Source organism: Muscardinus avellanarius (genome assembly GCF_963383645.1).
Source record: "Muscardinus avellanarius genome assembly, chromosome: 12".
In the NCBI taxonomy this organism is placed as follows: domain Eukaryota; kingdom Metazoa; phylum Chordata; class Mammalia; order Rodentia; family Gliridae; genus Muscardinus; species Muscardinus avellanarius.
The window spans coordinates 12734524-12975310 of record NC_137798.1 but is presented as its reverse complement, the minus strand read 5'-3'; the positions used below and the strand labels follow the sequence as shown (position 1 = coordinate 12975310).

Here is a 240787-nt window from a genome sequence, read left to right as displayed (position 1 = left end):
GGCCCGCGGGCCCCGCCGCCCGCGCCGCATTCCTGCTCCCTCCCCCGGCGGGCGGGGCGCGGCGCGCCTGCGCAGGGCCGCTCTCCATCCGGGTCCTGCCGAGCGGTGCAGCAGGTCGGTAGGCGGGAAATGGCGACTGGCTGAAGGAGCCGCTGCTGCTGCTGCTGCTGCTGCGGGCTGAGCGGGAAAGACGCCGCGCCGCGCCGGGCCCGCGGACACCGCGCTGCCGTCACAGTGAGGTAGGCCCGCCGCCCGGCCCCGCCGCCGCCGCCGCCTCGCCGGCCCGCCGCGGTGGCGCGCAGCCCGAGCCGGCCAGCGAGCAGGCGCTCCGCCGGCGGGCCGCGGCCTGTGCGCCGCCCTGCCGGGTCTCCCGCCGCCGCCGCCGCGGGCCCGCGCCGCGCCCGGCCCCTCGGCCGCCCGGGGCCGCCGAGCCCGCCGCCGCGGCCCGCCCGGCGCGCTCGGCGTTTTAATCTCCAGCCGGGCGCTCGCAGGGGGCGTTGCTCGGCTCACTTCTCAGGAGCGCCCGGAGGTCCGGGAGCAGGGCTTTCTCCAAGTTGTGCCCATCTTCTGTACTGTTGCGGCGCTGAGTTGACACGGTTTTGCAGATCACGAATGGCAGCCCAGAGCAGCCCATGTGGAACGCGTCTGCTGTGCATGGTGGTCAGTTAAGGTTGAGTCTGGTTTTGTTTAATATATCCTTTGGGTAGTAAGTGCCTGTGTGAGCGCTTACTTTTGCATTCTCGAGTAGAATTCTGGGGTAAATAAACGCATAGGTAAATCCTGTTTATTTACTTCTCACCCTAGCGGTAGCCGGATTTGTGAATGATGTTAAGCACGCTGGAATACCTTAGGGAAACCTAAAAAGATGCTGCTCGTAAACATCCCTAAGATCCTGAAATGAAATAGACTTCGGAGATGTTCCTCCCAGGCAAGGATTTATCTTTATAATGCTAGTAAGGAAATACCAAGATTACTGCTCTACGTGGGTTTACAAATTAGTGACTTGAAATGATAGATTTATCTGCATAATTTTCAGATTGTAGATTGCTTAATATTCTTACTCACCGTTCTTTGCCAAGTTTTACGTTTTAGTTTCTTGTCCAGCAACTATCCTTATAAAAGCAAATGAAAATTACTTAACCTTTTTTCTTTTTCTCGTGTAAGGAGGCTCTTCAGGTTTCACGGTTTTTCAGAATTTGTTGAATTTGGGGCCTTTATAGTCTCCCCCCCCCACCCCCTGAAATAAATTAAGATAAAAATGGTTCATGTTACATATCGGTATATTTATAACTCAAAAGTTTTCAGCACTGTAGGTTCAGCTTAGAGAACTCCACTATCGTTGGCGTGCTGTTAGGATTAAATGTCAGTAATAAGCAGGGAGGCACGAACATCTTTATAGTTTTCCTTTGGTAGACTTTGCCCAAGGTCATAAAGAAAGTCAAGGCAAAATGTAACTCTATATGAGGCATTCTTTTATGATTGAATTGAACAACTTCTTTTCTTTTTTTTGTTTTTGTTTTTTTTGGTGGTACTGGGGTTCCTGGAAGCCCTGCTACCTCTGGGCTACACTCCCAGACCTGTTTTTATATTTTTATTTAGAAACAGGGTCTCCTAAGCCAGCGCTCGCGGCTGGCTTCGAACCTGCGCGATCCTCCTGTCTCCGCCTCCCAAGCGCGGGGATTACAAGCGTGCGCCACCACGCCGGGCAAACAACTTCTTTTCTAAGACCAGTTGAACAGGGGCTGGGAGGTGGAGGTGTAGGCATGCTGAATACTTGTTGAATCAATTTGTTTTTAAAAATGGAACCAAATATGTCACTGGTCTAGTGTAGACTTCTTATTTCAATGACCTCTTGGGGTAGGTTTTTATTTATTTTTTTCTGTCTGGGGCTGGAACCCAGGGGCATTCAACCTCCGAGCTACACCCCCTGCCCTATTTTTTTATTTATTTTGAAACCGGGTCTCACAGAGTTGCAGAGGGCCTCACTAAGTAACTGAGGCTGTCCGTGAACCGCGATCCTCCAGTCTCAACCTCCCAAATGCTGGGATTACAAGCGTGTGCCACCACGCCCGGCTAAGTTTTTGATAAAATTCGGTTTACGGGTAGCTGAGCATTGTAGATAGTCTTTAAGAATTCTCCAAATTGTTGAATACTACATTCTCTCAGTACTTACCCTTTTTTATTTTCTGTGCCCGAGATCAAACCTAGAACCTGTGGGTTTGTTATTGTTTTTGTTTTTGGTGGTACTGGGGTTCCTGGAAACCCTTCCAACTCCACGCTACACTTCCAGACCTATTTTATATTTTTATTTGGAAACAGGGTCTCTTAAGCCAGCGAGGCTGGCTTCAAACCTGCTCGATCCTCCTGTCTCTGCCTCCGGAGGGCGGGGATAACAAGCGTGCTCCACCACACCCGGCCTAGGACCTGTGTATTCTAAGCAAGTGCTCTGCTACCTAGCTAGCTCCTGGTCTTACAGAACATTTAAATTCTGACATAGGGTCTCCCTTAGTTGTCTAGTCTGATCTTAAACTTGCCACCTTTTTGCCTCAGTCTCCCAGGTAGTGAGGATTACACCTCAGTGGCATCTCCCCTGGCTCCTAGCCACCCTTCCACCCAGGGGTGCTTTAACCACTGGGCTACCCTCTAGCTCTTTAATTTTTTGTTTGTCTTCTAAGTTGCAGGGCTGGCCTAAACTTGTGACCCTGCTTCAGCCTCCTTAGTTGGTGGGATTCCAGTTATGCTCTTAGGCTCTTGCCCTCCTTTTGTGTGTGTGTGTGAATGGGAGTGGGGGACCCTGGAGATTGAACCCAGGGCATTCTGCCTCCAAATCACACCTCCAGCCCTTTTTATTTGGAGGTGGCGCATGCTTGTAATCCCAGTACTTGAGAAGCTGAGACAGGAATCGGATCACAGGTTCGCGGCCAGCCTCAGCTACTTAGTGAGCCCCTTTGCAACTCAGTGAGGCCTTTCAAAGCTCAGTACCACACACACAAAAAAATAAAAAGTAAAGCAGGGTCTCTCTAGTTTTCTGAGTTTTGATATGTTGCTGAGGTTGTCCTGAAACCTGTGATCCTCCTGTCTCAGCTTCCTAAGTACTGGGATTACAGGCGTGTGCCACCACGCTGAGCGTTTTTTAGGACGATTTGAAAGGATTTAAAAGTGGTGTAGTTAGTCCTTAACCTTTGTTAAATAGAAATTCCAAATAGAATTTTTTTTTTTTTTTTTTTGGTGGTACTGGGGTTCCTGGAAGCCCTTCTACCTCCGGGCTACACTCCCAGACCTATTTTTTTTTATATTTTTTATTTTGAAACAGGGTCTCTTAAGCCAGCCGCGCTGGCTTCAAACCTGCGCGATCCTCCTGTCTCTGCCTCCCAAGTGCAGGGATTACAAGTGCGCCCGGCAAAATAATATGTTTTACCATATCCAATTATTGATTCTTGGGCATCTTATTTGAGCTAATGATGTTATTTTCCACTTTTAAGAAATATAAGCCGGGTGCACACTTGTAATCCCAGCATTTGGGAGGCTGAGACAGGGGGATCCAGGTTTGCGGACAGCCTCGGCAACTGTGACTTAGTGAGGCCCTTTGTAACTCAATGAGACCTGGTTTCAAAATAAAGAATAAAAAAATAGGGCTGGGGTGTAGCTTGGAGGTAGAATGCCCCTGGCTTCCTTCCCTAGTACCTTAAAAAAAAAAATAGAAAAAGAAATGAATAATTAGAGAAGTTTTATCTCCAGATCAATCTAGCTGATTCAAGTTTGTAATTTTGCTCACTTGGCTTCTTCATGAGATTATGATACAACAGAATCCATTTAATTCTGGCTAAAGAAACTTGGACCTGTTCAAGAAAGAATGGAGGAGTGGGGTTTAATGGTGCATACCTATAATCCCAATACTTAGAGGATTTGAGACAGGAGGATTGCCGGTTTGAGCCCAGCCTTAGCAATTCAGGAAGACCCTGTCCCCCCCCTCCCTCCCTCCTCCTTCATCTCTCCCTCCTCCCCCACCCTCCCTCCTCCTTCATCTCTCCCTCCTCCCCCACCCTCTCTCTGGAACCCAGGGGCCTTCTACCTCCGGGCTACACTCCCAAGACCTATTTTATATTTTGTTTGGAAACAGGATCTCACTGAGTTGCTGAGAGCCTCACTAAGTAGCTTATGCTCACTTCAAACCTGTGCGATGCTTCTGTCTCAGCCTCCCAAGTGCTGGGATTACAAGTGTGCACCACCACGTCCAATCTCTAGTACCAAAAGGGGGGGGGAAAGCAAATAAGAAAGAATGTACTGAGCTGGATATGGTGGTCCACACTTGTAATCCCAGCATTTGGGAGGTGGAGACCTGGAGGATCATGGTTCTGGGACAGCCTCAGCTACTTAGTGAGGCCTTCTGCAACTTAGTGAGACCCTGTTTCAAAATAAAGAATAAAAAATAGGGCAAGGGATGTAGCTTGGAGGTTGGATGCCCCTGGGTTCCATTCCCAGACACACACACACACACACACACACACACACACACACACACACACACAGATGTACTAGCTGGATGTGGTGGCATACTTGGGAGGCTGCTACAGGAGATTGCAAGTTTGCAGCCAGCCTAGACTACTTAGTAGTGAGGCCCTCAGCAATTTTGTGAGACCCTATTTCAAAATATAAAATAGGGCTGGGGATATAGCTCCGAGGTTGAATTGACCCTGGGTGCAATTCCTGGTTATGCAAAAAAAAAAAAAAAGGAAAGAAAACTAGATTTGAGACTCTTAACCTCATTGCTGAATGAGTAAAAGGTACTAAATTCTCTTAGTCATAGGAGACCATGCTTTGAGTTAACGAGATAAAGAAGAAAGTGATTTGCCAGAATTTGCAAAAGAAATATCTAATTATATATGTGCTTTTCCAAGGTGTTGTGGAAGCATACAGCAGAAGACTCCTTAACTCACATATATCCAGTGTGCCAAGAGCACCTCACATATGGTTGTGCCTTTATGTAGTTTTTCTGAATAGTTTGTAAAGTTACCTAACCATTTTGAGCTGGATCATTTTTAGAGATCATTTGTTTTACTTTGAGGATGAGGAGATTTAACAGGTAGGAAACTTTTTTTTGGATTAGTGGGATGGAACCCAGGGGCATTCTACCTTCAAGCTACACCCCAGCCCTATTTTTTATTCTTTATTTTGAAACAAAGTCTCACTGAGTTGCAAAGGGCCTCACTAAGTAGCTGAGGCTGTCTGTGAACCTCAGTCCTCCTGTCTCAGCCTCCCAAATGCTGGGATTACAAGTGTGCGCCACCATGCCCAGCAGGAAACCAATTTTAAATCTAGACCATTGCAACTTGAGTTTCCACTTAATTTGACATTTGTTCTCAGAACTAAATTTACTACTGGTTATATGACTTCATTAACTGTGTGTGTGGGGGCTAGTGGGAATCAAACCCAGGGACCTCAATATTATTAGACCTGCATTACAAATAGGTAGACTAGGTAGTTGAGTTGTGATATAACTTAACAATTACCAGTGCCTTTTTTTTTTTTTTTTTTTTTATTGTACCAGGGATTGAACCCAGGGACAGTCTACCACTGAGCTATACTTCCAGCCCTTTTTATTTTTTGTTTGGAGACAGTATCTGGCTATGTTGCTGAGTCTGTCCTTGAACCTATGATCCTCTTGTCTAAGCCTCTCGAGTATTGAGATTATAGGTGTGCACCTCCACACCCTATAATCAGTGCCTAGTTTTATTTGTATCTCTAGCCTTTAGTGTCTTTCTAAAATATCCCAGTCAACCCCATTCAGAGGTTGAGACTGGAGGATCGTGGTTCTCAGACAGCCTCAGCTACTTAGTGAGGCCCTCTGCAATTCAGTGAGACCCGGTTTCAAAATAAAGAATAAAAAATAGAGCAAGGGGTGTAGCTCAGAGGTCGAATGCCCCTTGGTTCTATCCCCAGACCTGAAAAAAAAAAAAAAAAAAAAACAAAACAAAAAAAACCATTCAGATCCACAAATTCTCAGGAAAATTTTTACTATTTTTATTCATAATATTAGTACAGATTAGTTTATCACATAAACTTAACTTGTTCATGTCTCACACAGGTGAGGATTCCGAGACAGTGGAATATAGGAAAGTTAATATGTACCAGCTGTGATCAGGAAGGGCATAGACTATAAAAGTGCTATCAAGGGAAGACGATATGATGGTAGTTAGATTCCTAGCCGAAGTGTGGTCCTCTTGGAGTCTTTGGGAGTCTTATAACTTGGCAGTAAGGAATGGTGAGACATCATGTGAACCATAAGACCTTACAGACAAATAGAGTTTTAATATAAGGTCACAACAGGCCAGTTAAGTATATTACAGGCCCCATATTTTATGGAATCCATTGGCTCCTGTATTACAGTTTGAAGAAAAGGAAGTATGTCTAAACATGAGTCATCAACAGTGCTTTGACTTAAGAGTTGTCTCAGTCAGGCTCTATAATAGCAGTAATAATTTTTAAGACAGGGAAATACATTAAGTAAACAAAACTGTATTAATAGAAGGCACTTGAATACTAAATAAATAATTGGGATTAAAATTTATTAATAGCAGTTTGTTTAGTTTAGAAAGTATGTTTTCTTCCTTTGGATGAAAACTTCTATATTCAGAAATTGAGTCTTGCTTGGTGGTGCAGGCCTGTAATCCCAGTATTTGGAGTACATGAGAGGCTGAGACAGGAGGATTACAGGTTCAAAGCCAGCCTCAGCAATTTGCTCAGACTTGCATCAACTTAAAAAGACCCTGTTTCTGAATACAAAACAAAGCCAGGCATAGTAGCATGCTTGTATTCGCAGCATTTGGGAGGCTGAGACCAAAGGATCACGGTTTGCGGACAGCCTCAGCTACTTAGGCTCTCTGCACTCAGTGAGACTCAGTTTCAAAATAAAGAATAAAAAATAGGACAGGGGGTATAGCTCGGAGGTTGAATGCCCCTGGGTTCCACCCCCAGACCCACAAAAATAAAATAAAGCTGGGTGTGGTGACGTATGCTTGTAATCCCCGCATTTGGGAGGCTGAGACAGGAGGATCTGAGTTCGTGACCAGCCTCAGCTACTTAGGCCCTTTGCAACTCAGTGAGACCTAGTACTTGGGAGGCTACACTCCCAGACCTATTTTATATTTATATTTGGAAACAGGAGAATCACAGATTTGAAGTTATTAGACTCAGCAACTTAGTGAGGCTTTCAGTAACTTATTGAGACTCTGTCTCCAAAAAAACAAAAATGGGGTTGGGGGGTATAGACTGGAGGTAGAAGGCCCCCCTGGGTTCCAACTAAATGCCACAAAAATAAATAAATAAAGCGTAGTATTTTCCATAATACATGCTGATTTTGCCCAGATGGTATTTTTGCTTAGGACATAAACAATTTTAAATGGAGGTGTTAATAGTAGCACTTAAAAACAGAGGATGGAATTGGGCACGGTGGCACACGCTTGTAATCCTAGCATTCAGTAGGCTAAGACAGGAGGATGGTGATTCGTTTGCGAACAGCCTCAGCTACTTAGTGAGGTCCTCTGCAAACTCAGTGAGACCCTGTTTCAAAATAAAGAATAAAAGCGCCGGGCATGGTGGCACACTCTGGTAATCCCTGCGCTTGGGAGGCAGAGACCGGAGGATCGCGCAGGTTGCTGGTTTAAGAGACCCTGTTTCCAAATATGAATATAAAATAGGTCTGGGAGTGTAGCCTGAAGTTGGAAGGGTTTCCAGGAACCCTAGTACCACCAAAAAAAAAAAAAAAAAAAAAAAAAAGAATAAAAAATCAGGCTGGGGGGGCGTAGCTCAGAAGTAGAATGCCCCTGGGCTCTATTGCCAGCACTGCAAAAAGAAAAAACACACAGGATGGGCACCAGGCATGGTGGTGTACACTTGTAATCTCAGTATTTGGGAGACTGAGACAGGAGGATCATGTAGGTTAAAAGCCAGCCTCAGCTACTTACTGAAGCTCTCAACGACTTAGTGAGTGAGACCCTGTTTCCAAATAAAATATAAAATAGCTTTGGAAGTATAGCCCAGAGGAAAAAAGCCCCTGTGTTCCATCCCCAGTGTCACATAAACACACACAAAAAGAGGATGAGGGTATTAGAACATTTGCCTAGTACATACAGGACCCTGGGATTAATTGCTATCTCTGTAAAAGAAAAAAATATCTGGTTGACTGTATCTTTGTGTGTGTGTGTGTGTGGGGGAGTACAGGGGATATGGAACCCAGGGGTCTTCTACCTCCGAGCCTTATTTATTTATTTATTTATTTATTTATTTATTTATTTATTTATTTATTTATTTTGGTGGTACTGGGGTTTCTGGAAACCTTTCTACCTCTGGGCTACACTCCCAGACACTTGTTTTTTATATTTTTATTTGGAAACAGGGTCTCTTACGCCAGCAAGGCTGGCTTCGAACCTGCATGATCCTCCTATCTCTGCCTCCCAAGCGTGGGGATTACAAACCTGTGCCACCACACCCGGCTTATTTATTTTGAAACAGGGTCTCACTGAGTTGCAAAGGGCCTCACTAAGAAGCTGAAGCTGAAGCTGAGGCGGGCGTGGTGGCGCACGCTTGTAATCCCCGCGCTTAGGAGGCTGAGACAGGAGGATCACATGGGTTCGAAGCGAGCCTCAGCTACTTAGTGAGACCGTTTCCAAGTAAAATATATATTTTTTAAAAAAAAGGTCTGGGAGTATATCCCGGAGGTAGAAAGCCTCTGGGTTCCACCCCCAGTACCACCAAAAAAAAAAAAAAAAAAAAAAAAAAATCTGAAGCTGTCTACGAACCCAGATCCTCCTGTCTCAGCCTCCCAAACTCCCACATGCTGGGATTACAAGCATGCACCACCACCACGCAGGCTTCGGTTGACTATATCTTAAGTATTTATAGTGATCTGACTGAATAATGTCATCTTTTAAAATCATTTTTATATTTTCAGAGTGTTTAGTATATTTTTTCTAGAGAAAATAAATTGTGATTTTAGAAAATGCATTCTTTTAGCCGGTGGTGGTGGCACACACTTAAAATCCTAATCCCAGTACTTGAGGGGCTGAGGCAGGGTGATCACAGGCTTACGGCCAAGCCCCAGCAACTTGGTGAGGCCTGTTTCAATATAAAGAATAAAAAATAGGTGCCCTGCCTGGTGGTGCACACTTGAAATCCTAGCATTTGGGAGGCTGAGACAGGAGGATCATAGGTTTGCAACCAGCCTCAGATACTTGGAGAGGCTCTTTGCAACTCAGTAAGAGCCTGTTTCAAGATAAAAACATAAAACTTGGGCTGGGTATGTAGCTTGGAGGTAGAATGCCCCTGGATTCCATCCCCAGTACGGGGTGGGGGGGGACTAGGAAAAAAAAGAAAGTTCGAGGCTAGCCTGGGCAACTCAGCAAGACCCTTTCTCAAAATAAAAAGTAGTGCTTGAGAGACTGCAGAAAAGGACCTGGTTCAGTCCCCAGTACTATTATTATTTTTATTCTTTATATTTTTGGTGGTGCTGGGCGTAGAACCCAGGGGCTTTCTACCTCTGGGCTACACTCCTAGACCTTTTTTTAATTTTATTTGGAAACAGGGTCTCACTAAGTTGCTGAGAGCCTCAGTAAATAGCTGAGGCTGGAACCTGTGTGATCCTCCCGTTTCAGTCTCCCAAGCGCAGGGATTACAAGCTTGTGCCACCATGCCCTGCCCCCCCCCCCCGCCTGCTATTTTAAAAACCCAAAACTTCTATCTCTTTTTATCACTCATTATGTTGTGAACTGGAAGAAATGAATGTTGCTCTCTTCAAGGCGGTACTTCATATAATGCTGTTCTACACATTGCTGTTTATTTTGATTGGGCAGCAGAGAAATCTCTATCTTCTCTGAAGTCATTTAATGATTCAGGGAAGCATTTAACAGCTACAATTACCTGACCTGTGGATTTCAGGGTAGGTAGGCTGGAATGCAGATTACATGGAAATAAATACTGCCACTTTTGAAAGTATCATTTGGTGACAACTGAGGCAGCGACCTTTTAGCTTTTTCATTCATAAATGTGTTAATATAAATTTAGGAGCCATATCATTTTTAAGGTGGAGTATAACTTAACCCCTAGCATTAACAAGCTAGTGAAGACCAGATGGCCATCTAGTCCAGTAAAATCTGTATTTTATTAGTGATGAACTCTTCGGACTTTTTTTTTTGTACTGCACAATACTGGGGATTGAACACATGCTAGACAAGCACACTACCATTGAGCTGTTACATCCCTAGTCCATGTTATTTATTTATTTTTATTTTTGTGGTACTGAGGATTGAACTCAGAAGCAGTCTACCTCTGAGCTACACCCCCAGCTCAGAGGGTTTTTGTTTTGTTTTGTTTTGTTTTGAAACAGGGCCTCACTAAATTGCTGAGGCTGGTCTTGAACCTGCAGTGCTTCTGTCTCAGCCTGCCAAGTATCAAGTACTGGCATTACAGGCATGTGCTACCACACCTGGCATATTTTTTATTTTGAGACATGGCATCCCTTGGTTGGTGAGGCCCAATCTGTAACATCTCTTAACTTTTTTTTTTTTTTTTTGGTTCTGGGTATTGAACCCAGGGCCATTCTACCTCCAGGTTCCACCACCAGCCCTGTTTTTATTCTTTACTTTAAAACAGGGTCTCACTATGTTGTGGAGGGCCTCACTAAGTAGCTGCTGGCTGCAAACCTGTGATCCTCCTGCCTCAGCCTTGCTAGTACTGGGATAACAAGTGTGAGTCACCAGGTCCCGCTATCTCTTAACTTTTAATCTTCCTGGCCTCAGCTGGGATTACTGGTGTATGCTGTGGCACCTTGCTATTCTGAAGACTTTTTCTCTGTGTGTGTGTGTGGTACTGAGGATTGAACCCAGGAGCGTTCTACCTCTGATCTGCACCCATAGCCCAATTTTATTTTTTTAATTTTTGAAACAGGATCTCACTAAGTTGCAGGGGGCCTTGCTAAGCTGCTGAGGCCTGCTTCCAACCTGCAATCCTCCTGTCTCAGCCTCCCAAATACTGGATATTCTGAAGACTTTTTAACATGTAGTGAATATTTGGTTTTTGGTGTGTGTGGAGGGTCTTCGATATTGAACCCAGGGGCATTTTTGGAACAGTCTCACTAAGTTGCTGAGGCTGGCCTAGAATCTGCCGATTTTCCTGTCTCGGCCTCCCAATTACTGGAATTACAGGTATGTGTCACCACACCTGCCTTAAGTGTTTTATCCTTTTTTTCTCCATCCTCTCAGTGCTGTTGATGGAATGCAAAGCCTTGTGCATGTCAGACAAGTGCTGTACCACTGAGCAACATCTGTAACCCCACAGTGTTTTGTATGTGTGTGTGTCTGTGTGTGTGTGTGTTTGTGTGTGTGTGTGTTACTGAGGATGGAACCCAGGGGCATTCTACTGCTGAGAAAAAAATACAAAAATATAGGTGTACGCCCACCTCTATTTTAAATTAATTAATTAATCTATTTATTTATTTACACTCCTGGGGATTGAACCCAGGGGCATTCTACTTCAAGCTATACCACTAGCCCTTTATTTTTGAAACAGTCTCACTAAGTTGCAGAGGGCCTCACTAAGTAGCTGAGGTTGACCACAAACCTGTAATCCTCCTGTCTTAGCTTCCGAAGTATTGGGATTACAAGTGTGTGCCATTGCTCTCAGATTTATTTTTTATTTTGAAACCTGACCTCACTAAGTTGCTGAGGCTGCCTTCAAACCTGTGACCCTCGTGCCTTAGCCTCCAAATTACTTGGAATAAAACGTGTGTTACTCTAGGATGAGTTTATATGATGGAAAGGTGAAGGCAGATGAATTAATTCATGATTCATCTCTTTTTTTTTGTTATGTGTCTGGGGATGGAACCCAGGGGCATTTGACATCTTACTACACCCCCTGCCCTGTTTTTTTATTTTTTATTTTTTATTTTGAAACAGAGTCTCACTAAGTTAAGGAGGGCCTCACTAGGTAGCTGAGGCTGTCCACAACCGCAATCCTCCTGTCTCAGCCTCCCGAATGCTGGGATTACAAGCGTGCGCCACCACGTCCGGCTTATCTCTTGTTTTGATAGCTCTTATTTTAATTTTTTAGGCAAAACTTATATCTAGTAAAAAGAAATGCACAGATCTGACTCCAATATTTGTTTATTTTTTATTTTATTTTAATTTTTTGTAGTACTCCGGAATGAACCTGGGGGCATTTTACCTTCGAGCTACAGCCCAGTCCTATTTTTTATTCTTCATTTTTTTTTTTTTTTTTTTTTTTGGTGGTACTGGGGTTCCTGGAAGCTCTTTTACCTCCGGGCTACACTCCCAGACCTATTTTATATTTTTGAAACAGGGTCTCTTACGCCAGCGCAGCTGGCTTTGATCCTGTGCGCGATCCTCCTGTCTCCGCCTCCCAAGCGCAGGGATTACAAGCGTGCGCCACCATGCCCGGCTTATTCTTCATTTTGAAAGGGGGTCTCACTGAGTTGCGGGAGGCCTCACTCAGTACCTGAGGCTGGGTGAGAAACTGTCATCCTTGTGTCTCGTCCTCTCAAGCACGGGGACTACAATGTTGGCCACCACTCCTAGGGTACTCACCAGGCCTGGCCCTGCTTAGTTTCTGAGACTGACAAGATCTAGCAATAGTTTTTATTTATGTATTTAGGGGTGTGGGAATTGAACCAAGAGGCACTCCACCACTGACATCCTCATTCCCCTTCTTTTTGGTGGTACTGGGGATTGAACCCGGGGCCACTCTCCTCTTTCCTCAAGCAAAAGTTACTGAACATTTGCAGTGACACATGCCTTGGGGTCCCAGCAACTGGGAGGGTGAGAAGAAGCTCAAGGCCCAAGGTGAATGGGGGCGATTTTGTGAGACCCTGACTCAAAAACATGATTTTGTGTTTGTGGTACTGGGAATTGAAATAATAGGTCACATATGAAATATGTGTGTGCCACTGTGCCTGGCTTTAAAATTTTAAAACTTAAAAAAAAGCCGGGCGTGGTGGCACACGCTTGTAATCCCAGCACTAGGGAGGCTGAGACAGGAGGATCGTGATTTGCAAACAGCCTCAGCTACTTAGTGAGGCCCTCTGCAACTCAGTGAGACCGTTTAAAAATAAGGAATAAAATATAGGGCTGGGGGGTGTAGCTTGGAGGTAGAATTCCCCTGGGTCCCATCCCCAGTACCACAAAAAAGGGGGAAATGAGGGCTGGGCGTGGTGGCACATACTTGTAATCCCAGTACTTAAAAGACTGAGACAGGAGGATCACAAGTTCAAAGCTAGCATCAGCAATTTAGACCTTTTTCCAAATAATTAAATAAAGTGGTTGTGGATATAGGTCAGAGGAGCTTGATCTATAACCTTGCATATGTTGTTTTTATATAGACATCTGTAATTTGTATATACCATAAATTTTGTGGAAAACCTTATCTGTTGCCTTTAGAATTTAATTTGTAATCCTTTTAAAATTTTCTTACTTCCCTATTAATGTATGATATATTGGTATACCAGTATCCTTCAAACATACTTATTTTAAAAAGGGTATGTTAGTTTTTGGTAACTTGTTAAGAATCTTTCATATGTGACCTACTGTTTTTTCTTCTTTATATTGTTTAGGTGGAAACTTTTGCACTCAACACCCCAGTAGCAGATTATCAGCTGAGTTTATGCTTATTCATGCAAACTTATAAACAGGACAGCTCGCAACTATAATTTTCTGCCTCATAAATTTATATATATATTTTTTTCGGCACTAGGGATGGAACCAAGGGACATTCTGCCTCCAAGCTCCACCTTCAGCCCTATTTTTTATTCTTTATTTTGAAACAAGGTCTCACTGAGTTGTGGAGGGTCTCACTAAGTAGCTGAGGCTATCCACGAACCCCAAATTCTCCAGTCTCAGCCTCCCAAGTGCTGGGATTACAAGTGTGCGCCACCACACCCTGCTGAAAATTGTATTTTTAAAATGTTAAATGAAGCCAGGTGTGGTGGCGCACACTTGTAATCCCAGCCTTTGGGAGGCTGAGACCAGAGTATCACAGTTCACTGACAGCCTCAGCTATTTAGTGAGGCCCTCTGCAGCATAGTGAGACCCTGATTCAAAATAAAGAATAAAAACTAGGGCAGGGGTATAGTTCGGAGGCAGAATGCCCCTGGGTTTCATCCCTAGACCTATTAAAAAAAAAAAAATTAGTAATAAGTACCACAAAAAAAAAAAAAAAAAAAGGAGCCGGGCCTGGTGGCACACACTTGTAATCCCCGCGCTTGGGAGGCGGATACAGGAGGATTGTGCAGGTTCGAAGCCAGCCTTGCTGGTTTAAGAGACCCTCTTTCCAAATAAAAATATAAAAAAATAGGTGTCTGGGAGTATAGCCCAGAGGTAGAAGGGTTTCCAGGAACCCCAGTACCACCAAAAAAAAAAAAAAGTATTAAAGATTGAACCAGGGAAATTCTACCATTGAACTACAGCCTTGACCATTATTTGGTTTTTGAGAGATTGAAAAAAAAATGTCATTAAACATTTTGAGTTATATGTGCCACTTAATTGGAGTTACACATCACATTTTTGCTTTTAAGACTCTTACAGTCTAGTGCAGTTAAAAATAAAGGTACAGCCGGGCATGGTGGCGCACGCTTGTAATCCCCGTGCTTGGGAGGCTGAGACAGGAGGATGGCACAGGTTCGAAGCCAGCCTTAGTGAGGCTCTCAGCAACTTAGTGAGACCCTGTTTCCAAAAAATATATAAAATGGGTCTGGGAGTATAGCCCGGAGGTAGAAAGCCTCTGGGTTCCAGCCCAGTACCACCAAAAATAACTAACTAAATAAATAATAAAGATACTTTTTTGTTTTTTTTTTAACTTTTTTTTTTTTTTTTTTTTTGTACTGGGAATGAAACCCAGGGGCATTTTACCTCTGACCTATACCCCCAGCCCTATTTTTAATTTTATTTATTCATTTATTTATTTTTTGGTGGTACTGTGGATGAAACCCAGGGAACTTCTACCTCCAGGCTACACTGCCAACCTATTTTTATATTTTATTTGGAAACAGGGTCTTACTAAGTTGCAGAGAACCTCACTAAGTAGCTTTGGCTGGTTTTGAACCTGTGATCCTCCTGTCTCAGCCTCCCAAATCCTGGGATTACAGGCGTGTGCCACCTCGCCCAGCTTTTATTTTTTATTTTGAAACAGGATCTTCACTGAGTTGCAAAGGCCTCACTAAGTAGTAACCAAGGCTGCCTGCGAACCACAATCCTCCCGTCTCAGTCTCCCAAATGCTGGGATTATAAGTGTGTGCCACCACCACAGCATTTTTTAAAAGACAGATTTTTTTTTTTTTTTTTTTTTTGTGGTACTGGGGGTGGAACCCAGAGGCTTTCTACCCCCGGGCTATACTCCCAAACCTATTTTATATTTTATTTGGAAACAGGGTCTCACTAAGTTGCTGAGAGCCTCACTAAGTAGCTGAGGCAAACTTCGAACCCGTGCGATCCTCCTGTCTCAGCCTCCCAAGTCCTGGGATTACAAGCGTGCGCCACCACGCTGGACTCTGATTATTATTATTATTTTTTTATGTGTTTGAAACAAGTTCTCACAAAATGCGGAGGGCCTAAGTAGCTAAGGCTGGTTGTAAAACAGCCTCCCAAGTACTGGGATTACAAGCCTGCATGGCTAAAACATTATTGCATTATGACTTGTTAAGAGCCAATGCAATAGAGATGACTATAGGGTTTACACAAGTATGGAGATGTGGAAGTGGTTATTTATTGGGTTACATGATACTTAAGCTGATTTTTAAATGATAAGAATTAGTTGAAGGAATGTTTGAGGTACAGAGAAGAGCAGAATCATGTATAGAGCACAGTGTAGGCAGGAAACTTACAAGTGAAGTTTAAAGAATGAGGCAAGCCGGGCGTGGTGGCGCACGCTTGGAATCCCAGCATTTGGGAGGCTGAGACCAGAGGATCGCGGTTTGTGGACAGCCTCAGCTACTTAGGCCCTTTGCAACTCAGTGAGACCCTGTTTCAAAATAAAGAATAAAAAATAGGGCTGGGGTTTAGCTCGGAAGTAGAATCCCCCTGGGTTTCATCCCCAGTACCGCCAAAAAAAATAAATAAATAAATAAAGGCAAGCCAGGCATGGTGGCCCCTGCCTGTAATTTGTATTTGGAAGGAGAATCACAAGTTCAAAGTCAACCTCAGCAATTTAGTGAGACCCTGTTACCAAGTAAATATAAAAAATAGCATTGGGTAGCTCAGCTGTAGAATTCCCCTGGGTTCAATCCCTAGTATACTCCCCCCTCTCTCCCCCCCAGGAACGAGGAAATGGTATGGTGGCCCATGCCTGTAGTCCTAGTACTTGGGAGGCTGATACAGAAGGATCACAGGTTTGAGGCCAGCCTCATCAACTTAAAACCTCAGCATTTTGGCAACTTGGCTGGCCTCAGACTTGAAATTCTCCTGCCTCAGCATCCTGAGTAGCTGGAAATAGAGGTTTCAGCCTTAGCCAATGGTATTGTTTATTTTTAGATGTTGGTAGCATTCTTCAGTGAAGCTATCTGTGCCTGGAGTTTTCTTTGTTGGACATTTTTATTACATTAATTTATCTATTGTATGAATTTTGCTGACTTTTTTTTTTAGGAATTTGACTATTTTTATCTAATTTGGTGACTGTATGGGCATAGAGTTGTTTATAATATCCCATAATTTTCCTTTTAAAATCTATTGGATCTGTACTGATAGTAAGTTTTTCATTCCCATATTATTTCTGTTTTGCTTTGTGGTTCTGGGCATTGAAACTAGGGCTATGTTAGGTAAGTGCTCTAACACTAACCTCCACCTACAGCCCTTCGTAATTTTGAAGCAGGGTCTCAGTAAAGAGGCCAGGATGGCCTTCAACTTGTGTGTGTATGTTTACTGGTGTTAGAAAGAAATTTCCAAGTTGGGCGTGGTGGGCATGCTTGCAATCTCCGCGCTTGGGAGGCTGTGACAGGAGGATCGCACTGGTCGGAAGCAACTTAGTGAGACCCTGTTTCCAAATAAAGTATAAAATAGGTCTGGGAGTGAGCTGGGTGTGGTGGCGCACACTTGTAATCCTTGCGCTTGGGAGGCTGAGACAGGAGGATCAAAGCCAGCCTCAGCTACTTAGTGAGGCTCTCAGCAACTTAGTGAGACCCTGTTTCCAAAAAAATATAAAAGAGGCCTGGGAGTATAGCCCGGAGGTAGAAAGCCTCTGGGTTCCACCCCCAGTACCACCAAAAAAAAAAAAAAAGGTCTGGGAGTATAGCCCAGAGGTAGAAAAGCCCCTGGGTTCCACCCTCAGTACCACCAAAAAAAGAAAAAGAAAGAAATGTCCTGGTGTCATAAGAAGACACCAGTGGCCAGGCAAGGCAATTTGACTTTTTTCAAACTGCCACCAGCAAAGTTGTCTGAGTCTTCAATTCCTGCGGTGAAGCTTCTGTGCTGTGCTCCTGTTGGTGGGACCTGGCTCCACAGTCTTCACGCTTTTGGCTGGAGGAAATGAAGGGCTTTGCACCTGCAAATTTCCAGGAAATGCAAGCTGGGTGTGGTGGCTGAGACTGGAGGATTGCAGGTTTGAGGCCGCCAGCCTCAGCTGCTTAGTGGGGCCCTCTGCAACTCAGTGAGACTTTTTCAAAATAAAGAATAAAAAATAGGGCTGGGGGAGTAAAGAATGCCTCTGGATTCAATCCCCAGCCCCCCCCCCCAGTCCCCAAAACAAACAAATATTGAGCACATACAAAGTTACAAAATGGCAGTTTTACAAAATGGAGCTTAAGTCAAGCTAATCTTTTAATAGAAAAGATTTAATTATATTCTCACACTGTGGATTGAACCCAGGATCATTCTACTGCCAAGCTACACTCCCAGCTTTTTTTTTTTTTTTTTGGTGGTACTGGGGTTCCTGGAAACCCTTCTACCTCCGGGCTACACTCCCAGACCTATTTTATATTTTGTTTTATTTGGAAACAGAGTCTCAAGCCAGCAAGGCCGGCTTTGAACCTGCAGCGATCCTCCTGTCTCTGCCTCCAAAGCTCAGGGATTACAGGCGTGCGTCACCACGCCTGGCCTCCCAGCCCTTTTTATTTGTTTGGAAACAGGGTCTCCCTAGGTTGCTGAGTCTTGCTGTGTTGCTGAGGCTGTCTTTAAACTTGCCATCCTCCTTTGCATTCCTTCCAAATACTGGAATTACAGGCAGTCAGCACCATTCCAGGCCCCAGTATTGGTAATATGTGACTTCCTTTTTTCTCAGTTCTTCCAGAGGTTTTTTAACTTATGTTTTGGGGGTAGGGTGCTGGGGATTGACCGAGGGGCATCTACCTGAGCTACACCCCAACCCTTTAAAAACACTTTTTAAAAAAAATTTGAAGCAGGACCTCGCTGAGTTACTGAGGGTCTTGCTAAATAACTGAAGCTGGCCTTGAACCTTGAATTCTCCTGTTTCCCGCCTCCCAAGTACTGGGATTACAGGCCTCTGCTCTGCTTGCTTACTGGTTGTTTTTTAAATTAAACTTTCTTTAAAACTGGTTCGTTTTCTCTGACCCTTTGTACTAAAAGTACGAGGAGTCCTAAGAAGTGTTCTCTTCTTGTATGTTATACTGATTAAGATAGGATTAATTTGATTTTGAAGCTAAAAACAGTGGTTAGACCTCTTTTTCTGAAATGCATTCTGGAAAAGAAAAATACTGTAAAACAAGTAGTGAATGTTTGTTCAGTTTCTTGTAGCTAACAAGGAGAGGGTATTGTATTAATAACCTCTCAATAAATGAGGTCCTGTCGAGCATGAAAAAATAAACTTTTTTGAGAGCTGGGCATGGTGGTGCACACTTGTAATCCCAGCATTCCCGAGGCTGAGACCAGAGGATCACGGTTTGCGGACAGCCTCAGCTACTTAGTGAAGCTCTTCGTAACTTTGTGAGACCCTGTTTCAAAATAAAGAATAAAAAAACAGAGCAGGGGCTATAGATAGGATGTCAAATGCCCCTGGGTTCCATCCCCAGACCCACACACATACAAAATAAACGTTTTTGTTTCATTGACTTTTCTCTCTCTCTCTCTCTGTGTGTGTGTGTGTGTGTGTGTGTCTGTCTGTCTGTCTGTCTCTGGGGATGGACTCCAGAGCTTAATGATGCATGCAAGGCCTGTGCTCTACCACCAAGCTTTTCCCCTCCCTTTTTCCCTCTTTTTAATTTCATTGACTTCTGGTTCTGTTGAATACTTTGTCTCTTGACAGTGGATTGTATTTTCTGCCATTTTTGCATGGCTCTCAATATATATATATTGTGGTACTGGGGATGGAACCAGGGACATTGGACCTCCTAGCTACACCCCCAGCCCTATTTTTTATTCTTTATTTTGAAACAGGATCTCACTGAGTTGCAAAGTGCTTCACTAAGTAGCTGAGGCTGGATTCTAACCTGCATGATCCTTTTGCCTCAGCCTCTGAAATGCTGGGATTACAAGCATGTGCCACCAGTACACCTCCAGTTTTTCAAACAGGGTCTCACTGAGTTGCTAAGGTCCTCGCTAAGTAGCTGGGGCTGTCAATGAACCCCAATCCTCCTGTCTCCACCTCCCGCATGCTGTGATTACAAGCATGCACCACCATGCCCAGCCAGGCTCTCGATATTTTACTGAATGCCAGATATTGTAAATAGGACAGCAAAGTCTGAGTAAATAATATTTATACCTAGAAAGTTGTATACCCGAACATTAATTGTAAGGGATTGAATCAGTCAAGAGTTGAGTTTCAGTTTTGTTATTGCAAAGGGTACCTTAAATGCACCTTTGGCTTCAAGTCTTTTTGTTGTTGTTACTTTGTGCTTAGGCTGTGATTTGGAATATGGGAAGTTAGTTCTCAATTTTCCTCATCAGCTTTTGACATTTCCTGTGTGCCTGTCCCTAAGTGGGGAATTTCTAGGTGTCTGACTCTGTCCCCAAGGCAGAATACTGCGGTATTGTACTTGGTGCTTTTTGGCCTGCGGTGGCTTCAGAAACATTTGTTGACCTGGTCTTGGATAGGCCTTTTGTGTTTGGGCATCTGGTGGGACTGTCTTAGTGATCTTTGCCCTCTAGGCCAAACTACATAGAATGTCGTTGCTGGTCCTGTTCAGGAAAAGTGTTTTCTCAAGCCTGCCTGAGATAGATCTCTAATGGCATTGGTACAAGATCTTGGACATAGTCCAGTATGGTGGGTTGCACATGCGTGTAATCCCAGTACTTGGGAGGCTGAGACAGGAGGATCACAGGTTTATGGCCAACCTCAGCAACTTAGTGGGGCTTTCTGCAACTTAGTGAGATCCTGTTTCTAAATAAAACAGAATGAAATAAAGTAGTATTGGTAGGTAGATGTCCCTGGATTCACCCCCTAGCACTCCCCACATACACAAAGATCTTGGGCCTATAACTGTTTTCTGCCCTCTTGTGGTAGACTTATTTTTCCCCACCCTTCTGTCACCCAGGGGCCTCTACCTTCGGGCTACACCCCCAACCTATTTTTTATATTTTATTTGAAACAGAGTCTCACTAAGTTGCTGAGAGCCTCACTCAGTAGCTGAGGCTGGCTTCAAACCTGTACAATCCTCCTGTCTCAGCCTCCCAAGTGCTGAGATTACAAGCGTGCACCACCACACCTGGCCCCTTCTGTCACTTGCCATGAGAGATTTCTGGACTGACCACCCTTTCTGTAGTGCCTTCAGAAGGAAGGATCTGGTCCTGGCTTTGTATTTTTCCCGTAATATTTGTGCTCTTCGCCAGAAGAGGGATTTTTCTAGTCTCAAGGCCCCACATGATGAGCGCTTCGTATAGGTCTAGCTAATATCTTGCGAATGGGCTTGAATTCTTCCTTTTTTCCCCCTACTTTGTGGTACTGAAAATTGAAACCAGAGGCATTCTACCTCCAATTTATACCCCCAAACCTATTTATTTATTTATTTAGAAACATGGTCTCGCTAGGTTGATGAGTCTCACTACTTGCTGAGGCTTGGGCCTCGAACCTGTAATCTTTCTTAGCCTCCCAAGTACTGGGATTACAGGCATTCCCCCCCCCCCCCTTTTTTTTTTTTTTGGTGGTACTGAGGTTCCTGGAAACTTTTCTACCTCTGGGCTACACTCTCAGACCTATTTTATACTTTTATTTGGAAACAGGGTCTCTTAAGCCAGAGAGGCTGGCTTTGAACCTGCGTGATCCTCCTGTCTCCACCTCCCAAGTATGGGGATTACAAGCGTGCGCCATCATGCCTGGCTGGCCTTAGACTTTTGGTACCCCAGCCTTTTGTTGTTACGGGAGGAATTGAACGCAGGATTTTGCTCATGCTCAGCATCTGCTCTGCTACTAGGGATAGAACTCAGACGTGAGCTATATCCTCAGCACTAACAGATACATTTTTTAAAAATATTAGGGATTGAACTCAGGAGCATTCTACCTCTGAGCTACATCCTCAAACCTATTTTATTTTTATTTTGAGCAGTCTCACTAGGTTGATGAGAGTCACTACTTGCTGGGGTGGTCTGTCTTTGAACCTGTGGCTCCTCCTGTTTCAGCCTCCCAAATAGTGAGATTACAAACATGTACCGCCATGCCTCTCTTTATTTTATTTTATTTGTTTTGGTGCAGTACTGGGGATGGAACCCAGGGGCATTCTACCTCTGAGCTATACCCAAGCCCTATTGTTTTATTCATTTTTTGAAACAGGGTCTCACTGAGTTGCAAAGTGCCTCACTATGTAGCTGAGGCTGTCTGCAAACTGTGATCCTCCTGTCAGCCTCCCAAGTGTGTACCACCAAGCCTGGCTTTATTTTAATTTTTGAGACAGTTTCACAAAGTTGTCTAGACTGGCTTTGAACTTGAAATCCTCCTGCCTCAGCCTCCTGAGTTGATGAGATTATTGGTATGATCCACTGTCCCCCAGATCTCTTTGTTTTGTTTGTGGTCCTGGGGATTGAACACAGGGGGCATTCTACCTCTGAGTTAACACCCCAGCCCTATTTTTAAATTTTTATTTTTGAAACAGGGTATCACTGAGTTGCAAAGGGCCTCACTAAGTATCACAAAGTAGCTCAGGCTGTCTGCAAACTGTGATCCTCCTCTCAGTCTCCCAAATGCTGGGATTACAAGCCTGCACCACAACACCCGGCTTTGGCTGTCTTTTTTAATATTTTACTTTGAAACAACATCTCACTAAGTTGCTGAGAGATCTTGTTAAATTGCTGATGTTAGCCTCAAGTCTGTGATCCTCCTGTCTCAGCCTCCCAAGTACTGGGATTACAGGTGTGTGCCACCATGTCTAGTTTTTGATATTACTCTTTATGTTAGATAATAATATATAATATTTAAGAGGATATTGGGAACATTATTTGGGATAATATATAAAGTAGGAAGCACACTGTCTTTCACTTAAAATGTTAATTTTTTTTTATTTCAGTCCCCTTAGAGAGCTAGACGTTTTTAAATTAATCTTATTTTATAAACTGTGTACATTAGATTGAAATGTAATAACCTTTGTTATTTTTCCCTTATAGTTTTACATGTGGCACCCATAAAACATGAGGCTGAGAACACGGAAAGCTTCTCAGCAGTCAAATCAAATCCACACACAACGCACTGCCAGAGCAAAAAGGAAATACTCAGAGATCGACGATGGCCTGCCTTCTGGAGGAGAAAAGCCACCGAAGAATGAAACCGGCTTATTGTCTTCCATTAAAAAATTCATCAAAGGAAGCACACCCAAGGTAATGGCTTGACCTCAGATGTGCACACACAAAAAGGTGATCATTAGGTTGTTTGCTTTAGGCATGTTTAGGTGAGAAATTGATAAAGCCTATTTTAAGGGAATATCTACATTTTGGCTTTCTCCTCCTCCTCCCTCTTCCTCTCCTTCTCCTTCTCCTCTTCCTCCTCAGTTGAAGATTGAACCTAGGTGCTGTATCACTACTATATCACCAGTCCCTTTTGTTTTTTTAGAGGCAGGGTTTCACTAAATTGTTGAGACAGGCCTTGAACATGGGCTGCTTTTTTTTTTCTTTCTTTCATTTTTTTGCAGTACTGGGGATAGAGCCCAGGGGCATTCTACCTCCGAGCTACACCCCGGCCCTATTATTTGGTCTTTATATTTTTTGAAACAGAGTCTCACTGAGTTGCGTGGGGCCTCGCTAAGTAGCTGAGGCTGTCTGCAAACCGGGATTACAAGTGTGCGCTACCATGCCCGGCTAGATCTTTTTGCCTTTACCACCCCTGTAGTTGAGGTTACAGGTATATACCATGTGCATGGCTGACACAGTCAATTTTGTAGGGAATTTTAACCCAGGGGCATTTTACCTCCTAGCTACACCCCCAGAACTTACTTACTTACTTACTTACTTACTTATTTATTTATTTATTTATTTATTTATTTATTTGGTGGTACTGGGGATGGAACCCTTCTACCTCCAGGCTACACTCCCAGACCTATTTTATATTTTTTTTTATTTGGAAACATGGTCTCTTAAGCCAGCAGGCTGGCTTGGAACCTGCACGATCCTCTTGTCTCTGCCTCCCAAGCGCGGGGATTACAAGCGTGTGCCACCATGCCTAGCTATTTTTAATTTGAAAATGGTCTCAGTAAGTTGCTAGAGCCTTGCTAAGTTGCTGAGAATGGCTTTGAACTTGAATCTTCCTATCTCTGCCTCCCAAGAACTAGGGTTATAGGCTTGTGCCATCTAGCCTGGCGTCTAATGTCATTTTTACAGTGATTCTTGAAATGAGATAATACAAATACGCAAACTTTGTTCTATTTCAAGTTTGTTTTAGATTCCTTATACTCATATATTTTATTGATGGCAATTATCGAAATGACAGCAATGCTTTTTTTACCTGAGAAGAAAATGAATTTACGTGTAAAATAATGAATATGATAAATATGAGCCATGGACTTTATTTTTGTGGCACTAGATTTCAAGTCCAACCTGGGCAATTTATCAAAACTCAGTCTTGCTGGACGTGGTGGCACACGCTTGTAATCCCAGCATTTGGGAGGCTGAGACTGGAGGATCGCGGTTCGCAGACAGCCTCAGCTACTTAGTGAGGCCCTTCGCAACTCAGTGAGACCCGTTTTCAAAATAAAGAATAAAAAATAGGGGCAGGGGGTGTAGCTTGGAGGTCAAATGCCTCTGGGTTCCATTCCCAGACCCGCAAAAAAAAAAAACACCTCAGTCTCGAAATTGCAAATAAAAGGATTAGGGGTGTAGCTCAGTAGTACAGCGCTCCTAGGTTAAATCCCCAGTACAGAAAAAAAGAGCAGGAGGGAGAGCAAACGATGCTTTCTGGGTTCTCCTCTTTATCCCCGCCCACATCCATCTGGAACTTAAAGTTTGATTCTACTCCTGGCCATGTGAGGTCCCGATGTAGGAGAGAGCAGTTGCCCCTATCAAAAGTTCACAGGAACAGAACACTTGCTGTCATTTCAGTTCTGACCATAAACCCTCTTGTCGTTGGTTTGGACAGCAGCTCTATTCATTCCTTCAGTTTGCTGTGCTGGAGATCAAACCTAGGGACACTTTATTACTGAGCTATATAGCCAGCCCTTTTTAATTTTTTTATTTTTATGTATATATGAATGTATTTACTTATTTATTTACTTATTGCAGTACTGGGGATGGATCCCAGAGGCATTCTACCTCTGAGCTACACCCCCCAGCCCTGTTTTAAAGCAGGGTCTTACTAAGTACCTGAAGCTGACCGTGAACCTGTGATCCTCTTGCCTCAGGTCTCACTAAATTATGGGGCCTGACAAATCACTGACATTACAAGCACATACCACTAGGGTGTGTATGTGTATTAAAATGGTAGCTGGACATGGTACTTGGGAGACAGGTGGGTCACACCTTCAAGTCTAGCCTTAGCAATTTAGCAAGACTTTCAAAAAACTTAGCAAAACCTTGCTTCAGAACAAAATATAAAAGGGGTTGGGAGTGTAGCTTGGAGGTAGAGGCATGGGTTCAGTTCCCAGTGAAAAACAGAAAACACACACAATAACCTGCAGTGGGGGTGCTTTTTTTTCCCCTCGTACTGGGATGGAACTAAGGGGCATTCTACCTCTGAGCCATATCCTCAGCCCTATTTTTATTTCTGTATTTGAAATAGGATCTCACTGATTTGCAAAGAGTTTCACTAAGTAGCTGAGGATGTCTTCAAACCACAATCCTCCTGTCTCAGCCTCCCAAATTCTGGGATTTTGAGCATGCACCACCATGCCTGGCTTATAGGAACTCTTTCAACCTGGCAGTTTGCTTTTTTCCTTTGGTGCCCATCTCAGCACCAGCCCTACTGGTTTAAAGCTCCATCTCTCAGGTCTCATTAGCCCTTGTTTTTATTTCCTTGTTTTTAGTACCTTTAATTATGCTGTAAGGTAACATTCCAGTTACTTTTAGCTGCCTGACAGGGATGTCCAAGTTAAGTCATTGTTTTTATTAGTGCCGTTGTTACAAAGTGAAGGAATATTAAGTAATCTGCCATAACATACTCTTCTGTTCCCTCCAGGACCTATTTTTCCCAAGCCTTGTTATTTTTAGTGTTGTATTATGCAGTTTTCAAGTATGTATGTAATTTTTATGTTCTAGTAGCTATACTGAGAAGCTACTTCAAGGGGAAGCTGGAGCTTAGTGTAGTTTAAGCTTTGCTAAATTATTTCTGTTCTTGAAGGATCTTAGAAAGAGAACTCCTATGCTTTCTGGTAATGGAAGTTCCATGTTTGATATGAAACTTCCTGTTCATCATTTTAAAATACAGCAGAATAGAGCCAGGCATAGTGGCACACGCTTGTAATCCTAGCATTTGGGAGGCTGAGACAGGAGGATTGTAGTTTGCCAGCAGCCTCAGCTCTTCAGTGAGGCCTTCAGCAATTTAGTGAGACCTTGTTTCAAAATAAAGAATAAAAAAAATAGGACTGGGAATGTAGCTTAAGAGGTAGAATCCCCCTGGGTTCCATCCCAGTACTGCAAAAATATTAAAAATAAAAATAAATAAAGCCACCAAAATAATAAATGGTAAAAAATTTGAAGAGTTTTTTTGTGGGTTACTGAGGCTTTGCGTTTTGTTGTAACACCAGATTGTTTTGCTGGAGCTATTTAAAATTATGTAAATTGCTGAATAAAAGTAAAATTTCATATTGATTGGGCTGGGTGTGGTGGCACATGCTTATAATCCCTGCGCTTGGGAGGTCTCGACAGGAGGATCGCACAGGTTCGAAGCAAGAGACCCTGTTTCCAAATAAAAATAAAATAGGTCTGGGAGTATAGCCTGGAAGTAGAAGGGTTTCCAAGAACCCAAGTACCACACACACACACACAAAATTATATTGATTATATTTGCAGTAATATCTTTTTTCTATTTTTATCCAAAAAAGAAATAATTTTTGCCATGCATAATACCATGCTTGTTTTAGAAATAATCTAACAATATTTAGCCTTTAGAAAATTTATAGTAAGACAGCCGTGTGGTGGCGCACGCTTGTAATTGCTGCACTTGGGAGGCTGAGACAGGAGGATCACACAGTTGAAGCCAGCCTCAGTTACTTAGTGAGGCTCTAAGTAATTTACTGACCCTGTTTCCAAATAAAGTATAAAATAGGTCTGGGAGTGTAGCCTGGAGGTAGAAAGCCCCTGAGTTCCAACCCCAGTACTACCAAAAAAGAAAAGAAAATGCATAGTAAGCTGAATATAGGGCACACGCTGTAATCCCAGTACTTGGGAGGCTGAGACACGAGGATCGTGGTTTGTGGACATCTTCAGATACTTATGCCCATTGCAACTCAGTGAGAATCTATTTCAAACTAAAGAATAAAAAAATTGGGCTGGGGGTATAGCTCAGAGGCAGAATGCCCCAGGTTTTCACCCCCAGTACCGGGGGGGGGGGGGGTTAATGAGTTTGAACCAGTGATGGAGGCACACACTTATAATCCCAGTACTTGGGAGACTGAGACCAGACAATCACGGGTTCAAAGCCAACCTCAGCAATTTAGTGAAGCTTTCAGCAACTTTAGTGACACTGTGTTTCCAAAGAAAATATAAGGCTGGGTGTGGTGGTGCATGCTTGTAATCCCAGTACTTGGGAGGCTGAAACAGGAGGATCAGGCAAATTCAAAGCCAGCCTCAACTGTTTAGCGAGTAGCGAGGCTCTCAGCAACTTAGTGAGACCCTGTTTCCAAATAAAAAACTATAGCCGGGCGTGGTGGCGCACGCTTGTAATCCCCGCGCTTGGGAGGAGGGGATTACAAGGAGGATCGTGCAGGTTTGAAGCCAGCCTCTCTGGCTTAAGAGACCCTGTTTCCAAATAATAAAGTATAAAAATAGGTCTGGGAGTGTAGCCCGGAGGTAGAAGGGTTTCCAGGAACCCCAGTACCACCAAAAAAAAAAAAAAAAAAAAAACTATTAAAAAAAAATAGGCCTAGGAGTGTAGCCTGGAGGTAGAAAACCCCTGGGTTTCATCCCCAGTACCACAAAAAAAAAAAGAAAGAAAGAAACAAATAAAATATGCCTAGAGAGATAGCCTGTAGGTAGAAAGCTCCCAGGTTCCATCCTCTGTACCACAAAAAAAAAAAAAAAAAAAAAAAGAGTATGCTGGGCGTGGTGGCACATGCTTGTAGTCCCAGTGCTTGGGAGGCTAAGAAAGGAGGATTGCAGTTCATGCACAGCCTCAGTCCACTCCTTAAGCCCTTTGCAACTCAGTTTGACCCTGTTTCATACTAAAGAATAAGAAATAGGGCTGGGGGTGTAACTCAGAGGTAGAACGCCCCTGGGTTCCATCTCCAGTACTGCAAAAAAAAAAAAAAAAAAAATAGAGTATGTATGTTTGAAAATCTAATTCTTAGCAAACAATTGTAGGTACTTATTAGATCAGTAAGGAATTATAGGGCAATATTACTTGTGTAAGTAATGATTTGTATAGTAGATGACTCTATAGGGCAGGGTGTAGCTCTGTCGGACTGCTTAGCAGCACGCAGGAAGCCTTGGGTTCAGTCCGATATTGCAAAGCCTGAGTCATAAATGAAGAAAACCGATTGGGTTACAGTTCAGAAGTTTTTTTGTGTTGTTTTGTTTTGGTTTTTTTTTTTTTTGCGGGTCTGGGTTATTCGACCTCTGAGCTGCACCCCCTGTCCTGTTTTTTTTTTTTTTTTTCTTTCTTTATTTTGAAACAGGGACTCACTAAAGAGCTGAGGCTGTCCACCAACTGCCCTCCTCCGGTCTCAGCCTCCCGACTGCTGGGATTACAAGCGCGCCCACCACGCCCGGCTCAGAAGTATTTTAGTCCGTGATACAGCAAGAATAGTGGAGACTGGTGTCAATGAGCCTGCCTCAGATTAGGCAGTGGTTAGAGAGGTTGTTACAAAGGAGACTTCTTGGTGTTAACTTGGTTTAAATAAGCAGGCTGGTATTGGGGAGGTGACAGTGGCAGGCCCTGTCTTTGACATTATGTAAGCTCTAGCAAGTTTAGGGAGGCTTCTACCTGAGTGCTTTGGGAAATGATCTTTATTCTTTAAAATAGTTTTAAAAATAAGGGGGAAATTGGCTGGAAATTCAGAGCACATTGTACAGTATTTCCATAGCATGCAAAATTTAGGGGAGCCTCAAGAAAGGACCTGAATTGGAGGGACATTGTAATCTAATATATTTATATACTGTAACTGACTTAGTACTCTTAAAAAGCTGTCAAAAGCCAGGCTTGGTGGCGCACGCTTTTAATCCCTGCACTTGGGAGGCGGAGACAGGAGGATGGCGCAGGTTCGAAGCCAGCCTCGCTGGCTTAAGAGACCCTGTTTCCAAATAAAATATAAAATAGGTCTGGGAGTGTAGCCCGGAGCTAGAAGGAGTCCATCCCCAGTACCACCAAAAAGAAAAAAAGAAAGAAAGAAAAAGAAAACGCTGTTAAAATTACCTGGTTTTTTTTTTTTTTTTTAACCACTCTGATATATATTTTATTTTGTTACTCCAGGATATGAAAAATGGGAAAATATATTTTATCATTTTATAAATATAACCAATAAGGCAGAATATGATTGTGCTCAGTGCGTGTTTTTTCCTTTTTTATCTTAAGGAAGAGAGAGAAAATCCTTCGAAGCGAAGTAGAATTGAACGTGATATAGACAATAACTTGATCACATCATCACCAAGAACAGGAGAAAAGCCTAACAAACAGATATCTCGAGTAAGACGGAAAAGTCAAGTAAATGGAGGTTTGTTAATATTTAGATATTGTTTTATTTAGGTATACGAAGAGCTTTTACCTGACATGTTCTTCACCTGTTCTTAAAGATCTACTTTGAGTAATTTTGGTTTTATTTTTATGTTTTGTACAAAATATAATAGCATGACCAGGCATGGTGGCGCACGCTTGTAATCCCAGTGCTTGGGAGGCTGAGACAGGAGGATCGCACAGGTTCGAAGCCAGCCTCAGCTACTTACTTAGTGAGACTCTCAGCAACTTAGTGAGACCCTGTTTCCAAATAAAATATAAAATATGTCTGGGAGTATAGCCCAGAGGTAGAAACCCCTGGGTTCCACCCCCCAGTACCACCAAAAATAAATAAATAAATTAAAAAAATATATATATATAAAATAGTATGAAGTAAATGAAAATTTAACTTTCTAAATATACTTTAATGAATTAAGTAAAGGCAGAGTTAACTAGCTAGCTTGCTTGTTTGCTTGCTTACTTGCTCTAGCTAGCTATCTATTGTACCTAGGGATTGAACCCAGGGGCATTCTACCTCTGAGCTATACCCCAACCCTATTTTATTTTTACTTGGAAACATGGTCTTGCTAAGTTAATGAGAGTCTCACTGCTCTTAAAGTTAACCTCCTTTCTCAGCCTTCCAAGTACTGGATTACAGGCATGTGCTGCCATGACCCGCTGAGTAACTAGCTTTATAGTATCGCTATTTGGAGGCCTTTAAAGTTGTTGCAGTCAGTGCAGGGTTTGTAGCTCAGTGGTAGAACACCCTGGGTTTAATCTCTAGTACCCCCAAATTTTTTTGATTTTATATTTTCCAAATATTTGGGAAAATTTTTATTTACAAGAAACTTACAACCAGTTATTCTTCTTAATCGATCTCAAGTTGTACCTGTCTCCATAAGCTATCTACCTATTTATTTGTCTATTTTTGTGGGCCTCTCGATCAAACCCATGGCAGTGTACAACATGTTACGGTAGTGCCCTGTCACTGCTCTGTTTCCCTAGCCCTAATAATAATTGTTTTATTTTTGGTACTAAGAATTGAACCCAGAGGCATTCTACCTCCAAGTTATATCCCCAACCTGATTTTATTTCTTATTTAGAAACAAGGTCTCACTACACTAAATTGCACAGGGCCTCGCCAAGTTCCCAAGGCTGTCTTTGAACCCGTGATCCTCCTGTCTCAGTGTCCCAAGTACTTGGATTACAAGCATGCGCCACCACAGCCAACTAATTTTTTTTAAATTAATTTTAAACTAGGGATTGAACCCTGAAATGCTCTACCATATAGCTACGTCCTCAATCCTTTGTATTTCTTACTTTGTGATAGAGTCTTGCAAAATTACCAAGGCTGGCATCAAATTTAGGATCTTCTTGCCTTGTCCTAATGAGTAACTTTGAAACTGTGGTCAGCTTCTGCACCATAGGACCCTGGTGCCTCCATTTATTTTAACAGTCCTTTATTAGAAATAGATAGGGTTGAGCCAGGCGTGGTAGCGCATGCTTGTCATCCCTGCCCGCGCCTGGGAGGCAGAGACCAGGATCCGGGTTCATGGCCATCCTCAGCTACTTAGTGAGGCTCTTAGCAGCTTAGTGAGACACTGTTTCCAAACAAAATATAAAATAGGTTTGGGAGTATAGCCTGGAGGTAGAAAAGCCTCCGAGTTCCACCCCCAATACTACCAAAAAAAAAAAGGAAAGAAGCCAGGCGTGGTGGCACATGCTTGTAATCTGAGCATTCGGGAGGCTGAGACCGGAGGATCGCAGTTCGCGGACAGCCTTAGCTACTACTTAGGCCCTCTGCAACTTAGTGAGACCCTTTTTCAAAATAAAGAATGAAAAATAGGGCAGGGAGTGTAGCTCGGAAATCAAATGCCCCTGGGTTCTATCTCCAGACCCGCAAAAAAAAAAAAAAAAAGAAAGAAAGAAATAGATCGGGTGGCTGGGCATAGTGGGGTGCATGTCTGTATTTCAACTACTTGGGACACTCAGCCAGGAGAATCACACATTACAGGCCAGCCTCAACAACTTAATGAGATGCTGTTTCAAAATAAAAGATAAAACCAGGCATCATGGTACACACCTGTAATTCCAGTACTTGGGAGGCTGAGAAAGGAGGATCACAGGTTTGAGGACAGCCTCAACAACCTAGCATGACCCTGTTTCAAAGGAAAAGCTCAGAGGTAGGATGCCCCTGGGTTCAATCCCCAGTACCACAAAAATATATGAATGGATGGATGGATGTGGATGGATGGGGTGGGGATGAAGCTTGGATGTAGAATGCCCTTAGGATCAGTCCCCAGTACCAAAACAAAAAAGAAAACAGGAAGACGTACGTACGTACGTACATACATACATACATAGGAAGGTTCTATGAAGTAGGCAGCATTCAAAAATGTAAACAAAATTGGAATCTTAACATTTGTGTTTTTGATACTAGTAATTCATTTGCTTGCTTACAAAGAATTTTCAGCTAGGTGTGGTGGCACACACCTGTAAGGCCAGCCTCAGCAACCGAGTGAAACCCTATTTCAAAACAAAAATTAGAAAAGATTGGGGGTCTAGCTCAGAGATAGAATGCCACTGGGTTCAGTTTTATCTCCTGTATCAAAAAAAAAAAAAACATTTCAGTTTGTTAAACTAAATTTAAATTTGAATGAAGCCTTTTGGTCTATATAATTATTTAGATATGTCTACTTTGAAAAAAAACTCAGTAAATGTTAGCATTTAAACAGCATTATAAATCCATGATGATCACATGACTTACAAGTGTTTTACCTCAGGATTTCTTTACTAAGGGTTTCTGAACATTAATGCTAATTCATTTTCATAAAATGGTTTCAGGAACAAAAAGTTGTTTTTAAGATGAATTATTTGCAACACATTTCTGAAAGTCAGTTTTTTCTAGAGTGTTACCTTTTTGTTTCTTTTTTAGAAGCTGGTAGTTACGAAATGACAAATCAACACGGGAAGCAAAATGGGAAGTTAGAAGATAACCCCTCCTCCGGCAGCCCTCCAAGGACTACATTGCTGGGGACCATATTTTCTCCCGTCTTCAACTTCTTTTCGCCAGCAAATAAAAATGGTAAGTACAAACCATTTTTATATAGTTAAGTAATACCTATAATTTGAGTTTAAAATATATATGATCTTTCAAGCTTTTTAAAAGGACTTTTAAGGCGGGCATTGTGGCACATGCTTGTAATCCTAGCATTTGGGAGGCTGAGACCTCCTGTTTCAGCTACTTAGTGAGGCCCTTTGCAACTCAGTGAGACCCTGTTTCAAAAAATATAGAATAAAAAAATAGGGCTGGGAGTATAGCTCCAAGGTAGAATGCCTCTGGGATCCATCCCCAGTACCGCCAAAAAAAAAAGAATTTTAAAATTTTTACTGGCCTATTTTGCGAGCATCTTATATTTGTTTTCTAATTTCATTAAAAATAGTTCCAAGCTGGGCATAGTGGCACATGCTTGTAATCTCAGTACCTGGGAGGCTGAGACAGGATTGCAGGTTTGCGGCCAGCCTCAGCTACTTAGTGAGACCCTCTGCAACTTATTGAGAACCTGTTTCAAAATAAAGGACAAAAAATAGGGCTGGGGGTGTAGCTCAGAGGTAGAATGTTCCTGGGTTCCATCTCCAGCACCACACAAAAAATGAATAAACAGTTCCAGCCGGGCCTGGTGCATGCTTGTAAACCCAGTACTTAGGAGGCTGAGATGGCAGGATTGTGGTTCAAGGACAGCCTCAGCTACTTAGTGAGGCCTTCTAAAACTTAGTGAGACCTTTTTTCAAAATAGAGAATAAAAAATAGGGATGAGGGTATAGCTCAAAGGTAGAATGCCCCTGGGTTCCATCCCTATTACCGCAAGACTGCGTCACCACGCCCGGCTTACCTTTTTTATTTGAAAAGGGAATTGTTTTCATTTACTGAAGTAGTAGTCCTGGGGACAGAGTCTTCAAGAGAATAGCAAAGGTTTAGAATGGTTGCTCTGGAGAGTAAGAAAAAGGAGCAGAAGAGACTATCACAAAAGTGCTGATCAGCAAACTATAAGCCTGGTTAAAATTTGGGGGATTTTATTTTTAAATTTTGGATCGTGAATAGTGATGGCCCACGCTTGTGATTTCAGTACTTGGGAAGCTGATACAGAGGAGGATCACAGGTTCAAGGACAGTATCAGCAACTTAGTGAGGTCCTCTGCGACTTAGTGAGACCCTGTTTCAAAATAAAAAAGAATAAAATTTGAGCTGGGGTGTAGTTTGGAGATAGAATGCCACTGGAATGGTTCCCTCGCCAATACCAAAATAATAATAATAATAATAATAATAATAATAATAATAATAATAGTATTGTTTTCGTGTGTGTGTGTGTGTGTGTGTGTGTGTGTGTGTGTGTGTGTGTGTGTGTGAGAGAGAGAGAGACTGGAGGTGGAGCCTAGAGGCTTTCTACCTCCGGGCTATACTCCCAGACCAATTTTCTATCTTATTTGGAAACGGTCTCACTAACTTGCTGAGAGCCTCACTAAGTAGCTGAGGCTGCCTTTGAACCTGTGCGATCCTCCTGTCTCAGCCTCCCAAGTGCGGGGATTACAAGCGTGCCCCACCACGCCCGGCTAGCATTGTTTTCTTATTTTGTGGTATTGGGGATGAAACCCAGGGGCCTTCTAACTCTGGGCTATATTTATAGACCTATTTTACATTTTATTTGGAAACAGGGTCTCACTAAACTGCTGAGAGCCTCACTAAGTAGCTGAGGCTGGCTTCAAACCTTGCGCGATCCTCCTGTCTCAGCCTCCCAAGTACTGGGATCATAGGTGTTTGCCATTACGCCTGGTAACTTTTTAAATTTTGAACAGGATCTCACTAAGTTGTTAAGGCCTCAAGCCTGTGATCTTCCTGTCTCAACCTCCCAAGTACTAGGATTACAGGCACCGGCTTTATTTTATTTTATTTTTTGCAGTGCCAGAGATGGAACCTGCCAGGAGCCTTCTACCTCGAGCTACAACATCAGCCCTATTTTTTCATTTCGAAACGGTCTCGCCGAGTTGCAAAGGACCTCACTAAGTAGCTGAGGCTGTTCTTGAACCAAGATCCTCCTGTCTCAGCCTCCCAAATGCTGGAATTACAAGCATGCACCACCACACGCAGCTCATGAGTCTCTATTTTAAAACAAAACAAAAATCGGGCGCGGGGGGGTGGGTAGTTCAGAGGTAGAATTCCCTAGGTTCAATCTTCCGTACCAAAAATAAATGTAAAAATAAAATGAAATTTGAAAGATTCCTGGAACCGGGCGTGGTGGCGCACGCTTGTAATCCCTGCGCTTGGGAGGCTGAGACAGGAGGATCACATAGGTTCAAAGCCAGCCTCAGCTACTTAGGCTCTCAGCAACTTAGTGAGACCCTGTTTCCAAATAAAATATAAAATGGGTCTGGGAGTATAGCCCAGAAGTAGAAAGCCTCTGGGTTCTACCCCCAGTACCACCAAAAAGAAAGAAAGAAAGAAAGAAAGAAAGAAAGAAAGAAAGAAAGAAAGAAAGAAAGGAAGGAAGATTGATTCCTGGAAAAATAGAGTTGTAATCATTTTTAGTGGAAGAATTGGACAACTTTAATATTTGTTAATGAGATGGGATTTTATTGAGAAATTATTCTTGTAACTTTTAATAAAAAGGTTCTCATGGTTAAAGGAACTTACTTATTCTTGGATAACTATTATCTGGCTGAAAAATTACACTTCTCACAATGGTTAGAATGCTTATATTTGGCCGGGCATAATGGCATATTCTTGCAATCCCTCAGTACTTTGGAGGCTAAGACTGGAAGACCACATATTTGTAGCCAGCCTCAGTTATTTATTGAGACCCTTCTTGACTTAGTGAGACCTTGTTTCATAATAAAGAATAGAAAAATAAGGCTGGGGTGCTGGGTGTGGTGGCACACTTGTAATCCCAGCATTTGGGAGGCTGAGACAGGAGAATCATGGTTTGCAGACAGCCCTCTGCAACTTGATGAGACCTTGTTTTAAAAATAAAGAATAGCGGGGCATGGTGGTGCACACTTGTAATCTCAGTGTTTGGGAGGTTGAGACAGGAGGATCATAGTTTGCAGATAGCTAGGAGGTCGAATACCCCTAGGTTTCATCCCCGGTACTGGCAGCCAGGCGTGGTGGCACACGTTTGTAATCCCAGCATTTGGGAGGCTGAGACAGGAGGATCATGGTTCACAGACAGCCTCAGCTACTTAGTGAGGCCCTGTGCAACTCAGTGAGACCCTGTTCCAAAATAAAGAATAAAAAAGGGCTGGGGGTATAGCTTGGAGGTCAAATGCCCCTGGGTTTCATCCCCAGAACCGCAAAAAAAAAATAATATAATAAAAAATTCCTGGCATATAGTGTGTATTTAATAAATGATACTTGCTTTTCTTTTAGAAAAGTTCTAAATTGGGAATTTTTTTTTGCCATAAATACGTGTTTGTAAATTAAATTATTTGAAACTTAAAAACTTTCTTCATAAATATTCTGTAACGTAAGCCGGGCGTGGTGGCTCACGCTTGTAATTTCAGCACTTGGGAGGCTGAGACAAGAAGATCACACAAGTTTGAGGCCAGCTTCAGCTACTTAGGGAGGCTCTGAGCAACTTAATGAGACCCTGTTTCCAAATAAAATATAAAATAGGTCTGGGAGTATAGCCCAGAGGTAGAAAGCCCCGGGTTCCACCCCCAGGACCACAAAAAATAAATTCTGTAACTTATAGTAGTCTTTGTTACTCACTTTTGAAATGTTTGTAGAAGACTTACTAAACAGTGATAGCCTCATGTTTGTTTATGTGAATTACTAGTCTAAATAAATAAATTGTACAGTGCTGCTTGCATTTAGTTAATTCTAAGTATTTGAGTCCTTAAATGATGATAGTGTACTGAATCCTGATTTCAGGAACGTCAGGATCAGATTCCCCAGGACAGGCCGTGGAAGCCGAAGAGATAGTAAAACAACTTGATATGGAACAAGTGGACGAGATCACTACCAGCACTACTACGTCAGCAAATGGAGCCGCGTACACCAATCAAGCAGTCCAAGTGAGGCCGTCGATAAACAATGGTTTAGAAGAATCGGAAGAAACCGTTAATCGTGATATCCCACCCCTCACAGGTGAACAAAAATGTTTTATACATTTTCATAAATAATTTATAAAAATACAGTATTTCATATTTTCTTTTGGATTCAAATATGTAAGTTTTTCATCCATGAAGCTAAAAAAAAAAGTTAAAATTGGAAATAGAATTTTGTCCTCAAAATGATTAAAATAATTATATGCACTAGTCTTAGACCCTTAAATCTCAGTTCATTCTTTAGAGGCAGTCTCATACCTTCAAATTGTTTCATACATAATTGACGGCCAACCTCCCAAAAGGGACTTCTGTTCTGGATCTCTCTCTGTACCCAGACATTAAGGCCTAACTCGGTATAGTTACATAGTCCTAACATAGTTGTTGTACCTAAGCCAGTTGCCATTGAAGTGTGGAAATACACAAGATAAGGATTTTGTTTTGTTTTTTTCTTCGTCATGAAGAGGGAAACCAGGGGCAGTGTACATCCTAGCTATATTCCCAGCGTTTTTTTTTTTATTTATATATTTTTTGAAGCAGGTTTCACTAAGTTGCTGAGGCTGGCCTAGAACCTATGATCTACCTGTTTCAGATTTCCATGTACTGAGATTACAGGCATGCCAAACTTTTTTTTTTTTTTTTTTTTTTTTTTTTTGCGGGTGTCTGGGGGTGGAATCCAGGGGTATTTGACCTTCATGCTACACCCCCTGCTCTAGTTTTTATTCTTTATTTTGATACTGGGTTTCACTGAGTTGCAGAGGGCCTAAGTAGCTGAGACTGTCCACGAACCACGATCCTCAGGTCTCAGCCTCCTGAATGCTGGGATTAACAAGCGTGTGCTACCATGCCTGGCTCCAAACTTAATTTTTACATTTCTTGAATATTTGTTTGTACTGGAGATTAAATCCTAGAGCATTCTACCTCTGAGCTATACCCCATCCCTATTTATTTTTATTTTAAAACAGGGCCTCATTAAGTTAAAGGCCTTGATAAATTGTTGAGGTTGGCCTCAAACTTGTGATCCTCCTCAGCCTCCCAAGTATTGGGATTACAGATGAGGATCAACATATTTGGCTTATTTCACTCTAAGAATGGTAGAACAAGTCCAAAATTTAAGAATAATGCTGAATCTAATAAGGAAATCAGTAGTACTATGAGCAAGAAGTTCATTTTTTTATAAGTGTGACTTAAAATTGATGGACATTTGGCCTGTATTTTTATGCTAACTATTTGCCCAGGAGATAACCCAATGCATGGTCGAGTAGAAGGTCTTGTTTGATATTTGCTATGTATTTTTGTGCTGTTGTATAATACGTCTTTGTTTTTTCTGACAACTGTGAAGATGGAGAGGGGATTTCTGTAACTTTAATTGTTTCTAGAGGGGAAAAGATAGACTTAGTACAGAAGTCTCATTCATTCATTTATACAGTTTACATTTATGAGAACCTACTTTTTGTGATGGGAACTTTTTCTTTTTGCATTATTGGGTATAGAACCCAGGGGCATTCTACCTCTGAGATGCATCCCCAGCCTTATTTTTTATTCTTTATTTGTGAAACAGGGTCTCACTGAGTTGCAAAGGGCCTCACTAAGTAGTATCTGTGGCTGTCCACGAACCGCGATCCCCCTGTCTCAGTCTCCCAAATGCTGGAATTACAAGCATACACCACTATGCCCATCTTGATGAGAACTATTGATGATAAATAAGATACGTTTTTTGACCGTGAAAAATTCATGATCTAATTGAAAAGCCAAATATATGGAACAATTTCTGTGCAGTGTGACAAATGCTATTAAAAATAAATGAGCAAAATGACATGGTAGCACATTGCAGTTGCTCTGGGACGATGATGAGAATATAGATAGAGGTCAAATTCATCTTAAGAGATGAATATGAAATCGGGCATGGTGGCGCACGTTTGTAATCCCAGCATTTGGGAGGATGAGACAGGAGGATCGCAGTTCATGGCCAGCCTCCGCTAATACTTAGTGACGAGTGACGCCTTTGCAACTCAGTGAGTCCCTGTTTTAAAATAAAGAATAAAGCTGGGCGTCGTGGCGCACACTTGTAAACCCAGCATTAGGGAGGCTGAGACCGGAGGATCGCGGTTCAAGGACAGCTTCAGCTACTTAGTGAGGCTCCCCCCACAACTTAGTAAAAAATAAGGCAGGGGGTGTGGCTCAGAGGTCAAGTGCCCCTGAGTTATATCCCCAGACCCGCAAAAAAAAAAAAAAAAAAAAGAGAGAGAGAAAAGAAAAGAAAAAGTAAAAAGAACTAGGTGTGGTGGTACTCAGGAGGCTGATAAAGGAGGATTTAAGATTTCAGCCAGCCTCAGCACCTTCGTGAGGCTCTTTACAACTTAGTGACACCCTGTTTTAAAATAAAATAATAAAATATATAGCTTTATAGGCTAAATGCAGTGAAATATGAAAAATACTTAGCATGTGGGAACTCAATACATACTCCTTTTCTCTGAGGATAATAGGAATTTTGAAACAATAAAGTGGTTGGAGATGTATTATCCACTATACCTTAGTGGTAGTGAACTATGTAGATATAAAATTTCACAGATAAACTCTGCTTAACATCTCTTGTCATTCACTAAACATACACATTATATTGAACTTGTCTACGATGAGGTAACAGTATTGTCATTGCAAAAAAAAGGTTAGTTTCTGTCCTGAAAGACTCATCTACCAACATCCCATTTCTCTATAAGGATTACAGCATTTTTATTGTGTTCCCACTAAAGTAAGTATTATCTTTGAAAATTCTCAGCATCATAGTTCCAAAGCTCTTATCAGGCAGGGTGCAATGGTGCATGCCTGTAATCCCAGTACTTGTGAGGCTGAGACAGGAGGATCATAGGTTTGAGGCCAGCTGCAGCAACTTAGCAAGACCTTGTTTAAAAATAAACATTAAGCTGGGCGTGGTGGCGCACGCTTGTAATCCCCGCACTTGGGAGGCGGAGACAGGAGGATCACGCAGGTTTGAAGCCAGCCGCGCTGGCGTAAGAGACCCTGTTTCGAAAATATAAAAAATAGGTCTGGGAGTGTAGCCCGGAGGTAGAAGGGCTTCCAGGAACCCCAGTACTACCAAAAAATAAAATAAAATAAAAATAAACATTAAGCCTGGAGTGGTGGCACACGCTTGTATTCCCAGCATTTGGGAGGCTGAGACAGGAGGATCGTGGTTGGCAGACAGCCTCAGCTACTTAGGCCCCTTACAACTTAGTGAGACCCTGTTTTAAAATAAAGAATAAAAAATAGGGCAGGGGTGTAGCTTGGAGGTTGAATGCCACTGGGTCCCATCCCCATACCTGCAAAAAAAAAAAAAAAAAAGAGAGAAGAAGAAATTGAATTTTTATGGAGTATTATTTTCTAATAAGTAATAAGTTGTCTCTTAGCTAATAAGAATTTTAATTGTACTAACCATGGTATAGTTTTCCATTTTGTCTACAGTGATAACTTTCCCCTTTTGGATATAGAGCTAGATCTGTATATTACTAAATTTATTTTCAAATAATGTTAACAAGTTACTTCTGTCTTTAGCCTAAAATACACAGTTTCAGCCAGTCATGGTGGCACACACCTTAATCCCAGTACTTAGAAGGCTGAGACAAGAGGATCACAGGTTCAAGGATAGCCTTAGCAAATAGTGAAACCTCATCAGCCTTTTTCAAAATAAAAATAAATTCAGGCTGGAGGTATAGCTCAGAGGTAAAATGTCCCCGGGTTCAATCCCCAGTACCTCACATACACACAAAAAGTAAAATACACAGGTTCTCAGGAAGAGCTTATATAGTGACAATAAAAATATATGCTTTGTGGGAAGCATTGACTAAGTAAAGTAACATTATCTTTTTACTTTATTAAATAGCACCAATAACTCCAGAGAGTGGTTATTCATCAGCCCACGCAGAGGCCACCTATGAAGAAGACTGGGAAGTGTTTGACCCGTGAGTTATTTCTCTGGATTAAAAAATATATTTTTCATATTTTACTTATCAATTTTGTCCACTTTGTGATAGTGCAAAAAAGTAAAAGGTTAAGCCAGGCACGGTGTGGCACATGTTTGTCATCCCAACATTGGGGAGGCTGAGGCTGGGAGGGTCATGATTCGCAGCCAGCCTCAGCTACTTAGTGAGGTTCTGTGCAACTCAGTGAGACCCTGCTTCAAAATAATAATAAGTAGGGCTGAAGGTAGAATGCCCCTGGGTTCCATCCCCAGTATCGGGGGGGCAGGGGGGAGTAGAAGGTTTCAGTAGAAACCTTACTTTGGAGTTTGATTTTGATTTTTAGCCTGGCCTGCCTGTATGTAGTAGGAAGCTCTCCTGAAGCCAGGCAGAGCTGTAGCTCCTTGTAAGCCATGTGATGAGGGAACAAATATTCTACATTGTACTTTGTAGCAGTGTATTGAATGCACTTTCGACTTAAGATATTGTCAAGCTAAAATGGGTTGATTAGGCTGGGCATGGTGGCACAGGTCTGTAATCCAGCAACTTGAGAGGCCAAGGAGGAGGATCACAAGTTCAAGGCCAACCTAAGCAACTTGTTGAAACCTTGTCTCAAAATAAAAAAATAAAAGGGCTTGGGGATATAGCTCAGTGGTAGAGTTCTTGCCTAGCATGCCTAAGGCACTGGGCTGAAACCCAAATATCAAAACAGATACATGGACAAGATGAGTTTATCAGATACTTAACCTGGCAGAGGAGCTACCATGATCATAAAGATGGCTTACCAGGAGATGATTCCATAGTAAACAAGAATCATTTTAGGAAGAGTGTGGTACCTAAAGGTACTAATTTTTTGAGTTATGGAGATACTAATTTATGTATTTTAAGTTTGGGTTAAATGTACTTTAGTTAAAGTTTTTAAGCGGAATGAAATTAGTAATATGTTTTATACTTACAAACACTAGAGATGTTGAAATTTTCTTAAAATTTGATTTATAGCTATTATTTCATCAAACATGTTCCACCACTGACAGAAGAACAACTAAATAGGAAACCTGCTCTTCCATTGAAAACGAGAAGCACACCAGAATTCTCCCTAGTTTTAGATCTGGTAAGTATGTTATCTGCAGAGAGGAAGAGAGAACAAAGGGGCGTGTGTGTGTCCTTCATCAGCTTAGCAAGACCTTGTTAATAAAACAAGCTACATGCGTGCGTGTGCATGCGCACACACACACATACCACTAAAAACACCAAAAAGGCTGAGTGTGGTAACATACACCTATAATCCTAGTACTTGGGAGGCTGAGACTGGGGAATTGCAGGTTTGCAGCCAGCTTCAGCAACTTAGTGAGGCCCTGTTTCAAAATAAAAAATAAAATAGGACTAGGGGTGTAGCTCGAGGTACAGTGCCCCTGGGTTCAATCCCCAGTACCACCAAAAAAAAAAAAAAAAATAGAGGCTGGGCATGATGGCGTATAAAAATAGTTCTGGGAAGCTGGGTGTGGCGGCACATGCTTATAATCCCAACATTTGGGAGGCTGAGATAGGAAGATCGTGGTTCACTAACAGCCTCAGCTACTACTTAGTGAGACCCTTTTTCCAAATAAAGAATAAAAAATAGGGCTAGGAGGTGTAGGTCAGAGTTAGAATTCCCCCGGGTTTCATCCTCAGTACCACCAAAAAAAAAAAAAGAAAAAAAGGTCTGGGAGTATAGTTCAGAGGTAGAAAGCCACTGGGTTCCATCCCCAGTATACATACATACATACATACAATATATTCTCAGTGTTCTAGAATATTTTTATTTATAGTCTAATGCTGTGATCCCTGGTTTGATTGGAATCCAAGTATTCTCGAGAATAAGCATTTTCTGAAACTTTCATTTATTTAATTACTTTGCAGCACTGGGGATGGAACTCAGGAGGTGCATTCTACCTCTAAGCTACACCCCTACCCTATTTTTTATTTTGAAATAGGGTCTCACTTGTTTGTAAAGGGTGTCTCTAAGTATTAGCTGAGGCTATTCTTGAACCGCAATCTTCCCATCTCAGCCTTCCAAATGCTCGGATTACAAGTGTATACCACCACGTCCAGCTTATTTTTATATTTAAACCAGTTTTTTTTTCCTCAATTTTCTAAGAGTTGTGATTTTTTTTTTGTTTTGTTTTGTTTTTATGGTCCTTGAATCAAATTCAGGACCTCAAGTATGCTGGGCAAGTACTTTACCACTGAGCTATATCACTAACCCCATGATTTTTTTTTTTTTATATTCTAAGAAATTTTAATTCCATTTTACAAAAATCATACCTAGATTTTACTTACTTACTATTGAACCCAGGGGCATTCTACTTTCAAACTGCACTCCCAGCCCTATTTTATCTTTCTTTTTAAATAGGGTCTCACTAAGTTCCAGAGGGCCTCACTAAATTGCTGGGGCTGGCTGTGAACCTGCAATCCTCTGATCCTCCTGTCTCAGCCTCCCAAGTACTGGGATTATAAACCCATGCCACCATGCCTGACTCTATCTAGATTTTTAGATTCTCTGGTTTTTGTCAGGCTCTCACATTTTCTTGAATGACCAGATATAATTTGAGTCTCATTTAGTTAACTGGAAGACAGTTTGCCTTTATTTTTACTTTTGTGATGTTATATAACACCAAAAGCCTTTTTTAAAAAATTAATTGTGTAATTGTTATAATCTTAATCTCGACCATTAAAGCCTTTGATGTGCCCTTGATAATGATATTTAGATCATATTTTAAGAGCTGGACACGGGGTGTGGTGATTGTACCTGTAGTCGCAGCTGCCGTAGAGACTGAGGCAGGACTATTGTTTAATTCAGGAGACCAGCCTAGGCAACAGAGCAAGACTAAGGGCTTTTTTATTTGTTTTTTGGTAGTACTGGAGATTGAATCTAGGGGTGTTCTACCTTTGACCTACACCCCTAACCCTCTTCTATTTTTTATTTTTATTTTGTGTTTTTTTTTGTACATTTTCCATTGTTTTTTATAGGGCTGAGGACCGAACCCAGGGCTTTGCACATGCTAGGCAAGCGTTCTGCCACTGAGCCAGATCTGCAACCCCCTATTTATTATTTTGAAACCAGGTCTCTTTAAGTTGCCTAGGCTCTCCTTAAACCTGCAATCCTCCTGTCTCAGCTTTCTAAGTACTGGGATTACAGGCATGAGCCACCATGCCTGGCAACACTAATGTCTTTAAAAAAAAAAAGTCAGTCTTACAGTACTAGAGGATCTTTGTAACCTGGATATTTCACTTTCTTTTTCTTTCCTTTATTGTACTGGGAGTTGAAACCAGAGGCATTCTACCTCTGAGCGTGTGTGTGTGTGTGTGTGTGTGTGTGTGTGTGTGTGTGTGTGTGTTTCAGGGGCAGGGGGTGGAACCCAGGGATTTTTCTACTTCCAGGCTATACTCCCAGAACTATTTTATATTTTATTTTATTTGGAAACAGGATCTCACTAAGTTGGCTGTGAGCCTCACTCAGTAGCTGAGGCTGGCTTCGAACCTGTGTGATCCTCCTGTCTCAGTCTCCCAAGTGCGATCCTCCTGTCAGCCTCCCAAACACTGGGATTACAAGCGTCACCACTTGTGATGCTTTTTTTTTTTTTTTTATGGTCTCACTAAGTTGGAGAGGGCCTAAGATGCAGAGGTTAGCTGAGAACCTGTGATCCTCCATTCTCAGCTTCCCAAGTACACAGACATGTACCACCATGCCTGACTTCACATCTTTTGTTCTGTCTGTTCGTCTATTTATCTGTCTCTATACTGGGTATTGAAAATTGGAGCATTTTACTTCCGAGCTACACCCCCAGCCCTATTTTATTTTTATTTTGAAACTGGTCTTGCTAGGTCAGTGAGAGTCTCACTACTTGCTGAGGCTGTCCTGGAACCTGCAATCCACCTGTCTCAGACTCTCAAGTGCTGGAATTAGAGTTGTGTACCACCATGTCCCGCTCTTGTTATCCCAGTTTAATATTATACTGACATTACTTACCACCATTTAGTTTCATGATATTAGCAAAAGCAATATCTATTACATAGAAAAATATTTCACTTTACATTTTTACTGGTACCCTATAATTGGACATATAGTTTAGTTCTCTTCATAGAAAATTTTAAAATCCTTTTAATTTTTGAATTAGCATATAATATAGTTGTATTTGTTCGAGGCCAGCCTCAGTAACTTAGCAAGATTTTGTTTCAAACAAAAAATAAAGTTGGATAGTGTATAGCTCAGAGGCAGAATATTCTGGGTTCAGTCCCCAGTGCCAAAAAAAGACAGTGAAGCACATCTAAAAGTGTCTCTTACTCTTTGTTTCCTCAGAGTTTAACTCTAGGTTAAAAGTAACACACCATGCCGGGCGTGGTGGCGCACGCTTGTAATCCCCGCGCTTGGGAGGCAGAGACAGGAGGATCGCGCGGGTTCGAAGCCAGCCGCGCGAGCTGGTTTAGGAGACCCTGTTTCCAAATAAAAATGTAAAAATAGGTCTGGGAGTGTAGCCCGGAGGTACAAGGGCTTCCAGGAACCCCAGTACCACCACCGGAAAAAAAAAAAAAAAAAAAAAGTAACACACCAGGTTAAGATGTAGAATCATAGCTATGAACCTTCATGTTTAATTTTAATTACATGTTTGTGGACAGCCTCAGCTACTTAGGCCCTCTGCAACTTAGTGAGACCCTGTTTCAAAATAAAGATTAGAAAATCTATCCTAAATTACTATACCCCATATAATAATACACTACAAATGTAAAGTTTCACATCTAAATGGATACTTTAATGTTTTTGGTGGTTATGACTACATAAGATTAGCTGAACATGGTGGTACATGCCTATAATCCCAGTACTTTGGGAAGCTGAGACAGGAGGATCACAGGTTGGAAGTCTGCCTCAGCAATTTAGTGTGACCCTGTTTCAAAATAAAAAATAAACTGGGCGTGGTGGCGCACACTTGTAATCCCCGTGCTTTGAGGCGGAGACAGGAGGATGGCGCAGGGTCGAAGCCAGCTGCCCTGGCTTAAGAAACCCTGTTTCCAAATAAAAAATATATATATATAAAATAGGTCTGGGAGTCTAGCCCGGAGGTAGAAGGGTTTCCAGGAACCCCAGTACTGCAAATGAATGAATGAATGAATGAATGAATGAATGAATATTAATAAATAAATAAAATGGAGCTGTAGTGTATAACATCCCTGGGTTCAATCTCTGGTACCAAACACACATTAAAAACAGGATTTGGGGTATAGCTTAGAGGTAGACTGCCTCTTGGTTAAACCCCCACTACCACAAAAAAATCAATAAAATGACTATATAAAATTACTATTTTAGGCTTCTTTTAGTATCTTGTTTCACTTGTTTCTCTTTTAATTTTTTATTTTAAGGATGAAACACTAGTGCACTGTAGCCTAAATGAGCTAGAAGATGCAGCACTTACTTTTCCAGTCCTTTTTCAAGATGTCATTTATCAGGTAATTTAAACTTTTTAACTTGATTTTTGGCCTGTTAGGTAACATTCTGAGCCCAAAAAAAGTGTTCAATGTTTTTTCTGTAGACTTCTAATGGATTTCATCAATATTTTAGTGTGTCTTAACACAAAATAGCGTCATAGTAGATAGTTACATAAAACAACATTAATTTGTTACCAAAAATATACTAACTTATCCAATGATATCTGCTAGTTTCAGGATTTTTTTGCCAGCTGGTGGAGGCAGGAGCCCTGACATAGATCCCCAAGAGGAACTTGCCAGGTTAATACCTGGTGCTTTGTTTTGTTTTCTCTTCAGAAATCCAATTGATATAAAGAAAACTCATTCCTTGTTGGTCATTTTTATTTTCTATAGTAATGATGTGTACAAAATTGCAGTTTGAGAGACCTGTTATGTGACTTGTAGAATCTCCAGATGTTCTTGTAGTTATTGCTTTACTTAAAGAACTTGGGTATAAGCATTTCTCATCTGTTCTGATGGACTGATAACAGCGCAAAACGTAACTGTCATTAAGATTCATTGTGGCGTATGTGTGTTGGCCATAGTTCTTATTTAAGTCTAAGATCTCCCCGTTATGAATCAAATTAGTTAAATAAGTGAATACACTTTGAAAACTGCAGAGTGCCTTTCCTCATTGGCAGCTATATAATTTAATTAGTTTACCTTCATATCTACAAGTTGTTGAAGGATTGGGAAGGGCCACAAAGCTTGTTGTCTGTGAAGAGGAAGTCACCCCGAGGTGTAATTAAACAAGGCCCCAGAGCATTCACCCTGTGGGTCAGGAAAAGGTCTTTATGGGTGTTTATGTGCTCTTGATAGATAGTTAGGATGTGGTTACAGTGTTCTTGGGAGATTCCAGTTGCTATCTCACAGGAATCATAAAATTGCAGAGCTATAGAAGTTTGTGCTTCAGGTCTACTTTTACAAAATGCTTCATTTAGTAAGGAGTCCTAAGAGGATTTATTTTAACAATAATTGTCTGTTTTAATTTAACTTAGGAGATATGATAATATCTGAATACTATATTAATCTCACTTTTATGTAACTGGTTTTAGTTCTGATGTATAATCAGAATGAGAAAAATACATAAAAACGATTTTAAGATTTTTCTCTTCCTTTTAATTGCTTATTTGGTTTAAGGCAAATCTTTTTTAAATTAGACATTTTCTGTCCTCTGTTGCCCTTGTTTAGCGCATTTCAAGGATAGGAGTCTTGTGGCAAATATAAATAGTACAGCAAAAACTTAGTTTTCTCTTTTAGTTCTGTAACTTTGTTGGCGTTTTGTTGGTGTTTTTGTTTTTTGCAAGATTGTACTTGAAAACAGTGGTTTTAGGGCTTTGAATTTGGAAAGGAATGCTATTTGAAAAATATAGGTAAATAATGACTTAGAGATGACTTCTTTAGCTTCCAGATTTGGAATTTATTTCTTCTTGAAGGCTTTGGTCTGTTTAGGTAATTTTTGGTAGTGAAATAAGAAACCAGGAAGGTTGATAAGTTCGGTTCTTTCTTTTCAATATGACCCTAAAATTGAATTTTTTCTTATTGCTTTAACTCTATTCTTTTTAAAAAGTTCTTGATATTTCATGTGAATCCTGGATAGTTGTCTTATTGTGACTAAATAGCTTATAGCAGTACATATGATTGATACTTACAGAAACTATGTACTGCACCTACCTTGTGAAATTCTAAGAACTCTTTTTTCCTTATAATTTTGAGTTATACTTTCTGCAGTGAAATAAATGAATGATCCAGCTTAGGTTTCAGCAGGAAGTTGGATCTTAGAAGGTATATAGATGATTGCATTTTAATATTATGATATATTTACTACATCAGGGAAAGAGTTTAGTTCCCCTTCAGTAAATTTTTGAGGCTGTCCATAGTTAATATTGGGTATGTTCCCTTGGATTTCTGGTTTTGGTATAGTCCTTCTGTTTTTTAAAAAGTAACTGAAGAAATCTTTGGGTTAGGGTTTCCCACAGTTTTTTCAGACCAGCAAGCTCCCTTTAAACAGGGAATGATGTCTTTTAAACTTTCAGTGGTGTTGTCTCCATCTACTGGCAAAGAAGAAATATACACAAGGGTCTGAGATGATCTAAGGGATTTTGGAGAAACCACATTATTAGGTAAGATGTAACTTACATATTTAACCACTATTCTGTAATGTGGCCCACTTAAAGGTAGAAACCTGTGAAATACTGTATATACTCTTACCTAAAAAGTAATTTGAGGTAAAATTTACATGACATAAAATTAACCATTTTCCAGTGAACAGTTCCAAGACATTTATATACTCTCCAGTATATCACTTTCGTAGCATCTGTACACGTACACACACATCCTCTCTCTATGTTAAGATAGGATCAACTTCTTTATCTGAATTGAGCAAATAAAGGTCCTCTCGTTGGGACTTATTTTACTTTTTTTTTTGGTGGTAAGTTTGCTGTGGTTGACCTCTGTCTAATTTTAATTCTCCATTATCTCTTATTTGAAAATAATTCAAAGTGTAAATTGTATTTAAATATACTTAATAATTTTCTGTTAGGAGTTGGCAGACTTTTTCCATAAAATGCCAGTTATAAATATTTTAGATTTTGTCTTCTCTGTTGCAGCTACTTTTTCTGTCATTGCAACTGGGAAGTAGCCATAAACTAAAGAGCATAGCTATGTCCTGGTAAAACTTAATTTACAAAAATAAATGGTAGGCTGGATTTGGCCAGCAGAACATAGTGTGCTAACCATGGTCTGATGATTATGAGAGTATATACAGTAAATTTACATACTCAAATTCTACGTGGAAGCAAGTAATCAGATGTACATCAAAATTCTTATTATTATATATAGAAAAATAGTAATCTGATTATGGGCTTTCTTAGTTTTTACAGATCAAAGCTTGAGGGAAGTTTGAGGTGGCCACTACTCACATTTAAAGATTGCCTGACTTCATTAAACATACTCTTCTTTTGAAGGCTTGATCCATGCAAGTCTTAAGGATTTTTAAGCAGGCACATTATTTAAGCCTAAATTAGTATGAATTCAAATTCCATTTCTTAAGTAGTTAAAAACAAGATCTATCTCAAACGAAAAGCTGACGTATGTTACTATCGACTCTATGTGAAGTAGGCTATATAGTTTGTGTATATGGAGAAAAAGTCATTTGAAAGAAGAACTGACTCTAAAGTTGAAGATACGGCACTCACAAAGGCACAGTGTGCAGATTTTTGTTTGAATTGGTGTATGTTTTTTTATTTTTTTCTGAAAATTGTTTTTTAATTAGTTATTGGGAAAGTATTCATAAAATGGTACAAACTCATTTGATATTTAGAAAAACAAGTGCATGATTATTTCCAGTGCACATGTTTAATCTTTATATTTAGTTTATATTGACACATTGTCAGGAAATCCATCTCATGGTGTTACTTAGTTAAGAGGTCTCCACTGTATTTAGTTTCTGTTCCTGCAGATCCACCAATTCAAGACTCTAGGTCATCTCACTCCCTCTTCCATCCAGAAGATGACTTCTATCCACAAGCAGGACTGAATCAAAAGACATTTTTCACTTAGCTCTTGAGCTGAAACACCTCCTCAATGACCTTCCTCTGTCTCCATCAAGAACTGGAGCTCAGTTTTTGAAGATGTAATAGAGCTACTTAGCCCAAACGTGGCTGGTTGAAGACAAAAAGAAGATACCTCATATGTTTCACCACAGTGCAGACAAACGTAACTGTGTTGTCCAACTCCTCATTCTGTAAAGTATGGCAGGGGCATCTGATTTTTGACTCTTTGTTCACCAATAAGACTTTAGCCAGTCAGTGGCTTTCTGAAGATCAGTAAAATCAACAAACTTTGGGTCAGCTGTCCAGAAATCAGATTGTGGTAAGCACTCAAGGAGAGATAGGATCCTATAGGAAGCTACTTCTAAAGGGTGCTTTATTTTATTGGTATAGGTTGCTTTTATGGGAAGAGTTGGGGGGAGCGGACAGGTGGGTGGGGAACCACATGGTAGAAAGTGTGGCCCTTCCTATTAGTAGTTTGTTTCTTGTGATTCTTACAGCTTAGGATGATTTTCAAACCATAGAACAAGAGAATTGAAGGGTCAGTGGCGTCTATCTCTTCTCTACAGTCTTTCCTAGAAAAGTCAGTTCTACTTTTGCTGATTGAGGAAAATTCAGTCCTTTGAATGAAGACTTTTCTAGTCATTACCTAAGTAGATTTTTTTCTTTATCCAGATTCTGACTTAACACTTAACATGGGGCGTCTTGTTGAGTTTCGTAAAGCATAATTCTGTCGTACAAAAGTTAGCATGCCTAACTGTAACATTTAGAATCATGGGCAGTTATTGAGGATAATATCTGGGCTCATGGGGAAGAGTATTTCAATAATTAACTGTAGACAGATATTAAAATTACTCCATTAGAGTTATTTATTTCTGGAGATTTAACCCAGGGGCATTCCACCTCTGAGCTATACTCTAGCCTTATTTCTTATTTTAAAAACCATCTTGGTAGAGCCGGACATGGTGGCTCACACTTTGTAATCTCAGCATTCGGGAGGCTGAGACAGGAGGATCGCAGTTCACAGACAGCTTCAGCTATTTAGTGAGGCCTTCTGCAACACAGTGAAACCCTGTTTCAAAATAAAGACTAAAAAAATAGGGCTGGGGGTGTAGCTCAGAAGTAGAATTCCCCTGGGTTCCATCCCCAGTACTGCAAAAAAATAAAATAAAAGGGCATTTTGCTAAGTTGCTGAGGCTGGTCTCAAACCTAGAATCCTCCTGTCTCAAGTGCTGGGATTACAGCACACACCACCCCACACCCAGCAAAAAAGTTATTTTAAAATTACTCTAAACTGGCATGCTAGTGCATGCATGTAATCCCAGTACTTAGGAGCGTAAGACATAAGAATCTCAAGTTTTAGAGGCCAGCCTCAGCAGTTTAGTGAGACCCTGTTTCAGAAATTAAAAACAAAACAAAACAAAACAAAAAAGCTGAGTATGATAGTATAGGCTTGTAATCCCAGTACTTGGGAGGCTAAGACAGGAGGATCACAGGTTTGTGGCCAGCCTCAACTCGTTAGGCTCTCTGCAACCTAGTGAGACCCTGTTTCAAAATAAAGAATAGAAAATAGGGCTGGGGGTATAGCTCAGAGATGGAATACTCCTGGGTCTCCAGTTCCTTAATAATAATAATAATAATAATAATAATAATAATAATAATAATAATAATAAAAGCCAGGTGTGGTGGCGCACGTTTGTAATCCCAGCATTTGGGAGGCTGAAACAGGAGGATCGTGGTTCGCGAACAGCCTCAGCTTCTACTTAGTGAGGCCCTCTGCAACTCAGTGAGACCCTGTTTTAAAACAAAGAATAAAAAATAGGGCTGGGGGTGTAGCTCGGAGGTAGAATGCCCCTGGGTTCCATCCCCAGCACCGGGGTGGGGGGGTGTGTGTGTGAATAAATAAATAAATATTAAAAATGAAGGCTGAGAGTACAGCTCAGAGATAGAATGTCCCCAGGCTCAGTCCCCAGTACAAAAATGAAAAGTAACTGTCTCATCCTTATTAGTTAATATGATTAGTTATTGGTAGTAATTTTTATCATAATAATTGTTCATTTTTAAGTTAAAAAGATGAAATATACTTCTCTGCTTCTCAGAAATAAATTGTAGTTTATAGGGAAATCTGTCTTAAAATAGTTTTCAAGCCAAGCATCTTGGCACATGCCTGTAATATCAGTACATGGGAAGCTAAGACAGGAGGATCACAGGTTTACAGTCAGCCTCAGCAATTTAGCGAGACTCAGCAACTTATCAAGACCCTGTTTCAAAATAAAAATTAAAAAGGGGTGGAGGTGTAGCTCAGAGATAGAATGCTCCTGGGTTCTATCCCCAGTACCAAAAATAATTTTTTTTAAAATTTGTCTTTTAAAATTGGGAACTGCAAAGTTGGGCATGGTGGCTCATGCTTGTAATCCCAGAATTTGGGAGGCTGAGACAGGAGGATCACTGTTTGCCGACAGAATCTGTGATCTGTCTTAGTCTCCCAAATACTGGGATTACAAGCCACCATGCCTAGATGTTAAGCATAGTATATTAAACTTCATTCTCTTGGAAATTTAATGGCAACATTTTTTTTTTTAACACTAAAATGGCCCTTTTGTACTTAGAAGGCTGAGACAGCAGGATCACAGGTTTGCCATCAGCCTCAGCAACAGGGCTCTCTGCAACTTAGTGAGACCTTGTTGCAAAATAAACAGTAAAATAGGTCTGGGGGTGTGGCTGAGAGGTAGAATGCCCCTGGGTTCAATCCCCAGTACCAAGTAAAATAAAGTAGCTTTTTAAATAAGATAACTATATTAAACTGAGTGTAGTGGCACACACCTGTAATTCTAGTACTTAGGGGACTGAGACAGGAGGGTAGCAAGTTCCAAGACAATCTGAGTAATTTAGCAAGACCCTCAGCAATTTAGTGAGGCCTTTTCAAATTAGAGCCATATCTCAGGTAGAAATCTCCTAGGTTCAATTCCCAGTGCCATATACACATACCAAAAAATATTAATTTAAACATGTCAGAATATATATTAACGCATATACATATAAATGAAATCACTTAATTTTTACTTGATGAGCATGGTTCATTGCAAACCCTTAATTTATATGAATACATAACCTTTATTTCACTAGGACTTGTTTTGTGTGTGTGGTACTGGGGGTGGAACCCAGAGGCTTTCTACCTCCGGGCTATACTCCCAGACCTCAGTAGAACTTTAAAAAAAAATTCCTTTTAAGCCAGGAGTGGTGGTGCAATTTGTAATCCCAGTGCTTGGGAGGCTAAGACAGAAGGATCAGAGGTTTGCAGTCTCAGCTACTTAGTGAAGCCCTGTGCAACTTAGTGAGACCCTGTATCGAAATAAGAAACAAAAACTAGGGATGAGGGTATAACTCAGAGGTAGAATGGATAGCCCGGGGTTCAATACACAGTACGGGAGGTAGAAGGGGGATCCTTTTTAAATGATTTCTATACTGAGGCGTGGCGCACGCTTGTAATCCCCGCGCTTGGGAGGCAGAGACAGGAGGATTGCGCAGGTTCGAAGCCAGCCTTAGCTGGCTTAAGAGACCATGTTTCCAAATAAAATATAAAATAGGTCTGGGAGTGTAGCTCGGAGGTAGAAGTCTCCTGGGTTTCATCCCCAGTACTACCAAAAAAAAAAAAAGATTGCTAGCTGGGAGTGGTGGTCTCCCAAATGCTGGAAGGCTAAGACAGGAGGATCATGGTTCGCGAACAGCCTCAGCTACTTAGTGAGGTCCTTTGCAACTCAGTGAGACCATGTTTCAAAATAAGGAATAAAAAATAGGGTTGGGAGTGTAGCTCGGAGATAGAATGCCCCTGGGTTCCATCCCCAGCACTGCAAAATAAAATAAAATGATGTCTATCTAACAGAGTTAAGGTTTAACAAAAGATTGTAGTTTGAGGGGCTCTTTTTTTTTTTTTAATGTTTCAGTATTTTTTTCATCCCAACATCCATTTACATCTTTTATTCAGAATTTGATGAAGCAAAAAGATGGCTCAGTGAGTAATGAAGTTGAGGCCTCCACAGGGCTAACCAAGCAAGCTTCTTGGAGTAGGTTTGGGTTTTGTGCCTGTGCTCTGGTATTGATGCTAAGAAAATGTTAGCTAAGTTAGATAGGTAAACTATCAACCAACAGTTTTTACATTTCTTCTACTAGTATGGATTTTTTTTAACTGTAGGATTTTCTCTTTAGGGTTGAAGTTATTCAGTTCTTGCCCACAGACTCATACTTATTCCAGCTATTGTCTTTATAACCTATTACTTTTAAATAATGCAATGGAAACTAAAAATAGCTAATAGTTATTTGCATTTAGCTGTGTTGGGCACTATTCCAAATACTTCACATGTTTTAATTTAAATTTAATCCTCACAGTAACACTGTGAGGTAGGTACTGTTGCTATTGTCATTTCATAGGTGAGGAAACTAAGATGTACAGAAAGGTTAGAAAACTGGCAGCGCCACTTGTGTACCTGTGTATCTACTAACTGTAAAGTTTTTTGGTTAATTACAACATCTCATTCTTCACAGCCTCCCCATCATTGTGCATAATGCCTTAACTCTTATGACTGATGAAATAGCACTAAACCATCATCCTTTTGTTTAAAGGAAAACCCGTTAGGTGTCATGCCCTTAAGTAGATGAATTCTACTGAATTTACCTTTTTAAAATTCTGGGATGTGAGCCGGGCATGGTGGCACATGCTTGTAATCTGAGTACTTGAGAGGCTGAGACAGGAAGATCGTAAGTTCTCAGCTACTTAGTGAGGCCCTGTTTCAAAATAAAAAAAAATACATAGGGTTGGGGGTGTAGCTCAGAGGTAAATGGGTTCAGTCCTCGGCACATGGAGACCAAGCCCAGGGCATTGCCATAGTTAAGTTTGAACTCTACTACCACCCCCTGACTTCATGGTTTTTAAAAACTGCTGCAGTATAGCAATAAGTTTAAAGGAATCATAGAAAATGTATCAAACTATTTATTTTTAATATTAGGGCCACATTGTCCAGGCTTAAAAGTCATGTAGAGCTGAGCAGATGGAACAGGCCTGTAACTTCAATTCTTGGGAGGCTGAGACAGGAAAATCACAGGTTCAAGGACAGCCGCAGTGAGTAGTGAGACTCATTAGCCTAGCAAGACATTGGTTCTAACCTTTCTGTACATATTAGTTTCTTCATCTGTGAAATAGATATAACAGTACGTACCTTACAGTGTTTTTGGGAGGATTAAATAAAATAATACATATTAAAGCATTTGGAATAGTGCCTAACACATATAAAGTGCCAATAGCTATTAGCTGTTTTTAGGTAATAGCTTTAAACCTGTTTCAAAATAAAAATAAAATAGGGCTGTGGACTTAGCTTGGAGATAAAATGTTCCTGGGTTCCATCGCCGGCACCACAAGGAAAAAAAATCACTTAGAAATATCACTTAGAAATATTTTTCCAAAAAAATTTTCATGTAATTTTTTTTTTTAATAATGGTGCCGGGGATAGAACTCAGAGACATTCTACTTCTGAGCTACACCCCAAAGCCTATTTTATTTTTTAATTTGGAAACAAGGTCTTACTAAGTTGATGCGAGCCTTACAGAGTTGCTAAGGCTGGCTTCAAACCTGTGATTCTTCTGTCTCAGCCTCCCAAGTACTGGGATTACAGGTGTGCATCACCACGCCTTACTAAAATATTTTTTTCTTAGCCATTTGCCAACAGGTTGAAACTGTTAATTTTTTGGTAGATTTTTTTGTTTAGTTTGGTTTCTGGTTATACTTTTATGAAATAGATTCTGGTTTGATAAACTAATAGAAGTCACTAAGTCAGATTTGAATGTAAACAGACAGACTTTACCACATAATATTTATAATTAATTTTTAAGTGGATTTCTACTCAGGCTTCTTTTTTTTTTTCTTTTTTCCTTTATTTTATTTTATTTTTTTTCATTACTGGGGATTGACCCAAGAGCATTCTACTTCTGAGCTATACCCCAGCCCTATTTCTTATTCTTTATTTTTGAAATAGGGTCTCAATAAGCTGCTGAAGCTGGCCTTAAACCTGTCATCCTTCTGTTTCAGCCTCCCAAGTACTGGGATTATAAATGTATGACATCATGCCTGGCTTAGACTACTTTTTATTAATTCTAGTTAATACCTTATTAGTACTATCTGCATACAGTTAGAATCTCATTATTTTATTACCAAAGAAAGTACAGGCTGTCAGGTATTGTTCTTATAAGGTAGTGATAAGAACATTATGTATTGATTTCTTTTAAAAATCTGACATTTTTCAAAAGATATTTCTTTGGCTTGTTTTGAAAATATTTAAACAGTTGTGTACATAGAATAATTACTATAGGTTTGGAAGAACATGTATACTAGACTGAACTGAATCTTTTGGTCTTTAGGTGGCTACATAGTTAAGAAGTATACCTGAAGAAGGGTGGCTGGTAGAACATGAGAAGCGGGCAGCTGAGGCTAGTAATCTTTGTATGGGAGTAAAGTTAAGAAAAGGGAAGCTGAGCCAAAGGACTAGATTGTAAGGCATTTAGAGCTTGCCTGTGTGTGCACTTGTGTGTTTATGTGTCTGTCATCTAGCAGTAAGTAATGGAAGTCTCCAATTGAGCTCCCTGTTTTATACATACCTTTCTTTGATTCTACTGGAGATGACTTAGTACTTGGGTGCATAGTTTTGCTCACTTACTTACCTTTAGTGTATGAGCAGCTTAGGCTCTTTGGCCTTGTGTCTTTGTTTCTACTTCTGTTTCTGGCATTTTACTTTTGTATCATATGAGAGAACTCCATGTGGCCCTAACCCCAGACCTATTTGTTTTTGTTTTTTTTTTGGGGGGTCATTGTTGTTTCTTACTGGGGATGGAACCTAGGGGCATTCTACCACCCCACTGAAGTGTACCCTGGCCCTATTTTATTTATTACTTTGAAATAGCATCAGTAAATTACCTCTTGTTTCACTCCCTTTTGTTCCTCTTGTCTCAGCCTCCCAGGTCCTGAGATTAGTGCTTTTGTGGTTGAGTTTGTTTTGACTTTGTACCTTTTTTTTTTTTTTTTTTTAAACTAACCACCTCAGTCTTTCCAGAAACACTTCTGTTCAAATGATGAATCTTGTTCTGAGGATAGGAACTTATATAGTGAATAATTACTTCTTTTTTTCCCTCATGGTAAGGAAATACTACCATTATGTTTCTATATCTTTAGTGCCACCTTTCATCCCCAGGAAACAAACCTATTTTGAAAGCAGTGTCAAATATTAAGTTGTATGTTGGGGATGTGTGTGTAGTCAGTAATAGAGCACTTGCCTAGTATGCATAAATCTCTGGGTTAGATCCTCAGCACTGCAGAAGTAAAGTTGTGCGTTATATTAGATATAGTGGAAGTAGTAGAATGCGTAATGAAGTTATAACTTTGACTTAATCTGGAAATTGCAGAATGTCATTTACTCCTGGGGAGTGGAGTGCTGAGAATCAAATCCAGGGTTTTAGGAAAGCAAATTCCAAATCACAGAGGCGCTCCTTATTTTAGTTTACACTATGGAGCAAGTGATAACATGTTTTAAAAAATTAAAGCCAGGCCAGGCGTGGTGGCGCACGCTTGTAATCCCCGCGCTTGGGAGGCAGAGACAGGAGGATCACGCAGGTTCGAAGCCAGCCGCGTGCGCTGGCTTAGGAGACCCTGTTTCCAAATTAAAAAAATGGAAAAATAGGTCTAGGAGTGTAGCCCGGAGGTAGAAGGGCTTCCAGGAACCCCAGTACCACAAAAAAAAAAAAAAAAAAAAAATTAAAGCCAGGTGTGGTGGTGCACACTTGTAATCCCAGTATTTGGGAGGCTGAGACAGGAAGATCTTGCAGGTTCACTGCCAGCATCAGCTACTTAGTGCGGCTCTCCACAACTTAGTGAGACTTTGTTTCAAAATAAAGAATAAAAATTAGGACTGAGGGTATAGCTCTGAGGTAGAATGCCCCTGGGTTCAATCCCCATAATATTAAAATATTTATACAAATATTTATACAAAACCGAAACTATTTGCTATTACAAATCAATTTGGGAAAGACTCATAGTTAGTAAATAATGATTTTGAGCTGACTGCTGTGGCACATGCCTGTAATCCCAGTACTCAAGAAACTGAGACATGAGGATTACTCTGTAATCCCAGACTTGAGACCAGTGCATGATAATTCAGGGAGACCCTGTTTCAAATAAAAAATAGTGCTGAGAATGTAACTCAGAGGTAGAATGCCCCTGGGTACAATGTCCAGTACCACAACAACAATAAATTATATAATGTGGGAACATAATATATAGTTATTATTTTATTTTGCCTGTAAAATGTAACTAGAATCTGTCACTATTTGGTTTACCAATGTTTGCTTTTCGATTTAGGGTACAAACTATCAAACATTCTAAAATAAGCATGGGAATGGTAGCACATGCTTGTAATCCCAGCATTTGGGAGGCTGAGACAGAAGGATTGTGGTTTGTTGACAGCCCCAGCTATGTAGTGAGGCCCTTTGCAACTCAGTGATACTCTTTCAGAATGAAAAATTGGGCTGGGGATGAGCTTGGAGGTAGAATGCTCCTGGGTTCCATCCCCAGTACTGCAAAAAAAAAAAAAAAAAAAAAAAAAAGTGAGAGAGAGAGAAAATTAAAAAGTTAAAATAGATTAGAACAACTACAGTTACATTTTCACCTCATCATAAGTAATGATGATTGGACACTGAGAATTTGGTTGTTTTTATTTGCTAGGAGGAGGGATATGTGGCTTATTGTCTTTTTGGTTATTACAAAATAAAGATAAAAATGCCTATTAGGATTAAGATAGCTGAGTATGGCATGCCTCTATAATACTTGGGAGGCTGAGACCGGAGGAGTGCAGGTTTCAAGGCCAGCCTCAGCAATTTAGGAATGCCCTCAACAACTTAGTAAGACCCTTGTTTCAAAATATAAAATTTAAAAAAGCTAAAGGTATAGCTTGGAGGTAGAGAATGCCCCTGGATTCAATATCCCCAGTTTAAAAAAAAAATTTTTTTTTCTACTCGAGAGATGGGGATGGAGTGGTATTATTAGCAGAGTAATAACATTCAGAATTTGCCAACAAAAGCAGTGAAGAAATTTTATATTAATCTTTATGTAGAGTGGCTTTTGTTTATACTCCCTAACTTAAGACAGTTCTATTTCATTTATTTGATTTTTTATCAGGTGCCTATTATCTTGTGCCTTTGGGACTTTGTTCTTTACACGACTGGTAAAACGTCATTGCTATCTCTGAGAAACCCTTTGCATACTTTCTTCCTGTTTTGGCATAAAACATTCCCAGAACTGGGATTTTTGTCATGGGTTAATTTTTATGTAAATGTGATATGGATGCCACAATTAAACTCCACTATGGCCAGGAAACTTAGTGAGGCTGTCAGCAATTTAGTGAAGCCCTGATTCAAAATAAAAAATAAAAAAATTTAGCTGGGGATATAGCTCAGAGGTAGAATGCCCTGAATTTAATCTCCAGTACTGCCAAGAACGGGGTGTGGCAGGGGACTCCATTAAACCTAAATTTGAAATGTAGTATCACAAGCCTTCTGTTGAATCAGAATCCATTTGATCCAGTTCAGTAAATATATAGGGCAGGGGGTATAGCTCGGAGGTCGATTGCCCCTGGGTTCCATCCCCAGACCTGCAAAAAAATATATATATATAAATATATGTGTGTGTGTGTGTGTGTGTGTGTATTTGTCATTCATGGTATATGAAAATAGTCACCTTTCAGTGAAGTACCAAGTTTTTCTTTTTATAAACTTTTATCACAAAATGAATACAAGTTAGCAGAATCAGAATCTTTGACTCTTTTGTCAGTAGTTTTAGTGGCTGTTCATGGGTTTTTTGGGGTGTTTTTTTCAATATTAAATATATTATAGGATCAACATTAAATGTTAGTCAAGAAGCCAGACACAGAAATAAGAAATAGTAAGTGCAAGGCCTGTCTTTGGGTGTTGTAGTCATTCCTGATATTCAGCAATAGTTTTGAGAAGTATGTTTGACTGTTAGATTTATCATCTCAAGCAGCCCCGTGGTACTAATATAGGTGTTGTTCTGAATTATTAAATGTAAAACAAGCTTATTTTCTGAAAATTTGTGCGTAGGCAAGCCCACCAATCCAAACATTTTCTTCTGAATTATTTACCTCAATAGAGATTTTAAGTGAAAGTATTTTTAGCAGGCGATTGTTGAGGACAAACTGAGTAATTATTGAGGAAGGTCATTGAGACAGGCCAGCTAGAGGTGGACACTCAGCCTGCCTGATAATTGGATGGATGCTACCTGGCTGGAAGATGGAGCTGGTTGGTGGATCGAATCTCAGAGGGGAACCTTCCCTTTTAGTTTAAATGTTTATTAAATTTATATTTTCATGAAGTACTGTTATATGCATTTATTTAACTATTAAAAATGAAATGATAGCTGGGCTGGAGGCACATGCCTGTAATCCCAGTACTTGGGAGGCTGAGACAGGAAGATCGCAGGTTCGAGGACAGCCTCAGCAAGTAGTGAGACTCTCATCAACCTAGCGAGACCCTGTTTCAAAATAAAAGCAAAATAGGGCTGGGGTTGTAGCTCAGAGGTAGAATGCCCCTGGGTTCAATCCCCAGCACCACAAAAAGGGGGGCGAGTGATCACCAGTGGTTACAGGTATCCCACTAAAAGATTGATTTTTTTTTTTTTTTGCATGTGAAATATATTTGGTTTTCGTGGTACTTAGTAAACATTCTATTTTAAAACTTGAAAATTTAAATTATAATAAATCCAAAGTTAGAATACAGCAAATCTTTAAAATATGTGGTTTCCATGTTAGGCTTATTTGCTGAAAACTATCTTTGTATTTCTTCAGGTTTATGTGAGACTAAGACCATTCTTCAGGGAATTCCTCGAACGAATGTCTCAGATGTATGAGGTAAACGTTCTTAGGCTACTTGCACATGTACTTTTATTTTATTCAATGTAGTACCCATATTTAGATCATGTATAATGATTACTTCTTCTCCCCTGAATTTGTAGATCATTCTTTTTACTGCTTCTAAGAAGGTGTATGCAGACAAGTTACTGAACATACTAGACCCTAAAAAGCAACTGGTCAGGTAAATTTAAGAAATAGTGGAAATGTCTGTCACACTGATCTATGAAGTTACTGATTCTATTTAATTTAAAAGCCATTTTAATTGGCTGCATATATAGAGATTTACTGTGTGTAATGGGAAAATAAATACAATTATTTTTAAGCCCCAAACTCTTTAAGATGTCTGAATTATACAACTCCAGACAGACGTTCTGTAAAGTATACAGAGACCAACTACGTAGCTATTCAGTGTGACATCTATGTCCTCATTCTTTGGGGATTGGAGGGAGGTGGGGTCGTGGAGATTTTCACTGTGCACATGATGTTTTACCTTCTTATATTTCTTAGATAAAAAATATATTACCTTTTAATGGTATAGAAAAATGGGCTAATTTTAACAGAAAGGATCAAATTAAACTTTTCAAGAGAAAATTTTAACCTTCATGGAAAGAAAATGTTACATAAATCTAATTGGAAATTAAGATTGGTTTAGTCACTCAAGTTATCCTGATCTGCCTTATGTGCACCAGCAGATGCAGTGTTTCTGGTTAGGAAGGAGTGCCAAGGGTGATTTTAAAACACTTTGAAAATTAGTTTCATTATTTCTGTTAACAGAAATAAGACTTCAGTTAAGAATATAACAGTCTTCTGCATCCTCTAAGACCTAGGCCCCCAAACTTAGCTGTAATACTCCCCTTTTTAAAAAAATATTGCTCAGTACCCCCCTGGAAATAAATCCTCTTTAAGCCAATAGGCAGAAAGATGCAGTGACAAATTTGCATTTTTTTTTATGTATCTATATTTTGTTCCAGCACCCACAGGGGACCAGTTTTGCCCATCTTGTGAACCTATGCTCTAAGATGTAGGAATTAAGTCTTTTGGGTTTTGTTTAAGAGCAGAGAGATGAAAGAAAGACTCAAAAGCTTTAATAGTTAAGTATTAATTTTCTTGGGTACTTTCTCCCATATTAGTGAAAATTTTGAAGCTGAATTTTCTCCTGTTACAGATAATAATATTAAAATAATTAAAGGGTTGCAATTATACTGAAAGGTTTTCTCTAAGCAGGTGTAGTGGCCTATGCTTGTAATTCAGAACTTTGGAGACTAGGACTGAAAGATCATAGGTTTGCAGCCAGCCTCAGCTACCTAGTGAAGCCCTCCACAACTTACCAAGACCCTGTTTCGAAATAAAGAATAAGCCAGGTGTGGTGGTGCACACTTGTAATCCCAGTACTTGGCAGGCTGAGACAGGAGGATGTGGGTTGGCACCTCAGTCAGCTACTTAGTAAGGCCTCCCACAACTCAGTGAGACCTTGTTTCAAAATAAAGAACAAAAAATCAGTCTCGGGGAGTAGCTTAGGGGTAGAATGTCACCTGGGTTTAATCCTCAGCACCACAAAAAACTAAAATTAAATTAAATTAAAAATAAGGTTAGAGGTGTAGGTTGGAGGTAGAATGTCCCTAGGTTCAATTCCCAGTACTGCCAAAAAAAAAAAAAAAGTTTATTAACATCCTCATTTTAGTTTTTTTCCTTCTAAATAAAGAGACAATATTTTCTGTTCACAAAAAGTATATTGCAATTCATGCTAACCTTGCCTGACTTTAATAAATTAATACAAAAGGCCAGTGATGGTGGCACACACCTGTAATCCCAGTACCTGGGAGTCGTGACAGGAAGATTGCAGGTTTGAGACTCTCATCAATTTAGACCCTGTTTCAAAAAAAAAAAAAAAAATAGGGCTGGGGTGTAACTCAGGTAGAATGAATGCCTCTGGGTTCAATTCCTAGTGACACATATATACACACACACACACAAAGAATACAAATGATTTTGCTTTGATGATTTCATTCTAGAGTGTTTTTGTTTGTTGGTTGGTTTTTGTTTGTTTGTTTGTTTTTTGCGGTACTGGGAATGGAACCCAGGAACAGTCTACCTTTGAGCTACACCCTCAACCCAATTTTTTATTCTTTATTTTGAAAAACAGGGTCTCACTGAATTGCCAGGGACACTAAGTAGCTGGGGCTGTCCGTGAACTGCGATCCTCCTGTCTCAGCCTCCCAAATTGCTGAGATTACAAGTGTGCGCCACAACGCCTGGTTCATTCTAAAGATCTCTGTTAAGCACCTCCTGTGTCTTTGGGAACAGTGGTGAACAACAATGCGCCCTTACTTTTTGGAGCTTTCATTTTACTGAGGAATAAATAGTAGTTACGCTATTAGAATGTTACATACTAACATCCTTTTTAAAAGCTAGATTAATGAAATCTACATATTGGGAAGTTTAAATTTGTTTTGACTAATTGTATTTTGGAAATCTTGAAACAAGAATATTGTTTTTAATACATGTGAATTTGTTGAAGTAATAGGGAGTCCCTCATGGATGATAAGATTGGCTAACAAGCCAGTCATGATGGCACACACCTGCAATCCCGCTACTTACGAGGCTGAGGCAAGAGTTCTGCAGGAAAAGATTGAGAAAGTCCTGTCATCACTAAACCCCTTGAATTCAAATTCAGATTTATTGACATAATCTGCTATTAAATGACTGGCACATTTTTTCTTTTCTTTTTTTGTTCCTTTTTTTCTTTTCTTTTTTGCTACTGAAAATTGAACCCAGAGGCATTCTATCTCGAAGCTGTTTCCAGCCTGATTTTACTTCTTAGTGAGAAGCTGTCTCACTAAGGGTCTAAGTTTCGGAGAGCTTCACTCTGCTGCCGAGGCTGGCTTTGAATCTGTGATCTTCCTGCCTCAACCTTCCAAGTACTGGGAGTACAAATATGCTCCACCATGCCCAGCCTTCAAGTAGTTTTTCTTTTTTCTTTTTTGCAGTACTGGGAATGAAACCCAGGGGCTACACCCTCAGCCTTCTTTTCTTTATTTTGAAACAGGGTCTCACTAAGTGGCTGAGGCTGGCCGCAAACTGTGATCCTCCTGTCTCAGCCTCCCAAATGCTGGGGCTGGAACTACAAGTGTGCGCCACCATGCCCAGCGGTTTCAAGTATATTTTCTCAAACCACAAATCCACATGCTGTTGGCCCTCAAATTCCTGAATGACTTAAGAGTTTCTAGTGTCATTTAATTAAAATAACCATAGTATCCACATACATGTCCAGTCAGCAGGGACTTGCATTTACATGCTGTACCAGGCTCTCCAATTTCCTCATCTAAATGTTTATAGAAGCAAAATACTGTCATTTGTTCAAAGTAGAATTGTCTTTGGTGGCACATGCCACCACAGTACTTAGAGGCTGAGACAGGAGAATCACAGGTCAAGGCCAGCTACAGCAACTTAGGGAGGCCCTCAGTAACTTAATGAAACCCTGATTCAAAATTTGAAAAAAGGGCCAAAAGTGTAGCTTGGAGATAGAATGTGCTGGGTTTGCAGGGCATGATGGCGCACACTTGTCATCCCCGCTCTTGGGAGGCGGAGACAGTAGGATCACGCAGCTTCGAAGCCAGCCGCGCTGGCTTAAGAGACCCTGTTTCCAAATAAAATTTAAAAAACAGGTGTCTGGGAGTGTAGCCTTGAGGTAGAAGGGTCCCCCCCCCCCAAAAAAAAAAAAAAAGAATGTGCCTGGGTTCAATTCCCAATACTACCCTGCCCCCCCCCAATTGTTTTTAAACTCCCAGAGGCAGATAATCCTTTGAGTAAAAATATTCCTAATAATTAAGGGAGAATAAAACGGTTTATACACTTTGCCTGTAAAATTATTTCTCTTTCCCATCACTATTGGCACTGATATATATATTTATTTAGTGGCACCAGGGATGGAACCCAGGGGCATTATACCCCAGCTCTATTTTTGTTTGTTGGTTTGTTTGTTTTTTAGTCTATATTTTGAAACATGGTCTCACTGAGTTGCAAAGGGCCTCACTACTTAAGTAGTAGCTGAGGCTGTCTTCAGCCTCCCAAATACTGCCATTGCAAGCATGTAATACTACTACCACGCCTGGTTTCTCAAGATTCTCTGGTCTCAGCCTCCTGCCACCAAGCCTGGCTTCTTCTGCAGTCTTTTTTTTTTTTTTTTTGCAGGTCTGGGAATGGGACCCAGAGGTATTTGGCCTCCGAGCTACACCCCCTGCCCTATTTTTTTTATTACTTATTTTGAAACCAGGTGTCACTGAGTTGCAAAGGGCAACTAAGTAGCTGAGGCTGTCTGCTAACCACGATCCTCCATATCTCAGCCTCCCAAATGCTGGGATTACAAGTGTGAGCCACCAAGCCAGCTCACAGTCCTATTTTTTTTATCCTTTATTTTGAAACAGTGTCTCACTAAGTTGCAGAAGGCCTTACTTAGTAGCTGAGGCTGTCCCAAGATCCTCCTGTCTCAGCCTCCCAAGTGCTGGTATTACTAGGTGCACCACCAGGCCTGGCTTGGCACTGTCCTCTGTGTGTGTGTGGTACTGGGGATGGAACCCAGGGGCTTTCTACCTCTGGGCTACATCCCCAGCCCTATTTTTTATTCTTTATTTTGAAACAGGGTCTCATTGAGTTGAATATAGCTGAGGCTGTTCACGAATCTCAGTCTTCTTGTCTCAGCCTCCCAAATGCTGGGATTACAAGCCTGTGCCACCACGCCAGGCTGAAAATACTTTTCTTGAATTGCATAATTAGGGGCTGGGAGTGTAGCTGAGTAGTAGAGCTCATGCCTACCATGTGCAAGGCCCTGGTTTCAATCCCCAGCACTGCAAAACATAAACATTTTTTTAAAAAATGTATGCTTGAATTGCATAATTAAAAATACAGGTCTGAGTAGTCCCTGTTTCCTGAATATTTGTTTAGTAGGGTTAAGACAAAAGGGATTAGGGAAAGTTGTAGCAACCTAGCAAGACCCTGTTTGAAAACAAAAAATAAAATAGGGCTCGGATTATACCTCAGAGGTAGAATGGCACTGTGTTTAATCCCTAACATCAAATAAAAAGAAACAAGGAAGACAAACTATTTGTTAAAATATTCAGAATGGACTATTTTAGAGTGGAAAACAATATATCTGCATCAACTATTAGTAATATTCAGAGACTAACATTTTGAGTTTAAGTGGAGACTTTATAATTACTATAGTATATAAGTATTATTGTAGAACCTTTAATACATTTTTCAAATTATATAGCATTTTTCTTTTTAGTATTTAAAATTGATGAAACATCAGTTTACATTTATGATATTTAAATTTAAATATATTTCATTCAGTCCCTATTTGAAATGATCATATACCTGGCAAATTAAAAGAAATAAGGGCATTTAGGAAAAGTTGAAATGATGGAATGTTTTGGCCTCAGCAGCACCTTTTCTCGAAAACTAAAAGAAGAAAGAAAAAGTCTTAATGCCAACACAAAAACATTCCTTCTTATATTTTCTATTCTGGCATGTGCAGGGATAGGGAGGCTGTGTGGTCTGCTGGTTAGAGGAAAGGACTGGGAGCCAGGAGGACCCTGGGTTCCAATGCGGGGCTAACCACTGACTTACTGTGTGACCTTGCGCAAGTCACTTGACCTTGTGCCTCAGTCAACCATCTGGAAAATTGGTTAAAAAGCAGGACCTCGCTGACAACCAGATGCTGCATGAGCTGAGCTTTCCTGGGTAAATAAATCACAAAAACAATTTAGAATTTTTAATCCCCTCCCCTTCTAATTTAATATAACAGTTTGGAATATGTTTTTTAAGGCATGATGATACCTGGTTATAAGATTTCCGTAATTGCTAAGAATATATAAGGTAACACTGAAGCCCAAAGCTTAGGCCCAATATTTGTATTTGAATTTCCTTTGTGAGAGAAAATAAGGCTTATTCTGTGAAGCCTATGTGTATATGTTTCAGTGTATTAGTGCTTTTTAGATAGTTTCTTAAATTTTTTGTGCGGTTCTTTTTTTTTTTTTTTTTTTTAAGGTTAACTTGTTCTTTTTATGTTTAGGCACCGGCTCTTTCGTGAACATTGTGTTTGTGTACAAGGAAACTATATAAAGGACTTAAATATCCTTGGAAGGGATCTTTCAAAAACTATAATAATTGACAACTCACCACAAGCCTTTGCATATCAGGTAGGAAGGGGGTTGCAAAACAGACTCAGGTTGGAAAAATATAATGAAGGCAAATGCTGCCAAACGGGGTGTGGTGGGAGAACAGAATGTTCACTGGTGGGATCCCCACACACGCACCTTTTTAAAATATATTTTTTTTGTACTGGGGATGGAACCCAGAGGCATTTGACCTCCAAGCTACACCCCTGCCCTATTTTTTATTCTTTATTTTGAAACGGTCTCACTGAGTTGCGGAGGGCCTCACTATGTAGCTGATGCTGTCCACGAACCGCGATTCTCCTTTCTCAGCCTCCCGAATGCTGGGATTACAAGCATGCCCACCATGCCCAGCTCCCCATTTAATGTTTCATCCTTCAGAATTGGAAATGCCAAATAGCTATATTCCTTGTGGAGAGTTTTCTTTTACATGAAGTACAGCATAAATGAAGAAAATCATGTTGTAAATCTGAATATGAAGGAATTTTAAAATAGTATAGCTCAGTAACGTTTTTGCCCATTATTAAATCATTATATCATTAATTGTATCCAGGTGTGTATTTGGGAGGCTGAGATAGGAGGTTCAGGTTCCAGGAGAGCCTGTTTCAAAACAAAAAATAAAAAAGGCTGAGGATGTAGCTTGAAGATAGAACGTCCCCTGGGTTCAATCCCCAGTACTAGAGAAAGGGGTTAAAATCAAGCTAAAGCACATGCCTGTAATCCTAGTACTTGGGAGGCTGAGACAGGTTGATTACAGGTTTGAAGACACACTTAGCAAGTAGTGACTTGCTCATAAAATTGGACTGGCTGTGTAACTTGGAGGTAGAATTCCCCTGGGTTCAATCCCCAATACTACACATAAACACACAAAATAATTATAAGCACGTTGAGAATTTTAAGTGATTGTAACCATGTTCTTCTACTCGATTTAGTATTTTGAAATATTAAGACTATTATTAATACATGTACACCCTTTGTTAATATTTCTTTGAAATATAACAAGTAAATGTGATTTCATTCATGGTGGTGCATGTCTGTAATCCCAGTGCTTGGGAGGCTGAGACAGGAAAGTCGCAGGTTCAAGGCCAGTCTCAGCACTTTAGCATGGCCCTGTTTCAAAATAAAAAATAAAGAGGGTGGGATATGAAGGGAAACACAGTAAGTGTTGTGTGCATGTATATTCTTGTCACTGTAATGGTGAGTGTAGCTCTGAGGAGAATACCTCTGAGTTCTATTTCCAGTCCCAAAAACAACAAAAGGAAAAAAATGTCATTTTTCAAGATAAAGTTTACATTATGTATATGACCATGTGATGTGATTTCTGAGCTCTGCTTCATAATAAATCAGTGAAGAATAGAGGTTGGTGTATAGACGGGACAAGGTTGTCCCTTCTGTTTCATGATAAATAAGGCAGGAAGGTCTATAGGGCATTAAAATGCATTCAGCTTGGTCCCTTTGGTGTTTTGTTGGTATTGGTAATTGAACCCATGTTCCTTGCACATGCTTAAAAGCACATGCTCTACCACCTACTTTTTTATTATCTTACATCGTAAAATATGTTTTTTACTTTACATAGTAAAATATGTTCTTAAGAATTTGAGCGACACACGCTTGTAATCCCAGTCCTTGGAAGGTTGTGGCAGAAGGATCACAGGTTTGTAGCCACACACAGATACTTAGTAAGGCCCTCCACAACTTAGACTCTGTTTCAAAACCAAAATGATATGAGGGTCAGGGAGTAGCTCAGAGGTAGAATGCCCCTGGGTTCAATCCTCAATAGCTCCCATCCCCCCAAAAAAATTTTCCACCAGACACAGTGGTACAGGCCCCTAGTCCCAGATACTGAGAAGGCTAAAGTAGGAGAATTGTTTGAACCTAGGTGATCAAGACCAGCCTGGGCAACATAGTGAGACCTTATCTCAAAAAGGTGGGAGAGAGTGTATGTGTGTCTCAGTGGTAGAGATGGTCTGGTGTGCTCAAGGCCCTGGATTTTATTCGCAACACTGCATCAAAAGAAAAAACAAAAGAATTCCATCTTTGTTTACAGATAAAATTATTTCAGTGATTGTTCTTCAAATGCAGCATTTAATAACATAGCAAGACTGTTTCAAAATGAAAAAGACCAGGGGTAGCCAGGCGTGGTGGCGCACACTTGTAATCTCAGCATTTGGGAGGCTGAGACCAGAGGATCGCAGTTCGCGGACAGCCTCAGCTACTTAGGCCCTCTGCAACTCAGTGAGACCCGGTTTCAAAATAAAGAATAAAAAAAAATAGGGCAGGAGGTTTAGCTCGGAGGTCAAATGCCCCTGGGTTCCATCCCCAGACCTGCAAAAAAAAGACCAGGGATGTAGCTCAGAGGTTGTGCGCCCCTGGGTTCAATCCTTACTCTTACAAGCACTGCCAGTACTCAGTGCCACAACACTGTCGAGCTGTCAAAGAAAACTCAGGTAGCTTTTTAAAGAAACTTTTAGATCAGTGTTTGCTCAAATCTATTGTTTCTTCTAAAACTTTTCCAAGGTAGGTAAAGTATAAGTAAAAAGAGGATTTAATTACTTATTTATCATTTTAGCTTTCTAATGGAATCCCTATAGAAAGCTGGTTTATGGATAAAAATGACAATGAACTCCTAAAATTGATTCCATTTCTGGAGAAGCTTGTAGAACTGGTAAGTAAATAATTTTTCTTTTGTATTTTTGTTAGCTCAGCTACACAGAACAAAATCAGGCATGGTGGTACATATCTGTAATCCTAGTACTTAGGAGACTTACACAGAAGTATCACAGGTTTGAAACCAGCCTCAGTAACTCAGTAGTGAGGCTTACATCGGCTTAGGGAGACCCTGTTTCAAATAAAAAGTAAAAAAAGGCAAGGGATGTGGCTCAGAGGTATAATGCTCCTGGGTTCAATCCCCAGCACTACAGAAAAATTGAAATCTCCACTTTCGGTGTACTGACTTTTAAAGGTGACTCTTAAGAACTGGGCATGGTGGCGTACGCTTGTAATCCCAGTGCTTGGGAGGCTGAGACAGGAGTATCGCACAGGTTCGAAGCCAGCCTCAGCTACTGAGTGAGGCTCTCAGCAACTTAGTGAGATGCTGTTTCCAAATAAAATCCATCTATCCCTGGATTGGGAGCGTCCCCCAAAACTGGACCGTGTGGAGCAGAGAATGGCCACCTGGGGAGTAGAGTGGGTCAGTGGCTTGGAGTCTGGGCGAGCGCACGTGGCGGGTCCCAGAGGCAGATTGTAACTCAAGGCAGAGGAGTCTGTGTTCATCACCTGCAAGAGGCAAGGTCCTGCTGCAGGACAGGGAAGTAGGAGCTCAGTCGGAGTGGGTAAAGAAATGCCCCAGTGACACAATGGTATTCAGAGGGAGCTATGACCAGTGACTCGAAGGAATAGGGGCGGAGCTTCAGTGCAAGGAAAGGGGAGGAAGAGCACAGGAAAATAAACAGGCCAAGAGCATTAGCAAGACCAGGATGAGGAGGGGCTCTCCCACTTCACAGGCGTTGGCAGAGAGTTGCTTGGCTGGGGTCTACGGTGCTCTAGAGCTATATAAATTATGTGCCTCCCCTGGAGAGAAGGGGCTCAAGCCAGAATTCAGTGATTTGGAGGCATACCTAGGGTTCTGAACCCCAGTCCTCACCACCTGCCATTGGTCTTTGGAGAAGACCTGAACCCTGTAGGGGTTGAACCCATAGCTTCTACCACTGAGCTACGTCCGCAGCCCATTTTATTTTCTATTTCACTGAGCTGCCCCAGTGGCTTCAAGCTTGAGATCCCTCGGCCTCAGCCTCCCAAGTAGTGTGTCAGTCAATTTTAAGACTCATGTAGGCTAGGTGTGGTGATAGACACCTGTAACCCCAGTACTTAGGAGGTTGAGACAGGGAGATCGCAGATCTGTGGCCAGCCTCAGCAACTACGGCCCTCCACAACTTAGTGAGACCCTGTTTTAGAATAAAAAATAAATAGGACTAGGGGTCATGCAAAAGGTAGAAAGAAAGCCCCTGGGTTCATTCCCCAGTATCACCAAAAAAAAAAAAAAAAGAAGAAGAAGAATGTAGAAAGTAGAATTTAATTTAGTGGTTTAACCCTTTTGCCTGGGAATTGAACCCCAGAGGCATTCTGCATCCAGGTTACACCCAGCCCTATTATTTGAAACAGGTATCACCAAGTTGTAGAGGGCCTCACTAAGTAGCTGAGGCTGCAGCTAATTGTTCTTATGAAAGTAAAACTTTAAAGAAAGTTCCCCCCATCTAAATGTAATTTTAAGTTAACTGTGTCATTATGGTATCTCTGTGCATTCATTCCTTCATATCCATTGGAGATTGGTTCCTGGGTTCCATGTTGATACCCACATCTGAGGGTGCTGAAGCCTCATCAAAAAAGGAGTAGAACTTATATGTAACCAATACATATCCTCCTACGTGCTTTATCTCTGTATTACTTATACCTAATACAGTACAGTTGTTCACTTTATTGTTTAGGTATTAATAACAAGGAAGAAAGTCTACATTGTGTTCAGTACAGGTGCAGTTTTCTCTCCCTGAATATTTTGATTCCAAGAATGCTTAACCTGGGTGTGGTAGCACATGCCTGTAATCCCATTACTTTGGAGGCTAAGAATTACAGGTTCGAAGCCAGCCTCAGCAACTTAGTGTGATGTGGCTCTCAGCAATTTTGTGAGCCCCTGTTTCAAAGTCAAAATTAAACGCACACAAACACAAGAATGGTTGAATTTAAAAGGTAGAGCCAACCGGGTATGGTGGCGCATGCTTGCAATCTCAGCATTTGGGAGGCTGAGACAGGAGGATCTGGGTTTGTGGACAGCCTCAGCTACTTGGTGAGGCCTTTTGCAACTCAGTGAGACCCTTTTTCTGTAGCTCGGAGATAGAATGCCCCTGGATTCAATCCTCAGTGCTGCAATTATTTATTTATTTGTTTGTTTGTTTGTTTGTTTGTTTATTTATTTTTGTGTTGGGAGTGGAACCCAAGGGCTTTCTACCTCCGGGCTACACTCCCAGACTTATTTTATACTTTATTTGGAAACAGGATCTCGCTAAGTTGCTGAGAGCCTCACTAAGTAGCTGAGGCTGGTTTCGAACCTTTGTGATCCTCCTGTCTCAGCCTCCCAAGCGTGGGATTACAAGCGTGCGCCAGCACGCCTGGCTTAAAAAAAAAAAAAATTTTTTTTTTAAAGAATAAAAAAATAAACGGGTGTGGTGGCGCACGCTTGTAATCCCCGTGCTTGGGAGGCAGAGGCAGGAAGATTGCGCAGGTTTGAAGCCAGCCTCGATGGATTAAGAGACCCTGTTTTCAAATAAAAATATAAAAAATAGGTGTCTGGGAGAGGGAGGCAGGGTGGGAGAGAGAGGGAGGGAGGGAGGGGGGAGAGAGAGAGAATATGAGAATAGAGCTGAGGGTATAGCTCCAAGATAGAATGCCCCTGGGTTCCATCCCCAATACTGCTTTTTTTTTTTTTTTTTTTTTTTTTTTTTGGTGCTGGGGGTGGAACCCAGGAGTTTTCTACCTCTGGGCTATACTTCCAGACCCGTTTTATACTTTATTTGGAAACAGGGTCTAAGTTGCTGAGAGCCTTACTAAGTAGCTGAGGCTGGTTTCAAACCTGTGTGATTCTCCTGTCTCAGCCTCCCAAGCGCCGCGAGGATTATAAGAGTACGTCACCACGCCTGGCTTACAAAAAAAATTTTTTTAAGAATAAAAAAAATAGGGCTGAGGGTATAGCTCGGAGGTAGAATGCCCCTGAGTTCCATCCCCAGTACTGCAGAAATAAATAAAATAAAATGTAGAGTCCATACATAGAAAAATTTGACTGTATTTGGCAAACAAAATTATATAATCATAAAATAGTACATATTTTCTTTGCAAAGTATTATTTGTTTTAAGGATCATTATCTTAAATATGTAGCTTTTAAAACCTATCTTTTTTTTTCACACAGAATGAAGATGTTCGGCCTCACATCAGAGACAGATTTCGCTTGCATGATTTGCTGCCCCCAGATTAAGTACAAAGACTTATCAAATCATTGAAGGGGGAGAGAATGCAGGACCCTTTTGGACTAAAACAAAAACATTGCCATTACTGTTGAAATTTTGCATTTTTGTACCCCGTCTTGCTTTTCTTATCTTGGTGCCCTATAATAACCAAGGGTTACAGAAAGAGACTATCTCAGATTGAATACATACAGTAGGTAGGCTAAAACAGAAGAGTCTTTAGAACTAGTGCAACTCCAGTGAAATTTTTTATGTACAGGACATCTGCAGTTTATAAAGAATTCTGTTTCTGCCACCAGCAGTTTGACCTGTAGTTACACAGGATTTTATGATAATAACAGAGATGAAAATGGACTTTTATTTTCTCTCTGTTTGGTGCTCTAAGTGGGTTTGTAGCCACTTTTCTGTTACTTTACGATTCTCATTTCAACAGGAATGGCCAGTAAAAGTTACTTTATTTTTCCTGTTCAGGTTTATAACCTTTTTACATTTTGACCTGTATTAGATTAGAATTTCATTATGCATTCCTTTTAGTTGAGGCGCTTCATAGTTTTCTGGAAATAGTCAATTTTAGTTTTTTATTATACATTTGAATGGCCGTTTTCCTGCTTTGTCTGCCTGCATATTGTATATTTGTTTAAAAATATTCTCTACTTTTAGTCCATGTAAGTTTCATTTAGAAAGACATGCATTTATATTTTGTTTCTGTAATATTCTACTGTAGGTGAAATCTTTTTAAAAATCAAGAGACTGGGTAGATAAGAATATACGAGTGACTAATATTCAAAAGATTTAAACCATTGTGATGGCGTGTATTCCCAAATGGTAATATCTTGCAATGGCACACAGATCGAATGGATAAAGGTATACCTCAGACTTCACTGTGCTCACCAATCTTGAGGAGAATGAGTTGAGTCACCTGTTGGGCTTGATTTAGTTACTGCTGTCTTCGGTTGTTCTCCAGGAATGAAGTATTCAGCACAGTGACTCAGTATTTTTAGTTACTTTGCATGGGCTGGTAGGACCTCTGTTATGCTCTTGGTCACAATCACTTAAAACTCTGTGTAACAGTCTTGGTACCTCCAGTCGCTGTGCGCAATCCTGTGGCACAGTACACTCCCAGGCCCTCGTGCAGTCAGTACGCTTGCGTAGTGGTTTTCTATGCTATATGAAAATAGTCTTCAAGCCTTGGTTCTCAGTGCAGCTGCCACAAGAGGTTGATATTTTTATAGTGGTGTGCAATCTCCTTTTCGGGGGGCTTTTTATGGAAGGTAGGATTTGTAAAGTTAGTACGCTCTGCCTCTCGACTGCATTACTAGCCTCGGGCTCAGACTGCTTTTGTGTAAAGGATGTCAAAGAACAGCACTTTTTCTAAAGAGAAGTTTGATATTTTGTATGCTTGTTAAGAAAGTACAGTATTGGAAATTAAAGGTGGACAACTGATAATTGAGGAGTATGTCAGTTAATTTTTTATGTATATTACCTGTTTACTTGTACAACTTATTGTACAAATTACATGCAGCTTCATTTTCAAATGAATCCTTAAAATAAGGAAATCTTTTTAGGAAAACATTTAATTTTTGTATTTTGATTTTAAAGGCATGAGTTATGTCCGTTTCGGTGTATTAATGAAGATTTTAACTTTTCATCAGGTTGAGTGTTTTCTTACTCTTATCTGTTGTGTATGTAGTTAGCATATTGTGTCACTGAACTGTTTAAAAGTCTAGCATGTAGAGCAAGCCTGTTTTGTGGAAAATCCTTATTCATTAAAAAAATAATCATGGCAGATTTTCTGCAAAAAAAAAAAAGCAAAAGCATTTGCAATTCAGAATACTGATTTTTTTTATTTAAAGAAAGGTATTTTGCTTGCAGGAAAAAATACTACAGATTCATTTTAATGAGAATCTTTGAAATGTATTTATCTTTAGGGCATCTGGGCATCTTTATGCTGTTTGTCTTATGTCTTTCTTGAAATAAAATGTACATATGTTACCTTTACATATGCTCTTGCTCAAAATTGTGAAACTAGTGACATTTCTCCCTGTTCCCTTCCTTTTTCTGCTCAAACAGCAAAACCCAAAATCTGAGCTTTCAGCATGCATCATATTTGCTGAAAGTTTTCCTGATTATATGAATATGGTCTCAGAGGGCCTTCCCATAACTTAAAGGGAAATGTAAGCACCTGTACCATTGTGCCCGTGGGCACTTTAATAGCAAAAGGCAACTTTTAAATGAAGCATCTTTTATTAATGGTAAAGTTTCGGTCCCTTACTAGGAGAGTTACTTTAAGTTAACTGATAAACAAATCAAGCATAATAACCTCTGTAAAAATGAAGGTAATTTTGTATGGGTAGAGAAAATTTCTTGAGACCAAATTAATATATTTTTTTCTTCATTACTGGGGTAATTTTAAAGTTGTTAATATAAAACTTAAATTATAAAAAAAAATTTACCCGCCTTCCTTCCAACTTAATGTCTTTTCCCATTGCTCATTTTATTCTTCTTCTTTTTGGACACTTCATTTAAGTCGGTTGGAGCTTTTTTTTTTTTTTTAATTGAGATGTGCCCAGCCCGTCATCTCACATAAGCAATTGGAAGTCTTAAGAAACTGACTGTGGTAAATGCAGGCGCAGCAGCCCCGTGAGGACCCACAGAAGTGACCCTTGTACACACGACAGCCCTCAAGTACACAGTCAAACTGCACTCTTCCAGGGGCAGATGTCTGGCTTTTAAAACATTCTTTTAAATATTTTGGTATTGTTGTAAGGATGTTTTAAACGGTTGTGGTTTCTAATTCTATGTAATATATGTAGCCCTAATCAGATTTATCACCATATTTCTCCTTGGTCCTAAAAAAGAATTGATGACAATAACTATAAATTGTTTTATATTAGCTAGTATATATATTTATTTACCCAGTTGCTTTATCTGCTTCCCAAAATTGGTTTGGGATTTATTGGAAGCATTGTGTAACTTCTATTGACTATTTTCTTGTAACTATCAGTGAAATGGATGTGTACAATTTTTTTATATATATTTCTCTGGGGGTTTTTGTTGGGTTTTTTTTTAAAGGGTTTTTCCCCCCCAAGTTACCTTTGGCCAATGACTTTTTCAGCTAGATACTACAACCTTCTAAAGAAGTCCGTTTCTCATTGTTTTCTTGTCAACTTGCCTGAAAAAGAGACTTCATCTCATCAATGAAGAAAGCATTTCATTATTCCTACAAATCTCTGCAGCGAGCACAGAATTCTTCATGAGGACCAGATCTCTTCTACATCTGTGTCAGTCATGTAAAATCTGAAATGTAAAGGACACTGAAGCCTTCATTTATTGTACTAATGTGATGGTGTTATATACTACATCATTAGGTAGTTAAGGTTTTCTGATCTGATTTCCCTTTGTCTTCCTAGGTATTTATTTGTTATCTTTAAATCTTGTGTGTCTAAATTAACTTAGTTAATAGTTACCCACCAAATAACTATGCCAAGCAACTAGGAAAGAATGTTTATTTTATTTCCCCTTATAGGGGAAGAATGGACTGAACAAAAATGTATGGGCCAGAAGGCCTCAGGCTGCCATTCATTCGCTTTCTTATTCCTCCCATGAGCTATAGTTGAGGATGATGTGCTTAATTATGTCATTTTTCATGTCTTCCTTTGAGTTGAAAGCTGACTAGGAATTTGTATCAAATATATTTAGACATTTCAGAAGAAGAACCACAAAACTCAGTATCTAGTATTTAAATGCTACTTAATTATTGGAATCCAAATCACATAATAAGGATACATTTTTATAAGATTTATAAGATGTTTCTCTGTATCTTGAATTGAAATTAATTGCCCAGAAGCCAGAGTTTGGGGGGTAACATGTTTTAGATCTTTTAAAAGGAGGATGAGAGAGCAACAAGTTTATACTAGTTAATTCATGGTTTCCAGATACTAGTATACATTAGTGGTTCCCAAACCTGATTGTTTGTTAAAAGAATTACTCTGAATGGGGTGGTGCACGCCTGTAATCCCAGTGACTCCAGAGGCTGAAGCCGGGAGGACTGCAAGTTGGAGGCTAGCTCAAAAATAAAGCAAGACCCTGTCTAAAAAAAAAAGGGGGGGGGGAAGCCAGGTATGGTGGTACGTGCTTGTAATCCCAGCATGTGGGAGGCTGAGACAGGAGGGTCACAGTTTGCAGACAGCCTCAGCTACTACTTAGGCCCTTTGCAACTCAGTGAGACCCTGTTTCCAAATAAAGAATAAAAAATAGGGCTGGGGGTATAGCTTGGAGGTAGAAGGCCCCTGGGTCCCATCCCCAGTAATGCAAAAAGAAAGAAAAAAAAAAACTTTTAAAAGGGTTGGAGGTGTAGCTCACAGTTGGAATGCCCCTGGGCTTAGTCCCCAGTACCACCAAAAATAGAAGAGCCAGGCATGGTGGCGCACACTTGTGATTCCAGTACTTGGGAAGCTGAGACCAGAGGATCTACTGCAGGTTTGTAGCCAGCCTCAGCTACTTAGTATTGCCCTGTGTCAAAACAAAGAATAAGAAGTTAGGAGGGTAGCTCGGAAGTGACCGCCCTGGGTTCCTGCCCTGGTACAACAGCTGCTCTTCCTAGTGATTCTGTTTTTCTTTTTTTTGCAGTACTGATTCTAATAGCCAGGTTTGGGAAATCCCTGTTTTAGTGTGACCGTGGCTTGAGAGTAGTCATCAAGAGTAATGGTGACCAGCTGTTTCTGTGTTTGCTTTTTGTCTCCCCCTCCCCTTTTAAAAAGATTAGGGCCAAATACCAGAGCTTACTCAAGATACATGGAGGAATAATAAAGACCGAGGCCATTGCTCATTATCATTTTTGTCTTTTGTACTTATTTTAAGTTTGCATTTCTAGGACTTGGAATAGTTGGTCATATACACAGCTGAAGGACATGTCCCTGAATGAGACCATTATATATAGTAATTGTAAAATATTTCACTATTTTTTTATTTTATATATCTTTGTAGAAATAAGCAATGAAATACTACTTTCATCTTTTGAATGGGATTTTTCAAGGCAGTGTCCTTTTGGCATTAAGGTAGGGGGGAGTTAATATTCTCTCTACCTGTTTCCACATGAATCAATATAAAATCATGGACATTTAAAATCTCAATTTAATTTCTACTTATTTACTATGCAGTATAGCAGTGAACAAGTAATGTAGATTTAGTTTTCTCATCTTCAAATGCCCTGATCACCCTACCTCACAGGGTTGTTGTGGGGATAAATAAAACTTTTATGGAAGCATTTTTCTTTGACGATATTTTATCAGCCATCAGAAACAATATAAGTTCTAATAATTTATATTTGTATAGTGCTGGTTTTGTTTCTAACTATACTTTTCCTCACCTTACTACTTTCCCTTTTTATATTGACCTTCAGGACCAAACTGTGAGGAACAGAGTGGGGACAAAACAGGTCCAGGGAACAAGCCAACTTCTATCTATCTATCTATCTATCTATCTATTTATTTATTTATTTATTTATTTATTTATTTATTTATTTATTTTGCAGTACTGGGGGTTGAATCCAGGGGCATTCTGTCTTTGAGCTACATCCCCAGCCCTATTTTGTATTCTATTTTGAAATGAGGTCTTACTAAGTAGCTGAGGCTGGTTGTGGACCTGTATTCCTCCTCTCTCAGGCTCCCAAATGCTGGGATTACAAGCATATGCCATCACAACTGGCCAATTTTTAAACTCGGAAGTAAATCCCAGCTTCTAAATGTACCTCTGTTTTAAAGATAAAGGAATTGGCACTAGAATACAAGTCTTTATTATTACTCAAAGTAGGGAGTTACCCAGGTGTGGTGGCACACGCTTGTAATCCCAGCATTCGGGAGGCTTGAAACCAGAGGAACGCAGTTCACAGACAGCCTCAGCAACTTAGGCCCTGTTTCCAATTAAAAACAAAGAATAAAAAATAGGGCAGGGGATGTAGCTCAGAGGTCGAATGCGCCTGGGTTCCATCCCCAGATGGGAGCTTGGGAGGCTGAAAGGAGGATCATACAGGTTTGAAGCCAGCCTCAGCAACTTAGGCTCTCAGCAACTTAGTGAGACCCTGTTTCCAAATAAAGTATATTTTTTAAATTGGCCTGGTAGCATAGTTCAGAGATAGAAAAGCACCTGGGCTCCACCCCTAGAATCACAAAAAATAAATCAGCCAGGCATGGTGGCGCATGCTTGTAATCCTCGGGATTGGGAGGCAGAGACAGGAGGATCGCGCAGGTTCATAGCCAGCCTCTCTGGCTTAAGAGACCCTGTTTCCAAATTGTGTGTGTGTGTAAAAGTGTGTAGCCCAGAGATAGAAGGGTTTCCAGGAACCCCAATACCACCCAAAATAAATCAGGCTGGGGTGTAGCTCAGAGGTAGAATGCCTCTGGGTTCAATCCCCAGTACTACCAAAAAAGGGGGAATGAGTAAGTTTTAGAAAATAAGAGATCATCTGGGCATGGTGGCACACACTTGTAATCACAGTACTTGGGATGGCGCAGGTTCAAAGCCAGCCTTAGCTACTTAGGCCCTCCGCAACATGGACTATTTCCAAATACAGAGCCAGGCATGGCTCATGCTTGAAATCCCAGCACTTGGGAGGCTGAGACAGGAGGATCCTACAGATTCGAAGCCAGCCTCGGCTGGCTTAAGAGACCATTTCCATATAAAATATAAAATAGGTCTGGGAGTGTAGCCTGGAGGTAGAAGGCCCCTGGGTTCCATCCCCAGTATCACAGAAAAAAAGCAGCTGGGCATGGTGGCACACGCTTGTAATCCCAGCGTTTGGGAGGCTGAGACAGGAGGATCCTGGATCGTGGATAGCCTCAGCTTCTTAGTGAGACCCTGTTTGAAAAGTAAAGAATAGAGAATAGGGCTGGGGGTGTAGCTCAAAGGTAGAATGCCCCTGGGTTCCATCCCCAGCACCTCAAAAAAAAGAAAAAAAGATTAGATGGCAAGAAATAATCAAGTAATAGTGTGATGTGTTCATACTTGAAGTATAGGCTAAATCAAGCTAGTAAAGGGCCACGCTGGCCCTATCCTGGTGTCTGTGAGGAAACTTGGTAACTTTCTAAACTCCAAAGGAGCTTGATGCACCGAGGTTTAGAAGTCACTCAGTAAATGATTGTACTTTAGGCAAGTGGTTGACTTGGGAACGTGGTACCTGAATTCAAGTTGTAAGAACTCAGTCACCTACTAGACAAGGCAGGTGCTGCCTGAGTCTCAATTCATGTGTAAAATGGGTGCAGTAAGACCTAACCTTCAAAATTGTGAAGGTTAAATGGAACATCAAAGCACGTAGTCATGACCATAATCCCAGTACTTGGTAGGCTGGAATAGGATCATGAGTTCGAGAACAGCCTCAGCAACTTAGCAAGACCCCATTTCTAAATATAAAATAGGACTGGGGGTGTATCAATCCCCAGCACAACATACACACAAAAGTTAAAAAGGGTAAAGCAACATAGAAATATCATACCGTGGGGGAGATGAAGGATGTTTTGCAAGGGAAATAAACTATATGCAGGGTTTGTGAAGACAGTTTAAGCCTGAGGCAGAGCATTCCTATTGGCGTTTAGAAGTCAAGACTACAGAGCCAGGTGTGGTAGCACACACTCGTAATCCCAGCATTTAGGAGGCTGAGACCGGAGGATCATGGTTGGCAGCCAGCTTCAGCTACTTAGTGAGGCCCTTTGCAACTCAGTGAGACCCTGTTTCAAAATAAAGAATAAAAACTAGGGCTGGGGGTGTAGCTCGGAGGTAGAATGCCCCTGGGTTCCATCCCCAGCACCACAAAAATAAAACATTTGCTGGGCATGGTGGCACACACCTGTAATCCCAGTACATAGGAGGCTGTGAAAGGAGGATTGCAGGTTCCAGGACAGCCTCAGCAAGAAGTGAGATTCTTACCAACCTAGCAAGACCCTGTTTCCATATAAGAAATAAAAATCTAAACTGGGCGAATCCCAGTGAGGAGGCTGAGACAAGGAGGATCGCGGTTCATGGACAGCCTCAGCTACTTAGCGAGGCCCTTCGCAACTCAGTGAGACTAAAAAAAATAAATAAATGAGCCGCGTGTGGTGGTGCATGCTTGTAATCCCCGCACTTGGGAAGCTGAGACTGGAGGATCACACAGGTTCAAAGCCAGCCTCAGCTACTTAGTGAGGCTCTCAACAACTTAATGAGACCCTGTTTCTAAATAAAATATAAAAATAAGTCTGGGAGTATAGCCCAGAGGTAGAAAGCCTCTGGGTTCCACCCCCAGTGTCACAATCAATCAATTAAATAAACTAACTAAAAAATAGGACTGGGGGTATAGCTCAGAGGTACATTTCCCCTGGGTTCCATCCCCAGTACCGCCAAAAAAATAAACTTTCAAGGCTGATACAGGAGGATCCTAGGTTCGTGGCTAGCCTCAGCTTTTTAGTAAGGTCCTCCACAACTTAGTGAGACCTTGTCTCAAAATTAAGAATAAAAATAAAAAATAAGGCTAGTAGCTGGGTGTGGTGGCGCACACTTGTAATCCCATCCCCCCCCCCCTCCGGCTCAGGAGGCGGAGACAGGAGGATCCCACAGGTTCGAAGCCAGCCTCAGCTACTGAGTGAGGCTCTCAGAAACTTAGTGAGACCCTGTTTCCAAATAAAGTAAAAAATAGGTCTGGGAGTATAGTGCGGAGGTAGAAAAGCCCTGGGTTCCACCTCCAGTACCACCAAAAAAAGAAAAAAAATAGTTTGAATGGTTTATCAAGCATGCATATTACATATTCTAAAGTAACAAAACAACCAAAAAATGAAAATATCTAAAACAAACAGGTTGCCTCTTAAAACCTTTAGAGAGGAGCCCAGAGGCCTCAGGGGCCAGGAGTTTCCTCATTTCGTGTCTTACGAGCAGCTTACCTGTTCAGTCCGTCTCCCAACGCACCACTTGGTCTGTGAGGGCTAGAGGAGGCTTCTTTCTACGGAAGTGCAGTAGACACTTTTCACCCGCTCTCTTCAACTCCAGCCTTTGCTACATTTTAACACCTAACCTCACAATGCTGCTTTTTGTTGCAGTCATCGTACTGTGTCAACATTGGTTTACTGGTCTATCTTTGCTATTTGGTTGAGAGTAAAGGTAGAGCTTATGCCTAGTACAGACCAAGGAGTTCTGAAATTGTTCTGCGAAAGAGTAAGTGTGAGCCGGGCGTGGTGGCGCACGCTTGTAATCCCAGCATTCCGGAGGCTGAGACAGGAGGATCTTGGTTCGCGCACAGCCTCAGCTACTTAGTGAGGCTCTTTGCAACTCTGTGAGACCCTGTTTCAAAATAAAAAATAAAAATATGGCTGGGAGTGTAGCTCGGAGGAATGCCCCTGGGTCCCATCCCCAGACCCCCCGCAAAAAAAAAAAAAAAAAAAAAAAAAAAAAAAAAAAGACTCACGGGAAGGGGAAAGGGACTGGGGCCTTCATCCCTTCCCGACTAACCAGACCTAAACCAGCTTGGCTCCAGGCACCTGGCTGGAGGCCGCCGGGCAGCAGGCCCTCTTCACATTCCCCAGCTGCACTGGACGGCGGGGGCCTGGGGGGCCCGGCTGCGGCCGCACCGGCGGGAGCGGCGTTCAGCGCCCCTCCCGAGCGCGGCGTGGCGCGGATGGGAAGCCGTCTCCTCGGCCTTGGGCGGGAGGCGAAGTGGGGCCGGGGCCGGCGGAGGACGAGAGGCGAGGACGCGCGGGGCGGGCGCCCAGCCGAGCGGCCCTCTCAACATTTCCGCTGTCACTGCCGTTCTGGCCGCCTCCCCTCCCACCCGCGTCCTAGACGCCCGCCGGCCACGCCCACCGGCCACGCCCCGCGCCGCCGAGGGGGCGGGGCCTCGCCCTGGCCGGCGCGCGGTCCGCCGCCGTCCCAGCCTGCCCCGCGCGGCCAACGAGAGCAGCCGGTGACTCACCCGGCCGCGCTCGCTCCCGGCCGCTCTGCGCTCTCAGCCTCGCGCTCGGCTCGACATGGCGGCGGCGGCGGCGGCGGCGGCGGCGGGGGACTCCGACTCCTGGGGTGAGCCGGGCTCCGGGGCCGCGCCCGCGCCCGCCGAGGCAGCACTAACGCGCTCGCTCTCTCCCGCAGACGCGGACACGTTCTCCGTGGAGGACCCGGTGCGGAAGGTGGGGGGCGGCGGCACGGCCGGCGGGGACCGCTGGGAAGGCGAGGACGAGGACGAGGACGTCAAGGTGGGTGCGGCGGCCGGGCGGGCCGGGGGCGGCGGGGGGACCCGCGCCCGCGCCGCGGCCCGGGGAGTTGACAGCGGCCGCGGCCCGGCCGCCCACGTGCGCGCGGTGCGTCCCGGGGAGCGCCCGGCTCGTCCCATATGGACGCCCGCCGCCCGCGGCCTCCCGAGCTCGGCTCCCCGGCCGGTCGGCGCTCGCCGGAGCCCGGGGCCCGCTCGCAGAGTTTGTTGGAGGGTTAGATGGGAAAGGCTGCGGTCGGATCTCCGCCCTTCCACCCCCGATCAGTGGGAACCGCAAGGGAAAAGAACTTTTAGGTCTCCCTCCCCCCACCCAGGGTGGGGGGACAGAAACCTGGGCCGTTCACGCAACATCGTGAAAAAGGGGGAGTTACCATCCATCGACACAGGAACGAGGCCTAGGGAAACGATGAAGACTTGGTTGTTAGTAAACCAGGGGCCACTGTTTATTATTTTTCTCAGGTGTCTTTTCTGTGTCTTGCCTATGTCTTCCTAGTCACCCTCGCGGTTTTTGAAAACTCCCCAGGAGCTCATCGTAGATGAAACTCTTATGGCTTTTTTTTTTTTTAAAGTAGCTACAAAAGTCTCAAGTCCAGAATTAAGTTTTCAAAAATCTTTTTATATTTGTATAAAGTTGTATATGAGATGGAAAGTGAGTTTTTTTTTTTTATTTTGATTAATCTTGTGAATTTCTCTTCGTTATAAACTGAGTACTTTATAAAATCCTTTTGCTTGGGTTGAAAATTTTAACCACACTCAACTGTTACTTATTTGAGGTAGATGTCAAATCAATTAAAAAAAACCCTGAGTTTCAGGGCTTACTTGTTAGTATAGACATTGGAATGTATTGTGTTATCAGCCTTGTTACAGGATATTAGCACATTGGAGACAATTTTCAGTCTCAAGTGTCCCCCCACCCCCCTATAGGCAATGGAACCCAGGGGCATTCTACCTTTGAGCTACACCCCAGCTCCATTTTTTATTCTTTTATTTGAAACAGGGTCTCGCTAAATTTCAGAATGTCTCACACGTTCCTGAGTCTGGTCTTGAACCTGCTGTCCTTGTCTCAGCTTTCCAAGTACTGGGATTACAAGTGTGTGCCACCAGGCCCCACTTGGTCTGAGTCTTAAAGTCAGATTTAGCTTTCACTTTTTTGTGTGTAGAAGTAGTATTTACGGCATCTTTGAAAAATTGGGAATAAGTTAAATGAAAAGATAAGCAAAATCAGGAAAGAAGTACCAGAAAATTAAGTTTGAATGGAGTAAGTAGTCTGGGCTGATACCATGACATGTGTGAACTTCCTGAGATTATGGACTCTAAATTGTGCTTATCCTGATGAATATAATTTTGATCACCTAGACCTAGTTTGTGAGATTCACAAATTGTAAAGACCATATAGCTGGGAGTAGTGGTGTACCCTTGTAATCCCAGTACTTGGGAGGCTAAAACTGGAAGATCACAGGTTCAAGGCCAGCCTCAGTCACTTAGTGAGGCCTTCCACAACTTAGACCAAGTTTCAAAATAAACAGTAAAGCCGGGCGTGGTGGCGCATGCCTGTAATCCTAAGCTTGGGAGGCTGAGATATGAGGATCGCGCAGGTTCGAAGCCAGCCTCAGCTACTTAGTGAGGCTATCAGCAACTTTGTGAGACCCTATTTCCTAATAAAATATTTAAAAAGGGCTGGGAGTATAGCCCAGAGGTGAAAAGCCCTTGGGTTCCACCCCCATTACCACAAAAAAAAAAAAAAAAAAGGCAAAATAAACAATAAGCCAGGCATGGTGGCACACTCATGGTATCTCAGTGCTTGGGAGGCTCAGGCAGGAGGATTGCAGGTTCGCAGCCATCCTCAGCAACTTAGCAAGACCCTGTTTCTAAATAAAAAATAAATTATGGGTGTAGGCTGGAGGTAGAAGGACCCTGGGTTTGTCTGTTTATCTCTCTTATCTCTCTATCTCCCCCCCCCCCACACACACACACATAGGGCTGGTAGTATAGCTCAGAGGTAGGACACACCTGGGTTAAATCCCTAGCATGCAAAAATAAATAATAACCAACTTATTCAGTCACTTTCAGTGCAATTTGGGGGTGGGGGGGTATGATCCTGGGGATTGAACCCACAAGGTTTTCTACCTCTGAACTACACCCCCAGCCCTATTTTTTATTCTTTATTTTGAAAAAAGGTCTTGCTAAGTAGCTGAAGCTGACAGAGAGCCTTCAGCCTTCCTGTCTCAGCCTCCCAAGTACTGGAATTATTGTGCACTACAGCCAGATGTGGTGGCGCACACTTGTAACCCCAGCATTTGGGAGGCTAAGACCAGAGGATCGCGGTTTGCGGCCAGCCTCAGGTACTTAGGCCCTCTGCAACTCAGACCCTGTTTCAAAATAAAGAATAAAAAATAGGGCAGGGGGGTGTAGCTCAGAGGGCGAATGCCCCTGGGTTCCATTCCCCAGACCCTCAAAAAAAAAAAAAAAAAAAAAAAGTGTGTGCTACCACACCCACCTAGCAAAAAAAAATTGTTTTTATTTATTTTTTGAAGTACTGGAGATGGAACCCAGTGGCTGTCTACTTCTAAGCTACACTCCCAGACCAGTTTGTTTTTATTATTTATTTTGAAACAGGGTCACTGAATTGCAGAGGGCCTCATTAAGTAGCTGAGGCTGGTCGCGAACCCGTATCCTCCTGTCTGAGGCATCCACATGCTGGGATTTGGAGCCATTACGCCTGGCTTAAAAAACTTTTTTTTTTTTTTTTGAAGATTTAAAGAAGTTTATTAGAAAGATAGAAATACAAAAAATAGAAATACAGCTCCATACCAGACTGGCATGGAAGGGTGACTCAAAATGAGTACACCCAAAAACTTTTTAAATATAAATAACCAGAGCTGGGCGTGGTGGCACATGATTGTAATTCCAGCATTTACAATTGGTTCACAGACAGCCTTAGTGAGGCCCTTTGCAACTCAGTGAGACTTTGTTTCAAAATAAGGAATAAAAAATAGGGCTGGGGTTGTAGTTCAGAGGTAGAATGCCCCTGGGTTCCATCCCCAGTACCAAAAGGGAGAGAGAGAGAGTGCGTGCATGTGTGCGTGCATGCGTGCGTGCGTGCGTGCGTGCGTGTGTGTGTCCAGCCAGAAGTGCTGGTCTGTGCCTCTAATTCTACTACTTGGGAGGCTGAGCTAGGGCTAGCCTCAACAACTCAGTGATACACTTCAGAATAAACTAGGCTAGGGATGTGGCTGAAGTAGAATACCCCTTGCCTCAGGCCTCAGTGTCCCACACACAGACAACCCCCAAAACCTATTTCTTTTACATGATTTTTGAAGTTGATCCTTAGAGGTTGGAAGCTGAGCTGTGTTGAAATGTTGGGTTATTTTCATTGATTCCTATAATGCGATATCCATGAAGTAGTTTGATTCCTCAGTTTTGGAGTCAAATTGACCTGGATTATGTTGTTTTGACATAATGGATTTGTGATCATAAGTAAGTTACACTTTCCAATCTGTAAATGATCCTTAGTAGGACATATATCAGAAAGTTATTTTGTATTTATTTATTTATTTATTTTTGTGGCACTGGAGGTTGAAACCGGGGCATTCTACCACTGAGAATGGTACCCTAGGTAGTTTCTTTCTTTCTTTCTTTCTTTCTTTCTTTCTTTCTTTCTTCCTTTCTGTACTGGGTGGTGGAATTGAGAGGCATTCTACCTTCTAGCTACACCCCAAGCCCTATTTTTTATTCTTTCTTTCCCTTTCTTTTTTTTTTTTTTTTGGTACTGGGGATAGAACCCAGGGACATTCTACGTCCGAGCTACATCCTTAGCCCTATTTTTTATTCTTTTATTTTGAAACAAGGTCTCGCTGAGCTGCAGAGGACCTCACTAAGTAGCTGAGGCTGTCTGCAAACCATGATCCTCCTGTCTCAGCCTCCCAAATTCTGGGATTACAAGCTTGCGTCACCACGCCCGGGCATCTTTATTTATTAATTTATTTTTGTGGTACTGGGATGGAACCCAGGGGCTTTCTACCACCGGGCTATACTCCCAGACCTATTTTATATTTATTTGGAAACAGGGTCTCACTAAGTTGCTGAGGACCTCACTAAGTAGCTGAGGCTGGCTTCGAACCTGTGCGATCCTCCTGTCTCAGCCTCCCAAGTGCTGGGATCACAAGCATGTGCCGTAGATCTTCAGTTTATGTCAGCATCTAGTGCTTAACCTTTACTACTAAAAGTGAATGTCAGTTGCAGTGTCCTGGAAAATGAAAGGAAAACTGAGGTCTTTTATAATTGCTCCAGAAGTTTGTTGTCTTTGAGTAAATTTAGTATTTTTCTGTCTTTGACTTTTCAAATAGTTTGTCTGGCAATGGCAGAAATGGATTTAGTCATCTAACTGTAGAACTGTTAATATTCATGGAATAAAAAGAGTATGCCTTTTCCAGTCAAAAAGGTAAGAACTAGAGGGCACACTTTGCCGTCAAATATTTTTGTTTTTTTTGTTGTTGTTTTTGTTTTTTGCGGGGCTGGGAATGGAACCCAGGGGCATTCTACCTCTGAGTTACATCCCCTGCCCTATTTTTTATTCTTTATTTTGAGTCAGGGCCTCACTAAGTAGCTGAGGCTGTTCCCAAAACGTGATCCTCCAGTCTCAGCCTCCTGAATGCTGGGATTACAAGCATGCGCCGCCCCACCCGGCGTCAAATTGGTTTTGTTTTTGCCTTTCTTACTATGCCGATGTACAGAGGCCGTGGGAGGAACTGTGCCGGTTGGTGTGTGTGATTGGACTCCTTTTCCATCACGGGAACGATGTGTAGGATGCATTGATGGAGGAGGCAGTCAGTGAGTATCTACTGGAAGCAGAAACAACACAACTTTTATTCTGTTTTACTGGTCTCCCACTGTTTCAAAAGAACAGGTTAGATGTTAGGTTTATTCAGAGGCTGTGTAGGTTTTGTTTTGAGGAAAGTTCTGGCTGTGCTCAACTATTAGTCACTTGTTTCTTTAACAATATTATTGAATTTCTTCTTTTCTTTTCTTTTTTTTTTTTTTTAATTGGTCCTGGGATTGAACCCAGATACATTCTACCTCCAAACTATATCCCTAGCCTGGGGACCTATTTGGAAATAGGTCTCACTAGGTTACCTAGAGCCTTTGCTAAGTTGCCGAGACTTTCTGAGCCTGATGATTCTCCTGTTTCAGCCTCCTAAGTACTGGGATTCCAAGTGTGTGCCACCACTTCTGGCTGAGATTTGTTTTTGTTTGTTTGTTTGTTTGGGTACTGGGGATGGAACCCAAGGGCGCATTCTACCTCTGAGTTGTACCCCTAGCACTACTTTTTATTCTTCAATTTGAAACAGGGTCTCACTGAATTGCAGAGGCCTCACTAAGTAGCTGTCTGCGAAGCGCAATCCCCTGTCTCAGCCTCCCGAATGCTGGGATTACAAGCATGCACCACAACACCTGGCTGTTCTTTTTTATTTTGAAACAGGGTCTCACTAAATTGCAGAGGGCATTGTACCTCCAAGCTACATCCCCAACTCTATTTTCTAGTCTTTTGTTGTTGTTGTTGTTTTGTTTTTTGCGGGTCTGGGGATGGATCCCAGAGGCATTTGACCTCTGAGTACACCCCCTGCCCTAGTTTTTAGTCTTGCCCTCCCGAATGCTGGGATTCCAAGATGTGCCACCACGCCCAGCCCACTTGGGTTTTTTTTTTTTTTTTTTTTTTTTTGCGGATGGGGGGATGGAACTCAGGGGCATTCGACCTCCGAGCTGCTATACCCCCTACCCTATTTTTTATTCTTTATTTTGAAACAGGGTCTCACTAAGTTGTGGAGGGCCTCACTAAGTAGCTGAGGCTGTCCGCGAACCACGATCCTCTGGTCTCAGCCTCCGAATGCTGGGTGCGCCACCACGCTCCGGCTTCCACTTGGGCTTTAAACCCGCGCTTGGGAGGCAGAGACAGGAGGATCGCGCAGGTTTGAAGCCAGCCCCGCACTGGCTTATGAGACCCTGTTTCCAAATAAAAATGTAAAAATAGGTCTGGGAGTGTAGCCTGGAGGTAGAAGGGCTTCCAGGAACCCCAGTACCACCAAAAAAAAAAAAAAAAAGTGAATTTTGCTAGGAAGTCTAGCTTTGCTAGGCTCTCGTTGTTGAGCTCTGAGTCTGCTCAGAGCAGAACCCACACAACTCCCAGAACACCAAGAAAAGGCTTTTTATTTTTCCCCATCAAGAAATTTTGCTGTATCTAAGAGCAAATTATTTGAAGTAAAGAGGAGTATACCTTAGCTTCTGGGCTGTTGCCATGGGTAAGAGTTTTACAGCTGTTGTGGAGCTGCTTGTGTTTGACATTGCTATAATGCATCTTGCTTAGGTTGGAAAGCATTTTCAGCCCTAAATGTGCTGTCATGGCTGTGACATCTGTATTGCGTATCATAAAAATGACAACCGGCCAACTATTGATGTATTGTTAGAAATAAGAAGAAAGCACATTTAAATTTTATTTTGTTTATTTTTCATTATTGGGGATGGAACCCAGGGGCATTCTACCTCCGAGCTACACCCAGCCCTATTTTTTATTCTTTAGTTTGAAGTAGGGTCTCACTGAGCTGCAAAGGGCCTCACTATGTAACTGAGGCTTTCAGTGAACCGTGATCCTCCTGTCTCAGCCTCCCAAATGCTGGAATTACAATTGTGTGACACCACACCCTGGCTCTTTAATTCTTTTATTTTGTAACAAGGTCTCACTAAATTGCAGAAGACCTCAATAAGTAACTGAAGCTGTCCCCGCACCTCCTGTCTCGGCCTCCTAAGTACTGGGGTTACAGGTGTGTGTCACCATATCCAGCTTACTGTTTTTATTTTTTAGTTAGAAACTGGGTCTCTCTAAGTTGCTGAGGCTGCCTTTGAACTTGTGATCCTCCTGTCTCAGCCTCCCAAGTACTGGGATTATTATGCATATGCTACCATGCTGGTAATTAACTTTTATCCCTTTTTTGTGGTACCTGAGATGGAACCCCGGAGCATTGCTACCCCTGGGCTATCCTTCAAGACCTATTTTATATTTTTATTTGGAAACAGGGTCTCACTAAGATGCTGAGAGCCTCACTAAGTAGCCGAGGCTGACTTTGAACTTGCGTGATCCTCCTGTCTTAGCCTCCCAAGTACTTGGATTATAAGTGAAGACCACCATGTCTGGCTATTTTTAGCTTTTATATTTCATTTGTACTATGGCTCTTTCTGTTTGTTTTGATTCTGGGGAGTGATCTCAGAGGGATTCTACCTTTGACCAACACCCCCAGTCCTGTTTTACTTTTTATATTGAAGCGGCCTCAGTTGCAGAAGGCGTCACAAGGTGGCCCTGGCTGGCCATGAACTTGGCCCCTTCTGTCTCAGCCTTCCAAGTGGTGGGATTGCAGGCTTGCTCCACCACACCTGGCTTCCTTTGTACTGCAGTGTTTTGACATAGGCACTTAGGTAGACATTGAGCTCTAATTTCTGACTCTAGTGTCTTAGTTATCCAAATAATGACTAATTGGTTTGTTTTGTCTGTTAAAAACGATGAACCATGAATTAAATCACCATGGTAAGATAATTATAAAAATACATTTATTAGCTGGGCGTGTGTTGGTGAACGCTTGTAATCCCAGTACTTGGGAAGCTAAGACAGGAAGATCACAGATTCGGGACCAGCCTCAGCAACTCCGTGAGACCCTGTTTTAAAATTAAAAAAATAAAATCAGCCTGGGGCTGGAGCTGAGAGAATCCCTGAGTTCAATCCCCAGTACCACTAAAAACATTTATGTATGTATGTATTTATTATTATTATTATTATTATTATTATTATTATTATTATTATTTTGTGGTACTGGGGGTAGAACCCAGGTCCATTCTACCTCCGAGCTACACCCCCAGCCCTATCCTTTATTCTTTATTTTGAAACAGGGTCTCACTGAGTTGCAAAGGGCCTCACTAAGTAGCTGAGGCTGTCTGTGAGCCATGATCCTCCTGTTTCAGCCTCCTGAGAGCTGGGATTTCAAGTGTGTGCCACCACGCCCTGCCCCACTTCTTTTCAGAATCGGGCGTGGTGGCGCACGCTTGGACTTATGATCTGCCCTGCTATAAAGCCGGAAGCTTGGTGTTGTGGCCTCCTGCGTTCCCCTGCCGTTCTGGGCTCAGCTTCACATGGCATGGCATCGCCTGGCGGCTGAGTCCACGCTCCCTGTAGATTAAAGCCCTGTATTTAAGCATCTTTAATAGGGATGTTTCTATCCTCATTAAATTTGAATCTTACAAATTAAAGCCCAGGGCCCTGCACTTATTAGGGAAGTGTTCTATCATGCAGCTGAATCCTTAGTTTACAAAATTGTGCTTGGTAATCAGTTCACATTTAACTCAGTTCTTAGAATATAGAGCTGGGCATGATGGTGCATACTTGCAATCCCAGTACTTGGACACTGAGACAGGGATCACAGGTTTCAAGACAGGCTCAGCAGAACTAACGGCAACCTAGTGAGACCCTGGTTCTTTTTGTTGTTTTTGTTTTGTTTTTTTGTTTTTTGTTTTGTGGTTTTTTTTTTTTTTGCAAAAAAAAAAAAAGGAACCCAGAATCATTCTACCTCTAAGCTACACCCTCAGCCCTATTTTTTATTCTTTATTTTATTATTAATTATTATTTTCTGCAGTACTGGCGATGGAACCCAGGGGCATTCTACCTCTGAGCTAGACCTCCAGCCCCGTTTTTTTATTTTTTATTTTGAAATGGCCTCACTAAGTAGCTGGGGCTGTCCATGGACCGCGATCCTCCTGTCTCAGCCTCCCGAGTGCTGCGATTACAAGGGAGCGACTCCACGTCTGGCTTTGATTTTTTATTCTAAAACAAGGTCCACTGAGTTGCAAAGGGCCTCACTAAGTAGCTGAGGCCGGCTGGGAACCAAGATCCTTCTGTCTCGGCCTCTCAAATGCTAGGATTACAAGTGTGCACCCACACCTGGCAAGACCCTGTTTTAAAACAAAAAATTAGGCCAGGAATAGTGGTGAACACTTGAAATGCCAGTGCTGGGGATTGAATCCAAGGCCTTGGGCCTTGTAGGCAAGTACTTTACCACTACTGAGCTACATCTTCAGCCCTTTTGATTTATTTATTTTTGTGATAATAGAGATTGAACCCAGGGGCATTCTACCTCCAAGTTATACACTTAGCCATATTAGAACATCCTCTGAGCTAAATCTCAGCCCTACCAGTCTATCTATTGTTTGTTTGTTTGTTTGTTTTGCAGTATTGGGAATTGAACCCAGAGGCATTCTACCTCAGCGCTACACTTCTAGTCCTATTTAAAAAAATTTTTTTTTGAAACAGGGTCTCACTGAGTTTTGCGGGCCTTGATAATTGATGAGGTCGCCTTGAACTTGCGGTCCTCCTGTCTAAGCTTCCCACATAGAATGCTCCCGGGTTCAGTCCCCAGGGTCAGACACACAAGAAACGATGTCAGTTTTCCTACATTAATTTACTGAATGTGGTGCTAAAGTAGCGGGGGAGACCAACAAGTTTGTTTCTGTGTGTTAGACAAGACGCAACCATGCAAGAATTACTAATGGAAGCCCCTTTCCCTAGGATAACTGGGATGATGATGATGAAGAAGAAAAAGAAGAGGAAGCAGAAGTAAAACCAGGTGAGCTGCTGGCGCCTCCGTTTGCTCTGATTTATTTATTTGTTCTTTGTGTGTGTGGTACTAGGGATGGAACCCAGGGGCCTTCTACCTCCGAGCTACACCCCCAGCACTGTTTTTTATTCTTTTTTTTTTTTTTTTGGTGGTACTGGGGTTCCTGGAAGCCCTTCTATCTCCGGGCTACACTCCCAGACCTATTTTTACATTTTTATTTGGAAACAGGGTCTCCTAAGCCAGCGCGCGCGGCTGGCTTCGAACTTGCGCAATCCTCCTGTCTCTGCCTCCCAAGCGCGGGGATTACAAGCGTGCGCCACCACGCCCGGCTTATTCTTATTTTTGAAACAGGGTCTCACTGAGTTGCAGAGGGCCTCACTAAGTAGCTGAGGCTGTCCGCAAACCGTGATCCTCCTGTCTCAGCCTCCCGAGTGCTGGGATTATAAGCATGCTCCACCTTGCCTGGCACATGTTGGTGTTTTTGAAACCAAGTATCTTTGCATTCCCTCTTTATTCTCTTTTTTCTGCATCTCTTCTCTATCCCCTCAAAGCATAATCAGATTAGATACCTGATTTTTCTGTTGAGTGCTGGATATTACCAGAAGGAATAAGCAGAAGGTGTGACTCGAGAGCTGAATGACCTCAGTCTGGCTTAAAGGAAGGGGGGGTATGAAGGGAGGTATTTGGATTTGGGGCCATATTAGACAGGAAGAGTCCCAGAAACTTCCTACTGTTATTTCCACAACACTGTATCAATCCAAAGACTGGGAAAGCTTGGGTTTCTCACGGGAATTCAAGTCTCAGAGGTCTAGCTCATCTATGAACTGTATTTAATGTAACTGTGAATGCAATATTCTTTACAGAAATAAAAATTTCAGACAAGAAAAAAATAGCAGAGAAGATAAAAGAGAAAGAACGGCAACAGAAGAAAAGGCAAGAAGAAATTAAAAAGAGGGCAAGTACTGTTCATTTTCTAAAATGCAGAATTCCTGTGTAGGCTGCGGTAATACCTGGCAGCGTGAAGAGCTCTGTGAACACTAAATGGCGCCCCAAGAGGGGAGCGCCCGCAGCGCTGACTCGGCTTTGTGTCAAAGGAACCGCCTTTGCACAGTGACCACAGTCGGTTTCTGCTAGTGCCTGCAGTTCTTCCTAGTCTGCAGTGTCTACCTCTGTGCCATGTACTGTATATAAAAATGTGTTCAGCCAGGCGTGGTGGCGCACGCTTGTAATCCCCGTGCTTGGGAGGCGGAGACAGGAGGATCGCACGGGTTCGAAGCCAGCCTCAGCTACTTAGTGAGACCCTGTTTCCAAATAAAATATAAAATGGGTCTGGGAGTATAGCCCAGAGGTAGAAAAGCCCCTGGGGTACAACACACACACACACACACACACACACACACACACACGCGCGCGCGCGCGCGCGTTTTTGTTCTTATGTGTTGCAGGATTAAGAATACTGCATTAATTTATTTGCTTTTTGAATTGAAAAACACATTTACGGGGTCCAAAAATCAGAACAGGATTAAAAAATACTCCTAACCTTTTACTCATTTATCCTGTATCTTTCTCTTATCACGCAATACTGAATTTTTGTCTTTAAGGTATTTTTATATGTCAGGTATAGCTATGGGTGTGTGTGTGTGTGTGTGTGTGTGTGTGTGTGTGTGTGTGTGTGTGTTTTATCCTGGGGATTGAATCCAGAAGCAGTCTACCTCTGAGCTACAATCCCAGACCCTTTTTATTTTTCTGCTTTGAAACAGGGTCTTGCCAGGTTGCTGAGAGCCTCGCAAGGTTTGGTGGCACTGAGAATTGAACCCAGACATACTACACCCACACCGATTTTATTTCTTTTTTTGGTACTAGAAATGGAACCCAGGGACATTCTACCTTGGAGCTATGCTCCCAGACCCCTTTTTATTTTTATTTATTTATTTATTTATTTATTTATTTATTTATTTATTTATTTATTTATTTATTTATTTGCGGTACTGAGGTTCCTAGAAGCCCTTCTGCCTCCGGGCTACACTCCCAGACCTATTTTATATTTTTATTTGGAAACAGGGACTCTTAAGCCAGTGCGGCTGACCTGCGTGATCCGCCTGTTTCCGCCTCCAAAGCTCGGGGATTACAAGCTGCCCCACCACACCCAGAGTTTTATTTTTTATTTTGAAACAAGGTCTCACTAAGTTGCAGAGGGCCTAAGTAGCTGAAGCTGGCCACCATGTCCAGCTTTATTCATTTATTTATTGTGGTACTGGGGATTGAACCCAGGGGCTTTTCTACCTCTGGGCTATACTTCCAGGCTTATTTTATACTTTATTTTGAAACAGGATCTCACTGAGTTGCAGAGAGCCTCACTAAGTAGCTGAAGCTGTCCGCGAACTGCGATCCTCCTGTTTCAGCTTTCCAAACGCTGCGATTACAAGCGTGCGCCACCACGCCTGGCTATTCTTTATTTTGAAACAGGGTCTTACTAAGTTGCAGGGGCCTCAGTAAGTAGCTGAGGCTGGTCTCGAACCTGTCATTCTCCTGTCTCAGCCTCCCAAGTATTACAAGCATGCACTACCACACCCGGCTATTCTTATTTCTTGAATACTGTTTTCACTTTGCAGCTTTTTCTTTTTCTTTTTCTTTTTTGTAGTGTTGGAGATTTAAGTCTGGGTTATTCTATCTCCAAACTACACCGCTAGCCCCCCCCCCCTTTTCCAGTACTGGGGATTGAACCGAGGGGGCATTCTCACTAAGTTGCTGAGAGCCTCACTCAGTAGCTGAGGCTGGCTTCGAACCTGTGCCATCTTCTTGTCTCAGCCTCCCAAGTGCGGGGATTACAAGTGTGCGCCACTACGCCCGGCTTGTGATTGATTTTTTAACTCTTAGGTTTTTCCAGCTTTGGCCAGCAGGAGTCCCTTGAGGCTGGTTGCTATGTTCATATTTTTGTTAAAACCCCATTCGTCTTTGAAAACTTCTTTGTTTCTGGTACTATGAGTGCCATCGTTATCCGGCAACTCTCCTCTTCAGGTCTAGAGTCAGGCAATTTTTAGTTGGAAGGTTTTAAAAACAGACTCTAGGTGCTGTAAGCATTATTTTCGGGTGGCCTTGTTTTGAAATCCCTTTTCTTGAGTGAAACTGTTAACTAAGGGAAAGTGTGTAATCACTGGTTCCTACCGGTGTTTTCTCTTACACCGAATACTGATTTCTGACAGTGTTCACAGGATTGTTGCTTTCTTACACAGTGTCTGAAGCGACTGAATGCAGTTTAGAATTTCCTTCAGTCGTTTTGGACTTGGTTAATCCAGCTCTAGATTCTAAAGTCATTTCAGTATTTTTTCTGTGCCATTTTATGTCTTCTGGTGTACAGTTTACTTGTGCGAGGTGTTTGTCGTCCGTTCTCCCTTCTCCGTCCCTCCCTCCTACCTTGAGTTCTTTTTTCTTGCTGTGCTGGGGCTTGAACCCAGGAGTTCTCTGTCACTGAACTTCATTCCTGGCCCTTTTTATTGTTTTTTTTTTCCATTTAATTCTATATTAGAATATGGTCTCGCTAATTTGTCAAGGCAGGCCGCAAATCTGTGATCATCCTGTCTTAGTATCCCAAGTAATGGGATTATAGGTTTGTGACACCACACCTACTTTTTATTTATTTTATTTTTTCAGTACTGGGGGTTGAGCCCAGGGTCATTTTATCTCTGAACTATACTCCCAGCCCTATTTTCTTATTTTATTTTGAAGCAGGATCTTGTTAGGTTGTTAGAAGTCTACTTGCTGAGGCTGTCCGCGAACCGCGATCCTCTTGTCTCAGCCTCCTGAACGCTGGGATTACAAGTGTGCGCCACCACACCCATCTTGTTTTTTATTTTGAGATAGGGTTTTGGTAAATTGTCAAGTCTTGTCTCAAATTTGCAATCCTCCTGCTTAGGTTCCAGAATACTATGCTGGGATTATAGACATGTGCCACATTGCCTGACTTTTTTGTATTAACTTCATTTTTGAACATGAAGAATATTCAGAAATCAAAAGTATACAAAAGTAGTATACTCAGAAAAGTCTCAGATCTGTAAGAAAGGATAAATGTTCTGACCACGTAAGAATGCAAGGTGAAGGATACTACTAACTAGCTTGATTCAATCATTTTTTCTCTGTGTGTGTATGTGCGCGCACGCCTGTATCATATATCATTGTGCACTATAAATATATGCAGTTTTTGTATATTTGTACAATGCTGAGAATTCTTGAGTACAAAAATTATTCCACTGGAGTTTTAGGAAGTAAATTCAAATACTCGTTCCTATCCTCTTTCTGGAACCTCTTTTGTGTGTGTGTGTGTGTGTGTGTGTGTGGGTCTAGGGATGGGACCCATAGGCAATTGACCTCCAAGCTACACCCCCAGCCCTATCTTTTATTCTTTATTTTGAAACAAGGTCTCACTGAGTTGCAGAGGGCCTCACTAAGCTGAGGCTGTCCGTTAACTGCGATCCTCTGATCTCAGCCTCCCTTTTTTTTTTTTTTTTTTTGTCCTGGGGCTTGAACCCAGGGGCATTCTACCTCCATGCTACACCCCCAGCCCTATTGATTGACTGATTGGTTGACTGAATGTGGTATTGGGATTGAACCCAAAGGCTACACCCTCACCCCTGTTTTTTCCTCTTTCTTCTGAAGCAGGGTTTCACTAGGTCGTATAGGGCCTAAGCAGCTGAGGCTGGGCATGAACCTGTGACCCCTCAAGTGCCGGGGTCACGAGCAGTGAGCCCCACGCGGGGCGCTTTATAGACTTTTGGAAACGCTATTGTTAGGTTTCTGAGAGTCTCGCTGTGTTGCTGAGGCTGGACTCAGACCTGCGGTTCCCTTGTGTCAGCCTGTCGAGTACTGTGTATCACAACACCCAGCACCCGACCCTCCTCCTGGCTCAGTCTCCTCCTGTAATCAGCTGGGATTACAAGCGCGCGCCAGCTCTGCTCGGCTGGGTCTTGCTATATTCTGAGGCTGGTCTCGAACCTGCACTCCAAACCCTTTTTACTTTTTAATTTTGTGTGGGGGTGCTGAGGATGGAACACAGTGGCCTTCTACCCTGGGCTCCACCCCAATCCCCTACTTTTTAAATTTTGTAACAGGGATCCCAATTTAATGTTGTCTCACTAAGTTACTGAGACTGGCTGCAGACCTGCAGTTCTCCTTTCTCAGCCTCCCAAATGCTGGGGTTACAGGTTGTGTCACTGTGCCAGGCTCAGTTCCTTACTTTTCAAAAAGGCTGTGGAAGTAATCTAATCTTCGTGGGTTCAAACCTCACCTTTGTCACATTACTAGCTATATTACCTACTATCTGTTGCTATCGTTAGGTTGTTTTACCTTTTTACGCCTCTATTTTTCATTTCTACAATTGGGATAAGAATATCTACAGTGTTTAGAAGAACATCTGAAACACGGTAATCACGTTCCGAGTGCTGCTTATATGTGATTATAAAAGATTTGTACAGGCCGGGCGTGGTGGCGGACGCTTGGAATCCCAGTATTCGGGAGGCTGAGACAGGAGGATCTGAGTTGGCTACTTAGTGAGGCCCTCTGCAACTCAGTGAGACCCTGTTTCAAAATAATGACTAAAAAATAAGGCAGGGGGTGTAGCTCGGAGGTAGAATGCCCTGGGTTCCTTCCCAGACACGCAAAAAAAATAAGTAAAGGAGTTGTACAATACAGAAATGTATGGTGTCCATTCTAGTCATAGCCATGTTAAAACTTGTGCTGTATTTCATTTCAGTTAGAAGAACCTGAAGAATCTAAAGTGCTGACACCAGAGGAGCAGTTAGCAGACAAACTGCGACTCAAGAAGTTGCAGGAGGAGTCAGACCTTGAACTAGCCAAAGAGACTTTTGGTAAGATGGGCTAGTAGTGCGCCGCTGAGCTGTGCCAGGTGGGGACTGGGCTCAGGGACGTTCCACCTGGGAGCGACCCCAGGCCGTCTTCATGTTTTGTTTATTTTGAAACAGGGTCTCATGAGTCTGATGGAGTCTCACTGCATGCCGAGGCTCTCCTTGAACCTGTGATCCTCTTGTCTCAACCTCCCAAGCACTGAGATTATAGCATGCGCCTCGCCCCAGGTGAAGTTTTAAATATTACTTGTAAAGTTCAGGAAGCAGTGTTTTTCTTTCTTTTTCTTTTTGCTGGTGGTGCTGGGGTTAAACCCTCTGCCTCATGCTCGTTAGACAAGCTTCTCTACCAGTGAAGTAAATCTGCAGCCCCTAGAAAACATGCTCTTGAGAGTGGGAAGGAGGGTACTGGGCACTGAACCCAGCAGTATTCTACATCCAAGCCACACTCCAGCCCTTTTTACTTTTTGTTTTGAAATGGGGTCTTGCTAGGTAGCTGAGTCATCAAGAGATTTTTTTGAGCCGGGCGTGGTGGCGCACGCTTGTAATCCCAGCATTTGGGAGGCAGAGACCAGAGGATCGCGGTTCACGGACAACCTCAGCTACTTAGTGAGGCCCTGTGCAACTCAGTGAGACCTGGCTTCAAAATAAAGAAAAATAGGGCAGGGGGTATAGTTCAGAGGTCGAATGCCTCCGGGTTCCATCCCCAGACCTGCAAAAAAAAAGAGATTTTTTTTGGAGGGTGGTGGTTACTGAACCCAGAGGCATTCTGCCTTCTGGCTATATCCTCAGGCTTATTTCTTATTTGGAAACAGGGTCTCGCTAGGTTGATGATAATCTCACTACTTGCTGAGGCAGACCTTGAAACTGGAATCCTCCAGTCTCAGCCTCCCAAGTATAGGGATTTACAGGCATGCACCACTAACCCAACCATCAAAAGATTTTTAAGTCATTGAACACAAAAGTACATTGTTGCCTAGCATATATATTAGCTGGATGGAATCGAATCCAACCTGCGATCTAGAGCGCTGAGATTTAAGTACTGAACTCACTGTAGGCTGTCCTGCGCTGTCTTAGAAAAGACTTGGAACGGCAGGATGTAGCCCAGAGAGGGCCTTCATGTTTGGCTGTGTCCTGCTCTCGGGGTGGTTTTTTTTGCGGTCAGTCCTGGGGCTCACTGCACACTATCTTTTGTGGGCTGCCATTTCTGTGTGCTGTGCCTGCAGCCAGGTTTAGCAAATGAGATAAAAGAAATGTGTGGACTCTCGGTCGATGTGTGCAGTGTGGTTAAGGGGAGAGCTATGTGCTGCAGGAGACAGACAGGACATAGAAATAGTTAAGCCTTCACTTCGTTTCACATGGGTGGTGGTGGTGATAGGTATTGAGTACTTTACAGAGATCATGTTGAAATAGTTTAATAACTGGAATTGGAATCTAGCTGTGCGTGGTGGTGTATGCTTGTAATCTCAGTACTGGGAGATTGAGACGGGGTATCGCAAGGTTTGCAGCCAGCCTCAGTAACTTAGTCCCTTGGCAATTTAGCGAGACCCTGTTTCAAAATAAAAAAGATAAAGTAGGGTTGGGGTGTGGTTCAGAGGTAGGCTGCCCCGTTTCACCCCCAGTAACGAGTGTGTGTGCGTGCACACACATACACAAATCTCTAACCCCAAAGGCTAAGTTATTCTGACTTTCCTCCATATCCCTCTTCTCTAAAGTGCGTCAAGGGGCCAACCGTACTTATCCCCTCTCCGTGGTGAGACACAGCCTTGTTTCTCAGTAGTCTCCGGTAGCCTCTGGAGTGGCTGCTGGCTGGGTCAGGAGTGCGGCTCCGTGGCAGATCGCTTGCCCCATGCATGCGAGGCCCTGGGTTTGGCATGGAGCAATACTACCCCTGCCGCCTCCCCCAGAAAAGGAAGACGACGGGCTGTGCCTGGGCAGGGCCTGGAAGCGCCCTGATGATAGAGGCACTGGGCCATTCATTGCCCCGTGTCCATGGGGTGCTAGAGCTACTGTGTTTCTGAAAGCAGGTTATGTAGTATGCTCTAAAGGCCTATTATGGGAGGCCAGTTACAGATTAAAAAGCAGAAGCTCACCTTCACGCAGTCAGTTTGTTAACAGGATTCTGCTGCTGTGTTTCTCACTAAGATACTGAGTTTGTGACGTTAACAGCTAATGTACATAACAATGACGATACAGAAGGATGCGGTCTTTAGCCTACAACTCTTAGGCCAGATTTATGTTCCTGTTGGTATTTAACTCATGGTGTGTCTTTGTTTAGCTTTGGGAACTAAAAGGATATTTTTCTTTCCTTTTGTTTCTTTTTTGCTGTACTGGGAATTGAACCCAGGGGCATTCTACCTTTGAGCTATATCCCCAGCCCTATTTTTTATTCTTTATTTTGAAACAGGGCCTCACTAAGTAGCTGAGGCTGGCCAGGAAGCCTTGATCCTCCTGTCTCAGCCTCTCAAGTACTGGGATTACAATCCTGCGCCACCACACTGGGCCCTTTTACTTTGAAATAGTGTCTCACTAGGTTGGTCTTGAACCTACCTCCTCTGTATTTCCCAAGTACTGGGATTACCGGTGTACCCAGCACCACCACCCTCGGGTTCTCCCATTTTTTTTAAATTTAATGTATTAAAATCTAGTGGTAGCGCCGGGAGTGGTGGCACTCTCTTGTAATCCCAGCATTCAAGAGGATGAGACAGGATCGTGGTTTGTGGACAGCCTTAGCTACTTACGCCCTTCATAATACAGTGAGACCCTGTTTCAAAAATAAAAAAGACTACAAATTAGGGCTGGGGTGCAGCTCAGATAGAATGCCCCTGGCACCTCAAAAAAAAAAAAAAAATCTAGCGGTAGGTCTACTGAGTAAGGTATTTTGAAGTAATGACCAAGCAATGTTGCAAGATGATATTTGTGATAACTGTGATGTGATAGGAAAGTATGTGTGATCTTGTTAAGTCAGATTTTGTTAAACTACTATAATTAAAAATTGGAAAGAAATGCTAGAGCTTAGTAAAAATTAAGATATAACTTTCTTTTTTGTATGTGTGGTGCTGGAGATTAAGCCCAGGGCATTCCTCTGAGCTACTCCTTCAGCCTTATTTATATTTTTGTTTTTTTGCAGGTCTGGGGATGGAACCCAGGGCATTTGACCTCCTAGCTACTCCCCCTGCCCTAGTTTTTATTCTGTATTTGAAACAGGGGTTCACTAAGTTGCAGAGGGCCTCACTAAGTCTTAGCTGAGTTTGTCCACGAACCGTTATCTTCCGGTCTCAGCCTCCAGATGACAAGTGTCTGCCACCACCCCTGGCTTTATTTTTATTTGTAAATAGGTTCTCGCTAAGTTGCTGAGGCTGGTTTTGAACCTGCAATCCTCCTGTCACAGCTTCCAAGTACTGGGATGATGGGTGTGTGCCACCACGCCCAGCCAGTTTTCTTACTCGAACAGCCCTCCCCCTAAGCGACTTAGTAAGAACACTTGTTTAGAATGAAGTAACAGGGTTTAACCTCAGCGCTTCTTCTCTCTTACAGGTGTTAATAATACAGTTTATGGAATAGATGCCATGAACCCATCTTCAAGAGATGATTTCACAGAGTTTGGAAAGTTACTAAAAGATAAAATTACACAATATGAAAAGTCACTATATTATGCCAGTTTTTTGGAAGCCTTAGTTCGAGATGTGTGTATTTCATGTAAGTAATTCTAATCTCTAGCCCCTGAGGGTATGAGGATGGAGAGGTTTTTGTTTTTGATGCTCTTTATAGACCCAGTGTTGCTCTGCATGTACGGCTAGTGTGAGTTTTGGGTGTTTTGGGGGCAGGCTATCACCTTGTTTTACAGTGGCTTCCCAAAGAGAATTTGGGGCTTGTCCCTTTATCCAGTTCCTTTGAAAGGGGGCTGTAAAGTCTCTTGGGCAAGTGGCGTATGAAGGACTGTAGATTCAGGTGAGACTTTAAAAGTGAGAAAGCCTAAGACAAGGCTCAAATTGCTGGATACAGCTGGCATTCATCCCGGCTGTGGCTCGGCCACACCCTGAGGAGTCGTGCATATAGCAGTGTGTAAGGGGATGATAACCATGGGTGGTGAGCGCTAATGTGGAAGGGACTGGTTTTACCAGTATTTACTGTTTTTAAGATTGGAAAAAGGAATCTATATAATGAGTTATAAGTTGGGTTTTTTAGCTGGGTATGATAGCACATGTGTGAAATCCCAGTACTTGGAAGGCTGAGACAGGAGGATTGCAGGATCGTGGCCAGCCTCAGCTACTTAATGAGGTCCTGTTTCAAAATAAAGAAAAAATGGGGTTGAGGATGTAGCTCAAAGGTAGAATGCTTCTGGTTTTAATCCTCAGTTCTGAGGTGGGAGAGTGATTGGGTTTTTCTTTAGAGAGGATTGCTAAATTGGAGGTACTAACTTGGACCGGTGTATATAACCAGAGTTGGTATCTTATTCTACAAGTAATATTTTTCTTGTTTTTTGAGGTGCTAGTCTCTAAACAAAACTGGATATTTTCTGGTAGCTAAAAACTGATGTCTCTTTCCAGCTTAAGTTTTATAAGAATGGGAAGATGTGCTTTCCACCAAAGAGTACTGTCACCTAGACGTACACTGAGATAATTTACTGTTTTCATCCTAACTGCTGTGGTAAAAAATGGAGACAGCCAGGGGTGAGGGTTGTCACCTGCTCCTCGCTGAGCATACAGAGGTCACCCTCCCATCCATAGACTGGGAAGGGCGCGCTCTGGGCTACACAGTCACTTGGAGTTTCTCCATGGTAAAGCAGGGGTGTGCTGGCGATGACAAGTAAGTTTACCATTTTACTTCAAGTAGTGAGTTCTGACCGGTGAGTCTAGCTATAGACTGACCACTTTATGTTTAAGAAAGTTGTCATCTTGAAGTTATTTAATGATGGGCAGATTAGGCTTCTCAAAACATTTATGAATGTCTATTTTGCTTTTATTTTTCAAAATGTTTGAAAACTGAAATTTAATGGTATGCCTCCCCCAACAGTGGAAATTGATGACTTGAAAAAGATTACCAATTCATTGACTGTGCTTTGCAGTGAAAAACAGAAGCAAGAAAAGGTAAGAGAAAGCTGTGCAGGGAACACACGTTACATTAGGGCAGCGATGGGCAGCGTTCTCAGTGTAGGAGCCTGTGAGAGGAACTCTGCAAGTCGGGCCGCTGGCCAGGACCATCCAGCTGGGGCAGAGCAGGCGAGTGGGTGCCATTACTCTGCTTTTGTGTGTATATATGTCCACATCTCTTTTTCTGAGTTAGTGGAAATTGCTTTTGGTTAGGCTTCAGAGTTTCCTTAAAGAACTATAAGTTTTTCTGGGACCAGAGACTTTGGTTTCTCTAGGAGGGTTGCTGTACCAGATAAAGTGCCCACAACAGATAAGGTCTCACGAATTAACTCTCTCTCATCTTTAGCAAAGCAAAGCCAAAAAGAAGAAGAAAGGCGTGGTTCCTGGAGGGGGATTAAAGGCCACCATGAAAGACGATTTGGCAGACTATGGTGGTTATGATGGAGGCTATGTACAAGACTATGAAGACTTCATGTGACATTTCACCTCTCCTGTGTCTTCTTTCTGTTGCCCACAGTCCCTTCAACATGTAGCACAACTTTCTTTCCTTTCAGTCCTGCCAAATGCTACAATCAGAAGTGCAGTATCTTTGTGCTGGTTATTTAACCCCTTGACACTTAGGTGCTAATGTGCAAATGAGGGAATCTGGATCTTGCTGCCAAGGGGTTAAAATTGGGAACCTCAATTGCTACTAAATCATAGTTTAAAAACAAAACAAACCTAATAATGTTGTCATTGTTGCTATCTGATTCCATAGCAGCAGGCACTAAATTGGAAACGAAGGTTGCAACATGACAGAAATTATGTAGTATTTACCAGCACCATTCAGTAATACAGCCTTAACCATACCTCCGGAACTACTTCATAACTTGTCAAGGAAAGCAGTTTGCAGAAAGGGCATGCGGTGTGCACCTAGTATTAAAATTGCTTTGTCTTAAGATTGAGCTTGAGGATGTTAAAAATACCTTGTGAAGAAGACTGCTTATCTCAGAGTGAAGAGACACTGCAGCTGAAAAGTACTAGTTTGATACTTAAAAATTAAATGACCAAAACCCTCCCACTTTGAAGCTGAAGAAGGTAAACCTCTCCACTGTCAGTACAAGTTGTGGAATCTGGAGTGCAGAGACTGTCGTTTTTATTTATCAGACTATTTCTACTGATGGAGTGCATCCATGGGGGAGGAGCTAACCTGTTTTTATCTGCCTTGTTCAAATGTCTGAGAAACAAATATCCTTTGTTCTCGGAGGCTGCAATGGAACACCTTTAATAGGGTTTTGGCGTTTCCTTTCCTTTATAAAACATGCTCAGCAAACTGCACCAGTTAACTACAGTTTGGTAAATTGTTACGTTAACAATTATGACATCTGCAATGTTTTATAAAGCAACTAATTTAATAAAATCACTATTGTGAGGACTTAAATTTTGTGTTAACTCCCAAGAGATATTTTTGGAGAGTATAGGATGCAGCTCTTGGGATTCAGAGTTCTTTGTATACTTACTAAAGCTCAGTGAGTGCTTTGAAGTCACTTCAGCTTTAAAACAAGAGCGGCTGGCCAAGTCTTTGATAGTGCCCCTAGAGCGGCAAGGGTAGGGCTGCCCCGGTTGTCTGGGATTATTAAGTACCTCGGTGGGCTATTTACTTGGAGTAACAGCCTACAACTCAGGATACTGCTGTAGCGTAAATTGGGGTCCAGGGCTTCTTGCTGTGTTCCAAGTGAATTAACCACACTTGTGGTTGGAGTCCTTTGTCCCCTCAGTGGTCACAACCAGGACAAAAAGGTATTTTTAGTTTCCATAAGAAATAGGAACTTCAAAGCTCTTGTAGATGGCTAAGTGGAAAAACAGGACCATCTAAGTGACTTGAGAAGTTAATGGAAGGCCGTGACTACACAGCAATAAATGTTTTAAGGCAGACAAGGGCTAGGATTTCCTGAGCAGTAAGGACCTACACTGAATTTTAAAATCTATTTTATTATATAGAAAGATCAGTTTCTAACAAATGGAAATGTATCGCCTGTTCCTTAACTGTGTGAATAATATTAAATATCTTTGAAACTGGACTGTGCAGGCACAGGTATTCTTTAATCATTATGGTCTCACCTCCTAATGGAGAAGCTCTTCTGAGGAAGAGGAAGCATTTGAGCTTAATGCCATGTCCAAATAACATGGGCGAGAACAGTCTCATCTTCAAAGGAGGGCTTCCTGGTGAAGCCTCCCTGTCAGTGTCTACCTACCACCCGCAGCGGGACTGATAGAGTCCTGAGCCTTTTCAATTTGGCGACAGAGCTCCCCAATACATTCTTCAATTCTGAAGGACGCCTGTCAGAACCTCCGGTCAGTACAAAAACCAGGCACCTGTGAAGTCATCTAAGCCGCAAGCATATCCTTTAGACAGCAGCCTGTTTGAGGGTCCTTCAGAAGGTCGTTTACAATGTCGTAAAATTGGTGTTCATAGGCCAGCTTGTAGTACAGATAGATATCTTCACAGTATGAGAGTAATTTCTTTAGGTTTTCTGTGATCATGTTGGTAGGCTGATGTTGTTTATATCTAAACAAAGAAACAATATTTAGGTTAGGATGTTGTATCCTGAGCCAGGGCTGTCAGCTATGACACCACTATCTGAGAAAAAGGGTGTCAAGGCCTGGGGGGTTCCCTCCTATTTCATTAAAATAAGCATGTCAGTGCTCACTTTAGTGAGCACCTCGAGCTGAGTCACTGTCCTCCAATTATAAGCACAAAGGACCATAAGCAGACTGTGAGTCATACAGCTGTGATCTAATGGTCACTTGTGGAGACTCCTGATATCTTCGTTTCAAGCTGAAGGGCAGTTAGAGGCATGATGTACTTACCCAACACTTCTTGTCACTCCCCAGCCCTCTAGACAGGGCCTTACTAGCTAGGCTGGCCATGGCTTAACCTCCTGAGTAGCTGGGACCTTGGGCACGTGGGTACTGCTAATATGTGTTTTATTTTGTGTGTGTGGTGCTGGGGTTGAACCTAGGAGCATTCTACCTCTGAGGTATACCCCAGCCCTGTTTTATTTTTAAAGACTGAATTTTTTAGTGCTTTGCTAGCACGTTGCTGAGTCTGGCCTTGAACTTGCAGTCCTTCCGTCTCAGCTTTGCAAGTGTTAGGATTACAGGTGGTGCCACATCTAGTTTTAGAGTCAACTTTTAATACTTACTTTTTTGAAATCTCTTCAAATATACTAGGTCTTAATAACCTCTGCTGCTTAAATTCTTCCAAGTAGTTAAAATCTCCTTTAAGAATCACTTGTTGGTAGAGGATTTCAGCCCAATCTGGAACAAAGTCATAGGCCTCGGCCACAATAGAAGCCTTGAAAGGATGAAAGCAAAGGACAGCATCAGAGCTCATTCGATCTGAAATTTAAGGTAACTCGTGGAAAACAGTGCAGGAGACTGAGCATGATCCTCACATGACAGGACATTGTGCGTCGGAGTTAGTGCCAATTACATGTCCTCCTCCCGTGAACCCCCAAGTCCCTTTCAGGCTTTTTAATCTTCCTCACAACGGACCATAAAACTGCAGAGAGAATGCAGTATTGCCACTAACTCAACTGTATACGGAACAGTGAAAGGGCTGAGGCCTTAACAGAAACCCCTCCTCATTAAAACGCTAGAACCAATCCTGGCAGTCCTGAGTCTGCCAATCTGGTGAGCATTCCATAAATGTCAAGCTAAGAGGTTCTTGCAGGAAGCCAACAGGATGCTTCTCTGAGTCTTGACTCGGGGTCCCTGCTGGTCTGGCAGCATGGGGAAAGAGATGCTGGCACCTCACCACAATGCACAGTGAACATACGCCGATCACGGTGGGGTCAGCTAGGCTGTGGGCACTGGGCTGCCCTGGTTCTGTCTCCAGTGCTGAGGCCCCTGGCAACCTGTCCCCCGAGTCCCACGGCTGGCAGCAGGAGGGTGCGGGCAGTGCTGTTCACCTGGTAGAAGCGAGGCAGGGCCGCGATGCAGTCCGTCAGCGAGTGGCGGCCCAGGTTGATGAGCATCGTGTTCTGGCCAGTGTTCAGGAAGTGGATCTGGAGCGTGAGCAGCTTGGTGAGCCGGTGGCAGTGCAGGGCCTGCCGCACACAGGAGTCCTGCGGGGCGGTGGAGAGAACAAGAGAAGTCTTGTCGCCATCTCTTTAAGCGAATTCTGCAGATGTGCTTTCCCATGTTGCCCACCCTTGGCCCATGACACATTCCCCCTTCCCTTGGAAAAGCCACGGACAAAAGAAAATTTCTACTGCAGACAGCAAGGCACTAGTCACCTTGGAGTAACTCTCTGCGGCGTCCAGCATCAGGGTCAGGGCCTTCACCAGCAGCTGCTTCAGCTGCTGTCCGTCCTTGAGGCTGTCCTCTGCAGGAGAAAGAGGGATGTTTGCCAAGTCTGCTGCTCCCAGGGCAGAGAGAGAGAGAGAGAGAGAGAGAGAGAGAGAGAGAGTGTGTGTGTGTGTGTGTGTGTGTGTGTGTGTGTGTAGGAATTGAACACCCAGAGGGGTGTGTGTGTGGGTAGGAATTGAACACCCAGGGGCGTTCTACCTCCAGGCTACATGCACCTCCAGCCATTTTTATTTTTTGTTCTGAAACGATCTCACTGGGTGACTGAGGCTGGTTTCAAGCCTGCAATCTTCCTGTCTCGGCCTCCCAAGTACTGGAATTACAGGCATGTACCACCATGCCCAGCCACGGTAGGCTGTTCTTGTCTACACACAGTAGGGCACAGCCCAGTGGCCATGTTCACCGGGAGCTCACTCAGAGGCGACTGGACCAGAAATAGAGCTCTACTCTGAGGAAGATTTGGACACCCTCTAGTTCATCTCTGAAACACCAAGAGGGGCTTAAATGGCACCAACGTGCACAGAAGTTCCCGAGGACCGTCAGCCTAAGCACAGTTACCCACCTGTCTGCCCAGCTGGAGCTGCAACTGAGTAACCACCACCCACCCTCTGCTCTGCTCTGCCAGCCGGTCCGACTCCTGCCTCGGCCCGAGAACTCCCCGGCTATTAGCAGCACTGCTCCAGCCGTGACCCCACTCACCCCAGGGCTGAGACTCAATGAGCTTCAGCTGGATGCGGGCGGCGGCCTCGTGGTTCTCCCCGATCTCCCGGCACATGCTGAAGCACAGCGCAATCATGTTGTGTTTTTCACTGTCCCCGGGGCGGCAGCGTTTGATGTAATCCAGCAGCGCTGTCTTTAGGGTGCCACTCTGCCCAGGAAGACAAAGGGGATGCCAAGGGCTCAACCAGGGATGCGTGCGAGGTTCTGAAAGAACGCCCACAAAAACAGGAGCGAACAGAAATGAATACAGAAGTGCGCGCTGTCCTGAGTGTAAGCTGGCCTGTCCTGCCGGAGTGTGAAGAGTGAGCCTTTGAGGAGGAGCCTAGGAATGCATGTGCTGGTCTAGCGGTTCCACTGCTAGGCATTTATCCTAGACAGTATGTGACAGAGATGCAGAGGAAGGGCGGTCAGCAACAGAGCACAGCGTCCGTGCGAGGCCCGGAGCGCTCGCAGCCAGTAAACCACACAAGATCCGGCGGGCCTGCTTGCTGTTCAGGGGGAGAAGCAAGCTATTTCATACTTTTACAACTTGGTGTACGTTTTGTTAAAATGTGCAACTGTGTATATATGTTAGAATATGCGTGCAAAGAAAGGACATATACCAAATTGCTGGCAGTGGCTGTCTCCAGGCAGTTAGACGCTGAGGACGCTCCTGTTTTCCAAGTTTCTTATATGGAATATGCATTACTTTGTAATCAGAAAAAAAGTTATTAAAAGAATACTTAAATTCAGAAACAAAACTGTTTCAAAAACAATTTCAAAAAGCCCTCTGGAGGAATTTTAAGGAAGTAGCTCCTTCTGGGACTTGTTTTTCTGACAGCTGGACTAGCCTGGCCTGAAACTGGCCCAACATTAAAGAGATTATTTCTCTGTTTTGTCTCTTAATCTTGCTTGGCTGGTATGTTCCCAGAAGCGCGCTTAGTTTTTTAACGTTTCATAGACTAGTGAGCAGAGACAATGAATGGTCACCTGTATTACTTGCAAACAGAGGCTGTGTGCGTGATACACATGGTGTACCAAGCACGTTGGGACAGAGGCTGGAGCTCAAAGGCCGGGCGGCCAGGCCTCTGCTCCACTCAGCGTCAGAGCTGGATGCCCACTTTTTGCATATCAGACTGATTCTGTCACTGCCAAAACAGGTATTTTGTGTCTTGTGGAGGGGCACTGAGGATGGAACTCAGGGACATTCTACCTCCGAGCTACATCCCCAGCCTTATTTTTTTTAAATTTTGAAACAGGGTCTCACTGAGTTCCAAAGGGCCTCACTAAGTAGCAGCTGAGGCTGGCCATGAACCGCGATACCTGTCTCAGCCTCCGGAATGCTGGGATTACAAGCGTGCCCACCACGCTCGGCTTGACACACTGTTTAAAGCACAGATGGGCGTGCTGGTGTGCATGTGGGAGACTGAGGCAGGAGGACTGCAAGCTGGAGAAGAGCTTCAGCAGGCTCGCAAGATCCTGCTTCAAAACAGGGCTCAGGAAGAATGCCCCTGGAGTCAATCCCTAGTAATGCAAAGGAACAAAACCAGCAGAGCTGGGTGGCAGGCTGAGGTGAAGAGTGAAGCTTTTCCTCAGCACTCAGCCTTTTCTTCAGCACTCAGCGTCAGCAGCAGCACTGCCGGGTCTGGATTCTTTTTTTTTTTTTCTTTTCTTTGTGGTACTGGGGGTGGAACCCAGAGGCTTCCTACCTCCGGGCTATACTCCCAGACCTATTTTGTATTTTATTTGGAAACAGGGTCTCACTAAGTAGCTGAGGCTGGCTTCGAACCTGCGTGATCCTCCTGTCTCAGCCTCCCAAGCGCGGGATTACAAGCATGTGCCACCACGCCCAGCCTGCGGGGTCTGAATTCTAAGGAAGCCTCTAGCTGCCATGTGTCCCAGGGTCCCCGCCCCCTACCCGCTGCACAGCCTGGAGCTCCACTGGGGTCGGCTCGTTCTAGAGAAAGCCTGGCACTCCAGAATGTCAGGGGTACCTGGCAGCCTTGAGCTCCTTCCTCGCACCTACCGGATCCAGCTTCTTCCTCATCAGCACTTCAAAGTAGTGCTTTTTATGGAGCAAGTCAAATATGTAGGTCATCTCATTGTACCTTCCGATGCCGGTGAGGAGCCGTACCTGAGGGAAGGCGCTTGGCATCAGTGCCACCTGGTTCTCAGCCAGGCTCCCGTGCCTAGCTCCTTCCCAGGAACCCACCAGAGGCCTTCTCTGGAAGATTAAAAAGGGTCAGCCTTTGGAATAGCACAGCTGTTCCCGTGTTCTGTCTGCATTTTCTTGGCAACCTCTTCCTCTTCCTGCCTCTCCTGTTACAATGGCCTACAGCTTTCCCACCTTGCCTGGGCCAGAGAACTGGGGAGGCAACTTGCGCTGTCGACTCATTCAATAGGCAGCTCAGGGGAAGGTCTGAGCCCTGTTTTGAGGGAGAAACACTGCTGTTTGGGCCCTCTAGGAACGCGAAGTCGCCCCGGGAAGAAGCCGTGGCAGCCCGGTACATGGCAGGAATCCTTGCCCTCTACTTTGGAGCAATCTCGGACAGAAAACATCCAGGCTGTGGGATCCACTGGGCCAGGATTCCCTAAGACCGGATTGGCCCTGACCTGGCCCGAGGCTCTGCTCTTCTCAAACCCCTGGAGACGGAAGGTGGGTTCAAGGGCCACTCACCACCAGTCCGTACTCCTCGCTGGGAGCCAAGTGGTTATCCGTGAGCACCCGGGCGGCCTGCAGGACTCGGATGATGCCCTCCATGTGGCAGGTCAGGGTGAAGCAGTGATGGGCCAGGATCAGGAGCTCTGTGGCTGGAGGGAGACGCTAAGTGAGGCTGGAAGCCCCGGCCACCACAGGTCACTCTGCCCTGTAGGGGTGGAGGCCCTGTGGGGAGAGCCCCTGGTCTCTGAGGGCCCTGCAGCTCTCGCCCTGGAGCAAGCCCCGCTATCCAGTCCACTGTCAGTGCCGGCACAGGGGCTGCCTCTACCCTCAAGGCAGTCACAAGGTGGCCATGCCTCCAAAAGGCCCCACAAGTGGGAGGGGACATGGAGTTTGCCAACATGAGTCCACAGGCCTGCTGCCTGCGCCTCAGTGTGAGGGCGCAGGGGTTCCGGCTGTCTAGGTTAGTGACAGAGTCTGCATCAAGTTAAAAACAACTACACAGCCAGACGTGGGCGCGCGCACTTGGAATCCCAGCATTTGAGAGGCTGAGGCAAGAATCGCAGATTTGCAGCCAGCTTCAGTGAGCTAGTGAGGCCCTCCACAACTCAGTGAGACCCTGTTTCCAAAGAAAGAATAAAAAATAGGGCTCAGGGTGTAGCTCAGATAGAATGCCCCTGGGTTCCATTCCTGGTACCACAAAAGCAAAACAATAGAAAAACTACACACAGTCTGACACAATCAAAAGGCAGAGTCTCTAGGGTTCCCACCTTAATCCCTCTGGGCACTCTGGGCCTTTGCATTGCAGTGCCCTCCCCAAACCCAATGGTTATGGAATGCTGCTGAGAGCCACCTTCAGGCCTGTGTGTGTGTGTGTGTGTGTGTGTGTGTGTGTGTGTGTGTGTGTATCTGTGTATTTTTTGTGGTATTGGGGATTGAGCCCAGGGGCACTCTATCTGAGTTACAGCCCCTGCCCTATTTTTTATTCTTTATTTTGAAACAGGGTCTCACTGAATTGCAAAGGGCCTGAGTAACTGAGGCTGTTCATGAACTGTGATCCTAATGTCTCATCCTCCCAAATACTGGGATTAAAAGCGTGCACCACCACACCTGGCCTAGGAAGCCACTTTTAAGGTGAAGTTGTTCAACCTTTGAAAAATACCACAAGCTTTAAAAATGGGCACATGCTTGAATCAGGAACTTATCCTATGAAAATAATCATGTATGTACATAGATTTGTCTATAAGGATATTCATCAGAATGTTTAAAATAAATGATTAGAAACAATCTGAAGGTCCTATAGCAATAAAAAGTTTTAATTACATTAGAAAACTAACCATTTAAAATTATATAGACTATTGTTAGAGCTGGGCATGGTGGCACACACTTGTAATCCCAGCATTTGGGAGACTGAGACAGGAGGATCTGGGTTCATGGCCAGTCTCAGCTACTTAGTGAGGCCTCTGCAACTCAGTGAGACCCTGTTTCAAAATAAAGAATAAAAACATAGGGCTGAGCTGGGCATGGTCACGCATGCTTGTAATCCCAGTATTTGGGAGGCTGAAACCGGAGGATCACGGTTCGCAGACAGCCTCAGCTACTTAGTGAGGCCCTCTGCAACTCAGTAAGATCCTGTTTCAAAATAAAGAATAAGAAATTGGGCAGGGGGTTCCCCAGACCCAGAAAAAAACAACAACATAGGACTGGGGGTGTAGCTCAGAGGTAGAATGCCCCTGGGTTCCTTCTCCAGTACCACACACACACAAAAATCTATATAGACTATTGCTAAAGACAGCATGTTCATAAAGCTAAAAAAATTATAAACATTATACATAGCATAAGGCCACTTTTGAAAAATGAAAGCCCCTAGTCTTGCATAGAAAAGGCTCAGCAAGACCGTACTATTGATTCTTTAGTGAACTAGACATGATGAGTAAGACAGTGGAAAAGGAGACACTTTGGAACGGAGTTCAAAAAGCAGCTCTGCCACTCAGCTGGAAATCAGTCCGCTCCTCTATGCCTTGTGGGGTAACAAGCATTAAAGTTCACATTTGTGTGTGTGATTATTTTCAGTTTTAGAGTACTTTCCTATACCTTCTAAATTTTCTACCAAGAATGTCTATATCTCATGCTGGGGGCCAGGGGGCCAGAGCAGGAACAAGGACCCAAGTTAAGTGTTGGAGAGATGGATCTGGAGACCTATCTAGGTCTTGAAACAAGCAAGAAAGAGGCCAAGAACTTACTGCAAGACAGTTCCCCATGGGGAACGGAGGAAATCTTATCCAGCAACTTCATGCCCACCAAGGTGCGGTCTTGGCACAGAGAGGTCAGCTGAAGAAATGCCTGGCTCCCCTCTGCCGGGCTGAACACCTGCTTGTGTCCTGCATGGGGAGATGAGAACAGGCCGGGCTCACCAGGAGGCAGCTGTGGACACACAGCGTGTCAGGAGGCTCCTCTGCCCAGGCCACCCGCGTCTCTGACCCTCTGGGCTCTCCCACTGCTGAGCTCAAGACCGCGGCCTAGTGGCGATCCTACGGATGGAGGATAGACGGACTGCTCAGCCTGCGAAGAGCAACAGAGCTGCTCCAGGCGTGATGGGAACGCAGCACCAAGCCACGAGAACACAGAGCAACATGTTCTCCTCATGTGTGTAACCTGCAGCTCAAAGGGCACTACACACACAACGTGCACACCCCAGCGGGAGCCTGACGGCAGGCACCTGTTCCTTCCGACGGGCTCAGCAACTCCCGCGTCACCTCTTCAGCCACAAGGCTGGCCACCGTGTCTGGCTGGAGGCCCTGGGTGCTGATGAAGGCCTGGGCTCGCTTACATCGGTCCGGCTGCTGAGAGGCCAAGATTGCCCGGAGCAGGGCCTCACCATCCTGGGCAGCAACGTCTGTGTAGGAACGGCCCAACTCCTGAGAGGAAGGCAAAGCCAAAGGCACTTTAAGAGCCAGCAGGAAAAGATGGCTTATGAAATGTGATGTGGGCAGACTGCATTGTTTTCTGGGCTTATAAATACCTCACCTTGAACAAGAACTTGAAGAAGCAGGTATTGTTTTCTAGTCCTACCATTTCACCAAAGCCAGATCAAAGCAAAAGGAAGGTTTACCCTCAGAGAGCACGAGGTGCCTGTGTTGTGCTCTTTAAGTATTATGACACAAAAGGAGGTGGCAGTGTGATGCGGGCACCTCCCTGGCCTGCCGTCTCCCTGCCCCGCACTGCACGGGGCACGCCGCGCGGCCACACAGACAAGGCCTAGCAGGGACTCTTCCTGACGGAGTCACTGACGGGGCTCGCAGAAGGAAGATGTCCTGCCAAAGCTCTCTGGCTGGCAGAGTTGCAGCCAGGACTCAAACGGCCCTGACAAGCGGCCTGGTGTCCTCCACACCAATCCCAAACTGACTGGCAGGGCCTTGACCAGGGGTCCACTCCAGGTCACACTGTCTACCCAGAGGGCTGACATGGCGGTGTCCAGAACCTGCCTTCAGCCTCCTGCCTCCCCTGGCCCCAGCCTTGGCACACACCTTGGCAAGTTCATACAGACAGAGGGCCTGCTGGCAGTGGTTCTTCCCGTGGCGGCATCTGCCTGTCAGAGTTTCCAAGTTTGTGGCCACTTCATCACTTGGTGGCACCATCACACACGGCTGACTATCCAGACTTGAAGCTGAGAGCAAACGCATGACAGGGCTCAGCCAGGAAATCAAGGCCCCTCCCGGCTCCCTGTGCCCTGTCATCGCCGCCCAGGAATCCCCAACCCTGGCCACCTAAAGTCCTCAAGCTGCCAGTGATCCCAAGCCACCTATGCCTGCTCTGGGACTAGCACCAGGACGCCCGCGCACTCCTCCACGAGGCTCCCCGGGTCCGTAAGGCCCCAGGCCGAGCGGCCAGTCTGCTCCCTGCCGCCAGCTCCCCTTCTCCCAGGTCAGTTTTCACATACTCATTTCTAAGGTGCAGATGTACTGTAAAGGCAGAGTAAAACTGAAATCCATTCCTGATGAAAACAAACTCTTGGAACTGGGGGTGCAGCTCAGTGCCGTAGCAAGGCCCCGCATGAAGACAGCCTGGGCACTTCAGCAAGACCTTACCTCCAAGGGCTGGCGATGGAGCTCCTGTCGAGCACCCCAGGATCAATCCCCAGTATAACCTCTCCCCAAAAAAGATGCTGTTTCCACTTCACTGACTGATTGCCTAGTTCATGGATTACCTGGGGAAAAGAAAGCTGCCATTCCCTGGTCTTAGTCTAGCTATTACCCTGCCACGGGGACCTTCATGGAGAAAACACCAGCACCACTGGGTGCAGGAAGCCTGAGCTGCTTCACTTACTGCTGTGGACTTTCCTTAGAGGAAGGCCCAGCTCCTCCTCTTCCTCGGGCAGCGCAGTGCCTTGGAGGAGAGCCTGGATTTCTGGGTGCAGGTCGGCCACAGTGGCTTCCCCTGAGGCCAGGGCTCTGCAGTGCAGCACCAAGGTGACATCTCGGTTATAGAAATGAAAATACCGGCACACTCTGCTCGCTTCATGCACGCAGCCATCGTCCAACAGGTGCCCGATCAGAACGCGGAGGGACTCCTGTTCCTTCCAATCCAGACTATTCTCACGTGTCTCTCTGGACGGAAGGCCACTAAGTTCTAAGTATTTTGATGTGTTCAGAGCAGCCAACTTGGAGAAGGAAAACTCACTGGCCAAACTCTCAAAGGAAAGTTCACCACTAGTTGAGATCTGTCGAGAGAACCTGGGCTCTGTTTCCTCCGGATCTGCCCTGAGGGTGTGCTGGGCGATGCGGCAGACCCAAATCTGCTTCTCCAGCTCCTCCAGCTTCTCCAAGGGGAGCGGGTCCTCCTGGGCAAGCCAGTGCCCTGCCAGAGTGAGCAGCAGCTGCCGCTCCTCCATGTCGGCCCGCCCCGCTGGGCCCTCGCAGGCCACCGCCAGGGCCTGGGCAGAAAAGAAGGAAGAAGCTGCTTGGTTTGAAATGAAATTCTGCTTAAAATTCTCATTGCATTTTTTCCAGAAGTCAATTCTTGCTTGTTTCAGGGACCACTGTTCAATGTGTTTTAGGGTCTGCATTTCTTGTGTTATCTGTAAAATTTAACAAAGCAAAATTTAGCCTTTCTTGGATAGATAAGTATCACAGATGTTAATCCTTCCTAAGTATATCATACTTGGATTAGAACACAAGGTTACTTGATTACAGATAACCATGGATATTTTATCTGGAATGTTAAGGTATGCAAAACAATCCTCAATTTATCTAACTGAATGAGGTTCAACAGGAAGCTACCTTATCTTTAATTCTATTCCAAGGAAAAACCCCACAGCATGTCTTGTAGGCTACACTTACTTTTTTTTTTTTTTTTTACTGGGGTTGGAACCGAGGGGCATCCTAACTACAAGCTACACCCCCGGCCCGATTTTTTATTCTTTATTTTAAAACAGGGTCTCAGTGTGTTGCACAGGGCCTCACTACGTAGTAGTTGAGGCTGTCTGTAGACCGCGATCCTCCTGTCTCAGCCTCCCAAAGGCTGGGATTACAAGCGTGCACCACCACGCCTGGCTTACACTTATATTTAAAGCAAGCACTCCTCAATAATGGACACCCTAGGCTCACCCATTTCTCAAAGTTATGTTTGGTCAAAGGCCCCTCAGGCCTCATCACCTATAACTGCATCTCATTTGGCTCTCTATTAAAACACTGGTTTGAAAAGCTAACATTTGGATAACTTAAAAGATTAATTAGAGCCGGGCGTGGTGGCACACGCTTGTAATCCCCGCGCTTGGGAGGCTGAGACAGGAGGATTGCACGGGTTCAAAGCCAGCCTCAGCTACTTAGTGAGGCTCCCAGCAACTTAGTTAGACCCTGTTTCCAAATAAAATATAAAATAGGTCTGGGAGTATAGCCCGGAAGTAGAAAGCCTCTGGGTTCCACCCCCAGTACCACAAAAAAAAAAAAGATTAATGATGTCGGGCATGGTGGCACACGCGTGTAATCCCAGCATTTGGGAGGCGGAGACCATAGGATCAGCTACTTACCAAGGCCCCTGGCAACTCAGTGAGACCCTATTTCAAAAAATATAAAGTCTAAACAATAAGACCAGGAGTATAGCTTGGAGGTAGAATGCCCCTGGGTTCTATCCCCAGTACTGCAATAATTAATTAATTTATTAATTAAAAAAATAAAAAAATCGGACAGGGGGTGTAACTCAGAAGTGGAATGCCCTTGGGTTCCATCTCCAGTACCGCAAAAAAAAAAAAAAAAAAAAAATGAGGCCAGGCAAGGTGGTAAATTCCTGGAATCCCAGTACTTGGGAGGCTGAGACAGGAGGATCACAGGTTCACGGCCAGCCCCAGCAATTTAGTGAGGCTCTCCGTAATTTAGTGATGCCCTGTTTAAAACTTTAAAAGATACAGGGCTGGGGCTGTAGTTCAGAGGAGAAACGCTCTAGGTTCAATCCCAGTACACCCCACGCACACAAAGATGAATGCTACCTCTTTAATAACCAGGCCGTCGCTAGGCAACTCAGCTAGTTCTGCTACCCTTCTGGCCAAGGCGAACTGTCCATCTGTCTGTAGTCTTTCCAAGATACGTCTGCATTCCTCCTGAAAATTCTCGCTGCTGTAGCTGGCAATAATTCCGTGGTTAATGGCTATGGATGTGTCCTTCAAAAGCTGGCTAAGGGCACACAGCTTCTCCACGTCTGGACCTGTACAAAGGGAAGAGGATATAATTAATAAAATGCTGCTGTGGCATTCCAAGAGTAAAGGCCTGGCGGAGCACTTCCTGAGGAGGGAGGGAAGTGCCGCCCAGCGGCAGAACACCTGCCTGGGAGCTACCTGAGTCTCATCCCCAGCACTGCAACACTGCAAAGGCCCCCACCGCCCAGGTCTCTGCAGAGCCTGTGTACGTCCTCCCCCAGGGAGGGCACGAGGTCAGCCCTGGAGGCGCTTTCCAATGCCCCTGCGGCCGCCTGATTCAGAGGGTCCAGGGACAGTGCGTGCCGCGCTGACCACCAGGGTGGACGTGCTGTTTCTTTGCTGGGTCATAGCTGTGGGGTCACCTGCGTGTGTGGTACTGGGGACTGAACTCGGGGGTTCTACCTCTGAGCTACACCTCTGGACCTATTTCATTATTTACGGACTCGCGGTGCTGCTGAGGCTGTGACACTGCCTGTCTCAACTTCTCAAGATGTGGCCTCAGCGGCACCATCATCCCCTCCCAACACGGGCTTTAAAGAACTTCATTTCTATTCTCCTAAACACATGCATGTTATGTAGGAATACAACACACATGTTCTAAAAAACAAAATCATATGAATAAAAGTATCACAGTAATGACTAACAATGTAGCTAATCCTTGTAATCATTCAAAACCAGATGAACAGACAAGAAACCAGAAATTCTTTATTATTTTTTGTGGTACTGGGGGTGGAACCTAGGGGCTTTCTACTTCCAGGCTACACTCCAGACCTATTTTATATTTTATTTGGAAACAGGGTCTCACTAAGTTGCTGAGAGCCTCATTAAGTAGCTGAGGCTGGCTTCGAACCTGTGCGATCCTCCAGTCTCTGACTCCCAAGCGCGGGGATTACAAGCGTGCACCACCATGCCTGGAAGAAAATCTTTTTGTGTGTGTGCAGTACTGGGGATTGAGTCCAGGGGCATTCTTTTCTTTTTTTTGTCTTTTTGGAACCGGGGATTGAACCCAGAGCACCACACCTGCAAAGCAGGGGCTTTGCCATGAGGTACATCCTAGCCCCTCAGCCCAGGGACACTCTATCTCTGAGCTATATTTTATTTTTATTTTAAAACAAGGTCTTGCAAACCAGGCGTGGTGGCGCATGCATGTAATCCCAGCATTTGGGAGGCTGAGACAGTAGGATCGCGGTTCGCAGACAGCCTCAGCTACTTGTGTGAGGCCCTGTGCCAGTCAGTGAGACCCTGTTTCAAAATAAAGAATAAAAAATAGGGCAGGAGATGTAGCTTGGAGGTTGAATACCTTGGGTTCCATCCCCAGACCTGCATAAAGAAAAATCAATCAATCAATCAATAAAACAGGGTCTTGAGAGTTGTTGAGAGTCTCACTACTTGCTGAGGCTGTTCTCAAACTTGTGATCCTCCCAGTACTGGGATTATAAGCTTGAGCCACCATGCTCAGCAGAAAATTAATTTCTGAAAAACTTAATATAGATAAAAGAAAACACCTGCTTGTTTACTGGTGCTAGGGATTAAATGCAGGCTCATTCTACCTTCAAGCTATATCCCCAGCCCTTTTTTATGTTTATTTGGAAACAAGGGCTCACTGAGTTGCCGTGGGCCTCACTATTTGCAGAGGCAGGTCTGAATCTTCTATCCTGTGTCTCAGCCTCCCAGGTACTGGGATTGTTGGCACTGCCGCGCACCCAGCTACCTGTTTATTTGGTCTTTAATATAAATGCCAAATATCACTTTGTATATACTGTATATTTTGTTTCTGGCTGGGTGCAGTAGACATTGATGGTGTACACAACAGAGTTCCTAAAGCCCTTCCCCTCAGGGCCTCTGGGCTGGAATCCGGGAGGAGGGGAGATTCCTGGTATACACTGCATTTTGGAAATACCCCTCTTTCCCTTCAGTCAGAAGACCAGCAGCCGACGTTGGGCACTGAGCCCAGCATCGCGTCAGTGTGTGTGCGAATGTGGACTCTCCAATAGGACCTCTGTGGGCTTACACGTGACAGCATGAGCCCGGTAGTGAAAAGCCAGGGTGCCGTGCAGAGGAATAACGTCATCAGTCCACAAAGACTTGAAATTATCGAGCAAACGGAGAAGACAGGAGGGGAATATTGGCTTGCTCTAATCAGCAGCAAGCTTAGAGACTGCCAGTGTCTGGAGGAATCTGCAGAAATAAGCAGAAGCTGGGCATGAGAATACAGGCCTGCTACTTTGGAGGCTGAGACAGGAGGATCACGGTTCACAGCCAGCCTCAGCAACCTCGTGAAGCCCTCGATAACTTAGTGAGACCGTTTCAAAATAAAAGTAAGAAGTAGGGCTGGGGGTATATCTCGGAGGTAGAATGCCGCTGGGTTCCATCCCCAGTACCTCAAAAAATAAAATAAATTAAAATAGCATCTCACTAGGTTGCTGAGAATCTATGTTGGTAATGCTGTCCTCGAACCTGTGATCCTCTGGTCTCTGCCTCCTAAGTACTGGGGTTACAAGCGTGTACCACCATAACCAACTAGATGTTAACTTTTTGTTGTTGTTGTTGTTTTGGTGCTGGGGACACCAAGGGCATTCTATCTCTGGGCTACACTCCTAGCCCTATTTTATTTTTTAAATTTTGAAACAGGGCCTAAGTTGCTGAAGCTGGCCAGGAGCCTGCAGTCCTCTTGTCTCAGCCTCCCAAGTACTGGGATTACAAGCATGCACCACCATGCCCGGCTTTGGAAGCTAATTGCTTAATAGCAACTTTGGGATAAGGATTGTCTTACCATCGGAGACGAGATGCTCTATTCCAACGAACAGCTGTAAGAGCTTCCCCAGCTCGTACTGTGTCTGACACTGCTGTGGCATAAGCTTCAAAAGGAAACACACCTGGTCCTTCAGCCACGAGGCAGGGATGACAGAGTGGACCTTGGTCGCTGTCGTGTCAAGCTACGGGGGAGAAGAAAGGCGGCTCAGGAAGACTGGCTCACGGGAATAACAAATCAAGACCTCCAGAATGGGAATGAGGAAGCCAAGCTATGCTTAGAAGGGACCTCCCTTCACCAAAGGGGAGGCCTACGCCAGACCCTTTCCAAAAGGCAAGAACTGGCAACAGGGCTCAGAGTGCGGCGGAAACAAGCCCTGCTCAGCTGCTCCGTACTCTGCCCCTCTGGAGGTCCTGGTACAGAACTCCGTGAGTGTGCAGGAACATCCAGGACCCTGAAGCTGGAGGATGCTACTGAGGCTCCCTGCTGAGTCCCCGTAGTGAGTGTCAAATCCGTTGCCCTGTGAGCTGCTATGAAATTATCCAGACGTATTTTACTTGGCAGCTTTAGAAGAGGATCTAGGCCTGCTCTTGAATCCAGAATATTTTAAATGCATATTAGGAAGACTTCATCGACTTGTTTACCATGGCTGAGCTGGATCTACTGCACACTTTGCCGGCAGATTAGTTCTCATTAGAGAAGAATTACAATTAAGAAGCCTGGACTTATGTCATTCCAATCATGATATATATATATATATATATATATATATATATATATGGTGCGTGTATGTGTGGCTCTGGGGGAGAACCCAGAGGCATTCTACCTCCAAACGACACCCCCAGCCCTAGTTTTGAAACAGGGTCTCACTGAGTTGCAGAGGGCCTCACTAAGCAGCTGAGGCTGCCTGCGAACCGCGATCCTCCTGTCTCAGCCTCCCAGATGCTGGGATGACAAGCGAGTGCCATCACACCCGGCTCACATGCTAAAAATATTAATAGGAAAATGCTCCAAGTAGTGGGCTGCACTTCTCCAGGTGGGTGGCGAGGACGTTGAGGACACTGCACCTTCGGAGGGAGGGGCACTGCTTCCCTACAGGAAGCCCCCAGACACCAGCCCTGGCCTCACTCAGCCGCTGCATCCCATCATTTCTGGTATGTACATATATGCAAGTGTACATATACATTATGTGTGTGTGTGTGTGTGTGTGTGTGTGTGTGTGTGTGTGTGTGTACACAGAGAAAGAGGGAGAGAGAGAGAATATAAACATTTTTGAAAAAAATATTTGTGCTGGGGCATTCTACCTCCGAGCTACACCCCCAGACCTTTTTTCTTCTTCTTCTTTTTTTTTTTTTTTGCGGGTCTGCAGATGGAACCCAGGGGCATTCTACCTCCAAGCTACACCTCAGCCCTATTTTTTATTTTTTATTTTGAAACAGGGTCTCACTAAGTTGCCGAGGGCCTCACTGAATAGCTGAGGCTGGCCGTGAACCTGAGATCCTCTGTCTCAGCCTCCCAAGTACTGGAATTACACGCTTGCATCACCATGCCCCGCTTAAAAATATGTATATTTTTAACAATTCCTCCCCTCCCCGGTACTGAGGATTGAACCCAAGGGTGTTCTACCTCCAAGATACAAACCTAGCCCTTTTTATTTTTCATTTTGAAACAGAGTCTTGCTAAATTAACTGCCAAGGGTTTTGCTAAGCCGCGAGGCTGGCCTTGGCCGGGACCCTCCTGGCTCCGTGTCCGCGCTCTGGGACCACGCGCTTGTGCCGCAGCGCAGCCTCATAGTTCGTTCTTAGTCACTCCAGCCTCAGCTCCCTCCGCCTTCACACAGCAGAAGCGCACACAAAAGAAATCCTAGGGGTTTTGTTGTTGTTTTGTCTGTGGTGCTGGGAATGGACCCAGGGGCATTCTAACTCTGAGCTACACCCCCAGCCCTATTTTATTTGTAATCCTAAATAGTGGAATTACAGGTGTGACCATGCCTAGAAAACACTGGGGTTGTTTTTTTTTTTTTTTTTTTTTTGGTGTTGGGGGTGGAACCCAGGGGCTTTTCTACCTTCGGGATATACTCCTAGACCTGTTTTATATTTTATTTGGAAACAGGGTCTCACTAAGTTGCTGAGGCTGGCTTTGAACCTGTGAGATCCTCCTGTCTCAGCCTCCCAAGCGCGGGGAATACAAACATGCGCCACTGCACCCTACTCAGTATTTTTTAATATATAACCTTTAGCTGGGTGTGGCGGCACATGCTTGTAATCCCAGTTCTTGGGGGGCTGAGATATGAGGATTTGAGGCAAGCCTCAGTAACTTAGTGCGACCCTCAGCAACTTAGCAAGACCCCTTTTCAAAATAAAAAATAAAAAGAGGTGGGAGTGTAGATTGTAGGTAGATTGCTCCTGGGTTCCATCCCTAGCACCCCAAAACCCACATATACATATACATAGTATAGCCAGGTGTGGTGCTGCACACCTGGAATCCTGTTACTCGGGAGGCTGAGACAGAAGGATTGCAGGTTCAAGGCTGGCCTCAACAATTTAGTAAGTCAGCAACTTGAGACCCTGTTTCAAAATAAATAAAAAATAGGGCTGGGGGTATATCTCAGAGATCAAATGCCCCTGGCTTTAATCCCCAGAATCACACACACACAGAATGTATAACCTTTACATCTTCATTACACTTTAAGATCAACGCAGCGTGTGAAAGTCTGTACGAGGCTCTTGCTGATGTACTTGGGTGGAGCAGGTCTATACTTTTGTCCTTCCGGGGTATGGAGACAAAAGTGCTAAGACTCCAAGCAAGACCGAGACCTGTCCCTTCTCCTTCCTTATGACTTAAGGTTAATCAGCTCAGCATGACAGACCCCAACAAGCCTCTGAAGAAGCAGAGACTGAAACCGACCACACGGCTTGCATCGTGCAGACAGGGGCTGCCAGGACAGTTAACAGCAAACAGAAGCCGGGTGCGGTGGGCACGCCTGTGATCCCACTGCTTGGAGGCGGAGGCATCTCAGCGGCTTAGTGAGGCCTCTGTAACTTACTGAGATCCTGCTTCAAAATCAAAGAGGGTGTGATTTCCATCCCGGGGACCACCATAAAAACCGCAAGAAAATCCCCAGTATTTTCTGTGACTAGAGCAGCAGCCAGGGCCCTCTGCGCTCCGCTGTGACTGCTGGAGCGGCCCTGGGCCTGCACGCGCGGCCCGCCCTCCTGTGTGGTTTGGTCCTGACAGACATCAGCCTCTGCCACCGAGCCGCCGCAGCACCGGGATGCCGGTGGCCGCACCCCACGCGGCATTCTGTTCTGTTCACCGCAGCTGAGGAGCTGCTGCGGCCTGCAACCTCCGCTCGCCCCCCACCTCTGCTGGGATTGCCGCAGCGCTCTCTGCTGCTCCACCCCGTCAGCAGTAGACAATGGCCAGGCCAAGCCAGGCAGGTAAGCAGAAAGCACTGGATTCCAACTTACAGTTTCAAGGCTCTTCTGGAACTCCAATAGCTTCGCTTTGGCTTCCTTATAATTCTTGGAGAACATACACAGTTCATATACCTCCATCATCAACAGCAATGGGGACACCTTTAAGGAAGAGTCTGAATGAAATTATAAAATCCTGAACTTGGTGTTTTATGAGTGAATAATGCCAAATAACAGGATGCTATGTGCTTTTTGTGTGTGTGTATGGGGGGTCTGGGGATGGAACCCAGAGCATTCTACCTCCAAGCTACACCCCCAGCCCTGTTTTTTATTCTTTATTTTGAAACCAGGTCTCACTGAGTTGCAAAGAGCCTCACTGAGTAGCTGAGGCTAGCCGCGAACCGTGATCCTCCTGTCTCAGCCTCCTGAATGCTGGAGTTACAAGCATGCGCCACCACACCCGGCTGCTATGTGCTATTAATGATAGCTGCACAGAGAAAAATTAAGTCAGATATGATTAATAAAAGGAAAGCAGCTGGGCGTGGTGGTGCAGGCCTGTAATCCCAGTACTTGGGCAGCTGAGACAAGAAAATCATGGGTTCAAGGACAACCTCAACAAAGAGACTCTCATTAACCTAGCGAGACCCTGTTTCGAAATAAAAAAAATTAGATGGGCGTGGTGGTGCAAGCTTGTAATCCCAGCATTCAGGAGGCTGAGACAGGAGGATCTGGGTTCACGGCCAGCCTCAGCTACTTAGTGAGGCCCTTTGCAACTCAGTGAGACCCTGTTTCAAAATAAAGAATAAAAAATAGGACTGGGGGTGTAGCTCAGAGGTAGGATGCCCCTGGGTTCCACCCTCTGTACCACAAAAAGTCAAAAAATAAAAAACAAAAAACTAGGAGTAGGATTGTGGCTTGGAGGTAGAGGACCCTGGGTTCAATCCCTAATACCACAAAAAACAAAAAACTGAAGGGAACTTAAATTTGTTATTTCCTTTCCTTTTAGAAACACACCCAGAGCCAGGCATGCTGGCATATGCTTATAAGACTAGTACTCAGGAGGCTGAGCCAGGAAGATCACAAGTTCGAGGACAACCTGAGCAATTTAGTGAGGCCCTCAGCAACCTAGGAAGAGTCTGTTTCCAAATGATTAAAATCGGTCTAGGGGTAGAATTCCTAGCAAAACACACACACACACACACACACACACACACACACACACACACACACACACACAGAGTGTCACTACCAATCTCAAAAAAAAAAAAAAAAAAAAAGGAATAAACCAACATACTCAGCCCAGGACTCAACAGAACCATTCTGACTACTCTGTGCTTGGTCACCGCATGTGAGGGCGCCCCACTAGACCATGTGCGGGGTCTCGCACTCCTGAATGGTGGCTCCAGGGATCTACACTCGTCGGTGGCCTGGGCCTCAATCCACACGTTCCCGCCTTCAGCAGAGTTGTTAGGACAGGTCAGAAGACCGGGGTCTGAGCTGATTATGCAATTTACTAAAGGACTTGGAGTACTTGGAAAAGTTACTTAAGTTCTCTGAGCATTTATCAGTCTGTAAAATGAGGACACTACTGCTTCATAATATCCTCACATATTACATTTCTTTTTTGTGTGCTGGGGATTGAACTCAGGGGTATTCTACCTCTGAGAAGTACCCCAGGCCCCCCGCTTTTTTTTTTTGAGAAACAGGGTCTCACTAAGTCCTGAGAGCCTCACTAAGTAGCTGAGGCTGGCTTTGAACCTTGCAATTCTCCTGTCTCAGCAATTCTCCTGTCTCAGCCTCCCGAGTCCTGGATTATAGGCGGGCACCACCACGCCCGGCCATGCTGTCTTTCTGCAGGCTGTGGTGAGAACTTACTAAGATACACACATGACGTTCTCGGCTGTGGGGGGCGGGATGCAGCTCAGTGGCAGAGCACCTGCCTGGCCAGAGCAAGGGGCGTGGCCAACCCGCAACAACAGTGAGTAAATAGCAGGTAAGTGGCGGTTTTATTACCATTATCACCTGTTGGCTTTGAAAGAGCCAGGCAATGAGAATAATAAAAAGCCACCAGGGGCTGGGACAGCTTGTTGCTCCAGAAAGAACGACTATTACACCTTAAAGAAAAGCCGGAAGGCCCTGGTGAGCGTCTTGCTCTTCTGCCTCGTTAGCAAGGCCCTCCAGATGAGAGCCAGGTCCTCCAGGTCCCAGGCGCAGTCCTCTGCCGAGCCCCGCACGGCCTCGGCTGCCACACTGTCCTCCACCGAAGTGACGATCCAGACGCAGAGACAAGGAATGGCACTGGCACCCTGCCGATGGGGGAGAAATTGTCAAATAAAGTAACAGGGCCTGGGTCACCTGACAGACGTTCAAGTACTACAAATAAGTCAGCCCAGATAATTAGTCAAACTGCTTGAAAAACTTGCACACCTGACACAAACTCTACTGAAAAACCAAGGGATTGTTATAAATCGTCCTGCAGCATGTGGCCAGTCAAAAGCCAACAGAGAGAGACAGAGAAAGACAGAGTGTTACACATGGAAGAGAGCAGGATTGCATGCCTCTATCTGCCCTGAAACAGACTGTGTAATGGACTGTGTGGAATGTCACCCTTCCCTGCTAAAGAAGGCGCTAAACTGGGAGCAGGAGCGATGCACGCCTTTAATCCCAGTATTTGGGAGGCTGAGACAGAAGAGTGATAGGTTCTCGGCCAGCTTTAGTAACTTAGCAAGGCCCTTCACAACTTAGTGAGACTGTTTCAAAATTTAAAACTATAAAAATAGCCGGGCGTGGTGGTACACGCTTGTTATCCAATCCCTGCGCTTGGGAGGCTGAGACAGGAGGATCATGCAGGTTCAAAGCCAGCCTTAGCTGGTTTAAGAGACCCTGTTTCCAAATAAGATATAAAATAGGTCTGGGAGTGTTGCCCAGAGGTAGAAGGCCCCTGGGTTCCATCCCCAGTACCACACACACACACACACACACACACACACACACACACACAAAAAAAAAAAAAAAGCTATAAAAAATAAAGCCAGGTGTTGTGGCGCACACTTGTAATCCCAGCATTTGGGAGGCTGAGACAGGAGGATCGCGGTTCATGGACAGCCTCAGCTACTTAGTGAGGCCCTCTGCAACTCAGTGAGACCGGTTTCAAAATAAAGAATAAAAAAATAGGGCAGGGGTATAGCTCGGAGGTCGAATGCCCCTGGGTTCCATCCCCAGACCTGCAAAAAAAAAAAAAGCAGGATTGGGGGTGTAGCTCAGAGGTAGAATGCCCGTGGATTCAATCCCTACTAACTAAAACACACAAACACATGCACGCACGCACGCTGGCTACAGAGGCAGTGGCAGTCTGGTTGCTGACGCATTCTGTCCTTCTGGGACTCACCAGGAGCCCAGCTCTGAGCACTGACCTCAGTGCACTAATGGCCAGGCGTGAGGGGCAGAAGCACTAAGTCCCCGTTCCTTGGAAGCGCGCTGGGCGCCCACAGAGCCACCACCCTCTCTCACTACCAGCCCTCCTGGCCCCCACTACTTTTTTGCTCTCTGGTCCTCCGTATGGGCGTCTTGCACTGTCACCTGGAGACTGGAGGCCAGCACACTGAGGACAGGGGCCCGATGCTTCACTGCCTCAGCCAGGAGCCAGCGCCAGGAGTCTGGCTTCTCTGGACACAGGAGCAGAATTTCAAAGAAATCAGTCCTCTCTTCCTTGAGTCTCTGGACTTGCTGCGGGGACTCACTGCAGACTTGATCACGGTCCACTGTGGCCTTGGGCGCAGAGGACAAGTTCTCAAAGGCCAGCTTTAAGTGGTCTTGAAGGACTGGGCTGAAGTACTGAAGAAGGGATTTCACCTAGAGAGCATATCAGATGATTAAGAGAGATACCCAAGCCGGGCGTGGTGGTGCATGCCTGGAATCCCAGTAGCTGGGAGGTTGAGACAGGAAGACAGGTTCACGGCCAGCCTCAGCTACTTAGTGAGGCCCTCTGCAACTTAGCGAGACCGTTTCAAAATAAAAGAATAATACAGTGTTGGAGGTTTAGCCTGGAAGCAGAAAGCCCCTGGGTTCCATCCCCAGTAACACACACACACACACACACACACACACACACACACACACATATCTTCAGTTTCAACTAGAGATGAAACCTTACAGAGAAGCAGAGGCACAATTATACTGTCCTACCCTGACCTGTGTCAGAGGTGACCACCTGTGTCAATTTTTACAAGTCTGTCTGTTGCTTTTGAGTGCATTCCAATATTCAACCTAGAGTCACAGACGTTCTCAGCTCCTCAGTACTCAGGACAGCCTGTGTAATGTCATCCCACTGAACTCTCAGTACTAAGTGTCACCTCAGACAGAGGCTGGCGTCTACCCGGAGAGGGAGCGCCGCCTGCTGAGGTGTCCTCCGGGCAGCTGCCCGCAGCCGGGCTTACCTCCGCTGGCCGGTAGCCGTGGAGCTGGCTGTGGAGAAGGAGCTGCAGCCAGTCGTCCGCTTGGGCACATTCTCTGAGGTAGGATGTGCTCAGCCTCAGGCCGTGGAGCCTGCAGAACTGGACCACCAGTGCCCACTGGCTGCTTGCTTCACTGGATAGCCTATAATCAGAATTAGACAGGGGTGACAGAGAAAAAAATCTTAAAAAATACAGTTTTAGTTTGAAACTGGAAAATCAGTAAAAAACTAAATTTAACCACAGTGTAGCCAGTAAAGTCTTTCAATAGCTGGGGATATAGCTGGTTCAACCCCAGCACCCTGACCAAAAAAAAAAGCCTTCCAACAAACACCAAACATAAGGCTAACGTCCCCAGAACCTCACGCTCTGGATGCGGCCATGCTCAGGGGTTGGTCCCTGGAGGCATGGCCCAGTCCAGCGTGTATGTGTGCCTATGTGCACACATGTGCTGGCTGCGGTGCCCATCTGGCTCTGACCTTCAGACTTGGGCTTGCTCTGCTCCCGCCCTAAGGCCCTGTAGTCCCTGCTCCTGCTTGGCAGATGCTATAAAATGGTAAATATAAGCCGGGCGTGGTGGCGCACACTTGTCATCCCAGCGCTTGGGAGGCTGAGACTGGAGGATCACACAGGTTTGAAGCCAGACTCAGCTACTTAGTGAGGCTCTCAGCAACTTAGTGAGACCCTGTTTCCTAATAAAATATAAAATAGGTCTAGAAGTATAGCCAGGAGGTAGAAAAGCCCCTGGGTTCCACCCCAGTACCACCAAAAAATATAAATAAAAATAAATAAATAAAATGGTAAATATATATTTGGAATGAAATCTCTAGAACTGTAAGCAAATAAACCTTCCTGCCTCTATGTTATAGCTGCCAAGCATTTTGGGTCACAGCAGTGTGAATGCTGACAGAAACAACTACTTGAAAAAAATGGACTCCTTGCCCATAGGCTCTCAGGAGAGCTGGGACAGGGCACAATCCAGCCCAAGCGTCTACTGGCCACCTGTCATCCTGAACAGAAACGAGAGAACGGTCACTCTGAACTCTCCTGAACGATTCGCTTTACTCAGCCCAGAGGCGCCGGCCTCTGCGCTAGGGGAGCGCACACGTGCCCGCTGCAAGCAGGATAATGCTGAGAACAGTCAGACGCACAGTGTGTCCCGGGCAGGACCGCAAGAGGCGCAGGGAAACGCTGCCGTGAATGTGTGTCTGCAGACTGTGGCTTCCATCACTGCTGACACATGGCAAGAAATAAGACTGAGGACAGGACTTAAGCTCAAAATGAGACTCATCCCACATTTTCAATTATTTTATTAATTTATTTTTGTGGTACTGGGGGTGGAACCCAGGGGCTTTCTACCTCCGGGCTACACTCCCAGACCTATTTTATATTTTATTTGGAAACAGGGTCTCACTAAGTTGCTGAGAGCCTCACTAAGTAGCTGAGGCTGGCTTCGAACCTGTGTGTTCCTCCTGTCTCAGCCTCCCAAGCGTGGGGATTACAAGCGTGCGCCACCACGCCCGGCTAATTATTTTAACATATAACACTTTAAGACTTCTCTGACCTGTAGGGCACTGGAGGAGACAAAGCTCCTTTCCATCTCTTGTAAGTCCATCTCCAAAGAAGAAATCACTGTGGAAAAATAGGATTAGAACCATTTTCCATTTACTTATTGTCTGCGGTATGCTGGATGGGTAGGAAGACCAGGTCTAGGGCAGTTTGGGTAAAAGCGCCAGAGGTGCAGGAAGACAGACCAGGTGCCGCAGGTGGGCACTGAAAGCTCGGCTCACAAACCTCTCTATGCCCTGCTGCCGGATGCTGCTCCGCGTGCCCTCTTCTAGGAGAACAAGCAATTCTTCCACGGTTGGCTTTTCATCATCTGCCAGTTTAGATAGTTTTTCAGCTATAAGAAATAGAAACAAAATATGAGATAGGTGCAGAGGTGCAAGCTTAGAGTCCTAAGTTACTCGGGGGCTGAGGCAAGTAAATACATGATGCTTTTATACATAAACAGAGTCAAAGGAAAAGGCGTTTCTTTTGAGAAATTTCTGTTTGAGCAACCTGGCAATGCGGCTCAGGCCATTCCAGAACCCAACTGCAGTGCCCAGAAAGTGAGGGGATAAAAAACGTACGCTGCAGGAAAAGGGAGGAGGAGGAAGGGAACTGCTTCCTCCCCAGGCGCTCTCCTCGCAAGTCGATGCTCAAGACCGACTTACTTCTCTACACATTGCGAACCACACAGGCAAGTGCCGCACCTAGAGACTCTCTGACAACGCTGGGCGGGGCGTCTTCAGTTCTACACTTGTAGCTCAGAATTACATTGGCCACTTTCATATCGACCCTGAGCTTGAGGCTGTCCAGGCCAAGCAATTCTAAGAAACAAACACAGGCAGCTCCTATCGCAGGCACGTGGAAGGAGGAGAGCCCTAAGACATAGGCCTCCTTGCCTACGTGCTGGATCCTGAAAAAGAAAGAAACCAAGCCATATCAGCAACACACGCTGCTTCTCACCAGGGAACGCAAGCATGACATCAGCGACACAGGAGTGCCAGACACGGGACTTTTTGTCGCTGTTTCTTCCCCCTTCCTTTTGTGTCCTGCACACATCTGTTTGGAATCCAGGTAGCTTCTTAGATGTTTTCTGGTTCCACAGCCGCCATTCTCTTAGATTTACCTTTTCCAAAGGCACCGATTCTACCTCTGAGCTATACCACCCAGCCCAATATTTTATTTTTTGTGTGGGTCTGGAGATAGAACCCAGAGGGATTCGACCTCTGAGCTACACGCCCAGCCCTATTTTTTATTCTTTATTTTGAAACAGGGTCTCACTGAGTTGCAGAGGGCCTAAGTAGCTGAGGCTGTCCATGAACCGTGATCCTCCAGTCTCAGCCTCCCAAGTACTGGAATTACAGGCGTGTACCACCATGCCTGGCCTTCCACATTACTCTTCCAATTTTATAGAGAAAATATGAAGCAGAACTTCAAAAAGACTGCCAACTTGTGATCTTATCAATTATGAGTGTGTACACAAACTACCAAGAAAGTTATTACCATTGAAAGTTTTGACATCTTTTTTTTGTGTGTGTGGTACTGGGGGTGGAACCCAGGAGCTTTTCTACCTCTGGACTATACTCCCAGACCTATTTTATACTTTATTTGGAAGCAGGGTCTCACTAAGTTGCTGAAAGCCTCACTAGGTAGCTGAGGCTGGCTTCGAACCTGTGCGATCCTCCTGTCTCAGCCTCCCAAGTGCGGGCATTACAAGCGTGCGCCACCACGCCTGGCTAAGTTTTGACACCTTAAAGTGCATTTTTAATAACTTAAGTATGTATTTTACATGTGAAAAAAATTCTCTGGGCCAGGAGTGGTAGTGCACTCCACCTAGTATTCAGGAGGCTGAGACAGGAGGATCACAGGTTGTGGCCAGCCAAATGCCAGTATTATAAGCGTGCATCACTACGCCCACTTTACATACCTCCTTTTTTTAAGAGTACAAATTATGTTGTAAATACTCACAGCTGCTTGGGAGTCTTGCTCTTGATTAATTCCTGGACCAGAAAAGTACCAAATGCAAACGATGGGCGCCCATGATGTAAATAATAAGCAAAATTGAGATGTTCTACGACAGCATATTTATTCACCAGGTCCGGGCTAGAGAAGTGTGGGAGATGACTCGATGCATCTGGGACAGAGAGCGAAGCAACAGTAACCCTCTGCACCTCGTAGGGTTAACTGCAGATGTGCGTGTGGAAAGCGTACCTTTTTTTGGTGGTGGTAGGCAGAGGGTACTGGAGATTGAATTCGGGACTTGTACACGCTGGACAAGTGCTCTACCACCGAATTATACACCCAGCCCCTTTGATTTTGAAATAGGGTCTCCATACACTGCCCGGGCTGGCTTTGAACTTGCTATCCTCCTACTTCAGCTTCCCGAGGAGCTGCATGTACAGGTATGGAAGACCACACTGGCTAAAAATTTTAACTCTTCAATGGTAAATAAAAGTTGGCTGCTATCATCATTTCATGCCCCTGTATACTTTGCATCACCTTTTCGTGCGTGTCTGTGGTAATGGGTGGAGCCCAGGGGCGTCCTACCTCCAAGCTACAGCCCCAGCAAGAGTTTATTTTTTTTGCGGGTCTGAGGATGGAACCCAGGGATATTCAACTTCCGAGTTACAACCTCAGCCCTATTTTTTTATACTTTATTTTGAAACCCGGTCTCACTGAGTTGCACAGGGACTCACTAAGTATCTGAGGCTGTCCTCGAACCCCAATCTTCCTGTCTCAGCCTCCCAAATGCTGGGATGACAAGCGTGCGCCACCACATCCAGCCTCTATTTTTTATTTTAAAACAGGGTCTCACTAGGTGGTGGCGGGCCTTGCTAAACTGCTGAGGCTGGCCTTGCAGCTGTGATCTGCCTAGCTTAGCCTCCCAAGTACTAGGATTACAGGCATGTGCCACTATGCCTAGCAAGCTAAGTTTAAGAATGGCAAAGAAAACTCAGAAAAATTCTTATGCCATCTAAGGATGGCAATGTGTGTAACCTGGGGCTTTGGACCTGAGAACTCTGTAAGGGCTTTATCTCCTTTCATCCCCATAATGATTATGTAAGGTGGGCACTATTTTTAACCTTATTTTATAAGGAATCTAAGAAAGGTTAAATAACTTTGTCCAAGGTCATACAGCTATTATATCGCAGAGCTAAAATTTATTTAGCATCAATGCCTGTGACCCTTATGATACTATATTGCAAACAATAAGGGATTTTTTTGGAGAAAAAGAAAGATAATCAAATGGTAACATACTACATTTCCCAGCAGGTAGAGCTCTAGTACCCCACTAGTAATCTAGTGACTTTAAATATGTTTTCAATTAGTCTCCTACAAAATGTTTTCCTGGAGTATAGAATTCTAGAACAGAAAGCAGTGCACAGATGGGCTGGCTGTGCGTATATTAACTCCACTAGGGACATCTGAGTGCTTCTGAAGGAGACGCACCCATGATAACTTACCGCCTATGGCTAGTGTGTTGGCAGACTGCCAGCCAAACAACCTGCCAGGGTCAAAGGGCAGCAATGACTGCAAAAAGAGGAAAGTGAAAGTTAAAAACTCACGGGCCCTCAACCCAGTGAACAAGACAACGTGAGGGGCTTTCAGAGGGATCTGCTGTCCTTCTCCAGGGACAATTCAAAACCCAACCCAGGCGGAGGGCAGAACTCAGCCAGAGTGCCTGCCCCAGGAGCCAGGCTCTGGGCTTGATCCCAAGGACAGAAAAAAATAAAGAAAAAGGGAACACTGTTTCCCTGAACATAAATTAACAAGCTAACAAAAGAAATGAACATGAGACAACTGTCTATTTTAATTCAAATGCTATCTATCTAGCTCTCTCTTTTTTTTTTTTTTCAGTTCTAGGGAGGTAACCCAGGTCCATTCTACCTCCGAGCTACACCCCCAGCCCTATTTTTTATTCTTTATTTGGAAACAAGGTCTCACTGAGTTGCAGAGGGCCTCACTAAGTAGCTGAGGCTGGCTGTGAACTGAGATCCTCCTGTCTCAGCCTCCTGGATGCTGGGATTACAGCGTGCACCACCACGCCCAGCTCTAGCTATGTTCTTTTGTGTGTGTATGTGTATAGTAGTAGAGACTGAACCCATGGGCAGTCACCTCTGACCTACAGACCCCTAACCTTTTTTTTTTTTTTTTTTTGCGGGTCTGGGGATGAAACCTAGGGGCATTCGACCTCCGAGCTACACCCCCTGCCCTATTTTCATTCTATAGTTTGAAACAGGGTCTCACTAATTTGCAAAAGGGCCTCACTAAGTAGCTGAGGCTGTCCACACACCGTGATCCTCCTGTCTCAGCCTCCCGAATACTGGGATTACAAGTGTGCGCCACCACGCCAGGCTACACCTAACCCTTTTAATTTTTAAATTTTGAAACAGTCTTGCACGCTGGCCTTTTGTGGTAACTCCCCAAGGACTAGGACTACAAGTGCTTGCCAACACATTGCTCCTTTAAAGACTTTCTTTACTTCAAAAGACACCTGCAAAGTCTACTCCTTTGTGGCAGAAGCAGCACTGATTATAATGTAAGATGGACGTTTGGATAAGCTGGGCTTGGTAACATACACCTACGATGCCAGTCCCTGGACGGCTGAGCCAAGGATTTCGAGTTGGAGACCAGTCTGGGGAACTTACTGAGATCCTGTCTCAAAATAAGGGGGAGCCGGGCGAGGTGGCGCACGCTTGTCATCCCCGCGCTTGGGAGGCGGAGACAGGAGGATCGCACAGATTCCAAGCCAGCCTCAGCTACTTACTGAGTGAGGCTCTCAGCAACTTAGTGAGACCCTGCTTCCAAATAAAATACAAAATAGGGCTGGGAGTATAGCCTGGAGGTAGGAAGCCTCTGGGTTCCACCCCCAGTGCCACAAAAAAAAGGTGGGGAAGACTGAGGGTATAGCTCAGTGGTAGACCATTCCTGGGTTAAATTCTTAGTGCTGCAAGAAAAAATAAAAAAGTAAAAAAAGTTTTATTTTTATTTATTTATTTATTTTGCAGTCCTGGGGATAGAACCCAGGGGCATTCTACCTCCAAACTACACCCCCAGCCCTATTTAATTTTTCCTTCCTTCCTTCCTTCCTTCCTGTACTAGGGATGGAACCCAGGGGCTTTCCACCTCTGGGCTACACTCCCAGACCTATTTTTTTTAATATATATTTTATTGGAAACAGGGTCTCACTAAGTTGTTAAATGCCTCAGTAAGGTAGCTGAGGCTGGCCATGAACCTGTGGTCCTCCTGTTTCAGCCTCCCAAGTATTGGGATTACAAGTGTGCACCATCATGCTCAGCTAAAGAAAAGCATTTTAAAGTGAAAAATGAACAAATGTGTTCTTAACTGAGATCCCAGAGGAGTCTGTAAAAACCCTTTGAGATATAAGCAAAATTAAATGCACATGTGTAATTTTTCTGGGTATAAGATTCAAAGATATCTTACATTCTTGAAGAGATCTCTGTCCTAAAAAGGTTAAGAAGCACTGATTGAAACCAGAGCCCTGATTCACTGAGAAGAAACCATCACAACTTATCAGTGGTAGAATGGAACTTTGATCTGTTTTATTTTGCAGTACTGGGGATGGAACCCAGGGGTGCTTCTCTACTGAGCTAAATTGCGGAGGCTGGCCTGAACTTTCAGTCTTCCTGCTTGGCCCCTGGTAGCTGTGATCACAGGCATATGCCACGGAGCCAGCCGCCAGGGAGCTTTGACGAAAGCAGCAGACAGGCATGCTGGTCAGCGGAGCTCTGACCCACCCACCCTCCTCGCTCTGCTTCGAACTTCAGGAGACATTTCCCAAGCACCCTTCTGACTGGCTACCTGGTAAGCAGAGCCAGGAGAGGGACTGCGGGAGACTGATGCAGAAGAGGGAAGGGACCAAGATCCTGCTTTGTTTTCTGGGAGCATCTCTCCAGGGTTCTAGCTTCACCCTCTATGTTCCTAGCTCCCATCAGGCGGCCTGGTTTTGATTGTAGCTTTCAGAGGGACTCCAGACTGAGTTCTGATAAAACCACTCTCTTGCCCCGTTCTAGCAGCCTTAGGGATGCTGAAAGCTTCCTTCTTTGCTGATTTTTGGGTTGCCTCACCATCAAATTTGGTTTCCCCATTCTGCTTCACCATGTGTAAGTAACTTTATATGCTGAGTGCTATCCTTTTGAAAGAGGCAGAGTGCTTTCTGTTTTCTTGGCTAAACTCTTACTGAAAAACCTAAATACTGGCGCCCTAGCTGGGCATGGTGGCTCACACTTGGAATCCCAGTACTTAGGAGGCCAAGACAGGAAGATTGCAGGTTTGAAGCCAGCCTCAGCAACTTAGTGAGGCCCTCCACAACTTAATGAGCTTCTGTTTCTAAATAAGAAATAAAATCAGGCTGGGGGATGTAGCTTGTCCCGGTACCATAAATAAATAAGGAGGAAAGGAGGGAGGGAGGGAGGGAGGAAGAAAGAAGGAAGGAAGGAAGGAAGGACAGGAGGAAGGAAGGGAGGGGCGGGCTCCCTAAATACTGTACCTGAATGAGGTGGTACAGTGTTATATCATGTGGCAGGATGCTAGGAGAAGTGCATTGTGGGAAGAGAGCAGTTTTTAGCTTTGGATAAGGAGTCAAGGCCATCTTCAGAAGCTGAGGATCTACTTTCTTCAAACAGTTCTCATTTTCTTCACTCCGAACAACCTAAGAAAAAGATAACCAAAGTAGAGTGACCTCTCTCTGTTACGGTTTGAGAAGATGTTACGGTTTGGGAAACTGTTCCCAGGGACCTTTCTTCGACCCCTGGGAATAATTTCCCAAAAAAAAAAAAAAAAAAAAAAAAAAAACCACAAAAAGTTAAAAAGCACGGGTTATTCTCCTGAGCTAAGGATAGATATGCCATAGCCCAAACTCTTGCTGAAGATTTAAAGAAGTTTACTAAAAAGATAGAAATACAGAAGACAGTTACAGCCTCATGTTACCCTTGGGGGTGCTTCGAACAAAATCACCAAAGTACAAAACACGGAACAGATTTTTATAAACATGACCTCCATTTTGTTCACGTAATTCTGATGTAGTAAAAGACCCTGTAAGGTTCCTCCCCGCCAAGGTGTCTCCTTTCACGAAGGTGGACCCCTCCTCCCACCCTACCTAGATTATCCAGTGATTATGTAGCTCTGTCTTTAGAAAGAGGAAGTCCTAGCTCCCCTCTCCTATCGACTTACTAATTACTTTGAGCTAAGTCCATTTAAGTTTCAATAGCTGTTTGCTTCCTGATCAACCAAGTCCTTCCCTAGGTCTGCCATTTTTACAGTGTGTGTGTGTGTGTGTGTGTGTGTGTGTGTGGTACTAGGGTTTCTGGAAGCCCTTCTACCTCCGGGCTACACTCCCAGACCTATTTTTACATTTTTATTTGGAAACAGGGTCTCCTAAGCCAGCGCACGCAGCCGGCTTCAAACCTGCGTGATCCTCCTGTTTCTGCCTCCCAAGGGTGGGTACAAGCGTGCGCCACCACACCCGGCCTATACAGTTATTTTTAAAATATATCCATTAACAACCAGAGCTTTCTCCAATCTTCTGAGGCCATTCCCAATACTGATGCACCCTCCATTCTCAAAACTTTAGACCCTTCTTCACAAAACCCCTGTGACTCACGATTAGCTCATCTACCGTAGTGACAAGGACGCTGGCCAATGAGTCAGAGGAAACTGTTCTGGTTCTGAGACAAATTAGCGGTGTGACTCTGGACTACACATTTCACACCAGGCCTCAGTTTCCTCACCTGGAGCATTAATAAGCTGAGCAATACTTGTCGTTTTCAAACTGTATGTGGTTTAGAAAACCATAATGTTTATTTTTATTTTATTTTATTTTTTTGGTGGTACTGGGGTTCCTGGAAGCCCTTCTACCTCCGGGCTACACTCCCAGACCTATTTTTACATTTTTTTTTATTTGGAAACAGGGTCTCCTAAGCCAGCGCACGCGGCTGGCTTCGAACCTGCGCGATCCTCCTGTCTCTGCCTCCCAAGCGCGGGGATTACAAGCGTGCGCCACCACGCCCGGCGAAAACCATAATGTTTAAAACATTTACATTCAGCCAGGTATGGCGGCTCATATTTATAACCCCAGCACTTGGGAGGCTGAGACAGGAGGATCGCACAGCTTTGAAGCCAGGCTCAGCTACTGAGTGAGGCCCTTTGCAACTCAGTGACACCCTGTTTCAAAATAAACAATAATATATAATAAAATAGGACTGAGGGTGTTGCTCGGAGATACAATGACCCTGGGGTTCCAGTCCCAGTACTGCAAAAATAAATAAATAAGTAATAAAATATTTAAATGTGTTTTTTGTGTGTGGTATTAGGGATGGAACCTGGAGACATCCTACCTCTGAGCTATACCCTCAGTCCACTTTTATTCTTTATTTTAAAACAGGGTCCCACTAAGTTGTGGAGAGCATCACAAAGTTGCTGAGGCTGGCCTGAACCTGTGAGCCTCCTGTCTCAGCCTCCCAAGTACTGGGATTACAAGCATCCACCACCAAGCCCAGCTCTTAAATTCATTAAATAGTCAACATTTTAAAAGATTTAAAAATTACTAGATGACTCAAAGGGACTTCCTTTTTAGCTCTAAAGTTATTATATGACTTCAATTTCCTTTTTTCTTTTCTTTTTTTTTTTTTTTTTTTTGGCGGTACTGGGAATACAACCCAGGAATTCCAAGTGATATCCCCAGCCCTATTTTTTATTCTTTATTTTGAAACAGGTTCTTAGCTGGGGATGGTGGCACACACTTGTAATCTCAGTACTTGGGAGGCTGAGACAGGAGGATCACGTAGGTTCAAAGCCAGCCTCAGCTACTGAGTGAGGCTCTCAGCAACTTTGTGAGATCCTGTTTCCAAATAAAGTATAAAATAGGTCTGGGAGTATAGCCCAGATGATAAAAAAAAGTCCCTGGGTTACACCCCTAGTACCACAAAAAAAGGAAGGAAGGAAGGAAGGAAGGAAGGAAGGAAGGAAGGAAGGAAGGAAGGGAGGGAGGGAGGGAGTGGCTCTCACTGAGTTGCAAAGGGCCTCACCAAGTAGCTGAGGCTGTCCGCAAACTGTGATCCTTCTGTTTTATCCCCCCAAATGCTGGGATTACAAACATGCACCATCACACCTGTCTATGACTTTAATTTCTGACAGGAGATTAAAAACCAGAATAGCCAAGTGTGGTGCATGTTTGTAATCCCAGTACATGGGAGGCTGAGACAGGAAGATTAGAGGTTCGAGGACAGTCTCAGCAAGTAGTGAGACTCTCATTAACCTGGTAAGACCCTACTTCAAAATAAAACAACAAAAAAAGAATAACTTAGCCACATATGTATATTTTACAATCTAAGAGAAGTGGTATTAAAAGCTAGTATCAGCAAAAAAATTCAAAGATTAGATAGTTGACAGCATTTTTTTTTTTTTTTGGTACTGGGAATTAAGTCCAGGGGCATTCAGCCTCCAAGTGACATCCCAGCCCTTTCTTTGATTTTTGTTTGTTTGTTTGTGGTTTAAGGATTGACCCCATGGGTATTTCAGTGCTGAACTACATCTGTAGCCCTATTTTATATTTTATTTTGAAACTGGGTTTAAGTTGTGGTGGGCTTTGCTAAGTTACCAAGACTAGTTGTGAGCCTGCAGTCCTCTTTTCTCAGCCTCATGAGCGCTAGGATTACAGGTATGAGCCACCATGACCTGCTAACTCCTAGTCCTTTATTTTTATCTTGAAACCAGGTCTTCCTAAGCCTCTAAGGATCTCACAAAGTTGCTGAGGTTAGCCTTGAACCTCCTGTTTCAGCCTCCCAAGTACTGGGATTATATACATACACCACCATGCCCTGATTAAAAGTGTTAAGTTCCCTCTAACCAGGCACATTATAACTTCAAAAGCAAAAGATGAGCAAATTTATTCTAGGGTCCTTAAAAAGTGTTTATAAAGGTAGTAAAGATTATGCTTTTGTAATCCCTGCGCTTGGGAGGCAGAGACAGGAGGATCACACAGGTTCGAAGCCAGCCTCAGGTACTTAGTGAGGCTCTCAGCAACTTAATGAGACCCTGTTTCCAAATAAAAATATAAAATATGTCTGGGAGTATAACCTGAAGTTAGAAAGTCTCTGGGTTCCACCCTCAGTACCACCAAAAAGAAAAAAAATTATGCTTTTTTAAAAACATCTTCTCAGCCGGGTGTGGTGGCACACGTTTGTAATCCCAGCATTTGGGAGGCTGAGACAGGAGGATCATGGTTCACAGACAGCCCCAGCTACTATGTAGTGAGGCCCTTTGCAACTCAGTGAGACCCTGTTTCAAAATAAAATATAAAATATGTCTGGGAGTATAGCCTGGTGGTAGAAAAGCCTCTGGGTTCCACCCCCAGTACCACACACACACACACACACACACAGAATCTAAAATAGGGCTGGGGGTGTAGCTTGGAGGTAGAATGCCCCTGGGTTCCATCCCCAGTACTGCAAAATAAAATTAATTAAAAAATAAAAACATCTAGCTGGGCGGGTGGTGCATGCTTGTAATCCCCGCACTTGGGAGGCAGAGACAGGAGGATCGCGCAGGTTCGAAGTCAGCCGCGCTGGCTTAAGAGACCCTATTTCCAAGTAAAAATATACAAAAAAATAGGTCTTGGAGTGTAGCCCGGAGGAAGAAGGGCTTCCAGGAACCCCAGTACCACCAAAAAAATAAATAAAATAAATAAATAAAAAATAAATAAATAAAAACATCTCTAAATAATAGAAGATAAGCTTCCAAACTACAAATCTAAAATATATTTACTCCCAGATGGAATTAGACCCTGATTCTATCTTGAAAACAAGCCTGGAATTATAGAAAACACATTAAAAGGAAAAAAGAATCTCTGTATAAACACATTAGTTCCCTTTCAACCTAAAGATAACATAAAATTTTAAAGTTCACCCCTTTCATGCTCTTTAATAAACTACTTGACCATGGTTATTCATTGCCATCAATTGAGACTGGCCACATTTATACACATTTCTGGCTGGCGTAAGATCAGCCTGCCTTGCCCTGGTGGTAGCAGGGCGCCCATACCTGGCTCACGCCTCCAGGAGCATACATCGTGGTGGCCAGGGCCAGCAGCGTGTGTCCTTCCCACAGCATGCTGCTTACGCTGGCCTGGTTGGTGGGAATCAGAATCTGAGCATTTGCAAGGCTAGCCTGAAAGATCAGTTTGGGATCTGAAAAATAAAAGCATATGTCTTTTCTCCTGAAGAGGGATCAATAATAAGTTAAAAGGTACATAATTCTGAAAAATAAAAAGTAATTCTGAGCTCTATCCACAGTTAATAAAGATTTTCTGCTGGACATGGTTTTGCACTCTTGTAATCTCAGTACTTGGGAGGCTGAAACGGGAGGATCGCAGGTTCAAAGCCAGCCTCAGCAACTTAGTGAGGCTCTCAGAAACTTAAAAAAACTACAATGAACCTATATTACTTTAAAAATCAGCACTCAAAACCAAAAATCAAAAACCCACTTAAGCTGAAACGGAAGGACCAAGTTTCGAAGACAGCCTCAGGAATGTAACAAGACAAAATAAACGATAAAAAGGGCTGGGGGAGGTAGAATGATCTTGGGTTTAATCTCTAGTATCACAGAAAGGCGAGGGAGGCTAACATTTTTGACTTTTGCTTCTTAAAGTGTGAGCCTGGATTATAGTCAGATTATCTGACTACAGCCAAATGATTTGCTCAAAGAGTTTACAAGTTAAATACCATTCAGCATCCAGTTATTTATATAAAGAAAGTGTTTGTATTTAATACAGTATACACATACCTGTTAAGTTACTGGAAACTTGTCGACACTGAACTAAAAATTCAAACCAAGGGTGAGCTTCATATAATTCTTTCTTTTCCAAAAAAGGACAATTTTCAGGACTAAGTCTGTATTTGAAAACAACAACAAAACCTCTCTCTGGTTAACATTCCAGTAAGATAGACACCGAGACAATCATGTTTGCTCAGGTGATAAGCACTAAAGAATCTTGTAAGTAAAAAGTAAATGTAACGCAAAATATCCCAACTCTTGTATAGTAGTACTTTACAGATTCTGAAAGAAGAAAAAATTTTAGAGGCAGAGATTTTAGAGATATCATGTGTTTACTACCATGAGGAACGTTTATCAACCCTATTCTCTGTTCAAAAAATAAAGAGAGCCGGGCATGTTGGCGCACACTTGTAATCCTAGTACTTTCCTCGAACCGCAATCCTCCTGTCTCAGCCTCCCAAATGCTGGAATTACAAGCATGTGCCACCACTCCTGGCTTTTTATTCTTTATTTTGAAATAGAATCTCATCAAGTTGCAGAGAGCCTTACTGTGTCCCAGATCCGCCTGTCTCAGACTCCCAAGTACTGGGATTACAAGCATGCACCACCACAATCGGCTTCTTTCTGTTTTAAATGTTTGAAAACATGTCTTTCATTTTATTCTAATCTCAAATTATTTAAAAGGTTAGCTGGGCATGATGGCGCACACTTGTAATCTCAGTGCTTGGGACAGAGATAGGATCACAGTTCACGGCCAGCCTCAGCTACTTAATGAGGCCCTCTGCAACTCAGTGAGACCCTGTTTCAAAATAAAAATAAAAAAAGGGCTGGGAATGTGACTGCCACCAGGGGACTGCTTCTAAATTCAATTTCCAGTACCGCCCCCCCCCAAAAAAAAAAGTTAACAGAGATCAGGCCTCATGGCATATGTCTGTAATCCCAGCGGCTAGGGAGGCCAAGGCTGGACATCCTAAGTTCAAGGTCAGCCTGGGCAAGTCAGCTGTAGCTCAGCAGTATAGGCCCCTGAGATCAATCCTTGATGGGGGCAGGGTTAACAGGTATATTACAGAGTTAATATCATGCATGCAAAAAATACTTGTTTAGCTAAATGTTGCACTGAACTAAAAAAATAAAAACGTGTTGGGATGAGAAATCAGTATTCCCTGCAGGGACGCTTACTATTTTTCTAAACGTCAACCCAGAAATAATATGGAAAGAGGAAATGTGCTGAGTTGGTTCTCAGTACTCACTTGTAGTAGTCGAGATAGACATAAAGAAGATACTGCAGACCATGTGCCAAACAGTAGAGGATGAAGTGGGAATGGAAATCCCAACCTTCTCTGGTCCTGTAGTTTTGGACATGGAGGGAATCTTGCATCACACCCCCAAGACGGCTTAGTCTTAGGAGGAAGAGTTCAAAGTCTTCTAGTTCAGATGTAAGAAAAACTCCATTCCTATTGGGCAGATTTGGGGAATGACTAGTTAAAAAGTTGCTAGGTTCAGAGCAGACCAAATCACTTCCATTTTTTAATTGGCAACTACTTAAAAAAATAAAGTGTTACTGGGCATGGTGGCACATGCTTGTAATTCCAGTACTTGGGAGGCTGAGATAGGAGTATCATGGGTTTGAGGACAGCCTCAGTAAGCAGTAAGACTCTTATCACCCTGTTTCAAAATAAAGAGAACAGATGTAACAGTATATAGAGCACTGAGGTAGAAGGCCCTGGGTCCAATCCCCAGTTATACACACACATACAAACACAGTTACAAAACAAGTGTTTACAATTTAAGGATAACAACTTTAAATCTGTAGCTATGTTGTATGACACATTTTTTGCTAATTTCCTAAAAAGGTTTCTGTACCACTGTGGTATTTAAAGGTAGTAATCAAAGTCTCACATTATCTCTGATATTTCAGAAAACCTAAGCTAATCTCTCCATTTTTTGTTTTTGATTGAAGTGTACAACCGAGTATGGCAACAGTGGTTAGCTCTTAAACCTGGAAGATTTGAGCTCTGAGAAACTCACCAAACACTCAAACAAGAACCACCAAGAAACTAGAACAATTTAAACAGACCAACCACTAAACAAGAATAGAATCTGCATTTGAGTATTACTTTTTACAAATTTACTAATGCATACGTCATACATACAATACAAAGAACAGGAAAATACACACAGAGTTTAACAAAACACCATGTAGCCCCCACCTAGATTACATAACATTGTGCGTAATTTTGGAATTCCATTCCAATGCAAGCAATGCCACCCTCAAAGCTAACCACTATCCTGACTCTGGGATAACCATTCCCTTGCTTGTGCTCATAGTTTTAATCACCCAGATGTAAGACACGGTGCGGCTTAACCTATTTTGAATCTCATCCATGCATGAGACATTCTGGATGAGTGAGAGTCTACTCAGTTTTCGACGCTGGTTTACCCGTGGCGATACCCGTGGCTGTACTCTGCCAGCTTTCGTTGGTATGTGCCTTGTGGTGAACTGCCATTCTCTTTGGTCACTGTATCTTCGAGGGTCATTTTAGCTATTTATAGACTGGGGTAAAATGCTTTTCTCTGTGTACAGATGAGAAGAGCATCTTTCCCTGTGTTTAGTGGCCACTGCGCCCTCCGTTAGGAAATGCTGGTCTCTCACCTCCACCCGGCTCACCTGTCTTCACCTGCTCCTCACGCTCACCTGCTGGGCTGCACACAGACTGGAGGCGCTCAGGCGTCTACCTGGGTCACCTCTGGGAAGGCCCCACCAGGCCTTCGAGGCAAAGAAGGGTGGGTGGGGTCTGCGCTCTGCACTGGTGACTGCAGGAGGCTGACACCTCGCTGAGGGCCGCGACCCCTGCCAGGCATTAGAAAGCATACCCTATCCCAAAGTCATGAAGATGTTTTCTGTGGCCTCTTCCAAGACTTTATATTTTCACCTGTGATATTTAGATTTAAATTTATTTAAAGTCCACATAAGGTAAGGGGTCTGACTCACTTTGCCCGCACTCAGCTCTTCAGTTATCCCGGCCCTTCCCAAGACCACTCCTTCCCACTGTTCCAAGGTACCACCTTTGTCAAACGATGGCACAGTCTAGGTCTGCCTCTGCCCAGCCACCTGTTACACCGCCCGTCTCACTGTCTTAGTTGCTAGAGCTGTAGAGTAAATGTTGTGATATGTTAAGGAAGTTTCTTTTTCAGGGCTCTTCTTGTTCCTTTACATTTTTATATAAATACTTAATATCAGCCTGTTATAATTCACACACACACAAATCCTACTGGCCGCGCATGCATGTGTGTGTGTGTGCGTGCGTGCGTGCGTGCGTGCGTGTGTGTGTGTGTGTGTATGTGTGTTACTAGCGACTGAACCCAGGGGCATTCTACCTCTGAGCTCCACTGAGGCTTCCTTAAATTGCTGAGTCTGGCCTTGAACCTGCTCCTCCCATCTCGGCCTCCCAAGTACTGGGATTATAGGCTTGGGCCACCAGGTCTGGCTGGTGCTGGGGATGTAGCCCGCGGCCCCAGGCATACCAGGGAGTGCTCTGCCAGCGAGTATACCCTTATCCCTCACCATCGCTTTTCACTGCTCTTCCTTTCATTCTTCCTACCAAGGGCTAATTCCACAGTTACAGTACCTGGCCAGCTTATCTAAAATGTCATTCCTCATGTAGTTGCTGCAGCAAGTATTGTGGTCAATAACATCAAGAGTCAGAGGGGGCCATTCGCTTGGTTGAAGTGAAACACAGCTTTGCTGGGTCTGGAACTCTCTAATCCACAAGGCAATGTTTGGCCAATCGTGGCGAGCTGTGAGGTATCGCCAGACAGCTTCAGGGGGATGTGACTTAAATTCTAGAAGAAGAACAAAGCACATCGTAAAATATCAATGAAGCAGGATTACTGACATGTAACCCAATACTGAATTAAATACTATGTAAATGTAACAGCCCGGACAAAATATTCAAATAACACACAAATTAACGAGGCCTCTGGTTTCTTTACTACTTCCCTCCTTCCTGCTGTTCATTTTATAATCAACTCCACAGCTGCAGCCAAATGGCCTCGCTCCAGGTGTCAACATGAAGCGGGTATGATGAGCTGTGCGTCTCACTCACCTGCTCAGCCTTCTATTTTTTTTTTCCTGAATATAAAAATCTTTGGCTATAATAGTAAGCATAACGGATCCCTAATTTATACAAGAAAACACTCACAAACTATTTGAAAAAAAGAATGTCACTCTGGAGCTGGGATGAAGACTCTTTTTAGTCTTGAAATCTTAATTGAATGAATCATATGACCTTTTTTCACTATCTTTGTAACTCCATCACAGAAGCCTTGATATGCAAGAGTTAGTCTAAACCTATTTTTGTCCCATTATTCCAGACGGAACACCTAATACTTTAAAATAGTAAACAACATATAATTATATGATAATTATAATGTAATAATATTGGCTTCCAGTCTTTTTTTTTTGGTACAAGAGATTAAACTCAAGGGTATTCTAACTCCAAGCCATTCCCTCATACATACATACATACATTTATTTATTTATGGCACTGAGGATTGAATCCAGGGACATTCTACCTCTGAGCTATACCCCCAGCCCTATTTTATTTTTTATTTGGAAACAGGGTCTCATAGATTGCTGAGGGCCTCACTAAGTTGCTGAGGCTCATCTTGAACCTGGGATCCTCCAATCTTGGCCTCCTAAGTACTGGGATTATTACAAGCATGTGCCACCATGCCCGGCTTTATTTTGAAACAGTCTTGCTGAAGCTGAGGCTGTCCTCCAATCTGTGATACTCCTCTCTCCGCCCCTCAAGTACTGGGATTACACGCGCTTACACACACGTGCCACTGGTCCAGCTGACTTTCAGCCTAGTTAATGCATCCATGTCAGGTTTGTTGAAAGAGCTGCAGAATTGAAAACTTGAGACTCAACGGGTTAATGCAATGACTTGCATTTTAAGGGAACTGAATCTTTTCCTCAAGAAAGGAATTCTAAAATGGTGACACCATTCAAATACCTGTATCCAATTTAATCCTCATTCAATATGCTTAATATTTCAGGCTCTCGCACTGACCTTCTGGTCTTATCCTGGGAAGAAGGATATCTTTTTGTGTTGGCGGATCCCACCACTGAGCCCAATTTAGTGCAATTCTATGGTCTTGTTTGTTCAGTTCATCTTTATCATCATATTTGAGGCATGAATGCAAAACAGATTCGTGCTTGAAACAATCTTGCTCCTTTATCCAATACCTAAAAATAGTGACACACACATATAGTCAACGTTTTATTTTGGAGGTAAAAGCATCGTTCCTTTTTATCTGCTCAAGAGCTTCTATTCTTTTTCTTTTTTTTTTTTCCTTTTGCAGTACTGGGGATAGAACCCAGGGCCATCCTACCTCTGAGCTCCACCCCAACTCCTATATTTTATTCTTTATTTTGAAACCAGGTCTCACTGAGTTGCAAAGGGCCTAAGTAGCTGAGGCTGTCCGCGAACTGCAACCTTCCTGTCTCAGCCTCCCAAATGCCGGGATTAAAAGCGTGCCCCACATGCTCAGCTAAGAGCTTCTATTCTTTTGAGGTGTACACAATTTCAATTATGCAAATACTGAAATAATGAGACATGCCAGGTCCCTTCTGGCTAAGTTTTACTTTTGTGGGGAAGATTAGCTCAATTTCGTGTAAGAACCTGTATGCTCACAATGGTCACAAACTGAATACTATCTATAGTACTCATTCTTATTATCAAAAGAAAACTAACGAGACTACCTTGGGAAGGAACGGGTCTGCGTATTTTCTTGGAAATGACCCGAGTAAAACTTCTCAACTTGATGCACGAAGTCTATAGTCCTTTTTTCTTTTTCAGAAAAATAATTCTTTTCTTTCAAAACTTCAACCTTGAATAAAAGGCAATTAAAGCAGTGATCTTACAAAAATCAAGCATATCTGCAAAGCAATCATAAGGTTGAATGCCATTTAAGATCTGTATTCTGAACTTTTGAATTAATGTATATTCATACAAAATTTCCTTTACCCCAAGTGTAAAATAACCATTTAAAAATAAAAAGAATTATCATATATTTACTTATTAGGTATTAGCTAAGTATTAGAATAATTTATTTTGAAGTTTTTCTTTCAAGTTTGTGTGTATGTTACTGGGGATGGAACCCAGGGGCATTCTACCTCCAAGCTGCACCCCCAGCCCTGTTTTTTATTCTTTATTTGGAAACAGGGTCTCACTGAGTTGCAGAGGGCCTCACTAAGTAGCTGAGGCTGTCTGTGAACCATGATCCTCCAGTCTCAATCTTGTAAATACTGGGATTACAAACGTGTGCCACCACACCCAGCTTTTTTCAAGTTTTTCACCAAGGATTTCTTTCTTTCTCTCTTTCTCTCTTTCTTTCTTTCTTTCTCTCTTTCTTTCCTTTCTTTCTCTTTGTTTCTTCTCTTTCTTTTCTTTTTTTGTGGTACTAGGGGTGGAACCCAGGGGCTTTTCTACATCCGGACTATACCCCAGACCTATTTTATACTTTATATGGAAACAGGGTCTCACCAATCGCACCACCATACCCGGCTTCACCAAGGATTTCTAAACCATGCGAACTACAGAGTCTCACCTTTACCTACCAAAAAGTCTCGGATGTTTTTATCAGTTGTATAGAAGCATATCTTGAGCAACTGTTCTTTTACATCAAAGCCCTATAATAAACAGAAAAAAAGGAAAAACTTATATTTTGTAATGTAACTTATTTTAAACATAAATATACGGAAATACTGTTATAGACATGTATCCTGTTAGAATACCACATCTTTTCTGTTGTTGCAAACGTTCATTTTCCTGCATCTATTATAAGTACCCGCTGCCTACCTCAGAGTCCTTAAGCATCTATTATAAGTACCCGCTGCCTACCTCAGAGTCCTTAAGCATTTTTGCAGAGCAATGCACAGAACAATTTAAATGCCTGGTTACCCTCCGCCCAAGACAAAGAGCAATGTAAATAAACTCTCATAGTTTTACTCCCCTGAAAAGTTACCACAGACAAGACCCCACCCATGCAGAGTTGGGCCAAACTGCAGCTTAGTCCAGGATTTCTCTTCTCAGATGAAGTAAAACCATAGAACATAAAGCCCCAAAGGCATAATCCACCAGCAAGTTCAAATGTACTTGTCAGGGATCACATACAAGGTCATCCAACACTAACAAGGCACTGTGCATGAACTGGTATGAGTGAAGTCTTCTGTGACAAACATTGTCTCCTTCTAACCAAAGTATCCGGTCTACTGGAGGGAATGATGAAAACTTCATTCATTCATGCATCCATGCATTTTATTTATTTATTTATTTATTTATTTATTTATTTATTTATTTATTTATTTTTGCGGTACTGGGGATGGAACCAGAGGCATTCTACCTCCAAGCTACACCCCCAGCCCTATATTTTTATTCTTTATTTTGAAACAGGTTCTCACTGAGTTGCAAAGGGCCTCACTAAGTAGCTGAGGCTGTCCTCAAACCATGATCCTCCAGGTCTCAGCCTCCCGAATGCTGAGATTACAAGCATGCGCCACCATGCCCAGCTTGGAAAGTCCATTTAAATAAATATTTTTGAGCTGAGCGCACTGGAACAAGCCTACAGCCCTAGTACTTAGGAGGGCGAGACAGTAGGATTGAAGATTTTAGACCAGTGCATGGTAACTTAGCAAATTCTGTTTCAAAATAAAAAATAAAACTGGGCATGCTGGCACATGCTTATATAATCCAAGTTACTTGGGAGGCTGAGACAGGAGGATTGCGGGTTCATGGCCAGCCTCAGGTACTTAGGCCCTCCTCAACTTAGTGTTTCAAAATAAAAGAATAAAATATGGCTGGGGGTGTAGCTCAGAGGTACAATGCCCCTGGGTTTCATTCCCATACTGCATAAATAAATAATAAAAATAAAAGTAAAATAAATAAAGTTAGGGGTGTAGCCCAGAGGAACACCCTGGGTTCAATCCCCAATTACCCTCCCACCCCTCTTCGAAGATATGGAAACAACCTATGCGTCTGTCAACAGGTGAACAGATAAAGAAAACGTGGTGCATACATATTCAGTGGAATGCTATTCAGCTAGAAAGAAAGAAATCTACCATTTACAGCAACACGGATGAACCTAAACATCCTAAAGGACATAATGCTCAGTAAACAAGTCACACACAGGATGAAGGCTGCAGCGTCCACCTACATGTAAACTCTTCTTTTTGTTTTTGTGTTCGGTAGGGGATGGAATCCGGGGGCATTCAACCTCTGGCCTTCTATAGCCTCAGACCTTTTTATTTTAAAACAGGGTCTAAGTTGCTGAGAGTCTCACTAAATTGCTGAATTATATAAATTTCTGCTGAGGCTGGCCTCAAGGGCAAGGGGCTGGGGAAGGAGACACTGGTCAGTGGGCACCAGCTTTCTTTCAATTATAAGACATAAGTGCTGGAGACTTGCACTGCTTAGGTTAACAGCGACATTTTCCACCTGGAGTTTGCTAAGTGTGGCCCTCAACTGTCCTCTCCACACACACTGAGGTGACAATGTGTCACAGCCTCACAGTGGTGATCGTACAACAGTGCACACACATCACAGTGCACACCTCAGATAGATACACTTGTTTTTATGACTCAAACTTTAATAAAGCTGGAGGGAACTTTTCAAGAAAGTTATCAGTAAGCCGGGCGTGGTGGCGCACGCTTGTAATCCCCATACTTGGGAGGCTGAGACAGGAAGATTGCGCAGGTTCGAAGCCAGCCTCAGCTACTTAGTGAGGCTCTCGGCAACTTAGTGAGACCCTGTTTCCAAACAAAGTATAAAATAGGTCTGGGAGTGTAGCCCGGAGGTAGAAAAGCCCCTGGGTTTCACTCCCAGTACCACACACACAAAAAAGTTATCACTACCAAGAAACTTTTTTTTTTTTTTTTTAACGGTCTGGGGATGGGAACCCAGGGGCATTCTACCTCCAAGCTCACTCCCAGCCCAATTTTTCATTCTTTATTTTGAAACAGGGTCTCACTGAGTTGCAAAGGGCCTTACTAAGTAGCTGAGGCTGTCTGTGAACTGCAATCCTCCTGTCTCAGACTCCCAAATGCTGGGATTATACACATGTGCCACCACGCCCGGCTCCCAAGAAACATTTTTCAGTACTATTAATCTTATTATTTCCTAATAAAGACTATAAATTTCCTTCTTTTCCTCTCTTCTCTCCCTTTTACTTTTTCCTGTTGGTACTGGGGATGATACCCAGGGGCCCTCTACCTCTAAACTATACCCCCAGGCCTTATTTTTAAAGTTTAACTATTATTTATTCATTGTTTGTTCATTTTATTATTTATCTATTTATTTTACTTTTTTGTGGTACTGGGGATAAGACCCAGGGGCATTCTACCTCTGAGATATACTTCCAGCCCTATTTTTTATTCTTTATTTTTGAAACAGGGTCTCACTGAGTTGCAAAGGACCTAAGTAGTTGAGGCTGTCCATGAACCACAATCCTCTGGTCACGATCCCGTCTCAACCTCCCGAATGCTGGGATTACAAACGTGTGCCACCACGCCCAGCTCTGTTTGTTGATTTTATACTTTGTGTGTGTGTGTGGTACTGGGGTTCCTGGGAGCCCTTCTACCTCCGGGCTACACTCCCAGACCTACTTTTTATATTTTTATTTGGAAACAGGGTCTCTTAAGCCAACGCAGCTGGCTTCGAACCTGCGTGATCCTCCTGTCTCCGCCTCCCTAGCGCGGGGATTACAAATGTGCGCCACCACACCCGGCGATTTTACACTTTTATTGGTATACTGTAATTATGCATCATAATGAGATTCAAAGCCTTTTAAATTTTCATCTGGGGATGGAGTCTTGTTATGTATCACACCTGCTGGCCCCTGAGCTTGCGATCCTCCTGCCTCCGCCTCCGGTATAGTGGAATTACAGGTGTGTGCCACCACACCTGGCTGAGATAATATAAATTTCTTAGTTTATGACACAACTATGAATATAACTCAATTTTTATAGTAACCAGAAGCTGTATTAAGTACAAAGAGGTGTTCTCTTACATCTTAGACTTTAATCTGAGACAAACAGATTATACCACTCACCATATTCTTCAACAATTCGGAGGCTTCCTTTATGTTGTTCTGCTTTAAACTGTCCACGACCAAATCTAGGCCTATCCTAATCAGCTCCTCGAGTCTTTGAGCAGGATGATTATTTCTCCTGAAGAAGGTCTGTGCCTCGGGTATTTTGTTATTCAAAATGGCACTCGCAATAACTTCCTAGGAAAAGGAAGAGAAACATTTGGCTCTTAATTCCATCTTATGTTCTCATCATAATTATCAACGTGCCATTTAGTGCCAGGCATGGTGGTGCACACCTGTAATCCCAGCATCTGGGAGGCCGAGAGAGGACGAGAACAGGTAGAGGACAGCCTCAGCAAGCGGTGAGACACTCACCAACCTGGTGAGACCCTGTTATGTGAGACGCCCACCAACTCGGTGAGATCCTGTTGTAAGATAAAAAGAAAGCCAGGTGTCGTGGCGCACGCTTGTAATCCCCGCGCTTGGGAGGCGGAGACAGGAGGATTGTGTAGGTTCAGACGAGATCGGGCGCGTTCAGGGTGGTATGGCCGTAGACATGGATTGCGTAGGTTCAAAGCCAGCCAGGCTGGCTTAAGAGACCCTGTTTTCAAATAAAATAAAAATATAAACTAGGTCTGGGAATGTAGCCCGGAAGTAGAAGGGCTTCCAGGAACCCCAGTACCACCAAAAAAAAAAAAAAAAAAAAAGATAAAAAGAAGCCGGGCGTGGTGGCGCAGGCTGTCATCCCAGCATTTGGGAGGCTGAGACAGGGATTGTGGTTCGCGGACAGCCTCAACTACTTAGTGAGGCCCTTTGCAGCTCAGTGAGACACTGTTTCAAAATAAAGAATAAAAACAAAACAAAAACAGGTCTAGGGATGCCACTCAGAGGTAGAATGCCCCTGGGTTCTGTCCCTAGTACCGGGGAAAAAAAAGAAAAAGATAAAAAGATAATAGGGCTGAGGGTGCAACTCAGAGGTAAAATGTCCCTGAGGTCAGTCCCCCATGCAACACACACACAAAAAAAGAAAAAAAAAACAGGTGATTTATATATTTATTGAGCATCTATTAAGTGTCCTTTATTGAAAAATCTATTGCTGGATGTGCGGTGAGGCACAGGGCATATGACGCTAACTAAAACAGACCCTGCTCTCCAGGAGCTCAGTCTAGCGGAAGACCAAGTGCCGACTGTGGGCTGGGAAGGCCTGTGGTGAAGCAGGCTAGGGTGCTATGGAGCAGGGTCTACACCATGTGTGCCTAAGCGAGAGGTGACCAGAGCGAAAACAAAAAAGAAAGGAAGGAAAGGGGCAGGCTGCTTAGCAGCAGGAGCTGATGAAATAAAAAATTAAAGACCAGTAGATACTCCTCACATACACTGAGAAAACAGGACAGGTGTTCCAAAAAGAGGGACTATCGAGTATAGAGGCACAAAGAAAAATGCCCTAGTGTTCACTCCCCAGCACAGGAAGGAAGGAAGGCAGGAGAAAACAAGAGGAAAAAAGAGAAAAGAAAATAGAGAAAAGAAAATTTATTTTTTTATTTGCAGTACTGGGAATGGATCCCAGAGGCATTCTACCTCTGAGCTACACCCCCAACACTATTGTTATTCTTTCTCTCTTTCTTTCTTTTTCCCTTCTTCTTTTCTTTTTCCTTGTGGTACTGGGGGTGGAACCCAGGAGCTTTTCTACCTCCAGGCTATACTCAGACCTTTTTTATTTTTTATTTTATTTATTTTTTTATTTTTGTGGTACTGGAGGTGAAACCCAGGGGCTTTCCACCTTCGGGCTATACTCTCAGACCTATTTTATACTTTATTTGGAAACAAGGTCTCACTAAGTTGCTGCGAGCCTCACTAAATAGCTGAGGCTGGCTTTGAACCCGTGCAATCCTCCTGTCTCAGCCTCCCAAGCGCTGGAATTACAAGTATGCGCCACCACACCCGACCTATTCTTTATTTTGAAGCAGGGTCTCACTAAGTAGCTGAGGCTAGCTACAGACTTGTGGTCCCACTGTCTCAGCCTGCAAGTATGAGGATTACAAGCATGTGCCACCATGCCTGGCACAAGTGTATAGGTTCTAAATTCTTTTCTATTTTTTTCAGATCCCTTGAATCTAGCAAATAAAACATATAAACGTATCTATATGGCCACGTGCACGTTCACCTCAAAGCTCGATTTCTCCCATTCGCTGCTCTCCTTTGCTGCGGTGACATTCTCATTTACATCATCTTCATCCACAGCATCTGTTACTTTCCAAGGAAACTTTATCATGAAAGTTCGAAGCTCATTAATGTAGCTTGTCAAAATGTCCACTCCTTTCTGTAGATCTTCATCTAGCTCTGTGGAAGATACCAACATGCCAATTCATGTGTGTGTGTACATATATGGGGGAGGGAGAGAACGTACCAAGGCGTATGAAAAACTCTAAAATAAGTGTTCAAGAAAATGCCAAAATTCAAAATCCATATATTCAAATTTCAAACAATATATTTGGGGCTTTCTTCTAAGTAGCTTCTTTTTTGTGTATGGTACTGGGGTTCCTGGAAGCCCTTCTATCTCCAGGCTACACTCCCAGACCTTTTTTTATATTTTTATGTGGAAACAGGGTCTCTTAAGCCAGTGCGGCTGGCTCCGAACCAGCGCGATCCTCCTGTCTCTGCCTCCCAAGTGCAGGGATTACAAGCATGCGCCACCACGCCCGGCATAAGTGGCTTCATTTTAATGTAGTTTTTATTTTCTTCAGAATGATTGGTTGTAGGTCTTTCTGTCAACTTTCACAGTATCAAAACCCATTTCACAGCTGGGTGTAGTGGCGCACGCTTATAATCCCAGCATTTGGGAGGCTGAAACAGGAAGATCATAGTTTGCGGAAAGCCTCAAGTGAGGCCCTTTGCAACTCCGTGAGACCCTGTTTCAAATAAAGACTAAAAATTAGGGTTGGGGGTGTAGCTTGGAAGTAGAATGCCCCTGGGTTCCATCCCCAGTTCTGCAAAAAACAAAACAAAAACCCATTTCTCAATCACGTACTGACTTAACTTTGCAAAATGCCACTCCACTGGCCGCAGCAAGAGCAGCGTCTGGCCGGCGTGGTGGGCACGCTTGTAGTTCCAGTACTTGGGAGGCTGAGATAGGAGGAGTGTGGTTCACAGCCAGCCTCAGCTACTTAGTGAGGCCCTCTGCAACTCAGTGAGACCCTGTTTCAAAATAAAGAATTCAAAATAAAAAATCCAAAATAGGTCTGGGGATATAGCTGGAGGTGGAATGGCCGTGGGTTCAATCCCAGTAAAAGAAAAAAGGAAAGCGCAGCATCTGTAGCTCTGTCTTGACCAGGAGTGGCAGTACAACCGCCCACTCCACTCCTGCTGTTCTTACCTTCCGTGTGGATAAAAAGCTCCTTTATTTGTTTGTTAAGGAAAGACAGTGTAAGATTTAGCAATTGTTCTGAAAAGTGTTTGCTCTGGGTTTCAGAATCACTTTCTCTAATTGCTGAGCAAAGTAAATCCAATGCTGGTATCAGCTCTTCCACATCTGAGAGAGAAACAAGATTAACATGAAGAACCCTACTCCTGATCAATTAACAAAAATACCACATTGCAACGTCCTATATATAAACAAGGACCAATGTCCTATTTTCATAAAGCTCACAAACTCTCATGATGGCTTATTACCTACAAACTTTAATTATTCCAGGTACTAATAGCTCTTACTTACCACTAGTACTGTGGGCTGCTTGATGACCAGCCACACCTTAAGTATTACTTGGTGTTTTATTCCTTTCCATAACCTAAGGGTGGGTGTTTTAAATGAGGACACCGAGGTCCAGTAAGGGCAAGTAACTAGCCCAAACTGATTTGGAAAGGGAGTGGCAGGGCCACACTGTGAACGTAAGCGTGTAACTCCAAATCTGCTCTCTTCAACACACAAATGAAAGCAAGTAGCGTAGCCCTGTGTCCTCTACTTGCGGCTCAAGGTTCTAATGAAGTGAGTCTTACTATCTCAGCACTGGCCCCACTTTCATGACTGTATCTGGTGAGAATTATGGGAAACACGAGCTCGGCCCCAGCAGAGCTTTCCCCATGAGTCTCATTCCACACCCAGAGCAAAGCAAACAGGAGCAGGATGAGCAGAAAAGGTGAGTGACGACCTTGTAGGGCTGACGGAGCACTCCACAACACACACCAGGCCTTTGGTGCTGGATTTGAGCAGGTTTTTTAAAAACCAAGCCAGGCGAGGTGGTCACGCTGGTCATCCCAGCATTCGGGAGGCTGAGGCAGGAGGATCGTGGTTCGTGGACAGCCTCAGCGAATTGGTGAGGTCCTTTGCAACTCAGTGAGACCCTGTTCCAAACAGAGTAAAAAGTAGGGCTTGGAGTTATATTAAAAAATAACAACAAAACAGCAATTCAAGAGGAAGAACAAAATGTAATCCAAAGAGTGCTGGCAGTATAAGCTCAGTGGTATAGCACTTGTACAAGACCCCTAGTTTGATGTCCACTACAGATAGAAAAATAAATGAATAATAAAAAAAGGAGAATTTTTTTTAAATAGCATTTTTAAGCTAGGCATGTTGGTGCATGCTTATAATCCCAGTGTTTGGGAGGCTGAGACAGGAGGATTGAGTTCTTGGCCAGTCTCAGCTACTTAGTGAGGCCCTCTACAACCCTGTTTCAAAATAAAAATAAAAATCCAACTAGGGGTGTAGCTTGGCAGTAGTATGTCCCTGAGTTCAATCCTCAGTACTGTCAAAAAAAAAAAAAAACAGAAAAAAGATGTGTAATTCACAGTGCAAAATAACACTGAAAAGCTGTGATTTCCTTTATGCAAATAAAGCATAGGTTCCTAAAGTTGGCGGTAGCCACCCCCCCCCCCCAAAGGTGCTGGAATGATGTGCAGACATATAACAGAATCATATGTGTCACTGCATTTTTCTGTTTGATTAAAAAAAGGCAAATTTTCAAGGAAGTGCTTAATTTTTTTTTTCTGAAGAGGGTGGTAAGCCAAACAAATTTAGGAATCTATAAACTAGAATAAAAATCAATAAACATTTTTGGAAGGACAATTTATCAAGAAAATTAAGAATGTATACCATGTACATTCTTAGATCTGAAATTTCCATGTCTAGCAAGGGTTGGTGGCACATGCTTGTAATCCCAGTACTTAGGAGGCTGAGACAGGAGGATTGTGGTTTGCACATCTAACAGAATTGTATTTATTTATTTATTTATTTTTGTAGTACTGGGAGTTGAACTCAGGGACATCCTATCTCCAAGCTATACCCATAGCCCTATTTTTTTAAGGGGTTCTTTTCTGTCTTTTTGGAACTGGGGATCAGACCCAGAGCACAGCACCTGCAAAGCAGGTGCTTTGCCACTGAGCTACATCCTGGCCCCTGCCCTATTTTTTATTCTTTATTTTGAAACAGGGTGTCACTAAGTTGTGGAGTACCTCACTAAGTAGCTGAGGCTTGCCTAAAACCTGCAATTTTCCTGTCTCAGCCTTCCAAGTTCTGGGATTACAGGTCCATCACACCTGTTTTGTTTTGTTTTTTTGCTTATAAAAGCTTTCCTCATTCCTGAGCCATCCTAAGATAGAGACTTGAGAAAAAAGATCTCTGTCTTCCGTATAAATCAGACAACTGCAAGGTCTGGCAATTTTCCAAATGAACTTTATTCTTTCTTGTATATAAATATATGTAAGATTTTATGTATAAATTTTTATATATTTTCAAATTTTGTCCTGGGGATTGAACCTAGGGGCAATATATATAATATAGAATACATAATAATATATATAATATATATTATTTGCATACTAGAAATACAAATATACATATACATAAATATATATATATATATATATATATATATATATATATATATATATTGCGGTCTTGAGATGGAATCCAGGGGCATTCTACCTCCAAGCTAGACCCTAGCCCTATTTTTTTCATTTTTTATTTTGAAACAGGGTCTCACTGAGTTGCAAGGAGCCTCACTAAGCAGCGAGGCTGCCTGCGAACTGCAATGCTGCTGCCTCGGCCTTCCAAATGCTGGGATTACAAGCGTGCACTTTATTTTCCGTTTTGAAACAGGGTCTCACAAAGTTGCTGCTGCTGGCCTCAACCCTGTGAACCTTCTGTCTCAACCTCCAAAGTACTGGGATTACAGGTATATGCCAGGCTTAAAATTCCTTGAATTTGTTCATCTATTATTTACATACTAGAAATACGAAGCAGAGTACAGGATATAAACAATAAATACCCTGCTTAGAATGAGAACACTCAGATCTGAAAACTCAAGTTCCTATAATATACATAAATCCATAACAGTTTTGCAAGAAGCCATAAGAAAACACAATAATACTTTGAAAATCATTAAAAATGAGCAGCACCAACACAGAAGTCTTTATTTTACTTACTTCTTAAGTATAGATTGGATGGAAAGTGATCAGACTGATCTGGTACAAAAGACTCTGAAGATGGAGTAAGAACATTTTCCTTGCTCTTCAAGAAGAAATCCACTGTGTCCAGCTGACGATGCTCAATTCCAGCCTAAGAAAGAGGGGATATAAAGCACAGGACAGGACATCAACAGTTCAGGACACAGATTTTTTTCTTTTTTAAACAGAACTTATTTATGTGCTGAGTCTAAAAAAGACAAGATTTTTTTTTAGACTTGGGAATTAACCAAGGGCACTCTACCAATGAGCTATATCCCTGACCCTATTTTTTTTTATTTTGAGACAGGGTCTCCCTAGGCCTCAACCTTGTGATCCTCTTGAATTAGCCTCCTGGCTCACAAAGATTACAGGAGTAGGCTGACACACCCAGCAAAATACATCTTTTATCAAGATAAAAAAAAATCAAGATTAAAAACTGAGTTCAGCTGGGCATGGTGGAGCACACTTGTCATCCCAGCATTCGGGAGACTGAGACTGGAGGATCATGGTTCACGGACAGCCTCAGCTACTTAGTGAGGCCCTTTGCAACTCAGTGAGACCCTGTTTCAAAATAAAGAATAAAAATTTAGGGCTGGGGTGTAGCTTGGAGGTAGAATGCCTCTGGGTTCCATCCCCAGACCCGAAAAAAATTAAAAATAAAATAAAAAACAAAACCATAGCACAGGGCTAGAGATACCGCTCAGTGACCGAGTGCTGCCTCGTGAGCTCAAGGCCTTGGTTTGACCCTCAACGCCACAGAAACAACACAATAACACAAGCAGGGAAAGGTACTTTAGAGCATTCAGTGAATTTTTACCACCCAGAATGATAAAGTTACTAACTTTAGACATGAAGATTTAAACACACATACTTCTAAGAAAAGAAACTGAATATTTAATTTCCAAACTAGTAGAGGGTGCAAAGGAGCTTCAGGAGTGCTCATAATGTTTTATTTCTTGACTTTTTTCTTTTTTTTGGTGGTACTGGGGATGGAACCCAGAGGCCTTCTACCTCTGGGCTACACTCCCAGACGTATTTTTATATTTTTATTTGGAAACAGGGTCTCTTAAGCCAGCGAGGCTGGCTTCGAACATGCACGATCCTCCTGTCTCAGCCTCCCAAGCACGGGGATTACAAGCGTGCACCACCACGCCAGGCTTATTTCTTGACTTTTTGATAATTACAAGAGTATTCAATTAATGTGGGCCATTACAGTAGCTAATTAAAGGAAATGTTTTATATGATTATTTTAGCAAATAATTAACATTCAATAAAATTCAATACCCACTTATGATAAAATCTCAGATGAGAAAGGAAGAGAACTTAATCTCTTTCTCTCTCTCTTACACACACACACACTGAGCAAACATAATAGTGTGACATTACAGGTACTTTTATTTGTTTGATTTTTATGGAAGTCTTTAAGTAGTTAATTTATATCTAACTTCAAAATAATACAACTTGGCCGGGCGTGGTGGCACATGCTTGAAATCCCAGTATTTAGGAAGCAGAGACAGGAGGCTCGTGGTTTGTGGCCAGCCTCAGCTACTTAGTGAGGCCCTTTGCAACTCAGTGAGACCCTGTTTCAAAATAAAGAATAAAAAATAAGGCTGGGGTGTAGCTCAGAGATCGAATGCCTCTGGGTTCCACCCCCAGTACCACTAATCTTAATGTTTGTTTTTTGTTTTTTTGTTTTTTTGGTGGTACTGGGGGTAGAACCCAGAGGCTTCCTACCTCCAGGCTATACTCCCAGACCCTTTTTTTTTTATATATTTTATTTGGAAACAGGGTCTCACTAAGTTGCTGAGAGCCTCACTAAGTAGCTGAGGCTGGCTTCAAACCTGTGCGATCCTCCTGTCTCAGCCTCCCAAGGGCAGGGATTACAAGCGTGCGCCACCTCGCCCGTCAAATAATGTTAATGTTTCAAAGCCAAAAAGGAGGACACTGCTATTTAGAGTTATGGCAACTGAATAAGCTTGAGCAAACGAAACACAGGTGTTTTAGCTGCTGGGCTGAGTGAACCATCTCAGAGGCTGTGTCTGGCAGGAGTGCAGCAGCCAGTACAGCCCACTGTTACCTCTAGCGCGTGGATGGGGATTGAGCACCTTCCCCAACCGTTCAGGTGACAGAGAGAGTCCACGGTGCTGGCACTGCCATGGATCATGAGTCTGTTTAAAAATTCCTCTTGAGTCAAACCAAACAAAATCAGAGAGAGTCCATTTTCTACAGGAAAAACAGAAGTTAGCCTTAATAAATTACTAAGACTTAGGCTTTAGGATTAGGAATTAGGATTTTATAATTACCTAACAGTTTAGTACTGTAATTACACATATACTAATTAAGCACCATGCATTATTATGGCCTTAATTAACTCATGTTTTTCTTCAATGTTTCTAACAAGTTTTATTTATTTTTTTTATTTTTTGCGGTGCTGAGGATTGGAACTGAGGGTCTTTCTACCTCTGGGCTATACTCCCAGACCTATTTTATATTTTGTTTGGAAACAGGGTCTCACTAAATTGCTGAGAGCCTCACTAAGTAGCTGAGGCTGGCTTCGAACCTGTGCAATCCTCCTGTCTCAGCCTCCCAAGTACTGGGATTACAAGTGTGAGCCACCACGCACGGCTTAACGAGTTTTATTTTTAAAACATTAACCACAAGACCAATTCTTATTAGAATAATACGCTGGGGCAGGGATGGTGGCACAAGCTTGTAATCCCAGTACTTCAGAGGCTGAGCCAAGAGAATCACAGGTTCAAGGGCAGCCTCAGCAAGTAGTAAAACTCAGCAACCTGTGAGACCCTGTTTCCAAATAAGAAATAAAATCAGACTGGGGGTGTAACTCAAAGGTAGAATGCTGCCAGGCATGATGGCACACACTTGTAATCCCAGCATTTGGGAGGCTAAGACAGGAGGATCGTAGTTCAAGGACAGCCTCAGCTACCTGGTGAGGTCCTGTGCAACTCAAACCCTGTTTCAAAATAAAGACTAAAAACAGGGCAGGGGGTGTTGCTCGAAGGTAGAATGACCCTGGGTTCCATCCCCAGTAACACACACAAAAAAAAATAGAGCTAGAGGTATAGCTCAGAGGTAGAATGCCCTTGGGTTCAACCCCCAGTATTGCAATAAACAAATAAATAAATAAATAAATAAATAAATAAATAAATAAAGCAAGCACAGCATGCGCAAGCTGGGCATGGTGGTGCATGCCTATAATTCCAGCACTTGGAACACTGAAACAGAAGGATCACAGGTTCATAGCCAGCCTCAGCAATTTGTTGAGGCCCTCTGCAACTTAGTGAGGCCCTGTTTCAAAATACAAATATAAAATCTGGGTGTGGTGATGCAGGCCTGTAATCTTAATGCTTAGGAGACAGAAACAGGAGGATCACAGGTTCACAGACAGCCCCTTAGCAAGTAGTGAGGCTCTCATCAACCTAGTGAGACCCTGTTTCAAAATAAAATAATAAAATAGAACTGAGGTGTAGCTCAGAGGTAGAACGCCCATGGGTTCAATCCCTACTACTAAAGAAAAACAAAACAAAAAAACTTTCTCTTAAAATCTTAGTATTTAGCTGAACATAAATGATGTTAATTAAAAATTAAATATATAGAGCTGGGCGTGGTGGTGCATGCTTGTAATTCTAGTACTTGACAGGCTAAGACTGGAGGATCCCAAGTCCAAGAAGAGCCTCACCAATTTAGTGAGGCTCTCAGCAACATAGTGAGACGCTGTTTCCAAATAAGAAATAAAACTGGTCTAGAGATGTAGCTAGGAGGGAGAATACTTCTGGGTTCAATTCCCAATGCCACAGAAAATAAAAATAAGAAACCAAATATATGAGACAATGTTGCCAAGAGTAAAGCCAAATTTCATCCTTAAATGGTTACCACTTCCATGTGAAAGTAGGTATCTGTAGGCACCAGGGCAGCGGAAGGGTGAGCGAGCTCACCTCTCAGCACGCATTTCAGTCTGATAGGAGACCTTCTCACCTGTCAAAACAAAGCACAGGTGCTGGTTTCCACTGATGTCTAAAGGGATACACTTCTGGCCCAGGGGAAAATACTGCACGCCCTGCGTCTCCAAGTCCCAGAGGACAATGGTGCAGCCTGTCGCTTCCACAACCGACATACACAGCGCAGTGAATCCTGTCACAGACACACACATAAGCTGCACGGGTCCTTCCTGCTCACTAAGGTGCAGTATCTTCCACGGTCTTCCTGAATCCCTGGTCTTGGTATGAGCCTTCTGTGGGGAACTAGACTGGCCATGAGTTACATCCTGTGGAATGAAAACCCAGCTTGGCACATGGGCACCATGCTCATCAGATTCCAGTGACTCCAGACGCAAGACATCCTGGAACCATGGGGCACAACGCGCAGCCTCCAGTTTGGAGCTCTTTATGGTTTCATTCAGTGTGGACAGCTGGGCATTCCAAGACCTGGAAGACAGGGCAGCACTATACCAGTGAGCGAGAAAGGCACTAGGTAAAACACTGTAAGAAATATGTTCTTCCAATAATAATTATCTACCAAGTAAAGACCTAAAGTGAAAAGGTAGTAGCAACATAGCAAAACTGAAAAACTAAATCCCAAAAGAAAGTTTCTGTACCTATCAACTTGGAAGGAAATCTTGGTCAGTTTCATGTTGTGGAGAGAGTTAACAGGATTATCCTCATCTACCCCTTTAGGTCCTTGGAGAGGAAGGTCTTCTTGTATTCTTTCACACAGAAGGTGTCCTGGGTGTTGCCTACATTTAAAAATAATGACATACAATCCTTAATGGCCCACAGGTCCAGAACCGCCTGTCCCTTACCAGCATTTCCAACCCCATCTCATTCTGTCATGCTTTTCATGGACTATGTGTTAGCCGTGGTAAAAAACAGTGATCAAACCCAAATTTTTATTACAATTGCTACTTAGTGAGGCCCTCTGCGACTTAGTGAGACCCTGTTTCAAAATAAAAAATAAAATAGGGCAGGGGGTATAGCTCGGAGGTCGAATGCCCCTGGATCCATCCCCAGACTCACACACAAAAAATCGGGGAGTCAAAGAGAGAGAACAGTATAGATAACAAATTCCCCAAATGGGACTTCTTAGCTCCATGGCTTTTAACACAGTGATAAATTATGTCAATTTCAAGAATTAGGCTCTTGGGGTAGTTAACTTCAGTTAAGCAGTAAGAGTACTTATTATCTACCATATTGCAGGTCCCATACTAAACATTTTACAAAAACCTTTGCTCTTGTTTAAGCCTTTAACAACCCTACTGAAGACAGACCCATTTTATAGACATGGAAACTAAGGCTTGGAAAAACTTTGAACCCGGTTAGTTTAACCATAAAGCCCAGATTTTTTAATCACCCACTATCCTGCTGCCCCCAAGTAAGATTTTGGCTGAGACGAGGTGAAAGATTAAGAGCTGGGACAAGGTGTATGTGTGGGTACAGATGGGAGCGTGTGGATCAAGGGCTGCCACATTTGAGAAACAAAGATGGCTAAAGCGTAGCCGATGAGAAGCAAGGTGGAACGGCTGCTGGGGATGCTGGCGAGGGGCAGTGGCTCCGGGCGTTGTGCGCTGCTAAGGATTGTGAGCTTTTATCTCGGAGAGGGAAGCTGAAAGCCTAATTTTTCTGCTAATGGAGACTGAGCCAGGGGCATTCTGCCTCTGAGTTACACCCCCAGTGCTTTGATTTTGAAATGGGGCCTCATGAAGTTCTGAGGGTCTCACTAAGTCGCTGAGGCTGGCACTGAACTTGTGATCCTCCTGTCTCACCTCCCAAGTACTGGGGTTTTAGTGTGTGCCACCATGCCTAAAGACGGGTTTTAAGCAGGAATGCAGCATGATCAGGTGCGGCAGGGGAGGAAAAAGGAAAAGCATTTAACCCCTGAGCACTGGGTTAAATAAGCATTTACCTTTTCAAAAATTTGAAGGTATGAGGTTGACATATTTTTCAAGGAGATGAAAAGAAGTTGAGAGGACAGAGGATGCATGAAAAGGAAGTTCTCCACCCGAAAAAGGTAGACACGCTGCCCTCAGATGTTAGTCTCTGGCTGTAATTCTGATAGGATACGCATTTTAACAATGTCACGGTGGCTACTCTATAGAGGATGGATCTGAGAGGTAAAAGCAGACACAAGACCAAGCAGGTGGTTGTCAAGGTAGTTAGTTCAGCCACGAGAAGAGAGTAGCATGGATTCAGGTGGTGACAGAGGAGTTGAGGTGAGGGTGGGACAGAAAAGCAACACTGATGAGTAGAATGGCGAGGACTGGGGATTATCTGGTTGTGGACCTAATAGCAAAGACAGGCTGGGATAGAGAAGAGAGAAAGGGGAGCGAGGCCACTGAGGAGCAGGGAAGGGATGGGTCTTCAGAGGAGGAAGGGGACTAAGGCACCGAGGGAGCGCCTTAGGTTGGCTCTGCTTCTTTTAAGACGGGACAAGGCTACCTAGGAAAAGTCAGAAGGGAAGAGAGGAGCGGGGCTGAGAAAATAGGTTCAAAAACATGGTTGTGAGGAATGGGCTCTCGAGAAACCACTATAAAGCTTCCAGGAAACACTGGCGCCAGCTAGAGATGGTGAATGTGAACTTAGGAGTGATCGTCTTCCTTTGTAGTTAGTGTTTCCTGGTGCTCAGCTGCTTGGGTGCAGGCACTAAGCAGGAGAATAAAGGTTTCATTCAAGGCGACATTTTGCCAGACCAAGTGCGAGCATAGACAGGGGCACACAAGAAAGTGATGAGGATGACAGGTCACAAGCTCTCTGCTGGAAATGGAGGACGTGAAGACAGGCAGGCTGCGGAAGCTGGACGTTCAAGGAACGGAAAATTCTAGGGAAGTCAGATGAGAGCTCAAGTGGGAGTACTTGAGGAGGGAAGTTGTGGTCAGAGTCCGCAGAAGTGATGTACAGGAGGAGCAAATACTGCCAAAGCCCAGGGTATGACTAGGAGACCAGACAGCGAAGGTAAACTGGAAGAAAAAGTTACAACGAATTACAAGAATAAATCCCAGCTACTCAGGAGGCTGAGTAAGAAGATCACTTGAACCATGAAGGCAACAGAACCGGAACAAGTCAGTTCTCCTAGTATGCTGCCAAAACATCCAAAGGAAAACTCTACGAAGATTAGAGTAGCTGAATAAGCTTTCCTCCTTCCAAACATTTTTCCAAATGGATGACCAGATAATTCTACATATTTGGGGAATGGTTAGTTAGTAAAAATGGCCTACTGATAAACAAGAAAACAATCTGAGAATGTACTAGTCTTCCCTGCTCAAAAGTTAAATAACAGGATATTTAAAACAAGGGCTAAGCCAGGCGTGGTGGCGCACGCTTGTAATCCCCGCGCTTGGGAGGCAGAGACAGGAGGATCGCCCAGGTTCGAAGCCAGCCGTGCGTGCTGGCTTAGGAGACCCTGTTTTCAAATAAAAATGTAAAACTAGGTCTGGGAGTGTAGCCCGGAGGTAGAAGGGCTTCCAGGAACCCCAGTACCACCAAAAAATAAAATAAAAATAAATAAATAAAACAAGGGGCTAAGCTGGGTGTGGTGGCGCACACTTATAATCCCCACGTTTGGGAGGCAGAGACAGGAGGATCGTGCAGGTTCGAAGCCAGCCGCACCGGTTTAAGAGACCCTGTTTCCAAATAAAAAAGTATAAAAATAGGTCTGAGAGTATAGCTTGGAGGCAGAAGGGTTTCCAGGATCCCAAGTGCCACCAAAAATAAATAAATAAATAAATAAATAAATAAATAAATAAATAAATAAATAAATACAAGGGGCTAAGGATATAGCTCAGTGATAGAGCACATGCCTTACACCACGAGACTCAGTTTTATCCCCAACACCACCAAACAGAAAAAGAAAGAGCCCGATGTGGTGGTGCACACTTGTAATCCCAGCATTCAGGAGGCTGAGACAGGAGGATCTGGGTTCACAGACAACCTCAGCTGCTTAGTGAGGTCTTTTGCAACTCAGTGAGTCTCTGTTTCAAAATAAAGAATAAGAAAATAGGACGGGGGGGGTGTAGCACAGCGGTAGAACACCCCCTGGGTTCCATCCTCAGTACCGCAAAGAAAAAAGAGAGGGGGGGGGAGAGGGAGAGAGAGGGAGGGAGGGAGGGAGGGAGGGAGAGAGAGAGAGAGAGAGAGAGAGAGAGAGAGAGAGAGAGAACGAACACATCACAGTTGTAAGGACATCTGGTAGATATGTGAAGACAAATTTATCCTTTCTCGTGATTCAATCAAGTAATAAAACTCATTTGAAGCCAGCCTCAGCCAGGCATGGTAGCACACACTTGTAATCCCAGCATTTGGGAGGTTGAGACAGGAGGATCGTGGTTCGTGGCCAGCCTCCGCTACTTAGTGAGGCCCTTTGCAACTCAGAGAGACCCTGTTTCAAAATAAAGAATAAGCCGGGCGTGGTGGCGCATGCTTGTAATCCCCACGCTTGGGAGGCTGAGACAAGGAGGATCGCAAAGGTTCGAAGCCAGCCTCAGCTACTTAGTGAGGCTCTCAGCAACTTAGTGAGATCCTGTTCCCAAATAAAATATAAAATAGATCTGAGAGTATAGCCTGGAGGTAGAAAGCCTCTGGGTTCCACCCCCCAGGACCACCAAAAAAAAAATGGGGCTGGGGGTGTAGCATGGAGGTAGAATGCCTCTGGGTTCCATCGCCAGTACTGGAAAAAAAAACTTATAAAAATTATTTCCAATTATTCAAGGATTTGTTTACCTCATCCATATTAAGGTAGATCCAAAAATCCTAATTTTTGTTTTTTGTTTTTTGTTGCGGGTCTGGGGATGGAACCCAGAGGCATATGACCTCCGGGCTACATCCCCTTACCTATTTTTATTCTTTATTTTTTGAAACAGGGTCTCACCAAGTTGTAGAGAGCCTCACTAAGTAGCTGGGGCTGTCCGTGAACTGCGATCCTCCAGTCTCAGCTTCCAAATGCTGGGATTACAAACGTGTGCCACCATGCCTGGCTAATCCTAATGGTTTTGAATGGCCCTAAATATTAAAAGTGATAAATGCTGACTGGCTTATTTTTAGATAAGTTATAATGAAAATGCAGCTATGTGGACACACACATATGCCCTTAGACATTACAAAATTATAAGCAACGAGAATGCCTGCATCAAAAAACAGCACCAAGCTGGTTCGAAGCCAGCCTCAGCTACTTAGTGAGACCCTATTTCCAAATAAAGCATAAAATAGGTCTGGAAGTATAGCCCAGAGGTAGAAAGCCCCTGGGTTCTACCCTCAGTATCACACACACACACACACACACACACAATTCATTAAATTTATATGATATAACCCATGCATAATAATATATCAGAAGTTGCAATCAAAGTGAATTCACAAGGAAAAGGTGGTCAGTGGCCATCTGTACACGTTGCTAGACAGTGACAACCACTCTGTGTAGTAGAATCTGATCTAACTACATAGAAAAAGAAACCTGGTTTAAAAAAAAAAGCTAACATTTTAAACATCCCACGATTCCAATTACATACTTTAAATCTACATACCTGAAATATGAATTTAAGTTAAGAGCAATTACAGTGTTGGGAGAGCTGACAACCACCACAACATCTAGGTCTTGGGACACTTTTAGAGAAGTAAAAGAAGAAATCCTGGCTGGCTCCTGTTGCTGCTCATTATCTCTGTCTTCTTGGTCAAGTGTTAAGTCCACATGAGCTACATCTGTGCCATCTGCAGTATTAAAAATATCTGAGTCGGAGTTAAAGAAAAATATCAAATTTTTTAGTGGTACAGGGGATAGAACCAGGGGCATTCTACCTCCAAGCTACACTCTCAGCCCATATATATAAATTATTTAGCTGTACTGAGGATTGAACCCAAGGGCATTCTACCTCCAAGCTACACCCTCAGCTTTATTTTTTATTTATTTAATTTATTCATTTATTATATTTATTTTTATTTATTTATTTAGCTGTACTGGGGATTGAACCCAAGGGCATTCTACCTCCAAGTTACACTCTGAGCCCTATTTTTTGAAACAGGGTCTCACTAAGTTGTGGCAGGTGTGAATACCTGAGCTGGGGTATAGCTCAGAGGTAGAATGCCCCAGTACACGAAAAAAAAAAAAAAAAAAAAAAGATTTTGGATCCCAAGCTGGAGATGTAACTCAGTGGTAAAGTCTTTGTCTAGCATGCATAAGTCCCTGGGTTCAATGTCCAGCACCATACACACATAAATTAAAAAAAGAATTCCCAAGTCATATCAACCTATTTCAAACGCCCAACAGCCACAAATATCCAAGAGCTCTTGTGTTAAGACCAGTTCTATAATATGGCAACAAAAATCAAGTTTATCTAGTATTTTGTGATGTTTCTACAAACAAGGTATACTTAAGACAGCAAAATCATTGCTTTAACTTAAAAATAAAATCCCCAAATCATATAAGGGGGCATTTTCCAAGTCTTCAAATTAATTTTGCTGATGACCAATAGATCTACTAAAAGAACCCCTAATATTTTCCAAAAAGAAAAAAAAAAACAAGTAAACAGTGGTTAAGCAAACCACTCATTAAGATGACAGAACCATCACTGAACATAAGAGGCAGATTATATCCACACATGAAACGACGATCACATCGTAAAAAGTCACTTATATCTTTCCTGGAACACGCATATCACAGAAGCTCAAGAATACACTCTGAATACAGAGGTATCGCAGAACACAGGCATTTTTAGAAAATACAAGTATGGATAATTATGACAGTGGGAAATGCCTGAACAGAATATAAAGTGATATGGGCGTTTTAGCTTTTTTCTTTTTTAGGTACTGGGGATTGAGCCCAGAGGCATGCTACCACTGAGTTACACCCCCCACAATTTTATTTTGAAGTTACTGGGCACTAGACTTGATCTCTAGATCCTCCGTCTCAGCCTCATTTTAAGTTTCTGACAATCTTTTTCCCTGAAGAGTCATACAGAAAAACCAATTACTCTTCATCTAGCCCAGCTCCCAAATCAAAAAAGGTTCATCTTTCTAGGCAGTCTCCTCCCTACATGTCAAGTAACATTTTTACAGCCAAGGATACAGATCCAGCCCAAACTACTCAAAACAAAAAGAATTCCTCTGCAGAGCTGCGTGTCAATAACCGTGTCCACTGTCTGCGCAGGCAAGGATAGCGTGAAACAGCTGAGTACTGTAATCTCAGCCTCTCTTTCAGGAAACAGAATGTGAAGAATGGTACATTTGTTGACAAACAATAATGATGTATTATTGTGAAATGACAGAATCTTCAAAGACAGGAGGGAAGCACCTATAAGACAAAAAGATTGCAAGCTCATAACTTATCGCTTTACAATTGGTTAGTTTGATCTTACAAATGCAAACAGGTAAAACAAATGAGAAACCGCACTAATTCCAACTCAAGGCAGTTACTAATCACACGCACGAAGCACCTGGTCACTGGAGTGAGGATGAATGAATAAAGACGGCCTCAGTTATTTCTGGTTCTTTCTACACGTGGCCAGAATCGGACAGCACATCAGAAGATTAAAAAAAAAAAAATCACCCAGGGGACCCCACAAGATCATAGGTTTTTAATTTTTTTTCTTAAAAAAAAAAATAAAGAACCTTACAATCAAGGGTAGAGAGTATGTTACTGCCCTAAAAACAAAGGCCTAGGTGTGTTGATTCTGTCCCCTGGAGCCATCAGGACAAGACTTAGTCTACAGCTCTGGAAACAGTCTAGATCAGCAATGTTTAACCGAAGTGGGCAAGTCACAGATGCAAGAGACATAGCCACACTGAAAAAAAACAGATGAGAAAAAAAAAAGATTCTTTTTTTTGGTTCTGGGGATCAAACTCAGGAGCAATCTACCTCTGACCCTGGATCTTTTTTATTTTTATTTATTTTTGTGTGTGGTATTGGGGATCAAAACAGGGGGATGTTACTTCTGGCTACACTCTGACCCTACTATTTTTTATTTTGAAACAGGGTCTAAGTTGCTGAAGCTGGCTTTGAACCTGATATTCTCTGGTCTCAACCTCCCAAGTGGTGGAATTACAAACATGTGCCACCTCACCCAGCTCCCTGGGCCTTTAAAATTTTTTATCTTGCTGGGCCTGGTGGCGCACACTTGTCATCCCCACACTTGGGAAGCGGAGACAGGAGGATCGCGCAGGTTCGAAGGCAGCTTTGCTGGCATAAGAGACCCTGTTTCCAAATAAAAATGTAAAAATAGGTCTGGGGGTGTAGCCCGGAGGTAGAAGGGTTCCATCCCCAGTACCACAAAAATAAAAAAAAAAAAAATAAAAAAAATTTAAACAGTCCTGTAAGCCCCAAATGGTGGCACATGTCTGTAATCTCAGTACTTGGGAGGCTGAGACAGGAGGACCACAGGTTTGCAGCCAGTCTCAGCTACTTCATGAGGCCCTCTGCAACTTAGTGAGATCCTATTTCAAAATAAAGAATAAAAAATAGGGCTTGAAATATAGCTCAGAAGTAGAGTGCTCCTAGATTGAATCCCCATGCACTACAAAAAAGGAAACAGGGTTTTGCTAAATTGTTGAGCCTGGCCTCAAACCAGTAACCCTCCTATCTCAACCTCCCAAGTACCGGGATTACAGGTGTGCATCACTGTGCCAGGCTCAGTTGAAATTTTAATAATGTGTATTATTAGCTGGGCGTGGTGGCACACACTTGTAATCCTAGTACTTGGGAGGCCGAGATGGGAGGACTGTGGTTCACGGCCAGCCTCAGCTACTTTGTGAGGCCCTCTGCAACTTAGTGAGAACCTGCTTCAAAAAAAGTAGGGCTGGGGGTAAAGCTCAGAGGTAGAATGCCCCTGGGTTCCATCCCTAGTATATTTAAAAAAAATGCATTATTATGTATGTGTGGTACTGGGAATGGAATCCAGGGCCCTTCTACCTTCAAGCTACACCCAGTCCTATTTATTTTTTATTTGGAGTGTCTCACTAGGTTGCTGAGAGCTACACTAAGTGCTTGAGGCTTCCAACTTGCAATGCTCCTATCTCAGCCTCCCAAGTACTAGGATTATAACTGTGCACCGCCATGCCTGGCTTCAGTGTATATTATTTATATCTAAAATATTATTCAACATGTACTAAGTCTTCAAAATATGTTATATAGATGACATTTAAAGTACATCTTCATTCATAGCAACCACATTTCAAGAGCCTCATGGGGTTAGTGGCTATCATACTGCACAATGTAGATCTCCTTCCCTGATTTCACCTCTACATGAACGTCCCGCAAAATATATAAAAGTAGCCAGATCGGTGGCATACACTTGTAATCCTAGTACTTGGGAGGCTGAGGATCGCAGGTTCGAAGACAGCCTCACTATGTAGTGAGACTCTTACCAACCTAGTTAGACCTTGTTTCAAAATAAATATAAAAATAGGGCTGAGGGTGTAGTTCAGAGGTAGAATGACCCTGGGTTCAATCCCCAGTGCCACACACACAAAACATATTTGTGTGTATATAATATATATCTTATAGTGATATGTACATATATTAAAGATGTATACATATCTATATATGGTAATCATAAATTTAAACACGATGACTTTTTTGTTTGTTTGTTTGTTTGTTTTTTTGGTGGTACTGGGGTTCCTGGAAGCCCTTCTACCTCTGGGCTACACTCCCAGACCTATTTTTACATTTTTATTTGGAAACAGGGTCTCCTAAGCCAGGGCGCGCGGCTGGCTTCGAACCTGCGCGATCCTCCTGTCTCTGCCTCCCAAGCGCGGGGATTATAAGCCTGCGCCACCACGCCCGGCTAACATGATGACTTTTTTATGGTACTAGGGGTGGTACTCAGGGGCTTTTCTACTCCCAGGCTACACTCCCAAACCTATTTTTATATTTTATTTGGAAACAGGGTCTCACTAAGTTGCTGAGAGCCTAAGTAGCTAAGGCTGGCTGGCTTTGAACCTGCGCGATCCTCCTGTCTCAGCCTCCCAAGCACGGGGATTACAAGCGTGCACCACCATGCCCAGCTTAAATTTAAACAGATGAAAGACCGTCTGCGTACTTACTGTTACCCTGATCTTCAATGAGCTTTTGTAATGTCTTCCCACTACAGCTGTATAATACGGATGCATCACACCCTCCATCTTTCAAGTTAAATTCATAGATGAGCAATTCATAGTTTTTGCTGACAGCAAGCAGTTTTGGCTTATCTGTTCGTAAGCTGTTGTTAGGAGAATCCTCCCAGACAAATCTAAGGGGAAAGTTTAGATCTGTTATATTCTATATCCACAGTTATATATATCCACAGTAGTAAGGAATGAAGGGCAGATGAGTAGAGAACAGCTTAGTTAATTCATTTGATACCATCAATTCTATGCTCCAACTTAAGAAAATGTAAACTGATCTAAGATTTCCTTCCTCTCCCCCCTGCCCCTTTGCTCTACACAAGAGTATGGAAATGGGAGGTTAAAAAGTGGTCATGGAACAAGAAATGTCTCGTTTCTTCATCTTAAGTTCTGACTGATGGCATATTCAAAAAACTGTCATGATCAAGTATATGGTGTATAATAATTTCAACAAAATACATACTTTGAGAAAAGTAGGCAGTAAATTCTATTATAAACTTGTTCATGTTTTTACCCTATATGCTTTTTTTTTTTTTTTTTGCAAGTCTGGGTATTGAATCCAAGGACATTCAACCTCCGAGCTACACCCCCTGTCCTATTTTTTTAATTCTTTATTTTGAAACAGGGTTTCACTAAGTTGTGGAGGGTCTAAGTAGCTGAGGCTGTCTGAGAACTGCGATCCTCCTGTTTCAGCCTCCTGAATGCTGGGCCACCACACCTGGCTTTACCCTATATTTTAATTCAACTAAAATTCAGTTAGAGCTGGGTGTGTTGGCACACATTTGTAATCCCTGTACTTGGGAGTCTGAGACAGGAGGATCATGCACGTTCAAAGCCAGCTTCAGCTACTTAGTGAGGTTCTCAGCAGCTTAGTGAGACCCTGTTTCCAAATGAAATATAAAAAATAGGTATGAGAGTGTAGTCTAGAGGTAGAAAGCCCCTGGGTTCTATCCTCAGTACCACACACACAAAAAAAAATTCAGTTCAAAGCCGAGTGTGGTGGTGCACACTTACAATCCCAGTATTTTGGAGGCTGAGATAGGAGAATCAAAGGTTTTCGGCCAGCCTCAGCAACTTAGTGAGGGCTTCTGCACCTTAGTGAGACCATTTCCAAATAAAAAATAAAATATATCTGGGAGTATAGCCCAGAGGTAGAAGCCCGAGGGTTCTATGCCCAGAACCACACACAAAAGTTAAAAAAAAAGTCCTTCTTGGTCCTTCTCACCTTTAATTTAATCAACTGACAAAAGAACACCCTCAGCAAGGGTGGTGGTGGTGGTGGTAGCACACCATCGTAATCCCAGCATTTGGGAGGCTGAGACTGGAGGATCGCGAACCTAGAATAGCCTCAGCTACTTAGCGAGGCCCTTTGCAACTGAGACCCTGTTTCAAAATAAAGAATAAAAAAATAGAGCTTGGGGTGTAGCTCAGTCGTAGGATGCCCCTGGGTTCCATCCCTAGTACTGCAAAAAAAAAAAAAAAAGAATATTCTCATTTCATTTACATTTTATCTCTTCTGATAGGTTCTCATAAGACCTACAGAATTCTGCTTTTCTCTTTATTCCTTTCTTTACTAGGCTGCATTCATAGGTACTTGATACTACTCAATAAACTAACTTAGGCTATGGAGAGACTCTTCTTCCTAATAGAAGTCAAGAATAAGAAATGCAAAATAAAAAAAAACAGGTTTATCCATTCAATGATTTAACAAACTAATTTCTACTAAGCATCAGGTGCTGTTAAGGACCTGGAGGTTACAGAGTGAGACCTTCTTTGCTACTTAGTCTTAAAGAGGAAATCACTTCTGAAATAAATTTCCTATTATTAAAAAAAAGCCCAAATATTCAGAGGGTACTCACAAACTTTATAATGTAAACAAAATCCTGAACCAAGAATTACAGAAGTTAAAATTAATGCATTATTGTAATTATGGCTCTTTTTGCCTTCTCAAGTCCTGGAGAAATCTAACAAGTAAGAACTATCTTATTTAACTTTATAGTCAAAAGCAGCGTGGTGGCGCAGGTTTATAATCTCAGCATTTGGGAGGCTGAGACAGAAAGATCGCGTTTCGCAGGCAGCCTCAGCTATTTACTGAGGCTCTTTGCAACTCAGTGAGACCCTGTTTCAAAACTTAAAAAAAAAAAGGGCTTGAGGTGTAGCTCGGAGTAGAATGCCTTGGGTTCCATCCCCAGTATAAAAAAAAAAAAAAAAAAAAAAAAAAAATGTTGCCGGGCGTGGTGGCGCACGCTTGTAATCCCTGCGCTTGGGAGGCTGAGACAGGAGGGTCGCACAGGTTCAAAGCCAGCCTCAGCTATTTAGTGAGGCTCTCGGTAACTTAGTGAGACTCTGTTTCCAAATAAAATAGAAAAAAGGTCTGGGAGTATAGCCCGGAGGTAGAAAGCCTCTGGGTTCCACTCCCAGTATCACACACACACACACACACACACACACACACACACACACACACACACAAAGTTTTTATAGTCGCTGCTCTTAGATAACAGTAGCTGTCTAGGTTAGCGAGTGAAAAGGACAAACTGGAGTCTCCCTGAAAGGCGAGCTGGGGAACCTATGTGTGAAGGAAAAAGCTGTTCCAATGACAACACAGCATCTGGATGATTTCAATCGGAGATCATCCCCAGCTGACATCTTTGAGAGAGACAGCCCAGCGTCAGCGCCGACACTGGGATGCATTCCAGGAAAGGGTCCAAAAAGGCACCGGGCTCGCCTGAGGCAGGCCGCCGCCCTCTCCCGACCCCCGAGGCGAGAGGGAGGCCTGCAGCGCCGCGGCCCGCACCTGCCCGGCTCTCCGCAGCACTTACTGGCCGAAGGGGCCCTCGAGCTGGCAGCCGCCCCCGCCCCGGCCGCCGGGCGCCAGGGAAAGGACTCGGAGGCCGCCCGCAGCCGTCAGGCTCCCTAGGACCTCCTGCTCTCTGTGCAGCTGCGCCCGGGGGCCCAGCCGCGCGGTCGCCTCGGCGGGGACCGGCACCAAGAGCATAGACAGAACCCGCTCCATGGTCCCGGCGCCGGCTACCGCGGAACTGCACTTCCGGCCCCTGCGTGACAGCCGGCCGGGTCCGGCTGCTCCTTCCGGTCCCCCGCCCGGAAGCCGACTGCGTCCAGCGCATGCGCAGTGTCCGGCGCCGCTCACGTGCTGCGCGTGACTCCTACGAGCCTGACAGCATCTCCACCCAGTTACTTCCCTTATTTGCGCCAAACTCCAGCCAAGCTGCAGCTCCCCTTCTCTTTTTGCTTAACTACACAGAAATAAATGAAGGCCTAATTTTGTGACCTTAGGCAGGATGTTGCAGCCCATCTCTGTCGGTGGCATTACCAACATGGCCACCTTAGACCAGCTGCCTACTGCTCCATTGGAACCCAGTTCCTGCCTCTCTTAGAGTGCCTTTTTATGTTTACAGGCGTTGTGCTGGTACTGTTTTCTGGGTAGCCACGACAAGGCCTTACAGCCCTGATATATCATGACGGTGTCAATTTGAACATTGAGGGCAAACGATGCCCCTTGTAATGGGCAGAGTAAGGGGACCTAATATTCTGTTAATTGGCTAAGTTTAAGATTACTCCACAAATTCTTTTGCCTGTACCAAATTAGCAAATAGCAAAAGCAACTCCATTTTGTTTCTGTCAGCCATTTTCAGGCTTTCACTTACCTCCCCTTCCCTTTCTTTCCCACCATGCAAAAGTAAATGTGCCGCTCAAGGCAGGGACATTAAGCTCTTGTCAAATAAGACAGATAACCGCCCGTTCTGCTTCTATAAGATGGCTTGTTCTAGCTCATCAAGGCCACCTGTGTGGGGGTTATTTTTCTCTTTTTCCTCCCCTATATATGCCCGGAAGATAGTGTGCCCCTCCAGTCAGATTTCTAGACCGAGGGCACCGCTGCTGGCCAGCTAATAAAGGCTTCAATTGGCACTTTCCCTTAAAATGGGAGTCTCATTTCTTTCTAAACCTGCATACAACAGGGTGGAGATGATAGTGTTGCTGTTTCATTACTTTTTTGTGGGGGGGGGTATTGGGAATGGAAGCCAGGGGCATTCTACATCTGAGCTATACCCCCACACACACACTATATTTTATTCTTTATTTTTTGAAACAGGGTCTAAGTTGCAGGTAGCCTAAGTAGCTAAGGCTGGCTGTGAACCTGTGATTATCTTGTTTCAGCCTCCCAAGTTCTGGGATTACAAGCATGTGCCACCACACCCGGCTTATTCTACTTTTCTCAAGGAAATATGGTCCAAAATCAGAAGGTGTGGAGGAATTAAGAGAGATGTTAATGTATTTGGGTAAAGGATTCCCATTAGCAGTACCATATTAACACATTCCCCACACTGAGAACATTTCAGCTGTTTTTTTTTTCTTCTTCTTTTTGGTACTGGGATTGAATTCAGAGGTATTCTATCTCCAAGTTATACCCCAACATGATCTTACTTATTTGGAAATAGGGTTTTACTAATTTGCCAAGGCTGGCTTTGAACCTGTGATCCTCCTGTCTCGCCCCCAACTACTGGGATTAAAAACCTGTACCACCACTCCAGGAGAGAACATTTTATCTTAATTACTTCTGATAGTCCATTTTCCCCCATAATATTTATCACTACTTGGTATTTTCCAACACTTCTATCCAACCAGTATGTAAACTTCAAAAGACTGCCAAGTATGATGGCAGTATCTGAGAGGCCAAGAGAATCACAGGTTCAAGGCCAGCCTCTAACTTGACAAGGTCCCTCAGTAACCTAATCAAAATAAACAGGACTGGAGCCAGGCATAGTGGCACATGCTTGTAATCCCAGCATTCCAGAGGTTAAGACAGGAGGGTCGTTGTTCCCTGACAGCCTCAGTTACTTACTGAGGCCCTTTGCAACTTGGTGAGACCCTGTTTCAAAATAAAGAGTAAAAATTAGGGCTGGGGGTGTAACTCAGTGGTAGAATGCCCCTGAGTTCCATCCCCAGTACTGCAAATAAGATAAACAGGACTGGAAAGGGTAGCTTAGAGATGTACTACCCCCGTGGTTCAACATCCAGTACCAAAAAGATTAAAACAAAAATACTGTGTTGCTCAACACTGTTACCCTCTTGCCTAAAACAGTGCCTGGTTCCTAAAAGGCACTCCAAGCTGGGCGTGGTGGCACATGCTTGTTATCACAGTACTTGAGAGGCTGAGACACAGGATCAGGATTGCAGGTTCTAGGACAGACTCAGCAAGTAATGACTTAACATAGTAAAACCCTGTTTCCAAATAAAAAATAAGGTTGGGGGTGTAACTTAGAGGTAGAATGCCCGAGGTATAATCCCCAATGCCACAAAAGTATAGGGCACTCCAGTGTATGTTGATGGCTGGATCACCTTATTTTTCAAAACCAAACCTTTATCTCAATAGAGACATTTATATTTAACCATTTTAACTCAACTACAACTATTTTCCTTATATAAAAATCGGCAACATTGAAGCACTTTCCCAGGTTAGAACTTTATAACATATCTTTTATAATCAGGACATTCTTGACACATTCAACATAAGTATCTTCATGAGCACTTCAAACTTACAAGTTTCAACACATCATGTGATTACTTCTTTAATTATAACTCATTAAGCTATGCCTTATTTCTAGAGACATTATTCACATTTTGAGAAAGGATATGAAAGTGTTTGGGGCAGGCTCCTCCGACATATCAGGACATAAGCATGTCTTCAGACTCTCTGGATCTCTGTAGACAGCTCATATCGTTTAGAATCTAATGACTGGAACTTCCCACCTAAGTCCTCCAGAACACACACATCAGTAGATCCAGGCAAGCCTACAAAGAGAACAGGTGTTAATCACAGGCACAATTCCATTTCACAAGTATCTGTGTGATTTAATCAATATCTAGCTCTTTCTAGCAGATGGTAATTTTTTGGGGGGTAGTTTGGGGATGGAACCCAGAGGCATTTGGCCTCCGAGCTACACCCCCTGCCCTATTTTTTTTTTTTTTTTGGTGGTACTGGGGGTGGAACCCAGAGGCTTTCTACCTCCAGGCTATACTCCCAGACCCTTTTTTTAAAAATATATTTTATTTGGAAACAGGGTCTCACTAAGTTGCTGAAAGCCTCACTAAGTAGCTGAGGCTGGCTTTGAACCCGTGCGATCCTCCTGTCTCAGCCTCCCAAGCGCAGGGATTACAAGCGTGCGCCACCACGCCCGGACCTATTTTTTTTTTATTCTTTGTGTGTGTGTGTGTGTGTGTGTGTGTGTTACTGGGGGTGGAACACAGGGGCTTTATCACTTCCGGGTTATACTCCAGACCTATTAACTTTATTTGGAAACAGGGTCTCACAAAGTTGCTGAAAGCCTCACTAAGTAGCTGGGGCTTTTAATCTGTGTGATTCTCCTGTCTCAGCCTCCCAAGTGCTGGGATTACAAGTATGTGCCACCACGCCCAGCTTTTATTCTTTATCTTGAAACAGGGTCTCACTAAAGTTGCGGAGGGCCTCACTAAGTAGCTGAGGCTGGCTGTGAACCGCAATCCTCCTGTCTCAGCCTCCTGAATACTGTGATTACAAGCGTGCACCACCATGCCCAGCTGCTGATGGTAAATTCTGATGATGAAGATTACCTCTTATTTATGCTTACATCTAGGCATTGCTGTGCCTCAAATATTTCTTCAACGAATTAAAATTTAACTTTTCAAATTAATTCTTGCCCTCAAATTTCACTAACAATGACACCTGGGAATAAATTTAAAGGCTGGCTGAGGAAACTGGCCATAGGGCCCTAACTTGGGTTTGACTGGTTACTTAGAGTAAATGCTAGTGTCTAGAACTATTTTTTTTTTTTTTGTAGTACTGGGGATGAAGCATTCTACCTCCGAACTATAACCCCAGACCTATTTCATTCTTTTACTTGTAATCAGGGTCTAAGTTGCAGAGAGCCTAAGTAGCTGAGGCTGATACCTGCAATCCTCCTGTCTCAGCCTTCCAAGTACTGGGATTACAAGCGTGCACCAGCACGCCCGGCTTTGTCTACAACTATTCCTATAGAAGTTGTTATTCATGCCCATAGTTTAAAGGAAAGTAGAGTGACAGAACAGAGTGGGCTTGAATGGGGGCTATCACCCTGTTTATACCACTTACTCCATCCTGGTCTCCAGCTGCTGAACCAGTTGTTTGTCCACATGGTGACAGAAGAGGGGAAGTAGGTTGCTAGGGAAGGTTAGGGGTTCTGCCAGAGAGGCTGTAGGCATCTGGGCTATCTCCCAGGCAATCAAAACTACCATGTCTGTCCTGGAAGGCAGAAAAAAGAGACACATCAGAGCTTTTATATTTGTACAGGAAACTAAGACTCTAGGCCAAGGTTCCTTTTTTAAAATTTATTTTACTAGGGCTTGAACTCAGGCATTCTGCCTCCAAGCTACACCCCAGCCCTATTTTTATTTTGAAACAGGGTCTTGCTAGGTTGATGAGAGTCTCACTACTTGCTGAGGCTGCTCTTGAACCTGCGATCCCCCTGTCTTAGCCTCTTAAGTACTGGGATCACAGGCATATACTACCAAGCTTGGTTTCCTTTTTTTTTTTGTGTGTGTGTGTGTGTGGTGCTGAGGATTGAAGCCAGGGGTATTCTGCCTCTGAGCTACACCTCCAGCTCTATATTATTTTTTGTGGTACTGGGGATGGAACTCAGAGGCATTTTACCTCTGAGCTACACCCCCAGCCCTATTATTTATTCTTTATTTTGAACAGGGTCTCACTGATTGCAAAGGGCCTAAGTGGCTGAGGCTGTCCGTATACCACGATCCTCCTGTCTCGGCCTCACGGTCTCACTGAGTTGCAGAGAGCCTCACTAAGTTTCTGAGGCTGTGAACCTGTGATTCTGCTGTCTCAGCCTCCCAAGTACTGGGGTTACAAGTGTGCACTACCATGCCTGGCTTTCCTTATCCTTTCACCATGGCTGTCACCACCACCTCCACTCCCAGATAGGAACTTAGAGGTAGTACTTGGTGGTGTGTGCCAGGCAATGCTTCAGTTTTTGGTGTGTGCCAGGCAAAGTTTTTTTTTGTTTTTTGGTGGTACTGGGGTTCCTGGAAACCCTTCTACCTCCAGGCTATACTCCCAGCCCTATTTTATACTTTTTTTAAAATTTGGAAACAGGGTCTCTTAAGCCAGCATAGCTGGCTTCAAAACTGCGTGATCCTCCTGTCTCCACCTCCCAAGCATGGGGATCACAAGCGTGCGCCACCACGCCCAGCTCTGCTTAAGTTTTATACATCTTCCTATTTAATCTTACCTCTAAGGAGTTAGTGCCATCATCCTTAGTTTATAGATGAGGACACAAAGAAAAATGAAATAATGGCCATTGCTAGCAAATGACAAGCCAAAACTTGAATCTAGGTTTATGTGACTCAGACTTGAGAAATCAACATTCTGTGGCACTATAGAAAAAAAAAAAAAGCAGAACCACTACAATCCTGCTATTTCTCCTTTCCCTGCCCCACTTCTTCTCCAGTACTTGAATATGTCACTTAAATCTCAAGCCAGGCGTGGTGGTGCACGCTTATAATCCCAGCATGCGGGAGGCTGAGACAGAAGGATCGCGGTTCACAGCCAGCCTCAGCTATTTAGTGAGGCCCTTTGCAACTCAGTGAGACCCTGTTTCAAAATAAAGAATAAAAAATAGAGCTGAGGGTGTAGCTCAGAGGTAGAATGCCCCTGGGTTCCATCCCCAGTACCACACACACACACACAAAAAAAATCTCCCATCTGGCTCAGCCGGCATACCCCTGGGGTACTGAATTAAGTGTCAACAAGCCTTCCTTTCTTACCAAGCTGTGTGGTCACTGTTGGGCTCCCCGAGGGAAGACTCCAGGGATGTCAGCTGCTCCCCGTGACTCAGCAGGGCATAGAGCAAGGATATTCCAAACTGCAAGTGAACTTATATTTAATTATATAAATCTAGGACAAAATGAGTTCTCCTTGGGCATCTGGCGCTTCTTCGGCTTGGCTACCTTTCACAGGGCAGCGTTGCATTCACAGATAGAAACCATTATCCACAAAAGCTGTCAGGTTTTCCACTGACTAGACAAAGAACCTTTCCGAAAGAATTAGTGTTCTGAGCTTTGCACAAGTCTCTCTTGTCTGTAGATAAGGAATGGATCCAGGAAGGGGACAGGTAGCCTGTGGACCCCACTTGAAGAAGCATTACTTTCCAGCAAAGATCTCCAGAGATAAGTATACAAGATAATCCTAGGGTCAACATCAGAACTTTCACATCTAGAGTCTCACCCCTTAGAACTTGCTATCTTGTATTTACTACGCACCGATTCTTAATAGTGTTACGTATATAGATATATGATTTAGAAAAATACACTTGCGGCATAGCTTACAATTTCTTATTAAAAGGAGCACACAATCAAGAGTCTGGAGATCTGCTGTAGCGGCAGGGAACCTGCAGATTTGTAGGCCCCCACAATCAAGAGTCTGGAGATCTGCTGTAGCGGCAGGGAACCTGCAGATTTGTAGGCCCCCTGCCCCAGCCTCCTGATTGACGCTTTGGGGGAGGGACCAAGGAACTGACCCAGCAAGCTCTCCTGGTGATCCATGCCCGCTATAAGAAGCATTGCAGCAGTTACGACTCGTGCAGTGATGAGAATGTCTCATTTATTCCTGGTTAATGATGCCACTTGGAAGCTTTTTGTGTTGGGGGGGGATGCTGGGGATTGAACCCAGGGGCATTCTGCCTCTGAACCACACCCCAGCCTAGCTTTTTATTACTTAATTTTGGAACAGGGTCTAAGTTGTGGAAGGCCTCACTAAGTAGCTGAGGCTGGCTGCGAACCCAGATCTTCCTCCTCCTCCTCCCCCCAAGTTCTGGGATTGCAAGCGTGTGCCACCACGCCCGGCTACTTGGAAGCTTTCTATGGAAAGAGAAGAGCCTCCCAGATGCGTTACCTGGTTCTGAAGTACCACATTGACTGGTCGCTCCGAGGAGCCGGGTGGTAGCAACATTAGTCCCTGAAGTCCTTGCAGGAGTTCACGGAAGGTCAAGTGACGGATACATTTGCCCAGGGGCTTGAACAACATGTGCAGGGCCTGCAAGAGAACCAGTAAGCACCTCTCCCAAACTCCAGTGGTACTGCGTCTTCTCCGATGTAGCCTCTAGTCCAATCTACTGCTGGTCTGCCTCCGGGTCAGGTTCCTTTACCCGAGCTATTTCCACTCAAGACTCTCCATCCTTAATAGTGAGCCCTGCCATTCCCACCTGCCCTATGATGCCTTCCCTAAGGAAATAAATGTGGGACCGGGCACTTATCGGGGGGCCCTTTTATCACACCGCCACAGCCAGCTCACTCACACGTGTGTAGCCCCACAGCTTTTATTGATCACACCCGAAGATGATCCACTGGTCTAATGGCAGTTTGTTTTGTAACTTTCTCCTCTGAGGGGGTTGGGGTCCCCCCATCACTGCCCAGAACTCTGCTGGCATCTCTAAGGGGCTGGGGAGTGGAAGGAAAGAAAGATCCCCCACCTAGCCAGAAGAGCACAGTACCTGGTCAGTCACATCCCTCCGGACCAGCAGGGGCAGATTGTGTGTGATAGTCAAAAGAAGGCTGACAGCCTGCTCGCGGGGCAGGAAGGGGAGCAGCCGGGCTACCAAGGTTTTCCCCTTCCTCACGGAGAGCACCTGCAGGAAGCTATCTGCTGCTTCTCTGTTGGGAGAGAGCCTTTTCAGAGCTCGCAGCAAGGAGGACGTAGCCTGGGAGGAGGGGCGGCAGTGAGGCCAGCATCTCTGCTGATCCTTCCCTCCCTGGGTCCAGGCGGGGCCTTCACACTCACTCCAGGCTGTTTTGCTCCTGGGTCTTTAGAGCTTGGAAGAGCTTCTCCACCTGGCTCCCCTGTTGCCTAGCGTAGCAGTGCTGTGGAAGCTCATCCTTCTGGCCCTCCTCTATCTCTAGTAACTGAAGGAACATCTGGGCATTTGAGGGTGGAGAAAGGAGAGAGAGAGAAATAGATCTGAGCAACATCCCACTCTCAAAGGGAAGTCAGGAAACTCTGTCAAGGAACTGACGTCTCACCTTCTCAATCCGGGATAATACCTGAAGCCGCTGACTGCTTGGAGCTCCTGAATCCTAGAAGAGGCCCTGGCCATGAGCCACGCCGCCACGCCAGCAGCCCAGGCCGCAGACTAGCTACAAATGGAACTGGACATTCCTAGACACAAATCCGCACCATACTGCTTCCTCTTGGGTCACAGTCTGAACTCAAACATGAGGATGCTCTGAACCTTTCTCCCAAAGAGGGGGGAGAAAAATGTTCTGGGAAGATAATGGTCCTACCTGTTCTTGGGTTCCATGAGATACGGCATCAATAGCTCGGCGAGGGCTAAAACATGTAGAGACAGCTACCTGGCCCAGGGAACCCTCAATTCGAACCACTGCATGAAAGGAGTCAGGAGAGGCACATTTCTCTCCCCTTTCCACCCTGCGTCCACCCAGGTGCCTGGCCCAAGTCCGCAGGGCAGCCTGGTCCTACCCGACTCATAAGCCTCCGCCTTCTGAATGTAAGGGGTCACCAGTTTGAGGGAGTCAACCCTGTTCCTTCGTCCAAGTAGTTCATCTGCCTGCTTCTTCTCTAGCTTCTGATAATATTCCTGAGAGTCCAGGGAATAGAAAAAGCAAAACCAGACGCCTGTCTTCATCTTCTGAACTTGAGATTTTCATGTGCAACTTTTTTGTTTTGTATTGGGGTTGACCCAGGGGCATTCACCTCCAAGCTACACACCAAAGCCCTTTTTTTTATTTTGAAATAGGGTCTTGCCAAGTTAATGAGGCTGGCCTCAAACCTATGATCCTCCTGTCTCGGCATCCCAAGTACTGGAATTATAGGCATGTACCATTGCACCCAATTTTTCAGGTACTGTCTCTTAACACACCCTCTCCTACAGCGTCCTTTCCAGAAATGACCCTGGAACCTTAGCCTTCCTAACATTTTGTTTTATTTTACTTATTTGTTTCCCAGCATCTTTGGTACCTGTTACTTTTTTTTTTTTTTCCAGATGGGATCTCACTATATTCCCAAGGCTGGCCTTTAACTTACAACCTCTTGCCTCAGGTGCCCAGGTAGCTGGGAATATAATACTACCACACCTGGATTTCCTAGCACTTTATTCATAATAATAATAATAACTACTACTACTATTATTATTATTATTATTATTATTATTATTGGTACTGTGGATTGAAGTCAGCGGCATTCTACCTCTGAGCTACACTTTGAGCCCTACTTTATTTTTTTTTTTAGTTTGAAACAGGGTCTAAGTTGCCGAGGCTGACAGCAAACTGCAATCCTCCTGTCTCAACTCCCCAGGTACTGGGATTACAAGTATGCTCCACCACACCTGGCTCCTAGCAGTTATCCTCAGGTGCTGCAAGCCACGTGCCACCTGTCTTGGGATTCTCATACCAAGTATCTTTTGAGCTAGGATACGACCATCACGTCCGATGACAGAACAGAGGGCAAAGAACCAAGAAGCAAACCTGTTCCTGCATCTGCAACGGTCCTTGGTACCTCTTTCCAACAACGCGCATACTGCACACTCTACACCCCTTCCCATTCTCATCCTGTGTCCCCACCTGTACTTTCCTGAATCAGTTATCTGATGGCTTCAAGACCACTGGCAGCTTGGAGTCCAGAGCTAGCATGAGGAACGTGCCGGTCAATTGGTCTCTGGACCACCTTTAAACATCTGTGGATTTGCTCAGCAGCTCTCAAACCTTCTAAGGCAAGTTGTGGAACCCTAGACTAAAAGCCACTAGCCAGGCATGGTGGTGCATGCCTGTAATCCCAGCACTTGGAGGCTGAGACAGGAAGATCGCAGGTTCAAAAACGGCCTCAGCTTCACTGACTCTCAGCAACCTAGTGAGACTGTTTCAAAATAAAAAAAATAAAGAAGGCTGGGGTAAAAGCCCAGAAGTAGACTGCCCCTTAGGGTTCAATCCCCAAGTAAAACACACACACACACACACACACACACACGTGCCCCACACTAAAATAATAGGCCTGGCATGATGGAGCAGCTCATAATCTCAGTACTTGAGAGGCTGGGACAGGAGGCTTGCAGGTTGGAAGCTAGCCTTAGCCACTTCCATAAGGCTTACTTTAACTTAGCAAGACCCTGTTTGCATAGAATGTCCCTGAGTTCAATTCTCAGCACCACACAAAAAAATGTAAAGTTAAAAAAATAAAGCTGGGCAAGCTGGGCGTGGTAGCACACATAGCTCAGAGATAGAATGCCCCTGGGTTCCATCCTCAGTAACACACACACACACACACACACACACACACACACGGCAAAAAGAAAAAATAAGCTTAAATAAGACTTTCTTCATTTAGGAGCAGTACCAAAAAAGCAAACCTATTTCACTTTCACTAATCATGGCAGAAAGAGGAGGGCTTTTAAACCCAATGGAAAGAAATAAACTAATACACGGGAAGGAGGTAAAGGTGAGAATATTGGCAGGGAGTTCAAGGATGTCAAGGAGAAGGAGAAAGCCTAGACAGCCCCGAAGCCTCTGGATAAAGTGCTCAGACTTGCCACACAAGTAGAGGGGATGGAAGCCGGGGGACAGGAACCGAAATGCCTGCCAGCATTTGTTCACACCAAGAACTGGATCTGTGTTTTAGCCCTAAAGAGTGAGAAGTAGTTGCACATTTACAGCAAATACTCACAAAATCGTACAGAGGGAAGGTCTATATATCCAGGGTGAACAGGGAAAATTCTCAGCACAGGAGACAAAAATCTCAGTGTATTAAGGAAGTTGTAAAAAACCTCATTTGGCTGCAGTAGAGGAGAATAGAAAGAGTGTGGTGTGCCAGCTTTAGGAATAGGCCGCCCTGTCCTGTAATAGTCATCTCTCCTACGTGAACCACGTGGCCTCCGTGAGTTGAAGAGAGGAGAAGGCAGGCCCAAAAAGTTAGGCTCATTTGGCCCCAAGGCCAGAAGCGGAGCCCAGCACCCCGGGCTCACCTGGTAGTAATAGTCGTCCAGGTGTGGGTTCTCACTCTGCAGCTGAACCATCTGCACTTTTATCACCCAGTCCTTCTCTTTTCGGGTCATGAGGTTAGCATAGAAGTCTGGCTGCTGCGACCAAGGCTTCTTGGCTGGGAGACTTCAAGCCAGCAGGAACATCTCTTTAGCCCCCCCCCCCCATCACCACCCACAGTGAAGTCCCAGGCAGCGGGGCACTCTGGGAAGGAGGGGACAGAGTACAATGGTGGGCGCAGAGGCCCTGGGAGGTGCCTGGTCACCAGGGACGGCGTGCACATGCGGAGAGGCTGCCCTCAGCCCTGCTCCTCGGCTGCTTTACCTTGGTGTTTGACTCTGCTGTTGCTGCTGCTGCAAAATCCGTTGGTGCCGAGGGTGGAACTGGGTCAGGTGGCTGGGTAGACTTTGAAATGAGCTCGGTGGCAGGAAGCTCTCTGTCTGCTGCTTCTATTCACCCGCCCAGGGTGAGCTCAGGGTGACATCTAAGGGAACCCTATTTGTTCCTGTGCTCATCCTCAATCAGCCAACACGAAGCATCGGATCCTCCTCCCCACCCCACTACCCCAACAAATACCCTGAGATATATTTTCCTCCTAGCTGGCTGGAGCAAATCTTGGCCCCATCGGGAAAGTTTTGGCTTGGTTGCTAAAAACTCTTTGAGTTCTGGTCTCAGTTCCGTCATGCTTAGCTGACCCCAAATCTTATTAATTTCCTTGAGGCTTCACCTCCTCATCTGTGAGGGAGAAGAGATTGAACTATAAGTATTTTTTTTATTTTTGGTGGTACTAGGGATGGAGCCCAGGGGCATTCTATCTCTAAGCTACAACCCCTAGCCCTATTTTATCCTTTTGTTTTGAAACAGGAGCTCACGAAGCAACCGGGGCTGGCTGTGAACCTGTGATCCTCTTGTCTCAGCCTCCCAGATACTGGGATGACAAGTGCGTCCACCTTGCCGGGCTCTGTATTTTACTGTGGCAACTTAACAGAGCAGCCACCAGCCCTCCTCAGCCACCACTTCTCGATATCTCTAGAAAGAACTCAGCTTGTCAGAATGCTAGGGTCCCTGGCACCTGACATTGGTACCTACCTGAGCCCAGGGGGCCACAAGGTCAGCGGGCTGCCCAGGAGAGGTGAATCTGGCAAGGGCTGATGAGGTCCAAAGTGTGGGACTGGAGAGCTGGTGCTGGGAGATGTAGGCTGGGGAGAAATTGGTGGCAGGTAGACAGGGGGGCCGAGGCGGCCATTTCCACAGAAAACGCCACTCAAGCTCAGTTCCTTCCCTCCTCTGTCTCTCCTTTCCCCTCAAGAACTCCACACAACGTTTCTCTATGTTAGGGACCCCTCAGGCCAGCTGCGAGGGTACCAGACTGATTTCTACCCTTGTTTCACCAGAGTTTGTCACCTTTCGGGAAGCTGCTCTTCTATCTCTGACAGTGCGTGCATTACTAGGATTGAACCCAGGGGCATTCTACCTCTGAGCTACATCCCCAGACCCACTTTATTTTTTTATTTCGAAATAAAATCTTGAGCTGGGCATGGCGGCGCACACTTGTCATCCCAGCATTTGGGAGGCTGAGACAGGAGGATCTAGGTTCGCAGCCAGCCTCAGCTACTTAGTGAGGCCCTTTGCAACTCAGTGAGACCCCATTTCAAAATATAGAATAGAGCCGGTGTGGTGGCCCACACTCGTAAAACCAGCATTCGGGAGGCTGAGACCAGAGGATCGTGGTTCGCGGACAGTCTCAGCTACTTAGTGAGGCCCTCCACAACTTAGTGAGACCCTGTTTCAAAATAAAAATAGAGCATGGGGTGAAGCTTGGAGATTGAATGCCCCTGAGTTCCATCCCCAGACCTGCAAAAAAAAAAAAAAAAAAAAAAAAAAAAGATAAAAAAGATAAAAAATAGGGCTGGGGGGTGTAGCTCAGAGGTAAAATGCCCCCGAGTTCCATCCCCAGTACCACACACACAAGAAAAATAGGTAGGGTATCACTAAGTTACTGAGGGCTGGCCTTGAACCTGTGGTCCTCCTGTCTCAGCCTTCAAAGTACTGAGATTATAGGCATGAGCCACCACACAAGGCTGCCTGTGCTTTTCAATGGCTCTTGCTCTCCTATCAGTCTTCTCTCAGGCTGTGTCTTCAGCACTGGAGGGGTGCTCCTCTGTCTCACTCCCCGGAAGCCTCCTCAGAGCTGGATCTCCCTTCTCTTTCTCCCTGCGGGATCTCCTGGTCTCCACCCACTGTGCAGTTAATTGAGGGCGCGTGCTTTTTTTTAGCCACAGGCTACCTGCCTCCCATCTCTGAAACATGTGATAAGGTTCAAGTGGGGATCTCAGTCTGTCCTTTCTTACATGAATACCAGTTGTCTCAGTATCATTTATTAAGTGCACGTAGAGGTGCCTCTGCGGCCCCTGGCTGGGCATACCACCTCCATTTACCAGGTTCTTTTCCATGATGGGGCGGCTCCCACATCTCACTTTGGGCGTTTTATCTCCGAAGCAAGGAGAACGTAATAAGAGACACCCAAAGAATCTTTTGCACCACCCAGGCCCCCCTTTTTCTGTGGTGCTGGGGATGGAACCCAGGGGCATTCGACCTCTGAGCTACACCTCCCACCCTATTTTTTATTCTTTAAAAAATTAAATTTAAAAAATTAAATTAAAAAAATTAAATCACTAAATTGCGGAGGGCCTCACTAAGTAGCTGAGGCTGTCTGTGAACCGCGATCCTCCTGTCTCAGCCTCCCGAATGCTGGGATTACAAGCGTGCGCCACCACGCCCGGCTCCAGGCCCCTTCTTATAGGGTGGGGACTGACTCACCTGCCAAAGGAAGTGCAGGGGGGCAGGGGACACCCTCAACACTCCAGGGGACTCGACTCCAGGGGGGCTGAGCATATCTCTCTGGAACAGGAAAGAGGAAAACTCAGGCTTGAGTGGGGTTCTGGTTTGTATTGGGGATTAAATCCAGGCGATTCTACCTCTGAGCTACATAGTCTAAGTTGTTGAGGCTTGCTTGGACTTGAACCTGGGCCCTATCCAAGTCTTCCCATTCCTGGGATTACAGGCACGTGCCACGGCAGCACATGGTTTTGTGTCTTCTGTACCCATGTGTGTTCATGGGGATGTGGGAGGAGATAGCCAGGCCAGTCATTTCAACACAGGAGACAACCTGGCCCTCCTTCACATGCAGAGTCTACACTGCCAGGATTCCGCTTTCCACTAAGAAGACTAACATCTTGGGAGCAGGTTGAAGGGGGGGTCTTTCTATATGGCCATCTTGTCTCTCTCCACTGGTTATGGAAAGCCAAGGGAACATTGGCCAGGGATGGACTGTCGAGGCACCAGACTCAGGTCACGTGACTCCCAGCAGCAGGGCCAGCACCTATGGGGGCAGCTAACCTGCTAGGACCTGGCTTTCAGGTGAGGACAGCACCGGAAGCTCGAGTGGCAGACAGGAAGAGAGAGGGGAAGAGGAACCCTAGCTCAGGTTCAAGCCCGAAATTAGAAAATGTGAATTCAGAAGCTGTCTTAGAAAGTGGTGGAGATGAGAGGAAATGTTTAGCCACGATCTGAGCTGCAGAGAGTTTGGGACAAGCCTCCCCCCACCCCCCGCTCCTCCTCCTGCCATGGTACCTGGGTGTTGCAGAGAGCACTGAGCACAGCTGGATCCTCTAGACCATGCTCTTCTTCCTCTGGATCTGGGACGAGATCTGGACGTATCTCCAGATCCTCCTCCTCCTCCTCCACCTCTCCATTCTGTTCTTCTTCCTTCAGTCGGAAAGCAGACACCTGTTCTTCCTCAGGAGCCAAGGGGCCACAGAACTTGCCAGGCCATTGGTGTAAGTGTGGGCCTGCAGGAGAAGCGGAGGCTCAGGTGTGAGGAGCCTCGTCTGGAGAGGCTGCCGCTCCGTGGCACTTCTGTTCACAGCCACTGCAGAGCCTCCTCTGACCGACACCCTCGATCTTTGGTGTTCAACACCGGAAGTGCCCCAAACCTTCCCCACGAAAGCAAACAGAACCCGGCGGTGCCAAGCACCTTCCTTTCCACACCCCCTCTTCAGTGGCCTCCTAAGGCTTTCTCCACCTGTTATCCCCCACCCAACAGGCTATTTCTCTTGCCTATTTAACTGAACAAGTACCAGCTGCCTCGCTAAAACTTAACCCTGTGTAGATACTTTACTGTTTGTTGAACAGTCATACAAAGCTATCAAAACTGTTTTCTGCCATATATATATTTTGCAGTACTGGGGATGGAACCCAGGGGCATTCTACCTCCTAACTACACCCCCTGCCCTGTTTTTTGTTTTTTATTTTGAAATAGGGTCTCACTAAGTTGCAGAGGGCTTCACTAAGTAGCTGAGGCTGGCCTTGAACCGTGATCCTCCTGTCTCAGCCTCCCAAGAACTGGTATTACAAGCATGTGCCCCCACAGCTGGCTCTGAGATGTTATTGATACATATGAGGAAAATAAGGGCCAGACAAGTGACCTCAGTTTCCCGGTATGACGCGGACAGCCAGTGAAGAGTGTGGAACTGCTTCCAGTGACCCTGGACGCCCAAGCCTATGCAGGAGCCGCCCGGCAAGCCTCCGCACCCCTGGACTCTATGTTGACACCACTGCCCACTTGGCGATACCTTCAAGGTATTTCATCTTGGCAGGGTGGCAGGCTTCCTCTGGGGCTGTGTCCTTTACTGAGAGCTCATGATCAGTTGCTGGACGGTAAACCTGGGACAGGAAGAGACCCAGAAATACCCTCCTCCTCAGCAAGGGTGGCGTGGCATCCTAAAACAGTCATTGCTCCTCCCAGCAAGGTGGTCAAAAAATTATTGGCTAAGGGCTCAAAGAGTGAGACCCTGGGATCTCAGGCTGACATAAACCCCCTCACCCGTAAATCTCACCAGCCCAGCTCCAGAGAGCTACTCTGCAAAGATCAGAAACGAGGGACAGGCTAGCCGAAGGAAGAGAAGCAGTTCCCACATGAACGCCACCAGCCTCGCCCGCACACAACAGCGCCTTGTGGACACCCACCGCCCGGCTGTAGTCCTCTCCTCTGTCCAGGGTAGCCATGGCGGCCAGGGCCCGCTCGCTGCCCTTGGCTTTAAGAGGCCCAGCTCCTCCCCCACTCTCCTGTTAAAGGACCAGCACCCCTCCCCCACCGCTGGAGCTTGGTGGAAGTCTGAGAACATAATCTATAATGATAAAGAAAAAATACTGAACAGGGAAAAGAAATAAGGTTCAGGTCCAACTGTCCAAGGTTGTGAGTAGTTTATTGGGACTGGGAGCAGATATTTTAAAAGAGGATCCTTGATTTCCACACCCTTCCCTGGAATGCAACGAGATTGTATTCCATTTAATCCCAGGTTTTGCTCCAAGAAAATTGGGTAGGAAAGGTCTGAGTACAACCTCACGAGGTTGCTTAACAGCCAAGTTCCCAGAGCTCGGGGCAGCACACTTGTGGCTCCCTCAAGTCCACCTGGCGAAGCTTGCCACACGAGTTTAAGGCTGCTGCCCAGCTGTGACCGATGAAGGACCCCTGTGAATTAAGCCAAATCTTCGGCACTTGGGAGGCTGAAGCAGGAGGATTGCAGGTTTGAAGCCAGCCATGGCAACTTAGACTCAGAAACTTGGAATAACCCTATTTCCAAATAAAAGTAATAAGAAGGGCTGAGGATATATCTTGGAGGTAGAATGCCCCTGGATTAAAGCCCAGTAAAACACACTAACACACATACACACACGCACGCACACTTGAATGAATGAATGCCAGGTCTTCAGAGCAAAAACAATTTTGCAGCCGGGCGTGGTGGCGCACGCTTGTAATCCCCGCGCTTGGGAGGCGGAGACAGGAGGATCGCGCAGGTTCGAAGCCAGCCGCGCGCGCTGGCTTAAGAGACCCTGTTTCCAAATAAAAAAGTATAAAAAATAGGTCTGGGAGTGTAGCCCGGAGGTAGAAGGGCTTCCAGGAACCCCAGTACCACCAAAAAAAAAAAAAAAAAACAATTTTGCATGATATAACACAATCTTATATTTTCTTGGTTGCTTTAATGGAAAACAGGTCCAGAATCTCAGGGGGAAAAAAAATAAACAGTATACTACAGCTAGGAAACGAAACTCAAGCCTCACCTGAGCTTCATCTAACTCCTGAGCGACCCTGGTTCTGTGCCCACATCTTGTGTTCAGCTTAGAGATTTTCTGACTGAAGCAAAAACCAGGCTAATTTTCCTATATCAGAAACATAACTTAGAGCCTCACTGTGGTGGGTACAAGCCCAGGATTCTTGGTGCTTCTAAAGAAAAGTATTTGTTTCAAAAGTTTTGCTGCGGGCCAAAACCATATGGTTGAGGAAAAACAAATTGAATAGTTGTTAATTACGAAAAAAAAAAAAAAACCTTTTCAAATATATGAATTGGATTCAGGCCTTCTGGAGAAGGTTATCCAGCTATGTATCCCAAGAATCTCCTAATAACTTACTTTGGCATTATTAACAACAACAAAAAAGGCGAACTTCATTGTTTCAAAAGTGGTTTCATCCAGCCGGGCGTGGTGGGCATGCTTGTAATCCCCGCGCCTGGGAGGAGGAGACAGGAGGAGCGCACGGGTTCAAAGCCAGCCTCAGCTACTTAGTGAGGCTCTCAGCAACTTAGTGAGACCCTGTTTCCAAATAAAGTATAAAATAGGTCTGGGAGTATAGCCCGGAGGTGGAAAGCCTCTGGGTTCCACCCCCAAGTACCACCAAAAAAAAAAAAAAAAAAAGTGATTCATTCAGGTTGAGAAACCAGGTCTTAGAGAGAAATATTTGCTGCCTGCAAATGTTCATTATTTATTTGTTTATTTATTTACTTATTTATTTTGTAGTACTAGGAATTGGACCAAGGGGCATTCTACCTCCCAACTACACCGCCAGCCCTATATTTTATCTTTATTTTGAAACAGGATTTTTCTAAGTTGTGGAGGGCCTCACTAAGTGGCCGAGGCTGGCTGTGAACCGGTGATCCTCCTCTTCAGCCCCCAAGTACTGGGATTACCAGCGTGCACCACCACGCTCTGCTTATTTCAGTATCTTAATTGGGTTTATTTTCTACTCTAGACTCAGGCAATAATTCATTTCATAACATAAAATTTCAATAAACTGAGCTCAGTGGTAGAGCGCACTGAATTCAATCCCCAGTACTGAAAAAAATTACACTTGTTTCACACTTAATGCCTAATTGCTTTTTAAAAATACAAAGCAAAGCCGGGTGTGGTGGCGCACGCTTGTGATCCCTGCCCTTGGGAGGCTGAGACAGGAGGATCACACAGGTTCGAAGCCAGCCTCAGCCACTTAGTGAGGCTCTCAGCAACTTAGTGAGACCTTGTTTCCAAATAAAATATAAAATAGGTCTGGCAGTGTAGTCCAAAGGTAGAAAGCCCCTGGGTTCCACCCCCAGGACCACACACAAAAAATTAAAAATACAAAGTAAAATAAGGAAATATAATTTTTCCATGATAACAGCACAGGGAAGGGTTTGGGTAGGTGAGTTACTCTATTATCATTATTATTACTATTATAAGTTTGTGTGTGTGTGTGTGTGTGTGTGTGTTACTGGGGATGGAACCCAGGGGCATTCTACCTCCAAGCTACACCCCCAGCCCTATTTTTTATTCTTTATTTTGAAACAGGGTCTCACTAAGTAGCTGAGGCTGTCCGTGAACTGTGATCCTCCTGTCTTAGCCTCCCAAGTGCTGGGATTACAAGTGTGCACCACCACACCCTGCTTTTATTTTATTATATATTTATGTATTTATTTTTGTGTGTGGTGCTGGGGATTGAACCCAGGGGCATTCTAACTCTGAGCTACACTCCCAGCCCTGTTTTTTAAATTTTTATTTTGAATAAGGGTCTTGCTAGGTTTCTGAGAGTCTCACTACTTGCTGAGGCTGTCCTTGAGTCTGTGATCCTCCTATGATTACAGGTGTGTGCCACTGCACTCAGCTATTTTGGAATTATTTTTTATTTGGAAACAGGCTCCCACTAAGTTATCAAGGACTCCACTGAATTGCTGGATCTCAAACCTGTGATCCTCCTGTCTCAGCCTCCCAAGGACTGGCTTTCCAAGCATGTGCCACCATCCCTGGCTTCTGTTATTTTATAATAGGAGTATAACCCAGTACAAAGACAGTTTTATGGTGTGTAGGATGTGTTATGATAAAGAAAAACTAGAAACATCCCAAATATAAGGTTAGGTTAAAAGTATGGTGTGTTAGCCGGGCGTAGTGGCACACGTTTGTAATCCCAGTACTTGGGAGGCTGAGATAGAATGATCCAGGTTCAAGGCCAGCCTCAGCTACTTAGTGAGGCCCTCTACAACTTAGTGAGACCCAATTTCAAAATAAATAATAAAAAATTGGATGCTGGGTGTGGTGGTGCTTGCGTGTAATCCCAGCATTTGGGAGGCTGAGACGGGAGGATCGCGGTTCATGGACAGCTTCAGCTGCTACTTAGTGAGGCCCTTTGCAACTCAGTGAGACCCTGTTTCAAAATAAAGAATAATAAATAGGGCTGGGGGTGTGTAGCTTGGAGGTAGAATGCCCAAGGTTCAATCCCCAGTACTTCCAAGAAAAAAAAAAAAATCTGGCTGGGGATGTAGCTCAAAGGTAGAATGCCCCTGGATTCGATCTCTAGCACTACACACGCATGCACGCGCACACACACACACACACACACACACACACACACTATATGCCGGGTGTGGTGGCGCATGCTTGTAATCCCCTTGTGCTTGGGAGGCAAAGACAGGAGGATCGAAGCCAGCCTTGCTGGCTTAGGAGACCCTGTTTCCAAATAAAAAAATATATAAAAAATAGGTCTGGGAGTGTAGCCCGGAGGTAGAAGAGTTGCCAGGAACCCCAGTACCCCCCCCACAAAATATATATTATATATATATGTGTGTGTTCATATAATAAAATATTATGGAAGTGTAAAAAACTGTATAGACCTCTATACAGTATAGATACACTGTCCATGATATATGGTTAAACAAGTAGTTTGTAGACAAATATATGCAGAATGATTACATATTAACATATGTGTCTATATTTATATCTTTGTATAAATAGGCAAAGTCTGAGTATAAACATACCAATGCACTAGCAGTGGATATAATGGTAGATGGAATAATAGATTATCTTAATTTTTCTTTTCTTTTTTATATTAGGGGTTGAGTCCGAGGGCAATCTACCACTGAGCTATATCTCGAGTCCGTGTTAATTTTTATGATATTGGGGATTAAACCGAGAGTCATTTTACTTTCAAGCTTCACCCCAACCTCCTCCCCCTCTTTTTTTTTTTTGCGGTACTAGGGATGGAACCCAGGGGTATTCTATCTCCGAGCTACACCCCCAGCTTTGTTTTTTATTCTTTATTTTGAAACAGGGTCTCACTGAGTTGCAAAGGGCCTCACCAAGTAGTAGCTGAGGCTGGCTGCAAACTGTGATCCTCCAGACTCAGCTTCCCAAAAGCTGGGATTACAAGCGTGTGCGCCACCATGCCCGGCTGCTGCTGCTGCTGCTGCTGCTCCTTCTTCTTCTTCTTCTTCTTCTTCTTCTTCTTCTTCTTCTTCTTCTTCTTCTTCTTCTTCTTCTTCTTCTTCTTCTTCTTCTCCTTTTGTGGTACTGGAGGTGGAACCCAGAGGCTTTCTACCTCTGGGCTATATTCCCAGACCTATTTTATATATTTTTTTATTTAGAAACAGGGTCTCACTAAGTTGCTGAGAGCCTCACTATAGCTGTAGCTGAGGCTGGCTTTGAACCTGTGCGATCCTCCTGTCTCAGCCTCCCAAGCGCAGGGATTACAAGCGTGCGCCACCACGCCCGGCTTACCCCCTCTTTTTGAAACAAGGTCTCGCTAAATTGCTGAGACTGGCCTTGAACCTGCCATCCTCCCGTATCAGCCTTCCAAATATTGAGATTACAGGTGTACATCACCATGCCTGGCTCTCAGCCCTTTTTATTTTATTTATTTATTTAATTTTTTGTGGTACTGGGGATTGAACCCAGGGGTTGAACCCATTATACCTCCAAGCTACACCCTCAGCCTTTTTTTATTTTTTGCTCGAAGCAGGGTTTTGCTAAGTTGCTGGGAGTGTCACTTCATTGCTGAGATTGTCATTGAACCTGCAATCCTCCTGTCTCAGCACCATACCCAGCTTAAATTTTTATCTTTGTTCCTATGTATATTGTCTGAACTTTTGTCCATGAATTTTATATTTGGAAAAAGAAAGAAAAGGTACGTGGAGAAGCTTTTTAAAATATCTAGCAAAAAATGTTCAAGGGGGCAGGAGTGTTAACTCAGAGGCACTCCTGCCTTTTGTGCACAAGGTCCTGAGTTTCATCCCCAGCACCACAAACCAAAGAAAGAAATCCCACCCACACTGCAAGGGGAAGGAGCAGACCAAGCGAGACCCAGCCAGGGTTGTCGTTCTTGTATGGTAAGTTGAAAGGCTAAAGTTCACGGTCCTGTCTTTGGTGTCAAGGTCCACTGCAGGCTCCAGGAAGAGTTGGCTGTTGTCCTGATATCATGGTTTATTTACGGGCGCATGAACTCGAGTCTGTATAAGCTCCTCAGCGCAGGAACTTCCCCAGGGCCATCCCAATACCTCGCAGCTGGCAGGAGCTCCACAGTGAGTTGCTGGATGACTGAGTGATGGTTGTGAGCACTGAGTCCAGATGGAGAGGTCGAGGCCAGGTTGTGGAAACATTTAGGCCAGGCTAAGAAGAAAGGAGCCATAGCTTTGGGGACACCTTTGTCCCGGGGCTGGAGGGTCACTCTTGTTTCTTTCCCTTCCTTTTAACCCTGGTGACAGCACGTAGGACAGGAGTGACCTGGCTGGTTTGGAGGGTGGGATTTTTGAAACAGCCCAGATGGGGCAGCACGGGTGGGGTGAGGCCTGCCGGTAACACGGACGTGCCAGGCCCACATCCCTAGGGCTGTTCCACATCGCTAGGGCTGGCCCACATCGCTAGGGCTGGCCCACATCGCTAGGGCTGTTCCACATCGCTAGGGCTGTTCCACATCACTAGGGCTGGCCCACATCGCTAGGGCTGGTCCGGTTGGGGGCAGTGAGAGGAGGGGAAGAGCTGGTTCCTAACTAAGCCAGATCTCAGCAAGATTCCACCTCCTCCCAGTTAACCAGGTGCTGGAAAGGAAAACATTTATGCTGGACTGGGCGCTTGGCGACCAAGCCCAAATGGGCATGCCTCTGGATAGGTGGCCTCAGTTGGTTTTCTTTTTCTTTTCTTTCTTTTTTTTTTTTTTGGCGGGGGGGGGGTACTGAGGGTGGAACCCAGGGGCTTTTCTACCTCCGGGCTATACTCCCAGACCTATTTTATACTTTACTTGGAAACAGGGTCTCACTAAGTGGCTGAGAGCCTCACTAAGTAGCTGAGGCTGGCTTCCAACCTGTGTGATCCTCCTGTCTCAGCCTCCCAAGCGCGGGGATCACAAGCATGCACCACCACGCTAGGCCTGAGTTGGTTTTCTAGAGATACTGTAACATATTACAAACTTAGTGGCTTAAAACCATACTATTCTGTCACTGTGTATTTCTACAGGTCAGAGGTCCAATGCACTCCCACGGAGTTAAAATCAGAGCATCAGGCCAGGCATGGTGGCACATACTTATAATCCCAGTACTTGGGAGGCTGAGACAGAAGGATCCAGGTTGGCAGACAGCCTCAGCTACTTAGTAAGGCCCTTTGCAACACAGTGAGACTCTGTTTCAAAATAAAGAATAAATTGGGGGTGGCACACATGCTTGTAATCCCAGGGCTTGGGAGGCTGAGACAGGAGGATCGCACAGGTTCAAAGCCAGCCTCAGCTACTGAGTGAGGGGCTCAGCAACTTAGTGAGACCCTGTTTCTAAATAAAAGATAAGATAGGTCTAGGAGTATAGCCTGGGGGTAAAAAGCCCCTGGGTTCCATCTTTAGTACCACACACACAAAAAAAAGAATAAAAAATATGGTTTGGGGTGTTACTTGGAGGTAAAATGGCCCCTGGGTTCCACCTCCAGTACTGAAAAGAAAAAAAAAAAGGAAGAAAGAAAAAATTGGACTGGGGGTTTAGCTCAGAGGTAGAATGCCTCCGGCTACAAATCTCTCTCTCCCTCTCTCTCTCTCTCTCTCTCTCTCTCTCTCTCTCTCTCTCTCTCTCACACACACACACACACACACACACACACACACACAATCAAGGCATCAGCAGGGGCATTTCCTTCTGGAGAGACCAGGGGAGTCTGGCCAGGCTTATTTCAGCTTCTGAAAGCCACGCCCCTTCCCTGCCCGCGGCTTCCTCCTCCATCTTCACAGGGAGTGTAACACTTCTCTGGTCGCTCTTCAATAACCATATTTTCCTCTGACCACAGTCACAAAAAGCTCCCTGCTTTTTTCCCCTCTTCCTGTGTGTGTGTGTGTGTGTGTGTGTGTGTGTGTGTGTGTGTATGTGTTTCTGGAGACTGAACCCTGGGGGGCATTCTACCTCCAAGCTATGTCACCAGCTCTTCTTTTTTTTTTAAACAAAGTACCTGCCAGGGGTGATGGTGCACCCTTGTAATCCGAGGATTTGGGAGGCTGAGACAGGAGGATCGGGGTTCGAGGCCAGCCTCAGCTACTTAGTGAGGCCTTTGCAACTCAGTGAGACCTTGTTTCAAAATAAATAATAAAAAATAGGAGCTGGGCGTGGTGGCTCACTCTTGGAATCCCAGCATTCAGGAGGCTGAGACAGGAGGATGCAGTGCGCGTTCAGCCTTGGCTACTTAGTGAGGCCCTTTGCAACTCAGTGAGACCCTGTATCAAAAATAAAGAATAAAAAATTAGGTCTGGGCGTGTAGCTCAGAAGTAGAATGCCTCTGGGTTCCACCCCCAGTATCGCAAAAAAAAAAAAAAAAAAAAATCTAAAAGAAAGCCAGAAGCTATTTGTGTTTTTTGGGGAAGCCCAATACAGCTGCCTTCAAAATGAAACTGGTGATTTCCAAGATGTCGGCCCCTCCCGCCCTGAGGTCACTTCCTTTTCTCACTGTTCCTTTCAGTACACCCCAGTGTACCTGGTCCCTGTGTCATGGCATCACCTATTATAGGGTATCTTTAGGGTGTAGGCTTCTGAGAGAGCCTGCCTGTCAGTTCTGGATCTATGGCCCATGCAATCCCAGCTCTCAGGAAAACCGCCCAGCCCTTTGTCTTCCAAGGGGAATGGGGCCAGACTGAATCCTAGCCTCTTAGCCTTTGCATCCCCTGGCCAAAAAATGAGACTCACCATCCTGGAGTTTACTCACCGAGTCACTCATTTTTCCATTTTACCTACTACGGGCCAAGCGCAGTTCTAGGGTAAGGAGGCCAAAGAAAAGATGTTTCTGGAGGGGTCTGCAAACCCTACAGCTCTAAGCAGTTACTGCTGGTGCTGTCCCGGGTCACACCCTCCCCTCCTGCTCCCAACCTAAACAATAGCGAGGACCCAGCGAGGAAGTTCTTGGCACAGAACTTTCCCCAAAGAATCTTTTCCCTTCGGGGATTTCCAGAAGCCAGAAAGGCCCCCATTTGCTCTGGCCTGCACTGAGCTGCCCTCAGAACAGCTCCGGGATCCTGGATCCTGGGTCTTTCTCCCTTGCCCAGAGCATCCTGAAGCCCTGCTGTGTATTCCTGGGCTGTAGCTATAAACCGAAGCTTGAATTCCACCAGTCACCGCTCTCCATCTTTTGGGCTCAACTTTTCAAGAGTGAAAACAGCGGGTCCTAGGTTCTTCTCTGGTTTAGCCAATCCCTTAGCATCTCTGGGGCCAGCTGGCCAAGCGAGGCCCCTGGGCGAAGGTGCTTGCAGCCAGCCAGCCCTGCGAGGAGCCGCCCGCCACCCGCACCCTGGCGCGAACCCCAGATCGGCGACCTCACCCAGTGCAGCCTGTTCCTACGCATTGTATAAGAAAATGAAACCCAAAAACCGGAAAGTCCCTCTCTCTAACCTGGTCCCACGTCGCCAGCTTGGAGACTGGTGACGCCGCGGCGGGCCGGGGCCTGATTGGCTGCTGCGCGCCGGCTATATAAGGGGTGCGCGCGGCGGGGCTGGCAGTCCGCGCCTGGCTGTGCTGGGGACGAGATGGCTCGCGGGGTGGCGGCGCTGGCCCTGTGCGCGTTGCTCTGTCTGGCCGCCGTGGATGCCGTCCAGTGTGAGTGCTGTCCCGCTCCCACCCTCTGTGACCCTCTCGGCGCCCCCGAGCTGGGTGACCTCCTTTCTCCAACTTCTTAGGGCTCGGTAGCTGCGGGGTCGTGGGGTGCCCCGGGAGTGGGGACGGGGTGGCAGCCTCGTGCCCCTTTTTTGCGCAGGGAGTGGGGGGCCTCTGTCCTGCCCGGCAGCGCGGATCGGGGCAGGATCGGGGGGTTGGTCGACTCCGGAGCCGCCGAGTGGGGGAGGGCTGCTCCGCTCGGGCGCAGCTGGTGGGGTGGGCGGGTGCCAAAGGCGCAGAGTTCAGGGCTGCGAAGGTGAGGAAACAGGTGTTCGGAGTTTGGGGGAGGCCCCCACCCAAGGAAGTCAGCCCCCGACAACTCTGCTTCCTTCGGGCTGGGAGGGCGCCCGCTGGGGTCCCGGATCCTCGCAGCCCCCCAGCCAGGCGAGGAAACTGTGCGCTAAGCGGTGGGTTTCCAAGCTCTGGTTAGGGTTGCTAACTCATCGGTCTCATTACCCGCGGCATCAGTTAATAATCCTGAGAGCTACCCGTTGACAGCTTGCTGATTACTTTTTTTTTTTTTTAGATACTGGGGATGGAACCCAGGGGCTTTCTACCTCCGGGCCACACTCCCAGACCTATTTTTATATTTTGTTTGGAAACAGGGTCTCATTAAATTGCTGAGTAGCTGAGGCTGGCTTTAAACCTGGGAGATCCTCCTGTCTCAGCCTCTCAAGTACTGGGATTACAAGCCTGCGCCACCTTATCTAGCAAGAACATTATTCTTTATGTCAGTTAATTAAATTAACTTTTTGTGGTGCTGTGCTTGAACCCTAGGACCGTTTGCATGCCAGGCAAGCGCTCTACCACTGAGACACAACCCCACCCCTGTGTCACTTAATTTTGAAAAAATGCACCTGGGGTGTGCACTTGGCCGTCTGATTCTCGTACTTAATGGCGGTACGCAGATTTTAAGTAACTTATCACATAAGGAACATGTGACAAACTATTGGATTTGAAACTGAGCCTGACCAGCGCCCCCCCTTGTCACGAGGGATGGAATCCAAGGGTGTCTACCTGGAGCTATCCGCCCAGCCCGATTTTATTTATTTATTTAGTACTGGGGATGGAACCCAGAGGCATTCTACCTCTGAGCTATAACCCCTGGCCCATATTTTTCTTCTTTATTTTGGAACAGGGTCTCAGTAAGTTGCAAAGGGCCTCACTAAGTAGCTGAGGCTGGCCTCCAACCGAGATCCTCCTTTCTCAGCCTCCCAAATGCTGAGATTACAGCTGTGCCCCACCACAACCAGTTTACACTTCCAGCCCCATTTTTTTATATCGAAACAGGATCTCACTAAGTGTGCCACCACACCTGGCTCTAATTAGTGACGTGTGTGTGTGTGTGTGTGTGCGCGTGTGTGTGTGTTACTGGGAATTGAACCCAGGGGCAGTCTACCTCCTAAAAATTCCCCTCCCCCAGTCCTATTTTATTATTTTATTCTGAAACAGTGTCTCACTAGGTTGATGAGAGTCTTACTACTTGCTGAGGCTGTCCTTGAACCTGTGATCCTCCTGTCTCAGCCTCCCAAGTATTGGGATTACAGGTGCACCAGCCTTTTGAGGTAGCAGAACAAATTTTGGTGCTAACCCTTTGTTCAGAAATGTGCCTCCTCATCTTCCTGTGGGATTCTCCAGAGCAAGCCAGGCAGCCATGGACCATGGCTGTCTTTTCTTCCTAGAGAACTTCCTTTTAGCACATTGCCTAGTTCTTTCCAAGATGAACAGAGCTTTTACTTTCAGTTTTGGAAAAGTGAAAGTTTATGAGAAAGAGAAGTTGGGAAAACAGTTGGAAGGCTAATTAATCCAAGACGGTTACGAAGACTGAAACACACCCAAGACCTTGGCACCTTCTAAATGGCTGTCAATTGCTGGGCCTTCTCACCTTTTTCCCTCACAAGGCCTCTGTGAAACAGTGTTTAGATCATAAGAAAATGGCATTTCACTTGAATATAATTTATTTACAAAATAAACAGTGTATTTATTATCACCTTATTGGTATTTGCTGGTGATGGTATACATCATTTTAATTAATTAACTAATTTTGCGGGTCTGGAACCCAGGGGCATTTGACCTCCCAGCTATACCCCCTTCCCTATTTTTTTATCTTTATTTTGAAACAGGGTCTCACTAACTTGTGGAGGGCCTCACTAAGTAGCTGAGGCTGGCCTCGAACCATGATCCTCCTGTCTCAGCCTCCCGAATGCTGGGATTACAAGTGTGCACCACCACGCCTGGCTTATTTATTTTTTTGATACTGGGATTTGACCTTCAACATACACAGGGGCATTCTATTTATAAGATAGACCCCCAGCACTTTTTATTTTTTATTTTTATTTTTTGTGGTATTGGGGATTGAAGATTGAACCCAGGGCCATCTACCTCTGAGCTATACCCCACAGCCCTATATTTTATTCTTTTTTTTTTTTGAAACAAAGTCTCACGAAGTTGTTAGGGCCTTACTAAGGTGCTGAGGCTGGCCTGAGATCTTTCTGTCTCAGCCTCCCAAGTATTGAAATTACAAACATGTGCTACTACCACCAACCTTATTTTTAATTTAATATTTATTTAATATTTATTATTAATATTAATAATTTAATAATAATTTAAATTTATTTAATATTTATTTATATATTATAAATATATAAATTATATATTTATTATATAAATTATATAATATTTTTGTGGTATTGGGAATGGGACCCAGGGGCATTCTACCTCCATTCTACACTCTCAACCCTCTTTTTTTTTTTTGGTGGTACTGGGGTTCCTGGAAGCTCTTCCACCTCTGGGATACACTCCCATGGGCTACACTCCCAGACCCATTTTTTTTTATTTTTTTACTTTTTATGTGGAAACAGGGTCTCTTAAGCCAGCGTGGCTGGCTCCGAACCAACGTGATCCTCCTGTCTCCGCCTCCCAAGCTCGGGGATTACAAGTGTGCGCCACCACGCCCGGCTCAGCCCTCTTTTTTTATTCTTTATTCTGAAACCAGGTCTCACTGAGTTGCAAAGGGCCTCACTAAGTAGCTGAGGCTGGCTGCGAACTGCGATCCTCCAGCTTCAGCCTCCCAAATGCTGGGATTACAAGTGTACGCCACCGCACCCCACGCCCGGCTTATGTTTTGTTTCTTTAAGTTTGTTGTTTCTCAAAAGCAGGTATGAGCTGGGCGGGCCCCTGGGTTCCATTTCCAGTACCACAAAAATAAAATAAAATAAAATAAAATAAAATAAAATAAAATCGGGTTGAGACTATAGCTCAGAGGTAGAATGCCCCTGGGTTCCATCCCTAGTACAGAGAGAGAGAGAGAGAGATAGAACGATAGAACACTATGAGGAAGAGATCTTCAGTCGTGTTTTCTCAAAATGGAGGCAGCCTTTTTGGAAAGCGGAAACTCCAGTAGAAAAGAAATTGGGAGAAATAGGTCAAATTTAGTGCTTGGCGTCCACTTGAGCTTGAGACCACATCTCGTGAAAACCACGTCAGGCCCTCGTGAAGATCTCTGGCAAATTTCATTTGTCTTTGCCTGATGTTTCGCAGATCCGCCAAAGGTTCAGGTGTACACCCGGCACCCAGCAGAGAACGGGAAACCAAACTTCCTGAACTGCTACGTGTATGGCTTTCATCCGCCCCAGATTGAGGTGGAGCTGTTGAAGAATGGGGTGAAAATGGAAAAAGTGGAGAAGTCGGACCTGTCCTTCAGCCGGGACTGGACTTTCAATCTCCTGGTCCACGCTGAATTCACCCCCAACGACAGCGACGAGTATGCCTGCAAAGTCAAACACGAGACTCTGCAGGAGCCCATGGTGGTCAAGTGGGGTGAGTTTGCAAGTTCTAAGCTGCTGAAAGTGGTATCGGGAGTCACAGCTTAGAGCCGCTTTGCTATTTTAAAAACTTGAATATTGAGATCGCCAGGGAATGTTCCTAAAGTGGTGAATCCAGAGGCATTCTACCTCCGAACTACATCCCCAGCCCTGTTTTTTATTCTTTATTTGGAAAAAGAAGGTTTCACTGAGTTGCCGAGGGCCTCACTAAGTAGTCGAGGCTGGTTGTGAACCTGCGATCCTCCTGTCTCAGCCTCCCAAGTACTGGGATTACAGGCTTGCGCCATCATGCCCACCCGGCTCTAGTGGGACCTTCTGAGACATCTCTACACAGAGCTCTCTCAGTCAGTGGGGTCCTGCAGTGACAGCAGGAGGCAGCCGTGGCCCCCCCTGCCGAGATGCACAGGCATCCGAAGCTTCTTTCCTACTGGATTTCCGGGCAGCCTCAGGGAGCATCAAGTAGTGTCCTAGGGAGGCAGGGAGGCCTTGGCCAGTAAGCCCATTAGCCTGGCACCCTACATTTTCATTTTGGAAACAGGGTCTCCTAAGCCAGCGCACGGCTGGCTTCGAACCTGCGCGATCCTCCTGTCTCCGCCTCCCAAGCGCGGGGATTACAAGCGTGCGCCACCACGCCCGGCTACAAGTCTTATTTTTTGACAGGCTTGGAAATGTGTTAGTACTATTATTATTATTATTATTATTATTATTATTATTATTATTTTGCAGTACTTGGGATGGAACCCAGGGGCATTCTACCTCAGAGCTACGCTCCCAGCCCTATTTTTTATTCTTTCTTTTGAAACAGGGTCTCACTGAGTTGCAAAGGGCCTCACTAAGTAGCTGAAGCTCTCCTTGAACCTGCAATCCTCCTGTCTCAGCCTCCCAAATGCTGGGATTAAAAATGTGCAACACCATGCCCGGCTGTGCAAGTCTTACTTCTTGACAGGTTTAGAGATGTGTTGGTAGATGTTATTTTAAAAGTAAAACTTAACTGTTTTTCATTTTCTCTTTCATAGATCGAGACAACTAATCGGCATCATGGAGGTGGGTTTTTAACCTTAAGAAATGTTTTTGTTTTGTTAATTACTGTGTGTGTGTGTCTGTGGTATTGAGTATTGAACTCGAGCATTCTACCTCCAATTTACACTCTCAGCTTTTTTTTTTATTATTTAGAAACAAGGTCTCACTGAGTTACTGACAGCCTCACTAAGCTGCTGAGGCTGGCTTTGAACCTGTGATCCTCCTGTCTCAGCCTCCCAAGTACTGGGATTACAGGTGTGCACCACCATGCCCAGCTTTGTTTATTATCCTTGGGACTCTTTATAGACAGTTCTCACATGATAACCCTCATGGAATGGAGGACTCTCATCAAGGTAGCATGTCAACAGGCGAAGAAGAATCCTATGGGATGGCATCCCTCGTCCTGTGAGCGGCAGGAGAGGGCATGTGGCCCAGTCGAGGCTCTGCCAGCACCACCGATGCCCTAACAGGAGGGCCCTGGTGTGGTGTGTCAGGATGGCAGGAGCCACTAACCCACACCACCTGCAAGGGTTTGCTTTTCCTTCTGTCATTTCCACATTGGGCATTTCTGCTGAGGAAAAGACCTTCAGGAATGAATCATTCTCAGCAGGGCGTGGTGGCGCACACACCTGTAATCCCAGTATTTAGGAACCTGAGACGGGAGGATCGTAGGTTCGAAGCCAGCCTCGGCAATGTAGTGAGGCTCTCAGCAACTTAGTGAGACCCTGTTTCAAAATAAAGACTAAAAAACAGGACTGGAGGTGTGGTTCAGAAGTAGAATACCCCTGGGTTTCATCCCCAGTACTGCAAAAAAAATAAAATAAAATACATACATACATATATATATATATATATATATATATATATAAAGAAAAAATCTATACAGCTCAAGTTAGACTAATTTGGTGGTGAGATGAGTAATCCAAATAAAATAAGACATTTACTAATCATTTGTCTTTGTTTTTGTTTGTTTTTGTTTTTTTTTCAGGTTTGAAGATGCCTCATTCGGACTGAACTACTATCTAAATTGTTTTCTTTTTTTCTTAAAGTTGATATTAAAGTTTCCTTTTTTTCTTGTACCCCTTATGCACATACTAACGAATAGTGTTAGCAGACGTATAATCTTTGTAATTCTACCCAGGGCACTTCCAGCTAGTGTGTCTTATCATCTTGGAGTGTGGACTTTCAGAAAATAATCGAAGACTTAATTTGGGTCTTAGATCATTTAAGATAAACAATAAAGTACCTGTAAGTACTATGATTGGAAACCTTATTCATAAAAGCTATTTTGATACTTACAGCAATAGACTGATAGGGAAAAAAAAACCTCTAATAAATATAATTAAAAATAGTAGTCAATCCTGTCTCGAGCCTTTACTGTGTGCTAAACTCCGTAGGTCTCTCGGTGGCTGGCGGTGGTCGTTCATCGTTGGTTCTCCGTAATACAGAGGTTTAAGAAGCCGAGGAAGGTGAGGAGGCGGTTAGATCCCTCGGTAGCACTCGGCCCGCCTAGGCGTGCCGTAGTGACGCGCGGGCTTCTCCCCCGGGGACTCTTTCCTCCTTGAATGCTTTCGCTGCCGCACACCGCCGTAGGGTTAACTGAAGCTTTCTGGGTGGCCACCCTTCGGCGTCTGCAAGTGTGCTAGTTGGCATCAGATGGAGAGCCAGTTCTTGCGTTAGGTCTTGCAGAAGCAGGCCCTGATCCAAGGGTGTGGATGCGAGTGACTTATTAAGAAAGGGCTCAGGAAAACAACAATAAGGTAGTGGACGATGAAGGACAGGACTGGGAAGAGGCCAAGCCAGGTGTGATTTCAGAAGTCCCAAACCCAGCCTTCTCCCATCAGGGCCTCTAGAGCAAAGAGCACACCCTCGGGGTTTGTCCTGACTCAAGCCAAAGAGCTGGCTTTGGGTCATTCACATCAGCCCGTCTTTGCGACACAGGGCTGTGGAGTGGCCTGTGACATAAAACTCTTGAGATACTTCCAGCTCTCCCGGTACCTGAAGGTAACGTGCAGGTTTGAGTTGTTAGCAAATAGGCAAAAGCTGGGAACAGACTCATAGAGGGAGACCTGGGTGGGGCTTCGGTTGCTACTGTGAGTTTCCTGGTGAATTCCTCTGGTAAGCTCGGCACACGTGTTAACTGAATCGAGTTAGGGAGTTTAGGAGGAGGCAAAAACACCAACCAGGTTATCAGAGACCGCTGCTTTATTCAGGCCCGGCTCCTTCAGAGAGTCAGCCAGCTGTAGGGGAAGGGACTGACGGGCCACGCATCTGGAGAGCTGCACATAGGCCTGATCGGCCAGCTGAGTCACATGGCGGATCGGAGGCACCGATTATAGGCACTGTTTTATAGGCATGCTGATTCTCGCAACATCTGTAGTCTTGCGACCTCTGGAGTCTGTCTCGCGATGTTTGGAGTCTTAAGGCACCTGGAGTCTCGCGATATCTCCGGGTTCCGCCTCCTGTTCCCACTGCTGAGATCTCATGGGGGAGGGACCCAACTTATCAGTAGCCTCAAACTGCTGTTATAAATTCAAAGTCTCTAAGGGGCTAACATTAAAGTTTGCATACCAGTGAACTCAGATACTAAGTTTGAATCCTAATTTCACAAAAGAAACTGGAAAATTCATCACCTTGTGGTTTGGATACTGGGATTAAAGTGTGCACCACCATTAAAAAGTAATTATTTTACAGTTCACTAGAGCAAATGATTAAAGACCAAAGCAGGAGCTCGGCGTGGTGGTGCAGTCCTAATCCCTGTACTGGGAGGCTGAGACAGGAGGATCACAAGTTCACAGCCAGTCTCAGCTACTTAGGCCCTCTACAACTTAATGAGACCTTGTTTCCAAATAAAGAATAAAAAATAGAACTGGGCTGTAACTCGGAGGTAGAATGCTCCTGGAATCAATCCCCACTACCATAAAAAGATAAAATTAAAAAGGGCTGGGGGTGTAGCTCAGAAGCAAAATGTCCCTGGATTCAATCCTTAGTACCAAAATAATATTAATACTACTATTAATAATGTTATTTTTTTCTTTGTGGTACTAGGGATGGAACCAGGGTTCAATCTCCAGTAGCCAAAACAAAACAGCAAAACTCAAAATATACTTTTGTACTGCCCGGTAGTCACATTACTAAAAAACTAAGTGTAGATGATTAGTAAATATTCAATAAATAAATAAGCCAGGTGTGGTGGCAAATGCCTGTAAGCCTGTACTTGTGAGGCTGAGACTCTAGGACAGACTTAGCAACCTAGCAAGACCCTGTTTTAAAACCAAAAATAAGCAGGGCGTGGTGGCGCATGCTTGAAATCCCCTCGCTTGGGAGGCTCCCTCACAGGAGGATCACACAGGTTCAAAGCCAGCCTCAGCTACTTAGTGAGGCTCTCAGCAACTTAGTGAGACCCTGTTTCCAAATAAAATATAAAATATGTCTGGGAGTGTAGCCTGAAGTAGAAAAGCCCCTGGGTTCCATACCCAATGCCACCAAAAACAAAACAAAAATAATAATGCTTTTTTTTTTTTTCACTACTGTGGATGGAGCCCAGGGGCATTCTACCTCTGAGGGACACCTCCAGCCCCATTTTTTATTCTTTATTTTGAAACAGGGTCTCACTGAGTTGCAAAGGGTCTCACTAAGTAGTTAAGGCCCTTTGCTCAGATGTAGAATGCTCCTGGGTTCCAACCCCAGTATGAAGAAAGAAAAGAAATAGGGCTGGGGGTGTAGCTTGGAGGTAGAATACCTCTGGGTTCTATCCCCAGTACCGCTAGGCATGTATCTTGGAAGTAGAATGCCCCTGGATTCAGTCCCCAGTACCTGAAAAAAAATTTTTTTACATGATATTACATTATAAACATTTCATTTTATTTTATTTTTGCAGCACTAGGGATTGAATCCAAGGACATTCTACCTTGGAGCTACCCCCAGCTCTGTTTCTTTTTCGGTACTGGGGATGGGACGCAGGGACACTGTACCTCTGAGCTACACTCCCAGCCCTATTTTTTACTCTTTATTTTTGAAACAGGAGCTCACTGAGTTGCAAAGGGCCTCACTAAGTAGCTGAGGCTGTCCGCAAACCGCGATCCTCCTGTCTCAGCCTCCTAAATACTGGGATTACAAACTTGTGCCACCACGCCTGGTTATTATAAACATCTTTCCCATTGTGTGTGTGTGTGCGTGTGTGTGTGTGTGTAGACTGAGACCTCTGGCCCTCAGCCTCTAAATACTCCGAGTGCCTTCATTATTAGCACAATGCAAAATTGCTCAGTTATTTTTCCGATGGGTCCTGGTGAAGGCAAACGCCTCCACTGAGAACCGCGCCTTGAGAAGGCGGGAAGTCACTGATTGGATCGAGTGGAGGCCACCCCACCCTTCCCTTTTCTCGGAAAGCCGAAGCTTGCGGGAAACAGAAACCACAGTCACCAATGTCCCTTTTCCTAACCCGAGACAGGGCCTTTGGCCCAGAGACTGATGATGAAATAACTGGGCTGGATTTTGATTGGGCAATTGAAAAGCAATGAAAGCCGACCAAAACAAAAAAAATGTGAGTGAAGCCAGGCGTGTGGGCATCTGCCTGGAATCCCTGTGCTTTCGGGGCTGGGCCAGGCTGGTGGGAGGGTCCAGGACAGTCTCCACGGTGTGGTGTAACAAAGTAATTAGACTCTCAGCAACCTAGTGAGACCAAAAAATAGGATCCGGGCGTGGTGGTGCATGCTTGTAATCCCAGCATTTGGGAGGCTGAGACATTACATTTGTAATCCCAGTATTTGGGAGGCGGACAGCCTCAGCTACATAGTGAGGCCCTCTGCAACTTAGTGAGACCCTGTTTCAAATGAAAAAGAATAAAAAAATAGGGCAGGGGTGTAGCTCGGAGGTCTAATGTCCTTGAGTTCCATCCCAGACTCAAAAAAAAAAAAAAAAAAAAAAAAAAAAGCAGGGCATGGTGGCGCATGCTTATAATTCCAGCATTCAGGAGGCTGAGACCGGAGGAGGACTGCAATTCACAGCCAGCCTCAGCTACTTCGCAAGGCCCTCTGCAACCTAGTGAGACCCTGTTTCAAAATAAAGAATAAAAAATAGGGCAAGGAGTATTGCTTGGAGGTCGAATGCCCCTGGGTTTCATTCCCAGACCCGCAAAATAAATAAATAAATAAAAGAATAAAAAAAGTACGTAGGGCTGAGAATGTAGCTCGTTGGTAGAATGCCCTGGGTTCCATCCCCAATACCGCAGATAAATAAATAAATAAATAAATAAATAAATAGGGTTTGTGTGTGTGTGCAAGTGTGTTCAGCGCTCTTCACTGTCCAGTTGTGGGAATTTGCACTACGACAACCTACTTGGTGACTGTGCTCTGCTCGCAGGGCACTGTCCACGGTGAGCCAGTTTTTCCAAGCCGCCTCCTCCCTCGGCTTCTTTTCTCCTTGTCTACCTGTTCAACATCCTTCCCTGGCCTGCGACCCCGACAATTCCCCCCTAACCCTCTCAGGCCAAGAGCTGCAGAGCAGTGTGCACAGGGGTGCAGGCGCTCTGCTCTCTGCTCTCCGCTCATAACAAAATACCTAGGTCTGAGATGGAGATGGGCTGCAGGGTGCAGGTTGGAGCGAGGGTGGGGTGCTAGGCACTGCTCTCTGAGGCTGCCCGCCCTCTCCCCTGGGCAGTCTGTCCTTGGGCACAGAGGGAAGGAGGAGGGCAGGCAGTCCGGGAACACTGGGTAGAGTGTAGTGATTCAGCTAGAGGCTGCTGACACACAATGTAAAGGAAGAACGCCCCTGGTAGGCAGGTCAGCACGTGCAGAATGCTGGGTGCAGCACCCACCTCTGGGCTCCACGCATTTTCTTCCTAGGCTTGGCCGGGTTCTAGGACTTGCATCTAAAACCAGTTCCCACCTCTATGTTGTGTAACATTTCTGTCAACTTACATGCTTATTTCCTGAGATATAATTCACAAACCACACAATTAACACATTTAGATTATACATATAGCTGTAACGTTGAAATTGAGTTGGGGTTGTGAAGGAGACAAACACCAGCCAAGTTATTAAAGGTCTCTTTAATTAAAACTAGTGTGGGGAGCCATTAAGGTTTCCCCTTATCTTTACTAAAAGAATACTTCTGACTGTCCTTGATTCACCTGACTGTCCTTCGCCCAGAGTTGACAAGGTTTGGGGTCATGGAAGGTCCAAAGTAAATAAGGTCCGAGAGAAGATTAGGTTTGTGTTGTGTGGCACGAGGGTATTGATTCACCTGCCTGTGATGTATGTACTTTGGATTTGTCATTATTGTTTTCCGGTGTAAGAAACTGTATAAATACCACAAGAGAAATAAACCTGGGATCGGCCAGTAGAGATATCGACCCAGGAGTGGACTGGCGATCCTCCCATGCTTGAATTGAATTCTTAGAATTGAATTCATAGAATTGAATTCTTTAATCCTCACTCCTCTCTTTGGAACCCACACTTTTGCTGGCCGGCAAACTTGTACCTTCGGGCGAGGTCTGCCAACCGGGGAGAAGGGACCAATGACCGAGCAGCAGTCATGTAGCCAGCAAAGTTGGTCAGCATTGTCACGGGCAGAGAGGAAGGAAGGGTATTTATGTAGCCAGGGTCTTGGGGCGGGGCTAGCGGCTGGCCTTCTCGGGACACCTGGAGTCTCGTGATGTCTCCGCTTCTGGCTTCCGGAGTTCCGCCTCCTGTCCCTGCGGGGTTGTGGGGGAAGGGAGAGACCCAACCTATCAAGAGCTGGATGTGGAGGTCCCCAGCTTGTAATCTCAGTACTTGGGAGGCTGAGACTTGAGGTACCGGGTTTGAGGACAGCCTCAGCTACTTAGTGAGGCCCTCTGCAATTAGTGAGACCCCGCTTCGAAAATAAAGAACAAGCCGGTTGTGGTGGTGCATGCTTGTAATCCCAGCGCTTGGAAGGCTGAGACAGGAGGATCGCACAGGTTCTGATTTAGGATAGAAGGAATAAGTAGGTAGAAAGAAGACAGACAGGAAGGAAAAGTAAAATAGCTTTAATCTAAGAACCTGGAGCTGAAATGCTTCAACCTCTAATCCCCAAACCAGTCCTCTTTCCTAGGCCTGACTCTCCCCAAAATTCCTGGGAAAACTGTAGATCCTAGACTTAACTACAATATTTCTGAGAAACCTATAATTTAGGATGTTCCAGTATATCTGTCAATCAGCTAATGAGGACCCTAATCAGCCTGAAGAGCCTAAGGCTGACCAGACCACCAGACCACCAGCAAGCGCCTCGGGACTACTGGGCTGAGCTCATCCACCCTCAGGCTGACCAGACCACCTGCCCACCATAAACCGCCTAGGGACTACCGGGAAGTCCCCTATAAAATGAACCCTGAACTTCCCAAAATGCCTTCCTCATCTTGAGGTGGCCCGCATTCTCTCTAGAATGTGTATTTCCTTTCCTTTCCCAAACAAACCTCTGTCTATGTCTAACTTGTTATGGTGAAATATGTTGCGGCGTGTGAGGGGAGAAATAATTCCCCCAACACAACCACACAAAGATAAAAAGCGCAGGTTCTTGTCCTGAGCTAAGGATAAGTATACGTAGCTCAGACACTTGCTGAAGATTTAAAGAAGTTTATTAAAAAGATAGAAATACAGAAGACAGTTAAAGCCCCATGCCATTCAGAAATGGCATGATGGGTCGATTCCAACGAATACACCCAAAAGTCCCTGCATGCTGAGTGTTCTTATCCCGACTAAGTCTGCAGCGGGTCTTGAGATATGTAGATATGCTGCCCTAGCCCAGGTATCTGCTCTGAGGCAGAGGGGGCGGCTCTGTCTCCGGCACAGATCCCACACCTTATGTTATACTCCCAAAATGTGTTAAGTTGCTTATCTGGGATCTGGGATTTCCTACCATCCTTGAGGCAGTTTGTCTTTCTTTAGAAATGTAAAGAGTCCCTTTTCCCTGGCGCTCCTGGCTTTCTTTACTACCAAAGATATATTTTTAAAATTGGAAATCTTTCCCAATACTGGTACGTTAATACATTTTGAGACCTTTCCCCAGTAAGGTACATAACTGGCGCGTGCTGAAATTCTTCTCTGTCACGATAGCCAAGGACCCTGCAGATCCTGAGTTCCTGAGCTGAGGACTCACTGCAACAGTTCAAAGCCAGCCTCAGCTACTTAGTGAAGCTCTCGGCAACTTAGACCCTGTTTCCAAAAAGTATAAAAAAAATAGGTTTCATCCCCAGTACCAGCAAAAAAGTAAAAGTAAATGAAAAAGAAAATATTATTTTACTATATCTTAATAGGCCTTCTTGTATCACTTTGGAGACTATAAAATGCTCTATAACACAGTGCAGCGTGTCACAAACCTGACTACTGATTAAAATACCTGATCCATTAAGTACAGATTCTGCGTTTGCATGTGTTATGTATGTGGTCATGATGCTGTCCAGTGTGCTGGCAGCCTGGACTCTCCCTGTTATATTATACCCAGTCCACTCACACATTTAACTTACCTGCCAAGCTCCTATATACATTAAAGGTTTTAGTCTCTAGGGGGAAAAATAAAAGGGATTCTGACTTTTAAGAAAAGCCCGGGAAGCCAGGCGTGGTGGCGCACGCTTGTAATCCCTGAGCTTGGGAGGCTGAGACAGGATGATCGCACAGGTTCAAAGCCAGCCTCAGCTACTGAGTGAGGCTCTCGGCAACTTAGTGAGACCCTGTTTCCAAATAAAATATAAAGTGGGTCTGGGGAGCATAGCCCGGAAGTAGAAAGCCTCTGGGTTCCACCCCCAGTACCATCAAAAAAAAAAAAAAAAAAAAAAAAAGAAAGAAAGAAAGAAAAAAAAAAAAAAAAGAAAAGCCCAGGTAAGCCGGGAGGCTGAGACTGGAGGATCGCAGTTCACAGCCAGCTACAGTTACTTAGTGAGGCCCTCTGCAACTCAGTGAGACCCTGTTTCAAAATAAAGAATATAAAATAGGATGGGGTGTCGCTTGGAGCTAGAATGCCCCGGGATTATATCCCCAGTATCACAAAAAAAAGAAGTGGGATAAAATTTTGCTTTTGTGTATCATACTAATTCAGTTTGGTACAAAAATATTCTAACAAAATGAGGTGACATCATTTTCTGTTTTTAATCTCTAAAAGACTATAAATGGCAGAATTTTCATGCATGTTTATTATGTAGAAAAATAAAATTTGTACCTATTTAAAAAAACAAAAACAAACAAACAACTACAGTGTCTTGCTAAGTTGCCAAGGCTGGCTTTGAACCTGAGATCTTCCTGTCTTAGCTTCTTAAGTACTAGGATTACAGGTATAATTCTAGGCTTGTGGCGGCTTTTTGTTGTTGTTGTTGTTACTGGGGTTCCTGGAAGTCCTTCTACCTCTGGGCTACACTCCCAGACCTCTTTTTTATTTTTGGAAACAGGGTCTCTTAAGCCAGCGCGCGCGGCTGGCTTCGAACCTGCGTGATCCTCCTGTCTCTGCCTCCCAAGCGCAGGGATTACAAGCGTGCGCCACCACGCCCGGCATTTGTGGTGGCTTTTGGAGAGGTGATTTTGGTCTCAAGTGGCAACAATAGAGGTCTGGGAGGGAGCTGTAGCAGTTAGGGTTCAGCTGTCAGGTACTTTGTTTTGAAAAGTGGACGGTCTTCGGCCCTGTGAAATGGGATTAGGAGGAGACAATCAACTCAACTCGCTGCCTCGGTGGATCTGGACGCGGTGGAAGCAGCCGGCAGCTTTTTCTTTTCTGTTTTCTGAGGTACTGGGGTTTGAAACCAGGGACACCTCTGAGCTTCACCCCCAGCCTTATTTTTTTTTTTTCCAGTACTGGGGATGGAACCCAGCGGCATTGTACCTCCAAGCTACACCCTCAGCCCTCTTTTTTTAATTCTTTATTTTGAAACAGGGTCGCACTGAGTTGCAAAGGGCCTCACTAAATAGCTGAGGCTGTCCGTGAACCCAGATCTTCCTGTCTCAGCCCCCCAAGTACTGGGAATACAAGCATGCACCACCACGCCAGGCTCCCAGCCCTATTTTTTATTCTTTCTTTTCTTTTCTTTCTTTTTTTTTTTTGTGGTACTGAGAATTGAAACCAGAGGCATTTTACCTCCGATCTACACCCCTAAACCAATTTTATTTTTTATTTGGAAACAGGGTCTCCCGAGGTTGATGAGAGTCTCACTACTTGCTGAGGCTGTCCTCAAATCTGCAATCTTCCTGTTTCAACCTCCCAAGTACTAGGGTTAAAAGCATGCACCGCCACACCTGGCTTTATTCTTTTTTTTTTTTTTTTTTGCGGTACTATGGATGGAACCCAGGGATATTCTACCTATGAGCTAACCCCAACCTTATTTTTTATTCTCTCTCTCTCTCTCTCTCTCTCCCTCTTTCTTTCTTTTTGTGGTACTGGGGGTGGAACCTAGGGGCTTTTCTACCTCAGGGCTATACTCCCACACCTATTTTTTAAATTTATTTTTATTGGTGCATTGTAATTGCCGAAGGCCAATTCAGTCCAATCGGGGCGCGAGTCCACTCGCGATCGGGAATCTCAGCAAAGATGGGGAAGGATAGAGTGAAATACTGCAGCCTCTTATCTGCAGTGATTCTTTCCCTTTTAGGGACTAAATTTCTTTAAGTCCCAAGAGACGGCGCTCTTGGGAAGAATCTGATATGGACAAGAGCCTTTTGAGCTAATGACACTTTATTACAAGAACCCCGAAAAATTTATACCCTTCACCAGTAAAGTTAATAGTAAGAGAAAAGGAAGTGAATGCAATCACTGTGAAACAATAGTGAATGACATGTAAACAAAGGTAAAAAAACTAGTCCGGCTTTCAGCTGGCTTTTGGCTTTCAAGAGATTAACTCCGGATCTTCTCCCAGATCTTGCAGACAAGCAGTTCCAAAGGGCAATCTTCCAGAAGAAACGGGCACGCCCAAGGCTTGGAGGCTTTTCGGGGAATCTTCTTTAACTTTCTTGGAACTTTCCATCTTTTGGGCTCAGTCCATATGGCAGGCATGGGGGGATGTGGCGATTCAGGTGGATGTGATAAAAAGTTCTTCCAGGTGTTGCCGCCTTGCCCTCTAAAATCTGAAATCTTAAGCAAACTCACAACACAGTTTGGCAGACAAACACCAGAAATACCATGTAGTATTTAGATTTAGTTGTCAGATATACTTCCTTAGCTGTGAAACACTTTTCCCCAAACGATAGGCTTATTAGAAACCTATTCATCTTATAAATAATCCATATTCCTGTCCCAGACCCTTTGCAATATCCTTTCCTGGGCCACGTGGCGCCCCTCCCATCTCGGGCAGGGCTCATACTGGGTGTAAAGGTCAAGAATCTTCCTAGCCTTCAGCTCCATTGTATTGGGCAGTATTAGTTGCTCATAAACTGGGTTGCTTTGATGTTACACTCAACGTTTGTCTTCCTGTATCTGGGCAGGATCACAAAGAGAGGTAAATGGAGGCATCGGGTCGCCTCCCCCGCTAGGTTAGTTATTGATTAGGTTGAGGGTCAAAGATTGAGAGGAAATCTGCGTTTGTCATTACTGACTGGCACGCTACCACTGCATCTAATCTTTAACTAAGTTCTTTTACCATCTGAACAAAGCCAAGGGCATTTAGAGGTTTGGACGAATTACCAGAAATTTTATTTTCCACGGACTCAGTTTCTCTCACAGTCCTGATCTTACACCACCGGAGCAATTCATGTGGAGAGTTAAAATAATCATTATTAAAAGAATAATAGTTATGAAAGAATATCTAAAAGTGGAGAGTACTTTCAGCCAGCGACCACACCTTCTCTCGGGGCTATTTCTCACTTTGAGATTCTGCCTATGGACTGCATGAATAATAATAATGCAGATGCCGAGAGGGCGTGGCTTTTGCTGGTATCTGCAGTAATCATACATCACATTGGAATATAAGACTTGAGAGGATATACAAGCACACATCTTCCAATTAGCCCTCATCCAGTCCCCATCCCATTCCCTCCCCCTCCCTCGATCCCATGCTTGTTTGGTGATTAACTTTGATATATATGTTTATGTACCTCCTGCTTTTTAAAGAGGCTCCATCCTCCCCTATTCCATACCCTCTGATTGGTCACCTTAATTGCTTCACTATAGGGCCCTTTCTATAGTTCGACCACTTCCTGTTGCCCCTTTCCTCCTAGTTATTGCTGATTAGGGGAAGCATCTGGTTTTAATTTTCTGCGATATTTCTCTGTGCATGCCGCGTTGCAAGTACTGATCCCACTCTTGACGGCCCCAGTTGTGGCCTGGCTACCCAGTGGACTGATCCATACCTCGCTGGCTCAAGCAGCGGCCTTGCCTCATGGGAGGCCCCGGTTCTGGCCTTGCTGGCCCTGACACTGGCCTAACCCCTCAGCTGGCTCCAATCCCGGCCTCGGAGGCCCCAGCACCAGCCTTCCTCACGGCAGACTCCTATGTTAGCCGATGGCCCCAGCATCGGCCTAACCCCTCGGCAGGATCCGATCCAGGCCTCGGAGGCCTCAGTAGCGGCCTTGCTTCATGGAAGGCTCCGATGCCAGCTGCTGGCCCGGCACTGGCCTAACCCCTCGGCAGGCTCCGATCCCGGCCTCCGAGACCCTGGCACCAGCCTTGCCTCGCAGCAGGCTCTGATCCCAGCCTCGCTGGCCCCAGCACCGGCCTAACCCCTCAGCAGGCTCCGATCCAGGCCTCGGAGGCTTCAATAGCGGCCTTGCCTCACGGAAGGCTCCGATCCTGGCCACGCTGGCCCCGACACCGGCCTGACCCCTCTGCAGACTCTCATCCGAGCCTCGGAGGCCCCAGCACCAGCCTTGCCTCATGGCAGGCTCCGATACTGGCCTCACTGGCCCCAGCACCGGCCTAACCCCTCGGCAGGCTCCGATCCTGGCCTCGGAGACCTCAGTAATGGCCTTGCCTCACGGAAGGCTCCGATGCCGGCCAGTGGCCCCGGCACTGGCCTAACCCCTCAGCAGGCTCCAATCCCGGCCTCAGAGGCCCCAGCACTGGCCTTGCCTCGCGGCAGGCTCCGATCCCAGCCTCGTTGGCCCCAGCACCGGCCTAACCCCTCAGCAGACTTCGATCCCGGCCTCAGAGGCCTCAATAATGGCCTTGCCTCATGGAAGGCTCCGATGCTGGCCCTTGGCCCCAGCACCAGCCTAACCCCTCAGCAGGCTCTGATCCCGGCCTCGGAGGCCCCAGCACCGGCCTTGCCTCACGGCAGGCTCCAATCCTGGCCTCGCTGGCCCCAGCACCGGCCTAACCCCTTGACAGGCTCCGATCCCGGCCTCGGAGGCCTCAATAATGGCTTTGCCTCACGGAAGGCTCCGATGCCGGCCGTTGGCCTTAGCACCGGCCTAACCCCTCGGCAGGCTTCGATCCCGGCCTCAGAGGCCCCAGCACCGGCCTTGCCTCACGGCTGGCTCCGATGCCGGTCGTTGGCCCCAGCACTGGCCTAACCCCTCGGCAGACTCTGATCCTGGCCTCGGAGGCCCAAGTAGCGGCCTTGCCTCACAGCTGGCTCTGATTGGACCTGGTACCAGCCTAACTGTTACCGACTAGCTCAGTTCTGTGGGGGGCAAGTCCACTAGCGGTCGGGGGCCTCAGAAAGATGGGACAAAAGGCAGGCAAAGTCCTGCAGATCCTTATCTGCAGCGGTCCTTTCCCCTCTATGAATTCTTTAAGTTTTTAGTCACGACGCTTTGGAAAAAGGACCTGAGGTGGACAAAGGCTTCTTGAGCCAATGACACTTTATTATGAAAAACCCAAGAAATTTATACACTTCACCAGTAAAGTTAAGAGAAAGGGGGGCGGGGGTCCTTCAGCTGGCTGTTGGCCTTTGAAGAATTAACTTCTGTTTCTCTCCAAGGTCTTGCAGATAAGCAGCTCCAGGTGGCAGCCTCCCAGGATAGTCGAGGCTTGGGAGCTTCTCAGGGGAATCTTCTTTTAACCCTTCCTGGAACTTTCCATCTTTTGGGCTCAGTTCATATAACAAGTGTGAGGAGATTTGGTAATTCAGGTATTGGCATCTTATCTTCTGAATCTGAAAGCTTAAGCATACTCACAACACAGTTTGGCAGACAAAATACCACAAACAACACCACAAGGTTTTTAGTTCTAATTGTCAGATGTATTTTCTTAACTGCTGAGCACTCTTTTTTAAACAACAAGCCTATTAAAAGTCTACTTATCTTTAATAATTCACTTCCCTGTCACAAACTCTCTGCAACCTGCTTTTAACCTTCTAATTTCTTTCTTTTCCAGTTGGGACTTTCTTATGATAAGCTCTTTTTCATGCAAAAATGCTTTTCTTACTCTTACGGTATTTCCTTTTCTTCATACATATATATATTTAGAATGTCTGTCCTTTATTTTGTCATATTAATTTCTAACTATGCGGCCATTTTTTCTGTCTCCTGGAGTGCTCACACTGAGATAAAAGTTAACAGTCTTTTTCTTTGGGTCTATTATATTTGGGCAGCTAAGTTGTTTCTTTAAGGTCACACACAAAGTTTTTCTCTGTCTCTGGGCAGGATTTCAAGGGTAAACAAAGTTACCTTAAACTGAGCTACTTTATCGAAGTTAACGGTGAAGGTCGGAGGCCATTTGTGGTTGCTGCAGCTGGGGTGCTTATCACAGTACCCGAATTCTGGCCAGTTTCTCATTATTGTTGAGCAGAGCCAAGGACGCTTGGACAGATTATTAGAGTGTTCATCTTCACTGACTCAGTTTTATAAATCACATCACTGGAGCAATTCATATAGAAAGTTAAAAGGAATAATAGTGAAGGGTATCTATAAGTTGGGGGGCTTTGGCCAGAGACGATACCTGCCTCTCGGGGCGTCCTTGCCGATGAACTATGTGGAGTGGGGTCTCAACACATAGATGCCGAGGCAGCAGGATGTCTTGGCACCTAAACCCTTGGCAGGCTCCGATCCCGGCCTCGGAGGCCCCAGCACCGGCCTTGCCTCACGGCAGGCTCCAATTCCAGCTTTGCTGTGTCCATAGCTGGCCTCACCCCTCGGCAGGCTCTAATCCAAGCACCCTCTTCGGCCAACTATTTGTCCCACGTTCTCAAGGGTGCGTGGTGGTAGCATTCTGCCTCTGTACTCCCAGACCTATTTTATACTTACTTGGAAACAGGGTCTCACTAAATTGCTGAGAGCCTCACTAAATAGCTGAGGCTGGCTTTGAACCTGTGTGATCCTCCTGTCTCCGCCTCCCAAGAGCTGGGATTACAAGTGTGTACCACCACGCTCAACCTATTCTTTATTTTGAAACAGGGTCTCACTGAGTTGCAAAGGGCCTCATTAACTAGCTGAGGCTGGTCACAAACCGCGATCCTCCTGGTCTTAGCCTCCTGAATACTGGGATTACAAGCATGCACCACCATGCCAGGCTCCTGGCTTTATTCTTTATTTTGAAATAGGGCCTCACTAGCTTGTGGAGTCCTCACTAAGTAGCTGAGGCTGTCTGTGAACCATGATCCTCCTGTCTCAACCTCCCAATTACTGGGATTACAAGCGTGTGCAGCCACACCTGGTTTAAACACAGTCTATTCTGACAGCCTTGTTAGTAGTTTTAGACTTTTTTTTTTCAGTACTGGAGATGAAACTCAGGAGCATTGTACCTCCGGGCTACACCTCAAGCCATATTTTTTAGTCTTTTTATTTTTTTGAAACAGTGTCTCACTGAGTTACAAAGGGCCTTGCTAAGTAGCTGAGGCTGTCTGTGAAACACAATCCTCTTGTCTCAGCCTCCCAAATGTTAGGATTACAAGCGTGTGCCAACAAGTCTAGTTAGACATTTGTTAGTACGTAGTATTTTAAAAAACCTTTCTATTCTTTTCCTTCCATCTTTAATTTCATAGTTTCATTTCATGATATCATGCAGGTGGATTTCTGACTTTGAGAAAATTTTTTCATTTTGTTCAGGAACTATGAGCAGATGGTTCTGACATTATAACCTTCCCTATATAGGGACATTAATCCAGGTGGCATTTGAGCCTTTAATTTTTAGCAGACACATACACAAAAAAATCCTCAGAGTTGGGCATGGTGGCACACACCTGTAATCCCATTACTTGGAAGGCTGAGACAGGAGGATCACAGGTTCGAGGACAGTCTCAGCAAGTAGTGAGACCCTCATCAATCTAATGAGGCCCTGTTTCAAAATAAAAAGAAAAAAAATCAAATAGGGCTGGGGGTATAAATCAGAAGTAGAATGCTCCTGGGTTTAATCTCTAGTCACACACACACACACACACACACACACTCACACACAGTAACTGAGGCTGTCTATAAACCGTGATCCTCCCGTCTCAGCCTCCCAAATGCTGGGATTACAAGCATGTGCCACCGTACCCAGATTATTTCCTCTTTAGAGAGCAGCCTTATTCTGAAATAGAGATCCGTGGTTCTTAACATGCACAAACTTTTAAGATGACACTACCACCTGAAATCGAAATGACCCCCCTTAACCACTCACGCACATTCCCACATCAAGGGGTGCTGGCAGTCCATTCCAGTCAGGGTTTCTCTTTTTCTTCAGCAAAGGAAGATCAAAGCAACTGACCAACTGTCACGGAACCTGGCAGACCTCACTCTGGCCTTGTCCCTTCTCTCCAGCCCCTCAACTTTCCCTCCCTCCTTCATGGGCTCTGAGCCTGTTCCTAGCAAACAGTCCTGGTGTGCAGCCAGCCTGGGCCTGCGGAGCTGATCCCGGCGGCCTGCCTCTGCCCTCTGCTGGCCGCTCATCAAGCTTCATGGAGGTGAGTTACCCTTGACCAGCGCAGCAGGTTTTTTAGGCATGGTGTGGAAAACCAGAGCACAGAATGGGGTATGGGTTTTGGAAGAAGAAAGCAAATTCAGGGAAATATTTAACTTGTGACAGTTTGTAGATTCTCTCCTGGCCTCGGAATAACAGAATTGCAATGAGAGAGGCTGGTAAGAAAGGAATGAATCCACCACTGCATTTGTGTCTGGTACTAGGGGTTGAACCCAGAGGCATTCTACCTTTGAGCTACACCCCCAACCCCATTTTATTTTTATTTTTTTAGAAACAGGGTCTTGCTAGGTCGAGGAGAGTCTCATTACTTGCTGAGGCTGTTCTGGAGCCTGTGATCCTCCTGTCTCAGCCTCCCAAGTACAGGGATTACAGGTGTGTGCCACCACGCCCAGCCCGCCACAAGTTTTTGAGAAAAATTAAATGTTATGAAAAAATTTAGCCCGTAGAGCTGGGCGTGATGGCGCACGCTTGTAATCCCAGCATTCAGAAGGCTGAGACAGGAGGATCGCGGTTCGCGGCCAGCCTCAGCTACTCAGTGATGCCCTTTGCAACTCAGTGAGACCTTGCTTCAAAATAAAGAATAAACAATAGGGCTGGAGTTGTAGCTCAGAGGTAGAATGCCCCTGGGTTTCATCTACAGTACTGCAAAGAAAAATTAGCCTCTGTATTAACATAATTACAGCATTAATTTCAGATTAAAAATTAAGTAGCCGGAGCCGAGTGTGTTGGCGCATGCTTGTAATCCCAGTACTTGGGAGGCTGAGACAGGAGGATCGCAGGCTCGAGAACAGCCTCAACTACTTAGTGAGGTCCTCTCCAACTTATTGAGACCCTGTTTCAAAAATAAATAACAAACATGATATGTTTGTGATATGCATTCACAAACATATCAATCACTAAGCCAACCATGAGAAGGAAGGAGGGGGAGGGAATGGGGCGGGAATTGTGGAAGGGCTGAATGAGCCATGTGTGCCTCCACCATCTTGTACCCCATTAAGATGTATGACTACAATGTACCAATAAAAAGGTTTTAAAAAGTTAAAAATAAATAGATAAAAATAAAAAATAGGGCTGGGGTTGTAGCTCAGAGGTAGAATGCCCCTGGGGTTCAATCTCTAGTACCACTTAAAAAAAAAAAAAACAGTCATCTAAACCAGGCGTGGTGGACCGTGGTGGCCCATGCTTGTAATCTAGGTACTTGGGGGGTTGAGACAGGAGGATCGCAGGTTGGCTGCCACCCTCTGCAACTTAGTGAGACCCTGTTTCAAAATAAAAAATAATAGCCTGGTATGGTGGCGCATGCTTGCAATCCCAGCATTTGGGAGGCTGAAACAGGAGGATCTGGGTTTGTGGACAGCCTCAGCTACTTAGTGAGGCCCTCTGCAACTTAGTGAGACCCTGTTTCAAAATAAAATATAAAAGAAAAAAGGGCAGGAGGTGTAGCTCGGAGGTCGAATGCCCCTGGGTTCCATCCCCAGTACCTCAAAAAAAAAAAAAAAAAGCCATATTAATGGCTAAAATGAATATATCTGTACCGAGTGTTAAAAAGGATACAGAACAACACTGGTAGCGACATAAACTGATACAGCCACTTAGGAAGCAGTTTGTCTGCTGGGCTTGGTGGTGCACACCTGTAACCCCCATATTTGGGAGGCTGAGACAGGAGGGTGCAGTTTCGAAGTCAGCTTCAGCAACTTAGTGAGGCTCTCAGCAACTTAGACCCTGTTTCCAAATAAAATATAAAACAGGGCTGGGGTATAGCCCAAGGGGTAGATAGTCCCTGGTGAAAATCACCAGTAAACACACACACACACAGCCGTTTGGCAACAACTGCTAAGCTGAATATATGTTGATCCTAGGACTTACTCTCAGGAAGATATTTAAGAGGAATATATTTCTCTAACACTAAAGAACATGAACAAAATTGTTCTTAGCAACACTTTTTAGAATAGCCTCAAACTGGGAACTGTTTGAAAATCTATCAACAATACAATTGAGAAGTAAATTATGGCATATTCACACAATGGAATATCATACAGCCATGAAAACAAGTGGATTAAAATGATATCCGATAGTTATAAATCTCACAAATGTAACGCTGAACAAAAGAAGCCAGAAACAGAAGAGTAGAAGAGTAGGTATTCCATGGTTGCATTTCTTTAAAGTAAAAAAGCAGGCAAAAATCAATATAAAGTGTTAGCAGTCAGGAGAGGGTCGAACGTGGTGAGAGAAGGTGACTGGAACTCGACAGTCAGGAGCCTCTGGGATTCTGGAAATTTTTTTCTCTCTTCTCTCTCTCTCTCTCTCTCTTCTCTCTCTCTCTCTCTCTCTCTCTCTCCTCCTTTTTCTTCTTCCTTCCTTTCTTTTTTGCTAGGGATTGAACCCAGGGACATTCTACCTCCAAGATACACCCCCAGCCCGATATTTTATTCTTTATTCTTGAAAAAGGGTCTCACTGAGTTGCACAGGGCCTCATTAAGTAGTAGCTGAGGCTGTCCAAGAACCACAATCCTCCTGTCTCAGCCTCCCACATGCTGGGATGACAAGCGTGCACCACCCATGCCCAGCTGTAATGTTTGATTTCTTGATCAGTGTCATAGCTACACAGATGTGTTTATTTTATGAAAATCCAGTATCTACACACTTAGGACTTTTCATTTTTCTGCAGTTATATTTCTGTATTGTGTTTTTTAAGAGGGACGGGGGGGGGGCCTGGATGAAGGATGGTATCATGAAGCTGAGTGAGGAATCTGACTGATCTTCCAGTTCTTTGTATGTGATTTCTAGAAACCAAAATTCAGGGTCATAACCAGCCCAACAAAAGTCAAAGTAAAACTGATTTATGGGAAAGGTAGGTGGTCAGAGGCTATGTACAACAAAATATATTTCTTTATTTCTGTGGTACTGGGGATGGAACCCAGGGGCTTTCTACCTCTGGGCTACACCCCCGACCTATTTTCTATTTTATTTGGAAACAGGGTCTCACTGAGCTGTGGAGGGCCTAAGTAGCCTGTCTCAGACTCCCGAGTACTGAGATTACAAGCGGGGAGCACTACACCTGGCTTGTTTTGTTTTTGAAACAGGGTCTTCCTAGGTTGCTGAGAGACTCGCTACTAGCTGACGCTGGCCCTGAACCTGTGCTCCTCCTGACTCAGCCTCCCAAGCCCTGGGATTAGAAACGTGCACCACCGTGCCGGCCTCATGTTTAAGTTTTCATAGACGTTCTCCATCCGGGACAATGGGGCAAAATGGGTTAAACAGCGTTATGAACTCTGATCACACAGTTGGAAGGCACTGAATTTCTCGTGTCACTTTCAGAGGCAAGATTATGGTGCTTCTGCTCCCGCGGCACCAGCTCTCATCTCCTTTTGGAGATGGGCGACGGGAGCGGGAAACTCACTGCACCTGTTCTTTCCCCAAGGTCTCCTCCAGGCCCCCCTCCAACATCGACCCAGGAAACTATGTCGAGGCGACGGATTCAATCACCCACGTGTCACCCTCGAAAGTGGTGATACAAGACATCACCATGGAGCTCCACTGCCCGCTGTGCAGCGACTGGTTCCGGGACCCGCTGATGCTGAGCTGCGGCCACAACTTCTGCCAAGAGTGTGTCCAAAACTTCTGGAGGCTGCAAGCCCAGGAAACGTTCTGTCCCGAGTGTAAGATGCTATGTCAATACAGCAACTGTACATTTAACCTCGTGCTGGAGAAGCTGGTAGAGAAGATTAAGAAGCTCCCGCTCCTCAAGGGCCACCCGCAGTGCCCGGAGCACGGGGAGAACCTGAAGCTGTTCAGTAAGCTGGACGGCAAGCTGATCTGCTTCCAGTGCAAGGACGCGCGGCTATCTCTGGGGCAGTCCAAGGAGTTCCTGCAAATTTCTGATGCTGTCCGTTTCTTTACGGTGTGTGAGCCCTGGGCCTCAGGCAATCTCTTAGAAAAGCTAGGAAAAGTAAAAAGAAAAAAAAATTTTTTTTGGCACTGGGGATTGAACCCAGGGACATTCTACCTCTGAGCTACATCCCCCTGCTTTATTTATTTTTTATTTATTTTTACTTTGGAAACAAAGTCTTACTAAGTTGCCGAGACAGTCCTCAAATCTGTGATCCTCTTGTCTCAGCTATTCAAGTACTGGGATTATAGGTGTGAACCACCACGCCTGGTAAGAAAAATCTTTTCTAGGGTTTTTCTTTCTTTCAAGCTCATATTTTTATTCAAATAATGAGGCCAGGCGTGGTGGTGCACGCTTGTAATCCCAGCATTCGGGAGGCTGAGACAGGAGGATCACAGTTTGCAGACAGCCTCAGCTACTTAGTGAGGCCCTTTGCAACTCAGTGAGAGCCTGTTTCAAAATAAAGAATAAAAAAATAGGGCTGGGAGTGTAGCTCGGAGGTAGAATGTCCCTGGTTCCATCCCCAGTACCACACACACACACAAAATGATGAGAACATCAAGAGTGCTCAGAAATACATCCCTAGCAAGTTCTTTCTCTAGAGTTGCTGCCTGCAGGAAGGAGCTCTAGCCAGCTCCTGTAATCACTTACTGAGTAGAACGTGGATGAACGAGATATTGCTCTCATTATAAAAGTCTTGAAAGTTGGTCAGATTTAAATGGGTTAGCCAGGCATGGTGGCGCATGCTTGTAATCCCAGTACTCGGGAGGCTGAGACAGGAGGATCACAGGTTTGAGGACAGCCTCAGCAGGTAGTGAGACTTTCATGAACCTAACGAGACCTTATTTCAAAAAAAAAAAAAAAAAAGGGCTGAAGATATAGCTTGGGGGTAGAACATCCCTGAGTTCTGCCGCTTGTCATTTCTTGTCTTGTTTTGTTTTGTTGTATGGCACTGGGGATGGAACCCAGGGGCAGTCTACCTCCAAGCTTTACCCCAGCCTTATTTTATTTTTTTATTTTGAAACGGCTTCCTTGAGTTGCTGAGGCTGGCCGCGAACCTGACGTCCTCCTGTCTCAGCCTCCAGTCTCAGCCTCCCAAGGACTGGGATTACAAGCGTGCACCACCAAGCCCGGCCACTGCTTGTCATTTTATTCACAGTTCTTTAAAGGATAGGAAATATGATTCGGGGGGGGGGGAAACTATTTTGCAGCAAGACCCTACTTTTCCCTAGCACACTGGGACTTTGGGGGTGTCTTTTATGGCCTTTCATCTCGCAGTTCTCTTTGGTATTCTTAGGAGGAGCTGGCCATAAATCAGAGTCAGCTGGAAACAATTCTGAAGGAGCTTCAGTCTTTGAAGAACTTGCAGAAAGACGCTATCGTTGCCCACAAGGTGAGGAGCAGGGTAGAGGTTTCTGAGACAGAACAGAACACACCTTCCTTATAATTTTAGTTACCTAGGTGCTCGGGTGCCTACCCATACATCATCAATGCACTACTTGGCATCTATCCGGGCTACAGAATTAGAAAACTGACATCATTGGGTGGAGAGAAATATGTTGGTGGAATGGGTTCCCAAAAGTTGATCAGCAGAGTAGATTGATTTTTTTCCCCCTAAAATGTTGACTCTTTTGGCAGGTCACTCACTAGGTGATTATTGAGGGGTTGAGATCTGTCTGGCATGTCCCTTTATCTATGGCATAAAAGATTATACCAGAAAAACTCACTAAAGATTGTTATGCCCAAGCAGGGTGTGGTGGTGCACGCTTGTAATCCCAATATTCGGGAGGCTGAGACAGGAGGATCATGGTTCAGAGACAGCCTCAGCTACTTAGTGAGCCCTTTGCAACTCAGTGAGATTCTGTTTCAAAATAAAGAATAAAAAATAGGGCTGGAGTAGTAGTTTGGAGGTAGAATGCCTCTGGGTTTCATCCCCAGTACTGCAAAAAAAAAAATTGCTATGCCCAAAGAAATCCATTTTTCTCCTTTGGGTTTATAATCAAGCACCTCTGAACCGAGGCCCAGAGATTGCATGCTTTCCCCATCAGATTTAATCTTCCTTGGCTGTCTCCAAATTAAATAAAATTATTTTCTGTTATTTCAACTCCACAGAGGCTCTAGAACAACATTAATGGTTCATAGTTTGGGGGGCAAAATTGGGAGTTTTGTTTCTTAACTGTTTTATGTAGGAGAGCCTTTTCTGGTATTTGGTGTCTAGAAGAAGTATGTAGGCTTAGGGAAAGAGAGAGAGATGGAAGTAATGATGTTTCCAGAGAATTTGGTGCTTATTGTAAGGCTCCCTAGCTCAGCTACTCGAGTCAGCATTCATTCATCCATCCATTCATTCAGCACACTTAGTGATATGTATTTAACATTTACATATACTAGATTCTGAGGGAGACAGATATTAATCAAATCACCTCATCAAATAACAACGAAATAACAATGGTGATTCCACAAATGAAAGCACAGGGCATGCTGAGAGCATATACATGGTCTAGACCAAGGGAGGAGTATGCTCTGAAGTCACTTAATAAAAATTGAGAAGTGAACTATAAGAAACTGAACCAAGTCGGGCGTGGTGGCACACCCTTGTAAGCCCAGCATTTGGGAGGAGTCTGAGACAGGGGAGGAGTCTGAGACAGAGGATCGCGGTTCACGGACAGCCTCAGCTACTTAGTGAGGCCCTCTGCAACTCAGTGAGACCCTGTTTCAAAATAAAGAGTGAGAAATAGGGTGTAGCACAAAGCTAGAATACCTCTGGATTCCTTCTATCCCTAGTACCAAAAAAAAAAAAAAGCCCATCTTAGTGTGATAATGATAGCCTGACACACTGACACACACCTATAATCCCAGTTACTTGGGAGGCTAAGGCAGGAGGATTGTAAGTTTGAGGCCAGCTTTGGCAACTTAGTGAGCATTTCTCCAAATAAAATAAAAAGGGCTGGGCATATAGCTCAGTATGGAGTGCCCTGGGTTCAGTCCCTGATACTGCAAACAGAAGTGTGCAGTAGTGACGGCCCATGGAATTCAAGCTGGATAAGAGGGCACATAAATACAGTTTATGAATATACATGAAGGGGTCAAAAAGGGCTGCCCTTTCACGAGATCCACTAAGTACTGCAGTAAGGGTTCCCCGGGTGAGTGAGCTTGGAATATCAAAAGTGCTTTTGGAGAGGGGGTAGTTGGCGGGCATGATAGAATCTTAGTTGTGACTATAGCAATGAGTGGACAAAACCTTACATCCCTAGAAAGGAAGAGGATGAGGAGGCAGGAAGCCAGGATGTCAGTCGGTCTATGTGTGAGGAGACCGAGGGTACCCAAGAACAGAGCTGTGAGGGCAGCAGTTCCCAACCTCACAGCTTCCGACATCGTTCCTAGCCTGCTTCTTTTATACCATCTTGTAGGACAAGGGACACTCTCGTCCCCCGCCCCCAGTTCCGGTTTCTGGATAAGGATAGTTCTTCCAGGCTTCGTAATAGCACCACTTGGTAGATATTGCTTTACCCATTGAGGAGAGTAGTAGTATTCATTTTAGAATGTTTGATCAGCTCCGCCAGGTCGTTTAATATGGTACGGGTTACAACCCCAGCCCTGCAACAACACCTAGAGACCTCGTTTGACTATTTCATTCCAAACTACTAAACTAGCTGGGAAAGAAGGCTCCCACAGCGCTCCTTCAGGAGGGTTGAGTGTGGACACCAGCTCTGGCACCAGTGTCTGTTTTCCCTGCAATGGTGTTTCCCAGGTTGTTAGTCTTGTGGTGTGGGCCCCATCCCCAGTGCCAGGCTCAGTAGTAACCATGGTGATGATCATGGAGGTTTCCAGGAAAACAAGGCACATCTGCAGCAACATGTGTCCTTGGAGTTCCTAAAGCTGCATCAGTTCCTGCACAGCAAAGAAAAGGACCTTCTAAGTGACCTCCGGGAAGAGGGGAAAGCCCTGAATGAGGAGATGGAGCTGAATCTGAACCAGCTGCAGGAGCAGTGTCTTCTTGCCAAAGATATGTTGGTGAGCATCCAGGCCCGGCAGGAACAGCGCAACTCCTACGACTTCCTCAAAGTGAGACTTCACACCAGCGGGATTCTGGGTACACTTGGAAGGCGGAAGAGGGTGGGGAAGGGTGCTGTAGTGGCTTTTCAGCCCCAAGGGGGAACAAGAAAAAACAAAATAAAGCCGGGTATGGTGGCGCACGCTTGTAATCTCAGCATCTGGGAGGCTGAGACAGGAGGACCATGGTTTGCATACAGCCTCAGCTACTTAGTGAGACCCTGTTTCAAAATAAAGAATAAAGCCAGGCGTGGTGGCACACGCTTGTAATCCCAGCATCTGGGAGGCTGAGACAGGAGGATCGCGGTTCCTGGCCTGCCTCAGCTACTACTTAGTGAGGCCCTTTGCAACTCAGTGAGACCCTGTTTCAAAATAAAGAATAAAAAATAGGGCTGGGGGTTTAGCTCGGAGGTAGAATGTCCCTGGCTTCCATCCCTAGCACTAAAAAACAAAAAAAACAAAAATGGAATTGCTGTGGTGCATTTGAAATTCTTTGGGAAAAAAAAGAAGCAGGCAGCTAATTTGCTTTATGCTCGGCAGAAAGCTTTACTTTCATTCTCCAAAGCAAGACCATAAAATCCTACTAGTAACTGGGTGTGGTGGTGCACACCTGTAATCTCAGGACATGGGAGGCTAAGGCAGGAGGATTGCAGGTTCGAGGACAGTTTCAGCAAGTAGTGAAACTTTCATCAACCTAGCCAGATGCTGTTTCAAATGAAAATAAAAACAGCTGGGATTATACCTGGGGAGTTAGACTGTGCCTGGGTTCAATCCCCAGTATCACATAAATGAATGAATAAAGAAAGATATTTATGAAAAGGACTGGGGGCCGGGCATGATGGTGCACGCTTGTAATTCCAGTACTTGGGAGGCTGAGACAGGAGAATGTGGGTTTGCGGCCAGACTCAGCTACTTAGTGAGGCTCTCCACAACTTAGTGAGACCCTGTTTCAAAATAAAAAATAAAATTGGGCGGGCTGGAGATGTAGCTCAGATGTATTATTATTATTATTATTATTATTATTAGTAGTAGTAGTAGTAGTAGTAGTACTGGGGTTCCTGGAAGCCCTTCTACTTCCGGGCTACACTCCCAGACCTATTTTTATATTTTTATTTGGAAGCAGGGTCTCCTAAGCCAGCGCGCGCGGCTGGCTTCGAACCTGCGCGATCCTCCTGTCTCTGCCTCCCAAGCGCAGGGATTACAAGTGTGTGCCACCACGCCCGGCTGCTCAGAGGTATTATGATCCTGGGTTCAATCTTCAGTACCACAAAGGAAAAGAAAGAAAGAAAGATGAAAGAAAGGAAGAAAGAAAGAGGAGAGAGAGAGAGAGAGAGAAGCAGAGGCGGGGCGGGGGGTTGTCTAGGAGGTAGAACGCCCCTGGGTTCAATCTACAGTACCCCCCAAATCCCATTAATAACACTACTAGCATCTTCATAAAGAACTCTGAAACTCTATTTCTCAAAACTAAGAGTGTTGTAGGAGGATGAGAGAAGTTGCTGGAGGTAGGTCGGGGTCCATCTTCACAAACCCCAGTACTGTTGATCAAATGTTGGAGGTCGGAGGGATGTGTGGAGTTGATGAGTGAGCACCTGACTCCTCTTTCTCTTTTCCTCTTTTAGGACATCACGCATTTCTTGGATAGGTATGTGTTTGCTTAGGGCACCTCTTTCTACCTTCCCTTCATCTCTGGAAGCTGTCTAACAAGAAATGCTTTATGTGTCCTGCAGCCTGGAGAAAGGAATGAAGGCGCTCTCACCCAGAGAGCTCATCTCCAGAAAGCTGAGTCCCGGCGTGTTCAAGGGTCCCATCCAGTACATGATGTGGAAGGAGATGCAGTCCACTCTCACTCCAGGTATCCGTGGGTACCACAGGAGCTATTTTTTGGTATCCGTGGGTACCACAGGAGCTATTTTTTGGTATCCATGGGTACCACAGGAGCTATTTTTTTCCTGGACCTCCTAATGGATGCTTCATCCGCGGGACCGTCTCTGTTGCTCCCGTTAGTTTTTTAGAGTCTTGAGACAGGAGGAAGGTGGAGGCAGGCCAGGAGGAGGCTAGTTGGGATGACTGCATTACTTCTGTTGCTGTGTTCCAAGAATATATGACTTTGCCGGGCGTGGTGGCGCACGCTTGTAATCCCAGCATTCGGAAGGCTGAGACAGGAGATCGGGTTCACAGCCAGCTTCAGCTACTACTTAGTGAGGCCCTTTGCAACTCAGTGAGACCATGTTTCAAAATAAAGAATAAAATAATAGGTCTAAGGGTGTAGCTCAGAGGTAGATGCCCCTGGGTTCCATCCCAATACTGAAAAAAAAAAATTGTGCTTTATGGATAATCACAATTTTCTTATTCATTCATCAATTGATGGTCCTTTAGGTGGTTTTTTTGGCTATTGTGACTAAAGTATGAATATCTGATTTAAAATTCTCATATTTTAATTTCTTATAAATACCTAGCTGTGGTATTGCTGGGTGTGTGTTAAGTGTATTTTTAATTTTATAAGTTATTATCAATCTTTTTTTTCTGAAACTGTAGTACCATTTCATATTCCCATCTGTAATGGATGAGAGTCCCAGCTTCTCTGCATCCTTGCCAAACCTAATGTTGCCAGTCTTTTTAATTTTAATTATCTTATTGAAAGTACAGTAGTATCTTACTGTGATCCTAATTTTTATGCTTTTATTGGTGCTTTGTATTGTGTATCACAGCGAGGTCCAGAGTCATACAGCAGACCTGCCAGTAGGTCTCGGTGTGCCCCCTCAGGCCCTGTCCTGAGGTTGGCAGTGATGCCTTCATGCCTGGGCACAGCATCATGTGAACTCTTTCTGTATCAATTCTTTCTTTTCCCCGCCCCACCTTCCTCCCTTATACCCTTCCACGAGATTCTACTGGTCTTCTCAGTTATCTAAATTTCCTTTTGTTTCCTTTTTCCTCTTTACCTTTCACATATGAAAGAGAGCATTTGACTCCCAACTTTCTGAGACTGCTCGGTCTCACTTAGCATAATATTCTTATCTGAGCTGGGCGTGGTGGTGTCCACTTGTAATCCCAGAATGTAAGAGGCTGAGACAGGAGGATCATAGGTCCCAGGACAGTCTCAGCAAGTATGAGACTCTCTTGAAACTAATGAGATGCTGTTTCAAATTAAAAATAAAAAATAGGACCCAGGGGTGCCCCTGGGTTCAATTTCAGTTAAAAGGAAGAAGGAGAAGAAGAAGAAGGAGAAGAAGGAGGAGAAGGAGAAGAAGAAGAAGAAGGAGGAGGAGGAGGAGGAGGAGGAGGAGGAGGAGGAGGAGGAGGAGGAGGAAAAAAGAAAAAATCACCACTCAGCCGGGCGTGGTGGCGCACGCTTGTAATCCCCGAGCTTGGAAGGCGGAGACAGGAGGATTGTACAGGTTCGAAGCCAGCCGCGCTGGTTTAAGAGAGACTGTTTCCAAATAAAAAAGTATAAAAATAGGTCTGGGAGTGCATCCCGGAGGTAAAAGGGTTTCCAGGAACCCCAGCACCACCACACACACACACAAAAAAAAAACCACTCTTGTTTTCTTTCAATTGGTATTTACACAATTTATCTTGTCCATTCTTTTTTTTTTTTTTTTTTTTTTTTTTTTTTTTTTTTTTTTTTTTGGTGGTACTGGGGTTCCTGGAAGCCCTTCTACCTTCGGGCTACGCTCCCAGACCTATTTTGACATTTTTATTTGGAAACAGGGTCTCCTAAGCCAGCGCGCGCGGCTGGCTTGGAACCTGTGCGATACTCCTGTTTCTGCCTCCCAAGCGCGGGGATTACAAGCGTGCGCCACCATGCCTGGCTTATCTTGTCCATTCTTACTTTTAGCTTATTTTTGTTTTCGTATTTTAAGTGTTTTTATGTAGCTAGCATATAGTTAAGGTTTTTTTTTTTTGTGGTGTTGGGGATTGAACACAGGGGCATTCTACCTATGAGTTATATCCCCAGCCCAATTTTTTAATTCTTTCTTTCTTTCTTTTTTTGTGGTACTAAAGATGGAACTCAGGGGCATTCTACTTCTGAGCTATATCTCCAGCCCTAATTTTTTATTCTTTATTTTGAAAAAGGGTCTCACTGAGTTGCAAAAGTCCTCTCTAAGTAGCTGAGGTTGTCCACAAACCACAATCCTCCTGTCTTAACCTCCCAAAGGCTGGGGTTACAAGTGTGCGCCACTACGTCCAGCTTTTTTATTCTTTATTTTGAAATAGGGTCTCACTGAGTTGCAAAGGGCCTCACTAAGTAGCTGAGGCTGGCCGCGAACTTCAATCCTCCTGCCTCAGCCTCCCGAGTGGTAGGATGACAAGCGTGTGCCGCCACATGGCTTACACCCGGCTATGTAAACCATTTAGAATTGTGCCCTATGGGATATTTGCCTCTTTTTGCCGCTTTGGATGTCAAATATGAATTTTACAACCTTGTTTGCTGAATTTCCTCTGAAATGGAGGAGATAAAGATGGTGGAAGTAGACTTTTTTTACTTGTTCTTTTGGGACATTTATTTATTTATAACATTCTCCCTTATTGGCGCATTGTGGTGTCGCCTTGTATGTAGTTCGGAAGGACAGGGACCTACTTGCACCGGGCACTGGTGGGCTTCACCCGCTGCCCCTGCCCGTAGTGAGCTTGAGCTTGGCCTGGGTATTCTCACAGGCACAATCCCAGTGGGAGTGTTTCTTTCACTAATTCTCCTTCCCTACCCCTCTCTTAGACTCCCCTCCCTCACCCGGGGCTTTCTCCTCCATGATCTAAAGCCCCTCTGGTATCTGATTATTCCTGCCTTCCACATAGGAGAGAAAACTTAGGACCTTTTACTTCCTACGACTGAGTAATCTCACTGGCCATAATGTTCTCCAAAGCAGGTGGACAGTTTTGTCAGAGGGACACTGTGGAATGAGAGAGGAGAACTGAGGGATTCCTAGCTGATTTGCTCTATTCTCCCTGTGAAGCAAGAGGTGACGTCTTCTGCCTCAGAGTAAGGGGATAAGTGGTAGGACAGGAGGTTTGAATTGCTATTATATAAATGACTAGAATGATTTATATTAATTGTATTGTTTCCTTGAGAAAAGCCTGATTTTTACCCCAAATATTAAAATATCTAGAAATAGCAATTTGGATACCCAAACAATAAAGCGTAGATACAAAATTTCAAGCTGGGCATAGCACATGCTTGTAATCCCAGCACTTGAGAACCTGAAAGAGAAGGATTGCAAGTTTGTGGCCAGCCTCAGCATCTTAGTGAGGGTCTCAGCAACTTAGCAAGACCCTGTTTCCAAGTAAAAAATAAAATAGCGCTGGGGGTATAGGCCAGAAGTAGAAGGCCCCTGTGTTCCATCCCTAGTAACACACACACACACACACACACACACACACACACACACACATGAAATTTCCTGCCTAGGAGTTTCTGTGTATGGGGTATAAAAGTACTGGTGATCTGAGTGTGGTGGTGCATGCCCGCAATCTCACTACTTAGGAGGCTGACAAAGGGGGATTATAAGTTTGAGGCATGACTCAGTGACTTAGTGAGATACAAACAAAAATTTTTTTAAAGGCTGGGGATGTATCTCAGAGGTAGAGCATCCCTGGACTCAACCCCTAGCACTGCATATCTCTCTCTCTCTCTCTCTCTCTCTCTCTCTCTCTCTCTCTCTCACACACACACACACACACACACACACACTCATATATACACACACTCACACGCTCCTGGTGCCTATGTAAATACTCTTTTACTGTGGGAATTTCCTGCATTTACTTCTTTCTCTCTCTTATTTTCTTACCAGGCCTGTCTTCGTTAACTCTGGACCCTAAAACTGCTCACCCAAACCTGGTGCTCTCCAAAAGCCGGACCAGCGTGTGGCACGGTGACGTAAAGCAGGTAATGCCAGACGACCCAGAGAGGTTCGACTCAAGTGTGGCGGTGCTGGGCTCCAAAGGCTTCACGTCTGGAAAGTGGTACTGGGAAGTAGAGGTGGCCAGGAAGACAAAGTGGACAGTCGGCGTCGCCAGGGAGTCCATCATCCGGAAGGGCAGCTGTCCTCTGACTCCGGAGCAAGGCTTCTGGCTCTTAAGGCTAAGGAACCAAACGGATCTGAAGGCTCTGGATCTGCCCTCGTGCAGCCTGAAGCTGTCGGGCAACCTCAGTGTGGTGGGCATTTACCTGGATTATGAGGGAGGGCAGGTGTCCTTCTACAACGCCCAGACCATGACCCACATTTACACCTTCAGCGGCACGTTCATGGAGAAACTTTATCCCTACTTCTGCCCCTGCCTTAATGACGGGGGAGAGAACAAAGAACCATTGCACATCTTACATCCACAGTAATTAGTCACACTATTGTATAAATCCAGAGCATATTAAAGAAGGAATGAAATGGTTTACCGGTCTCCTGGATTCTCTTCCCAGTTCATGGGGAACACGGGGATAATGTAAGAAGGACTCACAGACTGAATGCCATGCTCAGTGTCCTAAATGGACATTTAGGAGCATTTAATGCTGACATTTGGGAGGCTGAAACGGGAGGATTTCAGGTTCAAAGCCAGCCTCAACAATTTAGCGAGGCCCTCCTCACACAAAAGCTGTGGTGTCACATGCCTGCAATCCCAGCTAGTAGAGAGGTTGACACAGGAAGAAAGCAGGTTCATGACCAGCCTAGGCAACTTAGTCCCCAAATAAGAAAATAAAAAGGTCTGGAGAAGTCAGGCATGGTGGCACGCTCTTGTAATGCCAGCACTTGGGAGGCTGAGACAGGAGGATCACAGTTCGTGGACAGCCTCAGCTACTTAGTGAGGCCCTCTGCAACTCAGTGAGACTCTGTTTCAAAATAAAGAACCAAAAAATAGGGCTTGAGCAGGGCGTGGTGGCACACACTTGTAATTCCCATGCTTGGGAGGCGGAGACAGGAGGATCGCACAGGTTCAAAGCCAGCCTCGCTGACTTAAGAGACCCTGTTTCCAAATAAAATATAAAAAATAGGTCTGGGAGTATAGATGGAGGCCATCCCCAGTACCACTACCAAAATAAATAAATAAATAAATAAATAAATAAGGCTTGAGGTGGAGCTTAAAAGTAGAATGCCCATGGGTTTAATCCTCAGTACCGCAAAAAAAAAAAAAAAAAAAAAGTCTGGGGAATGTGTTCAGTGTAGTGCTCCTGGAATCAATTCTCAGTACTGAAAAATATATTAAAAAAAATAAAACCAGACAGACATGGTAGCGCACACGTATAATCCCCAGCCATTTGGGAGGCTGAGACAGGAGGATCCCTGTTCACAGACAGCCTCAGCTACGTAGTGAGGCCCTTTGCAACTCAGTGAGACCCTGTTTCAAAATAAAAATCAAAGATAGGGCTGAAGGTGTAGCTGGGAGGTAGAATGCCCCTGAGTTCCATCCTCAGTACTGAAAAAAAGAAAAAAGAAAAAAGAAAAAGTACCAAGGAGACCTAGCGCAGGGTGAGGGGAAAATTGGCCAACTGTCCCCCACCGCTCATGCAGGGCAACCTCAGGAAGAAGAGTGAGACTTCTTTTCTCTGCTCCTTCCTTCCTCCCTTCTTTCCTTCCTTCCTGGGATTGGAACTCACGGGCATTCTATTTCCAAGCTATGCCCCAGTCCTATTTTTTATTCTTTATTTCAAAACAGGGTCTCACTGAGTTGCAAAGGGCCTCACTTAAAGTAGTAGCTGAGGCTGTCTGTGAACTGCTACCCTCCTGTCTTATCCTCCCGAATGCTGGGATTCCAAGCCTGCACCACCATGCCTGACTTCTCTGCTTTTTCTGACAATTTTGTTTCAGAAAGAGGCAAAGTAGGCAGAGATGCTGTGGACACACTGACAGATATGGACCCCAGAACCAAGGGGGAGATGTGTAGGGCAGGCTGGGGGACCATGGGGCCTGCGTGGGTCATGTGGAGTTGGGCCAGGCCATATGGAGAAAAGGAGAGGAAGCCAGGCTTCAGGCTGAGGAGCACAGTTTCTGGATTCAAATAAAAAACTGGTGTGTGTGTGTGTGTGTATGTGTGTGTGTGTGTGTGTGTGTGTGTGTGTGTGTGTGTGTGTGTGTTTCTGTGATTAAACCCAGGGGCATTCTCCTTCTGAGTCCCCCTCATGTTTATTTTGAAACAGGGTCTCTCTAAGTCATTGAGGCTGAACTCGAGCCTGCAATCCACCTATTTTGTTTGTTTGTTTGTTTGTTTGCTTGTTTTTGGCGGTACTGTGGATGGAACCCAGGGGCATTCTACCTCCAAGCTATGGACCAGCCCAATTTTTTTCTTCTTTATTTTGAAACAGGGTCTCACTGAGTTGCAAAGGGCCTCACTAAGTAGCTGAGGCTGTTCGTGAACCACAATCCTCCTGTCTCAGCCTCAAAAATGCTGGGATTACAAGCGTGTGACACCATGCCTGGGTGCAATCCACCTGTCTCAGTCTCCCAAGTACTAGGATCACAGGTGTGGGCCAGCACGCTCGGCTCTCAAGTACTTTTTTTTTTCTTTTCTTTTTTTGTGGTGCTAAGGATGAAACCCAGGGGCGTTCTAAATCTGAGCTACACCTCCAGCCTGGTTTTTTATTCTTTATTTTGAAACAGGGTCTCACTAAGTTGCGGAAGGCCTCACTAAGAAGCTGAGACTGGTCAAGAACCCAGTCCTCCCGTCTCAGCCTGCTAAATGCTGGGATTACAAGCATGCGCCACTATGCTCGGCTTCTGTATGTCCTTTTGAATTGTCCATCTTTCCCTACTGAATGATTCCTTCCCCTAAAATCTTATGAGGCCAGAGAACCCAGGATTCAACAGGGCACATAGCTTCTGGGAGACTCTCAGGAGACAGCAGTTGTATGAAAAAACTAAATACATCAAAGAACCTCACTTCTCCCCACCCTGAAACTCAGAGAGGGGACTCCCTTCCCCAAGAACTCTGGAGGCTCCCCACCTCTGCCCACTCTGGCTCTCATGAGAAAGAGCAGAAGGTCCTGGCCCAGGGCAGCCTGCTTTTGCAAAAGAGGAGGCTACTCTGCAGACACAGAGGCCAGGACGTGTGGCCACCGGCAGCGCTCACCAAGGGAGGGGCCGCTCTGGGCTACAGGGCAGCGAAGCCAGGGGCAGCGAAGAGGTGCAGAGCGGAGTGCCAGTGGGTGGAGAGGGTGGAGAATCTTCTCAAAGGGCTAAATACAGGATGCCATACAAGCAGCGGCTCTCAGGGCTTCTAATACTGGACTGGACTTCATTCTGGACACAGAGTGGCAGCTAAAGTGCATTTTAGTTAATTAGTTAATTTTTTTGTGGTACTGGGGATGGAACCCAGTGGCATTTTATCTCTGAGCTATACCCTCAATCTATTTTATTTATTTATTTTTGCACTGAGGATGGAACCCAGGGGCATTCTACCTCTCAGCTTCATCCCAGCCTTATTTATTTATTTATTTATTTATTTATTTATTTATTTATTTATTGGTGGTACTGGGGGTGGAACCCAGAGGCTTTCTACCTCCGGGCTATACTCCCAGACCTGTTTTATATTTTATTTGGAAACAGGGTCTCACTAAGTTGCTGAGACCCTCACTAAGTAGCTGAGGCTGGCTTCGAACCTGCACGATCCTCCTGTTTCAGCCTCCCAAGCGCGGGGATTACAAGCGTGTGCCACCATGCCCGGCTTCCAGCCCTATTTTAGATCTTTATTTTGAAATAGGGTCTCACTGAATTGCAAAGGGCCTCACTAAGCAGCTGAGGATGTCTGTGAACCAGGATCCTTCTGTCTCAGCCTCCTGAATGCTGGAATTATAAGTATAGGCCACCATGCCAGTCTGGTTTTTATTTTTTAATTTTTTTCAGTACTGAGAATTGAACCCAGGGGTACTATACTGAACACATTCTCTAAGTGTGTGTGTGTGTGTGTGTGTGTGTGTGTGTGTGTGTGTGTGTGTTACTGAGGATTAAAGCCATGGACATTTTACTTGCAAGCTTCACTTCAAGCCCTATTTTTTGTTCTTTATTTTGAAGCAGGGTCTCATTAAGCTCCAGAGGGCCTCACTTAGTAGTAGCTGAGGCTGTCCACGAACTGTTATCCTCCTGTCTCAGCCTCCCAAGTGCTGGCATTACAAGAGTGTGCCACCATGCCTGACTTCTCCAGACCTTTTTATTTTCTTATTTTGGGACTAAGTTGCCCAGGCTGGTCATGAACCTGCTTTCTTCCTGTGTCAACCTCTCTACTAGCTGGGATTGCAGGCATGTGACACCACAGCTTTTGTGTGAGGAGGGCCTCACTAAATTGTTGAGGCTGGCTTTGAACCTGAAATCCTCCCGTTTCAGCTTCCCAAATGTCAGCATTAAATGCTCCTAAACGCAGAATTATATTGCCCTAAATGTCAGTAGTGCTGCGGTTGAGAAACCTTATCCTAGGACAGTGGTTTTCAAAGTTTTAGGTGCATGGACTTGCCTTTGGAGCTTATTAACACATTGATGTTCCTCTCCAGAATTTTTCAATAGAGCTACAGGTATGAGACTGCGTTTCTAACAATTTCATAGGTGATGCCAATATTGCTGATACCCCCACTGAACCACGGGTCTACAGCAACTTTAAAAGAAAGCTAAGGCCGGGCATGGTGGTGCACGCTTGTAATCCTCACGCTTGGGAGGCGGAGACAGGAGGATCCTGCAGGTTTGAAGCCAGCCTCACTGGTTT

The 240787-nt window shown here is 44.4% G+C and overlaps 6 protein-coding genes across 7 annotated transcripts; 4 read left to right on the top strand and 2 right to left on the bottom strand.

Annotated features, from left to right (window-relative positions):
* Positions 1-22562: 22562 nt before the first annotated feature.
* CTDSPL2 (CTD small phosphatase like 2) lies at positions 22563-72483 on the top strand (the record flags this gene model as incomplete). Of its 2 annotated transcripts, none has more annotated exons than XM_080706736.1 (12): positions 22563-22748; positions 29086-29224; positions 32162-32308; positions 36148-36363; positions 40201-40279; positions 41276-41387; positions 45671-45757; positions 60222-60284; positions 60389-60468; positions 66358-66484; positions 69030-69125; positions 72418-72483. In XM_080706736.1, the coding sequence occupies 12 exons, from the start codon at positions 22563-22565 to the stop codon at positions 72481-72483; spliced, it is 1398 nt and encodes a 465-aa protein (XP_080562862.1). The 2 variants fall into 2 exon arrangements, with proteins under 2 accessions (XP_080562862.1, XP_080562861.1); XM_080706735.1 differs by having other exon boundaries at positions 32159-32308.
* Positions 72484-82417: 9934 nt separating this feature from the next.
* On the top strand, positions 82418-103773 carry EIF3J (eukaryotic translation initiation factor 3 subunit J; the record flags this gene model as incomplete). Its single annotated transcript, XM_080707263.1, has 8 exons — positions 82418-82507; positions 82577-82680; positions 92299-92356; positions 93211-93306; positions 98098-98208; positions 101740-101901; positions 103219-103292; positions 103642-103773. Exons 1-8 carry the CDS (start codon positions 82459-82461, stop codon positions 103771-103773), a joined length of 786 nt encoding a protein of 261 aa, XP_080563389.1. The 5' UTR covers positions 82418-82458.
* Positions 103774-105662: 1889 nt separating this feature from the next.
* On the bottom strand, positions 105663-175299 carry SPG11 (SPG11 vesicle trafficking associated, spatacsin; the record flags this gene model as incomplete). The annotated part of the gene is made up of 40 exons (XM_080707030.1): positions 175100-175299; positions 172218-172402; positions 169246-169470; positions 167708-167909; positions 162794-162931; positions 162175-162623; positions 160259-160404; positions 158161-158293; positions 155117-155272; positions 153908-154083; positions 151768-151944; positions 148280-148351; positions 147422-147549; positions 146730-146905; positions 145284-145497; positions 142905-143108; positions 141664-141770; positions 140923-141068; positions 136373-136534; positions 133326-133392; positions 131830-131995; positions 130569-130774; positions 130108-130216; positions 128299-128458; positions 127442-127714; positions 125977-126168; positions 123917-124024; positions 120468-120630; positions 117488-117702; positions 115330-116080; positions 114531-114670; positions 113723-113921; positions 113247-113384; positions 111022-111155; positions 110371-110478; positions 108345-108513; positions 107576-107664; positions 107249-107404; positions 106481-106632; positions 105663-105843 (listed from the first exon to the last, which is right to left on the bottom strand). Exons 1-40 carry the CDS (start codon positions 175291-175293, stop codon positions 105663-105665), a joined length of 7266 nt encoding a protein of 2421 aa, XP_080563156.1. The 5' UTR covers positions 175294-175299.
* A 4103-nt stretch (positions 175300-179402) lies between these two features.
* On the bottom strand, positions 179403-187501 carry PATL2 (PAT1 homolog 2; the record flags this gene model as incomplete). Its single annotated transcript, XM_080707586.1, has 11 exons — positions 187398-187501; positions 186633-186704; positions 186293-186434; positions 183799-183916; positions 183603-183700; positions 183342-183395; positions 183103-183236; positions 182816-182975; positions 182218-182358; positions 181092-181189; positions 179403-179556 (listed from the first exon to the last, which is right to left on the bottom strand). Exons 3-11 carry the CDS (start codon positions 186380-186382, stop codon positions 179403-179405), a joined length of 1047 nt encoding a protein of 348 aa, XP_080563712.1. The 5' UTR covers positions 186383-186434; positions 186633-186704; positions 187398-187501.
* A 12926-nt stretch (positions 187502-200427) lies between these two features.
* B2M (beta-2-microglobulin) lies at positions 200428-204426 on the top strand (the record flags this gene model as incomplete). Its single annotated transcript, XM_080707029.1, has 2 exons — positions 200428-200497; positions 204095-204426. 2 exons carry the CDS (start codon positions 200428-200430, stop codon positions 204424-204426), a joined length of 402 nt encoding a protein of 133 aa, XP_080563155.1.
* A 21319-nt stretch (positions 204427-225745) lies between these two features.
* TRIM69 (tripartite motif containing 69) lies at positions 225746-236441 on the top strand (the record flags this gene model as incomplete). The annotated part of the gene is given in 6 exon segments (XM_080708054.1): positions 225746-226074; positions 229809-229829; positions 229831-230122; positions 231730-231752; positions 231838-231962; positions 235900-236441. Coding segments are annotated over 6 exon segments (1332 nt in total).
* Between the last annotated feature and the right edge of the window lie 4346 nt (positions 236442-240787).